This window comes from Phoca vitulina, unplaced genomic scaffold (assembly GCF_004348235.1).
Source record: "Phoca vitulina isolate PV1807 unplaced genomic scaffold, GSC_HSeal_1.0 scaffold71, whole genome shotgun sequence".
NCBI lineage: Eukaryota > Metazoa > Chordata > Mammalia > Carnivora > Phocidae > Phoca > Phoca vitulina.
In genome coordinates this window covers 10,133,130-10,421,487 of record NW_022589774.1, presented here as the reverse complement: position 1 = coordinate 10,421,487, position 288,358 = coordinate 10,133,130, and the positions used below count along the sequence as shown (strand labels likewise).

Sequence of the window (288,358 nt, the reverse complement as noted above, 5' to 3'; positions counted from 1 at the left end):
TCATTTATAAAGGCTCTTCTGTCCACTTTGGGACTGAAGTCTCCTGGTCTTTCCACGTAAAAACCAGCCATGTCAATACGGCAAGTGCCCCACCCCCAGCAGTTTCTGGGACTATTTGGGCTTATAAAGGGGGGTTGACAACGACACTGAGAGGTCTCTTGCCTCACCCTTGCAAATGCTCTGCTCTATTCCTCCTGTGGGTCCCACAAGTAGCCAGTGCCAGGACTGAAATTCACCAAGCTAACAAAACTTCTCCAAGAGGGAAAGTCTTAAAAAGTAATCTTGTTCTTTCAAACATGACATTTTTTTAAAAGAATCTCGCTCTTTAAAAAAGAGATACAAAGTAGCTTCTCAACTCACCAACAATAAAATAAATACAAGTGATAGAGAAAATTTCTTAAAGCTAACATGGAGATTGCCATTTGCCAATTCATTCATTTACTCAATTAATGTGGCAATTTGCCATGAATGGTAGTCAGAGCAAATAATGTGGCAGCGAACAGAGAAGAGTTGTGTCCCTGTCTTTACAGAGCCTCCTGTTCAGTAGTAACATAATGTTAGTAATATAGAAATAATTGCTTTAATGTTGCTAATAAGCCAATCACCTCAAAGCCTTTTAGAAAGTAAGCCTGATATGAACTAATGAAAATGAAACTTACTGATCATGTATCACAGGAGGGAAGAATGTGAATCTATGGAGAGAAAATAATTCAAAAGAACCTATTTTGGTCTTTGGCATACCAGACTATTTCACAGAAAGCAAACTGTGTTTCACTGCCTAGGAGGTCACACAGAGCTGCATATTCATTTTTATTCATTTTTATGAAGAAAAGCAAATGAATAGAAATTGTGGATGCTTAGACAGTTTTCCTTAAATTATTTCCCCTTTCCCCCCCAAAGTCCCACCTCATCTACACCTGCTTTAAAAGCTTCATCTTTGTGGAAGTAAAATATCTTAAGTAAGGACTATGAGTCATCAACAGAATTATAAATTACAAATGCAAACTTAATTTTATCACATTAGAAGAAAGTCTTCCAGTGGTGCCTGGGTGACTCAGTCGGTTGGGCATCCGACTCTTGATTTTGGCTCAGATCGTGATCCCAGGGTCATGAGATCAAGCCCTGCCTTGGGCTCTGTGCTGGGCATGGAGGCTGCTTGAGATTCTCTCTCTCCAACTGAGCCCCCTGTTGGGCTCCATGCTCAGCAAGTAGTCTGCTTCAAGACTCTCTCTTCCTCTCCCTGTGCCCCTCCCCCTCTCTCTTCCTCTGAAGGAGAAGAAGAAGAAAGAAGAAGAAGAAGGAGAAGAAGGAGAAGAAAAGAAGGAAGAAGAAGAAGAAGAAGAAGAAGAAGAAGAGTTTTCCATTGTAGAAGGCTATTTGATCAAGAATCTCTGTCCAGATTTTAGTCCTGAAGGTACCCCAGTCTCCAGTTATCCTGACATTACAGACTGGGTTCAAGTTCCTGCTCTACACACCTTACTACCTGTGTGACTTTGCTTTCCTCATCTCTCAAATAGAGGTAATAGTTATGTGGTGGCGATACAACATGACTAAGGGAAATATGCCTGTAAAATGCTTACAACAATGCTTTGCACATAGTAAGTACTTGATAAATAGCCATTGTTAAAATATCCAAATTTCAGTGAAGAATTTCATTAATATATTCATTAGAGAGATCTGAAATCAAAGATGAGTCAGATTTTAAGAGAACATCTAGCTTCTCTAAAGAAGCTTTAATCTCCTGGCTTGGCCAAACTACATTGTAGGATATGGAAAATTTAGCAAATGAGATCACTGGGCCAACAGTGGGTATCTTTAAGGAATCTTAGCAAATGAGAGGAAGTGGTTAAATGAAAGAAAGTCCTAATTTTCAAAATAACAGAGAATGCAAGTTCTGCAAACTACAGAACTGTTGACAACAACACTCTAGAATAGACCATTAAAATATATGGTCACTTAAAGAATGCTACAAGGCTGCCATTAGCAATGAGTTAGCCTAAACCATTTCCTTGCTCTCACAGCAGACTAATAAATCTAGAAAATATGAGAGATACGGTATAGCAAGAAAAAGGTCTTTGGCAGTAGGCTTATACTATCCTTTGGACAAGAAGAAATACAGATTGAGTGATAATACAAACAGATTCATTGTTAAATGATTGCCAAATGCTACTTTTAAGGGATACATTTTTTTAATCCAGAAGAAAGTATCTAGTGACCAGTCCCAGGGCTTTATGTAAATCCTATTCTGGTAAACCCAATTTACTTAGATTAAGACCCAAAGGAACCTTCAAAGAACATCAGTTCCCTAGGAGAAGGAATTTGTCGGCTGGTCCCCTGCTCCATCCCTGGCTCTTAGAACGGGACCTGGTGTCCCATGGAAGTTCATTAAATACTTGTTGAATGAATAAAAAATGTGTAAATAATGTAAAGTTGAGAGAATGAATAAATACTCTGAATAACTTAATCAGAATCCAAAAGGTCTTCACAGAACAGAATAATGGGTCAAATGAAACCCAGGTAATTTCCCAGAGTGAGGAAAGGCTAGCCTTGAGAGTCAGGTGGACTGTTTTCAATCATGATTCTGCCACTTGTCAAGGAGGGAAAGAGTTTGTGGGCAGAGAATTGAGGCGAAGTTTCCAGAGGAAAAAAAAGTAAGATCCTCCACGTAAGTCCAAAATTGATCAAGTACTTAGAGAAGATGTGGTTTTTAGCTGGGGGAGGGGGGATATAACTGGAGAAATTCCAACTACAAAAATATAGTTCGGAATAATCAAACATGAGTTTCTATCTGGGCCACATTTGAGAGTAAAAGGAGACACTGTTAATTATGAGAGGACAACAGGTGAAAAGTGGGGTTGCCCTCGGCAAACCAGGACACATGATTACACTATGTATGGGACACACCAAAAGCTCTAGACATTTGAGTTGATGAAAAGTTAAGTGGATCAACAATTTGCTGTAACTGGTTTAGAAATATATTCGTTCACTAAGTGCTTACCATATGCCTGGCACTGTTCTAAATCCATTACATGTATTAGCTCATTGGATACTCACAAAAGTATTCTAAAGTCTTATTATCCTACACACCATGAAAAAACTGAGGCACAGAGAGTTTAAATAACTTGCCCAAAGTTAACTACTCAGCTTACTCCAAGGCTTACACTAACTGAACAGATAGACTCCAAAACCAGTCGCCCCTGAGTCTGTGCATTTAACCATTACAACATACAGCCTCGGGCTGCAATGAAATGCACTGAATTGCATTCTGCTAACCAGGCAAAGAATAGTCCTGCTTGCTTCTGTTTCAATCAGAGTTACAGCTAGAAACATGGTTTTGATTCGAGGTCCATACCAACTAGGCACGCTAGGGTGTATTAAGGAAGGCAAGGACATGTGAGACCATAATACCCAGGGATGAGCAAAAGGAACTGTTCAGCTTAGAGAAAAGACTTGGTGTGGCATGAGAACAGCTCAACTACATGGATGGCCATGGGGAGGAAAAGTCAGACTCTATTCAGCAGCTTTCAGACTTTTTTTTAATCATTGAGATTCAGTTCACCTATGTAGTTAATTATATGATTAAATAACTTAATTATGTAATCGAGACAAAGGTTTCATGAAAACCTTACTACTTATGATACACTCTGATATTTTCTATTCTATTCTATTTCCGTTCTACTCTATTTCTTCTTCTCTTTCTTATTCTCTCTCTTTTTTTTAAGATTTTATTTATTTATTTGACAGAGAGAGACACAGGGAGAGAGGGAACACAAGCAGGGGGAGTGGGAGAGGGAGAAGCAGGCTTCCCGCTGAGCAGGGAGCCCAACGCGGGGCTCAATCCCAGGACCCTGGGATAATGACCTGAGCCGAAAGCAGACGCTTAACGACTGAGCCACCCAGGCACCCCTTTCTTAATCTCTTTTAATGCTGGTCATGTCCAACTAAAATTATTCCACAACCCCCGGATTTCAGCCTAAAATTTGAAAAATACTGCTCTATATGCTTCCAAAAAGAGAAACTAAAAAGTGACAGATAGATGTTACAGAAAAGTACATTCCAAGTCAACAAAACAATAACTACGTAACTGTCAGGGCTGTTCAAAGTTGCAATGGGCTACTTCGGAACAGAGGGAGTTCCCTCTCACTGTAGGTAATGTAGGTATCTATCCCATCATAGACTGTGGGTAGAATAGAAAAGATTCAAATATTAGTTAAACGGCTGAAATAGAAGAACATGAAGTTTTCTTTCCAAACCCAAGATCTCATTATTCTAAATCACATTTTTGTAATAAAAATAATACTTTCCCTTCAACAGTATCCATTTTCCAAAATATTTAGGTATGTTCCAACCTACCAAGACATAAGGAAAGAAGGAAGATTGGAAGGAAGAAAAGGAAAGAAGGAGGTAAGGAGGAATGGGAGAAAAGAAAAAAGGGAACAAAGAGAGTGAAAGAAAGAAAACCATGTAGAATTTAAGTGTTTCCTACATAAATTAAAGAAGTTTCCTTCAAAATGAATTCTAAGCCCCTACTTCCCCAATTCCAACAAAAATGTAAATCGGGTTCATCCAGAGTACAAGATTCCTGAGTATCCTGCATGAGAAAAAGAAATTAAAAAGACATCTGAAAATCACTCCAGGCTCTATAATGAGCTCTGATGGTTTTCTTTTAGATCATTCTGGATGATCAGATCAGAACAGAGGAGCTGAGACTGACTCAGGACTTGATGTGTGAAATAGCTTTCCACAGGATTTGGCCAATCCTTTTTGACAAGTATACACATCGCAACAATCTTCAAAGGCAACTTCTGGAAGAGCCTCCTAACTCCTTTTGAAGATACTGCCAAGAAAAGCAAGAGAGAAAGTATGAAGAGAAATCTAAATAAGGACAAAATGATTGAAAGAAGGACACCAATGTGAAGCCCAATGGATACAACTAATAAAAATTAAACATTCTACTAGACTACTGACCAACCATTCAACTCATAATTTCTGTGGACTTGTTATGAGCACATAGTGCTCTCTTGCCACCAGATACCTTGTTTCATCTTCAAAGCCACTGTCCATAATCCAAGGCTAACACCACTGGCACAGAGCTAGGGGTTGTTCTCTGAGTAAGACGGATGTCTTGGTGGTGATCTTGCCAGGGCTCCCTAAAAGAAATAAGAAAGCCCAAATTGGGGTAAATGATCCATCCAATACTGCCAGGAGTTCTCTGGATGCTTTTTGCCAAACTCAATTTCCTTACAAGGTTTCAGAGCAAAAGAGTACATGGACTAGAACAGCCACAATCCAACCACAGCTGGCTGTGTTTGGTATACAAGGAGATGGCTACTCGTGAATTAAACAAATAAGATTAAATCAAAGGGTAACCTCAACTGTAAACTCCTTCTTCTGACAAAATGAGTAATACAGTATTTATCTTCAATTAATACTATGGGTACATATATTATCAACATGTAATAGAGTGTCTTCGGAATTTACACACTCAATAAATTAAGTGTTTTAAAAATGAAGTGGAAAGTTAGAAGCTTTTTGTTAAGACCATCTGGACATCTTAGAATTCTGAATCCTGAGTTGGACCCATTCCCACGTTGCTATAAACTATGCTATAAACTCTCAAATCAGGAATAGAGTCCTTTGTAGAAAGATGAGTCCAGGAAATAAACTGAAACCAGACTTCAGATTGGCAAGTCAGTGAAGACAGAGACTTGGAAACAGAAGAAAAAGAATAGTGGTTGACATAATTCAGGTAGGTTGGAATTCAAACATGCTGGGACCTTGGCAACACAGGCCAGCTGGAGCAAGATGAAGCCAAAACCAGGCCAGGCACAGTCTAGGGAAACACATACAAGCTCCAGAGGTTTGTCACCAGGTGGACACTTGCGAAACCAATGTATCATGTCCAAAGACACAGCAAATTCCCTCTTGATTCAGAAAGACACTGTGAACAGGAGGATGAACTGAAGGACAGGGCATGGCCATGGAGGTATAGACTCATAGTCATAGCAAAACTTCTATTTCCAGTAATATTGTGATCTAAGTACACAAAAAAATCTAGAATTGTTGGATAAAACAAAACAAAGGTTCTAAATGCACAAGGAAGTCTAAAGTCTCAAGGAAGTAAGGTGAATTATAGAACCGAGCAAGGGAAGAACATAAATATAGATATATTACACTGACTGTCCAGAGACTATTTGTTGATGCTGATAAGCAATGAGTTTGGGGTTTTATAGCCTTAGGTTTGCTTAATGTGAAGAAGTGGAACAGAGCCCCTCCCTGCCCCCCATAAGCTCGCAAAGGGCTGCTTTCTCAATAAAAAGAGATGACAAGGAACCTCTCTATCTCAGCATAGACTCTTCAGCATTCCCAAACACAAGGTTCAAATTTATTTACCTAACCAAGGCAGGAGGAAGAAACATTTTCAAACTCATTTTATGAGGCCAGCACTACCCTGATACCAAAGAAAGACAAGGACACTACAAGAAAAAAAAATTACAGGCCAATAACCCTGATGAACATAGATGTGAATATTCATAACAAAATACTAGCAAATTGAATTCAAGAGCACATTAAAAGGGTCATGCACCATGATCAAGTGGGATTTATCCCTGGAATGTATGAATACTTCAACATACATAGATCAATGTGATACACCACATTAACAGAATAAAGAATAAAAATTAGGGGCATCTGGGTGGCTCAGTCAGTTAAGCATCTGCCTTCGGGGTCCTGGGATCGAGCCCCACATGGGGCTCTCTGCTTAGTAGGGAGCCTGCTTCTCCCTCTCCCTCTGCCTGCCACTCTGCCTACTTGTGCTCTCTATCAAATAAATAAATAGAATCTTAATAAATAATAATAATAATTATATGATCATCTCAACAGATGCAGAAAGGCATTTGACAAAATTCAACATCCTTTCATGATAAGTCCTGAACAAATTAGGTATAGAAGAATACATCTCAACAAAATAAAGTCCACATACGACAAATCCACAGCTAACATCATACTCAGTGGTGAAGTTAAAAGCCTTTCCTCTAAGATCAGAAAGAAGACAAGCTTGCCCACTCTCACCACTTCTATTCAACATAGCTCTGCAAATTCTAGCCACAGCAATTAAGCAAGAAAAAGAAATAAAAGACATCTATATTAGAAATGAAGAAGTAAAATTATCTCTGTTTGCAGATGACATAATGTTATATGTAAAAAACCCTAAAGACTCCACCAAAAAAAAAAAAAAAAAAATCTGTTAGAACTAAGAAATGAATTCAGTAAAGCTGCAGGATCAACATACAAAATCAACATACAAAAGCCATTTGCATTTCTATACACTGACAACAAGGTATCTGAATAAAATTAAGAAAGCAACCTCATTTAAAATAGCATCAAAAACAATAAAATACTTAGGAATAAATTTATTTATTTATTTTTAAGTAGGCTCCATGCCCAGCATGGAGCCCAATGTAGGGCTTGAACTCACAACCCTGAGATCAAGATCTGAGCTGAAATCAATACTCAAATACTGAACTGGCTGAGCCACCCAGGTGCCCCTACTTAGGAATAAATTTAACCAAAAAGGTGAAAGACCTGTACACTGTAAACTATAAGACATTGACTAAAGAAATTGAAGAAAACACAAATAAACGGATACTCTGTGTTTTTGCATTGGAAAAAATATTGTTAAAATGTCCATACTACCCAAAGTGATCTACAAATTCAATGCAACCCCTATCAAAATTCCAAAACATGTTGCACAGAAATAGAAAAAACTATTCCTAAAATTTACATGAAACCACAAAGACTCTGAATAACCAAAGCAATCTTGTGAAAGAAGAATAAAGCTGGAGGCATCACACTTCTTGATTTTAATCTAAATTACAAAGCTATAGTAATCCAAAGAGTATGGTATTGGAACAGAGACCAATGGAACGGAATAAAAATTCTTAGAAATTAGCCTATGTATATACAGTCAAGTAATCTTTGCCAAGGGCACCAAAACACACAAAGGGGAAGGACAGTCTCTTCAACAAATGGTGTTGGGAAAACTAGACAGCCACATGAAATGGGATCACTATCTTACTCTACTCATAAAAGTTAACTTGAGATGGATTCAAGACTTAAATGTAAACCTGAAACCATTAAACCCCTAAAAGAAAACATAGGGGAAAAACTCCTTGACATCGGCCTTAGCAATGATCTTCTTGGATAAGACACCAAAAGCACAGGCAACAAAAGCTAAAATAAATAAGTGGAACTACAACAAACTAAAAGCCTTCTGTACAGCAAAAACAACAATCAATAAATTAAAAAGGTACCTACAGGATGGGAGAAATTATTCACAAACTATATACCTGACAAAGAGTTAATATCCAAAATATATAAAGAATGCATAGAATTCTATAGCATAAAAGCATATAATCCAACTTAATAATGGACAAAAGATCTGAAGAGACATTTTTCCAAAGACGAACAAATGACTAATAAGTACATGAAAAGGTGTTCAACATCACTAATCATCAGGGAGATGCAAATCAAAACCACATTAAAATATGACCTCACACCTATTAAGATAGCTATTCTCAAAAAGACAAAAGACAACAAATGTTGATAAGGATGGGGAGAAAAGGGAATCCTTTTGCACTGTTGGTGGAAATGTTAACTGGTGTATCCATTATGGGAATGTATTGGTGGGAATGCAAACTGGTACAGCCATTACAGAAAACAGTATAGCAATTCCTCAAGAAATTAAAAATAGAACTACCACATGATCCAGCAATCCCATTCCTGGATATATATCAAAACAAACAAGCAGACAAACCCCAAAATCAGTATCTTGAAGAGCTATCTGCACTCCCAGGTTCACTGCAGCATTATTTACAATAGCCAAGATAGGGAAACAACTTAATGTCCATCAATAGATAAACGGATAAAAAAAACATGGAGTATATATTCAATGGTATATTATTCAGCCATTAAAAAAAGGAAATCCTGCCATTTGCCAACAATATGAATGGAACTTGAGGGCATCATGCTAAGTGAAATAAGCCAAAGACCAACACTGTATGGTATTACTTATATGTGGAATCTTTTTAAAAAAAGAAAAGAAAGGAAAGAAAAACCTGGTTTCATAGAAATAGAATAAAATGGTAGTTACCAAGGATGGGGGTAGGGGTAACTGGGAAGATGTAGGTCAAAGGGCACAAACTTTTAGTTATAAGATGAGTAAGTTCTGAGGATCTAATGTACGGCATGGTTACCGTAGTTAATAATATAGTATTGTTATATGTTATTTGCATACTTATTTTCTTGAAAGTTGCTGAAAGTAGGCCTTAAGCATTCTTGCCACAAAAACAAACAAATAAACAAAACCCCAGAGTTAACTATGTTAGTTGATGAATGTGTTAGTTACCTTGATCCTGGTAATCATTCCACAATGCATATGTATATAAAATCATCACATTTTACACTTTAAATATATACAATTATATTTGTCAATTATTCCTCAATGAAGTTGGGGGGAAAATCCAAAAGCAAATAACAAAAATAATCAAATTGGCTTTGTTGATACTCTGTATTTAAAATGTTTTTCTACTGTTAAAAAAAAATTTTATACTACCTATATAGTTCAGGAACCCAGAGATGAGAAATTGATATTAAAGTGATCCAGGGCTAGAAACACACTTCTAGTGCCTATAAAAATTAAAGGCAAATTCTTCTGGAGCAGTGGTTCTCAACCATAACTGGGGAGAGTTTTTTTTTTCTTTCTTTCTTTTTTTCTTTTTTAATGACCGTGGAACTTTAAAAACACTAACGTGTAAGTCTCATACTCGTAGTATCTGAGTTAAATGGTCTGGGGTTCAAGCTGCCATTCTAACTTTTAAAGTCTCGCTAGGTGATTCTAACGTGCAGCAAAGATTGAGAACCACTGCTGTGGAGCATATCTTTAGTGCAGACCACACAGGATCCCCACCAAGCATGACTTAAAAAACAAAATATTACAACACCCAAAGGAACAATTCACCATAAGCAAGAGTAGGCAGAAATAACAAAAAGCACAGTTAAATTCCCAAGAACATTAGATAATAGAATTATTTGTTAGAGACTACATAATAAGAACACTTAAAATAATTAAAGATTAAAAAATATGAAAATGGAGAAAAATACAGACACTAAATATATATATTCAGTGACTTAAAAAAAAAACTCAATAAATGGATTAAACAGCAAATTGACAGATGTGTAGAGAAAAGCGGAGAACTAGATGATCGATCTGGAGAAAGTACCTAGAATGCGGGAGTGACTGATGAATAATAGGAATGACAGCATAAAACTAAGGGTCATGTAAGAAGGTTCAACATATACCTTATCAATGTTCCAAAAGAAGAGAAAAGAGAGACTAGAGGAGACAAATATTTCAAGAGATAATGGTTAAGTATTTTCCAGAACTAATGAAAAATAAGAATCACCAAATTTGGATTTCAAACAGGATAAAGAAAACTAAATCCACACCTAAACATGTCATATTAAAACTATAAAACATGAAAGGCAAGGAATTGTGTTAAAAGAAAAGGTAGTATTTACAACGAAACAATTAGACTGACAACAGATTTCTTGACAGGTTTACTTAGAGGATTTTCAGAGCTAACCATATCCTCTCCACACTGAGTCTATGGCCATAATATTTTCTCTCAGCTTCCACATACTCTCGTCCTAACCGAAGGATGAGATTGGACTGAGCTCAGCTCAGCATTATCAGTGACTTCATTTGGAAGAGACTGGTATAGAGGAGTTGAAAGCAGTGAGATGCTAAATATCAAATTTCTTGATAAGCGTGGTGCTCTTGGAGATTTATTGGGGGTTGATTATGCAAATGAAGAAACAGAAGTACTACAGAATCCCATCCCCTGTTTACTCCCATCCTGTCAAATGACAAGCTTAAGAGAAACCAGTCATTCAGAATTGCTATGACAAATACTTGCTTTCACTGACAATAGCAAGTGTTGTCAAGGATGTAGAGTAACCGGAATGCTCATATGTTGCTAGTGGGAATATAAATTAATAAACTACTTTGGAAAACAGTTTGGCAGTTCTTTGAAAGTTGAAATGCATTTACCATACAACCCAGTAATTCCATTCTTAAGTATTTGTCCAAGAGGAATAGAAACACGTCCACACAAAGACTTGGACGTGAATGTTCAGAGCACCTTTTTCATAAGAGCCCCAAACTAGAAACAACACAAATGTCCATCAACAGATGAATAAATTATAGCATATCTGTATAATGGAATATTACTCAAAATTAAAAAGTAACAAGGTACTGATATACACAATCACATGGATGAATCTCAAAAACATTATGCTGAGCAACAAGTGAAGGACACCAGAATTCATATTTTATGATTCCATGTATGTGAAACTTGGGAAAAAAACATATCTAATCGATAGTAACAGCAAAAAGATAATACTTCCCTAGATCCATGAAGGAGGGTGATTGATGGGGAAGGAAGGGACCCAGGGAAAATTTGGGGTTGATGTAAATGTTTTATATTTTTATTGTAACGGTGGTAACATGAGTATATCCATATGTCAAAACTCATATCACTGCACACACAGAATGGGTGCATTTTATTATATAAATTATACCTCGATGAAGTTGGTTTTTAAAAAAAACTTTCTTTCCTCCTGACAGAAACATTTTCAGCTGTTTTCCCACACTTATTATCTCACCATGACAGTTTTCCTATGTCTGCCTGTCTTTCTTGACTACATCATTTTCTCGCCTTTGAAATTTAATTTTTCCCATTTATTTTAAGACTAGGTCATAAATTTGAAATTATTTTCTTTTTGCTCAAAATGTAGGACGTGATGGAGGGATTATGGTATCAAAAAAAGAGTTTTAGAGTGCTCTGAGTTCAAATCCCAGCTCTACCAGTTTCTAGCTATGTTATCTTAGCATTAGACACTTTGAACCTCAGTTTTGTTATCTGTAAAGTGGAAATTGTAATACGCACCTCTTAGGGATGTAAGGCATGTAAACTTTTTGGCACAAAGGAGGCATTCAGTAAATGTTCTTCTCTGTTCAACAAATGATATTTTCATTTAAATTCTTTATCATTTATATTATAAGATAGCCAGAGCAATTAAATAAAATTTAGTGAACTTAGTTAAGTAGAATCACTACCTAATAGTGACTTAAGTGAAATGGAGGAAGTGCATGAAAGCAGTGTCACTCAAAGCTGAGTCTGTGAACCATAAACTGTTACCAATGTCAACAAGGTAAGTACAGAAATCAAGAGTATGTATTTAGAAACTTTTATAGAAATTTGATATGACCCTTTATGATTTATATGAGAAAAGTGATTTAAAGTTTAAATCTTGCATGGGAGAAAGTTCTAGGATAATCGCTCAGATTAAGGATCTTGAGCCAGAATGCAAAACCACACACTATTTCCTTCATTGAGAAAACCTTACTATGAAAAAAAGTCAACCTAACTAATCATTGTGCTTAGTGACACAATAAAAACTTTGAATTACATAAAGCCTAATGCATTACATTTGAAATCATTATGTTTAAGTGATAATATGGAAGTTGATCATAAACAACTGCTTTACATGTTAGGTACTACGGTTACTTAGGGAAAAAGTTCTGTAGCGAATGTTGGAACTGTTGAATAAACTCTCAGAATTACTGCTGGATAAGAAACCAGTTTGGGCCCAACCTTTTAAAGATAAAGTATATTAGACAGTCAGATTTGCCTATTTGTCTGAAATCTTTGATATGTTAATAATCTTAGTATTTCCAAACAAGGAAGAAATTCAACATGTTTTTCAATAGCAGATGAATGAAAAGTCAAAATAAATATTAGAAGTGTGGAAGAACAGAGTTTCCAGAGATGGTTATGTCATGTCTCATAATTTTAACAACTATTATCAATGCAATAGATAATAATTTTGATAGAGAATTCTATGCATAGGAATTTCATGGAACCATAAACTAGTCCTTTCATTGAAAGATAACTTAAATTTAATATAACTACAGGATAAATTGTTGTAACTGGCTACTGATGAATTTTGAAAATAGAGTATCACTTGCTTTATTTTTTAAAATTGTTAAAAATTAATACCTTGAGCTTGTGAAATTGCTTTAAAATCTCTTCCTCTATTCCTATCAGCATACCTCTTACAACCGGCCTTCCCTATTCTAATGCTATCACAACAAACACAGAATCCGTTTGGATATATGTTATATCCTGCAAATAGTGTTATCATCAATTGGACCTAGATTCGATGGAATAACAAGCAAGAAGTAAGTTTGTTGGTCACAATAAAAATTTTGTAAGTTGATATAAATGATAAACTCTACATAAACTGTACATATAGAGGACACTGAATATAGATATATCCTTCAGAAACATTTCGTTAATATAATTGTAGAATATAATAACAGCAACAGTGATTCTCTATACTAGTCATCTATACATAATACTTTCAATAAACAACATGTATAGTTTTGTTAATTCTTTTTTCTTTTTTTCTGTTATGTTTGTTCTGTTTATATTTCCATAACAACAGACATAGAGACAAATGGGACAAAAATAATATAAACCCACACACATACAGTCAAGTGATCTTTGATAAGTGCCAAGGTGCCAAGACTACACAATAGGGAAAGGACAGTCTCTTCAACAAATGGTGGTCAGAAAACTGGATATCCATAGGCAAAAGAATGAAATTGGACCCTTAAACTACACCGTGCGCGTGCGCGCGCGCGCACACACACACACACACACACACACACACACACACACAAACTCAAAATGGATTAAAGATTTAAACATAAGACCTGAAACCATAAAACTCCTAGAAGAAAACACACAGGAAAGCTTTGTAGCACTGGTCTGAGCAATGATTTCTTGAATATGACATCAAAATCACAAGCAACAAAAGCAAAAATAGACGAGTGTTCCATTTACATTTATTGAAATATGATTTAAAACTTCTATATCTTTTGATCTGTTTATATCTTTTAGTTATTTGTAAAATGAGCTTATGATGTCTATGTATTTTTTTGTTCATTTTTCTATAAAATCACTTTCACTGAATTTTACAAAATGATCAGTATGATGGTTTGTAAACCTAAATTGGTCCTTCCCCACAAATGGTTTGAAACCTTTTTTAGAGCATCTGCACAGATTCTGGGAGTAAAGATGGTGCCTTCACTCTGCACTTTGCCTCAGCTTAAGTTGTAGGAGTTACCTCTGATTCTAAACATTTGTTGGTATTTACCTGGGACAATGGGAGAAACCAACATGGAGGAATTCTGCAAATGTGTGGATTTAGCAAATGAATGGTGGTACAACAGAAAGTTTCCCGCTGGTAAGACTATGCTGCCACCCTGTGGCCTTGCCGTTAATGATCCCAAGCTAGGACATCCATCCTTTGCTTTTTTGTCTTTTCCTCTCAACCCTAACACTTTCCTTGTCCCATCTTTCCTACCTAATTCCTTAATGAGCCCCACGAAATCTACTGAATTCTCTGCTCTCCTTTATTTCATGCTTGCTTTTTTTCTTCAGTTTAGGTAGTTTCTTACTGCTACGTGAATGTGGGCGTTATTATTCAGTGTCAACCAAACTGCTATGAAAGCAGTGAATTATATAATTAATTGGGCACATACCTTCAAATAAAAGTAAAAAAAAATAGCAATAAAAGTTATTAAAGTTACCTTACAGGCAGCAACTAGCAACACACAAGCCATCTCAGATATATCCCAAATCGGGATGCCAGAACACAGATTAGAAAAAATATTTTGGGGCGCCTGGGTGGCTCAGTTGGTTAAGCGACTGCCTTTGGCTCAGGTCATGATCCTGGAGTCCCAGGATCGAGTCCCGCATCGGGCTTCCTGCTCAGCAGGGAGTCTGCTTCTCCCTCTGACCCTCCTCCCTCTCATATGCTCTCTCTCTCTCTCATTCTCGCTCTCTCAAATAAATAAATAAAATCTTTAAAAAAAAATAAAAATAAATAAAAAGAAAAAGAAAAAGAAAAAATATTTTGGAGTGTTAAACTGAGTAAAGGTCTTTAAAAAAAAATAATATATATATATATATATATATCAGTGTAAGACAGTTTTGCCTTTGTAAAGCTTTTTCATTATAATGTCATATTACTTTGATAGAGATAATATTCATTGTAACTCATCTGGGTGAAGATGAAGCATGGCAAGGTAACAAAGGAAGACAGAAGAAAGGAGTCTGTTTGGGGAAATAGATGTTTCTTCAAAGTTCCTCCCTTCCTGTACATGTCAATTTAGCAATAAGATTGTGAGCAGGAACCGCATGATCAAGGTTCTTCATTTCCTTGTGGCTAAATTGTTTTAAAAATCATTTTGTGTGGGCGCCTGGATGGCTCAGTCAGTTGAGCATCTGCCTTTGGCTCAGGTCATGATCTCAGGGTCCTGGATCAAGCCTCTCCACGCTCAGCGGGGAGTCTGTTTCTCCCTCTCCCTCTGCCCCTCCCCCTGCTCATGGGCTCACTGCCCCCCCGAAATAAAATAAATAAAATTTTAAAAATCATTATGTGCAACCTAAATGAAGCTTTGCAAAGTCGATCTTCCTTTGGAATTTTCCTACACCTAAGATATGTAAAAAAATGGTGGCTCATGCAAAACAATAAAATTGGACCTTTATCTCACACCATATATAAAAAACCAATACAAATTAAAGACAAAAGTAAAAGCTGAAATTGTAAAACTACTAAAAGAACACATGAGGAAAAGGTTCTTGACATTGGTTGTGGTGATGAATTTTTTAATATGACACAAAAAGTGTAGGCATCAAAAGCAAAAATAAGGGTGCCTGAGCAGCTCAGTCAATTAAGCATCTGACTCTTGGTTTTGGCTCAGGTCATGATCTCAGAGTTGTGGGATTGCGCCCCACGTAGGGTTCTGCACTCAGCGCCAGTCTCCTTAAGACTCTCTGCCTCTCCCTCTCCATCTGCCCCTCCCCCCGCTCTCGCTCTCTCTCTCTCTCTCTCTCTCTCTCTCCCTCTAAATTAATAAATAAAATCTTAAAAAAAAAAAAAAAAGCAAAAATAGGGGTACTTGGGTGGCTCGATCAGCTGCCTTCAGCTCAGGTCATGATCCCAGTGTCCTGGGATGGAGCCCCACATAGGGCTCCCTGCTCCACGGGGAGCCTGCTTCTCCCTCTCCCTCTGCCCCTCCCCCCACCCCGCTTGTGCTCGATTTCTCTCTCTCTCTCTCTCAAATAAATAAAATCTTTTTTAAAAAAAGCAAAAATAGACAAATGGGACTATGTGATACTAAAAAGCTTCTGCACAGCTGAAGAAACTTAATCAACAAAGCGTAAAGGCAACCTACAGATGGTGGAAAGCATTTGCAAACAACATATCTGATGAGGGGCTAATATCCAAAATACATAAGGCATGCGTGTAATAGCAAAAAGAAACCAAATAATCTGATTTTAAAACGGGCAAAGGACCTGAACAGACATTTCTCAAAAGACATACAAACAGCCAACAGGTATATGAAAAGGTGTTCAAACATCTCTAATCATTAGGGAAATGTGAATCCAAACCACAATGAGATTATCATCTCACACTTGTTTGGGTGGCTATAATCAAAAAGACAAAAGATAACGAGGGTTGGTGATGGCACAGCAAAGGGAGCTGTTAGTCGGAATATAAATTGGTAGAGCCATTATGGAAAACAATATGGCAGTTCCTCAAGAAATTAAAAATAAAACTACCACGTGATCTGGCAATCCCACTTCTGGGTATTTATCCAAAAGAACTGGAATCAAAGAGATGATTATCTCAAAGAGATAGTATCTGCACACCCATTTTCACTGCAGTATTATTCACAGTAGTCAAGATATGGAAACAACCTAAATGTCCATAGACAGATGAATGAATAAAGATGTGGTATATACATAAAATGATATATTATTCAGCCTTAAAAAAAAAATCCTGGCATTTGCCACAGCATGGATGAACCTGAAGGACGTTATATTATATGAAATAAACCAGAAACAGAAAGACACATATTGCCTGATGTCATTTATATGTGGAATCTAAAATACACTCATAGAAGCATAGAGTAAAATGTTGATTGCCAGGGGTTAGGGCAAGGGGGAAATGGAGTAATGTCGGTCAACAGGTACACAGTTTCAGTTATGCAAGATGACTAAATTCTGGACAGCACGGTGACTACAGTGAACAATACCATATTGTATACTTGAAATTTGCTAAGAGGGCAGATCTTAAATGTTCTCACACAAACCCCCAAAAAGATAACTATATGTGGTTATAAATATGTTAATTACCTTGATTGCTGTAACCATTTCACAATATATAAATATATCAAAAGATCAAGCTGTACACCCTAAATATACACAATTTTTATTTGTCAATTAAACCTCAGTAGAGTGTTTTTTAAAACTGGTGGCTACCTGGGATTGCCTATCCCTGAAATGACCTTAAAATGCAATTGGTAAATATGCTAGTGGATAGAAGCTCATTTTTAAAGGAATATTTTCTTTAAGATTTATTTATTTATTTGAGAGAGAGCCTGGGGAAAGGGCAGAGGGAGAGAGAGAATCTTGAGCAGGCTCCATACTCAGTGCAGAGCCTGACACAGCTGGATCCCAGGACCCAGAGATCATGACCTGAGCGGAAATCCAGAGTCGGATGCTTAACCAACTGAGCCACCTGGACGCCCCTTAAGGGAACATTTTTAAATGGGATGCCATTTATTAATGTTAAATAAAAGATGAAATCTTGGTCTTATATTTACAAGTTCATTGAGCTAGGAGATGCTAGGAAAATGGAGGCAGGAAGTGAGGACGACAAAGGCATGATCAGTGGCAAACGGTAGGGAAGGGACCAATCATGAGCACTCACGGAAACAAGCATGAAAGAAAATGTAACTGAAAAATAACTAGCTGAGGAGTTGGTGAATACACCTGAGACCCTTAAAAGGCAAAGATCAACATGAAACATCTAAACCAGAAGGAGTCCCCTTGAGGAGAAAGGATGGTTGCTGTTGTACAGAATGGGAGGTTGACTGAGAAACTAGTTAAGAGTCCTAAGGCTGCTGCAGGAAGCCTTCTAGGTGCTTCCCCTGTCCCTGATGGGCTATTTTCAGCAAAGTAAATGTGCTTAAGAACTTTTGGTGGTAACTAATGGGAATACACAGTAGTGACCACCACTTGCTCCTTCAAATGGCCTGAGGAAGAGGAAAGAGGGAATAATCGGGAGTGAGCACAATGAATCAACCATTGACATGTCCAATGTCCTAGGAGATGACGTGGAGTTGAAGGGGCCAAGGGAACAGAGTGGAGAAGGCAGAACGGCTCTTCTGTTAGCTATGGACAAGGGGCCACAACTGATCCAGGGGGAGGGTTTGCCTGAAACTGGAGGGAAACAGATACATACCAATAGCTAGAGTCTCCCAGGAACCCAGATTTGGACAAACTGAAGAGCTCTCCCTTCAGGGGCTGTGGAACTATTAATAGAAAGTGCCTCCCTTGGGGGAGATCAAGTCTCTGCTCCCTTTCATAGGTGCCTCCCTCTCCCAGAAGGGCAAACCTCCTAAGAAAGGTTCCTGTTGCCTCCACAGGCAACAGAACCAATGAATCGTGTCCACACACCAGGCCTGGCACCTGTTCTAAATCAGGACAAAGACGCTGAGGAGCAGGACCTCAGAGTTTGATTCTTACAGCCAGAGGGAGAAAAACCCCAACATGTCCACTTAAATAGTCAGATAGTATGCTTTCATCCAGACTGGAATATGCATTCATGTATATTTTCATCTTTGGAACAGGTGGTTGGAAATGCAAATAAAGTAATAAGTGTCAGAGCCGTATCCTAGCAGTAGCTACTTTGCAAACGTTACCATGGCACCAATTCAACAGTGTTCTTAGAGGCAGCCACACCTCAACAAGGTCTTTCTAACTTGGGACAGCAAAGTTCAAAGGAACTAAGAGACACAAGCTGTGGAAGAGTCCCGAACCAATTAGGGAGGCGAAGCTTTCAGCACGACTGGCCTCTGAAGCCCCTTGAAACAGGGCATGGTACTTAAAGGAGGAAAAAAAGGGAACGGGCCATCTTCTAGAACACCTGGAATGTGATCCAAGCCTGGAGATAAAATGATGGTAATTATAACTGCTAACATTTGTTTTTAGCTGCTAACAGATTGTGCACAGATTGGGAAGGGCAAACTCCACTCTCCAACTACTCCAGTGCAAACTGTGCTTTACCAGTACTCACTAAATCCTAGCCGGGGGTGAAAAGAGAGCAGATTGTCCTCATGTATGCCTCATTTATGTTAAAGGAAGAAAGGCTGTCGTCCCAGGGCTGCAGTCCAGGGGCTACTCACAACCGGAAGCAAGGAGCCGGGTTCTGTAGATCTCTGCTTCTTACTGCTAGTAGATCTGCTCTACTGGGGGCAGCACGCCTTTCCCAAGCACAGCCAAAGCACAGGGGAAAGGACAAGGTTGTAGGGACACAGGATGCTGGGGAGACAAGTCTCAGCCAACCTGGCCTGTGAACCAACTAAGATTCCCCGAGGTAGGCCCTGGGCTGAACAGGGCATGCCCCTTGCCTGGGTAGGGGCAGAATGAAAGGGCAGATAAGCAAAAGTGAATGATACAAGAGAGTCTGTGATCAATGGCAAACTGATGATATAAACCACAAATTCTCTAAGAGTTCAAAGCGGGCGGGAGGTCTTTCCTGCTTCCCCTTCAGATGAAGGTGATCAAAGAATAGTCTCCGAAAGGCCCTCTAAAAAAGTGGAAGCTTCACCAATGGGGGACCACAGCCGACGGACAGTGAAAAGCCATTAGCAAGAGTGAACCTCCAGAGCTCCCTCCGTGACCTATGGAGGCCACTAGTCCTCAAGATCTCCTTAGAGACAGTAAGGATGCATCCTTCCCAGCTAAAATAGGAGATGGAGTGCAAAGAGAGGAGTACTTAGGAAAACAGTCAGGACTTTCCATATTGCCTTTATTTTGAAAGATTCAAAGACTTCTGCTTCCCATAGGGTAATGGGGGGACCATTAATATAGTTAACTCAATCCATCCACCCCCCCCCAAAAAAAACAGAAAGGCAGACAAAGGCCTCATGGTATGGCTTCTGTAACATTTCAGTCAAATCATGGGAGACTCGAAATTGCAATTTGAGTAGTCACTTGGATATCAGGTGTGCCACCCAACAGCCGACCACATCCAGGGCTCAAGACTGAAAGGTAAGTGAGACTCTGGGCTTGGTTTCAGCAAGTTTTGATATTCAGAGAGCTCTATCTAGTCTGATGAGTAGGGCTGAAAGAGTAGGAAATTCAGGGAGAAAACAATGCCCAGGATCAAGCCCGAGATGGTGTGAGGCTCCAAGTAATGGATTCATTGCCAAAGGTGAAGCAGGAAAGTGCAGGACCCAGAGAAAAAGATAGGCAAGGTCTGGGAAGCCTCGGGGCATGAATTCAGTCACATCAGGAAAATGCAGAACTAAGGAGGACACTGAGGCAAACACCTGATCCTATGGACTAAATTGACATGACAGAGGTTAGGAGAAACCTGGAATGGGATGGGTTTGTGGTGTCCAGAATTACTGCAGAGATATCAGCCATTAGGAGAATGGTGTCATGAGTAAAGTCACATTCCCTCTATAGCAGGACAGAGGCTCCTAAAATATATTCTGCCCAGGACAGGTTAGCAAAGGAACTCTGCAGGTTTCAGCTGTACCAAATACAGCAGGGACGGAGGTGATCGGGGTTGAGGAAGAAAGAAGCTGATCAAAGTGCTTCCATATGAAAGGCTGTAATAAATATTCCTGTACGACAAATTAGATTTTGGAAAGTGAGAAATATATTTTGTTTTGTTTTGTAATGGTCAGTTTATCTCTCTTAAATTTTCTACTTTATCTGTGTTGTTGCCTGGACAAAGAGTTAAATGTAAAAGATAAAACCGTACATACTAGAAAAAAATATGGGGAATACTTAACTCCTCTTTGATGGGGAAGTCTTTTCTAAATACAATAGTAAAAAATAAATCTTAAGGGCAAAGATGAGACCATATAAAATGTAAAAATCAGTATAATTAAAAATGCCATCAGCATAATTAAATGGCTTCATAAACCAGGTAAAATACTTGCAAAAATTATGACAGCTAATCTTAATACATAAAGAGCTCTTGCAAATCAGTAAGGAAAACCTCAACAAAGCACGGGGGGGAAGGGGGAGAGATAAGGGATCAAACATATTTCACAGAAGAATAAATACTACAGACCAATAAGCATGTGAAAATGTGTTCAACCTCACTAGGAATTGAAAAGGTCCAAATTATAGCCACAAAGGGATACTGATGCTCACTTCTCAAATGGGCAAAGGAGGTGATAAACATCACTGGGAGAGAATGAGATAGAATTGGGACACCTCCCTAAAAAGCAATCTGACAGGGGCGCCTGGGTGGCTCAGTCGTTAAGTGTCTGCCTTTGGCTCAGGTCATGATCCCAGGGTCCTGGGATTGGGCCCCGCATCGAGCCCCGCATCGAGCCCCGCATCGAGCCCCGCATTGGGCTCCCTGTTCTGTGGGAAGCCTGCTTCTCCCTCTCCCACTCCCCCTGCTTGTGTTCCCTCTCTCGCTGTGTCTCTCTCTGTCAAGTAATAAATAAAATCTTTAAAAAAAAAAAAAAGAAGCAATCTGACAAAGTTTGAGCTAATAATACAATTTTTAGTGATCTACATTAAAAGAAAAATACAAATTTATTTATAGAAATGCTCATCAAACCATTATTTATAATAATAAAAAGAGGCAAGAATGTGAATATTTGATTACATATTTGTTGCATAATAAAATACTAATTAGCCATGAATATTGTTTTTTGAAGATTTTTAATAACATGGGGAAATACTCATGACCTAATACTAAGTGAGAAGCGAAGTATAAAACATGATTTTATTTATGTTGTACATAACAAACACACATAGCAAAAAGACTAGAGGGAAGAGACATGTTAACAGTTATGGGAACGTAAACTGAGATAAACCGGTATGAGTTTTTATTTTTCCCTTTATGTATTAGTATTTTTAAAAATATCCTACAAGAAATACATAATACTTGAATAATAAAAAGTTATTTAAAAATGTTCTTAAAACTATATTAGAATGCCCTAGGTTGCTGCTTGGGAACAATGATAACTGAGTAATTTTTGTTTAAAGGAAAAAAAAATCATTACTTAAAGACCTCAACTTTTGTGGTTTAACATCCCAGAAACTATTTATTTGAAATAAACTAAAGAACCATATGTGCTTTCCAGAATGGTAAAGTTTCCAAAATGTTCTAACAAGACCCACCCACTGGAAATAAAACTCTCAAATAGCAAAGTGTCCACGACCCAAAGAAAACTCAAGTGGCATTCCTACGAGAAGTCTCCACCATTAACCATGATCCTTTTCCCAAAAGGATAATTACCTCCAATTTACTGCCACTGATTTGAAGAAATAACTGATTTTAAATGCAAGCACACTCAAAACCTATGCAGATAATTAGATAATATCATTCAGAAAAGGGACAAAGGAAGAACATTACAAACAAAATTGCGAAATCCCCGCTTGTTTGTTTAGACTTTCAAAAACAAGAATCATTTAGATAATCCTGGGATTTGTACTATCACTACTAAGAGCTCATCTTTATTGAGTCCTTAATATGAGTCAGGCACATAATAAAGCATTTTATATGTATTTCATCGTTCAATCCTCAAGATAATGTACTATTCTTATCCTCCTTTTACAGACAAGGAAGCTGTGACTCCCAGATTTTAAACAACTTGCAGAAAGTCACTGAGCTGGTAAGTGGCGGGGCCCAGATTTGAAACAAGGTAGTCTGTTTCCAGAACTTGCACTGTTAACCCATTTGCTGTATTGCCCCACAATCTGTAAAAGAGGTAAAGGTGCATTATGCCTTTCTTTTTCATCTCCTCCCCACGCCCCAAGAGTCTCAATTGAAGAAAGATGAATCCTGAGCTTTCTAGTCTATGGATATATATCACTGTCTTTTACAATCAAAGATGCTATAGTGATTGTGCTACCTCCTTTAAAGAAGAGTATGGTTCAATAAAGTAATGCATTTTCTTTAGTTTTTCCTCCACTGGTTTTATGTATAATTTCTCTCCCTTGTTTAGGGTTGCAGCTAGAAGACCATAAAACTAGCAATGGAGCCCTTATATGAAGAATACCTAGCAAATCGTGGAACAATAGTAAAACCTTATTACTGGCTAAGCTTCTCTCTAGATTGCTCGAACTGTCCTTACCATATTCGGACAGGTGAAGAAGCAAGAGTTCCCTATACAGAATTTTATCAGATTTTTGGATTCCCTTATGGGCCAGCGTATCCTCAAACAAAGCACCTCACATTTTATGAACTAAAAACTTCTTCTGGAAGCCTGGTGCAAAAGGGCCATGCTAGCAGTTGCACTGGGAATAATACCCACCCAGAATCAATGCTATTCGAGATGAATGGTTATTTTGACTCAGCCCTACACAATAACAAGGCTATCAGGCATATCATTCTGTATTCCAACAACTCCCCTTGTAATGAAGCCAACCACTGCTGCATCAGCAAAATGTACAATTTCTTAATAATGTATCCAGACGTTACTCTCAGCATTTACTTTTCTCAGCTCTATCATACTGAGACCGAATTTCCTGCCTCGGCGTGGAACCGGGAGGCTCTCCGGAGCCTGGCCAGTTTATGGCCACAGGTCACTCTGAGCCCAATAAGTGGCGGAATTTGGCATTTTCTCCTCAACAGCTTTGTGAGTGGTGTCTCGGGATCAACTGTTTTCCAGCCCATCTTAACTGGGAGAGCACTGGCTGATAGGCAGAACGCATATGAGATCAAAGCCGTAACGGGGGTGAAACCTTACTTTACCGATGTTCTTCCCCAGACCAAAGAGAATCAGAACATAAAAGCTCAGGCAGCTTTAGAGAGCTACCCCTTAAACAAGGTCTTTCCTGGACAGTCTTTGCAAGTGACAAGGGGACGACCGCAACCCAATCTGACCCCAGACCTCAGGGTTCCTGTCATTTTTGTGCTGGTGCCTTTCAGAGACCTACCACCAATCCACGTGGGTCAAAACCCACATAAACCCAGGAATATCGTGAGGCACTTAAATATGCCTCAAATGTCATTCCAGGAAACCAAGGACCTCGGAAGGCCTCCCATGGGAATGCCAGTCGAGAGAATGGAAATCACGGAGCAGCTTGCAAGTGGCAAAGAGATGGATGAAAAGAAGAAGAAGAAGAAGAAAGGAAAAAAATAAAATCTATTATTTCTACGTGAGACCAAACAACTACCAGAGGACTAATTCGATAGCAAACAAAAATCTGGAAACTTTCTCTCTTCGGTCTGATCCAAGATGGGAGATGAACGGATACACTAAAAGCAAAACCTGAATTATTTGCTATCTCAACTACTATAAAGCTACACTACTTTTAACATAATCCAAGATGTTTCCATAAGCAACTTGACCTCTCTCCTTTATTTTGAAAATGACATTATCAAAATGGAGCCATTAGTACCTTGCTAATATTTTGGTGTGGAAAAGGAAATGTCATTATTCTAGTCTACCCACATCATCTTTCCACCAAAAAAGCCCATGGACTAAACAGCTTCCTAAATTGATTTCAGTATAAAAATTTACTGTAAAATTGGAAAAGAGCCTGCAGTTACTGACATTAAGTGCTGTTTGCAAAAGCAAACTAGTGATTTTCCATTAATTGTTAATCATGGACAGAAGACTTTAGGCAGGCCATTTTTTTTTCCTAAAGTGGTTCAAAATAGTTCTGTGTGAAAAAAAGAAGTTATTTTGCTAATTGATTATATACAGCTACAAAAATTGATTTTTGAAACCTAGTCACCTGCTCAATGTGACTTTCCCAGCTCAGGTCTCTCCTTCCTGAGCAGACGATAGAGGCAGGATGATACATGAGACCCTGCAAAGGCTCCTTCCATCACACACGATATAAAATCCAAGCTGCTCTTACTAGCTGTCAAGGTTCCTCATTTACCTTCCAGTTGCCTAGTCTCATCAGCAAGATTGTAAGTTCCCACAGGTCAAACACTGTCTCTCTCCCTCTTTGGTTTTCCCTTAGAATCTAGCCAAGTATCCAGGCAAAATGTGGGTAGCAAGGTTGTGAATCTACATCTCAATAACTTTACCAATCACTGTTTCCCAACACTCCATACCCATTCCAACAAAGGGCTCGCTTAACCATCCTGCAATGGACATCATTTTTTGTTGTTGTTAGCATCCATTCCCCCTTCTTCTGATATAGCTCCCCAATGCATAATTTGTTTTACTTCCCTTTTTCCAAACGTTTTCTCTTTTCAGCAATGTATATCTATACAGTCTCTTAAAATCTTGTTTGAAACACACTTCTAGGAAGTGCTCCTTGAATAACCATCCGAGCGTGTACATTAAAGCACTTTGTGTTTAATTCATTTACATTTGCTGCCTCACTTTCCTCTTAGAAGTATGTAAAAATATATTACAAGAAAAATGTATATCCATTTGTAACTTGCTACTAAATTTTTTCTTTAAAAAAAAAAGATTTATTTATTTTTAGAGAGAGAGAGCATGCACTGTGGGGAGGGGCAGAGGGAGAGAGAACCTTGAACAGACTCCCTGCTTAGCAGGGAGCCTAATGTGGGCTCCATCTCACAACCTTGAGATCATGACATGAGCCAAAATCAAGAGTTGGATGCTCAACCAACTGAGCCACCCAGGCACCCCAAATTTTTTCTTAATATATGTAAAAAGTAATGCTAAGCTAAAATAAGATAGTTTTGCCATTAAAAAAAGCTTAAAGCAGATGGGGTAACTGGGTGATGGACATTGGGGAGGGTATGTGTTGTAATGAGCACTGGGTATTATATAAGACTGATGAATCACAGACCTGTAACACTGAAACAAATAATAGATTATATGTTAAGTAATTGAATTTAAATTAAAAAAGGAAAAAAAATTTTTTTAATTAAAAATAAAAAGCTTAAAGCACATAGTACTCCATGTCAAAGGAGGAAGTGGAGGAGGAAGAGGAAAAGAAAGAAAAGAAAAATGTTTAGAAAAGAAATTTCTATTGTGATTAAAATAAACATCACTAAAATTTTTAAAAGAATATTCTATTGTTAACATGAAAAATTTTATAGAATTATTGGAATATAATTACATTGTAGTATACAGTAATTATTATTTTAAAAAGTACTTAAGTTTATTATTAGATCATGAAATCATATGTCTACAATCTGGGATGTAGAGTCAAAAAAATAAAAAAAAATCATATGTCTACAATCTGGGATGTAGAGTCAAAAAAAATAAAAAAGACCCAACGCGACAAATTCAGCATCTCTATCCAGGTGGGCAACTGAGCTAAGAGCACTGGCAAATCTGAGGGGTTTGGAGAAACAGCTCTGAAGCTTCTGCCAGGTTGGCCGGTGATGTCCTACAGCAGTTGGGAAGGATCTACCCACCTTATAGGTTTCTTAAAAAAAAAGAAGAAAAAAGTAGATTCAAACAGTTGCCATGAAATTTATCTACAAAGTGGTCAAAAAGACATAACAATCAGGCTACAAAGAATTCAGTTAAAAGCATAGTCTGAAGGGCCGCCTGGGTGGCTCAGTCAGTTAAGAGTCTAACTCATGATTTCAGCTCAGATCATGATCTCAGGGCCCTGGGATCGAACCCCAAGTTGGGCTCCATACTCAGCAGGGAGTCTGCTTGGGATTCTTTTTCTCTCTCCCTCTGGCCCTCCCCCCACACGTTCTCTCTCCCCCTCTCTCTTTAAAAATAAATAAATAAATCTTTAAAAGAAACATTAAAAAAAAACCATCGTCTGAAATCTAAGATGAATTTGTATTTCAATGGTATATAACAAAGGGAGAAATGTTGCTGAACTACAGGAAAGAAAAGTGCCTTTTGGCAGTTAAATTTTTGTACTAGTTAGACATGTCTGGAGCTAGGAAGAATGTCACTGACAGGTCATGAGTCCCTGGCCAACATAGTCAAGCCTTCAAAAGACTGTTAAGAGAGCATAAAGATATATGGCCCTAGGTATGTAGTCTCTCTTTCCCCTTTGGTAAAACAAGAGATAAGACTAGTTCATAATAAGGTCCTTTCAGCTCTATCCGTTCTAAGATGGCTTGGATCAGAACAATAGATCCATGGAGCAAGCTTTTACAGTGCAGTGACCACACTTCTTACTCACCACACAATGGATTCTTGGTCACATCAGGCTGGCCCAGGGACTTAGGGAAGAGTAAAAGTTGGAATGTTCCACCTCTCTTCAGCAAACTGGCATTAGTGATAGTGAATAATTATCACTGCTGCCACACTTATGGAAATTCCAATAAAGAAAACACAAGCCAATAAATTAAGCAGCTAATGGTGTGGTGATCTAAAAGAGGCAAGGGGTATGTCCCAAGAAACTGATGAGGGTAGAGGAAGGGGAACCCTACCTTTATGAATCTACCATGATGCAGGTTTGGCTCTCAGTTTTGTAGGTTCAACTACCTACTTAGTCAATACAGAGAGAATGAATCTATTAATCAGGGCAGACCTGGATTAATAAAGCTCCCAAGATTGACATGTAAAAACGGAAGGCTGTGTACTGATTTCCAGTGAGACTTACAACGGGATATGCAACCAGATAATTCAAGTGGTCTCACCTATACAGCCTCTCCATGCAGAGAAGCTACCTGAGAAGCCAAATTATAATCAGAAGGTTGCTTTGTGGATTAGGGGAGTTCATTATTTGAATCAAATGTTTAGTGCTATCACAGTCTGCTTACCAGGGACACTGTGCCTAAAATGGTGGGCTCTGCCCAAGGGCACCTGACCCCCGGACAGTGTTTAAGTGGGGGGAGACTATAGGAGACCACAGAAACCTTTATAACCAACTCCTGTCATGACTAGTATCGATTCTCTATAGATGTTAATGTTTTATCAAGCTACCATCTAATCCTGCTGGCCTGGGGGCAAATCCTATCTCTTTAAACAGCTGTTACATATCTTTTTTGATTCAAAGCACATGAAATCCAAAAAGTTTAGCTCAAACAATATCATGTTATGCATCTTATTTCCAAAGGTTTTAAGGAAAACTACATGGTAACTTATATTAATTAAAAATAATATTATGACTGCCTAACATTTAGTGAGAACTATGTCAGGCACTTTTCTAAACAGTTACATGTATTAACTCATTTAATGCTCCCCATAATCCTATGAGGTAGGTATTATTATAATATCTATTTTCAAATAAGGAAATTGCAGCACAGAGAACTCATGTAGTAAAGGTTGAGCTAAGATCAAACCCAGGAGCTCTAGCTCCAGAATCCCAGTTCTTAATCACTATGCTTTAATGGCTCTCAAAATAGCAACAACATGGACTCACTACAAAGCCTGGGAAAATCAATACCCATTTTTACCCACACTGAGGCCTTTCTGTAGTTCTGCTCAGACTATTGCATCAATAGGCATCCTGTAGACTATGGGAGCTAGGGAGGCTGGGTGGGCTGGGCTGGAGAACTTAAGTAGCTCTAGATCCCAGAGTTTTGGCACCCTCCTCATCCCCTACTCCTTGTTTTAGCTAGAGCCTCATACCGAACATACGTCCTGAGATTACCTTAACTTGATGTCTCTGACTCTCAGGGATGTACAAAATCACAGACCTGAGGCAATGGAACATTGCTTTATTACTCTATTTAGTTAATTAAGTGGAATTGGTGCCTCAAAAAATTAAAAAGAGAATTATGTGATCCAGCAATTCTGCTTCTGAGTATATAACCAAAAGAATTGAAAATGGGGTCTCAGATATCTGTATACCCATATTCACAGCAACATTATTCATAATAGCCATAAGTAATCCAAGTGTCCATCAATAGATGAATGGATAAAGAGAATGTAGAATATACATACAATGGAATACTATTTGGCCTTAAAAAAGAACGACATCCTGACACATGCTAGAGTTGTGAATGAATCTTGAGGAAATCAAACTAAGTGAAATAAGCCAGCCACAAAGCAAAAAACAAAAAACAAAACAAAACAAAAAAAACAGGTACTGTATGAATCCACTAATATGTGGTACCTAGAGCTATCAAATTTATAGAGACAGAAAGTAAAATGGTTGTCTTTGGGGGCTGGGAGAGGAGTGGGGAATGGGGAGTTATTGTTTAATGGTACAGGGTCTCAGATCTGCAAGATAAAAAAAGGTCTGGATATGGATAGTAGGGATGGTTGTACAATAATGCAAACGTAATATTACTTAAAGGTACACTTAAAAATGGTTAAGACAGTAAATTGTATGTTATGTGTATTTTGCTACGACTTAAAAAAAAATTAAGTGGAATTATTCATCAACACCTACTGATCTCTTCATATACTAAAAAAAGTGACATCTTTTGTGATAGACTAAATATTAGGTAACAGGCTCTCTGTCTATCTCAAAATACTGAGATAAGGTGGGGAAAGCTCACAAGTACCTGAAAAACAAATGTCTTTTAAAAAATCATTACAATAACAAGATTTTTTAAGTTCACAGTTTAGAGTTCATTTCAAGCTATGAAAAGCCCTGTGTAGGTTTATGTGGACCCTGATACTTAGTTATATCCTTATTTTTAGCACAAAGGTAAGCAGTACAGTTGGGAATAATGAGAAAGACTTACTGAGTAGACAGTGGTGATTAAAAGCACAAGCTTTGGAATGTGACATACCTAATTACCATACCAGTCTGCCATATGCTAGTTGAGTATCATTGGCTGAGTCACATAACCTCTCTCAGCCTTTGTTTCCTCATCCATAAAATGGACACACTAACTCCTAAGCCCTAGAGCTACTCTGAGGATTAAATAATGTAAATAAAGAGATTGTTTACCAAGTCTAACACAAAACAAACATCAAGCAGTTGCTATTGTTTATAAAATATTAATAGAAGAAGGATAGACAGTAGAAAAATAGGAATTGCAGGATCTTTCAAATTCTATCAAAACTATAAATTTTATTTTCTGTAAGAAGTAAAGATCTATTACTAGCATTTGTAACAATAAGGTTGGGGGAGAAAAAAAGTTTGATTTTAATATTTTGCTTAAAGCAACAAGAGAAGCAATAAGTCCATGGTCATGCAAGATATTAAAATAATTGTGAGAAAATATTTTGTGCAACTTTTTGCCAAAAAATTGGCAATCTAGATAGAATGCATGATCTATTATGAAAATATAAATTCTAAAATTGACTCAAAAAGAGAAAAATCAAACAAGTCAATAACCACAGAAGATAGAGATGATCAAAGATCTAACCCTAAAAATAGGAGCAAGTCCAGATAATTTTGCAAGCATATTTTATAACTCTCAAAGAAAAAATAGCATAGAAATTTTCAAACTTTTCCAGAGCATAGGAAAGAAGGTGGAAATCTCAATTCATCTTACAAAGCTAATACTAATCCTAATATCAAAATTGAATAGAGATGGCATAAAGAAATACCATGGGTAAATCTCACTTATACATATTGATTCTGAAATCACATAAAGAAAATATAAACTAATCCAATCTATCAAGTAATTAAAATAGTAACCACAATTTATTCTAGAAATGTGGGAATGGTTCAGTGCAAAAATATATATATAAATAGGGGCGCCTGCGTGGACCAGTCAGTTAAGCGTCTGCCTTCTGGCTCAGGTCACGATCCCAGGGCCCTGGGATTAAGCCCCTCATGGAGCCCCGCATCAGGCTCCCTGCAGGGATCCAACTTCTCTCTCTCCCTCTGCCCCTCCCAAACACCCTCCATGCTTGCTCTCTCTCAAATAAATAAATAAAATCTTTAAAAAATATATATATATAATTCATTTTATATTTGTAAATTAAAAGATGAAAAATAATATGGTTTTTGTTAATAGGTCCCTCAAAAAAAGCATTTGATAATTTTAGCAGTCATTCCTAAATATCCTAAAACAATAGGAAATATAAACTGGTAAAATACCAACACTATTTCCATTAAAATAGAAACAAAAAAGGGATGCCTAATATCACCCAGTTTTTCACACTGTTTTTGATAGTCCAACTAATGCAATAAGAAAAAAAAAATAGGGGCGCCTGGGTGGCTTAGTCGTTAAGTGTCTGCCTTCGGCTCAGGTCATGATCCCAGGGTCCTGGGATCGAGCCCCGCATCAGGCTCTCTGCTCGGCGGGAAGCCTGCTTCTCCCTCTCCCACTCCCCCTGCTTGTGTTCCCTCTTTCGCTGTGTTTCTCTCTGTCAAATAAATAAAATCTTTAAAAATAAATAAATAAATAAATAAATGAAAGTGATATAAATATTAGAAAAGAAAATGTAAGCTATCATTATCTCAAATATTGTGATTATATACTATGACAAGAAATGCAACCTTAAAAAAACTGTTAGCATTAATAAGAGATCCCAGCAATGGGAAAGAATACAGAATAAATAAATTTTTAAATCCATAGCTTCTCTTTATATTATCATAAGCAGGTAAAAAAAATAAATAAGAGTCCCATTCAAAACAATGTTTAACAAACAAGGTTTATTGTTCCATTTAGCACTAAACGTTTTCCCTGAGACAAGAGTGCAGATTAAAAATTTTTAATCTTAGAAGCACTAACATATAAATAAATACAGGTCCCATTGTGAAATAGTTCACCCTAACTACCCTACCTTAGTGTGTAATCATAAAGTTATATAAAGCTAAAATAAATCACAAAGCAAAAATTGAAAGTTTGGAAGGCTGGTGGTTCAACATAGAACCAGTTCATTTGGATATTATGTACAAGCATGAGACCATACTATAGTCTAGGTAACATGCTAAAAAATCATTTTCTATTGTAGTAATTATATTGCTAGAGAACAATGGTATTACATCACCATTACCAGAAGTGAATCTTACTTATTTATTTTATATTTATAACACATCTGATATATTTGATTAACACTGGCCTCGCTTCCATTTCATTGCTGTGGGATTCAATCAATGTCTTCGTTTGTTAAGTATTTAGTGGCAAAGCTGGGTAAAAGAAACACATGGTAGGTGGAGTACTCAGCTTAAAATATCTGAAAAGAAAGACCTATTATAAAATAGTTTTATCAAAATACTTTCTAATTAAAAAGATCCTTCACTCTTTGCATTATCACAGATAATAAAACGGAGCTATATACTATCACACAGCATTAACCTTGAGAAAATTCAGACTTAGTCTTACGTTAGTATTCAACCAAACCAGGTTATCTGCACAGTAAATAAGATGTCTTAAAACCTTATGGATCCGTTATTCCAGGGATAAACACTCATTTGGAAAATTAAATAGGGAGAATAATATTATCTAAAATGAATTAAGTACTATGATTAACATAAAAATTTGTAATTCGCAAAAAAGTGCAATAATGTGTATTATCTAATTAAAGCATAATTAAGGACAGGTTTCCACACACACACACATTTCCCTAAAGCTTTATAGATTTAACTGTTAGTTGATTGGGGTAGGGAGGAAATTAATGTGTCCATTAAGAAATACTCAATCTCTAAATATGATTGCAAAATTGTCAGATTATTAATTCACTGGATAGAAATGTTTTGCATACTTACTATGTACTAGGTACTTATCATTGTGAGACAATAAAAAATACCACATTGGCAAAGGACCTTTTTGACATTATTACATCTCAAATGTATTATGCATTATGCAACTGAGAATTAATTAATTATATTTAACACATTCAACATATAGAACAAAATTCTGAGTAATCAAATCAATTATACCCTTGAGCAACTCGATTTTTTAAATTCCTCTTATTATTCCCTTAAGTTGATTTCTACCCCCAGGATTCTTTCCCAGTTCTAAAATAAGAGAATAGAGACATTTCCTAAATAAGACCTAATACAAAAGAAGAGAAATGTAAGAGAAGGGATACATTAGTCTTAAATCCTTGTTTCTGTTTGTTCTCAATAGCGCTTCTAATGTTCAATTTTCTCTTCAAAGAAAATCTTGATTTAGAAGAACAAAAGAGTACAATCATCTTTAACATCAAAACAAGTATACTGTTTAGCTCTTACCAAAGTTAGCAAAAGATTGAAACTGAGGAAGAAATATTAAAATAAATTTTTATTGTAACTTATATAATGCCACTCACCATGGTAATTAATGGTCTGATACTTTGGTATATGACTTTTTAAAATAAATATTACCAACAGGTAGAAAATTTTCCTTTGCTCTACGAAAACAAAACGTGGGGGAGTGTCCATGTTTTTGCTCATAACTTGAATCTTAATTTAAAGAAATGTCACTTCCACTACCTAAATGATATATTTTCTAGAAGGGTGATTTAATTGAGAAGAGAAAAATGCCACATTGCTTCTTCCTTCCAAGAAGAAAGGATGTATTCCATTCCTGTGAACTTTCTGCCTCTCCATATATATATATGTATACATATGTATACATGTCAATGTAGATATATATACATATATACATATGTATGCATATCTGTCCAACAAATGTTTGATTTTGAGATCTCTCTTCCTATTCTTACTGATTCATTATGTTCACTGTGACTTTCAAACTGTCTGCCTTTCACATTTTATTCATTCATCAGTGAATAATTGAGTACCTGAATGTATTACGTACCGCCTGCATGCTTAGCATTATATCAGATGTGAAGGAAAATACAAAATAAATATAAGACAAGTCTTTGCCCTCCAGAATCTTCTGATCTCTTCCAGGAGCAAGATAAAACAATTAAGTAATTCATAAGACTAGTGCCAAAATCAATGGTACAGGTAACATGCATTTTACATTTATGTAGAATTTTAGAGCTTCAGAACACTTTCCTGTACTTAATCCTCAGAACAATCTTGTGAAGTACACATTATTAGCTCCACTTTAGCAACGAGGAGCCTGAAATTCAGAATTTTAAGTGGCATGCCTCAGTCAAATGATTTACAAGTGGAAGTCAAGACTTGAGCCAGGGTTTTCTGACTCTAAGTCCAGTGCTCTTTTCAATACAGCACAGGAAACCAAGGATTGGGGTATTCACAGGGCAACAACCGGCTTTCTGCTAGAGGTGGAATCGAACTAGACCTGATAGGATGTCAGGAAAACACAAAGCTATCTGAGCAGCGTCCAGCTGAATGTCCAAAATAATTTTATTCTGCAAATATTTTTACTTCAGGGTTATACACACAGCACAACTACCATTTCTTTAGTGTTAGTGCCTTTACCTCCTCAGTAAGAGCTTTGCTCTCAGAAATGAGGATGTCAAATGTAACGAAAAGCTGGCCTAGCAGAATCATAAAAATCTGAAGTCACAAATATAAATCTTAAAGATCTGGTTTCTACTAATCCTCACACGTTTTGTTTCCCCACAGCACCGGAGAGCCTAACTCGCCCCTATCCTTTTCTAGCATTCTTGCTCCAAACAGGCACTTATTTTAAGATGTCAATGACTGACCCTACCCCAAATTCCACAGGTTCGCCCCAGTTTTGCCACCCCAGCCCCTGCCCAGAACCTCCCCCTCCCTCCCAGTGGATATGATACCTAGTTCAGGCTCTGCAGGTGCCGTCGGGATGCTGTCACACACCACTGACAGGTAAGATATGACCTTTCGACTCCGTCCTTGGGGACCTCCCGCTGGCCGCGCAGCGCAGTTCCAACCCCGGAAAAGGGGCTCCCGGCTCCGGAACGCAGCCACCGGCAGCGCACTGTCCGAAGTGATGTCTCTGACAACTAGAACGACGCTGGGCGCCCGGGCGCGCATCACTCCGCCCCATACTCCTGCCAACTGCAGGGGACTTGGTCCGGCAACCGGTCCATCACACCTCAGAGGCAAGTCCGGGCCAGCCGGACCTCACGCAGGACCCCGAGGACAGGTCGCTGGCAGCAGCGGCGGCAGCAAAAGCCACCCGCCCCCAGTGCCCATAGCCGCCAACCTAAGACCCCCCTAGGCTGGACCGCAGAGAAGCGTTGCTATGGAAACCCCCTGAGGATCACGTGATGCCCTCGGACGACCAATTGCCTCTTACCTCTGCCCGCGGCACCGCTTTCGGCCCTCCCTCCGGCCCACCCCCTCCCGCCCCCGCCTACTTCGCCCAGCCCCGCCCCTTTCCTGCGGAGAGCCCGCGCCTGCGCACTGCGTCCAGCGCGCTCCCTCCCTCGCGCGCGCTCCCCGGGGAAAGAGTGGGGGAGGCGTAGGAGGCTAGAGAAGAGCATGAAGCTGAGGAGGAAGGAGCGCCGCCTGCGCGCAGGCCCAGAAGCGCCCGAGCCCCGGCTGCCGGCGACGCCCCAGAGCGGAAGAGGGAAGTGAAGGCGCCAGGCTGCGGGTTCCTGGTGGGCTACGCTTACCGAGGTAGAGGCAGCAACCGAGAGGAGGCTTCTGCCACCGGTCCGGATCGGGGATGTCGAAGAACACAGTGTCGTCGGCCCGGTTCCGGAAGGTGGACGTGGATGAGTACGACGAGAACAAGTTCGTAGACGAGGAAGACGGGGGCGATGGGCAGGCCGGGCCTGACGAAGGCGAGGTGGACTCCTGCCTGCGGCAATATCCTTGCGTCTGCCGGCCTCCCTTCCCCACCCGCCCCTCTCCCGGGACCCCCTCCGACCCCGGGGCAGGGGCGCGGAGCTGCCCCCAGCGGCCCATGACTTAAATCTGTCTCTCTGGGGTCCCCCACTCTTGAGAGTGCAAGGGGCACTCCCATTTCTAACCGAGTCGCCCCGAGAACCCAGGGTCCCGCCTCGGAAACTTGCCCTTCCCGGCGCGCCTTCCCCGCCCAGATTCCTCAGGTTGCGGCCGGAGTTGCTGCCTCCGGGAACTGGCGGGGCGGGCCGCGCCCTCCCGACGCGGAGGGAGGCATCTGGTGCTGCCCTCTGGCTCTCGGGGGGCGCTTAAGTTGTCCTCCCCAGGACGGTGATTTCCGGAGTCACCTCGGCTCCAGAAATTTGTGATTGGGAGGAGCAGGCTGCTTCTGTGTTGGCGGTTTGGTTTTGGCAGGGTTAGGAGAGTTTATTCCTTGCTGGGAGGGATGGGGCGGTTTGCAGAATTGAGGCCCTCTGTCTGTCCTTTTAGCCCCTGGGCCTTTTTTTAAAAAAATCATTATTTAAAAAGAGAAAGGAATTTGGCAAGATAAAGGTTGCAAGATAGAGAATTTGTTAACCGGGGGAAAGGGAGTGTGTACAAAAAACCAACTCCCAAGAAGGAAGCTTGTAGGCTTTTACCTGCTAAGCAGGGGACAATGGAAAGAAGACAGGGATGGCATATGGAGAATCCCTGGAAATATTTAAAATAAACCCCAGTGAATAAAATAGACGATGAATAAAATAGACGATGAGTCATTTGTACAAAGCAGAATCATTTTTGTAATCCTGAAACCGTTTCCATTTCAGTTAAAATGTGGCTGTCAGTTCCTGGTTTTTGTTTTTGCATATTTGAATATTCATAAATTCGAGTGAGCATTTGCATCACATCTTTTTTAGAAAAATGTAAATGTTGGAACAACTCATGCTGTAGTTTTAGAGATTCTCAGTTACTGAATTCACTCAGTTCTAATTATTCTTGAATGTATTCATAAGGTAAGGAAGACTCTTTAAACCCTTTCCTCATCAATGTCCTATTAAAGTATAATGGGGAAATATGAGTGAAAATATTGGTTGTAACTATATCTAGTCTTAAAGGCACCTAAAATACAGCACTAAACATTTATCAGCATACAGATGTTTCTTTGATTTCCACAACTTTCACAGTCAGCTGTTGCTATTTTGCATTATTTAAATACTTAAACGCTTTAGGTCTTAAAAATGAGCCAGTCTGCAGAAGACGTGCTTTCCTAGAAGTTCGTTAACCCTTGAAAATAACAGCTTACCACCAACTATAGGGGTTTTTTGTTTTGGGGGGTTTTTTTGGTCAGACCTTTTTTTTCTTTTTCTTTTTCAAACATAAGCAGTGAACATTATTCTGTCTGAAAACATTCTTTGTGATGGATAAATGATGTGAACTAACTTTAGGTTGATGGGTGATGACTCTTGACTGGTACTGCTGTATCCATATAATGGATCTGCTTTTTAATCACTTTATCTAAAAATAAAAAGATAATTGTCTCTTCTTCTCTTGTTGGAACCAGAAGAGACAAGCTCTGGGTCAGGCCCTACGGATGGAGGAACAAGTGAACTCTGTGTGGTTTTCCTTTTAGGGGAATGACTGTATATTCTGACAGTCTCATTGGCCTTCCGAGTCTCGTACTTGCTAACACACTGGTGCTTTCAAAGACTAAATTTAATAGGTATGACCTAAAACAGTTTTAATAACCTTTATGAAATATAAGAGAAAATACACAAAACAAAAATTAAGCTTCTACCTAAATGTCATTGAATTATTACATCTTTTGTAATGCCTCTTTTCATTAATATTGAGAGATTGCTGATGTATATCATTTAGAGTGCTAGAATAGTCACCAGCATTTTCTGCTGGCATTCAATTCATACACAATATAATTCTAGCAAAAGTTTGGTCTTTGTTTTTCCAGTTAGAATCACATAAAAACACATTTTGGTTGAGGATATGCTGTTTCATTTTGGGACCTAGTAATTCTGAGATACATATAATTTTTTTAAAATATTACTGGATAATGTTTGCATATGTGTCTTACTGGAAAATAAAAGGCTATCAAAGTGTTCATTTAGTAATTAGAGCCAGACAAGAACTGGTCTTTGCCTTATTACGTGCTCCTGTGTTTTCAGTATTTTACATTTGATTGACATCATTGAAACCAACATACTGAGTTTTCCAATATTGAACATAGTGACTATGGTAATTTTTCTTTCTGTGTATAAAATCAAGTCTTAAGAATCAATGATACCTGGTAAACAGTGCTTTCCTGAGAGCTGCCCTATGCCGCTATCCCCTTAACCTCCATCACAGGAAACATGACAGCCGCCCTCCAGGCAGCTCTGAAAAATCCCCCTATCAACACCAAGAGTCAGGCGGTGAAGGTAAGTCACACACACAGTGATCTCTGCTGGTATCTTAGCTTTCTTACCAAAATCCTCTGAAGTGTCATGAAAGCAACAAATATTTTAACCATTTATTGTCTTTGACATGGACGAGCTTACTATGTAGTTTGATAGGTAAAAATTTACATATTAAAAATAGCACTCTAATACTGAGTTATGAATATAAGAGAGATCATTTTGGTGTGTTTAATGGAGGCACTCGGGCTGAATTTAAACAAAGGCCTGAAGAATAAACAAAACTTGTACAAAATAAACAAGATTCTATTTGGTTGCTTTTTAGAAATCTTTCTAAATTATGCAAGTATTAAATGTTTATGGAAAACTCAAAGAAGTGAGGGGACAAAAAGGATAATCATCATCCCATTGCCCAGAGATAATCGGTTATTACTTTTTGGTGTTGCTATATGCTTATAGAGCTTTTGTATTAGTTGTGTTTTGTTTTGGGGGGTTTTTGGTTTATTTGTTTTTTAATAAAAATGGAGTTTTATAACTGGCTTTTTTTTTTTTTACAATGTACATGAACATCTTAAGTTTATTTCTATAAGATCTTTTTTTAATGGCTGCGTATACATATGCTGCAGTTTACATATAACTAATCTCCTTTTGTCGTATATTTAGATTATTGACCTTTTGTTGTTGTGAACAGTACTGAAATGAACAATTTTGGGTAAATTGTTAATTTTTTCCTTTGACTGAATTCCTAGAAGTGAATCGCTGGGTTTTAGAATGCACATTTTTTAAGGCTTTTGGTACAAGCGGTATTGCCAAATTGCCCTTCAGAAAAACATGACTAACATTCCCTGCAGCGGTCTTTTCGGAAGTTCTGGAGAACGTATTTACTAATTATTTAAAATGAAGCCTAGAGCTCTGGACCCATTGTCTGTAGGAGCCCTAAGGATCTCTTTAATTGAATACTAGTAATAATTTAGGTAAATGCATAATAATTATCTAGGCAACAATGAGAGGAAACATTTTCTTTGGTTTTTGAAAGTGGCGAGGGATGTCATTGAAATTTCAATTTTACCACCTTCTGCTTTTATATGGGTGAGTTTTTATCACAGTTTGTGGGTGGGAAGTTATAGCTGTGGTTGTTAAGAATATTTTTCTAAATTGGGTAATTCCATAGTCTTTAAACTGAAAACAATAGGTGGTAGAAACATTCTGTAAACTCCTGATCAGTAGGAATGCCAAAGATACCACTCTTTCTTGAAAAGGCGAAGTGAAATTGTTGAAAGGGTAAATTAAGTATTCTCTTTGCTTGGCTTCATGGGTGAAAAAATAACTTTGCTCTTGGAACAGCCTTTTATCAAAAAAATCGTAAGTGAAGATCACTATATCTTATATCTTGACGGTAGATATAAAACTTAAAATAAGTCTTCTTAAAAGCTTATTCTTACTATTTTTGAAGGATGGTTCAGGGTAGAACTGCACTTCATTTTTTCTTTGTCTTCAGGGTTTTTTTGAGGTCAAGAAGTAAAATTTAAATATTGATTTAAGAAAATTGTCAAGTTCTCACAGCTGTTTGTAAGCAAATCCTTTCAGCTCTCCTTCAAACATGTCAAGAATCTGTCCCCCTCCACTGCTCCCATTGCTAGTAGCCAAAGCCAGCCTGTGTTATTGCAGTCCCTTCCAGACTGGTCTCCCGGCTTCTGCCTCGTTCCCTGCCCCCCACCAGCCCCACATCAGCTTGTTCTCAACATGGCAGCCAAAGGGATCCCATTAAAATACAAGTCAGATTATATCACTGTTCTCAAAACCTTCCAACATCTCATTTCTCTTAATGAAAGCCAGAGTCGTCACAGTGGCCTGTGGGGCTTATGTGGTCTGTCTTCCCACAACCTTTCTGACCTCCTGTCCTACTATTCCACCATATCGCTCTGGCCCCCAGGGAGCTTCATGTCCTTCAGGTCTTAAATATCACTTCAGTGTGGCCTTTCTAGAACAACCACTCCACACCCATATGTCTAAATGTTCTTTCTTTATCCCCAGGATCGAGCCGGCAGCATTGTCTTGAAGGTGCTCATCTCTTTTAAAGCAAATGATATTGAAAAGGCAGTTCAATCCCTGGACAAGAATGGTGTGGATCTTCTAATGAAGTATATTTATAAAGGCTTCGAGAGCCCCTCTGACAATAGCAGTGCTGTGTTATTGCAATGGCATGAAAAGGTAAGTTATGTTCTCTCACCTAAATAATTATTTTGATTTCTTGGCTGTACATCTTTGTTTTTACAAATAAACGCATGAAAATGAACGTTTAGATTTATGCTTACTAACCTTGATCTTAAGAGATTCTGATTTGCAGCACACATTCAGTGATGAAAACACACACTACAGAGAGAATAAAACTCGTCTTGGTCAAGTCGCTTGATGGTTCATACACTGTCAAATAAAGAGAGCTAACTTTTATGGACAGGGTAACCAGACCTCCCTGTTTTCCCAAGACGGCCCCAGTTTATGCCTGTTGTCCCAACGTAATTATGACTAGTTCCCTTTCACTCTCCAGTACCAGTTGGAGAATAATGTATATGGTCATCCTATTCAGGAACACTTTCCATTTGTCAGTCACTGTACCATTAGTTGATGTTTCGTTAGGCCTCATAATGACCCTATGAGGTATATAAACATCTTTATCATCCTCAATTTAGAGATGAAGAGCCTACTTAAAAACCTAAGCAACCTGGTTCCTGTCCAGTCTCAGGATCATAGCAGACATTGGTGGAGCACTTACTGTATTCCAAGCACTCTCCCAAGCACTTTATAAATATTAACTCCTTTAATCCTCATAAAAATACCAGGAGGAGAAGCTTGCAATCATTCCTCTTTTGGTGGATGGGGAAACTGAGGCCCACGTTAAGTCTTCATTGCTTCCTAACATCAGTCACCAGTTTTTGCCAGTCTGTCTGCTAAATAATTCTCCAGCCATGCACACAGATACCCTTCTGATGGCGGCTCTTTGCAGCCTCTCTCCCAGTCTGTTGCTGTAACTTGCTACACAGGCCACCAGCTACCAGTTGTGTCTCCCTCGAATCTGTTCTCCACCCAGTCGCCAGAATGCTCTCTTAAATCCAGATCTACCCTGTCAGTCACCTGCAGAATGAAGCCCAAGTTCCCAAGTCTAGCCCCTCCTCTTCTACGTTGTTCTTCCCCCCGTGCTCCAGCAGTGAGCAGCATAATAGTATGCTTTCCCAGAATACACTGTACTGTTCCACACCTCTTGACCTTTGCACAGATTTTCTGTCTGCCTGAGTGCCTCCTCACCCCAGTGCACACCTCTGTCATTGCATACATTATATTAACATGCTCTCCTTATATATCTGCCCCTTCCCGGTAGACCAGAAGGTGCTATATCCCTGGCATCTAGCACGGTACCCAATACACAAAAGTATTCAGTAAGTAAGCCAGAGCTTTCAGTTCCTGATAATGTACTCAGGACTTGCAGGTTTTGAAGGTAAAGTCAATTTAAAGTTTCTAGTTCTTAGCTATCAAATAATACATTCTTAGCTTGGGGGGAATAAAAAGTATCTGACAAACTGGCTAATCTAAATGGAATTTAGTTGGGTAGTTGATCCCAGTTTGAATTTCTTCCTGACAGTGCTAAGAAGAGAGCAAAATCAAAGTCCTAAATTGACATGTGAGCACCCGTTTTAGGCAAGCTCATGCTGTAAATCCTTAAGAACATCCCATAATGTGAAAACAACATGCTAGACCGTCAGCTAGTGTCCCACTGGCATGTGGGTGCATGAGGCAGGAACTCCGAAGGTGTGGGTCGCTGTGTCCCCAGTACCGAGAACAGTGCCTGGCACATGATCGGTGTTCAAGAAATGTTTATGAAAATTAATGAATCCAAAGCCGATAGCTGCACACATTCCTCCTTTAAGAAAAATGTTTTACTTGGTATGAGAATTGACCCTTTATGATTCCGTCAGCATTTACATTTTTGTTCATTTTTAGGCACTTGCTGCTGGAGGAGTCGGGTCCATTGTTCGAGTCCTGACCGCAAGGAAAACCGTGTAGTCGGCGGGAACTGGACAGCCCGTGGGTGTGGGAGCTGCTGGTACAAAGACCAAAACAACCAAATGCCACCGCTGCCCTTCGGGTAGCATCTCTTTCTCTCAGCTTTGCCTTCTTGCTTCCTTTTTCATATCCGTAAAGAGCAAAATCACATATCAGTTTTCCTTTCATGAAAATTGGGATAATAGAGAGGAAATGTTTATGAACAGGAGTGTTTCATGCTCTCAAAAACAATTTTGGTGTATACATGTCTGTATATAGTATAATTTGCCTTCAAGTTTAATTGTGCAATTTTAACCCCTATCGGCTGGTGGGGTTTTGTTTTGTTTTGCATTTTTTTTTTGAAGTGTTTTGTTTTGTTTTTGACTAATAGTGAGAAATTTGATCAGAATTTGAGGCCAGTTTCCTAACTCCTTCCTAGCCAGGAAATGATCTTTATAAAAAATATATTTGAGAAACTGGCAGCTATTAACATTGCAAAACTGGACCATAATTCCCTTATTTAAGCAAAATGTGTTTCTGGAACAAGTGGTGGGTGAACACCACTCCCAAGTTCCAGCTTTGTTTCTGCTTACCTCCAGATCATGTGAGCTTAAGTACGCTTTTTCCTCTCTGCATCCAGTAATCATGGCCTCTCGATTTCTTTGTGGTCTCCAGGGTCCAGAGCAAGGAGTCTTGCTCTACAAAAATGTATCTATGAAATGCCAGAGCCTGTTTGGCACGGGCATAAAACTTTGTTCTATTAATATGACCCAATTTGGGGAAACTACTCCAAATGAGAAAAGACATGGAAACAATGATGAAGTTCAAACTCTGGGCAGCCTCTGAATGAAACGCTATTTTCTTTAGAAATATAATAGCTGCCTTAGACATTATGAGGTATATAACTAGTGTTTAATATGCCCTATAAATGTCTTCAGTGTTCTTCAGGGTAATTAGGATCTTAAAAGATTTGGTTCAGATCCAGACACATACACATTCTGTATTTTAGCTCAGTGGTTTTCAAAAAAGGAAAATGCCACACAGCAAAAAGTGTTTACTTTGTTGGACAAACCAAATCGGTTCTCAAAAAATGACCGGTGCTTATAAAAAGTTATCATTCAGTAACTCCAAAACAAACCACCTGAATGCATATGACCAAGAGGGAAATCAGCTTGTGTTTAGTATTTACATTGGACACCAGTTTCGTAATCACTGTCTTACATAAAAACTGGTGGAGAAATTCTATAACCTCTTTGCTGTTTTTGATAACTGCTTTTTGTTTTGTTTTGTAAAAATGATAAAAGTTCGGAAAATAAAATGTCAGTGTTGAATAATTTATTTTTCTAACTCTTATTTTAATACTTATGAACGTGTGGTTAATTAAGAGAGAAGATTCCCTGTTTTCCCAGCAGGTTTTGGTACTCTTGACAAGAAGTAATTTGGTACAGAAGGTTTCTAAAACTCCTTTACTCACATATAAAGGAGTGGAGTAAAAGAGAGTCATGGATGAAGGCAGGGCACCGCCAGAGCCTTTGGAATGAGTGATTCCATAGCCCTCCGGATGCCAGCTGAGCACCCGAGTATCACTGCCCAGAGACCGAAACTAGAATGTGCCGAGTAGCCTAGCAGCTGTGGTCCGTTACCCCCGGACCGTACACCCTTTCTCACAGTGCAGCCTCTCTTGTCTCCACACCAGCCCTGATTAGATTCCTGCTTTAAAGCCCTAGAAACCAAACGGGCAATTCAGAGGGCGGTGCGTTAAGAGAAGCAAAACAATAGGTAGTCGAGTAGGTACAGCATAACCCCTTACAAACTTGAAAATGAAAACAAAAGTGATATTGCAATATTTCTTAAGGTCATTTTCATGACTATCATGTTGTTGAAGAAAGTTCTGGAGTTCCATATTTTATAGTCCCCAAAACAGGTGTGTTCGTGATCTGTCAGCCTATCGGCTTCACTAGGAGAGAGTAAAAATATTTAACCCTTAGGGCAACATAGGGACTGACTCAGAGCAGATGCCGGCTGGAGACCCCTGGCTTCCCTGATTCCTCTGGGCTGGGAGCCCCGGTGGTGCCAACCATGCGTGGACCGGCGGGGCGCGTGGGGGTGGGCTGTCAGGATGATGGCAGAAAAAAGATACAGATGCTAAGGGGCACTTTCGGCACAAAAGCAGTTCCTTCCCTTCCATTCCCTTCTACTTGAATCTCTGGGTTTTTTTGTTTCATTGTAGCCATTTTCATTTGTTTTGCTCTTACCATTTTTAAAGGGAGGGAAATGGCACACATCCCCTTTCTTGGTCATTAGGTGACCGCACGCACCATGTAGGCGGCAGTCACATTTGATAGTAAGTGTGCTGATGTCTTAAGGAAACCCAGCGACATATATGTGCAATCAATCTGTAGATGGTGCAAATTAACCAAGATTTATTTTTTAAGCGTTTACTCTGTGCCCAAGGATCATGAAGGACATAATAGAAGAGTAATAGTAAGTTAGTGATAACTTATAAGAAACAGGTATGAATAATTTTATCCTCTAAATATTTTTGAGCATTTCTTAAAATGCCAGTTGTGTTTAGAGAGTTCATTTCGAAGGAGTCTGTTAACACTGAGACATCAGTAATCCTGCCTGGGTCCGTGTGGCGCAGGGTTACGTGAGCTTTATAAAAGAAATGAAACCTAACCCACATAGTTAGAACTCAAATAGCAGGAAACCAAAGGCATAGTACCCCCAGCATACCACGGCTTTTAATTTCCAAAGCAAGATTCTGAGTGAGAGTAGTGGATTAAGACACAAAAGCCACCCTCTATTGAGTACTTAGGATGTGTCCGACCCCTTGTATATTTTATCTTCAGAACTGAAGCTTAGAGAATATATATAAGATCCCATGGTTTGTAGGGGCAAGAACGAGAATTCCAACCCCTGTCTGCCTGACTCCAAGGTTATACCACACTTTTCTCTCAAGTCTGGTGCTTGGGGAGTACAGATATTTCCAGGACAGGTGAGGACTGGGGCTTTCTCTAGAAATCTCAACCCTGGATGCACGGGGGCTACCGCTGAAAGGAAAAACCCACTCAGGAGCCCTTCAGAGAGGTGAGAGTTGACAGGCGCTGAGGTCAGAAGAAGATTCGAGGAGGTATACCCAGCAGCAAACAGAGCATAGCTCTTTCTTCACTGTGACTTTTACTTGCCTTTGATGATTTTTAAAGTTGTGAGGTTAGAGTTCAACACTCATAACATGCCTAACTCCACTAGAAAAGAGAAAAGTGGCTGAGGGCTACTCAAAGCATGTAATTTCTCTGTGTCTTGCTCTTTATGCAGTTTTTTGGTTTTGGGGGTTTTGGAGGGTTTTTTTGGGGGGGGCTGGGCAGAGGGAGATGGAGTGAGAGGATCTTAAGCAGGTTGCATGCTCAGGTCAGTGCAGAGCCCGAGGAAAGGCGGGGCTCAATCTCACGACCCTGAGATCATGACTTGAGCCGAAATCGAGTCGGACGCTTAACCAGCTGAGCCACCCACGCACCCCACTCTTCATGCAGTATTTTCAATATGTTCTCTGTTTTCCATGTTTTCACAGATGATATATTTTAACTAATAAACTTCTATTTTAATTAGTTTTGTCCTAATTCCATTTAGGAAGAACCAGAGCCTCAATCCCTCATTATATTAGCCAAGCTCAATACATTGTTGGTCATAACTAAAAATTATTTGCCTAATTGAATTCCTCAGAATCACTTTGGTCACCTCCACTGTAATTGGCCGGTGCCCCATTTTGGAGGTACCCCAAATTGGCAGCTTATCTCTGAGGAGGATCCCAGAGTTGCCCTCATACTGATTTCAAAGCCAGTTGAGGGTTAGAGTTTTTGCAGGAGAAATCCTGGGAGATGGGACATCTCTGAGGTAACTCTGGGCTTGAGGAAATCTGAATCAAAATCATAAACCTGTGTGGATAAGGAACCAAGGCACCGCTCACCAGGCTCGATGTCAACAACAGCGACTCCACCACGTTCTTTGCGCGTGGCCCCACCACACGGGGGTGGGTTCGTATGGGTCTGGAGAAACCCTTAACTGCTGTTGTCTACCTGTACCCTTTCTTTCTTTCTTTTTTTTTTTAAGATTTTATTTATTTATTTGACAGAGACACAGCGAGAGAGGGAACACAAGCAGGGGGAGTGGGAGAGGGAGAAGTAGGCTTCCCGCCGAGCAGAGAGCCTGATGGGGGCTCAATCCCAGGACCCTGGGATCATGACCTGAGCCGAAGGCAGACGCTTAACGACTGAGCCACCCAGGCGCCCCTACCTGTACCCTTTCCACTCCTTGTTGGCATTTTCCTGCTCTGCTCTCCTTCCCTGAATCATTTTCTCTCTTCATTCCTGCAGCTGCGGCCTTCCTGCCCTCTTTCGTCTCTCTACTCCTCGGGCCTCCTTTCCTCCTGCCCCGGCACTCAGACTCATTGCTGCTGATTAAATATGTGGCGCTGCAGATTGGTTCAAGTACGGCCCTCCCACGATTCTCCACCTGACTCAAAATGTTTAAACAGCTTCTTTCTAAACCACGAAAATGCTGGGTTTTATTTCCATAGGTTGCTTTGGACAGCAATTGGGCAAATAACCCAAAATTTCAGACTTGATTTTTAAATACATTTTCCCCCTTTAGATTTACAAATAATTTCACCTTACAGACACACACACACACAAAAAAAAAGTACAAAAGAGCACCGAGGTGTCTGGGGATGGGAAGATGAGCCCAATAAGTCAAATTGGCTCTGAACATTTCAGAGAGGGGTGCCCAACAACAAGGCTGCTTCTGTCCATAGTCCTGCCATGGGCCTTCCCCCCACCCCATCTCCACCTCAACCCAGTATCACTGATAGAGGAATATGTGAAAACCCCAGTTTCAAAATGTCCTGTGTGCTAGAATGCAGGTGCCTGTTGAGCGGGTCTGGGACACACAGAGGTACCGCATAGCATCTGCCTCAAGGGGGTGCTACTTCCTCACGGTGATGAGCCAACCACAAGCCACGTGGGATGGCGCTTCCCCTCATTTGTTTTCCTTCATTTATGTTACTTGGATGTTTAAGTAATAAACACAAATTTTCTGTGTTTACATCTCTTATTTCTCTAGGAAACAGTTCCCTAAAGGCTGTCTACATGAAAGACAAATTGAAGAGTATGCGACTCCTGAATCCCACTATCCAGCGTTCTAAGACTCCCCTATTTTTCAGCCCAGCATTTAGCTCATGCTCTGGAGGAGACACGCTCTTGAACTTTCTACCAGACTGTGCAACCTTTCTGAAATCACAGTTGTGTCTTACTTACTCTCTGCAATCCCTTGACATAGTCAACGCTCACCATTGCATCATATTTGCATCATATTCATTGAGCATCAGTATGCTCACATGGATTGAGCAGGGTCATCTAAAATATCCTGAGTTATTATTTTTTTTATTGAGATTTTATTTATTTGAGAGAGAGAATGAGAGAAAGAGAGCATGAGCAGGATGAGGGGCAGAGGGAGAAGCAGACTCCCTGTTGAGCGGGGATCCTGAGGTGGGGCCCGATCCAGGGACTCGGGGAACATGACCTGAGCTGAAGGCAGATGCTTAACACACTGAGCCACCCAGGCGCCCATAAGATACCATGAGTTATATGCAGGGGGTCCTGGGGTGCCTGGATAGGAGAACATATTCAGGGGCATATAGTGTGCGGCTTTGCGAGTCACCAGAGACAGTGGCTGAGGGACAGAATTCCAGCTCACATCTGGCCGGCGGTGGCATCCAGGGAGTTTACGTGGAACAGCTTTCATTATTCTGTGGCATCACCTTTAAGGTCGGAGACGTGTCCCAACACTTTTTGGTTCCCTTAAAGGTAAATAAAGGTGGTTTCTGATCTTTTGCAATTACAAACAATGCTACAAAAAATCATTCCTGACTCTATTTAGAATTTTCTACTGTCAACCATAAAAGGACAATACCACTGAGTAACATTGTGTTTCCTTTTGTTTATCCAAAAATTGAATCAAGATTGCAGAAATACCTCTAAGTTAAGATTTTCTTCAATTTGATGACTGAGTATTCATTGACCTATAATTTTATAATTTTATTCATTTTCTTTTTTGTTCATTTTTTTTTAAGATTTTATTTATTTGACACAGACAGAGCGAGAGAGGGAACACAAGCAGGGGGAGTGGGAGAGGGAGAAGCAGGCTTCCTATCAGCAGGGAGCCCGATGCGGGGCTCGATCCCAGGACCCTGGGACCATGACCCCAGCCGAAGGCAGACGCTTAACGACTGAGCCATCCAGGTGTCCCTGTTCATTTATTTTCAAGTAAGTAATTCGTTCATATGGTTCAACATTCAAAAGGCAAGAAAGATGTGCTATGGTCATTTTCCCTCCCATCCCAGATCCCCTTTTAATAATCAACTAAATTATGAAATTCTTGGCCATCCTCTGGATAGAGTGTATGCAGTCCCAAGCAAATACCTGTATAATATTTCTCCCTTTGTTCACATAAATACTAGCATAGCATACATACTGTTCTATGCCTTGCTTTTTCATTACAGTATATTTTGGCAATAATTTCCTATCAGTACATAAAGAACTTCCTTATTTTGTGTGTGTGACTGCATAATTTTCTACTGTATAAATACATGTACCATAATTTACCTAGCCATTTCCCTATTGATTTAGGTGGTTTCTAATCCTTTGCAATTACAAACAATGCTACAATAAATAACACTATACACACCAAAAGCCATTTCACAGTGGTCAAGCCTATTTATAGATAATTCCTAAAAGTGGAATTTTAGGTCCAAACACTCATAATTTTGATAGATCTTGGAGGCTAGATTGCCTTCCTTAGAAGTCCTGTACATTACACTTGCTCTGCGTTGTAGGAGAATGCTTGTTTTCTCACCTCTTTACCTTCCCTATGTGCTTGTCATCAAACATTTTTTTTTAAGATTTATTTATTTGTTTGAGAGAGAGAGTGTGTGTGTGTGTGTGTGTGTGTGTGTGAGCTGGGGTAGGGGCAGCGGGAGAGAATCCTCAGACAGGCTCCCCGCTGAGCACAAAGCTGAGAGAGAGAGAGAGAGAGAGAGATGCGCGAGGGCTCCATCCCAGGACCCTGAGATCATGACCTGAGCCGAAAGAGTCAGACGCTTAACTGACTGAACCCCTCAGGTGCCCCATCAAACATTTTTATATTTGCAAATCTGTAGGATAAAAAAATGGTATCATACATATATTTGCATTTCTTGTCATGTAAGCAGGTTGAGCATCTTTTCATAGATTTAAGAGCCAGTTTTCTTTCCTGTACTTCTATGTTTCTATGTTTCTTGCCTGCTTGATCATTTTTTTCTAATTGATTTGTAGGCGCTCACAAGGATGTAAGCCTTTTGTTTGTAATAGGAATGTTAAATATTTTCTCACACTTTGTCTTTTGACTTTATGATGGTTTTTACTGTGAAGAAAAATGTTATTTTCTTTTTATGTAATTGAGTTTATCTATCTTTTCTTTTATGGATTCAAGTCATACTTTCAGGTTTCCCAGCTCCAAAATTTAAAAATAAAAATGTCCCAAAGTTCCCTTTGTTGTTTCTATGATCTTAAATTTTAGATTTTTTTAGTTTCAAAACATTGATTTTTTTTTTATTCTCAACAATTACTGTTCCAAATGGAAGGATCCTAATGATCAATTTGCCCTTGCAGAAATCCCACATAGCTCCTCAATGACTAGTTTGATTGCCTTTCTCAGGACTTGAGGGTATTTTTCTGAAGAGATAAGCTAAAACCACCCAGAGTATTTCACACGCTGTCATCCAATCAAATATCTACACTCCAGGGGCTCCTTAGAGTGTGTAAGACACAATCCTTATCTTTCAGAAGCTATATTCTAGGGACTGGACACCATAAGCAGCCTGCAATTCTATAGGAAACAAGCTAGAATAGAGAAAGGAATAAAGTCAGGTAGAATATCAAATGCGGAGCAGTTCCTTCTCCAAGAGTGAATGTTAAGGAAAAGCTGCAAGAATATAATCTTTCCGGGACGCCTGGGTGGCTCAGTTGGTTAAGCGGCTGCCTTCGGCTCAGGTCATGATCCCAGGGTCCTGGGATCGAGTCCCACATCGGGTTCCTTGCTCGGCAGGGAGCCTACTTCTCCCTCTGCCTGCCTCTCCCCCTGCTCGTGTTCTGTCTCTCTCTCTGACAAATAAATAAATAAAATCTTAAAAAAAAAAAAAAAAAAAAAGAATATAATCTTTCCACCAGTCTTGCAGGCTATATAAGAGTTTGCCAGATAGACGCAAGCAGAAAGGGAATGCCAGGCAGACGGAACAGCACAATATCAGAAATCACCCAATCAGCATTCCAGAATCTTGTTCATTCTCGGTATTAAGTCAAGTTAATTAACTGATACCATTGTACCACCAGATGATTGAGTACTGGTTCCAAATTTTCTTGGTCCTCAGATAAAAAGCAAAGGATTTCCTTAACTTATATGCAATTCCCAGTGTTGATTCTAGCCAGAGGGAAAACATCTGCCGCGGAGACAAAGCCACTTATAAATGACATGGTACAGCTGTTGGGCCAGGAAGTATATTCGCAAGGCACATGCTGCTTGATGGTGACTCTGGAGTGCTGTGCTGAGTAGGACATGTCGGGAGCCAGCAGGAAGGCAGGCCATGATAATTAGTGAGGTCTGCAGCGGGTTTTAGAGGGGTAGAATGACAGCACACATGCTATCCAATTACATTCAATACCTGAGTTATTTGGCCCTGACCTTTATCTATGGCCTCATCCCCAACTAAAAGTAGGGGATGTCTCATAGCACAAGGGGTCCCCATTCATGCCCACACAGTCCTGTTCTCAGAGGGTGCCACTCACAGGAACTGTGTAAATGGTGCCCCTTGGTGCTGTACAACATAATAGTGACTGAAGTTCTGCTTAACTTTACATGCTCACTGCCTAAAACGCATGCCTACATCTACTGTAGGTCTGTTCCATTCTTCGTTTTATTACCATCCAGATTCCACTCCTTCACCAGTGACACGACAAAATACGTTCATCAGAAGCCCCCTAAGTTTTCCATCTGGGTGTTCAGACACCCAGACAAAAACTGACTTCTCTTTTTCAGTTCCGCTTCCAAAGTCCCAGGCAAGGATTCTGATTGGCCCAGCTTGAGTCAAGAACCAACTTCTAGACCAATCAACTGTGAGGAGTAAGATGGATCACACTTTACTAATATGGAAACTTTTGTTGTAACTCAAGTTTTTAGAAACAGGGGATTCTTATTTCACAAACTAATAAATGTCTATTTCATATATAGGTTCTTCTAGGGCAGGGTCCATGGATTATTGATCTTTGGTCAGTTTATAAAACTTGTATGTAATTGGGTCCTTCATATATTTCATTGAAGAACCAGGCACCTTTTGTTGAATGATGAATGAATGAATGAATGAATGAATGATTATAGATATTATTGTCTCCATTTTTTTATTATTTTTTTAAAGATTTTATTTATTTATTTGTCAGAGAGAGAGCATGAGGGAGAGCATGAGCAGGGGGAGGAGGCGGGACAGAGGGAGAAGCAGGCTGCCTGTCGAGCAAGGAGCCCAATGTGGGACTTGATCCCAGCACTCTGGGATCATGACCTGACCCAAAGGCAGATGCTTAACTGACTGAGCCACCCAGGCATCCCTACTGTCTCCATTTTAATGAGGTTATCTCAGATAATTACATTGCCTGGAGAAATATAAACATTATAGTGATCAATTAGAATTTTGGTGTCTGGTTATAAACAAGACTTTTTCCACTACATGAAGGACTACAAATGGAGTCTTACAAGAGATGTAGGTGATATGGCATAATAAAATAAACTTTTACTTTGGAACAAACAGACCCAGCAAGCTCTATAGTCTTTGTCAAGTTGCTTTACCTTTCTGAGCCTGTATATTCATCTGTAAAGTGAAAATAATGTCATCTATAGCACAAAGTTGTTATGGAACATAAACCCATAAAGAATGTCAAATGTCTGGCGCCTGGGTGGCTCAGTCGGTTGGGCGACTGCCTTCGGCTCAGGTCATGATCCCAGGGTCCTGGGATCGAGTCCCACATCGGGCTCCCTGCTCCGTGGGGAGCCTGCTTCTCCCTCTCCCTGCCACTCCCCCTGCTTGTGCTCTCTATCTCTCTGACAGATAAATAAATAAAATCTTTAAAAAAAAAAAAAAAAAAAGAATGTCAAATGTCTGGCATATCAGATTTTCAAGAAATATTGGTTATATTTCCTTTTTGTACTAATTGTCTTCGTTGGAGTTGTTTCTCAATTTCCCAGCCATCTTATATGTCTGCATGTCATCCTATTTGACTCTACCATTGTTTATTTTGTTAGCAGGTAGACTCTGAGAGACCAAGCATTATGTCTCTATAAATTACTCTTTTTAAAGAATACTAAGAAGGCCGACTGTGCTTTGGAATTGTAACGACGCCGTTTGATGGTGACAAGTGCCTGGATTACCAAAACAACCTTCAACAGGTACCACACAGACACCCTCCATTCCGTCTCTACATGGCCAGATTTTTTCAAATCAAAGATTTGAACATCAAAATCATACTATATCTCTCTATTTCTTAAAAGGCTTCAAATGTTTCCCGTTGCTCTTAGTATAAAACCCAAACTCCTTAGTATGGCCATGAAACTCTACGTGGGTTGGCCTCTGGCTCCTCAGTCTCTGAGCCTCAGCCACAGGGGCCTCCCCTCAGTGCCTCCGCCATGCTCCCTCAGCACAGGGCCTTGGTACACACTGCTTCCCCTGCCCAGATGCTCTTCCCCTCTCCCTCCCAGTCACCTAACTGCTCATTTAGTGTGCTTCCTCAGGAAAATCTTGCCAAATCTTATCTAAATTGTGTCCCCCTCACAGCCAAGAGTAGCTATAGTCCTTTTCCTGTGTAGCACTTGGCACTCTGGTAACTTACATTTATTTATCTGATTATTTGATTATCTGTATCACTACTAAATAAATGGTCTGCTCCAAGAAAACAGGCACTGTGTCTGTTTTTGCTCACCACACTTCTCCCACGTCTAGTACAACTAGCTGATGTATTGCAGATGTACAGAAAATATTGGTTGAAGAAATGCATGTTGTACAATAAAAATGACCAAAAACATATTGCTTATTGCTGTACAACAAATTAATCTATAACATAGTAACTTCAAGCAACAAGAATCGTTTATTACCTCTCACAGTTTTTGTGGGTCAGGAATTTGGTGGTGGCTTCCTGAGTATCTTTTGTGTTGAGTCTTTCATGACGTTGTAGTTGGAGGTCAGTGGGGGCTACAGTCATCTGAAGGCTTGTCCGAGGCTGGAGATCTTCCCAAGAGCCTGGAAGTTTCTGCTGGTTCTTGGGAAGAAGCCTCAGTTCTCCACACGGGCCTCTCCACAGGGTTTCTTAAGCATCCTCAAGACATGGCATCTGGCTTCTACCAGAGAAAACTATTCAGGCTGCAATTTTATGGCTTAACATTGGAAGTCACGGACAGTCATGTGTGCAGTATTTTGCTGGTCACACAGGTCAGCTCTGATTCATGGTAGGACTACACAAAGGCACGAAAACCAGCAGGCATGGATAACTGGAAACCATCTTGGAGACTGGCTACCACAAACACTTCTGTTTAACTCTTGCATTTTCACACCCTTGACATATGGAAAACATTTGTACAAAGAAGACAGGGCATCCTTCCCTGAGGCTTCTCTACCTCTCCTAGAATTATACTGGGTTTCCAAAATCAGAAGTTCTAGTGAAAGTCTCAAAAAACAACCTTCTCATACAGAGTTAATTAACAAGTTACTGTTCCCCAAAGCCTCTGCCCCATTCAAGTGACCAGGAGGTCACATTTGTTTTCCTATCCTATCACTTAACCAGACACCAAAATTGAGAAACAACTCCAACAAAGACAATTAGTACAAAAAGGAAATATAACCAATATTTCTTGAAAATCTGATATGCCAGACATTTGACATTCTTTATGGGTTTATGTTCCATAACAACTTTGTGCTATAGATGACATTATTTTCACTTTACAGATGAATATACAGGCTCAGAAAGGTAAAGCAACTTGACAAAGACTATAGAGCTTGCTGGGTCTGTTTGTTCCAAAGTAAAAGTTTATTTTATTATGCCATATCACCTACATCTCTTGTAAGACTCCATTTGTAGTCCTTCATGTAGTGGAAAAAGTCTTGTTTATAACCAGACACCAAAATTCTAAGTGATCACTATAATATAAGCAGTAGAGGCAGAACTCCTTACAATTTCGAAGCACAGTCGGCCTTCTTAGTATTCTTCATAACAAATTACCACAAAACTTGGAGGCTTAAAACAACACACATTTATCATCTCACAGTTGCTATGGGTCAAGAATTTGGGCATAACTTAGCTGTGCCCTCTGGCCCAGGGTCTCTCTCAGGCCTGTGATGATGGTGTAGGGCAGGAACTACACTCATCTCAAGGTTCGGCTGAGGCTGGATCACTTTTGCACCAGTGGTTAGACTAAGGGCCTCAGTTTCTCCCTGGCTGTTCACCAGAGGCTGCCCTCTCTCAGCCACATGGCCTCTCACTAGTGTAGCTCACAACGAGGCAGCTGACTTCATCAAAGTTAGCAAGGGAGAGGAAGTGAGAGAATGCTAGTAAGATGGAAATCACAACCTTTTGTTACCTGATCTTGGAAGTAACATCCCATCACTTTTGAAGTAACATCCCCACTCTCTCTCTCTCTTTCTTTTTTTTAAGTGTTTTTAGTTTACTTATTTATTTTATTTCTAAATTTTTAATTTTTTTCCTTTCTTTTAGTTTTTTTCTTTTCTTATTTTATTTGCTGTTTTCTCTTCATTCGAAGCAAGGCAGTAGTTCCAGTTTGCATTCAAGGAAGGGGGCTTACAAGGGTGTGAATACTAGGAAGTGGGGATCATTGAGGCCCCATGGCTTCCTACCACCCCCAGTAACCTCCCTTAGTTAGGGAGGGTCTCTCTGCTTAGCACAGATTTCTGCTGAGCATTCCACCCCAGTTTTACTATTTCCCTCCCTTTTGGGACCCACTCTATAGATAGCCTAACCTAGGATTTCTGGAAGCAGTCATGGAAAAAATTTTCTATATTCCCACTAATTTCAAGAATTTGTCTCTTTTTTAAGAAAACAAACAAAAAACTCTATAGCTTTCTGATTTCAAAACTAACAAAAGCTTGGGGTGCCTTGCTGGCTCAGTCAGTAGAGCATGCAACTCTTGATCTTGGGGTTATGAGTTCGAGCTCCACATGTGGTGTGGAGTTTACTTAAAATAAAAAACTTAAAAAAATTTTTTTAAAGTAACACAAGCTCATTGTAAGATTCTGACAATACCAAAATATAAAACTATAAATAAAAATTCCCCAGCCTTCTTCCCACATCTCAGAGATAACTTATCAATGTTAATATTGCGCTATACACTTCTATCCCTTTTTCCAATATATGTGCTAATATCATATTCTTATTAATTTACCAAAAAGGTATCAAATGCTTCTTTAGGTTTTTGTTTTGCTTTGTGTTGTTTTATTTAACAGGGTAGTTTGGCCATCTCATAATATGGGCACATGATCTACAGCATTCTATTCCTATACACACATAGCATAATATATTTAATAATTCCCTTATGGGTAGTCACTTATATTTTTTTTAAAAAAATTCATACCTGGGGCACCTGGGTGGCTCAGTCATTAAGCATCTGCCTTCGGCTCAGGTCATGATCCCGGGGTCCTGGGATCGAGCCCCGCATCAGGCTCCCTGCTCAGCAGGAAGCCTGCTTCCCCCTCTCCCACTCCCCCTGCTTGTTTTCCTGCTCTTGCTGTCTCTCTCTCTCTCTCTGTCAAATAAATAAATAAAATCTTAAAAAAAAAATTCTTACCTGTTATAAATGTTGCTGCAATGTGCGTATACGTGTGTATGGGAAGGAGTGTATTTGCACATTTTCGTATTTCAGCAGAACAGGTTTCTAGAAGCGGAATGCTGAATCAAAGGATATTACAAGTGTATTACAAAATGTTGTTCAGAAAGGTTGTCCCAATTTCAACTTTTCCAAAACTGATGGTATTTGTCAGAGTAAAGTCCCTGGAGGAACAGGTCTATTGCCTTTCGAGGGGATCCAAGACCCTGTTAATTGTGGAAATAGCTAAAAAGCAGTAGAGGCAGAACTCCTCTGTCAAGGGCCAAGGCTGCAACAACAATAACAAAAAAACCCCGGATTAATTCTCAGTGATTCTGGTTCTGACTCTACTTCCTCTCTCTGTGCTAGTAGTTGACCAAGCAATGAGGCTGTGTGGGCCTCACCCACATAGCTGAGCCTGCATCACATGCAGGGCGACCCTGAGATGCCCCCACAAGACCCAGCTCACCTGGAGCAGACATTCATGTGACTGGTTCACTAATCAGCCTCCCATCGGAGGCTTAGTAGAGGACAGCCGGTGGTGGAGGGGACCCTGCTGGGCCTCTGGGTTGGGAAGGTTCCTTGATAGAGCCTTCCTGACCCAGAAACCTGAGCTGGGCTGGGAGGAACAGAGGAATTCAAGGCCAGAAACACCTATAAACAGCTAGCACCCAAAGTCAGACCATTTTGTGCACAAATTCAGGCTCTCTTTGTCCTAGTTACAAGATGGAACTCATGATCTCCCATAAAATGGAAGCTCTCTGGTGGTGATGACATGGGTGCATAACACAGGGAATAATTCACAGAGCCATACACTTCAGATGTGTGCATTTTACTACATGTAAATTATACTTCAAAAGAGAGGAGGGAGGGAGGGATCATAAAAGAGAAAGAAAAAAGGAAGAGAAGGGAAAGGAGGGTCCGGAGGGGACAGGGTCCCACAGGGCGTCCCGTCACCGCCCAAGCACACCTCTTCCCGGGATGATGAGAGAACAAAGGACCTGTGGACCTTCTGGCCTGTGTTCCAGCCTGTACCAAGTGAGCCGCTGGTGTTGGCCCCACGCCCTTTGCTCAACAATGGTGCGTCCATTGTTAATAGTCAATAGTACAGGAGATGGAGTAACAGAGAAAGAGCGTCTGCACAATAACAACATTTGGTGATGTAATATTGAGAAGTATTACTGGATGATTCCTCTCCTCACCCTCCCTTTGACTTGGTGACCTTTCCCCCATTCCTGTGGAGAAACAAGAGGCTGCCATTTATCCCGTAGGAGGCTTATCATGGTGGAGCCAGAGAAGAGAGCACAGATTGTTGGCTTTTAAATTCAGAAGGAGTCTTCCAACGTAACACTGAAGATAGATGGAGGAATGGAGAATGTTGGCCAAGCCAGTCTCCTGCACTGTCCACCCCCCTTCTTCCAACCGCCCTCTTCCCTGCTGCCCCCTCCCCACCCCTGAGAAGATAAACAAGGGAGAGAGCCAGTCTGGATGGGGGACTCATGGGAGAGGCACTGAAGGCCTTGGTCTCTCATAAGTTGTTAGCTTCAAAGGGAAAAAAAAACGGCCCCCAGGAAAGTTTGGGAATTTCAGAGTAAGGGAACAAGAGTGGGTTTAAATCTGAAGTGTCTGTGTATGCTTGGAACTGAATAAGATTGTTCTCTGCCACCAGAAAAAAAAAAAGAGAACTAAAAATAAAGAGTTGGAAAAAAATGCAGACTTTTTTTTTTTTTTGCATATCTGTATTAGTGGGAAAATACACATTTGCCACAAAAGCACAATTCTCTGGAGTGGATGTTTTTGCTTGTGTTCTGCATCACACTTATCACAAAGATGCATTTTCCAAGCCTAGAAATCACATATGTGACCTAACTGGGACAGCCAAGAAAAGAAAAAAAAGAGAGAGAAAGAGAGAAAGTTATGGCTCAGCTCTTGTCATCTGGAGATTTTCATCCAGAGTGTCAGCTCAGACACTGAACGGGAAAAGAGAAGGCACTAGATTTCCCCTTTACCCTTGCCAAGAAAAAAACTGTTTCCCAGGCCTCTGTGCCCAGGCCTGCCCTAATTTGTTTCCCAAATTAGGAAAAGAAAACCACATGATGAGGCCCACTTCACAGCCATTTGTATTTCCCCACCCCTGAATGTGACTCAGCAGATACCCAAGGGTTGGGTGAGGGAGCGAAGGTCCAGTGTATTTAACCACTACCACCTGATGGCCTGCTACAGCACAAGCAGAAAGAGATGCTATGAACAAAGGCTTCCTCAAGCCTGGATCCACGACGTGGACACTGGACCACTTCCCTCCCTCCTCTTCCCACTCCCAGCCCCACTTTGGCCTCCCCCCAGAAGGGGAAAGAAATGCTCCCCTTGTTCACTCTGGGCATGCGTGATTCAGTTCTAACAGCTGAGCCCTGGGATCAATTGGCCAAAGGTAACAGGTGGGTTGGCTTTTTTTTTAAGTTCCCAGAGAGCAAATGAATCTAAGATGCTATGGTTTTAGCTCCCCAAATGGGTGCCTGGTGAACGGAAGCATGGAGTAATCAGCTGAAGTGCAGAAACCCCAATGTGGGTGCTTAAATGGTTGGGAAATAGTTTCTAAAGCAAGAGCAGTTATGACAACCAATCAAATTCTGGCTCCAGATTTAGCAAACCGGACCCAGAAGAGGGGTTTAGGGTCTAGACAGGTGTTACAGTTTCACACATTGCAAGATGCACTGAAAATCTTATTGAAAGCCAGGTGGCTGAAAGACAGCCAAAAAAGAAAAAGGAATCCCTTTGGTTCACCCAAGATGGCGCATCAGGAAAGCCAATCTGCTGGAACACTTTAATTTGGGAAGGAGGCAAAATTCATTTGAATATATATGTTCAAAGTCCTAAGAATTTAAGTATACATCTTTTTCACCTTCTGGAAATGGTGTCTGGCCCACACAACAGAAAGCTGATTTTCCTATGGCTTGGTATTGGCCCTGATTGTCTTACCCCAGCTCTTCATAATGTCTCCAACCGCATGGAAGTGTTTTCAGGGCAAGGATCTTGACCTCGCCTCTGTTTGCAGAGTATGCAGACTGAGGGCTTTGTAATTATGTGAGGACGACTTAATTAAGCTTGACATCAACCCTGGATTTCAGTTCTCTTCTTCCTTTTCTCAGTTAAGACAACAATTATGAAGACGGATAAGAACATGATTATAATGTAGTTTAGAAGACAGTGAGTTCTGAGATACAGCATTGTGACTTTTTGCCTGAACAGAATGAAAGAGAATTGCTGGACCCTGAATAGCTAAATTTAAAATACGCACATTTGACAATAGCAAATGACAATAGCAAAGAGCCAATTTCTTTTAATCATTTGCCTAGAACGGAGCAGAAAGCATCTGATTTTTAAAGCTACTTCATGGTCAGCTAAACACATTTGTTATTCCTCAGAACTCTGTTTTGAGGTTAAAAAAAAAAAAGCCCTCTGCAAAATGACACTTCCTTGTTTGTGGACTGTTGGGTGCTCTGCCTCAGGCCTGGTAAGCGGGGCCCTGCTGGGTTTCTGGGTCTTCCGGCTGCACCCAGGTTGCTATAGAGATCCTAGGAGCAGAATCCAGAGTGAGCAGTTGTCGGAGGAGTCTCGGCTTGAGGCTGGAAAACAGCTCATTGGGAGCCTCAGCAGACAACATGGATTTTTCCAGAATTAAAATGAAAGCCCGAGGGAGCAAAGATTCACCTGCTTCTTCCCCAGGCAGAGAAAATCTGGTTGTTCATGAGCGCGATCTTCATGTGACGTTGGCAAATGACCTCAGCCGTCCTTTATTTGTAGCTTCGCAAATGGACTCGGGAAAGCCAGGGCTCACCAAAGGAGGTTGTAAGAGGAGGGGCTGGGCCGTCCTGCTACTTTTTGATGACAGTCTGAGAACTCTATACTCCCAGTGGGTCACTGGTTTCAGCCCTCTCTTCCCTAACCTTCTCTAAGATAAAGTGGGAACCCGGGTGGACCCCCTGTACTCCTCACTTACGTACACTTACTAGGGGAGGCCTTTTACTGGTTTGCGGTAGTCATTACTTCCCTTCCTTCTGCATCCTTTGAGACATGTCCGCCATCTAAACTTTGTGTCCAGAGGAGGGGAAGTGCATGTGGAAAATGTCTGGAAACCATCTGCCTCCAATCTCAACCCTTGGCAACCCTTGAGAAGACCTGAGTCCCTGCTACCTGATGCCGACCCCTTCTCAGGGACCCAGCCATTTCTTTGGCTTATTTGGTGAACTTGGTGGAAATGAGTTGAGGGGTAGCCTCATGTAGCTGCTCAGTTTTGCTCAGGAAGGAGGCTGCTAGAGTTTATGCAGAAAGGAGAAGAAAAGCATTTCATCAGTGGAAAGGTGTTACTACGGACTGACCAGGGTTTCAGAAAGACTCCTGAGCCTGCAGGGGGCTCAAGACCAGGAGGAAGACAGAGGCAAAGGGATGAGGGCTGCAGTCCGAGGACACTCTCCCTTCCCCCTGTGCCACCACCACCTGCTGGGAGCATCACACCCACTACAGGTGGGGCTCCCCTTCTTCCTTTCCAGAGTGCCTCCCCCCTTTATTCCCTCACCTCCCACTGTCTCCTCAGCCCCTCAGGACCTGACTTCTGCCTCCCTGTGCGCTGCCCAGCTCTGCTGACACCCCAACCTTGGCCTCCAGCCTCCGTCACCCCTTGGCAGCATCCCACACTGCTCACCTCCCTCCTTGAAGAGTTCCATCTCCTGACGTGTGTGTCAGCATCACCCTTGCTCCTCTCCTCTCTGAACACTTTTTTTTTGAAGATTTTATTTATTTATTTATTTGTCAGAGAGACAAAGCTCAAGCAGGAGGAGCAACAGAGGGAGAGGGAAAAGCAGGCTCCCCGCCAAGCAGGGAGCCTGATGCGGGGCTAGATCCCAGGACCCTGGGATCATGACCTGAGCCTAAGGCAGACGCATAGACTGAGCCACCCAGGCGCCCCTCTCTGAACACTTTCTTACCAACCTTCCTCGGCTCCACCTGCCTTAACTAGGAATTCCCTAAAGTTCAGTCTTGGTTTTCTTAAGGCCATTATCAGCCCATCTCAGCCTTAGGCTTTGGAGAGACAATACGATCAGAAGCATCATTTGAGAGTGATTTGTATAAAGCCATGGGAGTGCAGGAGATTGCCACCCCATTTCCTCCACTTCCTGTGGCAGCCTCACAGCCTCTCCGGCTAGAAACACCGGGGACTCCTTTATCTTTGATCCCTCCCTCTCCCTTATCTCCCTGTGCAAGACCACATCGTCTTTGGCATTGCTTCACACCCTTCCTGTCTTCCTGCAGCTGCCTCAATATTATTATTTCTTGCCTGAAACATTGCAGTAACTTCTTAATACGCTTCCTTGCCCTGCTAGGAACCACTACTCCAGCCTTCAAAACACCTTATTTCCCTATCTTCCTTCCAGGATTCTATGCTCCAATGGATAGGGATGGAAGGAGAGGGCAAGAGAGGGTCTGAAAGACCCTTGGCCATAAGGAATAGATGCCTCACTTACAGCTTGTAAGCGGACCATCCAAAGAGGGAGAGAAGGAAGTATGAAGAACTCTATTTCATGGAAAATCGCAATAAATTCTAAAGCAGGAAGTCCAGTGTTTTGTGTAAAAGGGAACTTCCATAGCAATAACCCTGGACAGAGGGTCGTGCATGTTATGGCTTTAATTGCATCTCAGTGTAATAAACCATTCTGCAGAGTTTTTACGTGCTAGGAATTCTGAGGGGTAAATGGCTACAGAGCCGAGAGCAGGTAAACCAGAAGCTGAGAGAAATTTGCTCAGAGCTTGGACAGAAGTGGAATTGAGTATCCAAGGGTCCGGCTGAGGAGGTGGAGCCCAGCATGCTATAAGACTTTGGCTCCAGTCAGCCTGGAGTAGGAGGGTGGGAATGCCAGAACAGAGGATCAGCACCCCACGAAGCAAACAAAGACTCTTCATTCTTCTCGTATAAATTTGGAAATCCGAAAGAACCCACTGCATATTAGCCGCTGCTTGATGCTTTCATATGACATTCCATTTCAGTCTCAGGACAAACCAGCAAGTTAGGCACTGTTCTTATAACCATTTTGCAGAGGAGGAAGCAGAGGCTCTTGAGAACTGGAGGGATTTATGAAAGTTTGCTTAGGTCAGACATGACAGACCCAGGATTTGAATCCAGGATTTCTGACCCCAAAATGTTTTCTTGGTTAAAACATAGGATGAGAGAGGACCTTGAGTGGGTAAGTGCTTCAACAGGACTCAGGGGCATGAGTGGGGACAGAAGTCACTGAGCCACCTCCAAATCCTGGCTCTGACTAGTTAAGGCTCCCTGGGAAACCAGGGAGAACTTGGAACAAGGCTCCCAAAGGCTCTCCCCTAGAGTGATGCTATTTCTGTGATAGATGTAGGACTATGACAGAATGGGTCAGCAGAAGGGCCCCAGACCACAGCGCAGGTGGCCCAGTTAGCCTCATAGGTGGTACCAAAGGAGTGGGCTTTCAGGAGTGATAGGGTCTGTTGGGGTGGCAGCAGGAGGGAGGAGACCATGCATGCCTGACATTATATATAGGACTGGTTACAGAATTTGCAGAGTCCTCTGCAAAATGAAAATGTGGCCTCTTGTTCAGAATTACTAAGAATTTCAAAATGGTGGCAGCAGGGAATGAAACTAAGCATGGGGACCTTCTAAGCCTGGGACTCCTGGCTGCCATTATATATATGTATTTTGGTCTAGAGGAGGAATGTTGAAAGGGAGAGGTGCCAGGCAGAACCAAGATTCTGACTTCTCTATCTTCCCCCAATTCATCCCAAATAGCTGAATTATAGTAAACACCATGCAACAAGTAGGTTCTATGTTCCAAGCACATGACTGTATTATTACTCCTACTTTCCCACATGGGAACTATGAGGTTGCAAGAGGCTATAAGACCCACAGCCAGCTGGAGGAAAGTCAACATTCAAACCCAGGTTTCTGGACTCCAAAGCTCTCCCTTCTTCTGCACATTTTCTCCACCTTCAAACGCTGCATAAAATGGAGATTTTAGGAGCTTCGAGCAGGGAAGATGAAAGTTCCATACTAGATCAGTATTTCTCAAACTCCAGCCCTACGTATATATCACTTTCAAATTTTAGTGATATTTTCAATTCATCTATGCTGTCATTTACTTAGTATTTCTCTTCCATTAATTCACTTAAAAGTGTTTAGCCTCATTATAAAATATATTAACTTGAAATTGTGTTTGATTATTTGGTAGCTATACATTTTTTTGATTACACATGAAAATAAAAAACACTCCCACCTATTCCACCTCTATAAATTTATCTTATGAATATGTTCACAGAAGTGTGAAAGAACATATATGCAAGAACATTGATTGTGACATTGTTATGATGGCATATAATTGGAAACAACCTGTCCCTCAACAGAAAACTGGTTATGTGAAGAAAAACTATATAGCCATAAACAAAGAAGGAAGAAGCTCTCTATGCCCAGAGAAGGAACTAGTGTTAAGAGAAAGAGCAAGGTGCAGAATTGTATACCAAATGGTATGTGCTTAAAAGGGGAGGAGGTCTACATTTGCATATGCCTAAAATCTCTTCTGAGAGAAGAATGCCAACACACTAATGCAAATGGTTCTTATTGGGTAGGAAGAGTTTGGCCATGATGGGAAGAAAATTGTCCACATTTATTAATTTTTAAAAAATATTTTGTTTATTTATTTGAGAGAGAGAGAGGAGCAGAGGGAGAGGGACAAGCAGACCCTGAGCTGAGCACGGAGCCCAACACGAGGCTTGATCACACGTCCCTGAGATAATGACCTGAGCTGAAATCAAGAGAAGTGTTGGACACTTAACTGACTGAGCCACCCAGCCGCTCCCACCACATTTGTTAATTTTGAACTATGTGAATGTATTATTTATCAAAAAAAATCAAATGAATTAAAATAGTACAATAGTTATTATGATAGAAATGTTCATCTACACACTGCCTAAAATCATCTTGTGAGCCATTGATGGTATGTGTTCAACTCTACACCCAAGTGCTCACATGCGTGGGTGTGCACTGTCAAGCAGGTGAAAGTCCTGGATAAGGTAGGCCAACCCTAGAGATAAGAAGGAAGTGGAAGAACCCTATCATTAAGAACGGCTCTTTAGACATATTATCTGCTCATGGAGTCCATGTTGCTGACTGCCCTGAAGCCCAGAAAAAAATCTGAGCCCCCAAGAAAAGGGGCTGTGTCCTTTTATGAAGAATACATGAGCTATGTCTGCTTTGGCAGATGAGCTGTGACCAGATGAGAAAAAGGAGTGATATAAGGACCTTCCAATGTCTTCTTCTCTCAGCCAAGAGTTCTGAGGAAAGAGATGTGAACACCAGCCAGGTCAGGATGGGAGACCTGGATGACAGACAATGGAAGATAGAAGAGGATGTGTGCAAATATGTTCTGAGTTAGAAAGTTGGTGCCAATCTCCCACAATGGTCAACAGAGAGATTACTCAGGTCTCTGTGTGAGTTGTTGAGTCAAGAACCATCTGACACAAGAGTTGGTTGCACTTCTGTTAATGCAGCCTACGATTTCATTTGGCAACCACATGATTCTGTTGATTCATATTGAGTTTAAAGTCAACTCAAATGCTTAGGCTTCTTCCAAGACATTGCTCTTAAGTGTTGTCTTCTACCCATCTTTGGACAGTTGAGTTCTTTCTTTTTTAAAGTTTTATTTATTTATTTGAGAGAGAGAGCACACACTGGGGATGCGGCAGAGTGAGAGCTAAAGAATCTCAAGCAGATTCCCTGCTGAACATGAGACTTGATCCCACCACCATGAGATCATAACCTGAGCTGGAATCAAGAGTTGGTCACCTAACCGACCGAGCCACCCAGGCACTCCTGGACAGTTGAGTTCTTAAACTCAGGAGTAAAACTTTACGTTTATTCCTATCAAATTTCAACTTGGAGTTTTTGTAAATCAGTGTAAGTCAGGCAATATTTTAATCCTGATTCTGTTATTTTACATGTTAACTCTCTTTCTCCAAGGTTTGAGTCATTTGCAAATCTGATCCAAGTTTTTTTTTAAAAGGTTAAAGAAACAAGTTGACATTGATACTTCAAGAAGGTTCTATGGGCATAATATTTAGCCAAATAAATCATGTAAATTGTTTTGTCTTAGGAATACCTTGGCCAAATATGTTTCTGATATTTGTCTATGGCACTTTTCCACTGATTAGGAAAGTCTTCTCAAAAAAGGGAGAGTTTGCTTTCACCTGACTTTCTTTATAAGCTCAAGCTAGTTCCTAAAGGTCCCAGCTCCCTTTTTGTTTTTAAATGCCTCTGTTTAATAATCTGTATTTTAGAATTCTTTCCAAGGATCAGCTGGTAAATCTTTGATGTTGTTTTTAGAATTCACACCTTTTGGAAATCTAGAACCACACTTACCCATCCATCCTGGCTTTCTAGCATCTATCCTGGTCTTTGCCATGTTTCAATTGGTGACAAGGTTTTAGGGATCATATTTGCAAAATCTTTTGGTTCCTGGGATTTAGTGAATCTGAAATTGATAACTGGAATTTCTTTAAAGCAGCTATCAGCTTTCTCGCTGTCCTCTGTCTGGGTCTTCATTCTCTGTGTAACTCAGGAACGAAGTAGAAGCTGAGTTCTTTTTCTCTTTGACATCTGTTAACGTGATGCCATCTGCACCAAGCAGTGACCCTTCCTGCTCTTCCTCAGACACCAAGGAGCTCTTTGTGTTGTCTCTAGTATTTTTTGCAGCCTCAGCTCACTCTGGGTTTCAGCTTCCTGTGCTCTTTGCACAGCATTTAGATTTGTCTTCGGCCAAGAGCCATGTCCTCCATCACTTGTGCATGTCTAGCCTCTGAGAGAGTTCCCCAGTGGAGCCCCAGTGCCTCTCCATTTCTCTTATCACTGGGATCCCTGATTACTATGTGGTTATGTTTGTTTCTGAGGATCTCCCATCTCTCATTACAATTGATTGTTTTAGAGTCTTGGGCCATGAGTGCATATCTATTTTTTGTCTTTTATTTGCCCAGTCTTTTTTTTTGACATACAACAAAACTAACTAGAGCAAACCTAAGCCAACACCAACATTTATTATAAGGGCCTATCAATGTCTCCTAGGGGCTAAGGGCAGGAATTTGAGGAGGGGCTCAGGAAATCCTGGAATCAGTGGCTGGAAAGTCACTGGGTTTCACTGTCTCTGTCTCTTGTCTCTGATTCTCATTGGGCATCTGCTTCATTCTTTTTGTATGCAGACTGGTTTTCTCTGCTTTCCTGGACCTCATGGCAGAACATCATAGACCCACAGCTATTAAGTTCGCATGTCATGTGTCCAGCTCCCCAAAGAGATGAGCCTGCTGTCTCAGTCCTAACACAGGAGATGGAACCTAACTGGTCCGGTTAGTCAGACACCCACTACAATCCAACCAGCCAGAAATCATGTTGTTCAAATGTGGCCACAGGGCCTACTCTCCTGCTATGGATTAGATGGGGCAGTTCCGAGAGAAGCAAGGGGAGGAACACAACCTAGTAAGTGTCTACTCTTTACTCACTCATTCATTCAGCAAATATTTATCATATGTCCAGACACTGTTTTAGTTGTTAAGGACACTACAGGGAAAGCAAGAGCATCTTTAAAAATTCTACTCCACTAAATGCAAGGTACGTTTCTAACTCTTCTGTACATCCCCATTGTTTGTATTATGACATGGTCCATTTCTACTCCTTCTATATCAGTAACTGTCTTGTTTAGAGCAGAATTTTCCCTTGGATACCCACTGACTTGGAATCTGCATACTTGGGGGAAATACACTGAAGAAACACAAAATGAATTATCCCTTCCTAGAGAGAAAGGCCCTGGAGTATTAAGCCTGTCCAAGGAAAATACAAACCGCATCTCTCTGGCTTTGTGGTTAGATCACATTTGCTGGATGGGTACTATGGGGAGAAGACACTGGATTGAAAAAACCAATTGCATTCAGTTGGGCCTGACCTAATCAGACAGGTCCTTTAAAAGAGAACCTAGTGGTCAGAGACTCAATGAAGTAGACACTCTCTCTCCATTGCTGCCTTGAGGAAGCAAGGATCATGTGTTCTACAGCTGCAATCCTGCCAATAACATGAGGGAGTTTGGAAGAAGATCCTTCCCCAGTCAAGCCTTCAGATGAGAATGCTGCCTGGCCCACACCCTGATCTCAGCTTTGTGAGACCCTGAGCAGAGGACCCAGCTAAGTTGTGCCCACACTCTACACCCATGAAAACTGAGAGAGTAAATGTGTGTTATTTCAAGCCACTGAATTTGTGGTAATTTGTTATGCAGCAATAGAAAACTAATATGATGGTAGATTAGACAGGACTATCTTATGATGTGTTCTTGGAGAAGGAAGACTTTTCACACTGAGGCTTTCAACTAGCATTTCTGGACAATGGGATCCATGCTGGGTATTCTGTATGCTCTCTGTGAAATCCAGGCAAAGTTTATACATAATATATGAGGTCTCCCTGCCCACTTCCTGGCTGTCAGCCAGGTACCCCTCTGTCAGAATGTTTAAAACTATAACCGAAAAGCCCCTTCAGGTGACTTAAACAACAAATATATTAATTACCTCACCGAACAAGAAGGAGCTCACCAACATCATTGAAGATCCAGGATTTGTTTTGTTTTGTTTTAGTTCTCCACCTCCTTTTCCTCAAGATTCTGGCTTGTACAATCTTAGCTGGCTTTCCTCATAGTCACAAGAAAGCTGCCACTGTTCTAGGCACATCTTCACAGTACTGTCTAGGGGAGAAACAACAACTGGTTCTTCCCATGTGTCTTTTTTATTATTATTATTATTAGTGAGAGGGGAAAAAAATCTTTCCCAGAAACCCTTCGTAGATTTCCCCTAATGTCTTATTAACCACAACTGTATCTCAGGCTTGTGTCTAAACCACTCCCTGGGCCAGTGTTGGGGGTTTATCTTCCCTGAAGCACATGGCTTCAGGAGAGCAGAGACTTGAACAAAAGTGGGTTCTACCAAAAGGAGGAAGGGGAATGAAGAGCAGCTGAAAAGGCAGGCCATCCACTAACAATATCAGTAACTGTTGTAATTGGAGATGGTAGTAATGATTGTCTCCGGATTGGGCCACAGAAACAATCTCACAGATGATATGCAGTTACAAATTGGGACAAACATCATGACCAGGGACGCCTGTCTGGCTCAGTCGGTAGAACATGCAACTCTTGATCTCAGGGTCATGAGTTCAGACCCCACATTGGGTGTAGAGCTTACTTAAAAAACAAAGAAACAAAAACAAAACCACACCATGACCAGAGAGAACAGATGGCTGTGAGACATCGTAGGGTGATCATAACGAGGTCACTGTCAAGAAAGGCCATTCAGAGGAAGTGAAAGATGAATAAGAACCAGCAGGCAGAGGGTTGGGGGAAGAACATTCCAGGCAGAGGGAATGGGCCTGGCTCATTGGAGAACCCAGGAAGGAAATGGGGCTGGGGGAGAGGACGGGAGGAGGAAAAATGGCACAGAAAGGGCATGCGGCAACCTGTGGAGTCCTGTCTGCAGCATGAGACGGAGTCTGCTTTGTCTTCTAAGAGCAACCCGAAGGCTCTTGAAGGTTTCAAAACAGGCGCGTGATCCAACTTGTGTTTTAAAACCCCAGTCTGGCTGCAGGATGCAGAATGGATAGAGGGGACGAGGCGGGAGAAGAGTGACAGTGGCTTGGCAACTGGAGGGTGGAAGAAAAGAGGACAGAGCTGACAGCATTGCTGGGGTTCTGGGTCTACAAGGATGGGGCAGTCCCAGGACCTCCCCCCGGAAGTGTATGGTCTGTTCGAGGGGCTAAGATGCACCTGCACACACAGAACTCTACTTTGGGGGAGAGTGATGAAGCGCCCCATGGGAGAAGAAGGCGAGATCACAGTTTGGGGGCTTTCATGTGAGCCCGATTTCCCGGTGGCTTCTGAAGGCAGGTGATCCTGGAGCGGGTGCTGTGCAAGGTGGGTTTGAAGGTGCAGACATGAAAAGGGCAGCCCAGGGAGAGGAAGCAGCTTGGGCCAAAGCAAAGAGGCAGGAAATGCAGACGTAGAGGGAGGGGAACAGGGAATAGAGTTTGCAGGGCTTTGTGAAGGGACAATCCAGAAAATAAGGCTAGAAAAGCCATGGGGGTCAGATCAAGGAGAGTTCTGTGTGGCCAGCTAGGATGATAAAATAAAAAAATAAGGAACAACAACAGCAGTTTAAATAAAAATCTAGCTTAGCTCCAAAACCACTTGGTTTTCCTAGGAATAGTCAGCATGCTAATCAAGTTTTGATTATTTATTCACTGGATGGAGTCACAGTATCACTTTCTAGCATCACTGTCACCTGTGGGTCACTTGCCAATGATTTCTAACTTCTTTTTGGGATAGTCCTTCACCATTTATTGAGTATTGGTTCTGGGGATCCTAGAATGAGAGGACGTGGGCCCGGCTCTCAGGGGATCTAAGAGTTGAGCAGATGAAGAAATAAATTGCCACAAATACAACCTAAGTGTTAGGGAAGAGGTGGCCCAAAGGAGGGAAAAAGTCTCCCCAGTGGCTGGAGCGTGGCGCTAGGTTTCAGAGAGGCAGGGACATTTCCCTGGGCCTTAAGGATGCGGAGGGGTTTGCCAGGCAAAGAGGCAAGGCTGGAAGGGCTTCCAAACACGGGGGATGGATGATCTGTGTAGACACACGCGCATCTTCTCGATTCTCACACCTTCAGGCCTATAAGCCCTATGGCATGTATATTTTTAAAATTTATTTTCAGGCTGTTTGGGGATGTTTGGTGATAACCGGTGAGTTCTTTCAGTTGCTACAGAATAAAAATTGATCCTCGTCAACACGCATTTTAACTAATATTAACAAGAAGTCAGGAATTTGAGTAAGTCAAACTGGTGACACCCTCTGCTTCCCATTACTAGTCGGGGAGGTTTCACTGATTCTTCCTTTTCCAGGGCAGCAAGGAAAGGAGCCTTAAATCCGTTTCTGTGGAGACTAGGACATGCATTGGTTATCACGAGATGCTTCCTATCTTCAGTGTCTCAGAGAAGGTCAGGAGAAGTCCTAATTCACCATCATATCTGCCTCCTAATTTTGACGTTTGCAGGACATTGGTCGCCTCTGAGCTTCCTAAGTGTTCATAAAAGTTATCTCAGTTCCAGGTGGACACCCAAGACCATCCTGTATCAGCAATGTGTTAATTGCTCATTTTACCTCCAGATTAAAAAAACAACAACAACAATTCCATCCAGATAGTCTATGAGGTAATGAGAAAGTGAGCAGGGAATTCATGTAAGACTGGAAAGAACTAGCCTCTCCTCCAACACCATCACTTAATGAGGGTGTGGAAATGGAGGCCCAAGAAGGCGCATCCATCTGCCGAGACCTGAGGGGCAGAGACCTGACCAAAAGCTGCCCCAAAGTGGGGGATGGGGGGGGTGGAAGTCAGAGGACAGCTGGGTGACAGAGCAGAAGCGTTTTGGGGAAGTGACCCATCCAGGCAGCATCTGATGTACTTCCTCCTCCCACACTCCGCCTCCCAGCCGCCCGCCCTCTCTGTCTCTTTCCTTTTCTCTCTCACAGTAGGGTTGTGCGTCAGTTGCCAAAAGGTGGGGACATTTCCTGAGCCTTTGCAACACTGAGAAGTTATCTTAAGGGAAGTTGGACCCCACTCTGAGCACCACGCTTGGAAAGTGCAGGCCCAGCTGGGCACAGCCCTGCCGAGGGAGACACCTGCTCGCCCTCCCCCTGGGTCCTGGCAGCCTCCCGGCCCCCAAGCGTGTGCCTGACCATGTCCCTGGCCGAGGCCATCAGCCTCTGGAATGAAGGGGTGCTGGCAGCCGACAAGAAGGACTGGAAGGAAGCCCTGGATGCCTTCACTGCGGTCCAGGACCCCCACTCCAGGATTTGCTTCAACATCGGCTGCATGCACACAATCCTGGAAAACATGCCTGAGGCGGAGAAGGTGAGTGGAGGTGCCTCTCCCTGGAGCCTCCTCCTCTGTGCCTTTGTCATTAGTGGGTCTCCACCCAGGCTGCGCTTTAGAAACCTCTCCCGAGCGTTCAAAGAACAAAAGTTGCCCAGGCCCCACCCCCAGGGATCCTGACTGAATCGGCTTGGGGAGGGGCCTGAGCAGCCCTCAGTTTTTACAAGCTCCCCAGGTGGTTCTGGGGCCACGGGCTGGGAACCATGTGCTCTTTTCTTCTCCATCTATTCAATTCAAATCATTCTGGAATCGTTCTTTAGCACCTTTATGAAGACTCCCCTCGTTATGCTTTCTTCTCTGAACTCCTGCTGGCTGCAGGATCTCCATCTCACTGCTGCACACCTATGAGAAAGCCCCTTTTTGGGGGCGCCTCGGTGGCTTGGTCGTTAAGTGTCTGCCTTCAGCTCAGGTCATGGTCCCAGGGTCCTGGGATCGAGCGCCGCATCGGGCTCCCTGCTCCGCGGGAAGCCTGCTTCTCCCTCTCCCACTCCCCCTGCTGGTGTTCCCTCTCTCGCTGTGTCTCTCTCTGTCAAATAAATAAAATCTTTAAAAAAAAAAAAAAGAAAGCCCCTTTTTGGGCTTTCAGGGAAATTTCATATGTGTGAGCTTTGCCTGCCCTAGCGATCAAGAGGAGGCACTTAAGAAAAATAGGTTTCCTCTCATGGGACAATGCGGATCAATCAGGCAGGGCACTTTTTTTAGGATTCTGCGGCTGGCACAAGGAAATCATACCGTGATTGATTAATGATGTCTGCCAAGGGCACACTGTGGGGTGTCTCGGCATCTCTTTCAAATATTTTCTCTCTCTCATAGTCCCTAGTATGGGGCTGAGCCCTCTCCGTGATCACTTTTTGGCTGGGTGAGGGTAAGCCGGACAGGGTTTGGAGTTTGGGAGCAGAAGATGGAGGATCAGATCGCAGCTCTGCCTGTCTCTGGACCTGGGTCTCTGGCAAGTCATGAAGACTTGTGGGCCTCAGTTTCCCGAGGGGGGCAAACATCGTGAGGGTGAAGTGAGGCACCAACTAGTAGATGCTGTGTCACTTCACGCCACTGTGTAGATGTCAGTTCTTATTTCCCCCCTCGACTGCCAGTCTTCGCAAGGGGGTGTGGACAGATGACTGACTCGCCAGCATCCTGGCCGTGGCCATGACCAGCCAGTGAGCAAAGACAGAAGAGAGAAGCCACTTAGAATACGGTCCAAGCAGGTGGTCCATGTCAGGCCCCAGGGTGGGCAGACGGGAGCAGGCGAGGGCCTCACGTCTGGCGGGAGGAGGGCCGCAGTCCCCACCTCCCCCCAGGGGCTGAGCGAATAGCACCCCAGATTCCAGGGGCTGCTGGAGACAGAGTGCACACTGTCGGGAGGGAGAGATGGGCCAAGCATGGCAGCCAGTCTGGGCACAGCTTTGCTGTCGCCTCCCTCGAGCTGTGAGATTTGTGCTCACGTTCCTCTGCTTCTGGCTCTCAGTCACTGCGCCTTTCTTTGGTTCCCTGCATCAGGCCTTACTGCCAGCATTTTATATGCGTTCTGGTTCTTATTCTAATTGCATGATATTTATTTACTGAATCAATATAATACTGTATATAGCATTTTAATTGTTTTCCTGTTTCGTTACTTTCATTATTTTAATCCGGTCAGTAATCTTGAAAGGCAGATACTAACACCTCCCTCTTACAGAGGCACCTGACCTCTAAGGCTCTTGTCACCTTCAAGACACCGACCCTTCTCGTACCCCTTCTTGCCTCTCCCTCTGGGCTCATCTCGCCTTCCTCACTGCCTGGCTCCTGGACCACGTCTGGACCCTTCTTCTCTCCACAGGCCTTCACTAAAAGCATTAACCGAGACAAGCACTTGGCGGTGGCCTACTTCCAAAGAGGGATGCTCTATTACCACATGGAGAAGTAAGCGGTCCAGCCTTGAGCAAGCCGGGGAAGTTTGCAGAGAAGTCCGGAACGGGGTCTTGCTGCTGCTAGGCTTGGTGTTTGTGAACTATCTTTCCAGCTTCTGTTGGGAAGTGTGACTGACCTTCCTGGGCGGGGGGGGGGGGGGGGGGGGGGGGGGGGGGGGGGGGGGGGGGGGGGGGGGGGGGGGTTTATGCAATAAGTCAGCACGAGGCAGAAGCCCTCCCCAGGGAAGGAAGGAGGGAAGGCAGACCTGCCACCCAGTTAGGAATTAGCAGGGTCATAGCACACAGGGAGCCTGCGGAACCACCACAGGCCTTCCCTTCAGATGGTGTGGCGCCCCCCCAGCATCCCTGAGGGGTCATAGCTTGGGCAGTGCTGATTGTCAACACTTTGGCCATCAAGGGAACACCCGTGAGGGTCTTCTGCGGGGAGGGAGGGAGCTATCACACTATGAGGATTAGCAGGAAACCACATCAAGACCGTCCTTCATTCCTACAGGATGTGTTTTCAAAAGGCTGCTTTAATCCATTCGGTGAAATATAATTTAGCCACCAGAATGAGACTACAACTTATTAACATTCTGTGTATGAGGATATACCAATCCAGATAAATAAGTGGCATATGTATTAATATGGAAAAAAGTTCATAGCAGATGTTAAATTTAAAACACAGATTTCAAAACTGTGTGTATAACACAATCCCATTTCTGTTTCACAGATTGGTCTGGAAGGCCACAGGCCAAAACGTTGCCAGTAGTTCTTTCCGAGTGGTGATGTTATAGGGATTTCAATTGTCCTCTGTCAGCCGATCTGTATTTTCTGGTGTGTTTACAGTCAACATGAAATCATTAGTAAAAAAAAACCAAAGAAATAGAAAATGAAAGTTAATCTCAATTCCCACTCCTCGCCCCTCCCCCAGCATACCCCCAAAAAGAGACATACAAATAACAAAGGAAAAATATTCTAAGCATTGATTTAAAATGTCTTAAGGGATGGCAAACTTCCCTTTGTAGAAAGGGTTCCATTAGTGGGCACAAGTTCCAGGGAAGGAGAATTTGGCTCAGCCTAAAGAAAAACTTTCAAACAGTGAAAATGGTGGTGGGGGCATGGTGTGGGTGGCGTGGTGTGTGTGCGTGTGTGTGAGAGAGAGAGAGAGAGCATGAGCAGCAGGTGAGGCGGGGCGTTGATGGGGCAGAGGGGAGATGGCAGAGAACATCCGCGCACTGGGGAGGGACAGGACTCTCATCCTGTGCAATCCTGAGAGGCTTGGATCCCAGGGTCTAGTCAGAAACAGCCTGGAAAGCTGCTGAGCTCAGCTGTTGCTAGGGAGAACCACAAGAAGCTCAGAGGACTTGCAGGATGTAGATGCAATCACCTGAATGAGGAAGGGCAGGAGTGAAGTCTTCCCAGAGGCTACCCACAGACACAGAGAGAAAGCCGGGGATGGAGGACAGCTATATACAAGCATTTACCTTTTGATGGCGTCCTGCCTCTCTCTCCCTTCTTAACGTTAGTCTCCTTCTCCTTCCCCCTTCCCTCATCCTCACATTCTCCAGATGGATGGAATATGCAGGGAGGCCTGAGCACCAATCCTCCCGCTGATCTTAAACCTCAAAAGACAAGCTCTAAGGCCATCCTTTAGTTAGCTCTAACAGCCTGTGATGAGGGGAGACAATGAAGAGGGAAGGCTCCCAGAAGACATTTCTACACAAAAATGCCCACAAGCCCCAGAACCTGAAAGGCTCAGATTTTGAGCGAAGCAGACAGATCTTAGAAAGATCTAGGAATGAGACCTAGGATTCAATTGGATTGTGGTTGATAATAGTTAAATCTGAGAGAAAAATCTACCGAAGTTCATCTTCAACTCAGCAACTGTCTATTGAGGGAATAATATAAATGAGGCACAATTCTCGACTCTGAACTGCCTCTTTGTCTCTTGCTCATCCATACGCATTTGTGTCCCCATCTCCCAAGGCTCTGCTCTTTCTTTTCCCCTTTAGTCACAACAGCAGTGGTTGGGTTTTTGGGGGTTTTTTTTCAGACTTATTTTATTTATTTGAGAGAGAGAAAGAGTGAGCACGTGTGCAAGAGCACGGGGAGGCGCAGAGGGAGAGAGAGGATCTCAAGCAGACTTCCCACTGAATGCAGAGCTCAACTCGGGGCTCGATCCCAGGACCCTGAGATCATGACCTGAGCCAAAATCAAGAGAGGAGTCAGACGCTTCACAGACTGAGCCATCCAGGCGCCCCAGCAGTGGTGGTTTAATGGCAAAATATATGGGCTGTCCTTCCAGAAGAGCACACACAAGCACATACATCCTTCTACATACAATTTCAGGGGGTTCAGTGTCCACTGAAAATCCATACGTGAGCCCTGAGGGATCTCACCCTCTCCCATAGCATTGACCCCCACCTGTAGCCAGCCAACTGCTAAATCTCTCCCTGGGATCAACCCAGAATGTCTCTTTTCCCAAACCTTGTCAAGTTGACCTCTCATATTCTTAAATCCACCCATTTTTCTCCACCAGCCTTGCCCTGGTCTAGACCCTCCTTTTCACCAGCACTATTGAAATCACTTCCAAACTGCTTTTCCAGCCCCCAGTCTTATCTTATTCCAGAGTGATCTTCTTTAAAAAAATAAATAAATGTGATCCGCTTAAGAACTTCCAGTGGATCCCAGGACTATAGGATAAAGTTCCCTGGGCTGTTCCTATGTGGTCCAGCAGCTGACTACCCGCTCAGTCATCTTCCATGCATTTGCCCTAGGGCGGCGACCACTCTCTTCTGTGCCTTTTAAAATAATACGTCTACTCTGTGACAGGTGTTGGCTTACATATTTGTCTCCTTGACTACTCTGTTTCTTTAGAGAAGAAATCTTTACTTATTCACTCTTATATTTCTGTGTCTAATCTAGTAGTTAATAAATGCTTATTGAATTAATTAAACAAATTAAACAAAAGCAAGCAAAATACACCCTCTACTTTAAGGAACTTACAAATTAAAAGGGGGAAACAGGTCACGAGTGCTAGGAACTATCGTGCAAGGCAGAAAGGGGCAAGTGCCAGGAGAGATTATTTTGAAATAAGTGCCGTGGGGACGTAGGAAGATTACTTCTTAATGGGGGGGCTAGGAATCCCTCCGGATCGCAATGGGGCTTGTTTAGGGTGATGATGTGATGTGTGCTTTTCCTCTCAGTTTTCCCCCCCTTTCACGTGTTGTTGTGCGGCCCTCCCGTCATTGTGAAGTTCCACAGGATAAAGTTTGGGTGCATTTCTGAGAAGGCAGGTGGGGCCTCAGTGCTGACTAAGACGGACTCTCACCTGTCTGACCCAGCCTTGTCCTTTGGAAGGGAAAGGGAGCTCTACATGGTGGCGGTTCCGATTCTGGGCCTTAGGAGTCTTAGGGCCAGGATAGGAACGGCAAACCCTTTAGACGGACCTGGCCCGCGGAGGCAACACAGCAAAGCCTCTCTCTGCTGTCTTTGCAACAGCAAAGGGCCTGAGCCCCAGGCCCATCTTGGAGGGGTCTGACATTTTGACTTCCTTCAGCTTGCTAGAAGTCTCTAGTGTCCTGGACACAGGCTCATGCGCGGCAGGATTCTGGACTGCGGGGGCACTGGTAGGGCAGGAACAATCCGGAACAGCAGTGGTTACTGAGAAACCTCTACAGGGAGTACTGCAAAGATGGGGATTATACACCCTCTGGGGCTCAGAGCCCCTACCTGGAGGAATGGGAGCTCTGGGTCCAGGGCAGCCAGTGGCCCCAGGAGGTGTGTGTGTGGGGGGGGGGAGTGTCACGGGGGCAGGGGGCACGGTATGTGAAGAAAGCACTCCCACCCCCGCCCAGCAGAACCCTGCAGGAAGCTGCCAGCATCCCGGCCTCCTAGGGGACTCTGTGGGCTCCAAATGGCACCGCAGAGAACTTTCGGAGAAGGGCTGGAGGGTGGTGGGGGCTGCCGCTGCACGGCCCACCCGCATGCCGGGCTGAATGCGACTTGGGAATCTCACACTGAGCTTATTCAGAGCCTGTACAATGGGGAGCAGAGCTGTGTGTCAAAGCCGATGCCCCAGGGGGGCAGCTCCAGGTAAACGGGGGGGGGGGGGGGGCAGAAGGCGGTCAGGGCAATGCTTTAAATCAGACATTTAGCAGGGCCTCCCCCCCCACCCCGTTTCTTAACACAAAGTGAGCACTTTGAATAATTCGTCAACTCTTTCTCTCTCCCTCCCAGGGGTCCAGATCTTTAGAACCTGATGGAGGGGAAAATTCTGAGGATTTTGTTGGGCTGGCTCATTACCAGGTAGACACAGTCAGTGTTACTTCGTAGCTAAAATTCACCTGCTCGGCCAGCTGGCCAGGGAGGAGGTCACATGTGAGGGTGAATGCTGACCGTGCTCCGAGCCTGGCCTCTGGGGACCTTCGGCTACCTCCCGGGCAGGCGGTGGAACACAGTGGAAATCGCATCTGCCCGAGGAACGGGACACCTGCGTTTCCGTCTGCCCGTCCTTCTGGGCTCTGTGAATTGGAGCCAGTCACCCAATCTCCCAGCTTAGAGAGGAGAAACGGGGATGCCTACTCTCTCCCCCTTCTCGGCAGTGTCTGTAAGCGCCGGTAAATGACTTGACGTGTTTTTTGCTCCTTAAGGAGTGGCCCGCATGCTCTTAACAGGTTTTACAATCAGCTGTCTTAACAACAAGGATGTGGTTAGAGAAAGCCACTCTCCTGTTTCAGATCCAGCCTGTCTTCTCCCATCCCTGCTAAAGCAACTGACTTCACAGCAACGGTGACAGAATAGCTAGGTTCTGCCCCAGCCGCCCTGGGCACGCGTTCTCAGGACGGTCAGGCCAGCCCACCCTGCTGGTCAGCCCGTTGAGATCGCGCTTCCAGCTGCGACGGCCGTGGGATTTTATCTCCGGATAATACCTAATTCACTGTAGGGTGTTATGCACGTAATAAATGATTGGTGTATGAATTTAGTTGCCAGAATTTTAGAGCTAAAATAATAATAATAATAATAATAATAATAATAATAGTAAATTACTGTGTGTGCCAAGCATGGTCCTGAGCACCTGGATGCTTTGTCTCACTTAGTTCTTACAGCCCCGGGAGGCACGTGCTACCATTTACTCTCTAGTTGTAAAGATGAGGAAACAGACTCAGACAAATTCAGTAACTTTCTCTCTGTCACCAGATCGGACGTGGCAGAGCTAGGACTCAGGTCCAGGGGTTTTGACTCCAGAAATTAGATCTGGGACTACATACTAGCGACTGCCTCCTATTATCGGCTCCTCGAACGCGATACGCTCCTGTTATTGACATGGAACCTGAGGCCAGGAAAGTACTTTGCCAGGGTCTCCCGGTGAAGAGCAGAGCTGGTGGACCTGGTCCCCTTCTCTCGGCCCCCTGTCCTGGGGTGCAGGCGTGCACTGCCAGCCCGTGTCCAAATTCCAGGCTTGCCTCCAAGAGAAGCTGCATGCGGCAGCTCTAGGTCAGCCAGTCGCTTCGGCACCTTCGTTTCTGTGGCCCAGGTGGAACCACGGCCAGACAGCGAAATTTGTTCCTGCTGTGCCAGGGAGCTGAGGAGGTGAGGGCGGCTTGATTTTCGAGTGTCCCACCCCCTGCAGCCCAGCAGCGGCTCCCTCCCGCCAGGGCCTCTGTGGAGGGCAAGGGCGGGCCCAGGAGACCTGGCCCAGGTCCTGCCCGCATCCCGGTGGGCACGACTGACGTGGCCGGCCCCATGTGTGTCACGAAGCCAGCGACAGCAGCCCTGCACACCTTGCCCCAGCCGGCACAATGCCAATCCAACAAAGCACAAGGGCAGTGCCAGGAGCAGTGTTAGAGATGCCATCTGGCTTAATTGGTGGTTTCTTTCTTCTGTTTTGCAAAGTGTGTGCAGAGGGAGGGTGGGGGAGGAGGTGAAGAAGACCATGAACCAAGAGCTGAGCTGGACTCAAAAGAAGCCGAAGGAGGGGCGCCTGGGTGGCTCAGTTGCTTAAGCAACTGCCTTCGGCTCAGGTCATGATCCTGCAGTCCCAGGATCGAGTCCCACATTGGGCTCCCTGCTCAGCGGGGAGTCTGCTTCTCCCTCTGACCCTCCCCCCTCTCATGCTTTCTGTCTCTCATTCTTTCTCTCTCAAATAAATAAATAAAATCTTAAAAAAAAAGAAAGAAAGAAAAAGAAGAAGCCGAAGGAGAAAGCTCCAGGAAGGAGGGTGCCGTCCTCGGCTCTGGAAGGGTTCCCCGGAGCTGGGTCAGGCTAGCCTGGCCTGACGGTGGGGAGCAAGGAATGAGCAGTGCTCCAAATGGCTCCCCAGGGGCTTGGGGGCGGCAGGCGCTGGCTCTGCTGGGAGCTCTCAGGAGAGGACGAGGGCTCTACTGGGAAGTGAAGTCAGAAAGGTAGGAGTTGGATGCTGTCCATAGAAAGTACCCGTGATGGCCTGAGTCTGGGGGGAACCCCAGGGGTGCTGGGATGCACGCCCCCCGCCCAGGGTGCCGCTCACACGGAGTACAATAGAGTACTGGGGCTCAGCCTTGGCAAAGAGCCAGAGCAGGCCAAAAGGGATCAGAAGGCTTCTTGTCTCAGTAAGAAGGGTCGGGGAAGGGAAGCACATTCTATCCCACGTTTGTGCCTCTCTGCCCTGGCCTGTGGTCTCATCACCCTCTGTCCTGCAGATATGATGCAGCTATTAAAGACCTTAAAGAGGCCTTGACTCAGCTTCGAGGGAACCAGCTGATAGACTACAAGATCCTGGGGCTACAGTTCAAGCTGTTTGCCTGTGAGGTAAGGAGGAAGGGCCCAGCCCCAGGCGGGAGCGCGCGGAGGCTGAGGGGACAGCTGACCGTTCGGATGCACAGCGATCTGCTGACACCTCTGGGAGCTTGGAAAAGGCTCCTGTGCCTCAGGACTCAGAGTTCCCCTTAAGAAAAGACTCAGATCAATAACTACAGGCTCATTCCAGAGTCTCCAGTTCCTGGGGGCCTGCATTTTATTAATGTAGGGCTCAAAGGACCACTTGGAAATGAGCCTGCTGGGCCCTCTGAAGGGAGGCTAGACCCGACTGTGCTGGCCTGTGAAAGTATTCATAATGATTTGCATAATTCCAGTTGACAAGCTCTTTGCTCAGCATTATACTAACAAATCCAAAATCATGGGTTCACTATCCATGCCAGACCCGCAGTAACCCAGCTCAGGTCCTGAGTTACAGACCACGCTCTTTGTTATTCATGGCTTCGTGTGCTTGGTTGATACCCAAAGAAAGAGTGAGGATAATTTGGCACCAATCTGTCCTCCCTAGCTCAAAGAACAGCTCAAAGCACACATTTAGGGAAGGTTTCCATAGAAGGATAACTGACTTTCTCTATTACCAAAAGAGAGAAACATGACCGGCGCTGACTTCACAGGCCTGTGGGCTTTTTCCAACCAACACTCCCCATCCTCCCTCCTAAACTCCAAATATACACCACTAGCTCGAAAAATGAAAAGCCCTGCAAATATCATGGATCTTTATTTAGAAGAATTGCTGATAAAAAGGTCCCCTTGCTTTAGTTTCTCAGGCAGGAGACAGCCAAGCGTTCCCAGGGTTGCTCAGGGCTAATAATAGAGTCCACAGCTGCCCAGGCCCCTGGGGACAAGGGCCCCCATCCACCCTGCAGCGGGCTAGCAACTTGCTTCACTTCTCACTGTCTGGGAAATGAGGCTCTGGGAATTTCAGGGGACTGGTTGACATTTGGCCAGCTTCTAGAGAGAGGTTTCTCGACCGTGCCGCTACTGATATGCTGGACCAGATAACTTGTTGTTGTAGGGGACTGTTCTATGCACCCCAGATGCCCGTAGCACCCCCCCAGCCACATGACAACCTATAATATCTCCAGACATTGCCAGTCACCCCCACCCCCGCAGTGAGAACCACTTACACAGACTAAAGTGTTGTGGGGACCAAGTAGCTCTAGAAAAAGGATCATAAAACATTGGCATCCAAGCAGAATCCCATGGGAGAAATTTCCCCTATGGTTGGAGTTGAACTGACCCGGGGACAGGAAATACTGGCTTTCTGGGCCTCTCTGCAGGTGAAGCTGGGGTTTTCACGGTCTAAGGCCCTTACTCCCCATGAGACTCTCAGTCATTTTCCTATAACGCCACCCCTCCTTCCCACCAGGGTACAACCCTGGCCTCTGAGAAATCACACCATCCTTTTTGAAGAGTCTTAGGCTTTTCCAGTCTTGGAGTCACAAAAGCCTGTTGTGGGAAAAGGTCTTAAGAGAAGGGAGCAGAGAACCCAATAAGAAAGTTCAAGGACCTGAGTTCTCCTTCCTTCCTGCGCACGTGGCCAGGGCTGGGCCGGGCCGACCAAGCATGCACGCAAAAGGTTCAGAAACAGCCTGGGAAGGGAATCTAGACCTCTGCTTCTGGGCTTGTTCCCATGCCATCACCCAGCACCAGCCACTAACTCACTCCATGGAAACACAGTCCTGCCACGTGTCTGTACTTGCCTTGATAAACTGTTCTTTTTATCTGGCTGGGGCCCTGAACCAAATTGCAGATGTAGGTGGCAGACTATTGTAATAGAGGAGAAGTGTATCAGTTATCCATTGTCGAATACCAAATTACTCTAAAATGCAGTGGCTTAAAATAATACCATTTATTATCTCACATATTCTGGGGTCAGGAATCCAAAAGTGGCTTAGCTGGGGGGTTCTGGCTCACAGGCTCTCAAGGGCTTGCACTCAAGATGTCGGCCAGGGCTGCCATCATCTGAAAGCTTGACTGGGGCTGGGGAGACTACTTCTAAGATGATTTATGGGTCTGGCAAGGTAGTGTTACTTGTTGGCCGGAGGCCTCCATTCTTTGCCACATGAAGGTCTCCATAATACTGTCTGAGTCTTGTCAGGACATGGCAGCTGCCTTCCCCAGAGAATATAATGATCCAAAAAAAAGTAATATGGACGACCAAGGTGTTTTATAACTTAGCCTCAAATGCCATAGGGGCACCTGGGTGGCTCAGTCAGTTAAGCGGCAGCCTTCAGCTCAGGTCATGGTCCCAGGGTCCTGGGATCGAGCCCCGCATCAGGCTCCCTGCTAGGCAGGAACCCTGCTTCTCCCTCTCCCACTCCCCCTGCTTGTGTTCCCTCTCTTGCTGTGTCTCTCTCTGTCAGATAAATAAAAAAAAAAAAAAAAAATGCCACGGCCCCTCATTTCCATAATATCCTATTGGCTATCCATGTCAGCTCCATTGGATGTGGGAGGGAACAGGGGGGTGAGGGCCAAGAAGTGAGAATCACTGAGGGCCATCTTGGAAGCCGGCTGCCACAACAGCGGAGACTTTAGAATCAGGCAGACAGGGATCAAATCCCAGCCAAACACTTAGCAGTTGTGTGATCCTAGGTGAGTTATATGTCATTTCTGAGCCTCAGACTCCTCATCATCTGTAAAGAAGGGCTGAGTACTTACCTCATACACACTCATTAATAACTCCGTGTATTTTATGATGTCAGGCAGCAGAGGTCCCGGGGTCCACAAGACAAGGTGTCAGCACCCAGAAGCTCACGGTCACGGGTAATGTGAGGTGGTGAGGTCAGGACAAGAGAATTGCAATGGAAACACCACGGAAGCACAGAAGTGAGGCCTCAGCTCACCTGGTGGGGGTGGGGGTTAGAGATCATGCAGATAAAGTGGCCCATAATAGGTGGTCAGTGGGCGACCTCGGTGAGGGCGAGGATGAGGAAGACAACGAGAACGACAGTGACACCCCCTCCAACAGGCAGCACCGATTTCCAGGAGCACACCGTCCTTCATAGTTTTAGCCTTCAGATTATAAACACAAAGCGTCCCCAGATGGCTTTCTTCTGCGAAAGTCTTCCCTGAAACCACGCAGGCGGCCCTTGGGGGATGAAAGCCCTTCTTTGCTCAGCCGCCCAGCAAGCCCCAACACAGTAGGGCAAGTACCAGTCGTGGGGGTAGTAAATACGTGTTGAATACCCACCCTGTGCCAAGCAAACCCCAACTTGGTGCTTGATATGAATTATTTCATTTATTTCTTAGAACAATCTGGAAGCAGGCAACGAACGGTTCCTGCCACCATTTTACAGTGAAGCTGAGGCCACCTATTAGATAGAGCCCAGGGGTCCCCGTGCCCTTCACCCCTGCACTGCACAGCCTCCACTGGGGAGAGAAGGCCAACAACCCCCGTCCCTACTAGGCCTCAGCTGACCAACTGTGTCTCTCCTCTGAGGTTCTGGAGAAGCAGCCCCACGCGCCCGGGGTATCAGGCTGTGAGTCCTCTAACTTACATCTGAGAAAAGCTTGCAGCAGCTCCTGGCTGTTCAGCTCATCCTCCGCACAGGGTGCTAGGGCCCCTGCATTGTCGTGAGAAAGAAGGAAAGTAAAGCCTTTTTGTTAGCTGTCATCCTGATCTTCTTCCGCTCGCCATTGCCTTCCCATCTTTGCTTGAGAATCTTTTTACTTCACTTAGTCAAGTCGTTTTCTTGTGTGTGTGTTTTTTTTTTATCTTGCCGATGCATCCAAAAGATTATTTGATTCTCTGAATACGTTGTAAGGCATAATGATAAAGCAGACGCTCATGAACCTACCACCCAACTCGAGACCTGGGAAATCGTGATTTTTGACGAATGTGCTGTTCTCACTTGTCCCCGGGGAAGCGCTGGCCTGGGTTTGTGCCGAGTCCCTTTCTAGCTTCACTGCACCTCGGCCTGCAGAGTTTCCTCCTGCCCCTGGAACCATACCACAGTCTCGTTACCTGTAACCACGCTCCAGGCAGGGTTCTGCTGCGGCTGCTGGTGCAGCCTGAGGCATCTGGAACCTTCTCTCCCCCACCCTGCACCTGTCCGGTCTTTCAGCCGAGGCTCGGTGGCAGCCAACACAAGAGTTTTTGTCCCCTCCTGACCTATTCGGTTGTTGAAAGAATAACGCACACGATGTTGGATTTCTGCATCACGTGATGTTTTCCTAACACCGTCCGTGTGCTGGGCATAACTTGGTAGCGCAATTGATGGTGTTACATTTGAGATCTTCCCGGGAAAGCTGAGGAAGGGAGGGATGTCAGCGGGCAGCGTTCCAGGAGCAGACAGGTGAGCTCTTCCCTGGTGCCTAGATCTGGAGCAGCCTCAAGTTTTGTGTTGTGGCCTGTGCTTTTCTAGGTGTTATATAATGTTGCTTTCATGTATGCCAAGAAGGAGGAGTGGAAACAGGCAGAAGAACACTTAGCTTTGGCTATGAGCATGAAGTCTGAGCCGAGACATACTAAAATTGACAAAGCCATGGAATGTGTTTGGGTAAGTGCACTGATGACGTGGGGCGGCCAGAGGGTCCCCACTGGAGTTCTCTTTGTTTCAGTGGATTGAGAAACGGTGGACGTGGTGCTTGTACTTTCTCCGAGCTCTGGGTAACACCGATCCTGGGGTATAGTTCCATGTTCGGATCTTGAGTCTGACAGTGCTGAGTCCGGGGGCCTCTGCGGTGGCGCTGGGGGTGGTGCGGGGAGCAGGGGACCGGAGGCTGGATCCCAGCACGGGTGGCGGGGGAGGGGGCAGAGGCTGTGCCTGCTTGCCCACCTCAGAGTCCTCGCCGCCAGCCCCAGGATGGCACCATCACGGGCCTTGCTTGGACCCCGGCCACCTCGTGGTCATGGTGTAACCTGTGCTGAGTGCCCGCCCCGCCTGAGCCACGTGGAGAGGGGGAGGGGCAGCCCCCTAGGGAATAACAGGGACAGATGTCCACACAGCCCCAGGGTAAGGCGATATTGAAACCAAGTGTTCCCACCTTAGACCCTCGGAAATAATCACAAGTGCAGTCTTTGCACATGTAGAAACCTGCTTTTGTGAGGTCATCTCAGTGAACCTTTGCATCCATTCAGAGAGGGAGGCGGGACGCGCATCATGACCGCTTTTTTGCAGATAAGAAAACGCCGTGCCCTCTGTGTTACAGAAACAGAAGCTGTATGAGCCAGTGGTGATCCCTGTGGGCAGGCTGTTTCGGCCAAACGAGAGGCAAGTGGCTCAGCTGGCCAAGAAGGACTACCTGGGCAAGGCGACAGTAAGTAGCTCCTTCAGCTTCCCCGGAGGCTCCTATGGTGTGGGCCCTGTGCGGACCAGGGTGGGGACCAACTCCTGGGACAGGAGCACCCCCCACCTTGCGGTGCTGCCCTGGGATGGCAGCCTGGGACTGTTGGCACCTAGGAGCCCTTGCTGAGGGGTGGGCAAACGCTGCTAGCTTCTTGTCTCTGGCTCCTCTCGCTCCTCCCTTCCTGCCTGACCCTGGGTGAGAGCCACGGGGTTAGTTACGGATGTTGAGCCAGTGGGGAGAAAGCACAGCTACAGGGCACTCAGTAAATGAGGAGAAAACATAGAGAAACGGACGGGCACAGCATTCTCCTGGCCTGCTGCTCTTTCTAGCCCCACTGCCACAGCCCTCTGATTAGACTCCTTTAAATCCAGGTCTTAAGTCCTCTCGGGGATGATCCAGAATGAGCCCGCAGCCCCTTTCCAAAACTGCCCTTGACTTTGACACATCCGTAGGGCTAACGCTGCCCACTGACTGGGTGGCTGGCAGAACAGCAGAGTTCCAGAGCTGTGGGCAGGCTGGGGTTTTCCCCTGGGAAACACCCCAAAGCCCATCAGCGGATGAGTGGATAGACATGTGATGTAGCCATACAGTGACATGACCACAAAAAGCAATAAAGTACGGGGGCGCCTTGGTGGCTCGGACCGTTAAACGTCTGACTCTTGATTTCAGCTCAGGTCCTGATCTCAGGGGTGTGAGATCGAGCCCCGTGTCGGGCTCTGCACTGGGCATGGAGATGGAGCCTGCTTAGGATTCTCTCTCTCTCTCTCTCTCTCTCCCTCGGCCCCTCCCCCCATCTGTCTTCCTCTCTAAAAAAAAAAGGGACAAAGAGAGAGCCTGCCAGGTTAGCAGCAGGGCTGGGCAGGGACTGGTTTCTTGAGTTCCTGGAACTTCTAACCCAGAGGCTCAGCAATCCATCCCTCAGCCACTGTCCACCTCTGGGACGCGCTCCTGTCCGAATGGATCCAGGGTGCGAGGAAGAGGGGGATCCTGGGGAAGGCCAGGAAGCGTGGGGCAGGAGGGCCGGCAGAGCCTCACACGCTCCCTCCTCCCTTTCAGGTGGTGGCATCTGTGGTGGATCAGGACAGTTTCTCGGGGTTTGCCCCTCTGCAGCCACAGGTGAGGCAGTCCTGTCCCCCTCCCCGGAGCCAGGTCTCCAGAGCTCTCTGGAATCATCCAACTGGGGAGAGTATTTGTGCTGAGCTGCCTCATTTTCAGGGCTCCTTCAGCTGACCTCTCGGGGCTGCTGACAGTGTCTGCCTGGCCATTCTGGGTCAAAGGTTCCACGACTGTTGGGAGAAAAACACAGTTTTAGGCTTAACCTCCAGTTCCCAGAAACCAACCCTCCTGCTTCCCCCAAAATGCCAGTCTTCATTCCTCTGCTCCTGTTGACGGTCTCTCCTGAAGCCTGGCCTAGTCTCTCAGGAAACTGGAACACAAGCTACGGAAGGCGTTTGGAAGAGGCCTCCGTGGGGCCTGCCCACGTGCAGGGGATCCCCTTGGGAACACGATGGGTGCCCCCAGTGAGCCATTGCTCTGCCTGGCCTGGGCTCAGAGAGACGCTCCCGGGCAGACTGGGTGACAGTAGGTCTAGAAACGTGAAGCCATTTCCCTCCTTGTGAGGGGAAGAAGGTAAGCCAGGCTGAGGACAATGCGCTGGCCGTGCTGGCGAGGGGCTTGTGAGCGTGGCACCCCCTCCAGGCTGCCCAGAGCAGCGCCCACAGCCTCCCAGGGGCAGTGACGGCCGCTAGCCCAGAATGGGACCGACGGCGGGCTCTGGAGGGTGAGGGGAGTCAAGGAGGATCGAGAGATTCAGGATCCTTTGCTTTGTGTCTTCACAATGAAGCTAAAGAAAACCCTTGGGGAGGACCCCCCCACCCCCCTCAGGGCCTCAGAGCAGCCGGAGACTCCAAAAGGTGGAAGCAGGCCAGATCAGTGGACTCCATGACATTCCGTGTAGAGCAGGGAACACACTGAAAGGAGATTTCTGCCTGGTCAGGGGACGTTGAGTGGGTTTTAAATACCCACAAGTGTCACGTGATACAGCAGACATTAATTATAGAACAGAGCTTTTGGAAATTGTCCTAGGAAAGGGACAGCGCTCAAGGTCAAAAGCACCCTCGTGATGCCATGTGGCTCTGTGACAGCGAAAATTCTCCAGACACCAGGACTGGCTCAAGATGAATTGCTGTGCTAGTGACACCTGGCCCCGGGGAGCTGTGGGAGGGGTTGTTTTCCAGCAGGTAGTCAGGGTGCGAGGTGCCCTCTCCCTCGACGACAGCGTTCCCATGGAGCTTGACAGCCATCCTTTGATTTTCGGGTCTGGGAGAAGCTCAAATTACCATTAACATTCTGTTCTCTCCCCCACTCCTTCCCTTCATTCCTCCCGAATGTTCAATAGGCCGCTGAACCTCCACCCAGACCCAAAACCCCGGAGATCTTCAGGTAAGTTCGATTTAGGGCAGGATGCAGAATATCTGAGCTCCAAGCCTGAACTATGGCAATAATGGGGGTGAAGAAGATGAAGCTGGGGTCAGGGGCTGAGTCCTGGGGAAGGTAGCCTCTTGGGTGGGCTCTCCCTGTTTTCAAGGTTAGAGTGGAGTGATGGAGGGGGGATGGGACTCTTGACTATGGTAGGATTGATCACCGGGGTCCCCAGGTCCCCATGCACAGCCACCCACACGTGGTGGTCACCTCTGAAGGGCAGCGCTGTCCGTGGAACATCGCCCCTCTGACCAGAGGCTGGAGCACAGTTTTGCCCTGACTGTAGCCTCTTCAGAAGAGGGGGAGGCCAGAGCTTTCTGGAGCCGGGTGAGCGAAGTGGGAAGCTAGACGGTGTGTCCCTTCCCGAGGGGGCGTTTTTCACTCCCTCTGGACACATGGTCTCCGGAGAAGTGAGAGGAACAAGTCAAGCAAAGGAAGCCATTCTTATAGAAGATGGGAAGCCAGGAATGACACAACATGCAGTTTTCTTAAGAAGTTCTTCTAAGCAAGGAAGCAAGCCCAGATCCCCCACCCAGTACAGAAGGTTTTTTTTAAAAAATGAAAAAAGTACCATAGCAACTATAAAAATGAGGGGGCTGATGAGCTCATTGCTAACTCTGCTTGCTGGAGGAGTCTGTCTCCCCCACGCAGATAGCCCGTTGTTGGGAAACAGAGAGCAGGGCTGAGGGGAAGGGGGCAGAGCCGGGGTGAGAGGGAGCTGCCCGCCCCCCACCCCCCCCCACCCCCCCACCTCCCCCCCCCCCCCCCCCCCCCCCCCCCCCCCCCCCCCCCCCCACCCCCCGCCAGAGAGGTGCCTCAGGCAGCCCCAAAGCCAGCCCTGAAGCCACACATTCCAAGGAGGCACAGACAGCACGCCAGAGCCTCCAAGGGCAAAGTAGGTCTGGAGGAAACGGTAAAGGGACAATGACATGCCCCACAGCTGGCTGGCCTCAGGACCCCTTTACACATCCCCCCACTCCCCACAGCTGGCCTCCGGCTGCGCGCCCACCCCCAGGTGACTTGGCCCCCGCCGCCCCACTCCCCCTTCCCAGCCCTGAGAAGCTGGCTCTCCCCCCTCCCCCCTGTGTGTTCCCCTTGCCACACGAGCCCGATCCCCCCACCCCCACCCCAGCCCAGACTTGAGAGCTGGCCCCACACAGCCAGGATGCTTCCTCCTGAGAGGGGAAGCGAGGGCTGGAGGGCACGGCCTGGGTGTCTCGTGTGCTTCTGTCTTTCCTTCCTGTCCCGCTGCCTGCGTGGTTATGGAGCATGTTCACACGCAGCTTCCTGCCTGGTGTCGCTCAGGTCCCCGAGGCAGCTAGACGCCGAGCTGGAGGGTGCCGGAGCAGGTGTCCTGGCCCCAGGGCCACCGTCGCTTGTCCTGCGGTGCCACGGGCGGGACGTGGTCCAGGCCAGAGAGAGGACGGACTCTCGCGTCTGTCCCCCGCAGGGCTCTGGAAGGGGAAGCTCACCGTGTGCTGTTTGGGTTTGTGCCTGAGACGCCAGAGGAGCTGCAGGTCATGCCAGGGAACATCGTCTTTGTCTTGAAGAAGGGCAACGATAACTGGGCAACAGTCTTATTCAACGGGCAGGTATTCAGAGGACCAGGGGGTGGGGGTTTTGGCCACGGGATCCTGGCAGCAAATGGCAAAGCTTTCTGAGGAGCAGCATCTGCCGCCTCATTCGCAGACCAGCTGCCCCCCTTCGTCTGTGCGGCCATCCCTCCCCCACATCCCTGGGCCGTTGGGCGGTACGGGTCCGCCAGGGCCTGATGAGCGCAACCCTGTCCTCGCCTTTCCGATCCCGCGATGCTGCGCCGCAGAAGGGGCTCGTTCCCTGCAACTACCTTGAGCCGGTGGAGCTGCGGATCCAAGCTCAGCAGCAGCCCCAGGTAACGTAGTGCCTGACCCCTTCCCACCCTCCTCTGTCCCACCACAGACAGGCCTCTCCGTAGGGGGGGGGAAGGGCTGTGTGGAAAAGGTGCGGGAGGGACACTAGTCCTGAGTCCACCTGGCGTTGGCACCAGCCGCCCAGAGCCAAGCTGAACCTGGGGAGGAAGGAGAGCGCCCAGATGTGCAGAGTGCAGGCGTCTGAGGGACCTGTTGGGCCCACCCACCCCATCTCTCTGATTCCCCCTGGTCAGGGGTGACTTGGGACCCAAAACCTGTAGTATAGGAAGGTTAGGTCTTCCCGGAAATGTCCTCTTCACCTAGAAGAACAGTCAATGTGTTGGCTGGTGACGTGCCATTAACAAAGAGAAGTCTGCTTTAGAGCCCAGAATCAGAGTAGGCCTTGCCCGCCGCGGCCCCGTCCTCACTCCTCGGAGGCCAGCCCTTCTGCCGGTGGTCTTTGTTGGACCCGAGCTGCCGTGCAGAGGACTGGCGGCGTCTGACCTGTCTCTCCGGACCCTGGGCAGCCAGCTGTCCTCGGGGGGCTTGGCCCTCCCTGCTCCGAGTTGCTCTACCCAGATGACTTGAAATGTTTTAAATGCCATACCAATGAGAGGTGGACTTTTTCCTTTGAAGGGGCAAGATGTGGGGTGAGAGGGTGAGCTGAGACAAGACTCAGGGTCCTCCCTCAGCTCCAGCAGACTTCCAGTGTGGCTGAAAGGGGTGGTTAGGCAGCGAGGGCCTTTTAGGTGGGGCTTAGGGTTCTTGTTTCTACTGTGATTTGTTCCCACCAGGCCAACCCTGCCTCCCCTTTAACCAGCACTTCCCTTAGTCTCCCCTGAATGTTGCCACCCCTCCAACTTTTAGGAAGCCAATTTCCCCTGGCTCCTTTCCATGGGGCCCCCCTCCCCCACTCTTACTTAAAAACTTTGTCTGAATGAAGGCTCTCACCATCTCTGTCACCTCCAGGAGGAAGCCTCCCCAGAGTCTGATATCCCAGCTCCTCCCAGTTCCAGCGCTCCTGGAAGGCCCCAGTTGCCACCCGGTTGGTGTCCCTGGAACAACACCCTTGGCCTGGGTGCAGGAAAGCTCCCGGCTGCTTCCTCACGGAGCATTGCTCTCCCAGCTTTCTAGGAGATTCTGGTTTCTTCTCCTCCCAGCATGCCGCTCAGCTTATGAGCCCACAGCCCCAGGGCCCCTCTCTCTTGCACCACCCACCCACCCAAAACATAGGAAATAGATGCTCTTTCTCCCTACCTGCTCCAGAACACCCATGGGGCGTGGGTAAATGTAGCTGGTTTCCGGGGGGGCAGTGAGTGTTCCAACTCAAGTAGTCACCAGACCCCTCCATCATGAGGTACGGAAACCATGTCCCGGGAGGAAAGGTTGAAGTCATTGCACACGTTTACCTCAGAGGGGGACAGAGTGGCTCTTTTCAAATGTCCAAGGAGCTCTATCTGGAAACGAAACTGCTCTACAGAGCCCCGAGGGATAGACCACGAACCGAGGGCAGATGTCAAAGGACATTCTCCTGATGCCTTGGGAAGTAAGGGGTTTTTGGTCACGAATGCAGTTTAAGCTGATTCTGGATAAGTGCTCGGTAGAGATGCATTGAAGAGGTCGTTTGTCCAGATCCTAGATCCATGATTGTTAGGCTTCCCAGATCACCAGAACCCTTTGGGATGCTCCCCACACTTCCATTTTTATTTTGAAAACTGTCAAACCTACAGATTGAAAGTTGAAACTGTAGTACAATAAATGCCAGAATACCTTTCACCTAAATTCACCAACTGTTAACATTTTGTACCAAGGACTTGCCCTGCTCCCCCTCCCTCCCCTCTGAGCCACTTGAAAGGAAGTTACAGATTCGTGACCCTTTGCCCTACACTTGAGCATTATCTCCTATTCTCCTGCATAACCACAACACAGTTGTTACATCTAGGACACTGAACGTTAATATAATATTATAGAGTGTATATTTCATATTCACATTTCTCCAATTACCCCTCAAAACATCCTTGATAGCTTTGTTTTTACCTTTTCTGTCTAGGGGCCCATCAAGGATCACATATTAACCTAGGAAAATTTTATGAATATAGATTCCTAGGCCTTTGATTCTGATTCTTCAGGATTGGAATTGGGCCTCAGAATCTGTATTTCTAGAAAAAACCCTTCCAAGTGATTCTAATGATTAGCTGGGAATGAGATCAGTGACCATTGTGCACTCTCTATAGTGAGTATTTTTATGCAGACTTCTCTTATGTAAATTAGGTGCATATGGTCATATTAATATATTATGCACATTAGGAAACATGCACAAAAATAAAGGACAAGGGAAAAATAAGTGGTTCTAACATTGCTGCTTGTGGCCCCTGGTTCATCTGGCACTCCTTGCTTTCATTGCTCAGAGCCCACTGGTTTAGCTGGACTTTGGGGTCCCTGCTCACCCCATGCACTGCTGGGGTGTGATGGTCCTTTGATACTTGCCTGTATGCTCCCCCTGAGCCAGGCACTGGGTTCGTCTGTGTGTTTGTGCTTTGCTGGGCACATTTCCCCTGAGTGCGATTTCCCCTACAGTTTATTAAGGTTAAGAATCACCCCAGAGATTTAAAGGTAAGAAGTTGGGTGTCCTATTCTAAGAGGTTTCATTCTGTGGAAGCCAGGGGCTGGCCAGGACTGTTTATTCACCGTCTTCTTTTGTTTTACTTCTTACCTTCTCCGTTTAGGTCAAAAAGAAAAAGAAGAGCCCAAGGTAAGCTTTTTTCTTGTACTATTTTTTTCTTTCTTTTTTTTTTTTTTTAAAGATTTTTATTTATTTATTTGACAGAGAGAGACACAGGAGAGAGGGAACACAAGCAGGGGGAGTGGGAGAGGGAGAAGCAGGCTTCCTGAGGAGCAGGGAGCCCAATGCGGGGCTCGATCCCAGGACCCTGGGATCATGACCCGCCCGAGCCGAAGGCAGATGCTTAACGACTGAGCCACACAGGCACCCCCCTTGTACTATTTCAAGTGGTAGAGAAAGGAAAAGCTGAGGCTCTCCACCATGAGCATGTGTCCCTGGGTTATAGAAGGAGTCCAGAGGAAGGGTGGACCAGTTACCACCATACACACAGTCCACAGGCTAGGGCCCCCCACCCCCGTGCACACATTTCCTACAGGCCTAGAGCGTGTGGGCCACCTCTTCTGGCTCAGTAGGAATTCCCATCCAGGCAGGAGTGGGGCTATGGGCCCTCTGAAAGCCCCTTTCCGTTACTGTGAAACCGGTTAGCTCTTGGCCTCTCCCTGCTGCACAGAACACTCCCCGTGATCCAGGATGGGGCTAAGAGGAGGCCGCAGACTCTCATGAGCTCCCTCTGCTTCCTCTCACCTCAGGAAGTAAAGCTCAGCGTTCCCATGCCCTACACACTCAAGGTGCACTACAAGTACACGGTGGTCATGGAGACTCAGCCCGGGCTCCCCTATAGCCAGGTCCGCGACATGGTGTCTAAGAAACTGGACCTCTTGCCAGAACACACGAAGCTCAGGTGAGTCCATGAAGGTAGCGGGGCTACACCTGGGGACCCGGTGCTGGCCTGGAGGGGAGAAGGCAATGGTTTTGTACTGATGTTCTCTGGCTTGGTTCTTACTCGTCTCTCCCCAGCTATCGGCCTCCGGACAGCAAGGAGCTGGTGCCCCTTTCAGAAGATAACATGAAGGCTGCCTGGGGCCAAGTGAAAAACTACAGCCTGACTCTGTGGTGTGAGAACACAGTGGTGAGTGCAGTGAGCCCAAGGGCACTTAAGGTCCTGTGTCTATCGGGCCACTTCCTCAACAACAGTCCAGCATTCACCGAGCCCGGTCTATGAGCCTGGCACTGTGCTTGGTGTTGAGGATCCGGTGAGTCACGAGCTCTGCGTCCCTTTGCCCTGCACCCCGGGGGCAGCCAGGAGAGGGCTCCCCGCAAGGGAAGAGCAGGACCAACAATGCACAGAAGCCTCCGAGTCCCTTCTGTCTGCCGCCACACCTACCGTTCCCAGGGTAGGCCCATCGTTATCAAGCAAGGTTGGAATGAAATCCGAGCTTGAGGCTGAGCTCCTAGCCATTCTTCACGGTCCGTTCCCATGGGGAAGAACATGTGAGAGTGGAAGAGAGTAGTGAGCATTTATTTCACGGGGAGATGATTTGGATTACAACATCCCACTAATAGTCAGCATCTATTGAGAGCTTCCCCCGTTCCAGGTCCCGGGCTAAATGCACGCTGCGTATTCATTCTTACAGACCCCACAACTCTGTGAGGTATTGTTAGCCCATTTCACAGTTTAGGTAATAAGGCAAAGAGATTGCCCAAGATTACAGCTTGACCAAGATTACACAGCAGGTCGGTAGTGGAACCGGGGCCCAGTGAGTATTTTGATTCCAGGGCCTGTATTCTTGAACCCTTTTCTAGACCTCAGGGCCCAGAACAGAGTTAACTGACTGGCCAGTAAGAGTAAAGGGAGTTAGGGGCAAAGTTAAAGGCTAGAAGTAGTAGCTACACATTAACACTCTTGACTTTGTCCCTTTATCTCCAAGGGAAAAGTTGCCATTTCTTTTTGTTGTTGAGGTTAATTCCCTCCCACAACCATGGCTCCTGAAAACCATCCATCTGCATTCTGTCAACATACCAACGTATGTTTTTTCACCGTGTATGTAATTTCTTATAAATGGATCATATAAATGGATCGTACAGTATATATATTCACGTGAATTCACATGATCCATTTATATGAAATTGATGGACTATTAAAAGTTTACATGTACAGTATATATTTATATATATCATATAAAAATATTATATAAGTATATATTATATAAATATATATACTGTATATATAAACTTTTAATAGTCCATCAATTTCATATAAATGGAACATATAAACTTTTGTTTTAATAGTACATTTCAATATGTATTTTTCCATTTTTATATATATTTTTGTGTTGTAATGGTCCCATTTCTTTTGATCGCTAATGGTATCCCTAAATGGTATTCCACAATATGAATACTGCAGTTTGCTGATTGATTCACCTGTTGGTGGCCATCTGGATTGTTTCCAGTGTTTGTCTAGTGACATTAATTCTTCAGCAAACATTTGCTGAGCACTTACTGCTCTCTTGACAGGCACTGGCAATATAAACACTCACAAGACACAGGCTCTTCTTGGGGGAAAGACAAGGGCAGACATGATTATAAAGCGTGTGTTAAGAACTGATGGACACACGAATGGTGTACTGTGTTTTATAAGCACAAGGGAGGGTGTCTCACCCAAAAATGCTGAAGGAAGGTGGGACAAGTCAATAGTCAAAATAGTCTTCCTAGAGAGAATGATGCTGAAATTGTCTTGAAGAGTAGCCTTAAAATGGTAAATAGAAATTAGCAAGGTGGAGGAGGTTAGGTGACTTATATAGATGGAAGAGCAGAGGGAAGACCCTAAGAGTTGGCAGGGGTGACAGACACAAAGAGACAATCTGGAAGGCAACAGGGCCACATCATGGAAGGCCTTGCACACTGCTGCACTCGGATGAGGTTGTGAGCCGGGTAGAAAATACGATGAATGATTGCTTGGGACGGATGATTCAGGGACCTATGAGCAAGGCAGCGGGCTCTGGGAGGCTGGCCGGCCAGCGGGCTTTCTTCGAGTGCTCAGCTCCCCATCCAGTCCTGACACTGGGGAGTCACAAGACACAATCAAGGAGATTGCAGTCTCCACTGACTAAAGCCATTGTCAGCTGGGGTCCCTCTGACACCTTCAGTTCTCCCGTTTCCTGCTTTAGCATGTTTAGACTGTGGGGCATCTGCAGTTACATCAGTAAGGGGTATAAAATTCAACAGGTCCTATGTGAATCTTCTGCAGAGCTACTATTTTTCACCTCTGAATGGATGTTGAGACCATGGAAATGAGCACACTGGCAAAGCTCTTCCACACCATCTAGGCCTGGGGCCGTGGGCCCTGTGGGGACAGTCCCTCCTCTAAACCCTCAACCCCACCGCTGGGCAGGGGCTTCTGCTCAGTTAGGGAAGGGTCTCTTTGGCAGATTCTCAATGAAATCAGATACATGTTTGCTGGGAAAAAAAAATGAGTGGGAGAGGAATGTAAGGAGGGTGGGCCTGGAGGAATGCCCCGTGGTAAGCCCCAGGTTGGTGGTATCTAAGGGTTCAGAAGATTGCGTTCAGGAAGTACAGCCCCTGGACTCACTGGCGCCCCAGGACCCTGGGTGGGGGATGGGGTAGAATAGGTAACCAGTGCAAGGGGTCCTGTGGAAGTCTGAAAGGTCATCCTAAGGTTTTCGATGGTCTATGTTGGGACTAATCCTTTCAGTATTGTCTTAAAAGGATTCTGCCTAGCAGTTCTGCTCTAAATGTGAATTACTTCCCTTAAAAGGTTTATTATTTTTAATTATTGTTAATTTTTGTTCTTTGAAGAGAGCTTCAGTCTAATTAGTGGCTGGACGTGGCTAACTCTCCCCAAATTCCCAACACAGTCTTTTTGGGACTCAGTTCAGCTTCAGAGGTCATTGCCGAGCATTCTTTATCACTACCCCTTACTCTTGGAGACAGCAAGTCAGGATGTTCTCATTCACTTAGTATAAGAGCAGGAAAATGAACAATCATTTATTAAGCGTCTACTCTATGCAGGAACGCTTACCATTAATCAAGTTTAAATCTATGTATGTATATATTTAGTACTCTGAGAGTTTAATAATTGTCAGCTAGGGGCGCTTGGGCGGTGCAGTTAATTAAGCGTCCGACTCTTGGTTTTGGCTGGGGTTGCGATCTCAGGGTCATGGGATGGAGCCCTGCGTCAGGCTCCCTGCGCTGGCTCAGCGTGGAGCTTGCTGAGGATTCTCTGCCTCTCCCTCTCTCTCTGCCCCTCTCCCTGCCCACATGCACACATGCATGCTCTCTCTCAAATAAAATCTAAAAAAAATAATTGTCAGCTATTACTATTCTACATCATATCATTTCATTCTTCTAGCCTCTATTTCATAAGGTGAGGAAACTGAAGTTCAGAGAGGTTACCCCGCTTGCTCAGGGACACACAGCCAGTGAGCAGTGGAGCTGGGATACAAACCTAGGCCTTTAGACTCCTTACAACCATTTCCACCTCACTGTACTGCCTTTCAATAAAAGGGATCTGCCAGGGCTGGAACAAGCGACATTAGGAAGTGAGAACTTTGAACACTCAGAACAGCTCTTACCCTCGCGGGGTTTCTAACGCGGGTTTGTTAAATCCCATGATTCACATCTCTAGAAACTGTACCCTTCTTCTTTTCAACATTTGTGGATGAAAAATGACCACAATGGCAACTAAGATGTGTAGTTACATATATCAGAAAGCAAGGCCTTTTTTCATGGCCTTAGAAAGACGGTATGGCGCTCTGCAGGGTTTTTCAAACTTTAGCAGGTATGAGACTCACCTAGAGGGCTTGTTAAAATGCAGATTGCTGGGCCCCACATGCAGTGAGTTTATGATTTAGTAGGTTTGGGATGGGGCCAGAAATTTACATTTCTAACGAGGTCCCTAGTATTGTGGGTGCTGGGGAGAGGGTGTTGGATTCAGAGTTAGAAACTCAGGTTTGACTTTGGGTTCTGTCGCTTACTTGTGACTCCATCTCTGTTTTTCCATCTGCAAAGAAGTAACAGTAGTACCTATTCTACCTTTTTCAGGATTACTCTAAGGTTTCTGTAAGATTTTAAGACTATCTATGGTCCTGCAGACCTTTTGGGTTCACTTATCCAACCATCCTATATTCCTAAAGTACACATTAGGTTTATGCTAGGGACTGATCACAGACTTGGCCTTTGTGAGTTTATATCCCAGGTGCTACATTGACATTTCACGGATTCCTTTAGTGATGCTCAATGTTCACTGGCCAAAAAGTTGAGGAAACTAACAGGCCTTTTACTATTTCAGGGTGACCAAGGCTTTCCAGATGAACCCAAGGAAAGTGAAAAATCTGAAGCTAATAACCAGACAACAGAACCTCAGCTTAAGGAAGGAGGCCAAGTGGTAGCACTCTTCAATTACGAGGCCACCCAGCCGGAAGACCTGGAGTTTCAGGAAGGGGACATAATCCAGATTATATCAATGGGTAAGTACTACTCCTGGATCATAGAAACTAATTTCCATGTGAGCAGCAGTAAGTTCAAGGGAAGAGAGGAAGAAACATTAATAACCTACAAGCCAAACTTTAGCCAGTGGTTTCAATCTCCTTCCTAGCTTTCAGCTGGAGGGAGCAGAACAGAGGGCTCAGCCTTTCCAATGGCAGGGAACCAACAAATGACAGACTCAGCTGACGTTTTGATCATTAAAAATGGCTGTGTTTTAGAAGGCATGCATTCTCATTCCCAGAGGGAGCCAATTGGAAGGTGGCTGGAATCATTTTGCCTTTGCACCAAGCCATAGGATACTTTCCTATAAACCACAGTTCTCTGAACTGATGTACTTTTTGAAGATGAGGGAAGAAGTGGGTAAATTTTGCCTTAAAAGAAGCTACTCGACATTGCTTTGTGTCTCTGGTGACTTTCCTGATCCTGTTAGGAATCAAACACACTACAAATTGAAACAGTATTTTAAGTAGAGTTCTAATATAGTGCTTCTCAAACTTCAGTATGCCCAAGCACCCGTTTGAGAGTTAAATAAAATTCGCAGGCCCAGCAACCAGAGATTCTGATTCAGGTCTGGGGTGGGGCCTCAAATCTGCATTTCTAACAGCTTCCAGTGTGATGCTGATCTTCTGACAGAGAGAAGCACCAATTCTAACTCACAGTTTGACATAATCTTATTTCTCTTCTTCAAAACAAGAGTCCCATCAAAAGCTTTGTTCAGGGGCACCTGGTTGGCTCAGTCGGTTAAGTGTCTGCCTTCTGCTCAGGCCATGATCCTGGGGTCCTGGGATTGAGCCCCGCATTGGGCTCCCTGCTCAGCAAGGAGTCTGCTTCTCCCTCTCCCCCTGCTCATGCTCTAATAAATAAAATCTTAAAAAAAAAAAAAAAAAAAAAAAGCTTTGTTCAAACAGCAGAAATGTGCATTAGCAATGCAGAGTAGTGAAAACAAATTCCATTACCATCCAACAGATGAAGAAATGAGATTTTAAAGTTAATGGGGGTAGAGAGTATACAACTGTCTGGCAATTAACTCAAAATATGAGTAAGGAAATAAAGAAGCAGGGTACCCTGGCAGTGCCTGTCTTCTGACAGGGGACAGTAGGGGTTAATAACTCCCAGCACCACTTTTTAAGTGTCAATATCAACCAACCAGCTACACTGTCCGGTGTTTGTTTGGGGGTGGGTGGGATGAGATAAAAACTAGAACACACATAGAAAAACCTTCTGGATAGATATGGAGAGAAAAAAGGTGGCATATTCCTTCTGACTCTTGATTTCAACTCAGATCATTATCTCAGGGTCCTGGGATCTAGCCCTGTCTCGGGCTCCATGCTCTGCGGGGAGTCTCCTAGATTTCTCTCCCTCCCCCACCCCCCTACCCCGGCTCATGCTCTCTCTCTAAAATAAATCAATCTTAAAAGGAAAAAAATCGTAAGGAAAATACTTTTACAGCACTGTGCTGTATCAAAGAATCTGTAAGTGGACACTCACAGTTCAAACTTGTGTTGTTCAAAGATCAACTATTTTTTTAATTTTTTTGAGTGAACAGGGGTAGGTGCAGAGGGAGAGGAGAGAATCTTTTTTTTTTTTTTTAAAGATTCTATTTATTCATCAGAGAGAGAGCACAAGCAGGGGGAGTGACAGGCAGAGGGAGAAGCAGGCTCCCCGCTGAGCAGGGAGCCTGATGTGGGACTTGATCCCAGGGTGCTGGGATCATGACCTAAGCCAAAGGCAAACACGTAACCATCTGAGCCACCCAGGTGTCCCGGAGAGAGAGAATCTTAAACAGGCTCCACGTTCAGCACGGAGCCCAATGCAGGACTCGATCTAACAACCCTGAGATTATGACATGAGCCGCAATCAAGAGTCGGATGCTTAACCGACTGAGCCACCCATGTGCCCCAAAGATTAAGGTATTTAATTAATGGCATGTAGTCAGAATAAAGATTACTAACAGTGGTCAGGTAAAACTGTTATTAAAAAAATCCTGTCTCAAGATTTATTGTTCAATTTCTTTCATTTTTTTTTGTTGTTGTTCTGGCAGTTTTTTGAAAAATCTAATTGATTTTCTGTATTTTACTTCTCCGTTATCATATATAAGACAGAAACCAGTAAGATGGTAGAAGTCGTATGTTCACTTTTCCCTCAAATCACTTTCCGATATGGACTTTTCCCTGTTAGCACAATTGGGGGTGAAGGACTGCCAAAGATCTGTGTGGCATATCCAGATGAGATAATTCTCCTATACTGGTTTTAAAAGTCGATATATACATTTCCTTTTATCAGTGAATGAAGACTGGCTGGAAGGAGAGTGCAAAGGGAAGATTGGCATTTTCCCCAAAGCGTTTGTTGAAGAACATGCAACTACAGATTTGGAAAGCTCTCCTAGAAGAGTCTAGGATGTTCCATAACCTACAAAGTTGGAGAAAAGTAACTATAATCATTTGTGAGGTTTAAGCATGCCCCTGCAGTACACTGTAGGGAGACATCACTGTTCGGAAGTGTTAACTAGTCTACTTTTCCCACTGAAAATTTAACCCATTACACGATGACATGAGAACTTATCATGATGATGACCCTGGCGGGTGGGTGGAAGTATCTGGAAGGGCATGAGGGGGTCTTCTAGGGTGCTGATAATGTTTCTTGCTCGGAGTGCTGGCTACCCAAATGTGTTCACTTTGTAAAAGTTCACTGAGCTGTACTCTTACTATTGGTGCACTTCTGTATGTGATACCTCAATAAAAAACTTACAAAAACAAGACACCGAGCGTACAGGCCCAAGGCTGAACTATAAATACCCGTATTCCTGTACCACGACAGTCACAGACTCCTCGAGCCTGAAGTAAATTTACAGGTAATTCAGATGGCAGACACACATAAAAATAACTTTCCTCTATTAAAAGTCTCATTGCTTAAACAGAACCTAGACTTAGTTTTCAATTCCATAGAGAATTAAAATACTAGAATCTCACCCCTTCATGCCTTCTCAGGGACATTTGTTAAGAGTTCAATACTGAGTATGTGATGTAAAGAAGCCGCATTCAGGAAGCCACTTAGTCAGGACTATCCTGTTAGTTAACATTTTATAATATGGACTATGCTAATATACATGAGAGAATGCTATGGTTTTATTTTGGTTATCATTTAACCAAATGGCTTGATTTTTTTAGGGTTAACTTGGGGTTAACAAATACTAGACCTTAGAACCTCGCCTTCATTTCCCTCCCTCTCTCCTTGTTGTACAGTACGTATGGCTTTGTAACCACTCAAGTGTGCAGGTGCTTGTGAAAAGCAGTTAGGAAATGATGTGTAGATGGAATCAACGCAGAAGTTGAGAGGCTTGCTGACCAGAGTGAACACACAAACCGGCATGCCGTGGCACTGACCTCCAACCCACCGCTGCAGGCCCGGCAGGCTACCACTGGAAATTTTGGGCACAACTCAAAGAAACGCAACCTCAAAGCTAAGAACACTAATTACCATTGGGGCTGATCAGACTTCGTGATTTTTATAGACCAGAAAGAGAAACCATCTCTGCACTGTCCCACTGACAGTAAAAATAGGGATAAAAATGGAGGGCTGTTAACTTCTTTGCATAAGCCCATCTTTATTCATTAGATAAAATAATTTTGACAGTTTCTTTCACCCATCCCTTTCCATAATAATGCACACTGGTTTGGAATGCTACTGAAAGCATAAATAACCCTGAAGCATATTCAATTTCTGACCATCTCTGATTTCCCCTAGATGACTTCTAAGTAGTTTAAGTATTTGTTTTTCTAAGTAGGATATTCTTTTAGGTTAGAAAAGAAACAACGTACACACAGATCTGGTTGGAGAGAACATGGTTTAATTAAAGGCAAAGCTGATTTCAGCAGCTGCAGGTCTTGCACAGACAGACCGAAACAGAACAAAACAAAACAAAAAACAAAACAAAACAAAAAAAAACACAAGAGAAAGTTTACTACACAAAACCAGTTTCTGATGAAGATTCTCCTCTCCCTCCTCATTACTCCACACTGAGGATGATAAGGCGAGGAACCCCGCCCCAAGAGTCAGAAAACATTCCAAACACCAAATTCTCATGCAGAAACAGGGCTGTAGATGGGATGTGGGCAGTACAGGGAGTGAGACAGTGAACCTGGCTAGCTCGTCTAGGGTGCAAGAATCAGGGACAGCTCAAACACTGGAATGTTGCAGCTGCCTGAATGCAGAGCTCAAACACACAAAGTGGGTCGAGGTAGTGGGGAAGGAGGCTTGGAAGGGTGGGGATGGGAGAGAGGCGGACACACAGGGAAGGGGCTGGAGAGAAGCACAAAGGGTTTCATATTGCCATTGGGTGGGGGAGCTTCACCCTTTCAGACCTTTCAAAACAACAACAACAACAAAAAACAAAACAAAAACAAAAAACCCCAAACACCATGTCAAACTTAAAGAGCAATAATGTAAGCATACGGGGCTCCAACCACTGTCTCTGAAGAGCAATGAGCATTAATCTCACCCCTTCCATTGCTGGGGTTGCCCAGACTCGAGTGACAACCGGGGCTCCTGGATGTGCTTTGCTCTGCAGCTGTCTTCCAGTTTGTAAGTCCCACACTGACTCCACACATTCACACACACTCCCCCTCCCCCAGGGAGAGCAGCTGGGCACGCGTGCATACACGTACACACACACACACACACACACACACACGAGAGAGACCTCCCAGAAACAGACCTTACCACTAGCACAGCAATTGGACATTTAGACTGTTTCCATAATTTCCCCTTAAAATATTACTTTTCCAGGAACTAACAGAAATGCTGTCCTTCTGTTTCTACACAAGAAAATTTTCAGTCCTCTTTCCTTCTAATAAATACCAAATAAAAGTTTATTTTCCTTTCTTTCGCCTTTTCCAGAATGGACTTCGTTGTGTTTTCTTCTGTGCATGATGCACACGTGTCCGTGTTGCCTTGAATTTCACTCTGAAAGTGGAGGTCGGGAGGCGCAGCTGGGCAGGGGCCTGGCCCGTCGTGCACTATGCAGACGCCGCTGCTTCCTTCCTCCTCAGACTGTCTTTCGGGCCCCAACTGCTGGACCCCATGCTGTTGCTTCTTGGCGAGATGTTGTACACATTAGGAATAGAAACAATTACTGGCAGACAGCATAGGGTGGGAAAGGGATGGAGGTAGGGACAAGAGGAGGTGGGTGGTAAGCAGGATGGGGGTCACAAAAACCAATCAAACAAAAAATAACCACACTGAAAGCTTCTACCTATTAAAACGTGTCAGGCCACGAACGGACCAGCCTGCCTTCTGTGAGACTGCTTGCTATGCTACTGGAAAATGTACAGGAATCAAAAACATTAATTTAAAATCCTACAGCAGTCATCTGCCAGTCCAGCCCAGCACCACCACCCACACTGCATCCTCGATTGGGGCTCGAGCACCTACAGAGTGAAGGGCATTTCCTGCTGGAGTCTCCAGGCCAGAGGAGGGCCTGCCAGAACCTTCTGAGTGAAAGTTGAGGCCTTGGACTCTCCCTCATGGAACACGTCCACTGGCTGAAGAGGTCAGCTTCCCCATCCTGTCACCACCAACCTCTCGCAGGAGCAGTGAACGGGGCTTTCCTTGCTGCACACTGACTAGAAGAAGCACATCTGTGTGTGGAAGAATTCAGTGTGATATTTTACTACTGAGAGTAATAACAATAATAAAAGATGTTCAGGAATAATTTCAACTACATTCTCAGTCAGCAAAGCAATCATTAATGGATTCCTATTTTATTCCCCAAAGAGGAAAAAAGGACTGAGAAGTTCCCGTTGGCTTCTCCCATCTGCCTCCCCTTCTCAGCTTTCACTTCCCTTGTGGCTGGGGACATGCACGATGGAGAAGGTGAGAGGCGGTGATATCAGGTAACTGAGTGAGACAAACAGCAGTTCCTCTCTCCCTCCGGAAGGCCCCAGGGGGACGGAGAGTTCCTGATGGTTTTGTTCTTTTTGTTGCACTGCGGACATTTCGTGCACACTCAGCGCGCCGGTGGAACGCTTACACCCTCTCAACAGCAAGAAACAGAAAAGAGGGCTGCCACCTGCAGGGGACTGTATGGGCCAGTCCTGCAAACCCAACATGCCATGGTTTATGGAGCCTTCATTCCCAGGGTTGCCACTTTGGCCTCAATGTGGAGGGTTCATGGTGCTTTGTCCCCGCTGCTGTTTCTGCTTCTGCTGCATTAACAGCTGCTCCAGAGCGGAAGGTCCAGGGTGCATCATGGAACTGGACCAGATAGACTGAAAAACAGCCCAGAGCTTGTCAGCAGGGGTCAAATGCCTGGATGTCTGAAAGGGATCTGCTTCTCAATCCTCGCCAAATATAAAGGCATATATGTCCCAAGATCCCTGCCCCCTAAAAAACCCAGCTATTAGACGTTGTTGTAAGACTGTCTTCAAGACCAGTTAGTTCCCATTAGGATTATTTTAAACCAGAAAAAGTGAAATATTTACTAAAACTCAGGGCCACGTGGGACCACAGAATATTTACTATAAAGATTTTAGGCAAACAAAACATCTCTAAAATTAGATACCCTTCTTTTATTTGTTCACAAAAGGCTTAAATCAAACATTCCAAAATGAATCAGAATTGTCTTAACCTTACAATGCAACTAAAACCTTTGTTTCTGTCCCCCTTGAAGATAACTGCTTTATCACTAGTGAGTTCACAAATTAAAAAACAAAATTCCTATTCAAGAATCTTATAAGGTAGACCATGTTTCTAGGACTTTGCTAGATATGTGCTATGAATCGATCAACTCTAAGGGCCTAAGGAATAAGCCTGGCTATTTATAGGAACAAAAGCAGAACCACATCTCTCGTGGTTCTTGTTCCTAAAACCCACTCACCTTTAGGCTTTCCATGAGGACAGCAGAGGAATCCTCCATGGAGGGGCCGTGGCCTGTCCAGGTGCCACTTGGAGTGCTGGCTGGATGCCAACTGCTCTCAGAGGATGATGTCGCTGAGAGATAGTCAATGCCAAACCCACCCATGGCTAAGGATGCAAAGAGATATGAAGAATTCAAGATGTTCTGTCATTGCCAAACACCAAACACCAGAGAAGGACAGAGTAAGTGATTTCACTTTCACTAGGCAATGAAATCTGGATCTCACCTGGCTTATCAGTTTTCCACCGATCTGCAGTTCTCCTATCCCTGTTATCTGGAGTTCCAATGGGTCCAAAGTTGGAGAATGGAACAGAATTATGGTTGTGTGTTGGAGGGGAGCTTGGCAGGCTGCTTGGGTTAGAGGAATGAGGAGATTGGCTGGCTGGTGTTGAATGATCTATTAAATCACAACAACACAAGACATTAATAGATGTTTCACAAACAAACCAAGAACTGAAGTTTCCTATAGATCTGCTCACTTAAATTCTATTAAAGATAACCATGCAGCTTTGGGAGAAAGGCGGAATAAGGGCCCCCAAAGGGACTCTGCCAGATGCGCTAGTCTTACTGCACACATCTAAGGCATGGTCCTTGCTTTAAAAAAAAAAAAAAGAAGGAAAACCAGACAACTCTGGGCATGCACTATTTTGGCATTGCTGTTTCAGGTAAATATCTATTGGTCTTCTCTACTAGAAACAGAATTGCCTAATCTTAGGTATTACTATTAAATCAAACTCCATTTATAAAACAGGGATTAAAAAAAAAATCTCTATTTTTAAAAAGTGCAACTTTCCCTGCAAAGAATGAGTATCTACAAACAAAACTAAGGAACAGCTGCAAATCTTAAGACAGAACCCACATTTTTCTCTCTTACAACTCTGCTGGTTGTTGAGGATGTAAAAAAGCTTTTTTAGTGGCACTTACTATGTGAACTGGCTCATCAGGCTTTTTTCCTATTTTCTTTCAGAAACTACTTTAAAAAAAAACCTACCATATTTATAATCACAAAATCATACTAATTCATCATCAATTTGAGTGAATAGGAAAGGCAAGGTCTGTAATTTAAAGACTAGTCAATACCTGAACTGGCAGGAAGTGATGGAGACCAGGGGGTCCCTTCAAAGAGGGAGTACAGTGATGTCTCCTGGGGGGCCAGCGATGGATTAAGTTCTGTTTTGGAGCTGGTTGTCAGGTTTTTCCCATATACCTCATTGAACACACTGTTATTAGGGTATCTTTCCTGAAAGACAATGACAAACAAGTTATAAACTCACTCCAAGGAAAGAGATTTAAGAAAATGTAATGTTCATGTTCTCAGATGCCTAAGCATCTTAAGTGTATCAAGCTTTTCTTAACAAGACAAACTTTTGAAGGCTTTTATTTCAGTTTCTTTTGGTTTTCCTGTTAAATTCATTTTCCCTTAATTTGCTTTCCCTCACTCTTTATTTTCTCTATCTATGTAAACCACCCAGATTTAGAAGTATGAATAATTCACTTGGCTGAACAACAGAGCCCTAAGGATTTCCATATTAATGAGAAGTTAAAGGGTTCAAACTTATAACATACAAGTATCTCATATACCCGAATCAGAGGGACAGAGGATAAAATAAAATGTCTGGAAGACACCAATATATGGAAGAGAAAGGAAGAGAAAAATAGGGGTATGGAAATAAAATGGGAAAGGATATACTAGCCTACTATATAAAAGCACAAAGCAGGATTCTTCACCGTCTACCCACCTGATTGAGAGAGAATCCGGTGAGGGACAAGAAAGAGGAGGAATGGGACATGAGCTCCGAGGGCTTCTCCAACAAGGATTTCTTCACAGTCCCGGAAAAAAAGGTAGTTAAATAAGGCTTCCATTTTCTTAATATTAATCTTTAAGATACTATACAATAAAAGTAGAAGACCACCATTTGAGCATACTTGTACGTACCCATCATGTACAATGTAATGGGTAAGGCTTCGAAGATGTGAATTAAATGTTAATACCATGACACCAGCTAAGTGCAAGTCAGACACAATGTTCCTGGATCAATACTTCTCATCTAGCACAGAAACCCTGGTAGGGACCAGGGACCCTGGAAAATGGCAGTTCTGAGTGTTTACTAGCAGGACCTTCAGGAATACCCTTATCAAGAGCTGCATTTAAAATACTCTCAAAACAAGATGCTGAGCTGATCTGGCAGCTTTTTCCCCCAATTTTTAAAACACTCACATCAATGACTTAAAGCCTTTCAAATCCATTTGACAACGGAACTGGTTTTGTCAACATGATTCCTAAGCAGCTCTATTTGTGGTATATATTAAAATAGTTGCTGAAGTTGAACTTAACATTTATTGGCCCTAAGAAAATTACCAGGAAAAAAATCTGAATCTCTGATGCTCACTGTCATTGAGTAGTTGGTCAACAAAGCATTTACTAAACACCTACTACATGCAAAGCACTTTCACACACATTATATCATTAACAATGTTATATACAGAAAGGATTACAGTTAAGGTTTTTTTTGTAAACATAAAAAAAAACCCTAAACCACTCCCCTCCACGCCCACTTGTCCCACCCAGACGGAGGAGGGGCAAGCACTGCAGGAAGTCAGGGAGGAGGAAAGGAGTGGAGAGAGGGGCCATGCTCCCGGGGCCCTCAAGCCCTCAAGCCACACCGGTGGAGAAGCGGCAAGAAAGGCAAACACAGGGAGCCAACAGTTTCACAGTTAGGTTTTCCACAACCCTGAGGTGCTGTCACTGTGCTCTTGTAGTTTACGTTTCTAGGGAATCTTTTATTTCTCTAACTTGGGTGAAAAAGTAGGACGTCTCTCTGGCCACTCACCCAGGCAAATTCTGATGGGAACTTCAAGTGCCAGGGACGGCAGCTTCTGTCATGAGAGCCATACAGTTTTATTTCTCCTAATACTAACATTAATGCATTCTAATCTTATGGATGTTTTCTTGTCTCATAATTATGAGAAAGAAACAGCAAAAAAGTAAAATTCAGAATTGTTTTATGCTTTGTTAAGATGGAGTAAAGGGAGGGGAAAACTTCACAGCATATGTCTTTTCATGTTCCCCCATCTCAGTAAAATATAATATAAATATTGACGAGAATACAAAACGGCCATCCTCTGAAATGCAGAGTGATTTCTAGAGGCTGTTTTTAAAAGATACCACTAATCAATACTTAAGACTTTATTTCATGTCATCCTAGTTATTTATCTCTGTATTCACTCATCTACGGCACTCCAATGTTTATAAATAGAATTCTCTTCATTTTTACTCATTCTGTTTATGAATCTGGCTCTGAATTTAGATCCGGGCTCTCAGTTAACCAAACAGAAAAGAGCCACATACCGTTCAATAGTGTCACTAAAAAATCTAGAATGTATTTCATTTCATATTTTGAGTACATGAAGAAAAATCCACTGCTCCTAAGCAAGATCAAACGATCTTTGAAATTCCTGGGTTTAGATGGAAGTGCCACCTAAAAAGTAAATTAATTTGCCAGGTTTGCATCCTGTGTGACCAGCCCTGAAGGATGCTTCTGGATAACACATATAACAAAGCTATGACTCTGAGCTTTACAACTATGGAGTCAGAAATGTTTTCCCATGTTCTACTACCATTTGACGGTTAGTCTGGGCAGTAAGGAAATAAATGGTACAATTCTGTAAAGAAGGAAAGCTCCAGAAAAAAGAAATCATCTATTCCAAGGACTCCAAAATCTCAGGGAAGCTGGGGTTAGAGCAACAAGAATTATGTCAAATACATACAAAGAGGTTCCGTCCAGGAAGAGAGGCGAGAGGCCCCAGCAGAGCTGGGTAAAGATCAGGAGGGTTAGAAAAAATCAGCTCTTCCTCTTCCTCCAAGGCAGCCAGACTCTTTAACAGGTCCGGAGGAAGCAGAGGGGAGCCCTTGGGGTCCTAGTGACAGAAAGGATCACAGTGAGATGCAATAAGGGATGACAAAAGCACAAAGGGGTAAGTAGCATGATTAGGGAGATAAAAGCAACTCAAGTCAAGAAGAATTACAGCAGACAGTATTGAGCAAAGAAGAACAGGCTCTGAAACACAAGTAAAGTGACACAAGGACAAGGGTGCAAAAGATCAAGACAACAAAAGCAGCAAGAAACACTGACAAACATGGAGCCGAACATAAGAGGTTAATGCGGCCTGTGAGTAAAACAATGTGGTGGAGCTAACCAAGGGGTTAGCATATCCTGGGCTAACAGAGAAACAGCTCTTTTAAAAAATTACAGACACACCTGTTTCTCATGAATAAAGAGAGAAAGGAAGGGGAACTCCACTATCAAAGATAACTGGCTGACTCTGTTCCTCTCAGAAAGCAATTTGTTTCAATACGCAGTAAACCTATTTTTAAACTTAGATGATTCAGCCCAACTGAGAGGAGCTTTGTTTCAGAATGCTCTAACATGCTGTGATAAGAGATTTCCACACCATCTCTCTGCCAGACCATCACAGTTGCACATCAGTAACGGGATTCCTCAGCTCCCCCAGATCCAATCGGGCTGTGCAATTGTGAGGAGGAGGCCAAGAGCCACACCAGTCAGTCATCAGCACGCTGTGGCACTAATGGATCCGAGTGGCCTTTATAAACATCTACTTGAGAAATTCAAAAGATATGCAGCCCCAGACCTCTCTCCGCTGTGCCTGGTGACAGGAAAGGACACACACCTCAAATGGCATCCTGGGCACAGGATCCTGCTCTGGACGGAAGACTCCTGGCGACCGTTTGCCCCTGCGGTCCATATTTGCTTGCTGTGCCATTACAGCTCTGTTATCGGCCATGCTGTAAGAAGAATCCCAGTAGAATTCCGGGACCTTGACTTCTGAGGGATTATGGTTATATGGCTCCATGGGAAAAGGCTTCATTTTTTTCTCTAGAGGCTGCTGTTGCATTACAGGAGGTTGCAGTGACGGCTCAAACAGTTTTATGGGGTCTTGGGACTGAAGGTAGTAGGGCTGTTTCACAGGCATGATTTTCCCTAATGGGCCTTGAACCTGAGGGGGATTCCACAGCTGTTTGGAGGCATCTGCCTGTTGATACTGAAAAATCAGAGATGCCTGTCATCAGGACTAGGATAAAATGCAATGTTACATTCAATACTCAGGAAATCACAGAATGAACCTGAGAGATTTTACAACCAACGGAACTCAGCAGTCCTTTACCCTTTAGGTTTTTCAATACACAGAGCTTTCTGGGAACACATGATGGGCACTGAACTCACGTTCCCTTTCAAGTCAATTACTTATGAGATTTAATGAACAAATGAGTGTGTGTGTGTGTGTGTTCCCCCTTCCTGCCTCAAGTACCATGGGGTTGACAATATATTTAAGAATGGTGTCCTATCCTTAACACCTCATTAAGATTATGATTCTATTTCCCTTCCGTAGTTAATGTTCAAATAGGAGAGAATTATTTATACAAAGTCCTTTCTACAACGTTGACAAGTAGCAGCAGCAAAGAATGGTACTTAAGATCTATTATCCTTTACAAGAGAAAGGAACACATGTGAAATTGCCTCAACAGCAAAGAGAATATTTTTGCATTCCCATAATCCTTACACAGCAAAAGCATCTGAAAGCCTAACCAGTATTTCTAGTGAATCAAACACTGAATAATTTCAGCCTTCCCTCCTTATTTCAGCTGCACAGTACCCGCGACTGTAACTTACCTGCTGGAATCCAGAGTGGTGAGGAGGGCTTTTCCCCAAAGCCGGCACAGCTTTTGTGGGGGATTGTTGCTGAGCTAGAGCTTGAACCTGCAACTGGCTTGTAGACTGTGCTGTTGGCTGAGCTGGTAAAGATGTAAGGGGTTGCTGGGAAGGTGGCTGTGGTTGTTGAGGTCCCTGGTTCATTGGCCCTGGTCCAGAGGGCCGTTGCTGGCTGTAAGGAATGTGGGACTGTTTCCCAGCTTGCACCTGGTTTCCTGCTGGAGAGTGAGCTGTAGGCTGAAGAAAGGTTCCTGGGACAGAAACACCAGCTGGGAAGGTGTAACCTGAGCCCATAGAAAATGCCACAGGAGGGGGAATAACATATGTGGGGGGCGGGAACCCTTCAAAATAGAAGAACACAGCAGCTTTAGTTCTAAAGGTACTTAGCAAAAGAAAGACAAAAATAAGTCATCTGAGGGGGACATGGGGTAGAGAGGAGGTCCTCTAATAAATTATAAAAAACAGGGATCAACCATCAAGTGAGACTTATCAAGCATCAATCTTTAACTTGATTTCAAGAATTAAATTAGAGTAGTGGCTGCTATTTCTATCCACTGAAGCAACGGGAGTATTCTAAAGATGGTTTCTTAAATGTCAAGTTTAGTGATGGGAATTCTGCCATGATAACAAACATGCATTTGTATATAAACTAGAGAAATGGCTCAAAAATAACTTCATAAGCATTAGAGAAACGAGAACTTCCTCCTACCTTTTAACATTATGGTTTAGTAATATAACTCCAGTAGACTATAAATTATTCAATTAACAAGCAGAAACTCATACACAGGTAAGATTAAGTAGAACAAAGTATAAAATGTATATTTACCTGGCCGGCTGGGAAGAGGAGGGAAGGCTCCAGGGTGATGAATGGGGATGAACTGGGAGTTACTTGCTTGACTTGGGGTTTGAGTTACAGGTGTCTTCCTGGCTTCAGACACTGGAGTCTTTCTTAGTTCTGTCTGGGATTTTACCTATGACCAACAGAAGCAAAACTATAATAATCTGAAACTCAAATGTGTCAGAAAGAAGCACCTACTCTAAGAAACTATTTAAAACCCCATTATGTCCAAAAAAAAAAAAGCATATGAAGGTATTTAAATTTACCTAAATTAAACACGGGAAAATCGAAATAAATTATTTAATCGTCAATAAAAGATATAAGGGCTTAGTTTTACTAGTGTAATTATTTTCCTTTCACAAAATCATAAAAATACTAAATACGGAAAGGACCTGAAAGTTCATCTGTTTTACAAATGAGACACATCTCGCCAACAGGTTAAAAAACTTGCCTATAATCTTAAGCCACCTACTATGGACCCCAGGGCCCTTTATACTTGGATTCATTAAACAACATACATGAATTATGAATTAATAACAATGATTATTAACCCACAGGGGAGATACTTTGGTCCTCAGTTTAATTTCATATGGGCAGCCTTAAGCATACCAGTCAGGTATCCGCCCCCCAGGCTGACACCCCTTTAGAATAAATATGGATACTTTCAGCAGTAAGGAGCAGGCCCCGAGATCCTACACAATGAGCCACAGAGAATATGATGTCATCTGGGTTGCTCAAAATGAGTAAAATGAAGGAAAACAGGTGACATTTACAGAGACCTTAGGATGAGGTACAGAGAGTGGTAATATACTGACTCCTGTCAGGCTTTCTTTAATCATCTAGAAGTAGATTTAAGAGGGAAGAGAGACCAGAAAGGAGATTTTCAGTCTGGCCCTTGTTGGGAGGCAGTTGCAGAGAACGGAGGCAGAGCAGGCAGGAAATACTGGACTCATCCCTAAAACACTGGCCCTTTGGCTTTATAGTTCATTTGGTTTGTTCTTTGCTTTTCCCCAGCACCTCTCTCCTCCCATGCCTTTTCTCAATTTCTACCATGTTTTTCTCTGTTTCTCCCCCTACTATTAATCTTAAAATGCAACTATTATGTTATTTCTCTGTTTCCCCAAAAAACTCTGTAGGTGAAATACCCTGAAGGCACTCTTAATTTGCAAGCAGGCTTCAATAAGGGCCCTCATGCCTACTGCAAACAAATACATTTGCCAAAATGTACTAACAAATCAAATGGCTACTTAGGTCTTTGTTCAAACATTAATGGTATAAATGAAACCAGCACAGAGCAAAGACCTTTTCCGTTTATATGTAATCGTCTGTATCTCTTTGGAAAGGTTTAAGAAAAACAAAGTCACAAATAATTGAGCAGTGTTTACCTTTTCCCAGCAAGAGACTTAAATTCTTACTTTACAAATTCCCATGAGTGAGGATAACACTGAAGTGATATAATGCTACTGGCTGGGGCAGGTATAAATGCCAAGAAAAAGAGCCTCGCCTTTTTCCAAGAATATCATTTATTTCTTATAGTGAACTGAAAAAAAACCCAAAAAATTATAAGCCTTAATATATTCTTGGTTCTATTGGATCTATAAAAGACCCCAAATTTCCCAACATAACATTAACAAATGGCAGTTACACTTTCCAAAGAAAATAGAATTCTTCATGTAGTTAATAGGTCTGCAACTGGTCATTTCAAACCACTTAAATTGGAGAGGATTGATAAAAATGTCAAATCAGGTTGAGATTTTTTTTTTACTCACATTACAGTTTCCAAGAACTGATGGAGTAGCCACCTACCATAGCTCTTACGTGACCTTACTGTGCAGCATTCAAAGAATGCATTCAAGCTTCCAGAAGAGCCAATTCTCAAGGCTTTAGGAACAAAATGAAAATCTTGCCTTTTGTGAGCCTTCCTCTACCTGCGTTATAGTTTAAATACAGCTTACCTGCACTGCCACACTCTGCTTTCCTGTTTCCTGTAACTTTTCTAAGATGCATTTCTTGGTTTCTGTTTTCCTCTTGCTGTTGTCCTTCTTTCCATCATTCTTAGTTACAGTAATTCCTTTGCTACAGTCCCTTCTCACCTCTTTGGGAGGAAAACTTCTTCCTTGGTCTCTGTTCACTTCTCGCGGCTTAATGTTCTCTTTGAAGGTGACCATTGGTTTCTCTCCTGGGTCACAGTTGTTGCTTAGATTACGGCCCGTGGACAGCACTGATTTCAGTCCTGGGTTCCCATCCGAAGCCAGTGACTCTATCATGGATGGTTCTTGCAGAACGAGGTTCTCTTTGGCTTCACTGGGGTCTTCCAGTATTAACTCTGGGATTTCTGTGATAAACAACAATTTCCCTACCTCATTTTCACACTGAATCAGCCTAAAAAAGTAAAAATAAATCCATATATGAAAACCATTAACCTAAAAAACACTAACAATGGAACTGAGTCTGGACCCAACAGTCAGTACATCCCCGGTCCCAAAGACTTGGAGACAGTGGGGTTATCACAGTATAACATATCTATTTTTATATAACTTAAAAAGTTTTACAGAAAAATTGAGATTCTCATAATCGCTTAGCATCCCCACAACACATTCCCATGCCCTTTTAATGTCTTCTACTAATTACAGCTACGTTTACTGAGCATGTCTTAAGTACAAGGCACTAGACTAGGCCCTTGAAGTGGTAATCTGTAATTCCTCATTTATAGGTGTAAAAACTAGAGCTCAGAAGGACTAAGTTCATTCAAACATGCAACCATTTAAGTGCTTACAGTAGCCTGAATATAGAAATTAATATGAGGATTGATAGAAATTAATATGAAACAGTTATTGACTTTGGAAAGGTTATAATCAACTGGGGAGATCCTAAGGACACAAACCTAGGGAAGTGGCAGAACTAGAAACTTAACTGACTCTGAGCTGTCCTGACTGAAACTGACCACCATGCCCATCAATACAAATCACCATAACTGTGAACATACCATTTAGTTAGATCTACACAGATGTTTATAAATTAGAGCAGAAGCTCATGATTAACAAGGGAGACAAAGCTTATTTCTCTACACTAGGCAGTGTAATAGGGAGAACAGAGATTAAATGGAATATACTTAGGATCACCAGGTCATAATTTGATCTTGTGTTACCAACATTTTGACTTAAGAGTTTATAATCAATAGCATTATGCCAGAGCCTGAAACACATGTGGGGTTGTGTAAGTGTATCTGACAAGAAATACCTTGGCTGATTATCGGCGATCCATTTGCCTATAGAGATCAAGCGCTGCTGCCGTATTTGTCGTTGCTGACCTTCTTTGTCTCCTGTAATACCCTGGTGGCCTTTGGAAAAATCCAAGTTCCTAAAATTGATATAAGCAAATTATACAAAATTAAACTTCTAAAGATATTTCCCAGGCAACCAAATTCACCTATTTAACTGCAATGGTTTCAGATTTTTCTATACAGGCTAGCTACTTGATGTAATCAACTGCACTTCAATATAAGCTCCCAAAGATTTGAAGTACAATGAAACAAAGCAAAAAAGAACATGCAAATTCATTACATTAACATACTTTTACTTAAATTTTACTTTCTAAATGAGGAGCTCAAATAAATCACAATACTTTATTAGGAAAGATAATTTTACTATAAAAGTTTTCATTAACACTTTCCTTGTATTCTGTGTAATTTGTTTGAAATGACCATTGCAATGCTAGGGGTCTCTGAGTATGCCTATTCTAACAAACTGCTAATCTATGCACTTTAGGTGGCCCTAAATCAGAAAAATGTATACATATCACAAAGTATATAAAGCAAAAATCTCATTGACATTACAAAGGTAAATCAACCTGAAAAAAATAAGGATTTTTCAGATTTCTCCTCATTAAATGATTTTTTTTAAAAGCATCTAACCATTGCCAGGTAGTAGGCTAGATGCCGAATACACAAAGATAAATGAGAAAGAGAAAGAGTCTCTGTCATAAGGATGAAATAAGAGACTATGAATCAATTTGATGAGTATTACAATAAAAACTATGCAAAGAATAAGCACAGTAATAATAGGAGCGCTTGTTCCTTCTGATAAGCTCTGAAAAGGTTTCATAGAGTGTTACCAGAGCTAGACTTTGACAGGTGTGGTAAGTACATACAGGTTGGTAAGGGAAGGGCAGAAGAGGAAAATGGACTGTTCCAGGCATAGCATAAACAAAGTCTTGGAGGAATAAAAAGTTACTCAAGAATAGGACACAGTGGATGTATAGTATGTTAAGTATTAGGGGACAGGAGGGTGGAGGTGGCAGAAAATATGGTTGAAAAATCAAGCACTTGGACATGAAGCTAAAAAAGATATTGGAACCACTGGGGGTGATTGAATTGAAGTCTTTGCATCAGTAATGGGACATTAACAGGTCTATATTTAAAATATAATCATGGAAGCATGGCAGAAATGACCTAAAGAAGGAGAGGGACTCTTCGTAGGGAGGTTGGTTAGGAAGCTTTTTATACTCCCGGTTAATGGTGACAAAACCCTGAACTAAAGGGAAATAAATCGGAGGAGTTGGATCTAAACACAGAATTACAAAGACTTGGTGAGAAAGATTAATGGAAATAAGGATTTTTCTTTTTTTTTTAAAGTTCATGTAGGTGGCTAATGGCACACAGATAAATATAGAAAGATCATTTTTTGCTGACCAGATAGGAAAATAAGAGCCCTTTTGGGTCATATTAAAGTCTGAAATGTATAAGGGATATCAGATTGTTAAAATAGGAGTCCAAACTCCAAAATAAAAGTCAGAACTGAAAATTTTGGACTTACTATCCAAGAGATGAAAGCTGAAGACAAAAGGATGGATCTGATCACCAGGGAGAATGCAGAAGGTGGGAAGGGAAGGGTAGCAAAGACCTCTGGAGGATAATACTCTGAGGCATGTGGTACAGAGAAAGTGAAAGAGACGGAGTATGATGGCAGAGCTGAGAAAAAGGAGGCTTCATGAAGGAATGGGATCAATAGACTCAATGCTAGAGAAAACTGAACAGGATGAAAACTGTAAAGTCAATGGAGTCTGGTAACCAGGAAGGCACTAATAGTTTAAGTTGCAGGAGTCTGAGAAATGACTGGGAGTGAAGCAGGGTCACACACTAACTATACCCTTTTAAGAAGTCTGATGATGAAGAGAAAGGGCAACATCAGAGAAAGATGGGGTTGTGAATTTTTAAAAAGAAAAGGTATACCCGAATGTTACTAGGCTACTAAAAGAAGTAACTGGTTATTAAAAAAATAAAAAGATACTGGAAATACAACAGAGAGAGGGTAACAGGTAGGGAGGCAAGAAGGGGTAGGATCAAGGACACAGATGAGAGAGTTACACTTGAAAAGGAATAAAGTTATTCCTCTGAAAGGAGGAGAAGAGACAAGAATGACTGTAAAAACAGTTTTATCATCTTTATTGATATGAAAAATGTCAAGCAATATCCTTTGGTTTACATTTAGTTCCCATTTTTGAGACTTCCCCTCTAATTTCAACAAAGTATAAAACTATAAAAAAAAATCCAGTGTATAAATATCACTTGGGAAAAGCAATTTTCTTTTTCTTTCCTTTCCTCCATATTTGTAAAAGCACTTAGTATTGTATTACACAGTAGGTAAACACATGACATATACAAATCCATTTCATATCAAAAACTTCTGCTTTTAGTTGCTGTTAGGAAAATAAGGCAAAGTTGGGATAAATCAAAGTTTCTTCTATACCCAAGCCTGATTTCCATTTTAGTACTGTAATCACTGGTAATGAAATAAACCTCATTCAGCTGCCACCTACCTGAAAGAAGGTCTCAAAGCCAAGAATCCTTGTAACTCAAACTCCTCTGGAAGTGGTGTAGCTACAGAAAGGCAGAAAGCAAAGATTTGTAAACATTTTAATTTAAAAACTGTTATTCAGCAGAATGTTGTTCACTAAATGAAGAAAATGACAATCTTCTATACAGAAAAAAATGCTATCTATAATGCTCAGAGTTCTCTGCTCTTCTCTACAGTAATCCTGGTAACAGAACTCATCTATCAAATTCCTGCAGGTTGCCTCTGGGCCCTTGACATTGTCCTCTGCTACTTACCCACTACTCAATGCTGAGGAGGATGGAGATGATGGGACCTTTTTTTCCCTAGCAGCCTTAAAAATCCATAGCCTCAGATCCAGTAATCCCATTGTTTAGATTATCTCCTTGTTACTCAAAGTGTTGAATAACAACACCAACATCACCCAGCTTGTAAGAAATGCAGAATCTTAGGCACTATTCCAAACCTACTGAATCATAAACTGCATTTTAACAAAATCCCAGGTGATTCATTTGTAAATTAATGCTTGAGAAGCACTGATCTGATGGGAGTAAAATAATCAGAAAGGAGTCAAACTATAGATTTTTCAGTGCAGAATTATTTATACTGGGGAAAATTTTAAAGCAAATAGACAATGATTAAATACATGATGGCATATCCACAGGGCAGAATTATCATGCAGCCAGTAAAAATCATGTTTCAAAACGTTCAAATGGCAAAGGAAAATGCTAGCAATATAATGTTAACTTTAAAAAGCAGGCCCAAAGCTTATCAGATATCAATCACAGGCAGGTGTATGTACACATAAGAAAAATGTCCCAAGAAATACACTATCATGTGAATAGCATAAAGTATCTTTGTATGAGAGAACCATGGGTTACTCCTGTTCTTAATGTTTGAATGTCCAAGATGTTCTATAATAAGCAGGTATTACTTTAACAGAGTAATGCTGTTCACATTAGTTCCTTTAAAAAAAAAATAGTAAGAATGAGGAGGAAGGGAAGAAGACAGAAAGAATTTAAAGGTATTGCACTCTTTGGACTCCTATTCAAATATAGCTAAATAGGAGAATATGCTGCTGGAAGAACTGGAAGAACATTAGCTCTACTTCCATCCTCTTAATCATGATGAGTATAGAGTTCGAAGTCACTTCTGAGATAGACTGAACTTAAAGTCAAACACTTAACAAAAGCCTGTTTTTTCTTTGGCCTTAAGCCTAGTATTAGTGATATAGAACAATGTCAACAACATAAGATTAAGGTAGCCCTTACCATTAGTACTTGAAAGATCCTCTTCATGGGGATGGAAACTATTTAGAAGAGAAATTAGCCAGGGCCAAATGCTGTAAATTAAAGAGACATTTCAGACTTTGTTTAAAATAGAGAAAACCAGAACACCAATAAGCCATGACAATATTATCTAAGGGCCTAGACTTTATGTATTTTTCCCCTTGCTTCAGCATTTTAAAGGCTGTATGATTTCCTAAAACCTATTTCAAAGATGTCTAGATAAAAGATACACAAGAAGGGTCAAATTTGCACAACAGAGACCTACTACTGTAGATCATTTCCCAGGCTCCTAATTTAACAATTAGTGAAAATAACTGTTAGTTTTAAACACATAATTGATACTTACTGAGAACACACTGACTAGAGAAACAACACTATGTTTTGATAGAGCTGTCACATTCATTATGTTATGGAACCCACTGCTAGTTCTTAATCTGTGACAGGGTATGGGTAGGGTACACCATAGACAAATTACATTCTCTATTCAGAATATGCCTTTTTCTTTATGATACAAAAAAATCCACATATTGTTAAAATATCAAGGTAAACTGAAAGCTTTCATTTGTCACTGTAAAATCAAAAGCTCCTAAGAAACATCAGAATTATTCTGAGTAGAGATTACAGAGAAAACGGTGAGAGCCAAAATTATTTCCAATCTTCTATGCTCAAAACAAGCAAATATAACTCAAATCGGGTGTCACTCTAAGGCAGTATCAACAGCATCAAACAGAAATAATGGAAAAAGTAAAACATCACTTCAATTCATCAAAAAACAGAAAATTGGGGCATATTGTAATAGGTAAGAAACAAACTGGTTTTACTTCAATTTCACTTTGAAATGTGAAAAATGCTTTTTCCCCATGATGGCAGCCAGATATCGGCGGGGGAGGGGCAGAGGAGCCGGGACACACAGGGAGCCAGAAATCCTTAAGACTGTGTCTCACATGAGAAATTCAAACAAATAAATGAAAAGCACGCAGAGGTCTTCAGTTCATTTTCCAGAGAGTAGGTGGAAAATACAAAGTCTTCCATTGTTCAAATGCTGTGTTTTAGGAAGCAGTTTCTACATATCTATGAATATCAAACAAACAAAGCACATAAGCTAATATGAAATTGTAAGACACTTACTACTGTCTTTCATCCACCACTGCCTCCTGAAAGACCCTGGGTCTGAGTCTCAGCCAGTCCATGGAGACCTTGACTGCAGGAAGGGGATACGCATTGTAGGACTCCTCCTGAGACTTGTTCTGGAGAGGACACTTGCACAGGATGCCAAGAAAAGACACTTAAAGAAAAAATGTATTTAGGAAGCATAAGATATTTGAAACTATGTACCAGTCCAAATTAAACTATCATTATAAGCCTTCTGCTGTAGTCTACTTAACACAAATACCTCATAGCTTTTTTCTAAAAAGGCATTTTTTCCTATGTTAAAAATGTTACAGGGGTGCCTGGGTGGTTCAGTTGGTTAAGCATCTGCCTTCAGCTCAGGTCATGATCCCAGGGTCCTGGGATTGAGCCCCGCATGGGGCTCCCTGCTCAGCGGGAGCCTTCTTCTCTCCCTCTCCTGCTCCCCCTGCTTGTGTGCTCACTCTCTCTCTGTCAAATAAATAAATAAAATCTTAAATAAAAGATGTTACAGATATAGTTAATGAGGGGAATGTGAGTAGCTAAAAGGATAGAACTTAGGGTTTAGGCCTCCTGATTCAATATTAGGAAATATAGGACACATTTTCATATGTCACTAGTACTCTGTTACAATGATGAAAATGCCTAAGATTATGCTTTCCAAAGAAGACAGCACAGAAAATTAAATGATTTAATACTTACTAAAGAGGGCCAGCAATTGTGTCCAACACAGCTGCTCATCTTGGCTATAACTATGCTGCTCCGTTTCATTGCTAAAGTCACGAAGGTGATGAAGTTGAAACAGGTTAATGACAGTGACGTGAACTAACTGCTGAGAGTTGAAAGCTTTTTGGAATAGCAGCCTCTGTAAAAGACAACAGAAATACTGCATATATTATCAAGAACAGGAGACACTTTCCACACAAGAATTAAACTGGTGGTCTGCATTTAGCCACATGACTAACAGAGCTATGGATGAGTAAATGTCTCCACCCTTAATCCCAGGATTTTAATCGAGTCTGATGTGGTCTGATGTTTCTCATGCTGACTCTTTGCCTTGAAAGGAATTAGCCCAGACACCACAGAGCTCTCTGAGCTGTTTTTCACAATACTTTTCCCTGAGAAACTGCGTATTTTTTAATATGATGAGGAAAAAGTTTTGGGCATCAGTTAATAAATGTATACATCTTAATCCATCAGAAGCGGTTTTATAAGAAATGCATACATAGTAAAATATTAAGTTGGAATCAATGACTAGAAAGTAGATGTACACAGTAAAAAGGAAAATTTCAAACTAAAAGACTAAAAAATGTTTTTGAACTGTTGGTCATACATACGTAAGTTATACATAAAGTATGACTTCCAAAATTTGTCATAAAGTTTACTCTTTCAAAGGCTTGACACATTTAAAAAAACTTATTTATAAATGAGGTAGATAGCAAGAACCTACTTTGGAACACAGGGTAAATAATATACTAAAACAATTAATAATGTGTTATAGGCAACTTCTACAAATTATAACACTGACATTTTCCCCTTTTAGAAAAGCACATGCATGATCTTCATCATCAAATTTTTTTTACTTAATAACTATGTGTTGTTCATAGCAACCTGCTAAACAGGTTATTATAAGAAAGAAATCACCTAACTATGCTCTCAGCTGTGGCCTCAGCTTAATCACCCTTCTACCTTTAGCATCTGCAGTAATTTTAGCTTATTCCCATATAAAATATTTTTCAAACGCAAGTCCTAACCAAACTGATAGCTACTAGAGATGATATCCTGGCTTCACCCTACATTTAACCTATAGCCAACATCCTTCCCTCTCAGGAAATGGATACAAATGGGGATTCACTGTCACTAGCCTTATGGTGGGAAACAGATAACCTTAATTACAGTTCTACCAGCAGTGAGGAGATCCTACCATCTCAGAAATTTAGAGCTGCCTTTGTCCAGCTCCAAAGATTTTTTTTTTCTATTTATATAAAGAATCTGAAATATCCAGAGTTAAGTTTTATGATTCTATTAGCAAGGTCTTTTACATTATCATGGCAGGAAAGTACAATTCAATTCCACTTAAACTACTCTCTCTCTCAGCCTCCTTGCCATCTGCCATGCCAGTATATACATCTAGAATGCTTATTCCTTTTCCAAAGGCATCAAGCATTTTTCTTTCCTTTCTTTTGTAAAACACCCTGAAATCGTATCTCTTCTTCAGATTCCTCCCATGGAAGTTCTCCTTCAATCTCTACATCTAACCTTTTAGATAAACTGACCATTTACACAAATACATAATATTGGCATAAAATGAGATTAGCTTGTATTTTTCAAAAAGCATTTTTTTCTTATGAGTAAAATTTAACAATGTATCTACTAATCCACAGGCATTTTATTTTAGATGGCAATACCCAATAGAAGACAATTACAGCCCTTTAAGGGATTGTCTAGTGTATGCACAGAAGCATTAATGCATGAGTGCAGCCTAAGTACTAGCAAATGATAATGTAAAATTTCACGAAAGCACAGACTTTGTCTTGCTCTCCCTTCTATCTCCAAGAGCCTAGAAAAGTGTATGGTACACAGTAGGTACTCAATAAGTACTTAGTGAAGGCATAACCCACACCTTTGTAAGTAAATGTGTAACTATTTGGTTGTAATTTCATAAAATTTAGATTGCACTGTAGTAGGTAGAGCACCTCACCAGAAACAAAATCAGATCAGAACTGACACACTGTTACTCAAAGATGCTTTCAATAGGGACGCCTGGGTGGCTCAGTTGGTTAAGCGTCTGCCTTCAGCTCAGGTCATGATCCCAGGGTCCTGGGATCGAGTCCCACATCGGGCTCCCTGCTCCGCGGGGAGCCTGCTTCTCCCTCTGCCTCTGCCTCTCTCTCTCTGTTTTTCATGAATAAATAAATAAAAAATCTTAAAAAAAAAAAAAAAGAAAGATGCTTTCAAGAGCAGTTGAGGAATATACTGAGCTAAATACCATGAAAAAACAGCACATAGTCTCATTTCCTAAACCCCAGGCCTTAAATCTTTCAATAAACCTCAACCTAGGAGCTAATGATTGCTAGTTAGACAGACACACTGAAGTTTACATGTAGATGATACTAATCATCTACATATGCTTTAGAAACACTTTTGAGTGTTTGCTCAACTATGCTAAAATTTCATTCCGACAATGTTCTTCTGATGTTTCAGAAATGAGTAAAGTTTAAAATAGATCTGCCTCATACTATGTTTAACTTCGGAGTGTTGGAATGATACTTCAAAGTGTATTTACAACTGCCCACATAACCCCCCCGCAACTTTATATACAGAAATACATATTTGAGGGGCACCTGTGTGGCTCAGTCAGTTAAGTGTCGGACTCTTGGTTTTGGCTTAGATCATGATCTCAGGGTCCTGAGATTGAGCCCCAAACTGGGCTCCGCCCTCAGTTGCTCAGGGTGGAGTCGCTTGTCCCTGCCCCTCCCCCCAGCTCAAGTGCATGCATGCATGCTCTCTCTCAAATAAATACATAAAATCTTTAAATATATATATATATATATTTGAAGAGAATATCAGTGTTTGAGGTTGAATCGAATGCAAAATGACTAGATTCTAGACCAGAATAACTTACATAGAGAAGATTTCATTAAGGTAGTTTCCCCCTCTCTCCCCACTTAGGAAGTATATCTTTCATAGACACAGAGCCAGGAGCAATCTCAAGAGGTCATCTGGTCCAATCCCCTGCTATTTTACAGAACTGTACCTAAACCATCCAAGAAAGATGGCTGTCAACCTGACTTTTAAGTCCTCAAAAGAGAGAATCCCCAGCAACCCCCTATGGATCTCTTTTTTAAGATAGATTTAATTTCAGTTCTGACCTCAGAAGAGACAAAGACAATTTATTTTAAAATAATCCTTCATATATCTGAACACTTAAAATAAAACTATTTAGATTTGTTTGTTCTGTCCAGGCAGAAGAGCTTAGGACATAAAAATTAGCTGTTCCTTTCATGCACCCGACTCTATAAATCATGGGCTAAAAGTTTAAATAGGCCACCAAAAGAAGCAGAAAACAACAGGGGACTCTAGAAGCTTATTTTAAAACAAACTATTTCTCTTATAGTTATTTAGTACAATCTCTTATACATAAAAAGTGTCAATTGCAAAAATGATTACCTGCAAAAACTACTTCGCGTTGACTATATTTGGTTAATTTATGTCTCTTAAGTATCTAAGTTCTACAATCTCTGGAATGTGTTACTTTTATAACACTTATAAAACTGTAAGGCAGTTATAGACAATTCCCCAAGTGTTTAGATACCCAGAAGTAACCAACTAATATAAAATGTTCTTTAGACTGTCTTGTTCGCTGTTGACCCCAGTGACTAAAACAGTGACTGACACAACAGGCAGTCAAATTATTTGTTGAATAAATGAATTAAAAATAAAGTTAATATTTAATCTTGACTCCTGCCATATTTTACATATTATACTACATCTAAACTGTTAATTTAATATACTAATAAAAGATCATTTTCATATGAACAAAGGTTACTTAATTTTATCTCCTTACACAAATTAGTAAAATATAGTCCTGTTGAATCAAATTCTCATTCGTTTCCTTCGAACTACCACAAATCCCAATGGATCAAAGCACAATGAGAATAAAGAACTAGGTTTACAGAATGGAAATATTATAAAGTAGGTACCAGAAGCCTACCTAAGAATATAAAAACCATCAAAAGTAGTACTTTCAAAACTGAGAAAGAAAGGTGCTTGATCTGAGAAGGAAGGAAGTTGTTTTTTCCCACTTGGGTACCTTCTGCCAAATGGCAGCTACTTAGTGAAAACACTGCTGCGATGTTTCTCTAAAGATGGTATCTCTGTTTAAATTGAGGGGATGCTGTATGCAAGAATTCCATATGCTTCAAATTTAATTTTACCCAACAGTTCACAGTTAAATAATGACATAAAAACTAAAAGTCAGCTTCCCCCAAATCTTATGCTTCCTGATTCAGACAAGACAAAAAGTTCTCTATTTTTAAAATCTAACCTTAAACTGTTCTTCCAATTTCTCTCGAAGAGGGCTCAACTTTTCCAAGCTCTTACTCAGGTACACATGACCGTGGAATTTAATAAAGGCCTTGATGAAGTCAGAAACACCCCATTTGGTTTTCACTTCATCCCGGCTGAAATGAAAGAAAAATTTTCATGAATCTTAAGCAGCAAAATGGCTAACACCTCTTAACAGAGGTTTCAGTCTGCAAAAACACATTATTTGAGCACCAGATACACAAGGAGAGGATTCTGCATCTAACTTTTCATCTGCAACACACTCAGATGAGTCATCAGTATTCAGCAGCCTGTACTCCTCTACTAGGAACAAATCAGATGCAGATTGCTTGAAACTCAAGCAACAACTACATGCAACACTATTAAAATATATCTGTGTTTTTAGAAATTAGGCAAACAGAAGAGAAACACAAGTAACTATTAGTTCTCGCATGCCCAAATTTGACAGGTGAAGGCTACCAGATTACACCAACTCCTCTTGGAAAAATCAACCCTACCTTTCCAGTGCTTTAGAAAGTGCTTTTTGTAGATTAGTGGAGGCAGCTGGGAAAGGAAACTTCACAGCGATGCTTCTGCAGTAGTAGAAAATTGTGGTCAGATGGTCTCCTTTGGAAGAAGCTAAGATAGCCAACTGATTATAAGGCTGACCTAGAGGAGAAAGTGAAGATTCTAAAGTAACCCAAGATGTACAATCTTGCCATCAGAATACAGACGATCAGTTTTTAAACCGTTAAATTAATAAAGGGGAGTATTTTATAAAGTAAATCTCATGATTACCTCATTACAAATGGGCATAATTTAAAATAGCACACTCCCACGACAGCACATACTATGTTTAGGTTAAAAAGCACGTAATGAGGGAAGAGAGCACTATTAAGTTTAAATAAGACTTTAGAAAGGGCTAGACAGCAAATCTTTTTGGCTTTTTGGGCCTAAGAGTCTCTATGGCCACTGGCGCAGGAAAGCAGCCATGGCCATAGGAAGCCGTGCGTGCACCGCCACCCCTGCTTCAAAGGGGCTCCTTCAGAATCAAGAATTTCAATGTGACTTAACCCAAGAATCACCGCTAATTCCGATTCTGAGGTCATCAAAAGACAAAAGCCCTGTCTTTTAGGTAATAAAAAAATAAATTTTCTAGTAAGGAAATGGTGGTATTAAGAGATAATTATTCTATAAGTAGTTAAGGAAGCCAGAGTTGTTAAAACAATTTTAGATCACATTAGGAGATATTCTATTTATACTGGTTTACTGACAATAATCTTACTAAAAAAAATTCATTTCTGGTTATATAGAATATACAATTAAAAGAATATGACCACAACTCCAAATCAAAAAAATCAATACCAAATCCCCAAAACTCAATACCAAAACCCCAAAATCTTTTGCTTTCATAAAACTTGGAAGATGAACCTTGAGTTATTTTCCATATTGTTATAAAGTCATCCACAAGTTGACATAAGAGGCCCACTCACCATTAGAGGGGACAAGCTGAGCTGCATGCCTATAGTAGGATTCTGCCTGGCTGGTCTGGTTTCTGTATCGAGCTGAGAGGAGAAAAAAGAAAATTTAGTTTAAAAACAAGCAAACAAACAAATAAAAAACTAGTAGGGTAATATTTCCAAAGCAACTATAGGTTTCAGTTCTAAAGATAACAAACACATTAAAATTAATTTAAGATAATTAAAGACAGAAAATACTTTAAAACAAATTAACTATAGGATTATGTGTGAAGTGTCCATCTGGCCTTCCCTATTTGGGACATTCAGCATGTAACCAATGTTAAAGCTTACCTAGCCCCCATTTTCAGGTCCTCCAGTGTCATGCATCACCAGCTCCCACTATGGACTATGCTGGTGACCTGGAGCCGGCCCACAAGAAGGGGTGAGTTATATGGCACTTAAAAACAAAACAAAACAAAAAACACTATACAATATGATCTGAAAGTTATGTATTTCTTCAATATCTTATAAAGTGATTTTGAAAAATGCCTCATACCTACTGCAATATTAAGTATGTGTGTGCACAGGATACACTGGAAGCAAAACGACCTAAATACACTATTCACCGAATCTCCGTGCAGAACTTGGTGCTTACTTTGATGTGACCCCCTCGGTCAATGATTTATGACATCGAGAAATCTAAAATCTTTGAACTTAAAGCAGTGATGTTCTCCATTCCTTGTTATTTTAGGACAGTTGAAACATAATCCTATAGTTAATTTGTTTTACAACCTTTTTAGGTTAGCCTTAAAGGGATGAACAAGGATAAATTACAGAATACTCCCAGATAAAATATATAAAATAGAAATACAAATTTAACTGTAAAAAGGAAACAATTTAAAAAGAGGTTTTAATACACTGATAGGAAGGAAAGAAGACAATCTAGCTTCAGAAGGAGTAACTTATAAACCCTGCAATTCCAAGAGTACAGACTTTTAATTTAGAAGATATTATGGCACCACTTTGAAAAATTTAGCTTTAATTACACTTTTGCTATTCATTTGCCTACATCTGCATGAGTCTGAATAAAACTTAAATCTTAACATGAAAGCTGACACCTTCAAGATCCTTCGCCAATCCCAAAATATTGAGAAAATTTAAGTTCTTTAATATCCATTTGACAGTTTCCTCTTACAACTATCTAAATTGTGTGTGCATGCTCAGTTTGAAGGAAAAGAGTTTCCTTCTATGACTACTCCAAAGAAAAAGATGCCTGTATTAGCGATTCCTTCACACCACAGGCTCACCAATGTCTCCAAGATGGACGAGGCAGTGCTGGCAGATATAGGAACAGGAGCTGGACTGTGGCTTCACTATGGCGCTGGTATGCGTCTGTTTATTGCTGATAATTCCCAATTGGGAAGACTTCACACGGCATGGTAAATCTACATTAAACACTGTACATAGTTCTTGTAATAACTACAAGGAAAACATGAACAAAATTTAGTGATAAGTCAGAACTGGTAAGTCAGAAGTGATCTAACAGTGAAGTTTGTATACTTTATCATGTGTACCTGATATCATATACAATTGAGACCTGAGCAAAGACTCAAAGAAAATAGGATTGGATAATTGGTTACATTTATTATAAATCGTATCTTTTAAATTCTCAAGTATTAGAGCAATCTAGAATGTGCATCTTAAAGGAACGGAGGGGGGACACCTGGGTGGCTCAGTTGGTTAAGCATCTGACTTTTGGCTCAGGTCATGTTCTCAGGGCGTTGGGATCAAGCCCATGAGTTGGGCTCCACACTCAGCAGGGAGTCTGCTTCTCTCCCTCTGTCCCTCCCTCTTTCTCTCAAATAAATAAATAAGATCTTTAAAATAATAAAAATAAATAAATAAATAAGTAGAAGGAACAGCAGGGCACCTTGGTGGCTCAGTCAGTTAAGTATCTGGCTCTTGATTTTGACCCACGTAGTGATCTCAGTGGTCCTGAGATGGGCCCAATGGTGGGCCCGGCCCTCAGCAGGAAGTCTGCTTGGGATTCTCTCTCTCTCTCTGTCCCACCCCCCTTCTAAAATAATGAATAAATCAATCTTTAAAAAAATAAAAGGAACAGAAACATTATTTAAAAAGACTTTACCTAAATAGGGTATTCATTCACATTCAACAAGCAATTCTAAGAAATCATCTATCTAGTATTCCTCTTAGGAACACATAAAAACCAGGGCTCTTGGGTGGCACAGTCTGTTAAGTGACCGACTCTTGGTTTCAGCTCAGATAGTGATCTCAAGGTCATGAGATCGAGCCCCACCTCAGGCTCCTTGCTCAATGAAGAGTATGCTAGAGATTCTCTCTCCCTCTCCCTGCCCCTCCTGCTTATGCTTACCCACTCTCCCTCCCTCTCTCTCTCAAATAAATAATCTTAAACACACACACACACACAAAACATTAAAGATTGGGTGGTTACAAATATGACTTAAATGCAAGCCAACATATCTGTCAGACTTTAGGAATTCCTTGAGATAGACAGACAGATAGACAGATTGATTTTTTTAAGTAGGGTCCATGCCCAACATGGGGCTTGAACTCACAACCCTGATATCAAGACCTGAGCTAAGATTAAGAGTCTGACACTTAACTGACTGAGCCACCCAGGTGTCCCCTTGAGATTTATTTTCTTAAGCCCTAGGTCAGTTCATATCTTTGCATACATAACAGATCTGATGGTATTACAGATCTGGAAGGGACTTTTGACATTATATAGACCACCCATTTCTTCCTCCTTTCTCCTTTCGTCTATTAAAGGTACCACCTCCTGGTCAGAACTAACTCTTCTGTCTGAGCATACCTATTTCATTCTTGTCTGCCTCCTGCCTATCATCCTCTCACTCTTAAATTTATTTTCAGCTTCTCATGCTTCTTTGCTGTGACCTACAAATATCAAGCATCATCTACAGAAAACAATAATAAAACCCCCAGACCAAACACTCTCCCCCTTGACCTTAGATTCCTTCTCCAGCAACCTTCTAATGTCTCTTCGTCTTCTTACCAAACTCCTTCAAAGGAAAAGCTATCCGCTTTCTCAATTCCTATTCACTCCTTAATCCATTATGATCTGCCTTCCACACAAACTCTTTTCCCATCCCACCACCTACTACCACTCTACTGAAACTGTTGTCCATATGACAACCAGTTATCTAATAAACAAATACAATGGACACTTTTCAGTCATCATGTTATTGGACCTCTTTGTTGCATTTAAAACAGTTGACCTTATGGCTGATCACTGAGCTTTGCTAGTTGTTTTGTTTTGTCTTACCAATCATTCCTTTTCAGTCCCCTTTATTCAAAGGCTTTTCTCACCCCACCTTGCTCCCCAAGGGTTTCATTCTTGGCCCCCACACAGTTCTTTGCATTCTACTCTCATTTATTCAAATATTTACTTACAAATATATTAATTCAAATATTTGGTTACCATGGTAAGCAACAGAGATAAGAAAATCTACCTTCTTAAAGAGCTCACAGCCAAATGAGCAAGACAGGTAAATAAAGTGGGGGTGGGGAAGGGAAGAGGCAGGGAGCGGCAAGGGATATCAAACATGATAGCTAGCATAAGCCAACAAATAATCTACATCTATAGTCAATATTATTTCTTAGGTTATTTGATATATTTGTCTCACTTATCCTTGTGATAAACTAGTAACAATACAGTATATGTAGTTACAAAGCTCCATTTTTTCAGATGAGGATATGAAAGCAACAGAAATATCAAGTGATTTGACTAAAGTTACAGAATTAGAAATACCCTGATTCTATCACCACCCTTTCTAACATGTGCAGAATTCAAAATATAAAATAAGACATCCTCAGGACCCCCCTCAGGATTTGAAATGTCCCACCTTTTTCTAAGTTAAAAACCACTTTCATAACCAAATACAAGTTCTGTATACCCTTTCTTACTAAGCATAGAAATTATCTATTTCAGCTTTACTTATACCTATACATTTGTTATGGGCAAGAAATTTGCTGACATCAAATTAGGTGAACAAGTTAAAGCCCAGAATGGTTACAGTCAGGAAATATAAAAGGCAAGAAGTAACAGGAAAGGAACAAAAAATGGAAGAAACAAAACAAAAACAAAAAAACAAAACCCCCACAGCCAAACCATATGATTGTAGAAGATGACAAGAAGAAACATGACAGACGGTGAAGAATGGAGTTCAGTAGCTACTGAAAGAACAGACTGGAAAATTAGGCAAGACTGAACATCTATCAAGAAGAAAAAAGAATGTTCATGAAAAGTAAATCAAACATGGCTGGAGCATCATGTGTAATGTCTTCTAATAAAATCTTTGCCTGAACCCAGGGGCTGTAGATGAAGATACCAGAAAAGTTCCTGCTGACTCAAAGATTCTGGGTGAGAGATGTCTAGTGGGTTTAGAGGCAGAAACAAGGTGGCACTGAAGAAGAGAAACAGATGTTTCATAAGTTGAGCAGAACTATATTTGGCAATTATTCTGTGAAAACTCTGTATTAAACTATTCCACTGCTCCTTAGCTCTTCACCTTATGCCAAGAATGGACAACTAATGATGAAGGTACAGAATATCACCTTTTAAATTACTACAGAAACTTAATAATACTTTCCTTTTGGCTCTCACTTTTTTAGAGTAACAACTGTTTGCTCGGTTCTTTCATGTTTTCAAAAAACCTGTAGCAGAATGTTACATCTTTCCTTTGGGAATTTCGTTCTGGCTTGAGGTACTATGCTTTAAATGGCTCAAAAAATGACAGCTAAGAAGTAAAAACCATCTTCACAGAAAATACAACTTAGGATGACATGTATCAATCTCTTCTCAATCCACTTCAATTAGATTTCTATCCCCACCACTTTACCAAAGTCACATTGCATCAAATCCAAGATACCATAAATTATAAGATGAACTATTATTTATCACAACATTGAGAGAAAAAAAAAAAACACTGCCAACTGAACAGTGACTTACAATCTTTTGTGAACTTATCCCTGTTTTAGAGATGTTACAATATGAAAAATATTTTAGAAATGAAGAAATACAGTATTTGTTAATGTCACCAGTGACTTCCGTGTTGTCAAATCTAATTGGTCCCTTTTTAATCATCTTACTTGACTTCTCAGTAGCACTCAACAGAGTCGATCACTCTTACTCCTTACTGAAATGCTTCTCTCTTGGCTTCTAAGTCACCAGTGTCTGATTTTAGAACATTGCAATCGTGGCTCCACTTGTGCTAACCTGTTCTCACCTAGCCCTGTGGTTTTTAAAATTTATTTATTTAGTTAGTTGGTTAGTTTCAGAGGTAGAATTTAGTGACTCATCAGTTGCATATAACAACCAGTGCTCATTACATCATGTGTCCTCCTTAATGCCCATCACCCAGTTACCCACCCCCAACCCCTCCAGCAACCCTCAGTTTGTTTCCTAGAGTTCAGTGTCTCTTATAGTTCGCCTCCCTCTCAATTTTCATCTTATTTTATTTTTCCTTCCCTTCCCCTATGTTCATCTGTTTTGTTTCTTAAATTCCACATATAGGTGAAATTATATGGTATCTGTTTTTCTCTGACTTATTTTGCTTAGCATAATACCCTCTAGCTCCATCCACGTCGTTGCAAATGGCAAGATATTCTTTTTGATGGCTGAGTAATATTCCATTGTATATATGTGCCACATCTTCTTTACCCATTCATCTGTCGATGGGCATCTGGCTCTTTCCATATTTTGGCTACTGTAGACATTGCTGCTATAAACACTGGGGTACATGTGCCCCTTCAAATCACTATGTTTGTTAGTCCTGTGGTTTTAAATACCAAACACTAATGTCAGACTAAATCAGGTTCTTTATTGTAATCATAAAATTTACTCCAGCCCTGACCTTTGTTCTGACTCCAAGTTTGTTTATCTAATTTCCTATCTGACACCTGCACTTAGATCTCAAATAGCCTATCTCATTTAACACAAACATAGTTGCTTTCTCTACAGTACTCCCCATCTCAATAAATGGAACAACCAGTCATCTAGCTGCTCAATCTGATAACTCAAGTCACCTGATAATTTTTCCCCCACCCTGATTTCACATATCCAATCTGGTCCATCAGCAAGTCTATTGGCTATTCTTCAAAAATCCATCAATTTCTTTCCATTACAGGGGCATCCTAATTAGCTTCCATTCCTGAACCCCACTAATTCATCCTCCATACAACAGCCAGGATAATCTTTTAAAAATGCAAACTTTATTATGTTACTCCCTAGCCTCCTTTCCAATGGCCTACAACTACACCTAAAGATTAAAATTCAAAATTCAATATCTTGGCCTGTAAGGTTGTACAATGATCTGGACTTGGTCTATTCCCTCAATCTGGTGGCTTAATCTGCACTGCATGTAATCAAGAAAAATGTATAAAACATTACTGTTAGCAACACCATTAACTCTTTCAATGATCAAACCAAGACAACATAAAAATGCAAGTAAAAAGTCCTATTAATGCTAATATCTGAAAAAGTTTATTAACGCTTATTCTACCATTATTGTAATTGCTCAACCACTGCCTAAAGAAAGCAGGTGGAGAAAAATCAATGACTATAAAAATTTGAAAAAATAAATTTCAAAATTAGATCACTCATATATTTTCCTTATAAAATAATTTGAATGATTTTATTATTCCTCTGCCCATAATTTTTTTTTTTTTTATAAATACCATGCTCCCTCAATAAAAATGATGATTCTTGCTTTCCTTCCTTGCAGATTTGGTTCATCAATGTGCAATTAAAACTCTGGAAATGTGTTACATATATATTACATCTTAAAAAAAGGTCAAAAATCATGTTTCAAGGTGACAAACCAAACTATACAATGGCTATTATAAAAATGCATCGCAACATGGGGATGCCTTCCCTCGCCCCCCACCAGCGCCCCTACTTGGAGCCCCTACTGCTCCGCCTACTTCAGCTGTGTTCATTCACAATTCCAGGTTCTACTGCATAGGGAAGGGAAGGAAAACAGATCTGAATCAGAATGAGACTGGAGTTTTAAACCTAGACTAGGTTTCAAAAACGGAAAGGCAACCAGAATGTTACGGAATCTTTCTAAGAAGTTATGATGGAAATCTGGAACTCGACAAAGCAAGCTGAAAGTAGTGATGGAGGGAGGGAGGGACGATTATACAGTCAGGGTTATGAGTAATATTCCATTGTATATATATGTACATCTTTTTTACCCATTCATCTGTCTACGGGCATCTGGCTCTCTGAGATTTCTCAACATATTGAGTCAAACTGTATACATAATTTTATATGATTTTTCACCCAATAATACAATTTTTTCATCATCTTAAAAAATCTTCATAAATATCACTTATAATAGTTTCATAAATTTCCATTTTACAGATATGCCATAATTTATTTAATCATTACTCTATTGTAAGATATCGGTGTTATTTTCAAATTTTATGATTTAAATTATAATTTATATCTATTTGTTCCTTTACATATAAATATAATTGTCCTTATTAAATATTCACTGATCTATGGACAAAGAAAAAAACTATATTACAAAAAAACAACAACAAACCTGGTAACGTTAGGAAGCTCTAAATAAAATGAAAAAACAAAAGAAGAAACTGGAGATATTTGCCAAAAATAATGGAAAAAATCAATATCTTTCATGTATAAAGAGCTCAGAAAAATCACCATGGAAAAAATAGGGTCCAAACAATGAACAGGAAAAGTAAATAGATGATTTATATAAAATACATATATCTAATAGAATATGAATACAGTTCAACACTAGTAACCCAGACATTAAATTTTAAATGAAAAATTATTTTCCATTTATTAAATAGGAGTTATTCACTTAATCATTCACTTTTACTGAAAACACTTAACGCTGGCAAGCATGCATCAAGACAGACACTTGCATACAAAAATATAAATGATAATCTTTTGGGAAAACAATGTGTATCAACAGTTTTAAAATTTCATTCATCCAGTGATTTCATTCATCATCCAGTGAAGAACTGTCATCATGAAATAATCCAATATTAGAGAAAATGCTTTATACACAAAGATGTTTATCAAACTGTTTAACAATACAAGGGAAAATTTCCATTATGTTTATAAAGCAGATGTAAGACTGGATATGTACAACTATGTACAAAATTACTAAAACACCAGAAGGATATATACTAAAGTAGTAATTTATCCTGAATGGGAGAATTAATTAAAAAATATTTTATTTTTGTGTAATTTCCAAATTTCTTGAAATTAGTATGCATTATTTTTATAATCAGAAAGCAAAAAGAGTATCTATTAATGTAGCCATCTCTTCATTTAGACTGGATGCTCCCTTAAAGGAAAAGACTCTTTTCCCTCCATATCCTCAGTATCTGTATTGTACTTTACAAATAGTAGGCTTTCTTTTTTTAACTTTTTTTTTTTAGATTTTTATTTATTCATTTGAGAAAGAGAGAGACAGAAGGAGCACAAGCAAAGGGAGAGGCAGAGGAAGAGGGAGAAGCAGACTCCCTGCTGAGCTGGGAGCTGGACATGGGGCTCGATCCCAGGACCTGGAGATCGTGACCTGAGCTGAAGGCAGATGCTTAACCATCTGAGCCACCCAGGCTCCCCAAAATAGTAGGCTTTTAAAAGCCACTTGTGGAATTAATCTCTAACATCTGCTTTAAGGACTAGTTAGTGGCATACCACAATCCCTCTCTCCAGAAGTATCGACTGCTCCTGTTAGAAGTTGGCATCCATTTGAAAATGAATTTTGAGAATAAGAACCACACTTGAGTTCTTTCAATAATGAACTGTGAAGAATGTTTTAGTTTACGTAAAACAAATAATCTCTATAAGATGATGGCTGGCTATGGGACAACTTCCAACACAAAGTCTTTTCTTTTCCTTTGTTCAAAGAAATGATATAACCAAAATGGAGCCAAAATACAGGTAGCAATGGTCAAGAAGCAACACAGAGAGAATGGCCAAACATTAATCCAAGATCTTCAAAACCTCATCTCGTAAGTTATACACATTTTGTTAATTAAATTATGAATGCTACTACAATGGATAAGATGAAATTTTCTAAAAGATTCTGCTTAAAGAAAATTCACTGTTCAAAAGATTTGTTTGTTTTTTTTTTTAAAAAGATTTTATTCATTTATTTGAGAGAGAGAATGAGTGATGGGGAAGGGGAGAGACAGTGAGAAGCAGACTTCCCACTGAGCAGGAAGACCTATGTGGGGCTCGATCCCAGGACCCCGAGATCATGACCTGAGCTGAAGGCAGACACTTAACTGACTGAGCCACCAAGGCACCCTGAAGATTTATTTATTCTTTTACCTTGCCTGACTTAGAAGCTATAGCAGGATGTAACCAAGGACAAGATAAGTCTCTGAGGATGATAAATAATGGCTTATTATTAAAATGGAGAAAAATCTACTCCATTTCTTAAGTAGCTTAATAGCATTTAAAGCCCCAGATAAATTCTACTGAACACATAATACTATGAAAACTCACTTGATTATCACAAATTTTGACAATTTCTTGCCCGGTACAACACAGCTGTTACTTTCATAATGACTATACCCATATGCATAAATTCACATTTGCTCTATTACCATTTATAACTGACTACTTCTGCTATTTCACTAAGATATGGTGTTTCTACTCATTACCCTTTTTCTACTCACACAGTTATACCTCCAACCTTTAAGCCAAAACATCAACCTTTTTTGGTTGAATCTTTATTGTTTGAAAGGTCTTATGGTAAACAATTTGGGATATTTTTATTTATGTGAGATTATAGGTGATCAACTCCTGGATGGCGCACATAGTGGTAACAAAAAGCGTTTATATGAACAACAAGACATGTACAAAGAACATTCACAACTATTTCTAGAAGAATTGGTATACAATGCAGAACTCACCTGAGTATAGAAGCCACTAGCTGCCTCTAGGAACAGAGAAAGGTTTGCCTGAACTTCACTCCGATTCGGGTTTGCTCGATTCTTTGCCTGGCCTTGTAGTGTTGTGATCTGATTCTTAAAGGCATGATTCCAGCTGAAAACAAAATGTAATTCTATTTGGTATAGCAGTGACTCACTGGGCAGACACTGGTCCCCCTGAGAACAAGAAAGAACTGTTTGTTATAATTATAACTAGACAATAAACCTGCATTAAAGTTATTCACTTATTTAAATAACTTTGTGCTCCTCTTTGAGCAAGACTAGACATGCAGTAGAATCCAACTGACCTTAGTAAACACTTACCAAATGTTCAAATAATCAGACTGTGGCTTCAGTTATTAATCTTTTAGAGCTACTAGAGTTAGAGCCTATTTAGGAATCCCAGTACAAAAACAGAACTACAGTGGCAAGACCAAAGTAAAAGTAAGCTATTAATGAACTGCCATGTATTATGTGAAGAAATAATTCTTTTTGAAAATTTTTTAAAAATGTTAAGCCATATCTCTTATTTCCATAAAATCTATTTCCCACAGTACTCTGTTCTAATTCTATTTAATACTTTTATTTCTCTTGGGGTTAATATTTTCTTGAGAGCTTGAAATATAAGCTCATTTTTTGACATTTCAATTCTGGCTATTTAAATTAGGAAAAAATACAATGCTGAAATATGGCATACCAAAATCCTATTATAAAATGTCTTTCATTAATCAAGTTGTATAGAGAATCATTTTAAATTCAGTTATGGTGAAATACGGTCATTCCTTAACTTGTAAACCACAGGGGGGAAAACAGAACTAGGATGGAGGGAGAATATTATTGCCTTAATTAAAGGAAGCAAACACAGATAAAAGGTCCACAACCTACCTGGAAAGTACTAATTCTTTATCAATGTCAACTTTGAGACTCAAGAGCACTGGGTGTTTTTAATGGTTTATGAGGACACAATCACTCCCTCAGCATTTTTGATGACATTTTATCCGTGACTCTAATATCATGGAAATGGATTTTGAGTGGCTGTGATTAAGCTCTTTTATTACTAGAACTCCTAAAAAAATATAAAGTATCTAAGAAAGGTGTAAAAGATAGGAAAAACTAATTTTCACCATAACTTAGGGTAACAGCCATTACTAAAGAGAATATTCTTAACTGATTTTTAATTTTCCATCAGCCTAATATCCCTGTTCCAATTTATAAGGCAAGGCCTTCCACAAAAGGCATTTATTTACTCACTTGGGAATCTGGTCATCTGTCATTTCACCTCTCATAGAAAGAACAAGTGGAATAGCCTAAATATACAAAATCTTTCTTTAGTCTTATTAGGGGGAAAAAAAAGGAAACACCTACTTATTTTATAAAAGGAAGAACTTCCCTTACAGTGCAAACATATTTTCCTTTGGGAGAAATTCATAGAATCACATTTACCAAAGAAGATTTATCTAAAGCTTACTATTGAACTTCTTTTTTTAGTCATGGCTTAAATGCAGGACTGAACACATACAGAGAATCCAAACACCGTCTCTTAGTACTTGAAATATATATAGATTTGTTTTTCTGATATGCCCTAAAGAGACCTTAAAAACATTCAACTCCAAAGCATTTCTCCTCTTGACACGCAAGACTATCTGAAGTAATACCAATGGTTAAATGTTTTGTTCAAAAAACCCACAGGTGTAAGAATTTTTTTTTTTTTTTCATTGAAAGAGCTTACTATAGGTTAAGAAGAAATAACCAAATTGTTCTTTTCTATCCTAAAGTCTTGGTGATATCTTGATCTTACAGGGACATCCCAAATGATAATACTTACAGATCCTGTTCTACTTTCTTGTCTAAAGCGTATTCCAAATCAGTAACTAGCATTTTCTGGTACAGGTCCTGCAGAGCCTGCCTGGATGTCCAGACCTCGGCTGGACCCAGCTTAGAATCTGAGTAACAAAACAAAGACAAAACAGTAGATAGATAGAAAAAACAGACAGTTAAAATCATTATAGCACACCAGTGACTCCTTCCCTGCCCATTTCCCAAAGCACACACCTGCTTTAAGTAGATGCCATAGATTGCTGCAGTCGTTTTATACTACTACAGTTTCAAATGATTTTCACCTTTTGGCTAATGACTAAATCTGGTTTGAAATGTTTCTGCATTTGTCTTTTAGCTTTGAAATAACACAATGACATGAAATGACATGAATGGGCACCCTTTGCTTTAGTTTGGACTTCTATGTATTCATATCATAGGAAGTCATATGCCTCAGAAGTCATCCCATTTAAAATGATAGACGGCCAAGATGGTCTGTTTACTCTCATAACTGTATCTCTTTGTCCAAAGCAGCTTTTTTCTTTTTATTTTGAATCATTCTCACAACTGTCCTTACAGAATCTTCATGTCTGCTCACAATCCAGCAGTTGTTTGCACATTCTGCTGTTATTCATACTCTCTCTATGTCAACCCAATAAAGCCGAAAACAGTGAGGGTTATTTTAATGATTGGTAAATTGCTTGCCAAGAAATTCTGTGTGCAATCCACACTTGCCATTTAATGTAAATGAGAACTCATAGCAGACACTGATTAAACTGCTCAAGAGGCCAAATGAGAGATTGGGTGCAAAATGAAAAGAAGTCAGGCTATGACTAAATGTAATACCCAATTGGGGCCATACTGTCTGCCAGAGTCCTACAAGACACATTAGCTCCTCCGATTACTAGGTTTATGAGTGCAATAATTGATGGTGAGCTGCCTCAATAGAAGAACCGAATAGCAGACTTTTCAATTAGGCTTCTGGTTACATTTAATATTTTGCTGCAGCACAATGGCATAGTTTTTACTCTTCTTTAAGTCTGCAAATAGAATCTCCTGGATATTTGAATTAATCCTCACAAGAGTTTGCTGGCTACAAAAAAACAGGGTGTACTATCAGCTTCTTGGTCCCTTATTAGGTTTTTAATGACTAAATAAACAGATTTATAGATTTATTCAATCTTGTTTTGATTCATCGATGGCAGGGAAAGGACCATAAAGGATCATTAACTCTGATCTATTAGACAGACTATCATTTAAATTACTTAATAACCTAGTTAATGTTCTTGGGCAGTCAAATGTTCCTTATAAAAGCCAAACTAAGCCTACTTACTGAGGGTATTCAATAGTTAAGAAAAAGTAAAAGGTATAGCTAGCTTAATATTGCTCCACGTATAACTTTTGTCACATAATGTATATTATGCCTAACAGGACAATACAAAAGCTAATACAGTAGCTTAGAGCTGACACTGATCTCCATAGTATGGAAGATGATAACAGTCACGTTAATAATGGGAAGAACTGAGGTACTATATTAAGTAAACCTGTTAAAAAGTGCTTTTAGCTTTTTTTTTCTTTTCCTTTAACAGAGGATAATGATACTACCCATAAATTCTTAAAACATTAGTATCAACATTTACATTAACATTAGACCGCGATGTTGAGAAAAAGACATCTAAAGACCCTATTTCTTCTTGATTATAAATTTTGGCCAGAATACTGGTTGTAATAGTTTAACTCTTCTTAATGGATTTCACTTCAGAAATTAAAGTTCTTAAAAATTAGAATGAGATCCATTTCTCTTTTTACACTTTAGGACAGCATATGCTGCTATAGAGAGCATACTGATCACTACAAAGTCACTGTCATATATTTCCCAATTTTGAAAAGTTGATCATCTGCTTCTTCTAGTGACTTCCAGTTATTCTTTCAAAAACACCTTGGTTATATAAATTCAAAACAAAAAGGGTAAGGGAGAAAAGAAAGGTGGCAAGGCAGCTCACTCAATTTCAAGGACTTTTAGTAGGGTTTTCCTACAAATATTTTTTCTCAAGGTCTATTTACTACTCAAGTTTGGGGAATTATAAACAGGAAGACATGAACCTAAAACCCTAAGGTATTTTTGTTTATATAGTATATGAATTCTCTTTTCTATGTCTTAAATTGATGATAAATAGTCCATAACAATTAAATGATTATATGCATTAAATTAGGTAATATTTAATTCAATGTAGCACAGACTATATAAAATTCCTGATCATCTAAGTAAGAATTCAAAGTTCAAAAACAGTAATTATTAAAAGCAAATAGTAAGTTATCATTCCTTTTGGCAACTAGGACAGTGCAACAAGTAATAGAGGAAAGATGAGACCCTTCCCTTAATTTAATGGTATAAAATAAGTGTGAAAAACAAATGAGCCAGCCAATACCTGTCATGTCAGCCTTCAGGACTTCTGCCTGCCTAAAAAAAGGGAAAAAAGAACATCGATTAGAAACAAACTAGGCCTACTCAACATAAATAACACTGAAAGTTAGAAGTTAAGTGAAATCATATACTACATAAAGATGTATAGCACCTCCATATGTGAGGTCTTGGCAAACTAATGCCATTACTTAAAAGTATACAGGGTCACCATGAATTCTATGAGTAGAGCTCACATTCTTGCTGTTTTCCTCCAAATCTGATATATTTAAGATAACATTAGATGACACTCATTAAACAAAAAATTTTCCCTCAATGCAGCCAGGAAATCCTATGTTTCTCAATTCACTAACCACTGTAACTGTCTCAAACCCCCACTCTCCTCAGATGTTGATTTCTGACCTCTTCATAAGGCTAGCCCCATATCTCAGCAAAAACAATGCCCAGCTGCCAAACCCTACATTCACACAGCCCTCTTCTTTCTCCTGTGACAACACTGGAGGCACTGCAACTCTTATTTAAGACCAGGAATTCCACTTAGGTAGGCTCTTTCTGGACTTTCTTTATTAAGGACTTCTGCTCCTTTAATTATTCCCTCCCTCTTTCAGTAATTTTGAAAACTTCCCTCTCTAGTGGATCCTTCCTTTTCTTCAGTATTTTAAACATGCCCAAGTCTTTCACAGGTTTTAAAAAACCTTCTTTCTGTCCTAGATTATCCTCCTCTCGCTGCTTCTTTTCTCTCTCTCAAATTCTTCAAGAATTGCCTATATTCAAGAGGTCCAAAACTGAACTCGTGACCCATTGCCATTCTGGGTTCTCTTTCTGGTGTTTTTACCTTACCAAATGTATCACTGCTTTCTAGTTGTGAAAGGCAGATACCTGGAAGTCACCCATGACAACGTTCTCCCAAAGCCCTGGTAATCTATCAACTCCAGAGAATTCTACCAACTAAATATATCTTGAATCTATTAATTTCCCTTTACTTCTTATTCAGCTCCTCTTACTCAAGTTCTGAACCATCTCTTCCCTGGACTAATGCAAAGCCACCAAAATTGTTTTCTCCATTTCACTCTTGCCCTATTTCATACTGTTCTCTCTGCTGCTATCTGAGGGACCTTTTAAAAATACAAATCTGAGGGGTGCCAGGGTGGCTCAGTTGGTTAAGTGTTCATGATCTCAGGGTCATAGGATCAAGCCTCGCCTTGTGCTCTGCGCTAGGTGTGGACCCTGCTTCAGATTCTTGCTCTCCCTCTGCCCTTCCCCCATCTCTAATAAAAAAATAAATAAAAATACAAATCTGATCTTACCAACTGCCCAGTTAAAACACTTTAATGATTTCCTACTGCTCTTAGGGTAAAAACTGTAATCTTTACTAAAGCGTCCTACAAGGTTCCCTGCACTCTAAAAATTAGAGTCTACACTCTGCTTCTACCATTACTCTCTTCTTTCCTTGATCTCTGTGCTCCAGTTACTGGACTTCCAGTTTCTGCAATGTGCTTTGCTCCCTTCACACTCAGGCCTTTGTAAAGAAGAATCCCTTCCCTAGGAATATCTACCTCAGCCCCCTTTGGTTAATTATGACTCATCCTTTGTCTCAGTCAGAGACATAACTTTCTCAAGAAATCTCACTTGATAGATGAAGGATATTCCTATTTTATGTCCTCAAAGCACTCATTTTTTTCTTCATAGTACATATCACAGACTTTAAGAATGCTCACCATCACAATCTATTAGCACATGCACCTAGCATACAGTAGGCATCCAATAAGTATCTTTTAAGTGAAGAAAGGAAAAAGGATACATCATGTTCATATATTCTAAAAAGGTATGTATATAAACTTATGAGATTTCCATGTCTTTTTTTTTTTTTTTAGATTTTATTTATTTGAAAGAGAGAGCACAAGTAGGGGGAGGGCCAGAGGAAAAGCAGACTCCCTGCTGAGCAGGAAGCTGGACGTGGGACTTGATCCCAGGACTCTGGGATCATGATCTGAGCCAAGGTCAGAAGCTTAACTAACTGAGTCACCAGGCACCCTGAGATTTCCATGTCTAAAAACAAAATATGACATAAAAGCTAGAGAATATTCAGAGATTCTAAAATTTTTACTGTAAATGTTATGTACTTAGTATCAGTTGTGAATTTTAGTTTCATCAACACATAAGGCAAACCTTTTCATTTTCTTAGCTTTTAAAAAATATATTTTTTACTTTTTTTAAAGATTTTATTTATTTATTTGACAGAAAGAGACAGTGAGAGAGGGAACACAAGCAGGGGGAGTGGTAGAGGGAGAAGCAGGGTTCCCCCTGAGCAGGGAGCCCGATGTGGGGCTTCATCCCAGGACCCTGGGATCATGACCTGAGCTGAGGGCAGATGCTTAATGACTGAGCCACCCAGGCGCCCCTAAAAAATATATTTTTTTAAAATTAAGCTTTCAAACAACAGGGTGTTATGAGAACTACCAGTATAAATAAAAAATATAAATAAACAGCTATACTTTATCCTGTAACATCATTTCAAATTCCATTATTCAATATAACCTAGATTCACTGTGTGCTTTGGGTGTTAAACTTTTGCCATTAAAACAAACAAACCAACAAACAAACAACTTTCACAGAGTTTGTTGGATTATGTCTCTTAAGATCATAAAATTTAATAAAAAATACCATATATCCTGCAGAAGATGTTACATACAAACCTAATACCAACCACAAATCAAAAACCAGTAATACCCAAAGAAGAGAAAGGAATCCAAGTATATCACTAAAAAAAAGCGAGCAAACCATGAAAGACAGCAAGAGAAGGATCAGAGAAAAACTACAAAAACAACCACAAAATAAGTAACAAAATGGCAATATATATCTATCAGTAACTATTCTGAATGTAAATAAATTAAATACTCCCAACAAAAGACACAGGGTAACAGAGTGAATAAAAAAACAAGACCCATCTATTTGCTGCTTATAAAAGAGACTCATTTCAGACCTGAAGACACCTGCAGACTGGAAGTGCAGGGATGGAGAAACATTTATCACACAGATGGATGTCAAAAGAAAACCAGGGTAGCAATACTTGTATCAGACAAAAGAGGCTTTAAAACAAAGACTGTAACAAGAGACAAAGAATGACACTATATAATAATAAAAGGGACAATCCAACAAGATGTAACAATTGTAATAATTTATACACCCAACATGGGAGTACCCCCATACATAAAACAGTTAATAGCAAACATAAAGGAATTAACTGATAGTAATACAATAATAGTAGGGGAGTTTAACACTTACATCAATAGACAAATCGTTCAACCAAAAAATCAACGAAGAAAGAGTGTTCTGAATGACCCACTGGACCAGATGGATTTAACAGATATATTCAGAACATTTCACCCTAAAATAGCAGAATACACATTCTTTTCAAGTGCACATGGAACATTCTCCAAAACAGATCACATATTAGGCCATAAAACAAGTCTCAACAAATTCAAAAAGATCGAAGTCATACCATGCATCTTTTCTGACCACAATGCTATGAAACTAGAAAACAAAAACAAGAAAAAATCTGGAAGAGCACAAATACATGGAGGTTAAATAACATGCTACTAAACAATGAATGGGTCAATCAAGAAATCAAAGAAGAAATAAAAAAAATTACCTGGAAACAAATGAAAATGAAAATACAATGGTTCAAAATCTTTGGGATGCAGCAAAAGCAGTCCTAAGAGGAAGTTTATAGTAATACAGGACTACTTCAAGAACAAGAAAAATCTCAAATAAACAACCTAACCTTAAACTTACAGGATCTAGAAAAAGAACAAAACTCAAAACCAGCAGAAGGAAGGAAGTAATAAAGATTAAAGCAGAAATGAATGTATATAGAAACTAAAAAAAAAATAATAGAACAGACCAACAAAACCAGAAGCTGGTTCTGAGAAAAGATCAACAAAATTGATAAACCTCTAGCTAGACTCATCAAAAAAGGAGAGAGAGGGCTCATATAAACAAAATCACTAATGAAAGAAGAGAAATAACACCACAGAAATACAAACAATTGTAAGATATTATGAAAAATTATATGCCAAAAAATTGGACAACCTAGAAGTAATGGTTAAATTCCTGGAAACATATCACCTACCAAAACTGAAGCAGGAAGAAATAGAAAATTTGAACAGACCGAGATTACCAGCAAAGAAACAGAATCAATAATAAAAAAAACTCCCAACAAACAAAAGTCCAGGACCAGATAGCTTCACAAGGGAATTCTACCAAACATTTGAAGAGTTAATACCTATTCTTCTCAAACTATTCCAAAAAGTACAAGAAGAAGGAAAACTTCCCAAATTTGTTCTGTTTGAAACCTCCAAATTCATTCATTCTATTCATTCCTGTTACCAAAACCAGATAAAGACACACAAAAAAGAGAACTACAGGCCAATATCTTTGATGAATATAGATGCAACAATCCTCAACAAAATACTAGTGAAACCAAATCCAACAATACATTATAAAAAATCATTCATCACAATCAAGTGGGATTTATTCTTGGGATGCAAGAGTGGTTCAATATTCACAAATCAATTAATGTGATACATCACATCAATAAGAAAAAGGATAAATACCATATGATCATTTCAACAGATGCAGAAAAAGCATTTGACAAAGTACAACATCCATTCATGATAAAAACACTCAACAAAGTAGGTTGAGAGGGAACATACCTCAACATAATAAAGGCCATATAGTAAAAACCCACAGTGAACAACATATTCAATGGGAAAACAAATGAGAGCCTTTCCCCTAAGGTCAGGAACAAGACAAGGATATCCACTCTCACCACTTTTATTCAACATAGCACTGGAAGTCCTAGCCACAGCAATCAGACAACAAAAAGAAATAAAAGGCATCCACACTGGTAAGGAAGAAGTAAAACTCTCATTGTTTGCAGATGACATAATACTATATATAGAAAACCCTAAAGACTCCACCAAAAAACTACTAGAACTGATGAATGAATTCATTAAAGTCTCAGGATATAAAGTCAATATGTGGAAATGTGTTATTTCTATACACTAACAATGAAGCAGGAAAAAAAGAGAAATTAAGAAAACAATCCCATTTACAACTGCACCAAAAATAATAAAATACCTACAAATAAACTTAACCAAAGAGGTGAAAAACCTGTATTCTGAGAACTATCAAACATTAATGAAAGAAATTGAAGACAACACAAAGAAATGTAAAGACATTCTATGTTCATGGATTGGAAGAAAAAATATTGTTAAAATGTTTGTACTGCCCAAAGCAATTTACAAATTTAATGCAATCCCTATCAAAATACCAACAGTATTTTTCATAGAACTAGAACAATCCTAAAATTTGTATGGAACCACAAAAGACCCCAAATAGCCAAAGCAATCTTGAAAAAGAAAAACAAAACTGGAGGTATCAAAATTACAGATTTCAAGATATACTACAAAGCTGCAGTAATCAAAACAGCATGGTACTGGCACAAAAACAGACAGATCAATAGAAAAGAACAGAAAACCCAGAAATAAACCCACAATTATATGGTCAATTAATCTTCAACAAAGAAGGAAAGAATACACAACGGGAAAAAAGACAATCTCTCTTCAACAGTGTTGGGAGCTGGACCACTTCCTAACACCATACACAAAAATGAATTCAAAACAGAGACCTAAATGTGAGACCTAAAACAATAAAAATCCTAGAAATGGCACAGGCAGTAATTTCTCTGACATCGGCCACAGCAACATTTTTCTAGATATAGCTCCTGAGGCAAGGGAAATAAAAGCAAAAATAAACTATTGGTACTATATCAAAATAAAAACCTTCTGCACAGCGAAGGAAATGATCAACAAAACTAAAAGACAACCTACTGAATGGAAGAAGATATTTGCAAATGTCATATCTAATAGAGGGTTAGTATCCAAAATATATAGAGAACTTATACAACACCCAAAAAACAAATCATCCAATTAAAAAATGGGCAGAAGACATGAAAAAACATTTCTTCAAAGAAGACATACAGATGGCCATCAGACACATGAAAAGATGCTCAATATCACTCCTCATTAGGGAAATGCAAATCAAAACCACAATGAGATATTACCTTACGTTTCAGAATGGCTAAAATCAAAAACACAAGAAATAACAAGTGTTGGCAACAATGTGGAGAAAAAGGAACCCTCTTGCACTGTTGGTGGTAATGCAAACTGGTGCAGCCACTGTAGAAAACAATATGGAGGTTCCTCAAAAAGTTTAAAAAAAAAAAAAAAAAAGAACTACCCTATGATCCAGTAATTGCACTGGGTATTTATCCAAAAAATACAAAAATGCTAATTCAAAGGGATACATGTACCCCTCTGTATATTACAGCATTATTTATGAAAGCCAAATTATGGAAGCAGTCCAGGTGTCCTCTGATAGATAAATGGAGAAAGAAGATGTGGCATAATATAATATATAAAGGAATATTATTCAGCCATAAAAAAGAATGAAATCTTACCATTTGCAACAACATGGATGGAGCTAGAGTGTATAATGCTAAGCAAAATAAGTGAGTCATAGAAAGACAAATACCATATGATTTCACTCACATGTGGAATTTAAGAAACAAAACAAATGAGCAAAGAAAAAAAAGAGCAAGACAAACCAAGAAAACAGACTGTTAACTATAGAGAACTGATGGTCACCAGAGGGGAGGTGGGTGGGGGGGGGCGGATGAAATAGGTGATAGGGGTTAAGAATACATTTATGATGAGCACTGAGTAATGTATAGAGGTGTTGAATCACTATATTGTATACCTGAAATGAATATAACAATCTATGTTAACTATACTGGAATTAAAATAAAAACTTAAAAAAAAAGAAGAATGCCATATATCAGATCCTATCCATGTCAAAATAACACACCCCTCCAAAAAAAAAAAAAAAAAAAAAATCCTGCTGGAGCATTGTTTATGAACCTTATACTGAGAAAGCCAGTGCTAATTATGCATCTTTACTAGACTCAACTCCCTGAGCTGCAAAGTTACAAATAATATATCTTACTATGCTCCCACATACTAGTTAAAAAATTCATACAAGTATATATAAGATATCTTATACTTAGAATCACATTTCTAAAGGTTGTTTTCTCATTCCAAGCAAGATTTGGTTATAAAAATTAACAAATATCATTTCAGTATGCTAACATCAGCCTAATGAGGATACCAACTTCCTGTCAAAGATTTTATTGAGCATATAACAGGAACCATTTACAAATAATCTGCTTCCCCTACAGGCTGTCAGTAAGAGAAGATAATGTATGTCTAATAATGTCTCATGTAAGTCTAGCCAATTCTGCAGCAGGCTTCCATTGATAAACAAAGATCAAAATTTTACTTTATATTTTTACATACCATAATCTAAGAATTTTTAGAAAAACTAAAACTTCAAGCACTAACAAAAGTGCAAAAATGTCATAAAACCTATCTGACATAAATGTTAAAGCATTTTGAAATTCGAGGAGTTTTGATTCCTCAGTATGACAAGAGTAGAGGTGCTCATTCTCTGCACTGTTCATTCTCTCCTAGATTCTGAAAGAGACACATTAATGATGAAAATAATCTTAGTAAATTGAACTGATGAAAAGATAACTAAGTGGAAAACATAACAACCTGAAGATATCTATCTAGTATTATTCCTCTTCTATAAACAAGGAAATTGAAGCTCTGAAATGTGAAATAATTTGTCCACAGTCACAAAGCAATTAGGTACAATTAAGTACAAACTTAGTTCTTTCCAACTCCAAAGTCCAGTCATTTCTACTTCTTTCAAATTAGAATAAAAAAAAAATTGTGACTTAAAAAGCTAACACAGATTCTGTCAACTAAACACTAACATTTAAGTTACCTAGCCTAAATTAAAAGATTTGCTCAAATAGAAAATAAATTCTACCTGAGATTTTTAATCAAAAAGACCACAAGAAGTAAAATTCATATTCTAGTACAGTGGTCAGCCTATGGGTGAAATTCCTTCCTTCACTCTGAATCTATGTTCATAAATAAATTTTACTGTAACACAGTCAAGCCCCTTCATTTATATACTGTCTATGGCTGCTTTCTGCTAAAAGGGCAGAGCTGAGTAGTTGAGACAACGACCACATGGCCCACCAAGCCTGAAATATTTATTATCTGGCTCCTTTACAGCAAACTTTGCTGTAAAGGAGTACCTGATCAAAAAATGAGAAGGTAAGTATCTATAAGTTCCCAAACCAAATAGCTTTCCCATATGGGAACCATCAATAATAGTTTCCTCAGAGTAAAGATCTATTTTTATTAATGTAGTAATCTTACCACAAAGAGAACTATATTAAAAAATACAGTGTCATGTAACAAACAGTAAAGTTACTAAGTGCAGGCCATGCTATTTTTTTGATGGACTTAATCTATAAACGGTCTAAAACCCTGTTAGGGTTATATACTATTATCTACTAACTCTTCCTTTTTCCTGTGTACCAAAAATACCCATTTAGACAGGTGAGAGGGTTAAAATGAGAATGATCATCCCACAAGAAGACGAATCCCTAACCCCCACTACACAATTTCCTTTTGCTTTTCTTTTTCTTTTTTTCTTTTTTTTTTTGGGGGGGGGGGTGGGCAGAGGGAGAGAGAGAATCTTAAGTAGGCTCCAAGCCCAACACGCACAGCCTGACACAGGGTTCAATCCCATGACCCTGAGATCATGACCTGAGCTGAAGTCAAGAGTAGGACGCTTAACTGACTGAGCCACCCAGGTGCCCCACAATTTTCTTTCTTTTAATAGTGTATAATATACAGGAAACCAAATCAACAGATACGTGATCTTACAGCAACTGCTTTCATAAATATTAGTGCATAATTGGCTGATTATTTCATAAAGAAAAACTACTACACCTCAACTGACCTATTGTTTTGTTAAAGACCAATAATGTTAAAGCTTAATCTTAGAGTTTATAGCCAATAGTTATATATATAGAGAGAGTTTTTTAATGTTTTCTCTTGGTAGAAGATTTTGGCAACATGAGTTCCTTTTTATTTTTACTTTAAGCTGAAGGAATTAATGAAAACAATGAATGAACCAAGAATTCAAAAATGAAAAACCATCATGCCTTCAATAATAAAATAGCACTATTAAATAGTTACAAAATATAAAGCTTTCAGAATATTAAACACATTGTGTCACTTCTTTAAAAAGAGAAATTAAGCACTTCTATCAAGCAATAAAAAAGAAAAAGTCATTAAAAGGCTGAATAAAATCTGAAACATTCAGTGATAAACAATGCATTGAAAGCTAACAACCTGAAACAATATTCTTAGAGACAACATGATCATCAAAATCTATAAATATATCCAATGTATTCTAATGTACTAGGTATTGAATAGCCAATACTATATATAGTACTTACTACTGTCAGACACTGTTCTAAGGGCTTTACAGAAATTATTTAATCCGTATTATGAACTATTATTACCCCCACTTTATAGACGAAGAAACACATGGAAATAGAGGTTAAGTAACACATCCTAGGTCATCAAGTTAGTAAGTAGTAAAGGTAGCATTTGAGCTCTTCAATCAGTTCGGTTCCAGAGCCTAACTCCTAACCATTACATCATAGTTCCTCTTATACAAGACAGCAAGAAAAAAAAAATCTGGAATGTTTGATAGTAATAACCCACAGAACTAGGGCCTTCAATATTTAAATATTTTGCAATAATTTTTTATAATGTCATTAGAGAAAAAAATATTAAAATTAATGTTTATCTTCTTTAACAATTACCTTGATTATAAACAGCACTTACATAACAATGCAAGGTAACATATATAGAGTAATCTTTCTTAAGAACACACATTAAGATTTGTGGTTTAAAATACAAGGTATCTCCAAGGGTGCCCGGGTGGCTCAGTCGGTTAAGCATCTGACTTTTTTTTTTTTTTAAAGATTTTATTTATTCATTTGAGACACAGAGATACAGAGAGAGAGAGCATGAGCAGGGAGAGACGCAGAGGGAGAAGGAGAAGCAGTCTCCCTGCTGAGCCAGGAGCCCGATATGGGGCTTGATCCCAGGACCCTGGAATCGTGACCTGAGCCGAAGGCAGATGCTTAACCATCTGAGCCACCCAGGTGCCCCAAGCATCTGACTCTTGATTTCAACTTAGGTCATGATCTCAGGGTCCTAGGATCAAGCCCCCACAGGGACTCTGCTTGAGATTCTCTCTCCCCTCTCCCTCTGTCCCTCCCCCCATGCTCTCTCTCTTTCTCTCTCTAAAATGAATAAATCTTAAAAGATTAAATAAATAAAATAAAAGGTATCTCCAAAACAGGGGCAGACACAATGGAAGATTCCTTCTACCTAAACTTCCAAGCCCGTTTCTTCCATGAGCAGAACACAAGAAAATAAGCCAACATCTTCTAAACTCACAGTTGCTAAAGAAAGGTGAATCATGAATCAGCCTCTTCTGTTTCAGGAGGTGAGGCTAGAAATTTTTTTTTTTTTGAAATTTAAATAAAAGCCATAGCAGGTTTTATGTCAAGTTAATTTGTTTACTTATTTTCATAGAGTACTAAGGAGTACTTGGGATAATAAAAGTATTCATCAATTACAATCATAAATATAATAACTTAATCATAATTATTTCTGCAAAACAGTAGGCCAGATAGTGTAAGGTGAGTGTGAGCCTACACATGCATGCACAGAAATACACAATCTATAGATCTCTAACACATCACCAAGTCTCATGGTATTAATAATAAATAAATAAATAAATAAATAAATAAATAAATAAATAACTCATATTGCTCTACTGTTGAATTTCACATAGAAAAGAACACTTAGAGAAAATGCTGCTCCTGAAGGAGCTCTTCTCAGTAAGAGATAACAAAAACACTAATTTGCTTTCTCTCTATGGCACTTTACAGTTGGTCCTGAATTTCCAAGTCTCCTAACATTAACCAATGCTCTATATATTACAACATTTATTCTACAGTTTCTATTATTTGAAAATGTGTACCTAGTTTTACTAAGGGACAGCCCTGGTCTGGAAATAGCAAAGGTAAGAAGGAATTCTTCTACCAGGCAGAAACAGTGGCACAATAATAAAAGCTAAGCTAAGTCAGTGAAGGAGGGAGACTGGAACATAAAATATTAGGTAAAAAGCCACAGGAGATGAGCCGAGAACCAAGGCAGACAGCAGATTGTGAGAGCCTGCATGACACATTAAAGAGCTCAGATTCTATCTTTTAAGTAACAGGAAACCAGTGCTGAGTTTTAAGCAGAAGCACAGCATTGTCAGAATTTCATTTTTAAAAGATTACAACAACATGCATGAAAGATGAATTTTAAAAGGGCAAGACTGGAAGGGAGGAAGTGACAATACAGATGGACAGAAAAACCTAGATTCAAGAAATACCTGGAAGTAAAATCAGCAGAAGGAAAGCTAAAGCGAAGAAAACAGTCCAAATCATTCCCAGTTTGTTAGCTTGGATAGCTGGGTATATGAGAAAATACAGGTGTATAAGCAGGAACTTAGCAGTAAGTGTCAAGCAGAGGAGCCATCAAGACTAGGGATATAGTCCTGGAATGACCAGAACATCGATGACAGTTAAAACCATAAGAGAAAATGTCATTGCCCAGATGGCAGAAGGGAGAAGCTAGCTTTCAATGATCATTTTTTTCTGAGTATAGTTGACACACAATGTTAGTTTCAGGTGGACAACACAGTTATTCAACAACTCTATTTGTTATGCTATGCTCACCACGAGTGTACCTACTATCTGTCACTATATAACACTGTTGCAATACCACTGACCAGATTCCCTATGTTGTACCTTTTATTCCTGTGACTTACTCAGTCCATTACTGGAAGCCTGTATCTCTCTCTCCCCTTCACCCATTTTGCTTGTTCCCCCATCCCCTTTTCTTCTGGCAACCATCTATTTATAGGTCTGATTCTGCTTTTTGTTTATTCGTTTTGTTTTTTTGGATTCCACATGTAAGTGAAATCAGTTCCTTGGTTCCTCAAAAACTGAAAATAGAAATACTACATAATCCAATTCCTACTGAGTATGTACCCAAAGAAAATTAAAACACTAATTCAAAAAGATATATGTACCCTATGTTTACTGCATCATTATTTACAATAGCCAAGATATGGAAGCAACCCAAGTGTCCATCCATAGATGAATGGATAAAGAAGATGTGGCATGTATACACAATGGAATATCATGCAGCCATAAAAAGGGATGAGATCTTGCAAAAACATGGATGGACCTAGAGATATCATGCTGAGTGAAGTGAAGTCAGAGAGAGAAAGACCTATATTCATTTTTAAGGGGCAGATAACTACAAGGACTGGAAAGCAGGTTGGATTCGACGAAGTAAGGGTCAACGATAGCCCTGCCAGAAAAGAGACAATGTCAAATTGCAGGGGACTAGGGAACAAATAAGAAAGAGAAGTTTAGGGGCACCTGGGTGGCTCAGATGTTTAAGGGTCCCACTCTTGATCTTGGCTCAGGTCATGATCTCAGGGTCATGAGATTGAGCCCAAGTCAGGCTCCGCACTGAGTGTGGAGCCTGCTTAAGATGCTCTCTCTTCCTCTGCCCCTCGTCCTGCTCTCACGGGCTCTCTCTCCCTCTCTCAAAAAAAAAAAAAGAGGAAGAAGAAGAAAGAAAAGAAAACAAAGGGAAAACCTTAGGCCAATTAAAAATGCTAGGCAGTGAGGAAAAAGGGAAGAGGGCCATGATAAAGAGAAGTTTCCTTTTTATAATGGTAGAGACTTAAACAGGTTTAAAATGAAGAAATGAATATAGAATGGAAGACTTAAGAAAATGAGAACAAAACTGACAGAGCATGGTTCTGGAAGATATGGAAGGAAATGAGAATGTGATTAATAAGACAGGAGGCAAGACTGCCTTTGAAAAAGAGGCAGGATGAAATTGGGGGGAGGTAAGGTTAGATGGAAATGTGCTAGAAGAATCTGGGAGTAGTGTGGGGTGAAGAGATATCAAGAGAATTCAAAGCTACACTCACTGCATTACCTTCAGAGATAAAGTAGGAGATCAGATCATGAACGTAGGAGGTAGATAAACTGAAGAGAATGGTGAATATCAGAGATAATTACAAAATGAATAGGAAAGGGAGCCTTACCAAAGGCAAAGAAAATAACTGAGAAAAAGTTATGCAAGCTGTATAGATTAGACACAATGGAAAAATTAATATGAAAATATAGCTAGCCTCAATGACGGCAGGTCCTACTTACTTTTAAGGAACTCAAGATAAAGTGGAAGATACAAAGACATACAGATGATTTCAATACGTTATAGCTGAGTACAAGGATAAAGATATATGCTTACAGTTCAACTAGAGAAAGAGAAGAGCCCATGGGAATGAGGGAGAAGATAGTGTTCAGGGTTGTATCCCTAACACCTAAAATAATGCCTGGTATATGGTAGCTGTTCACTAAAATTTTGTTGAATTAATGAATGGTAAAATGTACATCATACAAGAGGCAATTTTCTGCAATGAAAAGTGATACAGAATACAAAAGGTCTGAATGTGGGTTTCCTATATATTAGTAGCAGTATGCTGGCGCTTCTTTCCAAAAAACTTCAATTTCCTCATCTGTAAAACAGGGAAACAAACTCCCTTTCAGAGTTGCTATGAGAAATAAACAAGACAACCAGTAAGTTACATAAAAGAACCTAAGTGAAAACTCCAAGAGGGAGGGCTGTAATCTGATTATAAAACCAACACTTTAGTGACCACCAAACTACTTTTGCTAATCTGGTTCCTGACACAGGATCCTTTCTGAAGCAGAACACGGGGTTGAAGAAGACAACATTCCAAGATGGGGGTCAAAAATCCTGTCATCTACTACCATATAATGCTAAAGGACAATAGAAAGAGAAACTGTTTACACGTCATGATGACCAAGTTCTTAGTATGTACAGAAAATGAAACCAGAGGTAGATACGTCAAAGTTTTGCAAGATAGTTTCTTTTTTGCTTTTCTCCAAACAGTAGTTTTGATTACATAACTTAAACACATTTTAAATATTGGACCTGGTAACAGATCAAGCAAATTATAAAATACAGACACGTTATGATAATTAATTATAGACTCTAAACTCCTCTGTTAAGAATTAACTAAGAGCCTAATGAAAATAGAGTTTGATCAGTTAGTATTTGCTAGGTCATGTTTACATGCTTTCATATTTTATTAAATCTTTAATTCACACAACAAATCTATCAGGTAAGTAGTAAGTTTATCCCCATTTTGCTGCAAGGAAATAGGGGCACAGAGTTGCTAAATAATTTGCCCAAAGTCATACAACTAGGAGGTGGCAGAGCTTAAGTTCCACCTATAGTCAGTCTGGTTCCAGAGTTCTTAAGCATTGTACAGTAAAACAAGTCTTCTGAAATGGCCTGGCTATAGGTGTCACTGTCATGGTATCAACTTCTAGGGGCAACTATCACTTCTAATTTAAAAGCCACATCTCTGAGATCAGATGCCCTCACACATTCTGTCATTATAACTGTTATTACAAACTGCTGTGACAACAGTTTCTAACTCACCATGTGGTTAGAGAGGGCTTCCCTAGCATGCAATCATATACCTATTTCTATAGGCATCTGGGAGGCTGGACTGTATCCATGCACACAGAGAGAACTAAGTAAGAGCTGATGCTCCCTGCACGCAAATGAACTGTTATATATGTAACCCAAAACACAGGAATTTTCATATTAAAGGACTATCTATAAAATGGATCACATGTCCCTACGCTTATCATGAATATTCAGAGACCTCATATTATATAAACATAAAAATGTCTTAGATTTATGTCAGTAAATATTTTAAAAATTTCCTTCAACTACAAGATATAAATGCTCATGACAAAGTAAACATATGCCAAAGTTCTCATGAAGCCACATAAGTAAAAAAACATCTTAGCATTCCCATCTCCCATCCTGGCCAATAGCAAATGCTTCACAAAGTCTCTAACTCTTCCATTAGTGCTCATAGAATATGCATACTTTAACATACATCTCTAAAAGGAATACAAACATGTAGAAATCCCTTGTAATTTTTATCCTACCTAATATTACTTGATTTCAGATGCTCCTCTGATTTCAAGTTTCCGGTCCTCATCTGGGACTTAAATGAAACGTTTTCTCCCACAATGACTATCTGCAAGAACATCCAATTTCTCATAAGGTAGAATGGTTTAAGACATTCTAGACAGAGGAGAGGAGGAAAATATGAGTTAACCCACAGTAACAGAGAACTCCTTCGAAAAAAATTAAATTATTTTCTCTTTATTTGAAATGATTTAATGTCAAAGGCAAATGAAAAATACTTTTTTCTTTCTGTATTAAGTTTCTTAGAATACACATTTTAAAATGCTGTTTTGTATATTTCTAACATTCTAGTTTTAGATCAAAATATTATCTAATTACCCTCTCTCTCTGAATGCTGACTGATCTCTGTAAGGCAAACAAATACCAGTTACCCAGCAGGGTTCTTGTAGTTCCAAGGTGAGAGTGCCCTGTAGAACACAGGAGCAGATGGTTGGTCCAAACTAGACTGTTATCAACAGAAAAACATGTAAAGCAGTTAAACCACAATTAGAGGTGGTATGAATGATGTTTAAATTCTAAGATCAGCTAAAAATGTCAGGTTTTTAGATCTTTATTCACTCACTGAATGATTTAGTAAAGTCTTTGTGTGAGATACTGTGTGAAGGACTGGGTATACAATGATGAACAAAACAAATATGGTCCCTGCCATGGATTTAAAATCTAATGTGGACACAGATCCACAAGGAAGGAGGAGGCAATTAAGGGTAGTGGTTAAAAGCATGGGTGTATGTGTCACACTGTCTGCATTTAATGGCATGCTGGGAATAAGTCTAGCCACAGAAAAACAGCAAAATTTCTTAGGGACATCAATTTAACTCAAAGATTTGAACAAAGTTAAGTTAATATTATTGGCTGCTGCTAATTGCTTACAATTACAATTACTATGTGGTAGAGTATGTGCTAAATGTTCTATATGCATGATCTCAAAGCATGGGAGTATAATGTAATAGTTAAGCGTCATGTATTCAGACTGCATTCAAACCAAGTTCTGCCAACAACTAGCTGGGTAACCTTAGGAAAATCACTTCTCTATGCCCCAGTTTTGTTAGAAGTAAGAAGGAGATAAATAAATGTACCTACCTCATTGAGATGTTTTGAGGATTAAATGAGGTAATAGAAATAAAGCACTTAGGACTGTTCCTCAGTAAGCCCTCAAAAAATATTAGCTATTTTGTCATTGTTATCATTATAGTTATTAGTCCTCCCAACAATCCTAAGATGTAAGTGCTATTATTATTCTCTTTCTATAAATTAGGAAACTGAAGCTAAGAACTCACACTAATCAATTCTAGAATAAAAGACAAAGTTATAATATTTAACAATAAAACACCAGTCTTAAGAGAAATTTCAAACATGCAGGAGGTCCATGTGGACTTTGTTCCCTTACTTCGAAAGCATGTATTCAATCTCCAGTGACCTTAGTTGTACGTCAGTGGAAGACTGAGAAAATACCACATGATAAAACCCAAGCTCCTTAGCATTGCATGTGAAATCCCACAGCTCCCCACTTTATACTTCATGACCTAATAAAACTAAATTACTTTTAGTTCTTAGCTATTTTGTTCCTCACTATCTTTATTCATGTTCTTGCACTCAACCTGGAATGCCCTCCTTCTTCCCTCCTTGTCTGGTTAACCCCTTCTCTCATTTAAAACTCAGGAATTTCTACATGAGGGCTTTGGCTTGGCCAAGCACTCCCAGTGCATCTAACGCCATCTCAGCACTCAGCACTATGATGAAGTTATTTCCTCCACTAGAGATTGTCCTGTGCAACTTTGTATATCCGGTGTCTAACTAGTTTATGCCTGCCAGACTAAAGTGTATCAAGTAAATTTCTGTTAATTTGGACTACACAGTCTCTCAAAAGGCCAAGACACTAAAAATTCAGTTTCTCAAAACTGAGAATAGCCTCCAAAGTCTTCCAGGAAAACAATTTCAAAGGTTTTTTTTATCTGATAACCAGGAATAACATACTTCCTTCTAAGTTCAGAAAATCTACCATTTCATACAGTCAGTTTAGAGAAGTCCATGATCATTTACTTGGCTATCCGAAATTCAGATTGTTTTCTACACATTGGGATCTGTATAGTACTTACAATACACTACAGATTTCTATAGAAAGACAAAATCTGAGGGGCGCCTGGGTGGCTCAGTTGGTTAAGCATCTGACTTTTGATTTCGGCTCAGGTCATGATCTCAGTGTCCTGGGATCAAGCCCAGAATCAGGCTCTGTGCTCAGCAGGGAGTTTGCTTGTCCCTCTGCCCCTCCCCTTGCTCATGCATATGTGTGCTCTCTCTCAAATAAATAAATAAAATCTTAAAAAAGAAAAAGAAATATAAAATTTGAAATCTCAACAGAATATGGATAAATACAATAACCCAAGTGAGTTAAACAAGAAATTTAGATTAAGGCTAAGTGAATTTAAATTAAAAAAAGAAAAGAAATTTAGATTAAACCAACAATTGGAAGGCTATTTCCCCCCCATCTCAATTTTTACATTAGATGAGGTATGCCAAAACAATGGTTTTCGACTCTACTGAACCCAGTGCCTTTGGAGAAAAAAAAATGCATTCTACGTAACAACTCTGTACCTTCTGGAAATAAAATACAAGATAATATTATACTATTTATTTAACACAGTAAAAATGAAAACTAAATGCCTTTTAGGTTAAAAAAAGGGAAAAATAAAGGAAAGCAATTTTTTAAAAAAATTTATTTATTTGAGAGAAAGAGCATGAGTGGGAGGGGGAGAGGAAGAGGGAGACAGAACCTCAAGCAGACTCAGCACTGAGCGTAGAGCCCGGCGCAGGACTTCATCTCACAACACTGAGATCACAATCTGAGCTGAAACTGAGAGGAGGACACTCAATGGACTATGACACCCAGGTGCCCAAAAGAAAAGCAATTTTTAATAAAATTAGCATCTGAATATATAAATGATCAGGTAAGACTACCTTTGAAGACATAATAAAGTAAATGCTTGCACGTACTTATAACAGTAAGAGAAGGTTAATAGAATTCCAAAGACCAAAAAATGAAAGCCAAAATATGAGTAGACACTAGAATTAAAATAAATATTAATATAATAACAGACCAGATGCATTGGAAATGGCAATAAGAGAAAAAAAATGATGTAAGGGCAACAAGACAAGACAAAGTACAGAGGAGATTTGAAGAAAACAAGTATGTGACTATATGCTTTGATAGATGACATGGAACAAAAATTAGATTTTAAAAAAAGAGCAAACGGGAGCCTGGGTGGCTCAGTCGCTGACAGTCTGCCTTTGGCTCGGGTCATGATCCCGGGATCCTGGGATCCAGTCCCACATCAGGCTCCCTGCTCAGCAGCGACCCTGCTTCTCCCCCCTCTGCCTGCCACTTCCCCCTGCTTGTGCTCTCTCCCTCTCTCTGACAAATAAATAAAATTTAAAAAAAAAAAAAAAAGAATCTATAAATTATTATAGTACATATAGTACTCTCTACTTCTAGGTGGTCTCTGAAATTAAAAAATAAAAGATATACAAAAGTCAAATCTGATTTTTCTACCAAAATAACGTTATTTAGCCCACACTTCCAGAGGTCAGTTTTACCTAGTCATGTTCCTTCTTTATTATTTTTCTATCTGACTGAAGAAAGGGGTGGTATATTAAAATCAAGTAATTTAACTGGATACAGATCATGGAGGGCATACGGAAGATTGTTATATTAATGGCCCCCAGTGAATCACACACCACCTGGCATCTGCACCCTTATTAATTCCCTTCACATACTGACCCCTAGGCTGGCCATGTGACTTATTTTGGCCAATCGGACTTCACCAAATGTGACAGAAACAGGCTTGATAAGCACTTGTGCATTTGAGCCTGCCCTTTTGCTAACACCATCATCATGTTATGAAGCCAAGGACACCAGACCACTTGGGAAAAGGAGACCCAGTTTTCCCACCTATCACAGTCATCTCAGTTGAGGGTCCAGACATTTGAGTGAGGTTGTCTTGGACCATTCCGGTCAGGTTGACCCACTGGCTGACTGAGTTATCCAACTTGACCTAGATGGTCTGAAACATGGGAAACCTTTGGAGATTTTGAGCAAAGAGGTGACATGATCTAATCTAGATTTTAACAGGTTCAACTTAGCTGCTCTATTGAGAATTAACTGGCTTGGTCCAGTAGGCAGCAGTAAAGATGGCTGTCATCAGACTCTAACCAACAACATTTGTTGCATGAAGGAAAAAAAAAAGATAGAGAGAGAGAGAGGGAAAATAAAAAATGATTCCTGGCCAGCCAGAACAGTGGATTTACCATTTACTAATAAAAGGAAGATGATACAAGTAGGTATATGGAGAAGAGTCCATTTTGGGACAACAGTGCTTGGCACATAGTATTATATAAGCTCTTGCTATTGTTTTTGATAACGATGGTAATTTTGAGACGATTATTATATATCCAAGGGAATGAACTGATAGGTAGTTAGAGTCTGGGGTTTCAAGGAAAGGTTTGGACTACAGATATTCATTTGGGAGTCATCAGCATACACGCATACCTTGTTTTTGTTTTTTTTTTAAGATTTTATTTATTTTTCAACAGAGAGAGCGAGAGAGACAGCGAGAGATGGAACACAAGCAGGGGGAGTGGGAGAGGGAGAAGCAGGCTTCCCGCTGAGCAGAGAGTCCGATGTGGGACTCGATCCCAGGACTCTGGGATCATGACCTGAGCCGAAGGCAGACGCTTAACGACTGAGCCACTCAGGCACCCAAGGCATACCTTGTTTTTATTGTGCTTCACAGATACTGCGTTTTTTACAATAGAAGGTCTGTGGCAACCCTGTGTCCAGCAAGTCTATTGTCACCATTTCTCCAACAGCATTTGCTCACTTCATGTCTCTGTGTCACATTTTGGTTAATTCTCACAATATTTCAAACTTTGTCATAATATTATTATTATACTTGTTATGATGTTCTGTGATCAGTTATCTTGGATGTTATTGCAATTGTTCTGGTGGCACCACAAACCATTCCCATATGAGACAGCAAACTTAATCAACAAATGTGTATGTTCTGACTGTTCCACCAACTGGCCACTCCCCCATCTCTCTCCCTCTCCTTGGGTCTCCCTATTCCCTGAGACGCAGTATTGAAATTAGGCTAGTTAATAACTCTACAATGGCCTCTAAGTGTTCAAGTGAAAAGAGTAGCATGTCTCTTACTTTAAATCAAAGGCTAGAAATGATTAAGCTTAGTCAGGAAGGCAGAATGAAAGCCCAGATAGGCCAAAAAGCAAGGCCTCTTGCACAAAACAGCCAACCTGTACACTCAAAGAAAAAAGTTCTTTGAAGGAAATGAAAAGTGCTGCTCCAGTGAACACACAAATGATAAAGCAAAAGAGCCTTACTGCTGATGTGGAGAAAGTCTGAGCGGTCTAAATATATCAGGCCAGCCACAAACTTCCCCAAGCCAAAACTTAATCCGGAGCAAGGCCTTAACTCTCTTCAATTCTATGCAGGCTGAGAGAGATGAGGAAGCTGAGGAAGAAAATCTGAAAGGTAGCAGAGGCTGGTTCATGAGGTTTAAGAAAAGAAGCCATCTCCATAAAATAGAAGTACAAGGTGAAGCAGCAGATGCTGATATAGAAGCTGCACTAACTTATCCAGAAGATCTAGCTAAGATAATTCATGAAGGCGGCTAAACAACAGACTTTCCATGTAGACAAAACAGCCTTATATTGGAAGAAAATGCCATCTAGGACTTTCATAGCTAGAGAGGAGAAGTTAATGCCTGGCTTCAAATCTTCAAAGTACAGGCTGACTCTCTTATAAAGGGACAATGCAACTTGTAACTTTAAGTTGAAGCCAATGCTCACTTCCCATTCCAAAAACCCTAGGGCCCTTAAGAACTACACTAAATCTACTCTGCCTGTACGCTCTATGAATGGAACACCAAAGCCTGGATACAGCACATCTGTTTACAACATGGTTTTTACTGATATTTTAAACCCACTGTTGAGACCTACTGCTCAGAAAGAAAGATTCCTCTCAAAATATTACTGCTCGTTGATAAAATACCTGGTGACCCAAGAACTCTGATGGAGATGGACAAGATTAATGTTGTTTTCATGCCTGTTGACAACATCTTTTCTGTGGCCCATGGATCAAAGAGTAATTTCGATTAAAAAATACATTTCAGAGGCACCTGGGTGGCTCAGTCAGTTAAGTGTCTGCCTTTACTCAGGTCATGATCCCAGGGTCCTGGGATCAAGCCCCACATCGGGCTCCCTGCTCCTCGGGGAGCCTGCTTCTCCCTCTCCCTCTGCCGCTCCCCCTGCTTGTGCTCTCTCACACTCTCTGTCAAAGAAATAAATAAAATCTTAAAAAAAAAATAAAAAATATATTTCATAATAAGGCTATAGCTGCCATTGATAGCGATTCCTCTGATGGGAATCACTATCTGGACAAAGTCAACTGAAAACCTTCTGGAAAGGACTCCCAGTCCTAGATGCCATTAAGGAAGTTGAGATTCATCTGAAGAGGTCAAAATATCAACATTAACAGCAATTTGGAAGAAGCTGATTCCAACCCTCATGGATGACTTTGAGGAGCTCAAGACTTCAGTGGAGGAAGTAACTGTAGATGTGGTGGAAACAGAACGAGAATTAGAAGTGGAGCCTGAAGATGTGAGTGAATCGCTATAATGCACTGATAAAGCTTGAACAGATGTGGAGTTGGTTCTTACAGATAGATGAGCAAAGAAAGTAGTTTCATGAGATGGACCCTACTGGTGAAAATGCTGCGAACACTGCTGAAATGACAACAAATGATTTAGAATATTACATACACTTAGCTGATAAAGCAACGGCAGAGTTTGAGAGGACGGACTCCCAATTTTGGAAGAAGTTCTACTGTAGATAAAATGCCATCAAACAGCATCGCATGCCACAGAGAAATCATTTGGAAAGGAAGAGTCAGTTGAGGTGGTATACTTCACTGCCTCATTTTTTAAAAATTGCCAACCCCAACCTTCAGCAACCACCACCCTGATCAGTCAGCAGCCATCAACATCAAGGGAGGATACTCTACTAGCAAAACAATTACTACTCACTGAAAGCTCAGATGATGGTTAGTATTTTTCAGCAACAAAGTGTTTTTTAATTAAGGTGTACACACTGGTTTTTTAGACATAATGCTATTGCACACTTAATAAACTATAGCATAGTGTATGTGTAACTTTTATATGCACTGGGAAACCAAAAAATTCATTTGACTTGCTTTATTGCAATATTCACTTTATTGTGGTGGTCTGGAACTGAACCCACAGTATCTCTGAGGTATGCCTGAGAGGCCAAAGCTGAGAAGGGAACAGAACAGTAAATAGACTGAGAACTAACAGCCAGAGAGTTAGGAGGAAAATTTGTTTGTATGTTTGTTTAAGATTTTAAGTAATCTCTATACCCGAAGTGAGACTCAAACTTACAATGCTGAGATCAAGAGTCGCATGCTCTACAGACTGAGTCAGCCAGGTGCCCCAGAAGGAAAATTTGTTGAATGTGGTGTCCTAGAAGCCAAATGAAGAAAGAGCTTCAAGAAGGGGACAGAATCAGTAAGTGCCGCTGATGCATCAAGTAAAATGAGGCCTGAGAACTGACTGTTCGACTTAGTAATGTGGAAGCCACTGAGGATCTTGTTAAGAACAATTTTGGTGGAGAAGTGGAGGCGTAAGCCTATGGTTTGACTTCAACAGAAAATAGGAAAGGAACTGAAACTAAAACCGAGTTTAGGCATCTTTATCAAGGAAAGAGAGGCAGTAGCTGGAGGGAGCTATGAGGGTCAAAAGAGTTTTTAAGATGGGATACATAAAATGTTTTTTATGGGATGGAATGGGATAAACATGGGAAAAACTCAAGGAAGAAAAGCAAAAGGATGAAAACAGTCTCATGAATGCCATAAGGGGCTTGTTTAAATACTGCACCTTTAAAAGGAAAAAAAGTCCTTGAGTGAAAGAATAAAATTTAAAGTGAATATATGGAGAAGAAAAATAAACTATTAATTATTGGGGACCCACAAAATGACAAGTGACTCACATAAACCATTCTCAATTTAATTTTCATAGCAATCTGTGATAACTACTATATAACTACTATTTTTCCTTCCCCCCTTTTTTTTTCTCTTAAGAGTGTGAGCATGGCATGGAGGGGCGGGGAATAGGAGGGGATGGGCAGAGGGAGAGAGAATCTTAAGCAGGCTCCACGCCCAGCACAGAGCCCAAGGCAGGGGTGGATCTCATGACCCTGGGATCATGACCTGAGCCCAAATCAAGAGTCAGATACTTAACTGACTGAGCCACCCAGGCGCCCCTATTTTTCCAATTTATAAATGAGGCTCAGAGATTGTAGGAAACTTGCCCAAGATCACAAAGATAGTAAGTATGTGCTAGGACTGGGATTCAAATCCAGGTATATCAGAATTCCAGATCCTAACCTTCTATTCATTATTCCATGATTCATGACAGACTTCAATTTTCAACAATCACATATTGAAAGCTAAATTATGAATATTTTATTGCTTATGATTTATTCTGAGTTTGCCTTTTTAACAAGGTAAGACCCACCAGATCTTTTCCCTTAAACCTAAAAAACTCTTCTCCAGGAAACGTTCCTGGTTTTACCGCTAGTACAGGTTCTGTCCCAAGAGGTCTCTCTAGCTGTTCTTTCCACTCTCTTCCTCATCACAGTGCAAACCAAAAATCCCAATTTTAGAAAATGCTGATTAATAAGACAACTTCTAGATAACACAGGTTTACTGTATTTTCTTGCATGAATTATACAGGAGAAATAAATGCACACAGACTTCAGTGGCAACAGAATGTTCCTGAGAGTGACTCTAAGTCATCACTGCAAGGAATACTCCCTATGGCTTTAAGGACCCAAGTTACTCAGAACAAGTTCCTGAATATATGATTGAAAAAAAAGGGAAATGGACATCTTCATGGACAAATCTTCTCTACGTCAGATATAACATAGAGCAAGATCAAACAAATTTTATTATACTCTCCCATCCTGTTCCTCTAAAATGTGAAAAGCAAAGATATGGCCTGACCTGTTATTCCAACATTACCCAAAATCCAGTTCTTAAGTTCTTTGCTAACAAGAAAAAAATATATACCCTCCTTGGATGCTAAATGTTTAGTAACCTTTATAACTCTATATCATATTAACAAAATCAAATTACCAGTTGACTGGGCAACAGATCCCAAGAAATTAAGAGTTCATATCAAATCTGGCTCATATCAATTACATAAAAAATATGTGAAATGACAGAATAACCTTTCAAATTTGATGAAAGTTATAAACGCACAGATGTAAGAAGCTCAACAAACCTTGAGCATTTAAACACAAAAGAAAACCATACAAAGGCACTGTAATCAAATGGCTGAAATTCAATGATAAAGAGAAAATTTTCAGAGCAGGCAGAGAAAAAAGATACATTATATAAGGAGGAATAAAGATAAGAAATTCTTATCTTTTTCTTATCTAAAGCCCAAATTCTCAGAAAAAATGTAAGCCAGAAGATAATGAAATAATATCTTCAAAATATTGGGAGGGGGCAAGGGAGGAGCAGAAGCCCTATCAAACCTATAATTATATATCCAGCAAAAATATCCTTTAAAACTGAAGGTGAAATAAGGACATTTTCAGAAACACGGAAGCTGAGGAAACCTGATGCCAGCAGATCAATACCATAAGGAATATTTAAAAAAAAAAGGAAGTTCTTGAGGCTGGAAAAAAAAGATACCACACAGAAACCTAGAACTACACAAAGAGATAAGGAATGCCAGAAATGAGAAATATGTAAGTAAATATAATTTTTTTCTCCTTGGTTTTAAATTTCTTTAAAAGTTAACTTTTAAACAAAAATAACACGTAGTCTAGGGTTTAAAACAAAGGAAAAAAAAAAGGAGGGAGTGCCCAGCTGGCCCACTTGGAAGAGCATGCAACTCTTGATATCTGGGTCATGAGTTGAAGCCCCATGCTGGGTAAATAGAAATTACTAAAAAAAATAAATAAATAAATGACTTTAAAACAAAATAAAAAAGGGGGCACCTGGGTGGCTCAGTAGGTTAAGTGTCTGACTCTTGACTTCGGCTCAGGTCATGATCTCAGGGTTGTGAGACTGAGGCCTGTGTCGGACTCTGCACTGGGCGTGAAGCCTGCTTAAGATTCTCTCTCTCTCCCTCTCTCTCTCTGTCCCTTCCTCCCTCCCTCTAAAAACAAACAAACCAACAAAATAAAAAAAGAAAACAAATACAGAAATGTTTGACAATAATAGTACAAACAAAAGGAGAGGGAGATGGAATTATATTGCTTAAGATTTTATATTATAGTTAAAGTGGTATAATATAAAAATGCATATTGTAAACCCCAGAACAACCAAAAAGGGGGAGGATACCTAATAAACCAACAGAGGAGATAAAATAAAAACAGACAGAGAAAAGAAAAATAGATAAATCTACAATTATTTGAAGATTTCAAAACTCCTCTCTCAATAACTGACAGAAAACTAGTCAGAAAAGTAGGCAGAAAACTAGTAAAATTAGACCAATACTATTAACCAAACATCTAATTAGCATTTCTAAAACATTTTACCCAACAGAAGAATACACATATTTTTCAAGTACACATCCATTCAGCAAGATAGACCATATGTGAACCACAAAATAAATCTCCAGAAATTTAAAAGAATTAAAATCACAGAACTACCAATCAATACAGAAAGAGAGCTGGAAAATTCCTCACCTATTTGGAAATGAAATAATACGTTTCTTAATAATCATGGGGCAAAAGAAGAAATCACAAAGGAAATGGGAAAATATTTTAAATTGAATGAAAATGGAAATTATGTGTAGGATGCTATCAAGGCAGCGCTCAGAGAGCTCTTTAAGCTTTAAATGCTTGTATGAAAATAGAAAAGGTCTAAAGGCGTTAATCTAAGCATCTATCTTAGGCTGTTAAAGAGTATATTAAACCAAAATTAAGTAGAAGAAAATAATGAAAAGCAGAAAACAAAAAACAGAAAACAAAAGCTAACTTTAAAAAGATCAATATAATTCTTCCCAAACTGATCTATAGTTAGAATACAATTCCAATCAAAACCCTAGCAGGCTGTTTTTGGTAGAAACTGACAGGTTGGCTTTAAAATTTATCTGGAAATGGAAGAACCTAGAATAACCAAAACAATGTTCAAAAAGAATAAATTTGGGAGGACTTACACTACCAGATTTCAAAATCTACTTTAGTGTGGTGATAATCAAAACAGTATAGTATTGGTATAGAATAGATATATAGATCAATGGAACAGAACAGAGTACAGAAACGGACTCATCTACTCATGTATGTAAGTACATGCATATGAATGTGTCTGTGTGCATAGTCAAATGATATTTAACAAAAGTGTTAAGGCAATGTAATAGGGAAAAAATGTTTTCAATGGTATTGCTGGAATAACTGGAGATAAAAATTTAAAAACTGGAAAAAATTAACCTTAAATGATACATCCACAGCACACACAAAAATTAATTCAAAATGGATCACAGACCTAAATCTATAAAATTTCTAGGAGAAAATCTTCACTGCCCCAGAGCAAATAAAGAATTCCATAAAGGCAAGATTCAATAAAAGAAAAAGTAAACTGATGATAAATTCGATTCATTAAAATTTAAAACTCCTGCTCCTCAAAATAATTAAGAAAGTGAAAAAGCAAGCCACACTGGGATATATGTGTGTGTATACAAAACAAAGGAATTACACTGAAAAAATATAAAGAGAACTCAATAATAAAGCAATCCAATTTTAAAAATGGGCTAGGGGCGCCTGGGTGGCTCAGTTGGTTAAGCGTCTGCCTTCGGCTCAGGTCATGATCCCTGAGTCCTGGGATCAAGCCCCGTGTCGGGCTCTCTGCTTGGTGGAGAGCCTGCTTTTTCTTCTCCCTGTGCCTGCCTCTCTGCCTACTTGTGCTCTCTCTCTGTCAAGTAAATAAAATATTTTAAAAAATAAAAAATGAAAATGGGCTAATGATTTAAACACTATAAAAGAAGATACACAAATGGCCCATAAGCACATGAAAAGAAGCTCAACATCTTCAGTCATCTGGGAAATGTAAATCTACAATAAAATACCAATTCATACTCACTGGAATGGTGAAAATCAAAGGACTACCAATACCAAGTGTTGTAGGTGAGGCTGTGGAAAAACTAGACTCTTCTACACTGCTGTGAAGTATAAAATGTTGTCACTGCTTTGGAAAACGAGTTTGGTAATTTCTTGTAAAGTTACACATGCCCTTAGTATATGACCTAACAATTCAGTTCCTACAGATTTACCAAAAGAAATGCAAACACGTCCACAAAAGACTCACAGAATGTTCCTAGAAGCTTTATTCACAATAGCAAAAAATAAGAACCCAAAGGTTCATCAAAAGGTGAAGGGATAAACAAACCAGCATAGTCACACAATGGAATACTACTCAGCAGCAAAGAGAACAAACTATTGATGCATGCAACAAAGCGGACTGATCTCAAAAATATTATGTCTAGCAAAAGATTCCAGACACAAAAGAATACTGTATTATTCCATTTTTGAAGTTCTAGAACAATCAAAATAATTTATAGTGATACAAATCAGAATGATGACTGCCTGAGGCACACAGAGGGTTACGACATACTGCAAAGGAGTCTGGGAGAATATTTTGGGGATTTGGAAGTGTTCTGTATCTTGATCAGGGTGGTGGTTAGAGGGTATATTTTCATAAAAGTTCATTAACTGTACAGTTAAAATGAATGTGTTTTATTTTGATTACCTCAACTCATGTGATTTAAAAGTATATGCCCTATGATCATAATCTGATTAAAATGCATTATTATCTATATATTGCATAAAATGCATTCTATATTCATAAAAAATGAATAGTGTGAACAGTACTGGTGGCAATTTAATACTACAAATTTTCTCGAGTTAACAATGACTGCCCAAACTTAGCTTTTTCTCAGTCCTCATACTTCCTGAACTATTCAATACTATACTGAACTATTCAATACTATAGTGTATCAGCGCTTATTCAAACTTCAGCCCACATCAAAATCTCTTTGAAAGCTTTTGAAAATGGTTACTGAACTTCATCCCCACAGTTTCTGATTCAGCAGGTCTGAGATGGGACACAAGAATTTGTATTTCTAACAAGTTCCCAGGTGATGCTGATGCTGTTGTCTAGGGACAACACTTTGAGAACTACTGCATTAAAACCACCCCTTTATTAAAACTTTTCACACACTTAGCTTTTCCTGGCCCTTCCCCACCTTTTTGATAGGTCATTCTTGTTTCTTCTCTCTGCTCCCACTTATATAGGGTTGCAAAGTCATTAAGAACGAAACACCTAATCATCAGGGAAATGCAAATCAAAACCACAATGAGATATCACCTCACACCTGTCAGAATGGCTAAAATCAAAAACACAAGAAACAAGAAGTGTTGATCAAGATGTGGAGAAGGAGGAACTCTCAGGCAACTGTTGGTGGGGATGCAAACTGGTGCAGCTACTGTGGAAAACAGTACGGAGGTTCCTCAAAAAATTAAAAATAGAATTACCACACGATCCAATAATTCCACTACTAGGTATTTACCCAAAGAATATTAAAACACTAAATCAAAAAGATATATGCACCTCTATGTTTACTGCAGCATGATTTAAAATAGCCAAATTACAGAAACAGTCCAAGTGTCCACGATAGATGAATGGAGAAAGATGTGGTGTATGTGTGTATATATATGTGTGTGTACATATACACATATATTATACACACAATGGAATATTACTCAGCCATAAAAAAGAATGGAACCTTGCCATTTACAACAACATGGATGGATCTAGGGAGTATAATGCTGAATGAAATAAGTCAGAGAAAGACAAATACCATATGATTTCACTCTTATGTGGAATTTAAGAAACAAAATAAATGAACAAAGAAAAAAAGAGAGAAATAAAAAACCAGACTCTTATCTATAGAGAACAAATTGATGGTCACCAGTGGGGAGGTAGATGGGAGGATGGGGTGGGGGGAGAAGAATGGAACTTGATCTTATTATCATCTGGTATCTGTCCCCTCAGGATCTCACCTGATACCCATACACCTCTATCATTACTTCCCAGTTTGTGGATTTAAGTGTCACCATTATTGAAGACAACTACCAAATCAATCATTTCCAACCCAGCTCACACTATGTCCCCATTCCAACTGCCTATTTGGCATCTCTGCATGGATATTTATTAAATATTCCCTTCAACCCCCATACCTCTATTACCTATTTCCATGAAAAGTGCTACCATTTCCCCACGGCCAACTTCAATATTACCCTCCCTCTCTCCCTTCATATGTAATCAGTAAGCAAAATCCCACTGATTACATTCATGTATTATCTCTCAAAGATGCTTCTCAGTATCCTGATTCAGACTTTCTTGGCCTTTCACATGGATTTTGGCGGTTTTCTCAAATGGTTTCCATGACTTTACTTGCATGAAGTTCCCAAATATATGATACCAAATAATTCTAAACACATCAATTTCCAGACTGAAAACATTAATTTCCATTTATCCATAAAATTCAAACTAAGTAGCCTGTTTGTCAGTATTCCCCAATTTAGCTTCCAACCTTATCTCCTTAAACCTCCCCTTCATGAACTATGCTCCAGATGCTTCTGACTCTTCTTGTCTTTTTTTTTTTAAATATAAAAAATTATATTTTCTCTGCCTGGAATATCCTTCTCCAGTTCACCACAAAATTCTTCCTATTTTAAGGAGATGTTATGCCCTTCATAAAACCTTCTAAGACATTTTTGTGAAGTCAACCCTTCAATTCATATCTATTATGGCACATACTACGTCCTAACATGTTGTTTCTTCAATTAATCTCTGGAAGTGTAATTCATACTATAACCCCAAAACTGCCTGGAAGAGTACTTTATTTTCTAGTCTTCCCTGAATAAGTATGTTGAATGAATGTAGTTAACTAAGATATTATTTGTATATTTTTAAAGTATATATTAAATAAAAACCTCAAGGCTACAAATATGTACACAAAAAAATTTTTAACAGTAAAAATCCTTTGATGGAAACTCCTTATGGTCTATACTACTACTGGCCAATAGAAGAAATCTAATATGAGTCACATATTTATCACATGTAATCTATTTCTTTTTACTTACAAAAGAAAAAAAGAGAAAATAATGTATTTTAATCTAACATCTAAAACATTAGCATTTCAACATGTAGTCAATATAAATATTATTGAAGATTTCAAATTCTTTTTCATGCTAAGCTGTCCAAATGTGGTGTATGTTTCACAATTACAGCACCTGTCAATTAAGTAGCTAATTTTTCATCAGAAATATTTGATCTGAATTTAGATTTCATAAAATTTACTGTTGAAGGCCATACCTTCATAACAAATTTACAAGTTGTCCTGACAACTCAATCAAACATAAATTCTTACAACTTAATTAAAAAAAAAACCTTAATTATAGAGGTGCCTGGGTGGCTCAATTGGTTAAGTGTATGACTCTTGATTTTGGCTCAGGTCATGATCTCAGGGTCATGAGATTGAGCCGCTGTGTTAGGCTCCTGCTGGGAGTAGAGTCTGCTTAAGAGTCTCTCTCCCCCACCCCCCCGCCCTCGCCCCAACCTCTGACCCTCCCCACCCCATCTCCCTCTCTTAAAAAAATCCTTAATTATAATACAGTTCCTCAGTCACACCAGCCACATTTCAAGTGCTCAATAACCACAGGTGGCTAGTAGTTACTATACAGGGCCATGCAGGTATAAACCACTCATGAGAGGATCAATTATTTTAGCAATATGAAAGAGAAATATCACAAAAGACTTTTAACTCCTAAAATCATTAAGATTTTAGCAGGGGAAAAACCCTCCAGAGCAACCACTTTGCTTAATAATAGAAGCAGCTGTAAAACATTTTATACCAATAATTTCTTAATACTTCAGGCCTGCTATATCTTAGACACTATTCTAGGAGCTGGGATATAGCAGCGAAGAAAGTACACAAGGTTCCTGCTTTCAAGGAATTTACATTTTGTATTAGGGGCTGTGGGAGGAGACAAAAAGCAAATCCATACATAATCTAGTGGGGTTACAGTGTGAAACTGACTGGGTATCAGTCTGGTAAAGACTCCCTGAGAAAAGTTAGATCCATTCATAGAGGTGTGAGGCCCCTTCCCCACATTTTTCCATTTGCCCTCCCTTATGCAGCTCAAGCTGAAAAATGCAACAAGAATCAGACAAGGCCCAGACCAGGGCAGACCATCTAGCCTTTTTAGTATCCTAATATTTGACATAGTACTTAGTACCCTAGGCACTTTATGTTGCATTGAATAGAATTAAATATTACACACACATAAAAAAGAATATAACCCCTTCAAACTTTGCTGTTTGACCCTCTGGTCTCTCTGAGCTTCAATTTCCTATATGAAAAGTTAGAGTTAGTTAAGCTTATTTTGCAGTTTGTGTTATCAGTAAAACATATAATACATGTGAATGGATGCTGTGAACTCTAAAGCTTTATATGAAAAGGAAAAACTTACCAGGAGTATTAAAAAAAAGAGCTTATTTCATTTTGGGCAGCCCCTTCAGGTCCCCTCCCTTCTTGGGAGCTTTGTATTCTCACTTTGCAATTGCTCAATAAACCCTGCTTTGCTGCCCCCCACAAAAAATTCATTTTTCCTGATTGACCCTCATACAATAAACAAGCCACACCACTGGGACAGACCTGGACTGTCTAATTCAGTAGCCACTAGCCACATGAGCATTTCACATGTGGTTAGGAGGACTGACATTTTAAATTTTATTTCATTTAAATGAAATTAAATTTAAACAGCTACATATGCCTAATGGCTACCATTCTGGACAGCACAGGTATGTATCAATACCACTGTTACTGATAACCTACTGGCATGAAAGAGGAAAGCCTCAAAACCTGCCTACTTTCCACATCACCATTCAAAAGAAAGGTACAGCTGACAGCAATTTTTGATAAGCAGGTGAGAGAATGAAATGGAAATGAAAATGAAAAGCTTTCACAAAACAGAGTTGGCTTCCTATGAGGTAAGGTATGAGAGAAATAGCACTGATTTATGTTAGAGTACTGGCACATGCACATAGCTTTCCATTCCTCCTCTGGCTGCCCTCAGAACAGAAACAGATATGTCTCTTATTCATCTGTGCATCTCTGATACAGAGTTTATCAAATGAATAGAATCCCATTACCAATGACTCTCTGCTGTACTTACATGCTCTCTCTGGTTGGCATTCTTCTTTGAAGCCTAGCATCTTAATTTCCCCTCCTATTTTTAAGAAATCCCCCAACTGGTAAGGCAGAAGCAATTTCCATTACAGATTTACCAGCCTCCCTTGCAGCTAGGGTGCATCTAGATGAATCAGACTTATCAATGAGTACACCAACACCACATGTAAATGACAGCTAGTGAGAGAAGAAGTACTGCGGCAAATCCACCCTGGACAGCGAGAGCGACTAAATCCAATTTCCAGTATCAGTGGTCCTGCATGTAAAGTGTGCGTCAGGGATATAAATTACGGAGAGATCAAGGTCCTACAAAGGAGTGTCTTCACAGGCTGAATTTTAAGGTTGTACACTCCAGGCTATATAGCTGTCATGCCAGTCAGAATAATGGCCTCCCCCAAATTCCATATCCTAATCCCCACAACCTGTGAATGTTACCTAACACTGTAAAAGGGACTTACGTTAACTCAGATGTGATTAAGGATTTTGAGAAGAGATTATTCTGGATTACCTGGGTGTGTCCAGTATAACCACAAGGATTCTTACAAGTAAAAGAGGGAAGAAGCAGGAGGGTCAGAAGAGATGTGATGAAGGAAGCAAAGGGTACAATGATAGGATTACTAGTTTTGAAGCTGGAAGGTGGCCATAAACCAAGGAATGTGAGCAGCCTCAAAAGCTAGAAAATGCAAGGAAAGGGATTCTCCCCTATAACCTTCAGAAGGAAGGACACCTAAATTTTAGCTTAGTGGGGCCCATTTCAAACTTCTGACCTCTAGAACAGTAAGATAATAATTTGTGTTGTTTTAAGTCACCAATTTTATGGTAATTTCTAACAGCAGCTGTTGAACCTAAGTCTCTAGCCCCTTCATACTTAAATAAGCCAGTTGTTTCTCTTGCTCACATAACTGATATACTCCCCTAATTCTCCCACCCTTAAGCCTATATAATCTACTAGCATTTTTTTTTTAAGATTTATTTATCTGAGAGAGAACACACACAAGTGGGGGGGAGGGGCAGAGGGAGAAGGAGAGGGAGAGAAAGAGTGAGAAAGAGAGAGAGACAGAAAAGCAGAAAATCTCAAGCAGACTCCACATTGAGCACGGAGCCCAAGACATAGGCTTGATCTCACCACCCTGAAAACATGACCTGAGCTGAATGCAAGAGTTGGACACTTAATCGACTAAGCCACCCAGGCGCCCCCTAATAGCATTTCTTAAAAAGACAATGACACAGTTTTTGCTTCTTTTCATTGCCTAAGTGTGCCTAGTTTTGTTTACATCACAATGGAGAATACTACTAATTATTCAGACTTTACCATCTCTTGAAGTCTGAGATATGTCAACCATTCTGACTGAGAAATTAATATATTTCAAGATGTCTGCAATAGGGGTGCCTGGGTGTCTCAGTCGTTGAGCGTCTGCCTTCGGCTCAGGTCATGATCCCAGGGTCCTGGGATAGAGCCCCGCATCGGGCTACCTGCTCCGCGGGAAGCCTGCTTCTCCCTCTCCCACTCCCCCTGCTTGTGTTCCCTCTCTCGCTGTGTCTCTCACTGTCAAATAAATAAAATCTTTAAAAAAAAAAAAATGTCTGCAATAAATATGATCTCATACATTACTGGTCGATATTTACTGATTGTCAGTATTGCTCTAAAGTTGTACCAAGATAGAGGCACCTGGGTGGCTCAGTCGGTTAAGCATCTGCCTTCCGCTCAGGCCCTGATCCCAGGGTCCTGGAATGGAGGCCCATGTCTGGCTCCCTGCTCAGCAGGGAGTCTACTTCTCCCTCTGCCCCTCCCCCCCGCTCGTGCTCACTTGCGCGCGCTCTCCCTTACTCTCTCTCTCTGAAATAAATAAAATCTAAAAAATAAACAAAATCAAGTTGTACTAAGATAATTGAGAAAGACCTCCCCTCAAATGCTAACATGGGAATAAAATGGTGAACAAACACAAAATAATGTAACCAATGAAAGAGTACTGAGAATAAAGAGGAACATCTGGTCATTTATCTGACAAAATTCTAAGATGATTCAAAGAAAGACTTTCTGGAAGAAGGAACTTTTCAAGGACAATGTGAAGTCACATGAAAAGAAGCGAAGACTGTGAGGTAAGTAGAGGAAGGTTGTCCTTTTTCTAGAGTTAACCATAGTCTTACCTTCTCAGGATCAGCTATGTGTTTAAGCAGGAAAATGGAAAATTAAAAGATGTCAGGCCATGTATGAAAGCTTTAAAAATTTGTTACTTTTAAAGAGTCACACTGAATTTTCCTTCTGAAGCAACTTATTACCTAAGATTTGAATTTCATACATGTAAAATTCTATTCCTTAATGTCGGAAGCTGATACCTGAACACCTCTGTGTAGTAAGTCAACCAAGGCAATAAGGAAAAGGCAATCTTAATCTTCTGTACTTGAATTATAAAACTGGCAAGTCATCCTCCACTTGTCCTATTAGCCCAGGTGGGTCAGAACTGTTTTTCCCCATAGTAGCTAGTTCTCGATATTCCCAAAGGTTTTGGGAAATATACTATACTTAAATAGCAATACTGAAGGCAGAAACTGCAGGAAGAACAGCTAAGAGAGAAGAACAGCAGGCCAACTAGTCAGTAAGAGAGTTCAAAGCAGTCTAAGTTAATTCATTACAAATATAAAAGAAATTTAATCCCCCCCTTCTCTTTCCCTTAATAAGTTTCCTGGCAAAACTACCCTGCCCTCTCCCTTATTATTCTACAAAAAAATAAATGCATTAGGAAGCTTGAGATTGACAAGAAAATTTGTTCAGATCATATATCCTACATATATACTTATGTGTATTAAATGTTTTACAGAAATATATTATCTAATAACAAATATATAAATAAACAAAAATACAATTTAAAAATCCTAAAATCCTAAGCAAATAAGAATATAGAACTATAAAGGAAGAGTCCATATGATGTATGGTGAAAAACATTCTGGAGCCTGACTCCTGCCTGGTTCAGCTACTTTATGCATGACACCGGGCTTAACTATTCTGCTTCTCTGTTCTTCTATAAAATGAAGTCAACAGTATACCCCTCACAGGGGTACTCCCTCGGTACAGGTGAGGATACAAGAAAACAGGTACTTTTAAACACTGTTAGGACGGGAATAAACAGTACGAACTTTCTGGTAGGATCTACTATGTATTATTAGTTCCCTTTTGTTGCTGTAACAAATTACCACAAATTTAATGGCTTAAAACGACACAAAACATTATTTTACAGGTCTGAAAGTCAGAAGCCTAAATGGGCCCCAGTAGGCTAAAATCAAGGTGTCAACACAACGGTGTTGCTTTCTGGAGACTTTAGGGTTTTGGCTTTACCTAGTTCTCAAGGCTGCCTGCATTCCTTGGCCTGTGATCTCCTTATTCCAGCAGAATGCTCTTTCCAGTCAATCCTTCTATCTCCCTCTTCCATACTTAGAGGATCCTTGTGATTATGTTGGGCCCACCAAATAATCCCTGATAATCTCTTCATTTTAAACTCAGCTGATTAGAAACCTTAATTCCCCCTTGCCATGTTAACATAACATATTCACAGGCTCCAGGGATCAGGATGTAGACATATCCTGGGGGTCGGGGGGGGGGGGGTGGGTGCTAGTCTGCCTACTACACCTAACAAATTATTTTTAAATGTGCATACCCTGTCACTCAAATAAGCGTACACAAGGGTATGTGTGTACGAGGATGTTCATTATAGCACTTTTTAAAATAATAATAAAGTACTGGAAATAACACAAATTTTCACTTTTAGGAAATCAGTTTAGAAAGCTATGGTATTCCCATACAACAGAGCAGTATGCTTATGTTTCCAATGATGCTGTAGATATATAATTACAAACATGTCTTTAATAAAACGTTAAGTGAAAAAAAGCCAGATCACAAAAACAAATGATATAGTCCAATCCCAGTTATTAAAGAATATGCATACACACAAATATATGAGAACGTGAATATGTTACCATACATATAAAAAATAACTGGAAGACAACACAACTCTGGATGGTAGGATAACCACACATTCCTGTGTGCCTAGAACAGTCCAGATTTATGCCTGTTGTCCCAGCAATGGTTTGCACTCTCTTTCATGATCACAGGATCATTCTTACAATTTTCTGGGGTTTGTTTTGTTCCATTTCAAACAAGTACTTTCCTGGATGCTAAAAGTGGCAAGAATCAAATCTACATTACCATTTGAAATTTTAAAAAATTAAAGTAGCTTAGGAAATATGCTTTTTAATATGTGAATTTGCAACCACTAATTGTGAGCCATCTAAATTACATACATTATACCATTTGACAGCATCAATGGCAAACACAGACACCAAAAGAGAAACTTCATTTTTAAGAGCACTGCCCAAGTATGTGCAGTGGACAAAGAGGGAGCAGACTAAGGTCAATCCAGCTCTGCCACTAATTAGGTACTTTAAGTATTGTTCTCCTTCCCTACAATATGCCAACTGAGCAAGCTATACAAAGTTATTATATACAATGGCTTAAGAAGACAATTATATAAAAGTATTTTGAAAAGTACAACGCACTAATAAAATTTAAGACAGTACCCTTGAGGAATAAAGTAGCCCACTTCACAGTAAAGATCACTCAACCACTCTATAGCCAGTAAGACACAATTTGCTCCTACCCAATTCAAAAACTACCTTAGCAAGTTTATAAGTTAAATATTGATACACTCAGAAATGCAGAAAATGAATACAATGCATAGATTAGGCTCTTTACTATGCTGTTTCATATACCCATTTTCTCATGTAATTCTAAGAATTCTATCACTGTCATTTTATAGAAAGGAAAATACAGAGTAGAAAAGTAAAACTAGAGAGGTTCAAGGTTACATTGCCATGTGCAGCAGAGCTGGGATCTGAACTCAGGACAATCTAAACACAAATTAGGCCAGTCTTAATTTAAAGGTTTTTGCTCATTCAACACCACCCTGCTTTCTTAGGATACCAAAAAGATCCTTGAATATGAGTTACAAACAACCTAATCAATAAAATTTTTTAAATTAGAAAGCAACTAACATTGCTTTTCCTTTCCTATTATAAACCAGAAGTTATGACCAACATGCCTTAACATTTGAGTTATGCTTCTTAAAATGTTCTGACCTTTTTCCATTAAAAAACAAAACAAAGCAAAAGTACCGATTATTTCAGGCAAACAAATATTATCATCTTAATTATTTAAAATAAGCAGAGTTTAGGGGCGCCTGGGTGGCTCAGTCGTTAAGCGTCTGCCTTCGGCTCAGGTCATGATCCCAGGATCCTGGGATTGAGCCCCGCATCAGGCTCCCTGCTCCGTGGGAAGCCTGCTTCTCCCTCTCCCACTCCCCCTGCTTGTGGGAATCCCTCTCTGGCTGTGTCTCTCTGTCAAATAAATAAATAAAATCTTTAAAAATAAAATAAAATAAAATAAGCAGAGTTTAAGAAATACGTATTTTACAGACTTAGATATTAAAATACAAAAATTTCACCGTAAAATATCTTACAAACTATATGGGTGCACATGCACAAAATTTTGTGGATGCCCTTTTTATATTCAAATTCATCCTGTGATAGTTCTTTTAACACTATGCTTTTTATCTTTTCCAACCAGCAATAAAAAAATTTTCAAAGAAGCATACATTTTAACTCATTTCTTCTTTGAATATCATCTTCTAATTGCATTTTACTCTGATTATCTTTCTACCAATATCTCATCACTGCATAGTATCTCACCTGACAAAAACTAAATAATAATTCATGACCTACTTAAGATAAGAGTATTAGTAAAACACATTCTAATACACTGTGACCCAACTAACAGCATTGAAATGCTAGGCTTTTGGGAAGAGGAAGGAAGGAAAACGTACTCAACTTATGTGTTCAGTGAACCTGTGGAGTTTTAGGAAACAGACTGAGAATATTAACACATTAAATACAGCAGCTCCTTACCATACGATCCAGCAATTGCACTACTGGGTATTCACCCCAAAGATACAAATGTAGGGATCTGAAGGGGTACGTGCACCCCAATGTTTATAGCAGCAATGTCCACAATAGCCAAACTGTGGAAAGAGCCAAGATGTCCATCGACAGATGAATGGATAAAGAAGATGTGGTATATATATACAATGGAATATTATGCAGCCATCAAAAGGAATGAGATCTTGCCATTTGCAACGACGTGGATGGAACTGGAGGGTATTATGCTGAGCGAAATAAGTCAAAAAGAGAAAGACATGTATCATATGACCTCATTGATATGAGGAATTCTTAATCTCAGGAAACAAACTGAGGGTTGCTGGAGTGGGGGGTGGGGTGGGAGGGATGGGTTGACTGGGTGATAGACACTGGGGAGGGTATGTGCTCTGGTAAGCGCTGTGAATTGTGCAAGACTGTTGAATCTCAGATCTGTACCTCTGAAACAAATAATGCAATATATGTTAAGAAAAAAAAAAGAAGAAGATAGCAGGAGGGGAAGAATGAAGGGGGGGAATCAGAGGGGGAGACGAACCATGAGAGACGAAGGACTCTGAAAAACAAACTGAGGGTTCTAGAGGGGAGGGGGGTGGGAGGATGGGTTAGCCTGGTGATGGGTATTAAAGAGGGCACATTCTGCATGGAGCACTGGGTGTTATGCACAAACAATGAATCATGGAACACTACATCTAAAACTAATGATGTAATGTATGGTGATTAATATAACAATAAAAAATTTAAAAAAAAATAAATACAGCAGCTCTTTAAATGTAATAGATTTTAGAACCATGCTTCTCACTTAAGACCGACATTACAGAAAGCAAAATGCCATCAAGAGAAAAATGCCATCAAGAATATGAGAACAAAATATTAATCATCAAAAAGGATCTCAAATGTATTGTTTTCTTTATGAAAGACTTAAAAAAGTTGAATCAAAAGAGACTTCACTAACTTAAGGTTCTGGTTTTCTCCCCTTTCTTCCCTCACCTCCACCTCTATTCCATATCTGGACCCAAGAGGTGAAGATTCTAGAAAATCAGTCCTATCAACCCAGTTATTTTCAGAATTACATGTATTCACTAAAACTGTCATCTAAACATAATAATTTAATAATGCTCCAAATGACTAATTTTTAGCTAAGATGAAGTTACTTTCAAAGCTAAGGAAAGGAAATTTAAATATGTATCTCAAAGGAAGGACTGTAGGCATTATATAAGTATCTTTCTCTTGTGTCTCCCTATTCTAGTAGGAATGTGTACAACAAACATCAGCCATTCAAATATAAATTGCTCCCATAAGATTAACAACCAGATTTGAGATAGGGCTAATAACAATCTCATGTAACTTATACACTATAACCTGACTAACAATCTGATCTGATCACAGTGTTTACATCAACCAAACTCTCAAACATTTCTAATACCAAACTTTTCAGAGTTCTCAAACACACAGCCCCCAGGCGTTTATTTACTCATTTTGTTCCTCTGCCTACTACATTTTCCCTTCTTTCTTCACCTCATTAATCCTACTCATCCTTTAAGACTGAGCTCAGAGATTCAACTCAGGAAGCTTTCTCTGAACTCCCATGGCAATCAAAGTTCCACTTCCCTCAGTATACTCTGGCATCCTTGAAAATACTTAACATGGTATTTACCACATTATATGGACATACCTGCATAACATCCATCTCCCCCAGGAGACCACTATACTAAGGAACAAAAATCAGTTCATTCATTCTTATATTCTCAGGGCCTAGCACTATCATCCATAAGTATTCCATAAATGTTTTTGCAAAAACAAAACAAAAAAGCATAAAAACTTTATTGAACACTCATTATGTACATTGTGTATTTAAAAATGCTGAGACATGGTCTCTATCATAGTCTAGCTGCAGAGATAATTCACTTATATAAAAAAAGAGATCATTACAAATTTAAGAAATTATACATACCAAATGACTACGAGAAAGGAAATATTACAAATTTCAAAGAATGCAGAAATCACCAGAGTAGAGAAGTCTTCACAGAGAAGGTGAGGCTTAAGATAGTGCAGGACGGTACTTCCTACAGGGAAAATGGCCTGGGAAGAGAGATTAAAGCAGGAATGGATAAACCATGTTTAGAAGGCAAAGAGTAAATTACTCTGGCTGGCACTGTGAGTTCTTAAGAAAATATAACAAGATATCATGTAGCAGAGGTAGATAAGGGTCATTTTATGGAAGGCCCAGAATGCCGGACTAAGGAGTTTAAACAAGGTAAATCGACATACAAATGCTTCGCAGGAATATTAATGCAGGAGCAATGTAAAAGATCAACTGGCAGGGGGACAGGTGCAGTGTGAAAGAGAACCAAAATTTGCTAAACATACATAAATCTTTATTGTTTTGTTTAACACTGACAACTTTATGAGATCAATGTTCCATTTTAACAAGAAACAAATCAAGACCCAGAGATGTTGTTAGTTCAAAAACAGAGGCTAGTGGGCAATGTTTAAAAACCCAAAGTCGACACTTTCTTCTTGCTACTTGCAAGAGTTGTAGGCAAGGTATCAGGTAGAAGACTATTTCAACAGCAGGGCCATAAAGCTGACAGTGCCAGACATGAGAAAAAAGAGGAAACAGGAAGGCATCATTTCCAAAAGCAGTTTAGATGTGGAATAGTCTGAGGACACTGGGAGAACTCAAAGATGACTGCAAGACTTTAAACCTGGGTGGGAGGATGGGGAGTGGCAGCACCAAAGAGCAAAATGAGGAAACATGAGGGATAGGGTGAGAAGAGAAGAATAAGAATTAACCAATTTACCTTTAAGAGTGTTGACTTTGCTATGACAGAAAGACTTCTAAAATTAGGAATGTCCAGAAGGTAGCTATGCAAAATTACCAGATTAGTCAATGCCAGAGGCTAATTTTCAGGCACTATCTATAACTAAAGCTTACATAGTGTACTTACTATGTGCCAGAACCATACCAAGTACTTTGCAAGTTAACTCGCTTGATCATTATAACTCATGAGATAAAGATTATTATTATCATCACCACTTTTCAGATCTGGAAACTGTGGCACAAAAAGCTTAAGGAGCTTGTCCAAGGTCACACAGCCAGTAAGTGGTAGAGCTGTGATTTGAATCCAGGCAATTCTGCCCCAGAGACCATACTCTAAACTACTATATTCAACTGTACTTTGTTATGTATTATTTTATGTTTATGCCTATTCCATTAAATAGTTTATAAACTCTCTGAATGGAGACATGATATCTAATACATGTATCTCCCCAGGACTTAACACAATGATTTGTACTAAATAAACATTTGATAGATTTTAAACAACGATGATGTGGTGACAGCGAGGGGATATGGTATCTGAGGAAAAGAACCACCGAAAGAAGAGAAAAAAGAGGAATAGGGCTATGCATTTCTTCTTGCCACTGATGGGGCAAGGCAAACCAGGAAAACAAAATAAAAAGGTAGGATATTCAGAATCATGGAATCTCAGTGCTAAAAACAACAGACTTCAGGAACTCCCCTAAGGCCCCTATGTATAAGCCATAGCATCTATGAAGTATGTGGTAATTAGGTACTTGTTTGTAGGACCTGGTAAAACTACTTGACAATAGATCCTCTTTTTATCCCCAGGGACGTGGGATATATACCCTGCGCCAAACTGAATGTTTATTTGTGGGAGGGATGAATGGATGCATATGAGAGGGAAGCAGAGAGACAGAGAAAAAGGAAAACAAAAGTGTCAGCATAAGTGAGAAAGAAAAACAATCAGTGGATGAATTTGGGCATCAGTTCTTTGGCACCTCTGGAAATACCAATTCCAATAAGGTGCTAAAGAAAAATAGCTGGATTATAAAGGATTAAGGAAAAGCAGATGGTATAGAAAAGTAAAAACAAACTATAGGGCAAACTTGAAATTGTTAGCCATAAGAAATTTCGGTTAAGGAAGGACAGAATCTAAAGGGAAAACAGGAACAGGAAAGGAATGTTAAGAGAAAACTGAGAGTGGTCCACAAAAGACTATTAGGGGGAATATTTAAATAGACTAAAATAATAAACAGGGCGCCTGGGTGGCTCAGTTGTTAAGCGTCTGCCTTCGGCTCAGGTCATGATCCCAGGGTGCTGGGATGGAGCCCTACATCGGGCTCCCTGCTCGGCGGGAAGCCTGCTTCTCCCTCTCCCACTCCCCCTGCTTGTGTTCCCTCTCTCGCTGTCTCTCTGTCAAAAAATAAGTTAAAAAATCTTTTAAAAATAAATAAATAAACAAACAAACAAACTAACTAAAAGAGGAGAGACAAAAGAACTGAAATAAGGTTCTGGAGAAATGGTCTATGATCAAGCACACGGGAGAAGGGATCCTTCAGGACCCTAACCAAACTGCCTTTCCCCTTCAGCCGTCTACAGCAGCCATCATGTATTCAGAACCACCACTTCTACATCTCTACTTCTCGTCCCATAACCTATCTTATCTAAGAAAAACTTAGAAAGGCCTGGCTAGAATACTAATGTCATGTATTAAATGAGAGTAAATGAAATGTTTAAAAATGTATTTGGAGTAAAGGAGCTATGAGATGTTCCTCCTGCCTGAGATGTCAATTTTCCTAATACCACTTTTAAAAGTCCCATCCATCTTTCAAAACCCAGACTAAATCTCACCTCCTCCAAGATACCTTCTTCACCCCACCTCCACCTATGTTGGAATAAAGTTCTTCCTCCCTATATTTACATAGTACCTCTGTTTCTCTATCATAGAACTTTCTAGTTTATCTGCTATTATAGTTACTTAAATGTCTTTCTCCAATATCTTTCAGTTTTCCACAGGCAAAGCCCCTATAATTGTGCTCTGCACATAGTATTAACAGCCAATAAAATGAAACAGATTTTAGGGGCGCCTGGGTGGCTCAGTCGTTAAGCGTCTGCCTTCGGCTCAGGTCATGATCCCGGGGTCCTGGGATCGAGCCCCGCATCGGGCTCCCTGCTCCGCGGGAAGCCTGCTTCTCCCTCTCCCACTCCCCCGCTTGTGTTCCCTCTCTCGCTATCTCTCTCTCTGTCAAATAAATAAATAAAATTAAAAAAAAAAAAAATGAAACAGACTTTAAAAAATACATTTAAAATATGTACAAGTTTTCACCAAGTCAAAACATGGTAACTATTACACCTAAGAGAAAACAGCTAAGAGAAGCCTAAGAAGTAATCTACGGCTTGAAGAAGGAGAAAACAAGAAAAAGAATTTTTGCTGTGCATATATGATATAACCTTCCTATTTATATTTTCTAAATCAGTGGTTCTCAACTGAGAGTGGATATGTACTCACAAGGAACATTTGGCAATGTGTGGAAATATTTCTGGTTGTCAAAAATGGAGGTGAATGATACTGTCATTTAGTGGGTAGAGGCCAAGGATGCTACTAAACATCCTATGATGCACAGGACTGCTCCCCACAACAAAGAATTGTCTGACCCAAAATGTCAGTAAGTGCCATGGTTAAGAAACCCTGTTCTAAATGAAGCAAAGAAAAAAACAAACAAAATTGCTACCTAGTCTACTTGAGACTCCTAAAGTTTTCTTAAACAATTTCTTAAACATCTACTCTTCCTACTAAAAATTGGGTCTAAAGCAGTGAAAACAACTTTCCTAAGGAGCTCCACTTACATGTTAATGAGAAAGGAATATACAAGTTCTCACTTACCTTGTGACATGTTTGCCAAAACTCCATCCCTGTATATTCCTCTAACTGCTGATTAGCCCTTCTTAGTTACAATCTCCTAGACCACTAATAAGTCCATCCACAACAATTCAACAACTAAATTAAAATACAGCTTGACTATAAAATTTAAATGACATGTGATGACCACCTGCCAAAATACCCACATACAGATGACCAATCCACTATCCAAAAGACATGTGCTTAATAATTTATTCTCTGAACAAGATCAATCAGGTAAATGAACCCACCTAAACTTTCAGGTACTCATTCATGCCACTAAAACTAAAAATCTGAAAGGCTAGACAGGATTAGAGATGTAGTTGGAGGCTGCAAACAATATTAATCCACTATAAAACAAACTAGCCCTTTTAAAGTCAGAACCACCCTCTACCCCAAAATTGCCTTGAGAAACTTGTTACACTAGTGAGTCCAGATCTTACTAGAGCACCTTAAAAAAACAAAACAAAAGCTCAGAAGTTGTTTCATCTACCACAAAGGTAGAACACAGCAGCTGTTAGAAAGCAATGAAACATAGTCTAGGACAGGAAGAATACATTTTGAATCCAACTGAAACCACAAGGGAAGCAGAAATTAACTGCCAAAATAATTTAGCCAGTCAATATTCAAGCAGGTAAAATGCTATTAAAACCATTATAACAAAAAAAACAGAGTTATAAGCCTCAGGAGAGAGTAATTTTTTTCCCCAACAATTTTACCATGTATGGCTGATTTTCTGGGACCAAAGCTATTTTATTTTAAATCCTGTGCAGGAGCCGGGGGAGGACTTCTTAACCACGTGAATTAGAATCAGCATGTACTATAGGATTCCTGTGTGTGTGTGTGCTCTATAGGATTTCTTTTTTTTTAATACGATTTCATATTATGCTATAGGATTTCTTGAAGCTTCTAGAGACAGTGAATGCCCAGCCCAGAATTACCAGAATCTTCCAGAACCGATTTAGTATACATATTCCTACCAAACTGCTCCCACTAACTTCCCTGCTCCTCTCCCCAGGCTAGGATAAAAGGCTCTGCTTGCTACTTTATTCAGCCTCATCTCCACCTTTTATCTCCCTGTATCCCAAGATTTACAGTGACACATTTTATCTTAACAACTTACTGGATATTTTAATTAGTATATAAATGATAATCATTTTTCTGCTGTCTCAGAAAACCACCCTGTGGCTGTTACGTTATTTCTACCTCTGGCAACAAAGTTTCTGACAAAGAAGTGTGCCACTGGAATGCAGCCTCTGTGTTAACAGAAGTATCATGCAAAAAAAAAAAAGAAAAATTCTAACAAAACAATTTGTAGATGTTTTTTGTAAGGGGTCTAATACCAGGGATCAACTTCAAGTGGATCTCCCTGAAAAACCTATAGCACAGAATGAAATTAAAGCAAAAAGACAAGAATAGGGAAGGAAGGAGAGGAGAAAAGTTGGAGGGAGTACAGAGTACCGACTGCTGCCTCCCGCAACAGCAGCAGAAGTCATTCAGTGGCACCTGTGCCACCTTTTGTAACAGGATTTGACCTACTTGACTGGTATTCCCTCTGGCTATGATTATTCTATTTTCTCAACTTTCCAAACAACTTTGATTATGTCTTCCCTATATGGTACTTCAATACTTTCTCCACGCTTGCTTTTCCAACTTTGATATGTTAATTCCCCTATTTCTATTCCCTAAAATACTATTGTTTTAAAGCATGATATACATCATCTACTATTTCATCCACGGATTATCCTTACCCTTCTCCCACCCTTATTAAATGAACAAAATCCAATATACCCTTTTCTTCTATTCGAGGTGTCAAAGTCTTTAAGATCTTTCCATTTTGTCATAAATTGAAAGAGAAAACACTGAAATTTTCTTCAATTTGAGTAATAAATTTCCAACGATATTCAGTCTAGGACCCTCATATTTAAGGCCATTTCTTATTTTTATAAAATGTAGGAAAGTATTCTCAATTTATTCATTTGGATAGGAGTCTTGTCAATCTATTTAAAAATACGACACTTCTCAAAAAAATTAAAAAGACACTTCTCCTCCAAAAAAAAAAAAATGTCCACCATCCTGTCTTGCCTAGAACATCACCTTCTTTCCCAAGCAGAAAATAGGTTTTCTTTCCTTTCATCTCTGCTCTATTTCTACAACTCAAGAGTAATTCAGTCCACTTGATTTTGAATTCCCTCTATCTTCATCTTACTGATGCTTTTTACTTCATAACCTCATACGTCACTCTTCTGAAACTGCCATCTTACTCCCTGGTTTGCCACCACCCCACCATTTCAATGCCAGACACCCCAGCTCATTTACTCTAACAAATTAATTCAGCTGATACAATGCTAATTTTCATCTACACAAAAAGATCTGTAGCTATGCAGTTTAAAAATTGCCCAGTCATGGTCTTATACCATTGAGAAAGGTAGGCAACAAAACTCTCCTGAAAGTCAAGGTCACAAAGAATAATTGCTATATCCCAAACCCCACGTGTTCAGCAATACCTAGCATCCTTCCCGAGTTGTCTAAAAATCAAAGGTTCGGTTTCCTACAAAGAAAAGAAAGTGAACATGATGCTTCCCTGAAGACATTCTCTAGCCTCCTGACAGCCGACTTTAAATAGAATGATTATCTGAAGAGGAAAGGGGAAATCTGGGTTGGTGCAAGTCTTTATTACCCGTTACCCTCTAAGTCCCAGACTACTATTAGCCCTAAGACTCGCTTTATTTACTTAGAATAGATGTACAAGACTGAGAAAAGACTGGCTCCCAGGAATCCTTAAGGGACTCAAGGTCCTATGTCTGTTCAATTTTGCTTACTCAACTTCAGCTGGAAAATATAAGTTATTTAAACATGGTTTTCATTGTTAATCTTTTCTCCCTTCTTCAAAGAACTCAAATCATCTCAAGTGGTCTACCAGTGATTCCACAACCTAAGGATAAGTCTTCCCTATTATGCTGATTTTGCAAAATATAAAACACATTAACACAGAAGCCTCTCAAAGCCAACCAATCTTCCCATTAAAATTATCACCACTCTTCCAGTCTGCTTTTCATACCTTTCTTTTCCACCACCTTACTTCTGGTCCTAACTGCCCATTACTACATTACACAGATTCACCTCCCTAATACCCATCAATGAGCATGTGAATGCTCTTCTAAACAAAGCATCTCAGATTCTCCACTGTTCATCCATTTTAACTATAAACTACAGATCATGATTTAAGACCCTCTCAAATATGGGCACCTTACCTAATAGGCTTTCCTTGATCACCCTGTCTATATAAAACAAGATATCCATACCTTGCCTTTTCCTCCTAATGGTCACCACCTGACAAACAAACTTATCTGTTCATATGTTTATTGATTGCATAATTCTACTAGAATATGTCTTTCTATGTTCACTCTTTTGTTCACCATTGTATCCTCAGCACCTACAAGAGTAACTGGTATATACTTAGCTCTCAATACATATTTGTGGAAAGAATGGATGAACCCAGACATGTCACACAGTATGGCTGATACGGAGTTAGAAGACCTACAGAGCCCCCACATACCAGCTATATGGTCCTCAACAATTTTTACTTCTTTGTGCTATACTTTCTTCATCTGTAAAAGGAAGAGGTCGAACTTCATCTATAAAAAAATCTATATAAGTTTTTCCAGCTGCATCATCCTATATTCTTGTTTAACTAGACTAGACATCTTCCCTGGCCCCCATCCTTCCTATCTTCGTATCTCTGCTCAGTCTCCTTCCATTGGATTCCCCATTCTCAATCCACACCTGTCAGAATTTTGCTTATCCTTAAAGGTCCATTTTAAGTGCCATTTTCTCCTTGAAACCTAACAAACTGTAAACTCTGTAAGAAGAGGGTGGAGTTCTTTTCTATTCTCAGCAGTTGGGACAATACCTCCCATATAGGTGATCAACAAAATGACTGATGAATCATGAGTGTATAAATGAGCAAATGAACAAAGGAAGCTTTTCCTGATTTCCCCCAATTGCTCAGGTAATATTCTGCCTTCAGACTCTTAAAACACTTGGCATCTTTTTGATACCTGTCATAGTTTACTCTGCTGTTATTAATTTACTTGCCTAATAAACTAAACTGCAAATTCCTTAAAATTAAGTACTAGCCTAATGAGTCCCATAAGCTCCCTCTACAATATCTACCATAGATCTTTCCCACAGTTTTATTTATTAAGTTCATCTGATATGTTAAACAATAAAAAGATAATAGTGGAGAAAAAGGACTGTGATAGATAACATTCCAACTACCCTATAGTCATTGAGCACACACGTTGTGTGGATCCTGTCACTGTTAAACTCGAGCATTCAACCATAATTCAAAGATCTCATCACTACTCTCTCCACACTCTGCTTAATGAAACTATTACTACTTTCATAAGTAGAATAGCCACTCACTCTCCTATATCACTTACTACCTACCTTCTCTTGTAATATGCATAAAGCCCATCACACATCAATACTTTCACTTCACTAAACAGCTAAAGTGATGCTTCTGCTCATTTCAGACTTCTGCCCCATCCAGTTCCCTCCTCTACAAGGTATGAAACCATTTTTTTAAAAGATCTTCCCATAAGCCTGCCTTAGTTCTGCTCCTGAAAGACAAAAAGGATCCCTTTTAAGGTCTTCCTTCCCCTTTCCAAAGAAGTAGCAACTCTCCAATTAATCTCAGTCTCTAACAACCTTAAATTTCTCTGCCATCAAGATTTCGACCCTCTTTTACCTCTACCTCCAAGCTTTTATTCTGCTTCCATGGAATCTTCCTGGCTGCACAATCGCTGGTCTCTTTCCATTCAATATGCTCTCACCATCACATACTTGGATCCAAAGTATCTATCTTACCCTTCCTAAAATGTTTATCAGTGGCTCCCTTTACACCACCCCAGACACACATCACATACTCGCACACAGAGCTCTGGATCCATGCGTCACTCTACCACCGACATACAAGTTCCTTACACCACTCTTAATGAATGCACACGACTCTCAGAATGGTATCTTCCGACTACACTAATTCTAACTCAGTTTCTTCTGGGGAACCCAACACCGTCCATAGTAACTCCCTCTTCCCTCACTTCCTCATCCATTCCCCCCTCTTTATGCTCCCACCCCCACCCCGCCAACTAACTACAGATGACATTTTTCCTCAGCACTTTCAACCCGAGAATAAAGAACAAACTCGGGTTCCCAGCGGTCTCCCTCTCCTCTAGTCCTCCGTCCTCGCCCCCCTCCCCCAGGTGTGCAGACTTCCACCTCGTCCTCTCCCCATGCATCGCCCCAACCAATCCCACACCACACAACGTTACCCCCACCACCCGGATCAGTCAGACTCCACACCCACCTCCACTCGGGGTCGCCGCCGCCGCCGCCCCCCCCCCCCCCCGCCAGCGAGCCTGCGACCCCCGGGGACGCGCGCACACACACACATTCTCACGCTTCCCTAACCTCCTTCCCGGCACCAGGACTAGCTGGCTACGCTGGAACTCAGCCCGGCCCGCGGGGGCTAGGCACCCGAGAGTGTGCCCGCCCCGCCCCCTCCCGCGGATCCCCTCGCAGCCCCCGCCTCCCCGCCGGGGAAGGAGAGGACACAGCAACTCCCCCGCCACCCCGACACACCACCTCTGTGTCTGCTGCTCCGTACCCCAACCCTCGACCAGCTCCCCCCACGTACAGGGGCGACCTCTGCACTCACCGGAGATACTGCGCGCTCTGCAGGCTCATCCTCCGCCGCCGCGTCTTCCCGCGAAGCCTCTGTGGGTCTCTCAGGCTCCTCGAAGCGGCCCCGCGGCACCGCGGGTGCTGGCGGCCGCCGCCATCTTCCTCTCCTCCGGCTCCTCCTCGCTCGGCGGGGGGGTGGGGGTGAGTGAGGCGAGGGGGAGGGAGCGGGGAAAGCTGCTCTCGCTGCTGCTCTGGCCCGTGGGGCGCAGGGACACTCCGACCCGGGAGGGGGGAGGGGGAGGGAGAAGGGAAGGGGGCGGGGGAAAGAGGAGGGAGAAGCAGAGGAAGGAAGTGGGGGTCCCTCTCGCGAGATTTCAGTGGCGCCCGTCCCTCCGGGTGACTTCTGCCTCTCTGTAGCGCTCCCTCTTGGGATCGGCTAGCTGTGAGGCGCCTGTGCGGTTGCTGAGCGGCCTGCTGGAGGCGTTTGGCGGCTTCCGGCCAATCCACCCCTCTCCCGCGCGAGGGGGCAACCCCAGCCTCACCGGGAACATCGAGCCCAAATCAACCAGGAGTTACACTCAAAGTCTTCCCCCGTCTTTCCACTCCACCCGATTTCTCTCTTCCTTTTTCCTCTCCTCCACTCTTCCCTACCGGAAACGCTGCCCCTTCCTCCTACAGTTCCGCCCGCCAGTCCCTCAACTCTAGTCTTCCCTCGCGCCCCAGAGAGTGATGCTAAGGACCCCCTCCCCCTTTCTGGGGCCCCTCCTCCTGCACGCCTGGAGACTGTTGAAGGGGATGGGGTGGAGCCCAGGGAGGAAGAGAAAGGAAACCAATCGGATTGGATAAGCAGCTGCCATGGCAACTGGAGGCTGTGGTTGTATTGTCATAGTAACCAATGTGTGCGGACTGGGGGACCCTCCCTTGGCGAATGGATTCCCGGGAAAGTGCCCAGGGTTCCCCCTTGGCTTCCCTTCCGTCTAAAAGCCTCCCCCAAGTTGGGAATCCGAGTGATCTCCTGGGCGGTGAAGTTCATTTCCTCTTCCCTTTCCCCTTCCCGCAACAATGGGGGGACCCCGAGGCATTCACCGTGGGCTTTTCCACCCGCCTGCGGGCGGGAACCACCTCCAGTTTCCTCTCAGTGCGAGGCGTGGAGAGGGCCGGGCCTGCGAGGAAGACGCCGGGCCTGAAGGCTGGCGAGCTGCTGTCTGGAGCATGGAGGGCGAGGCGGCCGGGAGAGGTGGCGGCGGGAAGCTGTGAGGCTGGCGAGGGGTTTCCCCAGGACTGCCTCGGGCTCGGAGAGGCGGGATCCCGCCAGGACGGGGTCCCTGAGGGAGGAGAACGGCACACGACGACCCAGATTCCTCTCCTGCCGGGCAGGGACCTCAGACTTTTCCTGGCGGGTCGACCCCTTACCGAAATCCCCCAACTGCCGCCCGCACACGCCCTTGGCGGCGACCGAGCCACCTCCTGCTGCCGGGAGGCCGCCAGAGTGAGTGTGGGAACACATCCTAGGAGACTTGACAAGTGGTTTTCCAGCATTTAGAGCCAGGGACGTGGTGAGACGCCCACGACTGCCATCCGTCTCAGAGGCACCCCCCAGTGGGGGTCCCACTTGATTGTTAAAGGTCGACCTGAGTTCCTCCCTCTGCAGACTTCTCTGATGGGTCCACAGTGTTTTAGAACTTGTCACTCTGTATCTTTTGGGTCTGAGAGGAAAACGTTGGGTAAAATAGTATCGACAAGAACCTAGATACTGGCGCGAACTACCGATGAAAGGCACCTAGGAAAAGGATTTTCATTCTTAGAACAAATCTTTTTGAAAGTATTAGGTGTATTTTGTGTCAGGTTTGGGGCTAAAAACCAGAAATAAAGAATGGGGTCAATAATACTATGGAGTGTGAGAAGTAGCTGGAGAAATGGTCATTCCCATGGTCTAAAGGACTTGTTTGACATTTTACAAATTATATTTTCACTTTGTATTGTGGCGTCCACTACGTAGCAGTACCCAAGTACTTTAGGATGTATAACTTATAACCCACCCCCGGAATGCAGCCCTCACTAGATAGTTAATGCTGTTTCCATGCTAGGTAAAGAGGCACTTTTCAAGATCCTTCCCTGAGACCACACCTATAACAAGACTAGACCAATGTCTGTCTGGAACATCACGTATACGTTTGGAGGAAACGAAAGTACAGGCTACTCTGAAATAAATCCCAAGAATAGATTATCATTAACGAAACAGAACTTGAACTATGCCCTAAGCCTCCTGCTGCCACAGCCTACTGTGATGTGGTGTGAAGCGTGGGGATTGCAGCCGTACAATGCCCCCTGTCATCCCTCGCTGCACCAACGCGCCACCCACTCACGGAAAAGAGAGCCACCTAGTGAAAGATTGTTCTCATCTCTGGTGTAGGTACTTCTTTTCCTTCAACTCTAGAGCCCAAGGATGGAGATTACTACCACATATTACCTAAAATACCCTACCTCTCTTTCCTGAAATGTATTAGATCTTTAAAAAAGATTTTAACCAGAATAAAAAATTTATGTTAGGTAAAATAATTACTCCCTTAGTAATCATCACAATAACACCTTTTATGTCTGTGGCTTATAGCTCCAATAAACAGTATTTGAGCATATGTCATGACAGTCCTGACAAGGGATCTAGGAGAGTATTACTATCTTTTCATTTCGGAAATAAGGAAACTGGGATTAGAAAGATGAATCCTTTTGTTGTTTTTTCTATAAGCATTTACTAAACATTATATTTCAGGCACTGTCCAGGTTACTATGGATACCATGGTGAAGACTACGTCCCTGTCTTGGAGAAACCCACCTTCTGGTAGAGATAGAGAGAGTGGAGAAGTGATAAGAATGCAGTATGGTGGGTGCAGTAATTAAGGTAAGAACAAAGTATTTTAGGTACACAGAAATATAAATAACCTTTATATTTTATAGCAGTTTTCCTAAGAATTTTATAGAATTCTTCAATAGCTTTACAATGTCCCTACAAACTAGATAGAATAGTAACATCAATGTCAATCCTGAAACTAACTTTTGAAAATCAATAAAACTCAGAAAACCCGGAATTTACGTATCGCTTAATGTACATTTTCCAATCTCACCTCTTTATACTGCCCCCCATCAAAAGAGTTGTAGAATATAAGCATCCCTATGCAATAACTTTTATTCACTTTTTTCCCCTGCAGATATAAATTACATCTAAACCAAAAGAAATTAATAAGAAATTCTTACTTTGTCTAATCCTACTGGATTTTTTTTTTTTTATTAACAATATAATGTATTATTTGTTTCAGGGGTACAGGTCGGTGATTCATCAGTCTTACACAATTCACAGCACTCACCATAGTACATACCCTCCCCAATATCCATCACCCAGCCACCCCATTCCTCCTGCCCCCGCCACTCCAGCAACCCTCAGTTTGTTTCCTGAGATTAAGAATTCCTCATATCAGTGAGATCTTATGATACTTGTCTTTCTCTGATTGACTTATTTCGCTTAGCATAATACCCAATGGCAAGATTTCATTTTTTGATGGCTGCATAATATTCCATTATATATATATATATATATATATATATATATATATACACACACACACACACACACACACACACACATACACACACACACACACCCCACATCTTCTTTATCCATTCATCTGTTGATGGACATCTAGGCTCTTTCCATAGTTTGGCTATTGTGGACATTGCTGCTGTAAACATTGGGGTGCGTGTGCCCCTTCAGATCACTACATTTGTATCTTTGGGGTAAATATCCAGTAGTGCAATTGCTGGGTCGTAGGGTAGCTCTATTTTCAACTTTTTGAGGAACCTCCATACTGTTTTCCAAAGTGGCTGCACCAGCCTGCATTCCCACCAACAGTGTAGGAGGGTTCCCCTTTCTCCACATCCTCACCAACATCTGTCGTTCCCTGACTTGTTAATTTTAGCCATTCTGACTGGTGTGAGGTGGTATCTCATTGAGGTTTTGATTTGTATTTCCCTGATGCCAAGTGATGTTGAGCTCTTTTTCATGTGTCTGTTGGCCATTTGGATGTCTTCTCTGCAGAAATGTCTGTTCATGTCTTCTGCCCATTTCTTGATTGGATTGTTTGTTCTTTGGGTGTGGAGTTTGATAAGTTCTTTAGAGGTTTTGGATACTAGCCCTTTATCTGATAGGTCATTTGCAAATATCTTCTCCCATTCTGTCAGTTGTCTTTTGGTTTTGTTGACTGTTTCCTTTGCTCTGCAAAAGCTTTTTATCTTGATGAAGTCCCAATAGTTCATTTTTAACCCTACCTGATTTTAAGGGTTTTTTTGTTTGTGCCTAAGTGATTTTGTGGAAAGATCATAAGCTAGCAGACCTGAGTGTGCATTCCAGCTCTGCCCTCCCAGTCTCTAACCTTCAGTTTCTTCCTTGACCAATATGGAAATATTACCTGTTACAGGATTCCTGTGAACTTTAATGATGATATATGTGACTAAGTATAAATGACATATAAACTGGCACTTGATAAATGTTAATTTTCTTTTTGCCCTCTTACTCTTTTATATCAGGCTAAAAGGAATAGAACTACTACAGCATAAAATTATTGTTTTTAAATGGTAGCTTATCTACTCTTTGTAATACTCATAGGTCTGACCACACATCCAAATCTATTCTTATTCAGTGCTAGAAGATAGATTTCTTTATCCCTGACTCTGATCACAGAAAAGAATACAATATCAGGGGGGCACCTGGGTGGCTCAGTGGGTTAAACATCTGTCTTCGGTTCAGGTCATGGTCCCGGGGTCCTAGGATTGAGCCCCACATTGGAAGCCTGCTTCTCCCTCTCCCTCTGCCACTCCCCCTGCTTGTGCACTCACATGCTCTCTCTCTCTCTGTCAAATAAAATCTTTAACAACAACAACAAAAACAAAAAGAATACAATATCAGGACGTTTTGAGTCAGATTCTGGAGAGTTGAAACTTTTAAAAAACTTTTTATGACTAAAAATAGCCTAATATGGGGTGCCTGGGTGGCTCAGTTGGTTAGGTGTCTGCCTTCGGCTCGGGTCATGATCCCGGAGTCCTGGGATCGAGCCAGGCATTGGGCTCTCTGCTCCCCAGGGAGCCTGCTTCTCCCTCTCCCACTCATCCTGCTTGTTCTCCCTCTCTCTCTCTCATTCTGTCAAATAAATAAATAAAATCTTAAAAAAAAATTAGCCTAATATAACTACATTTTGGCCCAAGTAAACAGAGTGTCCAGTTTTCAACCAGACAGCAACTACTTGCTGACAAGCTACTTTAACATTCCTACCAAATTTACCCAGAGCTTTGGTAACCTGGTAATTAATACATAGGAAGCCTCCTCCCTTTTTTATGATAACAGACATCTTACCTGACCCATGAAACCATAACAAGCACTAATTTATTTTAATATTTAGCCTACATATTCTGAATGATTGCAAATCACGTACACAATTAGGTATTTACTACATGTGTTTCTATTTTGATGAGTAGAATGTATTCAAGTACACAATGTGTGTAAAGCCGGTCCATGCTATCTTCAGTACCACACCTCAGGTCATGGAGCTAGATGATTCAACCAAAAGAATGATTCATTCTCTTCAAATAGTGAGTCATATACAAATTGACATTTAAACTCAGGTCTCCTGTTGCTCAAGATTTCTTAGGCCGAGGGTCAGCAGCCTTTCTCAAGCAGTTTGCCAAGTATATATTCATTCACTCCTGAGCAGGAGTCACTGAGCCTGAAGAACAGTTAGGAAGCCTTGCAGCCCAAGATCCTAGAGAAGAAACTTGTGGTTTTGGAGGCAGTGAGGTAACAGAGAATGGTAGTCAGAGCTCAATCTCCTTCTTCATTCTCCTAATATTTACTAAGGGAAACCTTATTAATCTTCAAGAACTTCTCCCAATTCCCAATTAGAAAATACCTCTGGGTATTTTAAAATTTTATCTGCTAATTTAATGGGCACAGACCATCTGGAGAAGACAAGAAATGCTCATAGGGAAAACTGAAGAGTATTTAAAATAAAAAAAAGAAAATTAAAACATTAGCCTCTTAACAGTCTATATTGTCCAAGGGCCTTATAACACTGTTTGTGTTCTCTTTACTACTCCGAGGACAATACTTCTGATGCCATCTTGGTGTCCCTAGTGTGAAATCAGTATGTTTCATCTCAAAATCTGTTGTATTATCCAGAAGCTGCCATTTTTTTTCTTAAAATACCCAACTAAAAGAAAAAAAAATCTTTTAATATTTTAGAGTCTGCACTTTCCTAATTTCTATAAGGTAGACTATTTTTGAGAACAGAGAATGTGATATGATATTCTTGGTCATCTGCTCTTCTTCAAAACCCTGGGAAACCACATGTGCACACACACACGCACATGCACACCTTCTTCCTCTCCCTGTCTTTATTATTTTACCACCTCTATTTGCAATTCAAGTTAAGATATGATATAGATGTAAAGCAAAGAACTCAGGATGTAAGTCTGTCACTTCAATATATACTAAGGATACATACCCAAGGACTGTTCTGCTTTGCTTAACTATTCTAAGGTCTTTTCCATTCTCAGAAAAATTATATGTATCAGAAATCTAGATAGTTTGTTTTTTTGAATACAAAAATATATTAAGAAGAATAAAAATTCTTAATATCATTGGATTACTAAATATAACAGCACATTCCAGAACAAATTAAATAGTAAGTTAATATATCTTTGTATTCTACATTTTAGTCATGTTAAGCTTTTTAAAAACTTTTATTTCTCGGCTGAAGTTCTCCATTAGTTTTCATTACCCTTAGAATAAATTTTCCAATCCTTAAGATGACCTATGTGATCTGGTCCTTGCCTGTCTTTTCTCCAACATTTCCTACATCACCACTCTTGTCACACTGACCTCCTCTTGGGTCCTTCAGTAGGTAGCCTTCTTTTCTACACAGAGACTTGACACAAGCTGTTCCCTTATTTCTCCTGGACCACTCTTCTCCTTCTCATGTTTTCAAGCCTAAACTTGAACTTCTTTGGAAAAATCATCTCTACCCACGCCCACCCCCAATCAGGCTGGATTAGCTACATCTATTACATATTCCCCCAGTACCCTTCCCTTCTTCATGGCATTTGTCATATTCATAATTCTTTTTGTTCAATGTCTGTTACCTCCAATTGGCTGTAAGCTCTGTAAGGGCAGACACAGGGACTGTTTTGCTCACTTCCCTAATAGGATGCCTGATACAAGGGGTGCTCAATAAATGCTTGTTGAATCAATCTTAGGGAAAAAAGATAGAAATAAAAAATAGAAAAATAGAAATTTGGACCCTGACTTATGTTCCTAACTATGGAACATAAAAGTAATCCCTAAGCAATAAGAAAAGAACTTCACTGGGCCTTCAACCCATCTGGGGAATTGAAATCTGCTATGATATTTAACAAGATGGAAGTTTTAATTAAATGAAATTTACTTAGGCAATGAGTAAAGAGCATACTTACACGATTATGGATAACTCATCAATTATCTCACAGCAAAGTCTCATACTTCAATGTAGGAAAAAAGTCTTCAATATCCAAATCATTTTTATTTAACTTTTATATTTTCTGATTTGAGAATAGGGAAAGTAGTCAACCCTGTTATTGTGTGGCAAAATAAAAAAACACTGCTGGATGGCAAGAGAGAAAAGAAGCTATTAGCCAGTTGGTAAATAAGATAGAAAAATTAGATTTAAAAAATTCAGAAAGAAAATGGAATCAGAGTATAGAATGGAAAACTCAGTGATCTTTGTATCTCTCACCAGAAAAGTGTCTATAAATTTCTGGCATTATTACTGGGTTTTTTTTTCCTCCTGTGATGGGATAGGGCTAAATAAATTGAGTATAAGTTTGTTAAGGAAAGGGCCACACGCAATTTCACAGTAAATGGTGCATTTAAACTGTTTCTGGAGGCAGATTCTCCAAGTTCAGTTAGAGAGTGTATGTATCCTACCTAGCACTACTAGGCACTTTGTAGGCACTCAACAGGTGGTGCTGCTGTTATTATGCATAGGGGGTGGATCAGAGCTTCACTCACTCAACTTCGTACTCTAATTAATGTAGGTTAGACTTGTTTTTTAAAAAAACGAACACAAATGTAGAATCACATTTGTAGAGAGAAACGTACTAGCACACTGCCTCTAAATCATATGACCAGTTCTATCATATGACCAAGTATAAATTGCCAGCAGGGAAAACAGCTTTCATCTACTTACAGAGGATGTCTCAGTTCATTAGCAGTTTTGTGTTGGAATGAGATGAGATCCAAGATCTGTCAAAGCTGAAGAGGATAAGGAGGCTCATAAGGAGCAAAACCAACTGCTTGTGCTTTCCCCTGCCCTCTTTCAAACTGACATCTCTGGAAAGGCTCTCTGGCGCACACTCTCACTCTCTCAACCATTGGCTGTAAGCTTTCTGTTGTACACATCCCCTCCCCCAAGTGATCCAGTCCTTTGTCCAAGAGAACATGCATCGTTTTAGTTCTTTAACAGTGTTCCTGTGGTGGGATCAAGCCTATAGTGCAGCCAAATATTAGAACGCCAATACTTCCAAAATGTAGGCAGCAGTGGCCTAGATGTACAGGAGGTTATTAGCTGTAGAAAGAAGTCGAAATTAATTTTCTATAAGTATTTGTGGGACAGCCAAATTTTAGCATTAAAGCAAATTAGGAATCTTAGGTAGAGTTATGAGTTTAGGGTCTATGAGGAATATTCAACTGATGATCAGTTCTTATCTTTCACTGCCCTTGCAAGACAAACCTGAATTTAAACCAGTACTTTACTTCTGGAAACCTTAATCTGGATATATCCTGATACTAAGGCAAAAGCTTGATAAGTTATGGCTCCTCTAGAATTTTAGTATTTAGTTATTTATTCTTTCATTCATTTAATCTTCAAAAACATATTGAGGGGCCTCCTAGGTGGCTCAGTCGCTTAAGCATCTGCCTTCAGCTCAGGTCATGATCTCAGGGTCCTGGAATTGAGCCCAGTGTCAGGCTCCCTGTTCGGCAGGGTGTCTGCTTCTCCCTCTGCCTGCAGCTCCCCCTGCTTGTGTGCTCTCTCTCTCTCCCTTTCTCTCAAATAAGAAAAAAAAAACCAAACAAACACCATATTGAGAATTTTCTGTGTGTTGGGTCATATGCTTATCACTGGGGTAGAGATGGTGAACAATACAGTCTTGCTGTCAGAGTTTAAAGGACAATTAAGGAAAGGGGCAGTTATATTACAGAATAATAATCTGTAGTAGAGGTCTTTGGAACCATTCTACCATGAGATCAAGTGCAGGCATCCAATCAGATAATCCACTTAAGTGTCCCAGTCAACTACAAAGTCCCTCAGAATGAGATTTTGCAGAGTTTACTGTTTCAAATTCTGTTACTTAGCAGGAAAAGTAATATATACAGTTCACCTGTCCAGAAGAGTGATGGAAAGCTATAGCCAAAAGCATTTTAGACGAAAATATACCTGAAAGATACAAAACTGTGTACATGAGGTATAACCACAAAATAGAATTGCATAGAAAAATGGTCAGAAATACAGTAAAATTCTAATAGCAATTATTTTTGTGAGGCGAACTATTTATGGGTGGCTTTTATTTCTTGTATTTTTCAATATCTCCCACCAACCAAAGAGTAAAGTAGATTAGATTGGGTGGCTGTTGTTGCAGTTGTTAGGAGTTTCATTTTTCATCGTTGTTTTTAAAGAACGACCAAGCTATCCACCACATTACAGGAGTTTAAAAGTAACATTGGAAATTGAAAAAGAGTTAGATGAAAGGATAAATGTAATAGCTCTCACCTCCTGGTGATTGGAAAAGAGATCTTATCATCCGCAATTCCTTAGGCATTTCCTAGGGCTCGCCTTAATGTGCTATCAGGCGCTGATACTTTCATACAAACAAAAACTGATGGGGGCGGTCGTCTTTGAATGTGTCATCACTGACCCCCTTCGGTAACTTTGGGTCTGGTGGGAACCATCTCTGCCTGAGAAAGATGGAATGCCCTAGATGGGATACACAAAAGAATCACTTTAAGTAATAAAAATCCAAAATTAAACCTATCCTTAACCCTTCTGCCTTCTTTTACCTTTAGATTACTCTTCTCTTCCCTCCACTTTAGGTCACACCTCTGACCCCTCCCAGTTATATAACCACCGCATTTCCTCATTTCTCTGGAATGTCACCAGTCAGGAATCTCAGCATTTGTGCTTTTTTTTTCTCCCCCCCTCTATTCAGGGGTGAGAAAGAAAAAGGGAGGCTGGAAAACTGAATTGAGAAAGAAGCAAGAGTAGGGAAAGAGAAAAAGAAAAAAGAAGACCATAACGTCTGGAGGAAGAGGAAGAAATTGATGGATGAGCAAAGAAGTACACGGCCTAGTTAGTGGTAGTAATAGGTCTTAGACACCTTCCTATTAGAATCTACTTTCCATGAGAGATATTAAGAAGAGATTAGATCCGCAGCCTATCTTAAAAACAGGAAAGGGACTTGGTGACCTCTAGAATATACTTACAGACTCAACAATATCTATCTTCTGAGTGGGACATGACTGGTCTTGCTGCCTATAACCTGTGACAGTTGGACATGATTCCATATAATGATCCAAGTCAAGGAGGGTGGTATACACCTTAAGAAATTGTGTACTGTCATTTTAAAGACTGATATTCTCCAAAACAAAAAGTATCATCTGAATTTGGCCTGTCAGTACGAGTTGGAATATCACCCTACTCGAAAACACCATCTAAAACAAAACAATACAGGGGCACCTGGGTGGCATGTGACTCTTGATTTTGGCTCAGGTCGTGATCTCAGGGTCATGAGATCGAGCCCCGCATCAGGCTCTATGCTCAGTATGGAGTCTGCTTGAGATTCTCTCTCTCCCTCTCCCTCTGTCCCTCTCCCCCATGAGCACATGCTCTCTCTCTCTCAAATAAATAAATAAAATCTTTTAGAAAATAATAAATTTTACAATATTAAAATAAATAAAACAAAACAATACAAAACATTAGAGTTCAGACAGTTGTTAAACTACTATATACTCTGCAGAAATTCCTTTTTTACCTCTCAGGTAACTGAGATCACAAGTAACCTTTTTTTTTTTTATTCTTTCAAACTTTATGTTCCATTCAGCAATATGAATCATGTTTTCTTTACTGAAACTATTTTTTTTTACCTCGAATCTAATGATTTTTTTTTTTTAATTTTACTACCTAACCTCATCTTTGATTCATTGTATCACTACGGCTCTAGTGATACCTAATAATGATTGGCTATAAGCATTCCTTAAATGGAAATACAATAACAAGACTTGGCCACTTATTGGATGTGAGGGAGGGAGGGGGAGAAATCAAGGAGACTCCCAGGTTTCTGCTTGGGAAACTGAGTGGAAATAGAAAACATAAGAAATCAGTTGGAGAGATGGATGGATGTCAAGATAAGAATTTGTTTTAGACACGTTGAACTTCATTTGTCTGGGGTTGAAAAAGTCTTGTTTATCTGGAGAACTTACGAGAAATCTGAGCCAGTTGTAGATTAAGAGTCCTCAGCATGCAAATGGTAATTGAAGTTACTTGAGGGCTTTCAAAAAGCTTGCCTATGAAAATGAGAGAGCTAGGAGAGGTTTTGTCTTATAAAGAGGTGAAAGACTTCAGCAAGAAAGGATCCAGGATAGAAAACTAAGAGATAAGAGAGGCCAAGTAGACAGGAGCATGGCTTCTGAAGAAATTGGAGAAGATAGATTTTCAGGACACAAGGGCAGAAAGGGGAAATTTCTTTTCTGGTAGAATAATAATGAGATTGTAATTGTGGTGTTTCCCTCCCACTACTCTCACCCCTATCTCTTTTATCTCATGCCCCTATAGATTTCAAAACTTCAGGTTACAAAATCACATAGACTGAAGAATCCAGGACAAAGACTGATGATTTAAGACTAAGGCTCTCAGCACCAGAATATATAAAAAAAAATTCCTCTAATTGCATACAGAAAATCAGAGAGAAGAACAAAAAACAAGGAGACTTTGTACTCTGCCTCCCATCTGAAACCAGAAGCCCTGAGGAGATTTATAGATATTCTAAATCGTTTTCTGGTGTTTGAGAATAGAATAAAAACCTCAATCCCCATTACTCTATAAAGCCAAAGAAAGTAGCAAGACCACAATGGCACAGGAAAATAGTTAAAATAGTATTGTGAGCTCATGCTTTGAATTTCTACATCTTCTCCAAAAACTTCAATCATAAAAACATTTTATCTTAAATTAAAAGACATCTCTGGGTTCATTAACAAGATAATTATCTCTGGACATCAGGATTAAATGAGCAACACAACTGGGTTAGTGAGGCTAGAGCTGTGGCTCTGATGTGGGTCTGAAAGCAGCTAGAAGTTGGCTAGGACTTTGAATCCTTCAGAGTAATGGAGAGCAATGGCACCCCATACAGAGTATGCCCCTTTAAGTCAGACTCACAGTGAAACTGGGATTTGGGAAAAGCTATGACTTGCACCCTGAGCTAGAGTTTAAAAAACAAAATGAACAAATGAATAAACATACCACCCGCTGCTAGTGGAAGGAAGCAGAGAAATCAAGACTTGTGCCAGTCTGCCTTATTCTTAAATTATAGCTTAGCTAGGTATAGAAATCTATGATGCCAGTTATTTTCCCCTCAATGCTTTGGAGATATTACCACAGTGGCCTCTGGTATTTGTTGTTATTGATGAGAATTCTGGCATCTAATTGTCATTCTTTTATGGGTAATCTATATTTTCTCTTTGGTGGCTTTTGAAATTTTCTCTTTATCCTCAGTGTTAGGCATCTTCACTATAGCGCATCTAGGTATGAATTTTATTTTCATTGTTTTGCACCTAATATGTGCTTTCATTTCAAGAACTTTCGAAAATTCACAGTATAATCTCCCCAAATATTACTTCCACCATTCCTTTTATTCTCTCTTTCTGACATCGCTAATTAGGTGCATCCTTAATGTATTCTGCCTACATGTTGCTGTGTAACAAATCACTCCAAAACATAGTGGCATGAAACGTTAACCATTTTATTATAGTTAGAGGTTCTGTATGATAGGAATTCAGGGATAGCTTAACTTGGCTTCATGATATTCAGTGTGTCAGGTGAAAATATTTGAACAGCTGGTAGTCATGTGAATGACTAGGGTTTTTTGGTTTTGGTTTTTTTTTCATTCCTATGTCGAGGCTACAGAGACAAAGGCTGGACTCTACTGGAACTGTAGGTTGGAGTACCTACACATGACTTCTCTGTGTGGTTTAGGTTTCCTCACATCATAGTAGCCATCTTTAATCTGTGTGAAAAATGAATATATGTTTATGCTTGTAAACATAGAATATATGTTTATGCTTGTAAACATAGAATATCATGGAAGGATATTGAAGAAATCAGTAATAGTGATTGCCCTTGGAGAAGAAAATGGGATCACTGAGGGACAGAAAAAGGACAGAAACATAGTTCTAATAATATACTCTTTTGTGCCCTTTGCATTTTATATCATGTGAATGCATTATCTATTAAAAATTAAAAACAAAAAATCCCCAGCCATGCAGATAGCCATTTATTTATTCATTAAATGTAAATAGACACTCCCCCATGCTTGATGTTACATATGAAACACTGCACCAGCAATTCTAGGACTATTGAAAAGAAATACACCACACAGTCAAGCATGGCTTCTTCATTTTTTTTTTTTTAAGTAGGCTCCACAACCAGCACAGAGTCTAATGCAGGGTCTGAACTCAGGACTCTGAGATGAAGACCTGAGCTGAGATCAAGAGTCAGACACTTAACCAACTGAGCCACCCAGGTGCCCCAAGCATGACTCCTTCCAGTAGAGCATCATCCTACAGATTGAATCCCCTTTATGTAAAGACAAGAAGTGACTCTCAAGTGGTACAATCTATGGATCATTAAAGATCCATCTAACTCAAAACATTTCCTCCTGCTAACTTGCTCCAATTCTGAAAACTCCTACCTTGAACTTTCTTTTTTAGGGTAAAAGCATATTTTCAGCAAGCCCCTGTTATGCTGCACATATGTAACCTGGCTAACCTGGTAACAAGATGGGTTTATTAACAGGTTCTCTTTAGCAGAAAATTAACTGAGGAATAAGGTTGGTTTTGGTGGGAGGAAATTAAAAAACTCTGGTGCTTGCAACCCTGCAAAGGATCACACCCTTGAGATTTGCCACATGAGAGTTCCTGCGTAGTAACAGGCATAATGAAAGAACTGAGCATTTGGGAGAAATTGAGAAAAGCATGCAGCTTTATGGAGTGCCAAATACAAACCTCACCTAGTTTTCGTGAAACAATGTCTGGCTATATAGTAGGGTGAAGCCCTACTCGGAAATTACAGGAAGGTCAAAAGTCATAGTAATTGAGTATAGGTTGACAATAGACATAACCTCAGTATTTTTTTTAAGCTGTAAGAGTAATATAACCTGTTATAAAATGGTTTCATATACATCATCTACCCCAATATTAATCAATGTATGTCTTGAATAATGCTAGCCTCTTTGGATCTTTATAGATGTTGTTAACATAATGTATTTCATGATTAAATAAGTTTTAGCAACAGTAGTTTAAGCAGGATTTTTTTTTTCTCTTGGTGAGACTTCTCAGAGCCTATAACATGAAAGTATATAGTTCTTCCAAAGAAAAAAAATATTATGCAATGTGCTCAAAATTATCTTCCCACAGAACCCTTTTTTAAAATCACAGCATACGTTATAGACTAATGTTATATAGGACACTTGGGAAGAGCTGATCCTTTCTACTTTTCTCCTGGTCTCTGTTTCTATCCTGCTAATCACCTCATTCTTGTCTAACCTTACCCTCTCCTGAATCATTACACATCCTCCATTATGATGTTCATACTTGGAAAATGGTGATGACATCAAAAGTAATGATGACCTTCATGCAAGGTCTTCCTTACCACTTGTTACCATATCCCTGGCATGAGTACCAGCAGGAGGCTCTGCATTTTCTGAAGCAATTGCAATCTGTAGCAAGACTCAGAGAGATCCGTGCCAAATAGGAGCAGACCTGAATGCAGTATCTCCCTGTCAGTGTAATCCTGTCTTTCAGGTGTCATGATGCTGTCTGTAATCTGGTCTTGCCTTCTCTTAGGCCTCAAAAATTGGGTCTAGGGCTTGGCCTTATGCCTCCCTAAAGCAATAATAGTGGCTTTTCTACCTTTCCATGTTTGATTCTACTAAATTCCAAATTCTTTAAAGCTAAAATTAAATTTCATTAGAGTTAGAAACCAGGCCATTAGAATGCTACCCATCTCTGGCCAACATATTCTCCAAGGGTAGTAGGTAGCAGTAGATTGTGGCACCACTGATTATGTTTCTCAAGACAGTCTGATTATATATTAGTAAAACCAAACTAGGGCTTACTCCAGCTGTAATGTTCATCTGAACATCTCATCTCATTCAAAAGAATAATCATAAATCCATCTTTAAAGAGCTTTGAAAGATCATTTATCTTCACTGAAGTCTTGAAGAAGTAGCAAAGGATTTTAACTAAGTTCTAGTTATGTGGTGTGGTGAATCACACCACATAACTAGAACTTAGTTAAAATCCTTATTTATTTCCTCAAAGCCCCATACCACAAAGTGGCTGCTGTCTGAATAGCCCTTCTTTGCTTTTCAATCACTCCCTCATCTCTCACTACCCTATTTCCTCTGTCCCCTACCTCTTCCTTCCATAGCTTCGCCACTGTGAGTGATTTCTTATCTTTTTAAAAATTAATGTAAATCTCTTTAGCTTCTCCAGTTCTTTCTATTCCCTTATCACCCTTTTCCCCCATTGCTTTCCCCCACTTACCCCATCAACTCAACAAGAAAGCTGGGAGAGAACAAATGGAGGGGATATTCTTACATGTTACACTCTTTCTCTGGTATATACATATATAATATATAATATGTAACACATATGTGTATCATGTATATGATATGTTATATAATATGTCCAGCAAGGCCTCAGTGTAACAGTCCTTGCCCATTACAGTCTGTCCTGTAAAATTGTTAGATTAATGCACCAGTCGGGTATTTTTTTCTGAATTCCAATAACTAGTTCTCTTAAAAGTTCATGCCCTTTACTCAGTTCCATAGCATAACAAATGGTGTTCTAGGAAGTTCTCAAAAAATTGTGTAACTTGTGTAATTGTGTAATTGAGCTGTGTGAGATTAAAACAAATGGACAAAATATCCAGGTATTGGTCATTCATATGAATAAAGCTGCCTATCTATCACCCTCTGCTCAGATGGTCTGAGCTCACACGGGAAGACCCTTTTATGTCTTACTTGTGCTAAGCGAGATAAGGAAACCATTGAGTAGGAACTGGGTCATCTGCCTCCCACTGCTTATCACAGTCATCAGAGCAGATTTCTTAGCTTAGAGTTTCGTGTCTTTTAAATGGATTCCGTGTTCTCTTTTCTTCTCTACAAACCAGGACTTTGCTAATCATCTCACCTTCAAGCAAGTTTATACTTCGTGTGTGTGTAAGTTTGTGTGATATTTCTCAGCTTATTTTTTGACTTGCATATCTAATCATTTACTGGACAAATACTTCATATGTAAACTATGCAAAAACACATATCCAGGCTGAGTTTAAGATTTTAGAATCAGAAGAATTTCAGAGAAACTGAACTTGAAAAAGAATAGAAAATGTCAGCATATATTCCCCAGTCCTCCTGCTGCTTGATCTTGGTCAGAGTGAAATCAGGATTCAGTGGTGAAGACCACATCCTGTTACCATGGAAATTATTGTACTGTCACAAATTTAGTACTATGACTTCATGGTAGAGAGGAACAGATGGTCTGGAAAAGAATGGAGGCCTAGGGTTAGCAAAATTTTTGGTGAATAAGCCATCTTAGATCCCTTCTGGAAGTAGGTAAGAACATAAATAATAAGCAACAACTACTTCACTGTAGCTTTACAAAAGCCACGAAGCAAGGAGTTTAGCTAAGGTAAAACTACAAAGGTCTTTTCCAATGAGAGAAAAACAAGCATTTTACTGTAGGATGAAGCACAGGTAGGAATACAATACAGCCTACAATAAGTCCATATTCCAAAGCTACCCTTTTACTCTTCACCAGTCTCTCACCTGACCACTGTTGAAGTAATATCTAGAGCCCTCAGGACCAGCAGTAAAGCCCACATTTGCCACACTTTCACACTGTCCGATTTTTAGGTATTTCTGGCTTTGGTGTTGATTTGATTCCTGCATCCCAGGTCATAGACTTCCAAACAGCCGCAAGAACACAGGCCTGGGTAGCGGGGCGGTAGGGTTACACCCTGCTCAGGGGCTGTATATAGCGAACTCATCTTGCCTGAGTGGTCACAGCCCACATCCAGTTCTTGCCCAGCCAGGTTGGCACTCTGGAAACCAGTCTCCACAGATTGGACAGTAAAACCAAAGTATCCCAGCAACTCAAAAATTGACTAAGTTCTATTTTTTAGAACTGTCTGCCTAGTAACTTTCCATCATGATACTATTCATTTAAAGGGCAATGAAATTTCCCAAGCTTATGAATGCCACTAAAATCACTCATCCTTAAAAACACAACTTATTTAAAGTAGAGGCAATGAGAGATTTCCTAGCATTATCACCCTCTGGTGATGATTATCAAGTAAATTAACTAAGAGAAGCTAACAGCTAACAACTAGTGTGTACTAGCCGAAATGCTTAAAAAAATTTGTTGGTTTTTTTTTTTTAAATAACTTTAGATTTTTGGGGCACCTGCGTGGCTCAGTCGTTAAGCGTCTGCCTTCGGCTCAGGTCATGGTCCCAGGGTCCTGGGATTGAGCCCCACATCGGGCTCCTTGCTCCACGGGAAGCCTGCTTCTCCCTCTCTTACCCCCCTGCTTGTGTTCCCTCTCTCGCTGTGTCTCTCACTGTCAAATAAATAAAATCTTTAATAAATAAATAAATAAACAGATTTACAGGAGAGTTGCAAATACAATACAGAGAGCTCAAGGATATCCATCATCCAGCTACCCCTAATGTTAACCTGTCATATAGCCACAGTACAAGACTGACACTGTGCAACTAACATTGGTATAATACTATTAACTAAACTACAGACTTCACTCTGATTTCACCAGTTTTTCCATTAATGACCTTTTTTGGCTCTGAGATCCAATCCATGTTACATTTAGTCATTGCATCTAAGTCCCCTTCAATCCATGATAGTTTCACTGTCTTTCCTTGTTGTTCATGACCTTGACAATTTTGAAGAAGATTGGTCAGGTATTTTGTAGAACATCCCCAAATTGAGGTTTTTCTGATATTTTCTCATGACTAGACTGAGCTTATGGATTTGAGGAAATGACATCACAGAGGCAAAGTGCCCTTTTCATCACATCATATCAGGGTTACATGAGATCAATATGACTTATGACTGATGATGTTAACTTTGGTCATTTGGTTAAAATGGGGTCTGCCAGACTTCTCTACTGTCAAGTTACTATTTTTCTCTTTCCATGCTGTTTGTAAGAACAAATCAGTAAGTCCAATCCACATTTAAGGAAAAGGGAGTTAAGCTTCACCTTCCAGAAAGATGATTATCAAAGAATTTGTGGGCACATAAATGTTTCAGCCATCACAATAACTGATAAATATTTTTTGGTGAGATACTTTGAGGCTGTGCAAATATTCTGTTTCTAATTTTAGGGGATCTTGACTGCAGCAGTTATCACTGTGGTGTGCTGATGGTTATTTTCAATATCCCTGATTCCTTCTACATTTATTATCTGAAGTTCTTCTCTAAGAAAGATTTGGTTCCTGCCACACACACTCTACCACCACTAATTTCGTTATTTGTTTGTTTTCCTCACATATTTATATCAGTATAGACTCATCGATATTTATTTTATTCTTTGAATTATAATCCAGTGTTGTAATTACTTATTTTGTTGTTTGGATTGTTCCAATTTGGGCCTTGGGAATAGTTTTAGGTTGGCTCCTGTGTCCTTTTGATATGCCCTGTGCAGGAAAAAGTTAACATAGGTCAGAGGCTGCTATGTTTATAAGGGTCTGCCTGCAAGGTTGTCCTTGGGTGGCATCTGGGAACTTGGCTTGTGAAAAGTTCCCCACCCTAATAAGAAAAGTTCTCTACACTGCCAAGGTTGTTTTGCCCCCTAAGGCACTGAACACCTACTTCCTTCTGAGATACTGGGGTTTTGGTAGTTGCCAGGCAAAGAATGCCGACACTACTGGTCCCCAGTAAAAACCCTACACTCTGAGTCTCAAATAGACTTCCCTAGGAGAAACATTTAAACACATGCCACTGCATTTTCACTACCAAAAAAGCGGGCACACCTGGTTTGCCCCTTCCTGGGCCGGGAGGGAAAGTCTGTGGATGGATTTCTCTAGATTCTGCCTAATGTGCCTTTCCCCCTTAATGGTCTGCTGTGTAACTTTACTGTGTCACTGTAATAGGTTTTAGCCATTAGTACAACCAACTCCTGTGAGTTCTTCTGCTAGCATAGCACTGCATTTGTTAGTGGTCTTGGATACCTCCCAATAAGCCCTATCCCCCCCTTTCTCCTTCCCTCCCCCTTTCCCTCCCTCCCTCCCTCTATTTATTTATTAGTACTTCCTTTCTTTATGGCACTACAAGAAGTTTCGGACTTGTATTTTCCTTGTCCTAGTTATACATAGAATCAGCCATTTCTTCAAGGAGCCTTCATTTCTTTTATTGGAGGATGATACTGAGAAAACAAAGTCTAGGCACTCATTGCTAATGTGGCATCCATGCTTCTAGGCCCTTTGGGCAAATAGACAAGGAAATGTATGTATGTTTGCTGAACCATATATACGCACAAATTAATACTTATTTCTATGTCTTTCTTCTTGTGACAACACACACATAGTGAATTCCTACTGGTATCATCAACTTTAACCTAGAACCACAGGGTTCATTCTAGCCTTCTCTGCTTATTTGTAACTTCTTTCTTTGACAGTGAGAAACCTAGCTTCCATTAGCTACAATTTATTTACGTATTTGTTCAACCCTAGTATACATGTAAAGTAGTTTCAGAATTGCTGATTTATACCCCTGTGAGAACAAATTCACCAACTTACACCCCTTATAGTAAAGCAGCTTTTGCTTTAGCCTTACAGTAGCCAGTCAAAACACATTTCCAAAGTTACTTAGGTCAGCACCTTTCCCCCCATCCATTTCTGATAGATAGGTTATTTGTAATAGAGAGAGATTTGTTAGTCTGCATTCTATCCTGGGATTCTCCCACATCCTCATGGATTTTTAAAATTTGCATACAGTATATTTCACTTTTAGTTTTATAATAAATTACACCTTGTTAGAATAAGTGTACCATTCTGTGGGTGTTGACAAATGCAGGCAGCTATGTATCTACCACCACAGTACCATACAGAACATCTCCATCACCTAAAATCTACCTTGTGCCACCTCTTTGCAGTTAACCTCTTCCCAATTCCTGGCAACCACTAATCTGGGTTTTCTGTCTCTATGGTATTGCCTTTTTGCAGAAGGCCATGTAAATAGAATCATACAGTGTGTAGTCTTTGTGGTTTGGCTGCTTTCACTTAGCAAATGCATTTAAGATTCATCTTTGTTGTTGTGTGAATCCATAGTTCATATTTTTAATATTGCTGAGTAGTATTCCACTGTGTGGATATTTTACAATTTGTTAATCTCTTCACCTCCTGAGTACATCTCAGTGGCTTCTAGTTTTTGGTGATTATGAATAAAGCTTCTATAAATATTCATTTATAGGTTTCTGTATATACAAGTTTTCAGTTCACTTTCATAATTACCTAGGACTCAGATTGCTGCACCATATGATAAATGTATGTTTAACTTTGTTGAGAAACTGCCAAACTAGCTGTACCATTTTGTATTTCCACAAGCAATGACAGAGTGGTTGCTGCACCACATATTAACCAGCATTTGGAATTGTCAATTAAAAAAATTTTTTTTAGCCATTGTAATGGAGGTATCCATTATGGTTTTCATTTGCATTTCCCTAATGATTAATGACTTAGAGCATATTTTTATATGCTTTTCTCCATTTGTATGTTTTCTTGGGGAAAGTATCTCTTTTTTTTTTAAATTGGGTTAAAAAACCCAAAAACAACTGCCGACACTACTAGTCCCCAATAAAAACCCTACACAGCTCTTGCTGAGTTATAAGAGTTCTTTATATTCTGGCTACAAATCCTTTATTGGACATATGATTTGTGAATATTTTCTCCACCTCTATAGTTTGTCATTCCTTTAACCTTTTTTTTTTCAAAATCAAACTTTTTAATTTCAGTAATCCAATTTATTAATTTTTTTCCTTTTATGGATTGTGCTTATGGTGTCATGTCTAAAAACTAATTACCAAACCCAAGATGATGCAAATTTCTGTATTTTCTTTTGAAAGCTTGGTAGTTCTACATTTTGCATTCAGGTATATGATCCAGTTTGAGTTTATTTTTGCATAAGGTGTGAAACATGTGTTAAAGTTATTTTTTCCTTTTTTTTCTGCGTATGTATGTTGAAATGTTTTAGCACCATTTGTTGGAAAGATTATACTTTCTCCATTGAATTGACTTTGCACCTTGTCAAAGATCAGTTGACTATACTTTGGTGAATCTATTTCAGGGTTTTTCTGCTTCATTGATCTATGTGTCTCTCCCTTTGCCAATTCCATACTATTTTGATTACTATAACTTTATAGTAAATCTTAAATTGAGTAGTATGACTCCCCTCTCTCCATATATGCTTATATATAAATATACTTATATATTTATACATATATTTATTTTTGTTTATATATAATATTTTTATATATAATATATAAATGTAAACATATACAAATGTATATTTATATATAAAATATATAGGTAAATACATTTATATATATTATGTATTATATATATTATTCCCTGGTCTAGTTCTAACATCTGTCTCATATCTGAGTTTACTTATGATGAGTGCTTTTGTCTATTCAGCTGCCAATCTGATGTCTTAAATGCGTTATCTCAAAGTTTTCAAATGCATCTATGAGTTCAAAGAGGATTTTTAAAATGTTGTGTCTACATTTTATGATCATCTAATATGAAATTATTCTGGATCTTGTCATACAGTGTTAGTCCTCATGTTTGTTTCTAGCTGAGTTTGTACCAATGAATATCTAAAGTAACAGCATATAGTATTTAACGAGTGGAAAAGCTTGTCAGACTCCTGTAAATTTGCTTGTCTTGAAGTCAAAATGACAGTAATTTTCCTGCATATACTGCTATAGTTATGTTGATTAGCTTTACCAGTTGTGTAGACAAAACTAAGCTTTTGCAGTATAATAATAACTGGAAAGATATTTTCATAGAAAAATACTGTGGCTTAAATTATTTAATAACTTGAAATTTGGGGTAAACATGATGAGATGACTTAGAACCAGCTAATGAATAGTGGCTGACCTAGTATGTAAATTTCTTATTTGCGTCAAATTATGTCATGCTAACTTTTCTTTCTCATGCAAAAGAAGTGCCTCTAGTAGTTTAAATAGAGGAGTAGGAGAATTAATCTGCACCATAACAGTTTCGTACTGCAAATGGATATATTGCTTCAATATTGTCTTTTTCAACCCAATTTTAACAGATTATTAGCAGAAGTATGGTAGTATGAACTTAAAAAGAATTTTGTATTAACTAGCATTTTTCCCAGAATTGTATTTTGGGGTGCACTGCTGAATAATGTACAGTTAATGTTGGATTTGGAGTTAAAAACAAATTCACTGTTTATTTATTTATTTATTTATTTTTAAAGATTTTATTTATTTATTTGACAGAGAGAGACACAGCGAGAGAGGGAACACAAGCAGGGGGAGTGGGAGAGGGAGAAGCAGGCTTCCCGCCGAGCAGGGAGCCCGATGTGGGACTCGATCCCAGGACCCTGGGATCATGACCTGAGCCGAAGGCAGACGCTTAATGACTGAGCCACCCAGGCGCCCCAAATTCACTGTTTAAAATGGAATGCAATAGCAATAACAACAGCCCAAATTTTAGCCACTCAGTTAAAAATCAAATTAAGTCAACAAGTGACAGAAAGCAGAAGGAACTCTTATTGCCCTCTCCTCCTTATTTGGAATTAGCAACTTCAACCTTAGTCCTTTGAGCAGAAGCAGCCCTCCCATGTATCTCATAAGGGAGCAATTGGTGATCAATAATGAGACCAGGACACCTGGCAAAGGAAGTGGGACCTAAAATCCATCTAGAGGAAGAAGCATCTTTTCTAATTTACACAGAGATGTCAAATGGGGTAATGGTGCCCTAGCTGATGAATCCTTTCCTTTGCCAAGTTTGTTGTATTAGTCAGGATACATATAGCTGCAAGTCACAGAGCATGTGACAAAGAATGCCTTAAGTAATTAACACATTTATCTGGAGATAGATGGTTCCAGGGTTGGGAAGTAGCTCGATGATGCCATTAAAGATTTTTTTTTTTTTTAATCTTTCCATTCTGACATCCTCGAGTGTTGAATGTTTATCCTTGGATGGTCATCTCATGGTAACAAAATTGCTCTTACAACTCCAAGACCGCATCTTCATACAATTATATTGAACCCCCATCTCTGTTTTTATCAGAAATAAAAATTATTCACAGAAGTAAATCCATCCTCCCACCCCAGCCAACTTCCCTTCATGTATTATTGGCCAGAACCGGGTCACATAGCTACACTGGCTTTAAAGAGAGGTGGGAATGACTGCCTGAACAACGGAAGAGAGTTGGGAACCAACAGTGTCTACCACACCCGTAAAAGAAAAGGCTCTTTTTCACTTTCTGTTTCAAAGGCAAGCTCCAAATCTAGTAAGCAAAAAGCATCTCAACCACCCTTTTATTTGACTGGGATGTTTTCATGAGTCACTTTGTATCTCTATACTGTCACATTCATTCAGACTAAGTAGAAAGAAGATAAATCTTAGTTTGAAATTTAAAAAGTTATAGAATAATTTTAGTAACTTGTATGTCTATCACTTTAAACTGCATCTTCTCAGTAAAAATTGGGCTAGCTGGCGAAGACCAAGAATGAATCCTTCAGACGAAGCTTTAAGGAATAAACATTCTTTGTATACAAATGGATCTACCAAGCTTCTTAAACACTTATTTTCTGCAACCCTGTTTAGCATATGTATTTTTTGTGTATGCAGGATGGAGGAGTGGTCGATCAAGGGAGCAACTAAAGGAAACTTAGGCAAATTAACACAATATTGGCTTTCAATTTAGTTTCCTAAATTATGAGGAATCTTGTTATTTAGGGAAATCCTATTTGTGACTTTCTTTCTCTAAAACAAGAAATCCATCAATAGTCAAATAACCACCCCCTAATTACCTCTTTACATGTAAACATGGATTTACATATACATGGATCCTCCTCCTAGAAAGTTTGTCTAATATATAGTATATGTTTCTGCCTTGGTTTCCCTTAGTTATATTATTTCAACAATATTCACATCTCTCATAACAAAAATTTCCAGGGAAACTCTTGTTTTTATGCTCTCTAAGCAAGACACTTCCCTCTCCCTACACACACACCTCAAACAAATATACCAAACCCCACTTTATACTTAGAAAAAGTCCATCTTAAAAAAGGAAGAAAGAAAGATAAGAAAAAGTCCATCTTACCCAAAATTGCTTATTTTTTTCTTAAAGGAGCTTTTAGGAAAAGGTGTGAGCAACCTTCATTCTTCCCCCTCTGAATTCCATTCCCAAGATTGAGATTTGGGTCATTCTCAAGTGAAAAGTACTTTCTTTTCTTTCAGTGTCCTGGGTTTGCTGAAGAGTACAATGGTAAGAGAAGAGAGAACAACATGTCGCAGCCTCCAAGGCAGTTTCTTACTTACTGCATTGTGCAACTGCCTCCTTTTCAATTGCATACTTCATTTTAATCCACATTATGGCTCTTGCATTTTTCCAGAGAGGCTAAAAAGACCCATCATTATACAAAGTTTGATTACTTCAAAGAACGCTTTTGGTGCCATTTAGATGAGGAAATGAACCCTTTACTATTTGCAAATAACATTTCCTCTACTGTGATGAATTTGCTCAAATCATCTTGGAGACCACCCCAACACATGGATAGCCTTGAGTTGGGGGCCTACAGGAAGATTCTAGAACATTTTTACCAAAACCAGCCTATGCTTTCCTTCTGTCAGGAAGTCTTCCTTAAAAGAGATGTCCCCTGGGATTAAGAGATCCTCGAACTAGGAGAACGATCAAAGACCAGCTGAGCCAGAAAACTTTCAAAGTCTCACAGCTGAAGGGGAAGGGAGACTTCAGCAGAGGTGGGCTGGTGTGGGAGGAAGCAGAGCAAAGGTGCTGGTGATCACAGGCAGTGAGTGCTGTCTTACCTATCCCATATATCACTGGAATTCCAACTCCGGGGACTCTGGCTGGCAGTCGCTTCTGGATAGGTTGGTGTGCTCAGCCTTTAGCTGGAAATGTCACTGAGCTACAAAGTGGGCTGGCATAGCCTTCCTTCTTCGTCTAGGCTAGATATCATGTTTGAGAGCCAAAAGACCCTTACCTACTTCATTGTCCTGCAGTTGATAGAGGAAGGTGTGTACCCCCACCCACAGTCTCCCTTCAAAAAGGCAGCTTGAAGCCTTGAAACATGAGTGGACCCTGGATTCTGACAGCACTGGTTCAAATCCTGACTCTGCCATGTGTAGTGCAAATCATTTGACTCCCCTGACCCGTTTCTCATTCGGAAAATTGTGATCACAATGCCTGCCAACCTCTAACCCCTCCACACACCCAGGTTTAGAGTAAAAAGTCAGAAAACATGACTTTTAAACTCACCTCAAAATTTCCTTTCCTCCCTTCACTTAAAAATTAAAAGTGTGGAGAGTGAGAAGAGCTCCCATCCAGAGGGATGGCAGGAGAAAAATTTGTAGCCTGTGTAGGCTGATGGACGTGTGCACAAGGGCAGTTCAAGAGAACAACATTAATCACAAGCAGCCATAAAGGTGAATCATAAAATGCACCCTCCCCACCTTTACAAAGTGAAATCTCAGACCTCCCAGAGCTTGGGACCTCTAAGTGCATCTTTCCACCTTTAGTTCAAATAGCTACATGGCCATCTGTCAGCATTAAAACTGAGGGTGAATTGGATGTGTTCATTAACTTGGTTGTAGTAATCATTTTACAATGTGTACATATATCAAATCACGTTAAGCTAAAATATACACAATTTTATTTGTTAATTTTACCTCAATAAAGCTTGGTGGAGGAAGGCTGAGAGTGTATTTTTATGGACTTCTAATGTTCTATAATGTCCTTGCACTTTGCTTTCTAGAGTGCATCTACCAGTAATTTAGAAAAATATCTACACGCACATATCCATGTACAGTAGCTCTCAGTCCCATATCTCCTCTCCTTCTTTGAATCCCCTTTAGATCCTCCTCCCTGACAGACAGTTGCAGACAAGGTGAGTTCCTCCCTTCCTGCTTTCATTTTCTCTTCTACCCAAGGCAGCTAGAAGCCCAGCTAACCCGAGAGTGACCATTGCCTGTATTTGCTGAGACAGGAGCTAGTCTAGGGCAAATGCCACCAGACCTGGCAAAAGTGGGGGAAGCTCTATAGTCTCCCTAAGACAGTATTTCCTCTTCCCCATAAATTCCAAGGTCAGGGTCAGATGCATCTGTGTTTTATCATGGTGCCAGTCAACCCAGGGATGGAGGGCTATCTTCCTTTCACCAGACACTAAAGTGTCCTCCAGATAGAAGAAATAAATCATGGAACCAACTCCTTTTGGTTCCCCTGGATGACTGTTTATTCATCCTTCCCTCTCCCAGGCTACTTCTGAGCAGCTCTTTGTGTATCCGACTGCCCTCATGGAAATCGCTCTCTCTGTCTCCCAGCAGAACCCCTTGCTTATCTGCACCTTAAAGTAAGATTGACCCATGTGACAGGAAGTGTGAGAGCCGAGGGGGAAATGAGTGGGAGGTGGACACAAACACCAGGGGTCCTCCATGTCCCATTCACCATAAGTCACATTAGGAGCAACCAAAGGGTGTTCTGTCTGTTTTTTTTTAAAAAAAACAATTTTATTTATTTATAAAGTAAGCTCCATGCCCAGTGTGGGGCTTGAACTCATGACCCTGAGATCAAGAGTCACATGCTCTCCCAACTAAGCCAGCCAGGCGCCCCAAGGCTGTTCTGCCTTATATGTTACCTTACAACCAAAACTTAGTCTCTAACTTCACCCCATTGCCTTTTTCCATGACGAGTAATAAGAAGTCAGTCAGACGTTTAAGTGCAAGAATGACTTCACTACAATATGGGAACATTAAGCCAAGACTACCTATGAAATGCCGAAATTTACCTACCCAGTAGAGAGACTGAATACACTTTGCTTCTCGGTCCCACTGCCAGGCTATTCAGGTTCTACCTCCTAGGAACTAGTGGCTAAGAAAGAAGAAAGAGGCACCTTCTAGTCTTGAGAAAGGCAAGGATCTTTACGAGTAGGCTCTGCAGTCTTTGTGTTCAGATTTAAAATATCAAGTCTGTCCTCCTTGATGGTCTGAAATCCTCAATTCTCCCTTATTCTCAAGCCAAACAAATTTCTGTAGCCAGCAGCCTGGAGGTTCTGATCTGGACACTTACTAGATACAACCTTGAGGAAGTCACTTAAACTTCCTGAACCTTGCTTTCTTTCCTCATAGGAAAATCCAGAACAGGGCCTGTAAACGCTTAGCTTACAGGATCATTCATTGTAAGGATCCGATAGAATAACATATGTGAGAGCACTGTGTGTCCTAGATGGCTCTACACATGTAAGCAATTATTGGATCAAATCCTTAATAATAATAATAATAACATATTAATTACAATTGTGCTGATAGTCCCTTGTAGAACTCTGGGGTCCTCCACTCATTTTCTTTTTCTCTTTCCCCAGTCATTATCTATCATTCTGCTTGATTCATCCTTCCCACGTTCTCCCTTCCCCTATTCATGAAATACACATGCACAAAACCTATAATTCTTTCACCCATTATTCTAACTCCTGTCAATCAGTTTCTTTTTCATTGCATATTTACATTTCCAAAATAACCACATTTACATATAATTTTCTCTTGCCCGCACAAAAAGTGGGTACAGCTAGATACGGCATTTAAGGGGGTGTGTTGATTTCAATTCAGGAAACAGAAACAAGTGTAGGTATTTTAAGCAGAAAGGGATTAAAAACAAGAAATTCAGTGCTTACGAAATTCACAGGAAGAGCTAAACAAGGGGAAGTTAGGGGCCACCACTGGGGTCTAGATTTTTTTTTTTTAAGATATTTTTTATTTATTTATTTGACAGAGAGATAGAGAGCACAAGTAGGCAGAGTGGCAGGCAGAGGGAAAAGGAGAAGCAGACTCCCTGCTGAGCAGGGAGCCCGATGTGGGGCTCGATCTAAGGACCCTGGGATCATGACCTGAGCCGAAGGCAGACGCTTAACCAACTGAGCCACCCAGGCGCCCCTGGGGCCTAGATTTTAAGGGCACAGCACAACAGCTGTAGTCCAGAGGTCAGCTGCCAAACTGCCTCTCAATACCTGTGATTTCAGTGACTAGAATCTGGGGACTACTGGAATGTGGGTTCTGGCTTTGAACTCACATCAAGTGTTGCTTAGCAGCAAGAGCAAGGGCAAGGTGGCCTTCACCTCACCACTGCCTTCCGAATCTCATGCAAGGGCATTGCCCTGGCAGAATTTAATTAGTATCCAGAAATCTAGTTGCAAAGGAGTCTGAGAAATGTCATTTCTGACTTTCTAGGGCCTAAAGTTCAGGAATGTACATACAGGGCTTTGGGAATGGATGCCTACTTCCATCTGACGACAACCTGCTCAAGATAGTGACTTTATACTCCTTACAGAGTAAACAACACCATGATGGCCTAAAAGAGAGTTTGAGGGGAGGGGAGAAGAAAAGGGGCACAGATCTTGTAGTTGCAACCTTTACAAATACCTGTGGGGATTTATTTGGGGCAGGCCTCTAGGTTTTTAAGACACATAACTCAGATTAAGAGTAAAAATTATGCATAGAGAGTGGAGTCGGCCACAAGCAAAAAGGATTCCACATTTGCTATGTGCCACACTGTGATAGATAACTGGGGACAGAACAGTGAACAACACAGAAGCTGTTCCTGTTGAGAGATAGGATATTAGAAATGTCTGGTTGACTGCCCAGGTTCAAAGCCTACCTCCACCACTTATTAGCTGTCTGGCTTGAACAACTTCTCCAAGTCCCAGTTTCCTCATGTGTAAGCTAGATGTAATCAAAGAACCTACTTAATTGAGAGATGGTAAAAATAAAATGAGATAACACATGTAGAGTACTAAGCATATTGCCTGGTACATCATCGTAGGGTGTAAATAAATGTTGGTGAAGGGTTTAAGCAAATCAAAAGGCAATTACAGTACAGGACACTGTAATAATGCAATGATGCAAGAAAAAGAGCACATATGAGGAGAGGCATTAACTCAGGCCTAGGGGGCTCACTGAAAGCTCAGGAAATAAATTCTGGGTTGGCATTTACTGGCTAGGAGAAAGCATTCTATATTTGATGACTAAAAGAAGTTCAGTGTGGCTGGAGCAGAGGAAGTGGAGTGAGGTTAGAAGGCAATTAGCCAGATCATGAGGGGACTTACAAGACTTTTAAGAGTTTGAATTTTGGGGCACCTGGGAGCCTCGGTCAGTTAAGCAGCTGCCTTTGGCTCAGGTCATGATCTCAGGGTCCCGGGGTTGAGCCTGGATGTGGGGCTCCCTGTCATCAGGGAGTCTGCTAGTTCCTCTCCCTCTGCTCCCCCAGCCCCCGCCCCGCTTGTGCTCTCTCTGTCTCTCAAATAAATAAGTAAAATCTTAAAAAAAAAAAAAAAGAGTTTGAATTTCATTTTGAGGGCACTGGGAAGTCATTGAAGGTTTCAAAGCAAAGTGATACGACCTGATTTATATTTTAGAAAAAAATCCCTTTGGCTGGAATATGGAAAATGTTTAGAGGAGGGAACGATTACTGGCGGGAAGTCCAGCCAGAATTTTTTGGATTAACTAAAGAGAGAGAAAAAGGTGGTCTGAACCTGGGAAGTAGCAGAAAGATAAAGAAAAATGGAACAGTTCTGGAGATATTTAAGAAGCAATTGGCTGGAAGGTAAGGTATGCATTTTCCCCCCACTATTCTCCAGTCCTTCCTTGGCTTTCTTTATTAATTTCAATTAGGAAACAAAAACCTTTAACAAACTTATCTTCTTAGGTAACAGATCATATAGTGGCCTCCAGAAGCATATGCCCCATGTTAGTTAACATAGTAAAGATGTTCATATTGCAAATTTCAGGTCATGTGGAAAAAAAGATGGAGCAAGGACTAAATTTGCATCTGGCTTTTGCTTTGGTGTGTTTGGGGTAGTAAAACTGGGACAGTGCCCTCTTACAACTCCAACTGAGTAAATGGGCAGAGGCAGACCTATTTTTGGCCCCTGGTGAGTGGACTAAGATAGTTACATGACTCAAACTGAGCTAACAGAATTCCATCTTAACAGTTTGTACCAAGACACAGAAACTGAGGCCAGTGGATGTTGGGAATTGGAAGTCATGTATAGTCTGTGCCATAGTTTGGCCCATGAAAATCCAAGTCATTCTTACAGAGTAGCAGGAACCAAGAATCTTTCAGAGAACCTGGTGTACAGAGAGAAGGATGATGCTGATGCCTGGTACAGACAACAGATCATGTGGAGGAAGTGGCGGGGGGGGGGAGGGGTGGAGAGAGGGAGAGAAACTGAAGGAATTTAAAGCTCTGGTTGCCAGGCAAGGACATCTTAGAGAGTATCTAGTTCTCATCCTCAAAAGAGTATTTCCAACACTCTCTTCAATTCTTGAAAGCTCCTGCACAAACTTCCTGGATTCATCTAGGACTATGTTTACCTTGGCACGCTTTGCTCCTTTCCCACCAGCTTCTACCTTCCCACCAGTCAGTCAGTCTCAGCTTACCCCTACAAGAAATTGGAGTTCTGAATATTCATAAGACATGTTCCTGGGTTCAATCAGATTATTGAATATGAGGTCTACACTATATGTTTTCTTCTTATAGCAACGTTGGGGACATAATTTTGTCAAGCTTCTCTACCGTGTTCTAGAACAATCCTGCCCAGCCAAGCAGTTTGAATGGAGTTGGCCTCCTTCCTGTTTCCCTTCCCCCTTTGAACCCAGCATGGGCAAATGACCCAGGTTTGGCCAATTAGAATACTTCTCTTTCTAATCACAGTGACTGATCAGGAATGGGCACAAGATCAGTGCCAGATAATCAGGCTTCCTTAAGACTTCACTGGCATTCCTGGGAAGGATGTGCCCTCTTAATGGGATTATGATCTGTAGGGACAATGTCGTTTGAGGCTGCCAGCAGCCACCTTTCTTTGATATGAAGAGCACGGATCTGAAATAGAGCAATCACAAAGGAAAGTAAACAGGGATGGTAAGAGAAAGAAATGGAGTCGTGATGATATTATTCCAACTCTTAGATACAGCTTTCCCTAAAGCTAGGTCTACTTTTTAGCTTTCTGTTATGTATATGATATATTCTGATGTTTTGGTATCTTTAAAACCTTCTTTTTCTGGGGAGAGACTGCCCTTCCCTGAGCTAGCCAATTCTTAGAGATAGCAAAGGGCCCAACAAAAAGCATGCCTTTGATAGGCAAACTAATCCAGAGTCAGACATCCTCTATCTGGACCATAAACTCCAGGAGGTAATATTCTCTGCCTTCATCCTAGGGCCAACTACTAGGCAAGTAGGGACCACACCTATAGCCCAAAGCCCTCCAAAATTATTCAAATTAGACTATCCTACACTGCTTACTCTACCCTGCCTTGCCTTTTCTGTGGACATAAAGGCCTATGGCCTAAGCTCTCTCCTCACTCCTATCTTCCACGTCCTAACCATCCTGATGTTTTTCCCTGTGGCCCTGTATGACATGTCATGCCTCCTGTCTCTAGGACCTGTGAGGATAATAAACTGTTTTCCTGGGCCTCTCCTGTGTCTCCTCTTATGACCCTACCTGGCTGACCATCTCGTAAATGACTACAAAACAACTTCCTACTCACAGAGATCAATAGATGCTCTCTTTGGCGTATGCTGGTTTGAATAGGGTTTCTGTTATGGATTTCTGAAATAGTCCTTGTATAATAATACAAGCAACTTATAAAATCTAAAAATGTACAGCTACCAACCTTGAGCCACCTCAACTCCACCAAAAAAATGAATACAGGTTGTGAAGATTGAAACTTAACAGGTCCAAGTGGTGCAAATTTTTCTTATGCCTCTATTTCTTCTGAAATTAGTTAGTATTGGCAAGTTGTGAGAGTAGCTCAGCCATACCACTGTTATTTTCTGCATCTCATGGGTTTGGGGAATCATGGGACTGAAATTCTAGGTCGATCTGACTTAACTGAATTGTGAGTTATTGACATAATGGGAAAAAATATTTTGTATTTTAAGTTGCCTATTTATTTAACACTCCCTTGAGCCAAATGTGTTTTCCATTTGAGTGATGTAAAAGAGAGAAGCAGAGATATTCTCAGATGTCATTTCAGGGAATACTTACCCGTTTTTTTCTTTTTTCTTTCTTTCTTCTTCTTCCTCTTCTTCTTCTTTTTTTTTTTTTTTTTTTTTTTTTTTTGAGAGAAAGAAAGCACGGGCAGGGGGAGGGCCAGAGGGAGAGGGAAGAGAGAGAATCTCAAGCAGAATCTACACTCAGCACAGAACGTAGAGTGGGGCTCCATCTCAGGACCCCGATATCATGACCTGAGCCAAAATTAAGAGTCGGATGCACTGACCCAGGTGCCCCAATACTTATCCTTCTTTTTCTTTTTTAAGATTTTATTTATCTATTTATTTATTTGACAGAGAGAGAGAGCACAAGCAGGGGGAGCGGCAGGCAGAGGGAGAGGGAGAAGCAGGCTCCCCGAGGAGCAGAGAGCCTGACGCGGGGCTTGACCCCAGGGCCCCGGGATCATGACCTGAGCCGAAGGCAGACACTTAACAGGCTGAGCCACCCAGGTTCCCCAATACTTATCCCTCTTAATGATACTTCTTTCTAAGTCTCCTAGAACGGATTTTTCTATCTCCTATTGCTGCTCTGGGGAAAACTTTGTAAGTTGTGAGATCTTGAGTCTCAAGATGAAAATAATGATTTATATGCTCCTCTCCCTGCCCCTCCATCTGAAAGAAGCCATGATGAATAAATCAGCAAATATCCGAGCTGGCTGAAGAAATTTATTGTTAAAGGCATCCAATGCTTATTGGTTATAAAGACCTGTGGTGCCAGCAGTATTACTATGTTTGTAATTGATAACCAGGCTTTAAATTTTGGAAACATTTTTCACTTGTGAAATAGGATTCGAATGATTAGAGAAATTATAAGTCCGAGTGAGGTTTTGGGGATTTAGAGCTAGAAGAAGGAATCTTGATCTAGGGACATTTTTCACTTCACAGATGTAAAAATACTCGCTTGTGGAGAAGATGGGGAGAGTAATGCCAATCACTTTAGCTCTATCCCTGAAGATGTTTATCTTGAAGAAAAGTGGAGAAAGCAAAGGAGAGAGAATTGTACAAATGTTGAGGCCTGTAGAGAATCCCAAAGAGTCATGGTTCTCTCAGAATAATATTTTTACAAGGAAAACATAAAATAAATACTCACTCTCTGACTTTATGATGAGAACTAAAGGAGCCACACCAAGTGTGTGCCTTTTTGCTCTTCCTAAAAAGGATGACCCCTAATATTACCTTGGAACCAGCTTTATAAACATGGAATGGTTTCCCCCTGATCAGTGATGTAAATGGATGATTAATCTGGACTAAGTGAATGGGGGAGAGAAGGGAACACACATACCCACTGTGCTAGACTTACATGGGCACATTTCAAATCAGACTCATAGATACTTATGCCTACCCATCAGAACAGATATTTACAGCAAAGAAAGTTCTGGGTTGGACGGTCCGTCTTGAGCCATTTGGAAACCAAACTGGCTAGAGCAGATTGCAAGATTTAGGCTGTGGGAGAATGACTCTGGTTCCTTTTTAGCCTAAAGCAATTACCCAGCTGTTGGGAAGTTGAAATATTAGACCAAATTATATTACCTAAGTTAAAATAAGCACTCCTGAGAATAGATCACTACATATACTAAGGTACATGTATTATGCAAGAGTTGACATTCCCATTTCTATATCTCATGAACCAGCCTTGGAATCTTCCCTGAAAATAAATTCGATGTTAGTATCTTTTTGGCTATTTATTTTTGTTGGTTAATATATACACTACTAGCACATTTCCAAAGTTATTACCCTCTAAGATCAGCACTTCCAGAAATCTTCCTGACAAAGCTATCAATAGAAACAACTGAACACTTAAAAAACAATAGGTGTTTTGTAGGTAACAACTATGGAGTTTGACCAAAAGCTGACACTATGCTTTTTAAAAAGTCAGTGACTCACACATGGTGTTATTTGATCCATTTAGCACCCCTTAAAGTACACAGAGCACATTGACAAAATAGAATCAGCAATAAATCACTTGTCCAAAGCCAAACAATTAGAAGGGGGAGAGCCAGGACTTGCTCTCCATGGTTTTGTTTTGTTTTTTTAATTCTTATTTATTTATTTTTAAGTAGGCTCTCTGCCCAATGTGGGGCTTGAACTCATGACCCTGAAGATCAAGGGTCACATGCTCTACTGACTGAGCCATCCAGGCACCCTTCTCCATGTTTTTATATTCCAATTCCAGAGCCCTCTTTGGGGATGCAGAAATTAGATATAAGCATAAGGAAAATAACAAGAGACAATTAGAATCACAACCAATTAATCTAATCGATAGAATTTAAACTATCACTTAAGACATAACCTACAATACTGAAAATATTTATTGCATTGTATAACACATTCATGTTTCACTGTTACCCTCTGGGCATTGGGCTGATGAAAAGATTTTTCATCCTAATTCATCAGTAAATATTTACTGACCACTATTGTGTATGGGAAGCCTGAGTTGGATCTTTTCTCTTTCTTTTTACTAAAATTAACTTGTAGCATTGAGTGAGTGTCCAGTCATTCCAGCAAGTTAACATTGAATTTTCCTCTCTACCTTTCCATTTTTCCTGGATAAAGAAAAGAAAACCTAAAAATGTGGTAAGGCAATTCTCAGTCTGTTCTTCATGTCTCTGCTAAGAAGTTCCATTCTCTCATTTATAAAATAGGTATCACTTATTGACCATCTACTATATGCTACATATTCTACATCCATTATTGGCAATCTTCACATCTCTGTGGCTTAGGGGGTATAGTTACCCTCATTTTTACGGATGTGGTCAGTATAGCATAGCAGTGAAACTTGGATCAAGAGCAGGTCCTTCAACCAAAAGCTACCAGAGTTTGAATCTGGCTCCATACAAACTAGTTTTCGGAACTTGGACCACTTATGTCATGTCTCTGTTCTCCTTTATGCCCATCTCTAAAATGGGATAAATTACATGAACTTATCGGAGTTATATGAACTCACAATTAGAGTTATTATAGAGTTAATGAATTAACATCTGTAAATAGCTTATAGTACCTGGGCTTCTAGTGGTACTCAGTGAACCTTAGCTACCATTATTAATTTGGTGTGCCCCAAGGCTGAATCTGAGGGACTCTTTTCTTCTTCATATATCTGTTACTCCCTAGATGACCTCATTTAATCCTATGGTTTTAAATATAAAACTATACTGATGACTCCAGAATTCATATCTCCTGCCAAACCGGTACTTTTCAAGTGTAAGTCAGCTCATGTCACTTCTCCACTCAGAACCCTCCAGCAACTTCCTATCTCTCTCTGAAAAAGTCAAAGCCCTAGCCAGGGCCTATGAGGCCCTATGTGTCTGTCCTACTTTTCTAATCTGTCTCCTACCAATTTTCCCTTTCTTTCTTTTCTCCAGCAATACACGTGTCCTTTTAAACATTCCCTAACACTCTTGCTCCTCACACTCTTTGCACCTGCTGTTCTGCGTGTATATTCTTCCCCAGTCAAGCAACATATGCCTTCACTTGCTTCAGGTCCCCTGCTCAAATACCATCTTAACTGAGATGCCATCCCTAATCACCTTATATAAAGGAGGATTTCCCTTTCCTTTTCTTCTTACCCTGCTTTATTTTTCATTGTGGTATCTATTGCCATTGTGTTTATTCATTTTTCTATGGTCTGTTTTCCCCTCTAGCATTCGAACTCCATTAAAGTAGGGACTTTGTTTTAGTCACAGTCCCTAAAGCAAGTGCTCGGCACATGGCAGACACTCCATAAATATTTATTGGTTAAGTATAATTATGCTAATTGCCCAGCTAGTGTCAAGAGTTTCAGACCCAAGTCAACTTCCCTTCAATATCTCTTGCTCTTTCTTCCTCACTAACCTGCATCCCATGCCAGGGAAGACATAAACCCCATTAAAGTATACATCAATTCATAGGACTTTTGTATCTGAACTAGAAATCTTGTGCACATTAGGGTGGATTTGCTATTCAGCATAATTTAGCAAATATTTACTGCACAAATATTTATGTGATCTTGGATAAGAAACAACAACCAACCCACTAATATAGGGTAGCAATTTATTCAAGAATCTCAAAGCCTGGGAGAGGTAAATATTTGTACTTGTGGATCTCTAAGTTCAGAATTATTATGTACACCTAAAATGAATACAATGTTACATGTCAATTATACCTCAACTTTTTTTTTTTAATTTTTTTATTGTTATGTTAATCCCCATACATTACATCATTAGTTTTAGATATAGTGTTCCATGATTCATTGTTTGTGCATAACACCCAGTGCTCCATGCAGAACGTGCCCTCCTCAATACCCATCACCAGGCTAACCCATCCTCCCACCCCCCTCCCCTCTAGAACCCTCAGTTTGTTTTTCAGAGTCCATCGTCTCTCATGGTTCTTCTCCCCCTCCGATTTCCCCCCCTTCATTCTTCCCCTCCTGCTACATTCTTCTTCTTCTTTTTTTCTTTCTTAACATATATTGCATTATTTGTTTCAGAGGTACAGATCTGAGATTCAACAGTCTTGCACAATTCACAGCGCTTACCAGAGCACATACCCTCCCCAGTGTCCATCACCCAGTCACCCCATCCCTCCCACCCCACCCCCCACTCCAGCAACCCTCAGTTTGTTTCCTGAGATTAAGAATTCCTCATATCAGTGAGGTCATATGATACATGTCTTTCTCTGTTTGACTTATTTCGCTCAGCATAATACCCTCCAGTTCCATCCACGTCGTTGCAAATGGCAAGATCTCATTCCTTTTGATGGCTGCATAATATTCCATTGTATATATATACCACTTCTTCTTTATCCATTCATCTGTTGATGGACATCTTGGCTCTTTCCACAGTTTGGCTATTGTGGACATTGCTGCTATAAACATCGGGGTGCACGTACCCTTTCGGGTCCCTACTTTTGTATCTTTGGGGTAAATACCCAGGAGTGAAATTGCTGGATCATATGGTAGCTCTATTTTCAACTTTTTGAGGAACCTCCATACTGTTTTCCAGAGTGGCTGCACCAGCTTGCATTCCCACCAACAGTGTAGGAGGGTTCCCCTTTCTCCGCATCCCCGCCAACATCTGTCATTTCCTGACTTGTTAATTTTAGCCATTCTGACTGGTGTGAGGTGGTATCTCATTGAGGTTTTGATTTGGATTTCCATATACCTCAACTTTTTTAAAGGCCATTAAAAAATAAGAATTAATAGGTATCACAATAGAACACTTGGTTATCCCTCAAACTTTCTTTCCCCATTTTCTCAATCTCAGTCCACTCCTTTGTTTAAGCCAAATTTCTAGACATTTTCTTAGATTTCTCTTTACCTCATCCTACACATCCAATCCTTGTGCAAAGACCATAAATTCTATCTACCAAACTTGTCCCAAGAACATCTGCTTCTCATCAACTTCACCTTTATAAACCCTAGTCCAAGGACAACTCCACTTAGCCTAGGCTACCAGCAAAATTTCCTAAATGCTTGGGGCGCCTGGGTGTCTGTTGGCTAAGTGTCTGCCTTTAGCTCAGATCATGGTCCCGGATCCCTGGGATGGAACCCTGCGTCCAGCTCAGCGTGTGGACACTGCTTCTCCCTCCGCCTCTCCCCTCTGCTTGTTCACTCTCTCAAATAAATAAATAAAAATTTAAAAAAAATTCCCTAAATGCTTGCCTTGCCCTCCCACTTTTTGCCTACCAACCGGAGTGATCTTATAAAAATGCAAGTTACTCATCACTCCCCTGCTTAAAGCTTCAGTGGTTTCCTTTTGTTATTCCTCTCTAAATTATTCCACTTAGAAAAAATCCCAACCCTATCCTAGCCTCCAAGCCCCACTCCATTCTGTCCTGAAGGACAGTCCAATCTTGTCTCCTAGCGTTTTCCCCTTATTCGTGCATTCTAGTCATGCTGGTCTTCTTTCACGTCTATGAGCACAATAAACTCTTCCCTGTCCCAAAATATGTGTACCAGCAGTTCCTTGTCATTTAGGTTGCAGTTTGAATTTCATCTCCCTGGAGAGGCCTTCCCTGACTACTGGATTTAAAGTGGCCCCCCTCCCCCATTCACCTTTTGTTCTGCCAGAGAGTGAATGGTATTCACTGGTGGGGCACTGCACAGTCGCCGTCTAATATTTTCCTTCTCTGTTTGTCACCTCCCTCCTCCAGTAGAATGTAAACTTGAAGAAGAGGAGGACTTTGCTTTATCAGCAGGGTTTATAACGGGGCCTCACACATAGTGAGCACTCAAGAAACACTTGTTGAATGGGTAAATCTTTGTCTCAACTTTGACAGCTTATGTAGGATCACAGTAGTTTCCTAGTACAGCTTTAGTAACTCTGCCCCATACGTGTTCTCTGCATTGCTTCAACCCATAAAAAGGTCCATTATTCCAGAGGAGGGATTCAGAAATAGGGATTCCCCCTATTTCTTGGCAACCACTCGGTGAAGATCTGGACTCAGTTCAGCAGTTCAAAATCATCAGATTAGGGGGGAAAGAAAGACAGAAATTAGTATTCCTGACATAAACCATTGTCATTTCTCACTTAAAACTTTTAGGAAGAAAAAAAAAAACCCCAGTTCTTAAGATCAAACACTTTTGGAGTTGAAAATGTTAGAGAAAGTAGATGTGGACAGAAAAATGTTAGCGTGTGGGAGGAAAAGTCAGAAGGAGGTAAAAGAAGGAGCTCACACCGTGCTGTGAGTATCATGGTTCTGGGCTTGGGTACCATGGTTTGCCTTGTACATAGACACTAAGGAAGAGCGTGATGGAGTGAGGTGGGTGGCGGCGAGGAAAGGCAGGAGTGGGAGACCAGGACGAGAGACGTGAAAAAGGCTAAAAAGAAAAGAGAAGGACGAAGCAGAGCCATACAAAAGCAGCCTCGGATCTTGCCGGGGCTGCAAGCGTTAAGGGGAGGCGGGGAGTGACGCGGTTTGCGTCTGGAGCGGCTCCTTGGAGTCCACAGCATCCACCGCCGGAGCCTCGCCTTCCTTTCTCCCTCTGCAGACATATCGAGACACAAAAAAAGAGGCGACCCCTGGACCAGCGCGAGGGACCCACCCGCACGATGACCGAGACCACCAAGACCCACGTAATCTTGCTTGCCTGCGGCAGCTTCAATCCCATCACCAAAGGGCACATTCAGATGTTCGGTGAGTCCCCCCGCCCACCCCCGGAGGCAGCTTCCGCCTCTCTCCTTCCCCGGCACCTGTATTTTCCAGGGTGACTGAACAGTAAGGCGTGTGCCCCTCTGGAGGGATGCGCCGGCTCATCCCCCTGGTGGGAGGTCAGCCCCTCTATTCCGGGCTCCTGGGAAGGGACGTGGACTGCGCTTCCTAGGCGTCACTTGCTCCGGCCAGACCCGGCTTACTGGGGGCCAAGGGGTGGGGGAGGGGCGGGGCCGGAGGTGACTGTGGGTTTGGGCCGGGTGGGAGGTCGAGGTTCCAGAACTGGGGTACGGTGGTGTGGTAGTTTGGCCACTTGGCTGCGGAGGATCGGGGTGGGGTTAGAGGTTGGGTCGCGGAGAAGGGAAAGAGGGGGTTGGAGATAACGTGCTGTTTGTTTAGGATGGGTGGAAAGCTCGAAGGAGTTAAATGATGTATATGCCTTGGAGACACAAACACACTCACACACACAACACACCATTAGCAGGGCTGGGGCTTGAAGAGATTAATTTAGGGTTTGGCTAATGGTTCAGGGCGGCCCAGGGGCGAATGTTTGAGGGTTGTGGACCGTGTATTGCCCTCGCGAGGTGGATGGCTGAGTGAAGCGGGTGAGGGGCTGGCCAGCCTGGGCTTGGCTGCCGGGACCCGCTGCCCAGGAAGGGGAGGGGGCGGGGTGGCCGCTGCGGGCAGCCCTTTTCAAGCTGATGTTGATGGATCCGGGCCCAAGTTGGCTGAGGCTCTGCCGAGGGCTATGGCACCCGGAAGGCTTGCGGCGTGCGAGTGTGTGTATGAGTGTGAATGTGTGTGTGTGTGTGTGTGCGCGCGCGCGCGCGCGCGCGAGTTGGGGCGGGGGGGCGCGCATCATTGCGCGTTTGTTTCTTGGAGGCTTTGGGGCGTGGAGAGAAAGGGAGTGAGCGGTGGCTCCCAGCTGCTGGTTTGGGATTAAGCAGGGGCAAGGGACATTTGATCGATGCCTGTCGGAGATCTCGGGCCACCGGTGGACGCGGCTTCCCTGCTGCTCCGGTAGGACCCAACGGCACGGGGGCGTGCGCGTTTAGACCCTGAGGGAGCGGAGGTCACTTTAGAAGCAGGCATAGAGCAGAGGTTAGAAGTTGGGGGTGCTTTTTTTCTGGCACTGCAGGAAATGAGAAGAGGAGAGAGAGTGGGCTGGAGATGGATGAGAGACGGGTGGGAGGCCCTGCGCGGGCCTGCCAGCAAGGCGCTATCCAGAGGCGGCGGTGCTGAAGCTCAGGGCGCGCCGGAGCTGGCTTTGGACACACGTGTTTACCCGGAGCCGGAGGATTGCGTGAGCCCTCCTAGGGCTGTTTAATGAAAACCACATCATATCGGTAAAGACTGGGCGAGGTGGCTTTGACTAAAAATACTCTTCTCTTAAACCTAGAAGGTGCGTTGAACTGGGCCCGCTTATTAAAAACCTCATGAAAAGAATATAGAACTACTTTGAGCTGAGGGCAGATTCAGGTAGGCACATTTATAGGATACAAGGAGGGAGATTGAGAGGTAGCCATCCCTTCCTCACCATGCCTTCAGCTTTTAAAAGTGTCTTATTAGGAGCTAATGCTAACCTACTTACTAAATAAAGACTTTTGTTTTAAGCATCAGAGTAGACCAGAGTACCTCATCATTTATCTAAGGGAATATCAGTGCCCTAGGAACACTCTACTTTCACTGATGCCTTTACCCAGGTCCGGCTTTTCTTCTCTGTCCATATTTCCTCTAGCCATTTTGTGTCACTGTACTTTATTCCTCTCCATTGCCAGGGCAAGATTGGGCTTTCCTCTGGAACTGCTTGGCTCTAGAAATCTTTAGTGAGCTAGCCGGTACTCCTTTTTTCCTGGGGCTAAAGTAGTCACTTCCACTTGTTTTGGATTGCAAGAGGGGTAGATTTAAATCAAGAATTGAGGATTCTGTTTTGCAGCTGAAAACAGTTTGCTAACAGTGATAAAGGCTTTTGTTAAGTCGATGCTGACCTGCCAATTCTCCATGAGTTTAGAGGATAGAATATGTGGAAATAGGTATGGATTACAGCAAGCAGGTTTAGACATGGAAGAGGTGAAAGTAGACTTTCTGACAGTAGTGACTATTTTCTTGGTATTGGAACTGAGGAATAAGAGAGAATATCTGTCAACAAAGCCTTATGAGCGTCCATTAGTTATGTGTAATCCGAAGAGCAACATGGAAAGAGGATATGGTATGCTCACTGTAGCCTTAAGGAGCTTATAACCTAATGAAGGATTTAGCACATATACATATGAAAAGGAAACAAGAACACAAAATACATATTAAACTATTCTTTGTAGAATCTCTTATGGGCATCTTTGAGCTCATGATAATTTTGTGATTTACTTCTGTGGTTTCTGGTTTCCAGAGCCTTTTCATCTTACTTATTCCTAATAGCAAGCTTACCAGAAAGTCATCATTATCTCCATTTTACAAATAAGAAACTGATGTTCAGAGGTGAAGTGACTTTAAGAGGCTTAGGTGACATGAAGAGTGGGTGGCAGAGTTAAGACTTGAAGCCCACATTCCTGATTCCTCTTTCAGAGGACTTTGCCCTGTACTACGTGCAGGAACAAGTGCTCACTGATCTGACTGCATAATTCCATAAACTCTATTTCCTTCAAACGTAGACTAACAGAGATTTGAATTAAATTGGTCATCAACTGGGGCGCCTGGGTGGCTCAGTCGGTTAAGCGACTGCCTTCGGCTCAGGTCATGATCCTGGAGTCCCGGATCGAGTCCTGCATTGGGCTCCCTGCTCAGCGGGGAGCCTGCTTCTCCCTCTGACCCTCCCCCTCTCATGCTCTCTCTCTATCTCATTCTCTCTCTCAAATAAATAAAATCTTTAAAAAAAAAAAAAGAAAAAATAAATTGGTCATCAACTAAATGAGATTCCTAAATATGCATTTTAAGAGCTTTTTTCTGTCTCTAATGAAAGCAGTTATCCACAAACTATTTTCTCCTTTTAAATGGCTTTTTAAATCTTCTCCACAACAGTACAGAAATAATCAATTCAATAAAGTTATCAAACTTTCTTTAAGGTGCCTGAAATTTGTAATTGAATTTCTTTTTTAAAGACCTGAACAGGACTTTGAAATTAGACATCTTTAACAAAGTTACTGTATTTTGAAATCCAATTGCTTGACAAAGAAAAAAGAGAAAAACTATAAGGAAAAAGAGATGTGTCATTCAAAACTAAAAACTCATTCTTCATCTCTGAAAAGTAGTACTTGTACAGTTCTCAATATTTGTAAAATATTTTAGAATGAGCTTTTCCTTTTACTTTGTAGAAGGGGAAGTTGATATTATTCCTAACTGTGGCTATAGAAACACATAGAAAAATTTAATGTTTGTGATGGAGAATTTGACACTTATATACTTAACTATAGCTAAAATATTTTCAGGGATGAGTAAATTTTTGGCAAAATAAACTCAAACTAACAGTGTTTTATTTCGTGGTCTGCTTTTTTACATAAGAGACTAACATGACACTAGAAGGTTTTTTTTTTAACACATTAAATCTTAGTTATTGAGTATGTAGAGATTATATTTCAGTATAACTTTCTTCGCGTTTATATTGCTGTGTTTGTCAATAAATTCACCCCTCAGAAATAAGATAGTAAGTTTAAATAGAAAAGTAAAAAAGGACTGATCAGATAAGTTTTGCCATAAAAAATAAAGGAATTGAAAGACTTGATCACAGCAGAAATGTATTCTGTTTTTTGATGATTGCAAAATAACTGGATTTTCCAGTTTTTCTACTTCAAAATATTTTTACTTTGAACAAGTGGGTCTTTTGAAAAGAGACATGATCCAATTCTGTCCCGCTTCAAGGGTAATGAAGAGGGCTTTTTATTTATTGTGGAATTGGAAACGTAGCCCCTATTGCTACAACTAGAAATCATAAGAAAAATGAATTTTAGTTTCTATTGATATAGAGAACTGTCAGAAATGAAGAAAGTGTTTAATATGCTTGAAATGCCTGTAAAAAAAAAACATTAAACACAAAGTGATATTTTGTACTTTTGGCACCATTTCTTATTTGATCCTACCCTGCAAGTTAAACTGGATAATATTATCATCTCCTTTTTACAAAGGACAAAGCAGAGGTACAGGTGTAAGTCATTTGGTCAAGGTCATATGCAAAAGTCAAGATAAAACTAGTTTTCTGATATCTAGACTTTCTCTCTCATTCAGGATACCTCTTTATTCCTTTCATTGCAACAACACCTATGAAAGGAGGAGTCACCTGAACTTAGTTGTTAACAAAGGGTGATGAGAACTTTTGTCCTTGGTAACACAGGCCACCAACAAAATATATTCAACAAAGTTATCTATTCCCAACATCTTATACTATAACAAGGAAAAGCTATTTTTTTTCTTAGTACTCATATATTTTCCATATAATTGTGTTGCTAGAACATTTTTTTCCACCACTCCCATACCTCCTCCTTCCTCCCCACTCTTCTGTTACCACAACTAACACCTACTTATACTTCAGATTTTAGCTTCAATGGTACTTCCTCAGGGAGCCTCCACTGACTTCTAAATTAAGTATGGTTACCCTGACATTTGATCCCACATCACCTTATACTTTCCATGCCATAACTGTCATCTCATTATGTGCTTAATGACTATTTTCCATGCTAGACCTTAAGCTCTTTTAGAACAGAAACCATGCCTGGTTTCATTATTGATTTATTTCCTAGTACCTAGCATGGAGTAAGCTTTCCGTAATAGTATAATATAAATCATAGTTGCAAGTAACAAGTCTTTGCTCCATCATAGTTGTTGAGTAAATAAAAAATAAATGAGTCTATAGAATCTTGTTCCAGGTAGAGGAATCAACCATGCACAAGGGCTGGGGTGGTGAGGCAGAGAGACATGATATATTAGAACAAAGGATGGTTCAAGGAGAAGGGGAGTAAGAGATAATACTGGAAAGGTAGATAGAAGTCTGATAGATTACGAAGGCTTGTAAGTCATGTTAAGGAATTTAAATTTTATCCCAATGACAATGAAAAAACATTGCATGGTTTTTAAAGTAAAGGAATGTCATAATTATATCTCTGAAGTTATGAATTAATCAAATTTTGAATATAGAATGATGAAGGGCAAGAATAAAAATGTAGTGACCAGCTAAGCACCTATTTCAGCAATACAGAGCTCAAGTAAGGGAAGATGGTCACCTCACCCAGACTGGTGGTGTTTGGGATGGAGAGTGAGTGTATCTGAAAATATCTGAGCTGTAAAAGAGATGCTTATTTGGTGACTTGATGGGTGGGTGTTGGCAAAGGAGACCAGGGTAACTCTCAGGTTTTTGTCCAAGGTAGATGAATAAAGAACACTGAAGAGAAGCAGGTTTAGGGTTGGTGGTGGGGAAAGTAAGGATTATACTTACTCTAAAATTTTGGAAATATGTGTTCTAACTAAGCACTGATGCAAAAAAAGGAAATACTTAAATTCAAAGTGTCTTTGTAGCTGGGACATTTGGATCTTCTAATAAAAGCTCCCAGTAGGTTCTAGTTGGGTTATTCAAAGTTCCTCACATGAGAATGATATTGAAATTCATTAACATTATGGAAGTAAAAAGATAAAAAAGGGTGTGCTGCCTTTTTTAAAAGTATGAATTTGGAGAAAATCAAGGTCCTAAAAGTGACTCTTTTTTAATATTAAGGTTGTGAAATTGGGAATAGTTGATACAGTTCAAAAGACCATTCTAGAACTTGCCCAACACTGATGATGGCTGTAATATATTTTCAGGTGGATTTGGGCATTCTAACTCGTTGATAAGTTAAAAGTCCACTAATGAAAACTCATGGATCAATCATGGTAGTTTCACGGGCAGGAGCTGTGTCTGCTCATGACATGAGAATAAGGCCTGAAAAAGAAAATTTGGACATTTTTATTCACATGAACAGGTGTTTGATTTACGTTCTCCTGCTGAACTGATTAACCGAGCCTCATGTGGAACAAGCTAGCTATGAGAGACAAATATCCCATCTGGAATTCATCCCAAACCAAGGAATATGATAAAACCAAGAGGGTTGATATTCTAACAATTTTGAAATGAAATATTCATTTTCAGTTTCTCTTCTCTTTTTGTTTTACTTGATTTTATTCTACATGTCTAAGCATTTTATTAGAAGATATGCTTAGACCTATCAGAATTAGAGGTTCATATGCCTTTTAAGAAAAAGTTTGAATATTACTTAGTAGGAACATCCTTTAAAATATGAATGCCTGGGTGGCTCAGTCAGTTAAGCATCTGCCTTCGGCTCAGGTCATGATCCCAGAGTCCTTGGATCGAGTCCCGCATCGGGCTTCCTGCTTAGTGGGAGTCTGCTTCTCCCTCTGACCCTCCTCTTTCTCTCTCTAATAAATAAAAATCTTTAAAAAAATATAAAAAATATTATGAATCTCAAGAGAAAGATTTCTATACACATTTCCAATGTTAGACCAAGGCAAATGAACAGCCTAGATGTGTGGAGGCAAACTAAAAAACAAAACCTGCTAACCCTCAAGTTTGGACCCCTCTGTTTCAGAGATATCTTCAGATATGAGAGGAACATGCAAAACTGGATGGATTATCTGTATTTTCTGTTATTTTCTATTGATAGGCAATAGTTGTGAAAGTAGTATAAGGATGACTGGGAAAGAGAAAGAAAACCCACTTTTTTAAAAAAGACTTTATTTATTTATTTGAGAGAGAGAAAGCACAAGAGGGGTATGGAGGGGAGAAGGCAGAGGGAGGGAGAAAAGCAGACTCCCCACTGAGCAGGGAGCCATGATACAGGGCTTGATCCCAGGATCCCAAGATCATGACCTGAGCCAATGCAGACGTTTAACCGATTGAGCCACCCAGGAGCCCCATACCTGCTTTTAAAAGTGCTTCTTTAAAGGGCACCTGGCAGGCCCAGTGAGTAGAGCATATGACTCTTAATCTCAGGGTTATAAATTCAAGCCCTACATTGGGTGTAGAAATTACTTTCAAATAAAATCTTAAAAATAAAAAGTGTTTCTTTAGAAGAGATTCAAGTGTAAATTTAATAATATCACCACAGATACAGTGTTCTGAATGTAGTGATTGTTTAATCAGTATTTAATGACACTGTAAAATATACACTTTCTAGTAAAGTTCTTGTTCATTTTTTTTTTATTTGAGAGAGAGAGAGGGAAAGGACAAATGGGGGGAGGGGCAGAGGGAAGCAGGAGAAGCAGACTCCCCACTGAGCAAGGAGCCTAATATGGGGCTCCATCCCAGGACCCTGAGATCATGACCTGAGCCTAAGGCAGACACTTAACTTACTGAACCACCCAGGCACCCCTCTTGTTCATTTTTTAAACTTTCAAATCATCCTGAATTGCTCAAGAAGATCCTAAGGACACAAAGAAATGCATTAAATATTTTTTCAACACCACCTTTTTAATTTTTTTTTAATACCACCTTTTTAAAAACAATATTCAGGGGCACCTGGGTGGCTCAGTCGTTAAGCGTCTGCCTTCGGCTCAGGTCATGATCCCAGCGTCCTGGGATAGGGCTGCGCATCAGGCTCCCTGCTCAGTGGGAAGCCTGCTTCTCCCTCTCCCCCTGCCCCTGCTTGTGTTCCGTCTCTCGCTGTGTCTCTCTCTGTCAAATAAATAAATAGAATCTTAAAAAAAAAAGTAAAAAAATAAAAATAAAAACAATATTCAACACACAGAATTTTGGTTAAACAAGGGATTTAAAATAATTCCTAAAGATTTGATGTAACAGACTAAGAACTGGGATATAGGAATTTATTTGATAGAGAATTACATAATTTATGGACATGTTCCATATTTCAACATATGTAAATGTAACATTAGTTTACAAGGAAGGAAGTTTTCCATTGCCAGAGGTTTTCACATTATAAGCATTCCATTGCAAGGAACGAATTTGCTTTTTTTGGATACAGTTTGGCAGATAGCCTCAGAAGTATTTTAGCCAAAAAAAAAGTTACATGGTTTGACCAAGGCCATCCCCCTGACATTGGCATCTTCCCTCCACCTCTTGTACTGGACAATATCTCCATGATCTATGAACTCTGCAGCAAAGGCAAATATGATAACCACCACCAGCATCATCATCTTCCACATTATCATTTTAATAGTGGAGCTGCCTTCTTTGGGCTTCTGTAAACTCTACTACCATTAAATTGTTTTCTGTTAAATTTATTGCACAATTCTCTTTATTCTGAACAAGTGAGCCATTCAGGAAAATTGTTGTAATTCTGGGGACAAAGGGGTAGGAGGAAGAGGTAGAAAAGAGCAAAACTTAGAGGCTAACCCATGGAAGTGGTGGCAGCTTAAGTAGCACTCTTTTTTCCTACTTTCTTCTGCATCATGTTACCTCCACATGGATAGCCATGCTGCTATATGTTGACCTCATTTAATATTTACCAATCAGTAGGAAGAGGATGAGTGAAGTATAGCCCCTAGATAAGACTAAATGCATATGGTTTTGTTCTTGTTCCAGTTGCTTAGGTCATAAACCTTGAACTTCCTTGATCCTTCTCTTTGCACACCCCATCTATGTCAGCAAATGATTTTGGATCTATCTTCAAAATACAAGTAGGACCAACCACTTTTCCACATCTACAACCCTGGTATAAGCCACTGGTATCTTTCACCTGCATTATTTCAATAGCTTCTTAACTGATCTCCCTGCTTCTACCCTTGGCCCCAATACTCAGTCCTCAACAAAAATAGCCAAAGCAATCCTTTCTAAAAGTAAGCCAGATCTAAGTCAGATCATGTTGCTCCTTTGCTCAAAATTCTCCAATGGCTCTCTATCTCATTCAAAGTCAATGTCATTAAAACGGCCTACAAGGTCTCCATGATTTGCAACCTTTCCCCCTCACCCCCCTACAGGAACACACTCTTTCCACCTCATTCTTAGCCAACCTTACTGACCTCCTTGCTTCAACCTTAGAGTCTTCATGCTGAATGTTCTCTCTGCCTAGAATACCCTTCCCCCACATATTCCCATGTCAAATTCACCCTCCTCAAAGTTTTTGCCCAAATGTTACTTTCTCATTGTCTACTTTGCAGATCCTATTCCCCTGATCACATAATTTGAATTGTAGCTCACACCTTCCCAGTCCCCCTTATTCTGCTCTTCTTATACCTTTCCCCTTACTTCTTATTACCTTTTATTTTATTTTATTTTTTTAAGATTTTATTTATTTATTTGACAGAGAGAGAGACAGCAAGAGAGGGAACACAAGCAGGGGGAGTGGAAGAGGGAGAAGCAGGCTTCCCGCTGAGCAGGGAGTCCAATGCGGGGCTCGATCCCAGGACCCTGGGATCATTACCTGAGCCGAAGGCAGACGCTTAAAGACTGAGCCACCCAGGAACCCCACCTCTTATTACCTTTTAACAAAGCATGTTATTTCCTTATTTGTCATGTTTGTTATTTAATGTCCCCAGCTAGAATGTGAGCTCTTCAAGGGCAGGGATCTTCATTTACTCTGCTTACTAATGTATCTCAGGCTCCTAAGAGTGCCTGGCACATAATAGATGCTCAATAAATGTCTGTTGAATGAGTGAATGAATGAAATGTTAGAATTACCTACCATCCTCACCTCAAGTTTATATTCTTTTTGTGGCAGGAAGGGTAGATAGTCATGAGAGGACTCAGGGGCAATTGATTCATCCAACAGCAGCTTAATGAGTTATGCATGTGCCTCAGGCACCATGCTAGGCCTCAGGGATATGAAAGTTAAAGGCACTCTTTCCCATGCACCAGGAAGATCATCTTCCATACAGGAGATAAACAAGCTAAACGTAGCAGTTCAAGTCGTAAGTGCTATAAAAGAGGCGAGAATGAGGTTGAGTGGGAGCACAGAGGAAGAAGACATGGTGGGAAGGCCATCAGAGCAGGTATTAGTGAGAGTGAGCTTGAAAGTAGGAGCTGCCCAGTGCACAGGATGGAGAGTGGCATTCTGGGCTGAGAGCAGGGTATGTGTAAAGGCATTTATTTATTTATGATTTTATTTATTTATTTGTCAGAGAGAGCACAAGCAGGGGCAGCAGAGGCCGAGGGAGAAGCAGGCTCCCCACTGAGCAGGGAGCCCAATGCGGGACTTGATCCCAGGACCCTGGCATCATGACCTGAGCTGAATGCAGATGCTTACCTGACTGAGCCACCCAGGTGTCCCTGTGTAAAGACTTTTAAAAACAGGGCACATTGAGGAATCTCCAAAGAGCTTGCTAGATGACTGAATGTGGCTAGGGACAGGGAAGGGCAGGAGATGAGACAGCCAGAAAACAGGGTTGGGTGGAGAGGGGAGGGGCAGTTCCAAAGAGTTCAGACTTTACCCAGCACTTTTAGTGAGCCCCTGAAGGGTGATGGGCAAGGGAATACATTTCACATGTGGGGCCTTGCATCCCAAATGTCAATGTCCCTGTCACTGTGATTTTTTCTGTTTTGAAGTTATTTCTGTATCACTCTGAAATAAGGAGGGCTTTTCTTTTTTTAAAAGATGATTCTATCTATCTATCTATTTATTTATTTATTATTTTCCAAAATGGAACCATTGCCTATTGCACAAGCCATCTCTACTGAAGGAATAAATAAGTGAATAAAATACTACTACTGTACAACCCACCCAAACAACCACCCTCTCCCCTGATTGGGGAAGTTGTTCTCACCTACCTTCTAAATGTATGTCTTCTGTACATCAATGGGATGGCCTCTCATTGTTCAAATATTCTCAGATTTGGTGAACTCAATTCACCCTAGTTTGATCTTCCATAATTTTGTAGAATTTGGATCATGTGCTTGTTCTCTTATCCACAGGCTTAATTGTCAGAAGAGTAAGGGCCATAGAGATCTTTTTCCTTGACACGTGTTTTTAGCTTATATCCTTTCAGGAGGTCTCGAACAAGTATATTTCTGCTCTTACTATAAAACTATGGGTTTCCATGACTTTGAAATTTAGTATTATATCTTTTTAAATCCTCAAGTAAGTGACATTCCAGTGGGGGGCTTTATTCTTCAACATTTCCCAACCCTTCATCTTGGTACTCACAGTGAGGTGGAATACTCATTCCGTGCAGCACTGAGATTAAACTACATCAATAACTCTTCATATTTCTTTTGAAATATTTATGTACTCATAAATATTTAGCAGTGTGTGGTTCATCACATGAACTACAAGATCTTTAGGCAAATGTTTTCTGTTGTTGTTAACTTAGAGACTGCTACCCATTATAAATTAAGAAAGACAATAAAATAGGATACATATAAATTTAAGCCATAATTGCTTCATTTACCAGGAACCAATCTGCCTAAGCACAGTTTAAAAATTATTTACTTGTTATGCACTGGGAATCAAAATTTATAGATAACATATGATTTGCCCATGCTGTGAATAATGTTGAGAAAGAGTGGGTAAATGTCTCCGTTTTTCCTCTTGCTTCATTATTTCTCTCTATATGGACATTAATAAACTGAATTGCTATTGATTTGGGAATATACTTAGTCTCCTTTAGCCTTTGTTTTCTCCTCTGTAAATAGAGTGATTAGATAACCCAGGGGTCAGCAAGCTATAGCCTGCTGGCCAAGTGTGGCTTACAAGCTAAGAATGGCTTTTATATTTTTAAATGGTTGAAAAAATGCAAAAGAAGAATAATACTTTTATGAAATTCAAATTTTAGTATTTATAAATAAAATTTTATTGGCGTCCAGCCACACTCATCCACGTGTGTCTATGGCTACTTTCACACTACCCCAGCAAACTTGAGCAGTTGCGATAGAAACCTTATGAACTGCAAAGCCGAAATTGTTTACTGTCTGGCTGTTTACAGAATAAGTTTGCCTATCCCTGATATAACCTACCTCTGGGGGTTGGAATGGGGAGTGAATCTAAAGGTTTCCAAAAACATAAAGTGCAGTTGAAGTGCATTACCCAAAGGAACTCTTTAATGAACAATTTTCAGTCTAAACTACATCTCCAAAAAGACTTGTTTAAGCAGTAAATGTAGTTTCAATTTCATAATTGTAATTTTTCTAGCTGACTGAGTAAATGATTGTGTTCACAATGGGGATGATTTTCTGGTGTTTGGTTTACATTGGACATTGATTAGCCCCTCTGGCTACTGTCGGACATTTATTTGCCGTTGAATATTAGATGTATTTTTCCAGAATATCCTTTTCCTGATTCACAGTTACCTCCTTCTTTAAATCTAATATTTTATATACTTTATAGTTGAGGATTTTAAAAGATTAGCACATCAATGGCATCAGGCTTTTGCAGGCTGCTCTCGCAGTCACATCTCGTTCTTCTGCAGCATCTCACCTCCCTGTGAACTCTGGCAGCACTTGCTCTGTACCTCTCTTATGGCACTTAGCACATTGTGCTGTGGGCTGTAGCTATTTCTGTGCATGTTTCATATTCTCTATCAGATTTAGATGTAGGCCCTTGCCAGGGTCATATGGCATTTTGTATTTGCTAAGGTGCCCAGCACAGTGCTCTAGGCACATGGAAGGTACTATAAATATTTACCAAATAACTGAAAGATTGAACCGTTAGGAATACTTAGAATTCTCTGAGGTAAGATAGGTGATCAGAAATCAGACAAGAATTTGGGAACCAGCAAATACGGGAAAACAGAAATTCAAGTATGACAGAGTCAGGAAACAGAACAATAACAAACACTCAGGGACTTCAAAATTGAAATGTTTGTTGTCCCAAGATGAGAAGGCTCATGTATCCTTGTGGAATCCTACCCCAGTGTGTAGCCTTTCCAGATCTCCACAGTGGGAACCTGCAGGTCATTTTGGGGAGCTTTTAAGTATGTAACTTGGCAGGAGTGAAAAATGTAGGGTCAAGGATGAAGGTGAATCCTGAAACCGTCCCCTAGATGCTTTAGTCAGATGCATGGTACATCTAGGAATGTTTTCTCAGTGAGGTCAGTAGGTTGGAGGATGGCAGAGGAGTTAAGTTTTACTCTTATTTATTCACAGTTTGAAACATGTTTTAGGCACAAGGCACCTGCAAAGGAAGATTTGTGTATTGTTTACTTCAAACAAACAAAATGAACCGAAAACCGGTTTGTCAATTGTTAAGTTTTCATCCTCAGAAATCACAGAATCTCCATTTGAAGGAGATTTCAAAAATCATGCAGATACTCAGTACTGAAACCCCCTTTAAAACATCTTCACAACTGTTTGTCCAAACTCTGTTTGAGATCGTCCCGGAATGCACTATTGTCCAAAGCAGCCAAATAGTACTTGGCACAATTTTATTTTTTTCAACCTTGTTCCTCCTATTAGGCTGACGTTGACCTTCCTGAGACTTTCCTATGTTGGTAGTTCTTTTCCTAGTTTTTTTCCCTGGGAATCACGGAAGAGGTTTAATCTGTCGTCTACTTGTGAGACATTGGAATAGCTGAAGACAGCTCTTCTGTCCTCACCAGGCTTCTCTTTAGGCTTAAAAAGCTCTAGTTCCTTCTGCTGGGCATCCGTTACTGTTTCTAGTCTTCATACCACCGTGGCTTATCTTCTTTGATCATAACTTCATTGTCTGTATTCATCTTTAAATGTTATGTCCAGTTCATGATGCAGCATTCTAATGTGGCTTGATGTGTACTATCTTATCTATTATTGGACTTAGCTTTCTGGGCATTCCCTTTATTTATGGCACTCTTATCTCTCTTTTTCTCATTAAATCAGGTAAGGCAAGCTATTGCTACCTGCATGCTAAAATGTCCTGATATTCTGAATAATCAGTCAGTTTGGTGGAATGAGCTGCTAAACTAGTCCAATTTATTTAAAGATCTGTCTGGTTAAAAACAAACAAAAACCTGAATGGCATATTGTCAAGATGTAGTATCTTCTGGAACTTTGCAGGTCAATGCACATGCTTAGCTGTGTGAGATGTCAACCCTACATTGGGAGTAACATGCTGCCTTTAGGATAAGAAACTTTGCAGGTTCCCAGACAGGGCTGAGACCAGAAGTCTCTGAATTCTTGAATTATCAAGTTTCTTGATATTTCATTGCAGGGTATGTAATTTTTTTTAATGGGTTCTGTTGAGAGTTCCAAATAAACTCTCCTCCATGTTTAAAAGTCCTGGTTTGGGGACTGAAGTCTGAACTTTCTTCCTATCTTGTCTAGTTCTCCCCTTCATGGTTATGCCATTGGCACTGCCCTATTCCCAGGGCTCCCAAAAGAGTGGCAGAAATGCTCTTGTTCCCAGCAATGGTGACTTTGTCACAATAGAGGTGCGCAGTGTCACAATTAACTGGGCAGGTGGAATTGAAAAACAAATAGCAAAAAGGTCATTTTTCTTACAGAAATTTCCAAACATGCAAAAGTAAACAGTGATACCCCCAAAGTACCTGTCATCCAACTTCAATAATTATCAATTCTTTGCCAATCTTGATTCGTTGATACCCCAACCCACCTATATTCTTTTGAAGCAAGTCCCAGACATCCTATTGTTTCAAGGTGAGATCCGTTCACCTAGTACATAATTGCTTCTCTGTCTATATGACCTCCCTTAACAGACTGGATCTTTCTCCTCCCTGGTTCATGTTTGTTTGCTTGACAGTTCAAGTTGCAGTTGGGCAAGTAGGGGGACAATGTCTAATTTCCGTCTTTGAACAGACATAATAATGCTTCTACCCCAGTCAACAGCAAGTGACACTTTATCATTGGCTTTGCCTTTACAGCAAGGGATTTATGGCCTCTCCCATCTTTCTCACATGTGGGGCCTGGAAGGCTCTCCTCCAGAGTTGAACTCCCACAGAACACAATGGGCCATTCTTCCATGACATACATGTTCAGCTCTTTATCCCTTGTCATTCAAAGCCATAAATCTCTGTGTTAGAAGATGTTCCTACATGAGTGGGCCCCAACCTTGGGGGCTCTGAACAACCAGGGCTTCTCATAAATCAGAAGAGAGGTCTGGGAACTGTTTCCAGAAAGGATATACATTCACCCTCAATATGGTACAGGCTAAGCATCAAGTTTCCCGGCTTTTGCTTATATTGTTATCAGTTTGGTGAGGTAAGCTCGTACTGATCAGGAGTCCTGCTTGGTCGTTATGGATGTCATTGATGGAAAAAAAAATAAAATAATAAGGCAGGGGGAATTTTTTTCTTCCACTTCTTCATAAGAGGAGGGAAATAATTGACCAAATTCTATTCTGTGACAGTTTTGCTCCCGGGATAACATTTGAATTCTGGGCTTCTGTTTGGCCTGCCTTTAACCTCTGTAGAAAATTAAAATAAAATCCTTCTTATTGGTACCTTAATCCTTCCCTTGCTGTTTTAAATCAACTTTTCAAAGTATATTGTCATGCAGTTTTGTTATCATTTGCATTTAAATGTAGTGAATAAAGAACTCCCTGCTGAATCCCTTGGGAAATGTTGAAGCCCAAAATCCCAGTTTGCCTGGTAAATCAAGCAGCTCTGAATATTCATAAAAGAGGCTTGAATGACTTCTCCATATGGAATTTGCTCTTCCGGCCTGCACTCTTTTTGTTAAGATTGGTTCTTCCTGGTTTCACTTATGGTTGTATGGAGCTCTGACCATGAACAGGGAAGGAATGCTGGGGAGCTGGTAAGGACAGTTTCCGGAGTGGGGCCTCTCATCATGGCCATGAGGGTCCTCTAATGTGTTTTTCTGGCAGTTCTCTCCTTCACTTGCTCCCATCCCCCACCTAGTACAACCCACAGTCATTTACACATATCCATTTCATTTAAATGCAAAATAGGTTTATTTTAGCCTATTGTGATAAAAAAAAGTTTTTTTTTTGTTTAAAACATTGTGCTTGAAAAGGCTGGGAAGGGGGAAAGGAGTAAGAAATGAATGGCTGACGAGGAATTGTTTTATTGTCTGACAGTGGCTTTGGGGTAAAGTCTGAACTTTGGAAATTAAAAGGATGGGGAAGAAAAAAGAAAATCCAACTTGTCAATGAGGTAATCGCTCAGCTTCCTTTCTCCTTCCTTCCCCTTAGGCTTGAACTATCCCCAGAGGGTTCATGACCAAAGGCCTTTGTGGGAAATGAAACCACTTACAGATACTCTCCCTGGCCTGGGGAAGCCGGGAGAAAGAGTGGCATGACATTCCTAACACCAGGGAATTTTTCTGGTTGGTCCATGTTATGACCAACCCTCTTCATCCTCTCCAATAAATAATCACTATAAACTAACATGACCTAACCTTTATTGGTTTATTGAGCACTTACTTTGCCAGGCACTGTTTTAATGCTCTTATCTTATCTTATTTAATCCTTACAACAATCCTATTTTTTTAAGACTTTATTTATTTATTAGAGAGAGAGAGAGTGCACATCTGCAAGCAGGGGTGAGGGTGGGGAAGGGACAGAGGGAGAGGGAGAGAGAGAATCTCAAGCAGACTCCCCACTGAGTGAGGAGCCCCACCCAGGGCTCAGCCTCCGGAATCTGAGATCATGACCTGAGCTGAAATCAAGAGTCCGATCCGTTTAACTAACTGAGCCACCCAAGCGCCCCTTTACAACAATCCTATTATCATTCTCATTCAGCTAATGATCAGAGAGGTTAGGTAACTTGTGTCAAGCCACACAGCAAATACATAGTGGGCAAATGTGTAGACCCAGATGCTCTGACCCTGGTCACTGTTTTAAGTGCTGCAAGTTGCTGCCTTGCTCATTTGTTGGGTGAGAAGGGATGCTGAGCACTGTATTAGGGGCTGTGACAATGCAGAAATGGGCTAGGCCTCATCTGACACTTGCATCTACCAAGCGGGCCAGTGCCAGGGTTCGTGTGCAGAGAGGCTGGCGCTGCTCTGGGGATCCTGCCCACGGCAGCCAAGTGTGGATTCTGCAGCACACCAAGGAGACCTGTGGACAAGTCCAGAGGACAGAAAAAGGAGCAAAAAGAAGGGCTCAGCCCAGAACCAGGAGACACTGGAGGGAAATAGAAGATTGGGAGCATTCAAGAAGGGCCTTGGGTGATGATTATGAGCAGAGTGAAATAGCCATACTCACCTTTCTGCTAATTTAAAGGCACAGGGTCAGAGTGGACAGATAGAAATACAAAATTCTCTCCTTTTACATTGTAGTTGGCAAAAGTGTCCACATAATTATTCAGGAAACTTGCTCCCCTCACACACTGTAAAATGAGTATAATAATACCTACCTTACTGGGCTATTGTGAGCATTAAATGAAATAAAGTGAATATATTGTAGGACCACCTTCTTTGACTGCCTGGCTTTCACTGTGGGCCCCAGTGCCTTATTTCACCCTTTGCAAAATGACAGATCTAGTCCCTAAGGACTGAGTGATGTAGATTTTACTCCATATTTTACAAAGAGATAGAAGGGTTACAGTGTAAATCATCAACAATTTCTAAAATGTCACACAAAATTCTAGGGTGGGTGGGAATTTGGTTCTTTCCCTATGGTAGCAGGTTCATCTCCCTTCTGCCAGCAACTGCCCCGCCCCCCCATCCCCATGTCCTTCCCACAAAATGCCCTTGTTTCCTCCCCACCCATCCGGCTCTTAGCTTCCTTGGTTCAGCTGTCCCTCCATCATCTTTCCTATCTCTCAATCCCTTGGCCAGCCTGCCTACCCCGCTCAGTAAACAAAAGCCATTCATCAGATTCTGCCCAGCTCCACGCATGTCCCAGCCATGTATAAAGATTATAAAGCCTGTCACATATAGAGTTTTTAACAAACTATCTGGCCCCCAGTAAGCGATGGATAAATGTGGGTAATACTAGCAATTGCTTCAATGTCTTTCCCGTGATGTCTTTTTTTTTTCCTTGAAAAAAACGGGGTTTATTGATTTTTAAACTGCAAATAGTTGTTACAAAAAGTTTTTTTTTCTTTTAAATAAATTCACACAAAGAAAGAGAAATAGAAAGCGACGGTAGTGACCAGCAAGAGGAATAATAATTACATTCATCTTAATGTGTGTGCCAGTTCTGTTTGCATTAACATTGGAAAACTCCAAACCCGGAATCCAGAACCTCAAATCTGCAATCGGAATGTCTTGAGATGGGCACGTTTTCCCGTGATGTCTTGCTGGGGCCAACACACAGTCAGGCCAGAGGTCTACTTGCCAATATTAGTGGGGGATTTGGGAAACGACAGAAAGGCAAAGAAGGGTGGGTGATTGACATTAGTGGATGCTGTGAGTGGGCTAGGATTTCAGGAGAGGCCTGCAGGAGTGTGGACGTTGCCAATGAGCATCCAGAAGTCACCAGGGAGGCAGCCTCCTGTCCAGCACGATTTGCCCTTCTCCTTTTTGTAATCACTAGTGGCTTACCTGTCAGTGAGAATAGAGCGAGTGTCCCTGCTGGGCAGAGCACCTCGTTTAGATGAGGGCCCTTGGTAGATCCTGCAGGGTGAGCATCTATGACCCCGGTCTCCCCGCAGAATAGCTAGCTTTTGCTGCTGCTGGAAAGATCTAGGGCCAACAGTCAGGTGACTGCTCATCCTCTGGGAGGGCTGGCAAGAGAACCAGGATTTGGGGCCAGATTTTTGTGCCTGTCCTCACCCCATCACCCACTGGAACTAATAGTGACTTAGGGTAGAGAGAATCTCTGTAGAATGGAACATAATCAGATTTGCAGTTGGAAGAGACTTCAGAGGTCATTCAGTCACTTATTGGATACTTTTCATGACAGAGAGCTCATTTCCAGTCTGTTTCATTGCTGGCAACTTTGTTTATTAGAAAGCTCTTCTGTCATGAGCAAAATCAGTGTTCTTATAACTTGGGGCTGTTTGTCCTAGTGCTGTCTTCTGAAACTGCCAACCACGCTCTGTTTAGCTTTAAGATCACCCCATGACCTAGCATCTAGATTGGGAATCTTGCACATCTTCGTAATTCAAATGTATAATTTTGTAGGATCTCCACCCAACAATTTGAAGCACAGTCCACTCCCCTGCCATAAGAAGGATTTGTGGGTAACATGTTAATGAGTTATTGCTGGGTATCTCTAACGATAGATCATCTGCTCTGCTCCCCATCAACCTCAACGCCTTTCTCCTTCAAAGAGCTATCACCCCCTGACATATTTTAGGGGGTGTTTAGTTGTTTATTGACATCTCTTCTCTAAGAATAGAGACTCCGTGAGAACATAACCTTGTCCTGGTCTGTATTGGCCTGTACTGTATGCCCAGTTTTTTGAACAGTGATGGAACATAGGAAGGATTCAGTATTTGTGGGAATATATCAAGAGCCAAATTAGAATAGTGAAGGTCCCAGATCCTATCAGTACTCATTTGAGCAATGTGGCGAAGGACAAATTGTCTCTTTCAAGACTGACTGCTATAGAAGCAATAGTCTTAATCCTGGACTCAGGGCACTTGGATTCATTCCAGTTTTGTACTCATTGGCTGGGTGACCCTTAAGCTGATATTTTACTGCTCTAGGGCTTCTCCTCCTCATCTGTAAAGTGGGATTGACACTTCCTGCTTTGTTCAATTTCAGAGTTGTCCTGAGGATGAAATACAACTATATGTGAGAAAGAATTCTGTAAACTGGAAAGCTCTACATAAATATGAGTTATTACTGTTATGATTATTATGATTGAAGATGTATAATCTTCATATAGCAAAAGTATATTTAGTGTGAGAATGAATTTATCTCACTCTTGAGATGAATTAATTTCTGGAGCAGCTAGGGATCATACAATTTCTAGAGATGCTCTTTATGATTTTGCTTACCAACATCCTATCCTCACTACCAATACTTATTTAAGTGCTTACTGGTTGTAAACAATTTGTCCAGTTGCTGGAGGTACATCAGAGAATAAAACAGATAAAAATCCCTGCTTTCATGACATTTACAGTCTAGAGGAGGCAGAAAGACAATAAACAAAATAAATAATTATATAGTGTGTTAGGTTGATAAGTGCCACGGAGTGCAACAGAGAAAAAAAAAAAAAGAGCACAACAGAAAAATAAGGAGTACCAGGGATGGGGGTTGCAATTTTAAAGGGTGGTCAGTGGAGATCTCACTAGATGGTGACATTTAAGCAAAGACTTGAAGGAGGTAAGGGATTCAGCAGTATGGATGCTGGGGGCAGAGCATTCCAGGCAGAGGGAACAGCAAGTGCAAAGGTCCTGAGGTGAGTGCTTCTCTCAAATGCCCAAGAGAAAAATAAGGAAACCAGTGTGTCTGGAGTGGGGAGAGATGGAGTGGTAGATGAGGTTAGAAAGATATGGGTGGCCAGATTGTATAGGGTCATAAAAGACATTTTCAGGACTTTGGATTTTACTCCAAGGGAAAAGGGGAGCCATTTGAAGGTCTGGAAGAGAAGTGTAACATCATCTGACTTTCACTGAATTATTCTGACTGCAGTGATGAGACTAAACCATCAGGGATGAAAATAGAAACAGGAAAACCAGTTATATAGTTACTCCTAGTAATCTAGAAAAGAAATGATGGTAGTTTGGACCAAGGAAGTAAAGGTGGGAAGACGTAATAAAATTCTAGATGTATTTTGTAGCAAGTTCCAATAAGATTTATTAATGGTTCTGTTTTGGTGACAAAGAAAAAGGAATCAAGGATGAACCAAGGTGTTTGGCGTGAGCCACTGGAAGAATGGAATTGCTATTTATTAATGTGGTGAGACTGTAGGAAGAGCAGGTTTGGGAGGGACTATCAGGGGTTCAGCCTTGGACATGTTACTTCTGAGAAGATGATTAGTTATTCAAATGAAAATGGTGAGTAAGCATATACCAGCAGGAGCCCAAGATACAAGTAAATAAATAACTCGAAAGTCATCAGCACATGGTTGGTATTTAAAGCCACGAGACTGGCTGAGAATACTGAGGGAGTGAGTGTCCCCAGGGCAGAGGTCAAGGATTGAGTACTGTGGCACTGCAGTGTTTAGGGATTGGGGACATGGTGGGGGTGCGGGTTGTGTGGGGAAGGGGCAGCGACACTGACTTTGAAAGACAATCAATGAAGCTGATGCAAGCATGCTTTGAAGGCGCACACACAAGTTGTTGTCTTTCCACAATGTCAGTTTTATTTAATCATAGAGCAAGGTTGAACCAGGTTCCAGATTCCAAACTCATTGACATTGACATTTCGCTACGCATTTAACTTGGCTTCATTCACGTCACACAATGCAAAGCACAATACAAAGTCACACAACCAACAAGCTACAACAAAGGGTAGAAATTAATGAACCAAATGTGATGTCAGCCCGTGAGTACAGGTGAGATAAGGCCATGGTCCAGGTCAGCTCCTGGCATGGGCAGCTTATTTTGTTCAAGCAGTAGAGAATCTCGGTTATGTTCAGAGATCATTTGGGCAGCGTATTTGGCGGCAGTTGCGTTTTTTATGTGGTCAGATGTGAAAGGGTCAATGTCTAGAGAGTCTACCATTTGCTACAAAAGTTCTCCCCTTTTAAAGGAGTTTAACCAGCCTTGGGCTTTTGCAGGCCTCCTCTGGCTCTGCTGGTATCAGTCCTGGGTGCTGTCAGCCTGTGCTGGTTCTGGTGATATTTGGTCTTAGCTGTAATGCCCTTGGCTGCTTATGTCATTGTTTGACATGAGTCACTGCTTGACATGAGTGACTCCATCTTGCCCTCTACAGAGGCAGAGGGAAATCAGGACACTGTGAGATGCTGGAAGCCAAGTGAAGCTGGTGCTTCAAAGGGGGCCAAGATGAACCACATCAAACATTGATGAGAGGTCAACAAAGATAAGCTCTGAGAACTGACTCTTGGTGTCTCAAAGCAAAGGCCATTGAAGACTTTGACAAGAGCAGATTTGCTGGAGTGGTGGGGGCAGCAGCTGGATGGAGTGACCATAACAAAGAAAGAGGAGAGTAATTGGAGAGAGCAAATTTAGGTACTCTTCTGAGGAGTGTTGCTCTAGAAGGGAGCAGAAAACAGGGTATGGCTGGAGGGAGACATGAGTCAAAAGAACGTCTTTGTTTTTTATCATTTTTGAGATGGAAGAAATAACATCATGTCTGTGTACTGATGAGAATCATCCAATGGATATGGAAAAACCAATACCACAAGAAAGAGAGGAGAGAAATCTTGGAAGAAGGTTCTTGATTAGGTGAGAGGGTTGGGTCAAGGCAAAATGGTAGAGTTGGCCTTGCCTAGGGGCACTGAAAATTGACTTACAGGAGAAGAGAAAGCAGGGAATAGGGAGTCACATGCAGGAAGGTGGATAGATATGCTGGTGGAAGTGTGCAAAGATTCTCTTCTGGGAGTTCCTACTTTCCCAGTGAAATAGGGAGAAAGGTCATCAGGTGAGAGTGAGGATGGGGGAGCAAGCACTGGGGTTTGAGAAGAGAAGAGAAAAATGCAACAGGAGCAGAGACGGAACATGAATGATGTGGGGCAGGTGTTTCTCTAAGGGCTTTGGCACTGCCCTTGTGTGAGAGGAACTCAGTGCTGCTCTCTGCTGCAAAATATTAGCTGCCCCTATCCCTCCTTCAAGATTTCTTGACCAGGTTTTTATCAATTTTTAGGCATAAGTTTTGAAATTAAAACTCACTTGTGATTCACTCAAATGATTCTAGGTTGTGGGAGCTATCAGAACTGTCACAGTCTTTTCGAAAATTGACTTCATAAAAAGAAAAAAGGAAAAATGGTATGCTCCGACCCAAGCTGACCTTTAAAATGTTCCAGATTTATGCAGCATACATGGCTTAACTTTTCCTTTACATCATTAGTTAGGGAGTCATTCCTGGCCTGGGAGAGGAATTCTTTATTTCTTTTGTTTCAGATAAATGTGCTATCCTTTGCATTTCTCCCTGCCAAAGTGACTTTGGTTGATCTGGCCAGGCATCCCTAGCCTGAGTTATTTTATCTTTTTAAAAATTCTAAATGCTCCCTTGAATCACCACCTTTTAGACAGCAGCCAAGAGTCTCTTCAATTTTGGTTTTAAGTATAATTTGTATAACTACCATTAGAATCAAACAGCTAACAAGTATTCGGAAGGCAACTATGATGTATCAGCCGGGAAATCATAATGTGCAATGACAGCTCTTCCATTCTTGGCATTAACGATATGCCAATGAAAGCAGGATAGGATGCCTTCTCAGGCTCAGCCACCTCATAATAAGGAAACTGAGGACTGAGGGAGTGCTGACAAGATCGGGGTGGGAAGATGACCTTGGCATGTGACATTTTCTCACCAGAAACACTAAAGCATATTCATTTTGGTCATTGAGATCTGCACGTCTCCCTCTCATTGCTGGCTGGTACCATGGGTGCGTTTGAGTCGCTGTTTTCATAGTGATGTACATCACCTCTGATTTATAAGCAACACACACAGAGAAGGCAGCAATGTTCCACCACCTTCTCTCACCACCGCCCTGTGTGGTGGTTGCCCTCTGTCCCTGGGACCACAGTAACAATGTTCTAAATAGTGATGAGTTTCTATGCATGGTTCTATAAAACCTCAACTCTCCTTGGTTTGTGGGTCCTTTTGGACAGTTGAGAGTTTACTTCAAGGACAGAAAGAGAAGTAACATTTTCTTTAATACCTACTCTGCACCAGGTACTTTTGTCTATTTGTCCCATTTAATTCTTACAGTGGCCATGTAGAGTTGGTTTTATCCCCATGTTTACAAGCTGTGATGACCAAGGTGGTAAAGAGGTTATGTAATTTGATCGAGGTCGCACAGCTATAAAATCGAAAAACTTGGGTTCAAATTCAGGTCTTGGTGCGTGACAGAAAAAAATAATAAAGAAATTTGAAAAACAGAAAAATGATTTTTAATTTCCATATTTGCTTCTGAGGAGCATGGATTCCAAGGGGCCACAGGTGTGAGGAACTACCCTGCAGACCCTGTATTCAGGGCCAAGGGGAGCACAGAGATCCAGTAGGAAGAACAGCTGGGGACCTGCAGTGCCCGAGGGAGGCAGCGTGAGAGGGTAGAGGGATGGCCAGCTGACAGGCCAGGAGCTTGCTGTGCACAGAGATGCCCAGTGGAAATTCAGGAAGGAGCAAAATGCTGTGCTCTGTGTGAGGTTGCTTCTCTCCTCCATCTCCCAGCCCCCCTCCAGCAAAACCCTCTCTTTTCCTTGTGCTTCGTGACATGCACTTGCTTCGGGGATAATGGAATAGTATTGATACACTAACTCAGCGTTGGCTGGCATGAATAAAGGCTGCCCACAAGGGTCTGGTGAGCATTTTCAAAGTCTATTCTTTTTCAAATATTCACTTCATGAATATTTACTGAGTTCCTTCTCTGTGCCAGGCTTTGTTTTACAGTGCCAAAAATACAGTGATAAACAAGAATGAAGTCTCTGCCCTTATGTAGCTTGTACAGTAGTTGGGGGAGACAGACAATAAAAAAAGAACGAGGAAGTGATATAAGGGAAAAAATACAACAGAGAATTATTTTTAAAGTGTTGGGTAGAAATCTTCCTGAAATATTTTTAACACGTGTCTGCTTTATGAAGCGAGAACTAAGAATCGAGAAGTAATGGTTTATGACATTTGTGTAACAAAGTTTTATTGATTAATTACCATGCCCAAAGTCCAGCTCTAGATCCTATAGTAAGTGGATTGAATGTGGATCCTCAAGGAGCATCTGGTTAATAGGGGAGATGAGATGGGTTTGTTAGTAACTTCAAAGGTGATGAGGTAGCCAAACTGCTATAAACTTTCCAATGCAGTTGGCAGGAGTGCATTTCTTTAGGATCCGGAAATTGGTTGAGAGTGGGAGAAAGCCTTCCATAGACTCCACTCTGGGCCTTCTCGTTGCTATAGCCCTGCCTTTTTAATGCACGACCTTTGCTTCACCCAAATAAACATATGCACCTCTGCGTCACCCAGTTTACAGGCCTGTCTCCCTGCCCACAGCTGGTCTCTTTTTTCTGGTACTCTTGACTAAGGTAGAAAAGCATAGTGATCGAGTGCATGGTTTCTCAGCTCTATCACACTTCGGGCTGTGTCCCCAGGCCGTAGTCTCCTTATCTGTAAACTGTGGATAACATTGCACCTGCTTCATGGGGTTCTCATAAAAATCAAATTAATTTATGTAAAGTAATTAGAAGAGCTCCTGGCACATAGCAAATTTTGAGTTAGATTTAGCAGTTGTTATTCCGGTGTTATCTAAGTGTTCATTATTATTATTTAAACTGACCTCATGTACCCTCAAGACCACCCTGCACCTCCCGAGCATAGAGGCCGCCAGTGCTGAGCCCTTGGCACTTGAGATTTTCAGAAAGGAGGTCTACTTTCCCTTGAAACATATGAAACCACAATGCAGTGGTATTTGAGATGGACCTTGGAGATGGGGAGGATGTAGGTATTTGGGAATAGCAGAGAAGGGGAGGGGAAAGCTATCCTATAGTCAGAAGAGAACTCCAGGAGCAAAAGAACAGAAGCCAGGCATATTGAGAGGCACTGATGCAATGGGGGAGATGATTTGCCTGAAGACTGAATGCATGAGGTCAAGACCAAGAGATAGGTGTGGAAACATTAGCGGACAAACTGTGGAGGCATGTGAACATCAAGGTTGTTGGTGTTAGACTTTACCTTACAGGCAAACAGGGAACTATTGCGGATTTTTAGGAAGCCACATTTATTCTCTGCTATAATGTAGGTGTGTGGGTGTAAGGACTGTTTACCCCAACTTTAAATAACCCAAAGCTACTGTAATTTTTTGAGTTATTCATTTTTTCCCCACTAGTTTTATCTATTAGATTCTCCCCAGGGATTGGTCAAGAAAACCTAAGTGAATTAATTACCTACAGTACATATTCCAAATCAAGGGTATTCCATATTTTCTCAGTAAGAGGTTGTAAAAAATATGGGTGCCTGGATGGCTCAGTCGATTAAGCGCCTGCCTTTGGCTCAGGTCATGATCCCAGAGTCATGGGATCGAGTCCCGCATCAGGCTCCCTGCTCAGCGGGGAGTCTGCTTCACCCTCTACCCTTCCCCTCCAGTCCCCCACTCGTGATCTCTCTCTCTCATTCTCTCTCAAATAAATAAATAAAATAAAATCTTAAAAAAAAAAGTTGTAAAAAATAGATAGGGGTTTTCCATACATAAACCCTTAGGGCTATAGATGACATTTAAAACAACATTTAATTCATGTATTTATTTACTCTTGCATATTTAACATTATATACCATATGAAATAGTATATTCATTTATAAATATTGCCTGTCTTCATGCATATTTCATCAGTTTTATTCAAACTCATCACGGGCATTCAAACTCATCAACCTCCATGTCTTTGTCACTGCTAAGTGAATTTTAGAATCGTCTAGTAGTTTTCCAGAACACAATATCTTCATGTTTGTGTAAGTGGTTTGATATAAAGCCCTTTTTGCATCTGTGTATAATAAAATTTTATCCTAAGCGACAAGTGTCCATTTGCATAACATAAGGGCAGTTTTGATTTTTCATTTTTCCTAGCTGCTCGTAATTTCCATGAAATAGCTAATACTGTATTGCTTTTTTTTTAATTGGTAAAGAATTTTTAATTTCGTGCAAAATTTTGACACAATAAGGTCAACTAAAAAAGGCAGGATACATAACTATATAAATATAGTATGACCTCAGCTATGAAAAAATGCCCAAAACAGTTATATTTCTTTAAGAGATAATTTTTAAAAAGCTTACATACAACATCCAACCCCGGTTATCACAAAGTTATATCCCCAGAACTAATTATTAGATGTGCATTAAATTTCTTTGCCTTGCTTTTTACCAATTTCATCAAATGTTTTCTGCAAGCACCCAAACTTAGCATAGACTGTGGTTGTTTTGAGTGAAATAACTTCCCCTAATACATAACTGTTCGAAATAAAATAATTGAAGGGGAGCCTCAAAATATTAGAGATTTTGTAAAGATTTATACAGAAGATAGCTTTCTCTTTCCTTTTTTTTTTTTTTTAAGATTTTATTTATTTATTTGAGAGAGAGAGCACAAGCCAGGGGAGAGGCAGAGAGGGAGCGGGAGAAGCAGGCTCCCCGCTGACCAGGGAGACCAATGTGGGGCTCGATCCCAGGACCCGGAGATCATGACCTGAGCCAAAGGTAGACGCTTAACCAACTGAGCCACCCAGGTGCTCAAGCTTTCTCTTTCCTAAGGATATTTTCGACACCGTATGTTTGGACATATATGGTCTCTTCTCTCCCATTGATAATGTCTGGTCTTGTGATCCCTTTGCTCACAGATTTTTTTCTAAGTGGGTATAGTTTTTGCTTAAAAGACAGTCCTTTAGGAAACGAAATGCTACAGCAGAGTTAAACAAACAAAATCCCAAAAGTTTCAGTTCCCTAGAACAGTCCTCACAGTGGGCATCAGGTATGTGTCTTCCTTCCCAGAGCTTCCCTGACATAATGGCTCGGTGCCCTCCTTCTGTCTTCTCAGCACCCAGGACTTAATTCCTCCGGCCCCCATCACTGGCTTCAGATATACCCGTTGACTTGTCTGGGTCTCTAGACACTAGGTGTCTGGAGGGCAGAGACTGTCTTGTTCACGACCTCAGTCCCTGGCCTAATGCCTGAAGGCATAAATAAATGTCACACATCCTCCTGTGATAGAGGATCATTCCAGTATCTTAGAGAGTTGGTTCAAATTTCAGATGATGCCATATGCAGACTTTAATGTTTGTTGATTCCAACTATGTGCACACATTCAGATAGTTTCCATCTGTCGTCTAAATGTCTGGGTGGCCAAATCTCATACACGGGGTGATAAATGGAGGACAGGCAGGGCCTGCATCTTCAATGTAGAGGCTTCTCTGAAAAAAAAAATCCAGGCTCAACCTGTTTGTTTACAGCACAGGGCACTGGTTTGGGGCCCGGCCACACCCCTGTCTTCACAGAAGATGCGCCCATCCAGCCCATTTGTAGACCAGTCATCTGCTTTGAGTTTGTTTTATCTCAACTAGACCTTCGCCTGCCTCCTTCCAAGGTTGTCTTCCCTAGGTGTATTTTTAGATGGTTAGATAGTTGGTGGATGCTTTTCCAGGAATTTCTGCCATCCGTGGGTTGTAGGCCATTGCTTCAGCCAACCTCTGCCATCCATTGCTCATGGTTTCCACACACACAAGCACATTCACGCACATAGATACCCAGGGGCTGTGATTCTCACAGGATATTTGTTGCATAGATTTCATGCTGCTGTGGTCTTGGTCACAGTTTATATACTATGTCTTGCCTGGTGCTTTGCTCTGTCGGACCTCATGATTGGCAGGGTACCAAATATATACCATAGACGTTCATCTTTAGTGCCTTCCTTTGCATTTCTGTTATTCTCAGCCAGGAATGTCAGCGTTTTCTACCTCAAGGCAGTGAGAGACACTCACTGTCTGGGTGGGGATGTGATTTGGGGAATTCTTACAGAGTCCAGAGCATCAACATTAGGGCATAATGGCACAGAGCCTGGACTCTAGAATCAGATGCCTGGTTTGAATATTGATTCTGCCATTAACCAGCTATGTGATCTGGAGCAAGACTCTTATTCTTCTCTCTGTGACTCCATTCTCTCATTGTTGACTGGTGACATAATAGTTCCTACTCCTAGGAGTTCTGTGAGGGGCTTAGAACAATACCTCATACAGAGTAATGGTTAAATTTAATTTTATTTTATTTTTGAAGATTTTATTTATTTATTTGAGAGAGAGAGAGAGAGAGCACATGAGAGGGGGGAGGGTCAGAGGGAGAAGCAGACTCCTTGCTGAGCAGGGAGCCTCATGTGGGACTCAATCCCTGGACTCTAGGATCATGACCTGAGCCAAAGGCAGTCGCTTAACCAACTGAGCCACCCAGGCGCCCCAGTAACGGTTAATTTTAAGTGTGAGTTACTATCATCTCATATACTTATTTTTGAGCTAAAATGGTAGCTGTTATTATTATATATGACACTGGCTCTGGTCAGCCGGAAAGGAACTGACGGCCGTGACCAGCCCAAATTGGGTTATCCTTCCCCAGCCCCCTCCCCTGCACAGTAGGGCTTAGTCTCTTGCTGGTAACTTTGTACTTCTCTGCTTGCAGAGGTTGGGAAAGGGAATACAGGGCCTGTCAATCTTCCATGCAGAACAGGAATCATGTGAATGCCTGTCCCCCTGGTTATTTACATAGTCAATTTCTTTCTCACTCATCCTTACAACTAATCCTTTGACCCCATTTCATCTCCCTCTCATTCTTCCTAATGGTTGGCCCAGGTTTCCTTATCTCTCTCCTGGACCATTAAAGAAGCTTCCTCACCATCTTCTCCACCTCTAGTTCCAACATTCTCATCCAGTCCTCACACTGCTTCCACAGTGATCTTTCCAAAACAAGTCTCATTATGTTTCTTCTCTGCCGAAAGCCTTCAGTGGCTCCCTATTCCCTGCACAATCATGTAAGAAGACACCTTTTGGCTTTCAGAACCTGGCTATAGGCTCACTTCCCCAAGCTCCTTTCCTGCTCACCTTCTACTCCAGCCAGAAGGAACCAATTCCTATATCTCTGCTTCCTTCTTTCACTCAAGATATTTCCTTTTCCAAATGACTTCTCCCGCTACTTATAACTGTTGAATTTCCATCTTTAAAATTTAAGATGAGGGGCGCCTGGGTGGCTCAGTCAGTTAAGCGTCTGCCTTCGGCTCAGGTCATGATCTCAGGGTCCTGGGAACGAGTCCCGCATCAGGCTCCCTGCTCAGCGGGGAGTCTGCTTCTCCCTCTCCCTCTGCTGCTCCCCCTGCTTGTGTGAGTGCCCTCTCTCTCTCTCTGACAAATAAATAAATAAAAATCTTAAAAATAAATAAATAAAATTTAAGATGAGATATTAGTTTTTAAAATGAGACTTTTTCCCCAAGATCCCCCACCCCCCAACCCACTACCCCTCCAGTCAGAATTTTTTATCCTCTCCCATACTACCAGTAATTTGTTTATATCTCTATGATAATGCTTAACACAGACTGCCTTGTGATATTCATTTTTACCTTTACTTATTTCAAAACTGTTTTCAGATGGCTAACAAAAATGACATGATAATATTTGTCAAAACTCATTGAATTGTACACTTAAGATGGGTTTATTTTATCGCATGCAAATTATACCTCAATAAAATTGATTTTAAGAGAAAAATACAGTAAAAGCAAAGGAGAATAAAAATTAACACATGGGAAATTAGGATGAGGGGAAAATAAGGACAGAAAAATAAAGTAAATCTAGGGGTAAAATTAGTATAAACATGCATGCCATAAATTTCCATGGGCTAAAAATTTGCCTCTGATTAAATTTCCCAGCAGCCAAAGGAAATAAGGAATTATGACCAGAGAAATAGAGATTTTCCTAGTTCTGAAACTTGAGCAAAATCTTTCTCATGGTTTCTTATGAAGAGAACGCTATGATCTAAAGGAAAGCTTTCTCAAGAATAACCCTATGTTAAGCCCAGTAAGGAGTTATATAGGACTGTTTCTTACAACATCTCTCAGTTTAAGTTGCTGGCAGAACATCAAAGTGCAATTAAGAAAACAGTCCCATAAGGGACTAAAATAATGCAGTTCAAATGCACAGCTTTCTAATGGTTTGGCTAGATTAAGAAATAAAATTTAAAATAACTACAGAAATGGATGGATTGCTTATCCATCAAGAAATCCTTTGAATTAATATGAATATATCATAGTATACCTTTTCTTAATATTGAGAGAGGTTAAAACTATAGTTTGTGGGGCACCCGGGTGGCTCAGCTGTTGGGCGTCTGCCTTCGGCTCAGGTCATGATCCCGGGGTCCTGGGATCGAGCTCCACATCCGGCTCCCTGCTCAGCGGGGAGTCTGCTTCTCCCTCTCACACTCCCCTTGCTTGTGTTCCCTCTCTCGCTGTCAAATAAATAAATAAAATCTTTGTAAAAAAATAAAACAAAACTATAGTTTGTGACTTATGTTATCAATCAAGGACAGATCTTTGTTTTTAAAGCTGTGTTCTTAGCTGCATACACATTTATGATTGTTATGTCTTTGTGTTGAATTGACCCTTATATCATTATGTCATGTCTCTTTTTATCCCTGATAATATTCCTTGGCCTGAAGTCTACTTCGTGTGAAGTTGATAGAGCTACTCCAGCTTTCTTTTAGTTAGTGTTTGCATAATTCTTCTTTATCCTTTTACTTTTAACCTATGTTTTTATATTTTATATTTATATTTTATATTTTAATATATTTTAGGTGGGGTTCTTGAAAATGGTATAGAATTGGGTCTTTAAAAAAAATCCAATCTGACACTACCTCTCTTTTAACTGGTATATTTACATCACTCACATTTTTTTTTTTTTTAAAGATTTTATTTTTAAGTAATCTCTACACCTAGTGTAGGGCTCAAACTCACAACCCTGAGATCAAAAGTTGCATGCTATACTGAATGAGCCAGGCAGACACCCCTGCATCACTCACATTTAAGGTGATTATTGATATAGTTAGATTAAAACCATGTTACCAAATTACCAACCTTTTTTTTTTTTTTAAGATTTTATTTATTTATTTGACAGAGAAAGACACAGCGAGAGAGGGAACACAAGCAGGGGGAGTAGGAGAGGGAGAAGCAGGCTTCCCCGTGGAGCAGGGAGCCGGATGTGGGACTTGATCCCAGGACGCTGGGATCATGACCCGAGCCGAAGGCAGACGCTTAACAACTGAGCCACCCAGGCGCCCCACCAAATTACCATCTTGCTTCTTGATTTCTACTTGTTCCAATTGTTCTTTGCTTATATATTTTTTTCTACCTTCTTTAGGCTTAATTAGAATTTTTTTTGAAATTCTATTTTTATTTCCTCTCTTGACTTATATATACTAGTGATTGTCCTGGGGCTTATAATACATATTTTAAAATAATCTAAGTCTACCTTAAAATAATATTATACCACTTCAAGTGAAATATAAAGACCTGGGGCGCCTGGGTGGCTCAGTCGTTAAGCGTCTGCCTTAGGCTCAGGTCATGATCCCAGGGTCCTGGGGTCGAGCCCCGCATCGGGCTCCCTGCTCCGCAGGAAGCCTGCTTCTCCCTCTCCCACTCCCCCTGCTTGTGTTCCCTCTCTCGCTGTGTCTCTCTCTGTCAAATAAATACATAAAATCTTAAAAAAAAAAAAAAAGAAATATAAAGACCTTATAACAGTATATTCCCAATTCCTCCTTCCCATCCTTTGTGCCATTGTTGTTATATATTTCACTTTTGCCTATGCTACGAACATCATAACACATTGTTACTTTTTTTTTTCGCTTTAAACAGTCAGATATCTTTTAGGACAACTAAAAATAGGAAAAAAATCTGTTTTTCCTTTTTCATTTCTGTGTGTTGATTCAAATTTCTTTTCTTCTTCTTCTTCTTCTTCTTTTTTTTTTTTCTTTTAGATTTTACTTTTAAGTAATCTCTACACCCAATGTGGGGCTTGAGGCCACAACTCCAAGATCAAGAGTTGCATGCTCTACTGACTGAGCCAGTCAGGCGCCCCTATAGATTAAAATTTCTGACCTATATTTCTTCTGCCTGAAGAACTTCTTTTAACATTTCTTGTAGAGTAGGTCTGCTAGTAGCGAATTCCCTAAATTGTTTGTCTGAGGAAATCTTTATTTCTCCCTCAATGTGGAGAGCTATTTCTGCTGGGGATAGAATTAAGAATTGGTTTTTGGATGTGGGGGTTTTGTTTGTTTGGTTAGTTGGTTGGTTTTGTTTGTTGTTTTTGTTGTTGTTTTGCTTTCAGCACTTTCAGAATAGCACTCCCTTCTCTTCTTGCTTAAACGTACAGTAAGAGTGTTTTAACTCTTAGCATTGTTCTGTGTAGGTAATGAGATAATGTGTCTTCTCTGGTTGCCTTCAAGATTTTCTCTTTGAGCTTTCTGGATCTGTTATGATTTGGTGTGTCTCACTGATTTGGAAAATTCTTGGCCATTATTTCTTCAAATATTTCTTTTGTCCATTCTTTCTCTTTTTTGGATTCCAAATACACATATATTTAATACCGTGTATTTAATATTGTCTCACATCTCTCAGATTCTCTAGTCTGCTTTTTTGTTTTTGTTTTTGTTTTTATTCTTTTTCCTTGTTTCAGTTTTGGTAATTTCTCCTGACCTATTTTCAAGTTCACTGATTTACTGATTCTTCCTTCAGCTATGTCAAATCTACTGATGAACCCATTGATAATATTCTTTATCTTTGTTCCTGTGTTTTTTATTTCTGGTATTTTCATTGGATTCTTTCTTATAGTTTTTCAACTCCGATGAAGTTATCTGATTTTCCATGTTGTTTGCTTTTTCCATTAGAGCATTTAACACGTGAATCATAGTTATTTTAAATTCCTAACCTGATAGCTCCAACATCTGTATCAGTTATGAATCTGATTCTAATGATTGCTTTTTCTCTTTTGGCTCTTTTTTTTTTTTTTTTTTTTTTGCCTTTTTGTATGCTTTGTAATTTTTTTTGGAAAGTCAGATGTGTTGTATAATACAGTAAATAATGAGGTGAGTTCATATTTTTTTATGCTTGAAGATGAACACACCTTTCCTTTTGGTTGACCTGTAGGGTAGGGAGTTAATGTTAACCTACTCAGAAGTTAGGTGTGGTTTGAAGTTAGGCTGGCTTTGTTGTTGCTGTGGTTACTCTTAGTGCACCAAAGGCTTCAAATCCCTCTAATAACTTCTGTTTATGGTATGGACTAATTTGTGAATTTTTTGTCAGTGTCTGTTCTCTGCTTGACTTTTAATCTTCCTGCTTGGATTTGGGTCTCCTTTTGTATTACTACAGAGAGAATCTGCCTTTTGTAGCTCTCCTAGCTATATTCCAGTTTTGTTTTTTACTTGATGGTTGTTAGTGTGGAGAAGGTGGGTGTGTGGGGGCCATTCTCTGATGTCCTGATTAAGCCTCAGCTGTAGGCAGGTACTATCCATCTGGGACTCAAGGCAGTAGCTTTCTCAAGTGTTCTTACTCCTCCTCCAGATGTAATGCTGCCACCAGCATGCATTTCTGCCCCTCTACCAGAGGTAGAGTTTTCCCTTTTTTTCCTATTCCCTTACCCCAAGTTCTGTGAGTTTCCACCAATGCTCTGACACAATTGTTTTGCTGCCCTTCCTGCTCAATATTTTCTTCCTTAGAGAAGAAGTAGAAGTTCAGCAGTGGTTGTTGTTCTCCCTCAGCCAGTACCATGAGAGGAGCTTTCTCCCTAATCTTCTCTGGAAGACCTTAGTGGGATTCCTAGAGAAAAGAATTTATAAGGGAAACCTTATTTTTGATAGTCAACTGAGCAGAATTGGAGTCCTCTTATGATAAAGATTCCAAATAGTTCTTAGGCCCGTAGAGATTGCCACTCTACCTCAGCATGGAAAAAGCTGCTGGGGCCCCTGTAGACAGGCCATGATATTTATTAGAAAATATCTTCCAAGATTTATGTTCATTCTAACCACCACATAGTCAAATGCATCTTCAAGATCATAAAGTTCTAAATGGGGAACAGTGGGTTCCATGTTTGGATTTCATGGGACAGTAAAATTAAAACAACAACAAAAAATCATTAAGAGGATCAACATCAGGTTCTCAACTTTTTATTTTTCAGACCAAAAAGCACTCATTTTGCTATCACATCATTTCAGTATGAAAGAACATTTAATATCACTCCCCTCCTCAAACTACAAATGATGTAGTCTTGCAATAGTGACCAATCCTTCACTTGGAATGAATTTAACCCTTTGAAAAACTCAGTAAGGTGAACTTAACTTTTTATCTTTATCATGATAGATCAATGGATGCTTAGTTATGGACCAGCACAAGCCCTCGACTAGTGCTCATGGGCTTGCTGCAGAGCTTAGCTGCCTTTTCATGGAGTTCTGTTTTCTGTATCTTTGTTGTTGACCTCCTGGAAAGCAGGATCATGTCACATTCACATTTGTTTCTCTAACTTGACCCTCAAATGTAGCCTATGTAATAGGTGTTCAGCTAATGATAATGATTAATATTAATATTAATTATTAATACCATAATATATGTGCATATACATATATGGTGCTATATATATGTGTGTGTATATACATATACATGTATGTATATACATTGCTAATAAATGTTAGGTGAGCTGAACTGACATATTGTGATGCCCTCTCTAGCACTCCTTAGATCCTCTTCCAGTACCTCCCTAAGCCCACCTGGAAGGATGCAATATTTATTTTTATTTCTTTTCATCTTAATGGCATTTAGTGAGTGCCCACTTTGAGCAAGGAGGTTTTTTTTTTTTTTAGATGCTGTAGGGGATAAAAGGATAAACAAGACAAGAATTTTGCCCTTAAGTGGTTTATAATTATTATGTACAGAGGTAGTTAAAATACTAAGCAGAGTATGATCAATGACCTAATTATGAGTACAGAGGGCCATGGGAACAGTGAAGAAAATGTTCATGTGCCCATTTACTCATAAATACTCTGAGTGTCTGCTTTGTTTTGGACTTAAGGTGGAGGGAGGAGAATAAGCATGAGTTTTGCTTTGATGGATGGTTGCAAAGAAATAATAGGATGAAGGTGTAAAGAAATAACAGATGTGGACAGAGCATGGTTGGGCAAGGAGCTCAGAGAGGGGAACAGCTACTTCTTCCTGGGGATGAGGGAATGGCAGGCAGTCAGAGAAGTGATTAATGTTGACTTGGGGAGATCTGGAAATGTTTCATAATGTAAGTGGCACTCGAGCTGTCCTTGAGGTTGGACAGAACTTGGACGTCTGGTTATGGAGGAGGGGAGTTGGTCCCACAGGAACAGCCTGGGCAGAGGCACAGGGTAGGACAAGTATAGGTCAGGATCAGGAAATACAAAGTCATGACACAGAGAACAAGGTGTATGGAGTGGAGGGAATGGGGCCTAGAAGGTATGACTGGAGAGGTTGGCCAGAATCAGAGTGTGTCTGGCAGGGAGCAGGTGCTTAATAAATACTTGTCAAATGATTGGTTAAGAGAATGTCAGCATCAGACATGGGTTGTTGTTATTTTGTTTGCTTATTTATTGCAGTAGCTAATGGTGATGAATTTTAAATAGGGAAGTGGTATGACCACGTTATGATGGCAGCTCTGTGGAGGACACATGAGAGAGAAGGCCAGCCATGGGCGGGATCCGAGTTAGGAAACCGTGATGATTGTCCTAAGTTGTCCTCCCTGCCCCCAGTCCTGGAAGGCCAGATTCTCTGCCTCTGTGAAAACCTAGGCTGGAACACTTCCCTCTTTTGAAATGTTTATGGGTCAATGAATGTAGGGCTCAAGTTAAATGCAGGGTATGCTTAAACACACACTGGGAACATCAACACACATCCTATTCCCAGGGAGGAGACTAAGGATCTCCTGGTTGCATTTGTGTCAGGGTTGGCCTGGCTCCTGGGGAGGATCTGGGGAGGTGACATGTAGCATGACTGTCGGCCCTGACATCTGTATGAGCCTCTAAATGTCCTAGGCTTGATGATTCTCCCCTTCCTGCCTCCTAGAGGGAAGATGGAAAGCCCTCTGATGTTCCTTTCTTAGCACTCCTCATCTATTACGTATTGACATCAATAAACAATGAAGTCACAGGATTCAGATTAAGTAAATCTATTTTCCTTGCATGTGGTACAACACAGTTTGAAAATAAAAAAACAAATCAAATGCTCTGAAAGCAAAACTAATGCAAATTAAGGTCTAGAGAAATCCGTCAGCATCTGAGCATTTATTTTGCTTTCCTCTCCCCTTTAAATTAAACTAACACGATTTTCCAAAGCTCAGATGTGAATCACAGCCCCTTCTGGAATGAATGATTATGACTCTGGCCTAGTTTAAACAGATGATCCCCCAGAAGTGTGTGGAGAGAGGCTCTTCTCCATGGGGTAGGAGGTGCTCAGACCTTGGCCTCTTGTGGGCAAACTGCCAGATGTAGAATTGCCCAGGTGAGGTAGCCTGAAGCCAGGGGAGTGCAAACAGACCCATGCAGAGTCTACCTTTCTTTTTGATGAACCCATCACTTGTGCTTTCTTTAATTTTGTGAATGCTTCTCATTAAATTTTTTAGTGGTACTACAGTGTATAGAGAACTGGTTCAGACCCTCAGCCCTAGATGTGTGACCTTGGGAAGGGTTACTTAAATTCTCTGAACTGCAGTTTCCATCCCTATGATTTGGGGACAATAATACCCAGCACCTGGAGTATTGCACAGGGTTATATGATATAATACATGAAATGTATTTAGCAAAGTGGCACATAGTGAGAACTTAACAAAAGATAGCTTTTCCTTATTATTAATAAAGAGTAAAGTTCAACTATCTTGAGGGAGAAGGCAGAAGTCTTAGAGTAATCACGGATCCTTATTTCCTGGCTTTCTGTAGTGTGGAGTTTATTTCTCAATCATCACTGTTGCTGCTTCTGCCTTATCTCTGTCTTTCTGGTTTGCTAAGCATCCCTCTCCTAATTTGTTTCACCAGCCAACGCCCAGCAGCCTGGTTCCTTGAGAAGCATGTCTTTGTTACCTGTTTCCAAATGTCTCGTGAACTGCCCCTTATTTCTCTGGAGAAGCAGGCAGAGCATTCATAGCTCACCTTTTGTTTCTTTAATCTCGCAGTTCCTTGCATAGGAGAGAAGAAATTGCGGAAGCCCAGCTCCCTCTTTCCTTGCCCTCCAGCAGCCAGCAAACTCAGCAGAGCTCAGAACACCACAGAGTTTCAGGCCTTTTCAGCTCCTTGGATTTATGGTCTCAGGAAGTTTGTCTCATGCTCCAGGTCGCTGAAAGCATCAATCAAAATCAATCTCTCTCTCTTTCTCTCCACCTTCTGCTCCCCCCCCCCCCCCGCCCACCCTGTGGAAGGCATGGGGGAAATCCATCCTAAAATATTTTTCCAGGCAGTTTGCTCTTCCTAAGTAAAAACACGTGCTAGGCACTGCAGTCAGGTGCCCCACACTTGCTCACCAGCTGATCCAGAGGATATTTACGAGCACCCCCTGTGTGCCTGCACCCCATGACGCTCTGGGCATCCTTGGAGAGCATACTGGGCTCTGCAGGAGCTGTCCAGCCTGTCTGCTGGCGGAGGCGTGGAAGTTCAGACAGGGATTTGGCCTTTCACAGCATTAGGATTATTGTGAGCTCTCCAGCACCCCGTTGTTCTAGTTTTCCCGCCAGTACTTGAGATGCAAGAGGCGGCACGTATTTTTCTGGGGATGTTATTTCATTCCCCCAGGATTAACAAGTCCCAACCACTCCTTCCCCTCAACCATACCTCATCCCCTTCATTCTCCTCTCCCCAGCACACTTGCTAAATTCAGCGTGTTCGCGGAGGGTTTTCAGTTTTCTCTCTGCAGAGGGTAAAGTGGAAAAGGAAGGGGACGGGAGCTCACAATGACTGGGTTTCTGCTCCGGGTCAGGAACTGCGCCTGCCTGATGATTTACTGCGCCTGGAACCCAGGTCTTTCTGAAGCCCAAAGTCAGAATCTTGCAGCTACAGCCCCTGTGTGGGTGCATGCATGCGCGCACGTGATGGGCGGTGCTAGGAGAGGCTGAAGTGAGCAGTACGGGTCATCCCAGTTTCTTTTTCCCCCACCCTGAGTCCTGGACCTGGAGAGTCTGGCCACTCTTCTGCTTCAGCTCAGAGCGCAGCCGTGTGTCTTGGACAGACGGGGCATTAAGGACACGAGGTCTCTGGCTGTCTCCCCAGAGGGATTTCTATTTCCTTTCACATGGCTTTGTGGGCTCCACGGCCAGAATGCCCAAGTTCTAATCCCAGCTCTTCTGTTTGCTGGCTGTGTTACCTTAGACAAAGTACTTAAACTCTCTGTGCTTCAGTTTCCTCTTCTACAAAGAAGGTAATAATAATACTATCCTCATTCCTAGAGTAGTCAAATTCGTAGAGACAGAAAGTAGGATGGTGGTTGCCAGGGGGCGGTGGAAGGATGGAATGGGGAGTTATTGTTTAATGGGTACAGACTTTCAGTTTGGGAAGATGAAAAAGTTCTGAAAATGGATGGTGGTGATAGTTGTACAACAATGTGAGTATCCTTTTTTTTTTTTTTTAAGATTTTTATTTATTTATTTGAGAGAGATAGTGACAAAGGTAGCGAGAGAGAGTACGAGCAGGGAGGAGAGGGAGAAGCAGGCTCCCCACTGGGCAGGGAGCCCAATGCGGGACTCGAACCCAGGACCCTGGGATCATGACCTGAGCCAAAGGCAGACGCTCAACCAACCACGCCACCCAGGTGCCCCAATGTGAGTATCCTTAATGCCACAGAACTGTACACTTAAAAATGGTTACAGTGGTAAGTTTTATGTTATGTTTATTTTACCACAATAGTAAAAAAAAAAAAAAAAAAGAGGGGTGCCTGGCTGGCTCAGTGGGTAGAGCATGTAACTCTTGATGGTAGTACATGCGACTCTTGATCTCGGGGTCATGAGCTCAAGCCCCACGATGGGTGTATTGCTTATATTAAAAAAATTTTTTTAATGCAAAAAAAAAGAGTATCTTCCTCAAAGGATTTGGGGGAAGCTTGAATGAGATAATGCATTTAGAACAGAGCCATTGTAAATGCTCCATAAACAGGAGCTCTTTTGGGCTCCCACCTTGCCTTTTCCAGGGAAATCCTTGAAGCCAGGAGCACAGCTCTGTAGCACACACCTGTCTCTTGGCTCAGCGTTGCATGAGCAGGGGGTCTCACAGCCAGTGTCTTGAGCAGCTCCCTGTGCGTGATTCAGCAGCTGTCAGGATGGGCTGGTGACTGTGCATTTTAATGGAAGAGCTCTCACTGCCCATGTCAAGCACCAAAGTTATAAATGGAACACTGCTTGCTAAATCACCCCATTTTACACATACTCACTCCATGAGTTGCCAGCTCTGACGTGTGGCTGAATTTGGTGGTTAAGGTAGAACAAAAGAATTATGAACCCACTGAAGACAGCATCCAGTTAAATGGCATCAACACAGTATGTCTGAGAAGAGAATGGTGTTTCAATGTTTTCACTGGCCTTGCCCACAAATCTTTATGGTGGGTCAACAGGGGAGTGGGGGAGGCAAAGTTCTTAGAGTTCAGATCAGGAAACAGCTAGTGAGGTGTTATGGAACTGAGGAGGGAAAGAAGACACACACAGTAGAACACCCCTGTGTCATGCTGGATCTGGGGACAGGAGCTCCTTCAGACTTCCTGCATGCAGTTCTCCCCAGACACCACAGCTCAGTCCAGACCAATAACATTTATTGTCTGGTGTATAGAACTCACTAAGGGGCAGACAACCTGGGCCAGGGCGGGGGGCAGTCAGGAGAAAAGACTCCCTGGTCCTTGTGTCCTTGTTTGGGCTCCCAAAGATCCTTCCTAATTCACTGCAGCCATGAGGCTCACCTGATTCTGAACCCAGAGGACCCTGCCACCTGCGCAGACAGCTTCCCAATGCCCTTCTAGCTCAGGACTCTAAGACTTACTGTGTCTTGTAGCACTTCCCAGCCTCTCTATGGTGAAAGACCAAGTTTGTATTTTGATTCACTTTTTAAAAAATTTCCAATCCACTGTCGGTAGATGAAGTACAGTTAAAATGAATTACTAAACGTATTTAATAAATAAATGAAAAAATAATTTGGAAAAGTGAAGTAAGAAACAAAGAGATACAAAATACAAGACCACTTTTTAAAATTATTATAGTCAACAGACATGAATTTGCCTACTCAAATTGCTATGAACGTTTCTAGATAGTTGCTCTCCATTTTGGTGCTTATTGTGTGATGGATCAGTAACAAAATGGCTGTGCCCCCACACTGGTCAGGGGACCCCATTTTGAATGGCATTGTTCTAAATTGCTGGCCTCCAGAATGGTATGCCAAGGCAATCCATTGGGGTGTAGGAAAAAATATTGCCAACCTATTTATATGCATCTTCTTCTGATTTTTACTTTTGTGTATATTTTTAACATACGTAACACAATTGTAAAATAAGACACATACACTTTATAAGCAAAAAAAAAAAATGGCAAGTTGTGCTTAGAACCTTTTTACTGATTTATGTGATCAAAAACGAAGTCTACTCCCCTCAACTACTCATGTGAAAGTTACTGATATCATCTTTGGGGCATTGCTTGTCCTGCATTGGGCTTCTATTATTTAAAATTTCATATATTTATGCCTGTCCTAAAATTATAAATTCTCTGAGGGCAGGAACTATGCCTTATTTATGTTTATTAAGCTGAGAAAAGCATGAATGTGATTCCAGTCGGTGTACTGGGATACAGGAATATAAACATGACTAGGAATTGGTCTCCTTTCTCTGGGATGTATATGTCTAAGTTGAGGATGGAGACCTTACAAATTAATAATTGTTTCTGGTGTAACATGTGCAATTGAGTTAGCATGCATCAGTAACAAACTCAAGGCATAAAGAGTGGATAACTCCATTGGGGATGGTTCTCAGAAACCATCCAGAAGAACTGATACCTGAGAAGATATTGAGGGATAACCAGGCTTTGCATGGCTGGCAGGAGGAGGATATTTTCGGTAATACAGCATGCGAAAAGGCATAGAGGTGACCTCTATGCCTTCACCCATGAGGATGGCTCTTTAAAAAAATAGAAGATAACAAGTGTTGGCGAGGATGTGGAGAAATTGAAACCCTCTTGCACTGTTGGAATGTAAAATGGTGCAGCCACTATTACAAACAGTATCGCGGTTCCTCAAAAATTAAACATAGAATTACCATATGATCCAGCCGTTCCACTTCTGGGTTTATACTCCAAGGAAATAAAAAGCAGAAACTGAAACAGATATTTATACACCCATAGTCATAGAAGCATTATTCGCAATAACCAAAGGTGGAAACAGCCAAAGCATCCATTGATAGATAAATGGATAAACAAAATGTGGTCTATATATATGGTGGACTATTATTCAGCCTTAAAAAGGAAGGCAGTCCTAACACATGCTGCCACATGGATGAACCTTGAGGACATCATGCTGAGTGAAATAAGCCAGTCACAAAAGGACACATATTGTGTGATTCCACTTATATGAGGTACTTAGAGGAGTTGAAATTATAGATAGAGAGTGGAATGGGGTTACTAGGGGTGGGAGGTAGAGGGAATGGGGAGTTGTTATTTAATGGGTACAGAGTTCCCGTTGGGGGAAATGAAAAAATTCTGGAGACAGGTGGTGGTGATGGTTGCACAACAACGTGAATGTATTTAAAGCCACTGAACTGTACACTTAAAAATGGTTAAAATGGGGCGCCTGGGTGGCTCAGTTGGTTGAGCGACTGCCTTCAGCTCAGGTCATGATCCTGGAGTCCCGGGATCGAGTCCCACATCGGGCTCCCTGCTCAGCAGGGAGTCTGCTTCTCCCTCTGACCCTCCCCCCTCTCATGTGCTCTCTCTCTCTCTCTCTCTCAAATAAAATAAAATCTTAAAAAAAAGTAAATGGTTAAAATGGTGAATCTTACATTTCATATATCTTACCACAATTTTTAAAAAGGCATAAAGTAACAAATGACCCAGTGTATTCAAAGCATGGCATTTTCTGCACTTGACTATGGCTGGACTATAAGCTGTGAGGAGGGGAGGGAGAAGAGGTGGGAGGTGCTAATGTTCCTTCCAGCTTAGAATGAAACAACACGATTCTTCTAACCCTACATTCCTCTCTAGCTGCTCACTCCCTTCTCTCCCTCCCTGGACTGCCAGGTTTCATATCCTTACCTCTCTGCAGCTACTTCACCTCCATACATAACCACACTCACTGAAGACTGGACACGGCCCCTCACCTTCCCTGAAGGCTCTCAATGGCTTCTTTGGTGCTAAGTCCCATGGACTCTTCAGTCTTCTTGACACTCTTGACCACATGCTTCTTGTTGAAACTCTACTCTCCTTACATTTTTTAAGCATCCTTCCTCTAATTTTCCTCCTCTCTACTCCTAGTTCCATCTCAGTTTCTTTTGCTGGCTTCTCTTTCTTCTCTTGTCTCTTCATGAGGATCTTTCCCCAGGGTTCCATCTTGGGTTCCCACCTCATGTTTTGTAGCCTCCTTTTGCTGGCTCTCATTTCTTCCTGCTATTGTTTACATATCAGTGACTCCCAAATTGATGTCTCTATTCCAGATCTCTCATCTTAGCATAAGACCTGGATATTCATCTTTTAACTGTGCCTCTGTCCGCTCACACTCAGTGTATCAATGGCATCGGCATCTTGCCTGTATGCTCATCACACTCTTCCCCTCTCTCACCTCTGGCATCTCTTTTGTTCATATCTGTCCAATTCTACCTCTTTTCCGTGTCTCAAATGCATTTCCTTTCAATATTAATAATGATAATACTTTTTATAAGGCTACTATTTTCCACCACTATGTGCTCTTATTGATCTTGGAGTCTCCAAGCTAGCAGAGTACTGAGCCTGCTGCATAGTACTAAGGTTAATAAGTAATGATGATGAGAATATCTAATTCTAAAAAGTGCTGAATATGTGCCAGGCCCTGTTCGAAGCACTTCACATATAATACTTCACTTAATTCTAACAAGTATCCTAGGAGGTAGATCATTCTTTTTCTATCATTCCATTATTCTTTTTTTTTAATTTTTTATTTTTTTCAGATTTCGTTTATTTATTTGACAGAGAGAGAGAGAGTGCACACAAGCAGGGGAAGCGGCAGGCAGAGGGAGAGGGAGAAGCAGGCTCCCTGTTGAGCAGGGAGCCCGATGCGGGACTTGATCTCAGGACCCTGGGATCATGACCTGAGCCGAAGGCAGACGCTTAACTGACTGAGCCACCCAGGTGCCCCTCATTCCATTATTCTTTTTACAGATGAAAAACAGAGGCACAGAGAGGTTAAGCAACTTGCCCAAGGTGCACAGCTTATAGAGGCTCAATGTTGAATGAATGAATGAATGAATGAATGAAAACACGAATGGGAGAATAAATGTCCGAGGCCAGAAAGAGGAGCTGAGTTGCATAGTAATAAGTTGTGCCATGTGTATAGTTGGTAGATTGAAAGCCATTTCTTGGGTTTCTTTCTAAGGAGGTGCTAAATGTCTGTTTTGGCAGTTGTAGTTTGACCGAGGGTAGTACATCAGAGAAAATAAGAATTTGATATATGTGATCAAGATAAATAAGGGGACAACCATAAAAAATTAAAAAAAAAATAAATAAGGGGACAAAACATTCTTGATGGAGAGGGAAAGGAAATTGGTTGGTCCAAGGTCTGAGTTCAGTTGGAGGCATGAGTCAGGGGTGGTTTATCTACAGTCTGCCTACAGAGTGATACTGGCATCCTGCCTCATCCAGCCCTTGCTACACAAACACCGTGACCAGCGTCCCCCAGGAAGCCCTCTACCTGGGATTTAAATAGCACAGCGTCCTGGGCATCTATGGGGGGGCTGCTGGCCACCTGTCTAGATTTCATAATCTAGAAAAATTGTGCTGCCGGACCTGTTTGCTGTCTTCCCCAGTTCTTAAACCTCCCTGAGCTTCCTTTCTGTTTTCAGAGGGTCTGTGCTGTGGTTCTGCCCTGACCATTGAGAAAGAAAAGCAATGAAAAGGGTCCTTCTCCCTCCTTTGTTGCGCTCTACAACCAAATAAACATCAAAACACCTCCATTTTTCCTGCTATTCCTGTTTTCTTCCTTTCTCCCAGCTAAAAATAAACACATGAATAAACTGCCCACTCTGATAGACTGTCAGAACTATAAGGCATCTTCAAGACCTGCTGGTTCAATGTCTTCGTTTTAGATATGAGCAAACAAAAAAAAAAAAAAAAGAAAGAAAGAAAGAAAAAATAATAAATATGAGCAAACAGAAATCCAGAGAAGGTTGAGGATCCTGTCGTGGGACACGGTTTAGATGAAAACCCTTGTCAGGGGACATGGGAGATAGAAAGCATTCTCCCTTTGCCCAAATTCCTCCCCGCAGCTTCTACTTATGTGACACAATTACACTGTAAATTGATTTTCATACTTTCCTGTGATTTCTCCTTTAATTTCTATTTAGAAAAATAACTTAAAAAATCTATCATATTTCATTTCTTCTCTGCTGGTTGCCTTCTCCAGAGTAAGCCTGGACATAGAAAAATGAAAGCATGTGTATGTTTTTCTCTCTTCCCTTCTAGTGGCTATATGCAAATGGAGGGATTGCCATAGGATACCCAGGGAAAGGTGAAACTTCAGGGTCTAATATTTTTGCAAGCCTACCATGTGTACTTCCATGATGAAAATCACTTTAGGGCAGTCATTGAAATACAATGTTATTGGTAAATATTGTTTATATACCATTTTTTCACCATATGATGAGCTCTTTGAAGGCATAGACTATGTCATCTTCCCTTTTGTGTTCCCACTACATAGCACAATGTCTTGCACATAGTACATGCTCAATAAATGATGGCAGGATTATGGCTGAATGGAGTTATCAGTCTGGCCCCTCATTCAGGGCTTTGACTCCCCCTTTTATAGAGAATACTACTTAGATATTAAATGGCCCTCAAGCTGAGCTGTAGTGCAAAGCCAGCACGTGGGAGCAGGAGGAAGAAGGTTTTTGTATGCACATGGAAGAAGCCAGACAAAGGCTTGGAGCAGGAGACTAAACTTACTAGGTTGCCCATCAGGAACTTAAACAGCCTATCCATTCATTAGAGAAAGAATAAATGATAGGCCTTGTGCATTACCAGACTGTTAATAAGCAGGAGCCAGACTTGCTTTTATGGAAAGCCAGACTCTGAATGTCATGTTACCCAGCCCTCTCAAGCCACCCATTCTTAAAGTCTTGCTATTCAAAACTGTGGAGATTGTAAAGAGTACTGGTGCTAGAATAAGGGGTTACAATCCCTCTTTTATAACTGTCTCTGTCCTCCTTTTTTTAAGGCTGCCAAGATGGTTTATATTTGCTCAGATGATCTCATGCAGAGATCAGCCGGGCCATGTCACCCCTCACCCAAAAGGAGAGGCATTGTTGTGTGCATGTGTGTGGAGGGGACCTCATAATAAACTCACTGACCTCTTCACATTGAAGGCCTTGCCTTTTGGACTTCAATCCACTCCAAGTGCCATGTTGAAATTGGTCCACCAGGGTCAAACCCATCTTCCTAAGGGAAAGCATGTCTACAGCAAGGGTGGGGTGATGAGAGAGTCTAACACATTTTTTAGTGTCTATTGAGTACTCCACTCTGTGCTTGATGCTCTTGCATCTCATTTGTTCCTCATAATAGCCCTGGAATTCCTGGAAGAGAGGTTTGACCTCTTTTTTACGGATAATAAAGCTAAGGTTCAGAGAAATAAAATAGTCTTGCTTGAGGACACATAGCTAAGTGGTGAAGCTAGAATCAAATACAGGTAAACCTGTGATCCTTCCAAGATACCATTCATTCAACAGCTGTTATGAAAATATCTGAGGCCAACAAATAACCCAATTTTAAAAATGGGCAAAGGGTTTGAACAGATATTTTTTCAGAGAAGTTATGCAAATGTCCAATAAGCACAAGAAAAGAAGCTCAACATTATTAGTCATTAGGGAAATGTAAATCAGAACCACAATGAAATACCATTTCACACTCACTAGAATGGTTATAATAAAAAAGACCAATAATAAAAAATACTGGTGAAGAGATGGAGAAATTGAAACTCTCGTACATCACTGGTGAGACTGTAAAATGGTACCACCACTTTGGAAAACAGTTTGTCATTTCTTCAAGAAATTAAACATTGAATTATGATATTATACTAACAATACCATTCTTAGGTATATACCCAAGATAATTGAAAACATATGTCCACGGGTGCCTAGGTGGCTCAGTCGGTTAAGCATCCCACTCTTGATTTTGGCTCAGGTCGTGATCTCAGTGTTGTGGGATCCAGCCTGGCATCAGGCTCCACACTCAGTGGGGAGTCTGCTTGAGAGTCTCTCTCTCCATCTCCCTCTGCCCCTCCCCCTACTAACTCTCTCTCTAAAATAAATAAATAAAATCTTTAAAAAAAGAAAAAGAGAAAACATATGTCCGCCCAACAACTTGTACCTGCATGTTTATAGCAGCATTATTTATAATAGACAAAAGGTGAGAACAACCCAAATATCCATCCAATAATAAATGCATAAATAAATTGTGGTATATCTATATAACAGAATATTAGTCAGCCATAAAAAATGAAGTACACTTTAAAAATAAGGGTGAATTTTATCATACTGACACATGCTACAACATGAATCAACCTTGAAAACAGGATGCTAAGTGAAAGAAGCCAGTCACAAAAGGCCACATACTGTATAATTCCATTCATATGAAATGTCCAAAACAGGCAAATCCACAAAGATAGGAGGTAGTGGTTGCCAGGGGCTGGGAGGAGGGAGGAATGGCCAGTGACTGCTAGGAAATATGAAATTTCTCTTCTGGGTGATAAAAGGGTTCTAGAATTAGATAGTGATGGTGAGTGCACCACTCTGTGAAGACACTAAAAACCACTTAATTGTACACTTTAAAAATAAGGGTGAATTTTATCATATGTAAATTGAATCTCAATAAAGCTGTTATAAAGTATGTATGTGAGGCCAGAGGGTTGGTTTAAGCTAGTGTCAGGTAACCATACTTGGGAAAAATACTAACTCACTGGGCACATGCTACCAAGATTTAGGATTTAACAATAAAATGATCTATAGAATGCTTGTAGGGAGTGTCTATCCATGACAGGTTTGGAAATGAAGCTCTTGATAACCAAAAAGATGAAAGAATGTCCCTTTTGGTTCTGGTGTGAGATACATCACTCATTATAATAATATTAATGTATCTCACAGAGATTAAGGTGCTAGGAGTATACAGTCAATAGGAGACACAGTCCATCTTTTATAATACAATAGTAAAATAAAGGTAAATGTAGTGCTAGGACTACTATTGCTACTTTCATTTGTTCGTTTGTTAAAAAGTACTTACCCAACATCTGGGATGTGTTTCAGGTACTTTGCTATTTATGTTAGAATTTATCACATTTATTATTCACAGACATCTCATAAAGTATTAGTCTCCCATTTTACAGATGAGAAAACTGAGACTCAGAGAGGTTAAGAAAACTACACAAAGGTACATAGCTAGTGAGTAATAGAGACAGAATTTGCACCAAGATTTGTCTGACTCCAGAGCTAAGAGCCAGAGGATTGGATTAGAGAGTAGACAGCAAGCAGTGGCTGGCCCATCTATGGACAACATTGAGATGGGGAGGATGAGCACGGTGGTGGAGTGAGTAATGTCTAGCCCAGACCCTGGAGTCAAATGCCTGGGTTTGAATCTTGCCTCTGCCATCTCACGGGGATGGTATACAGATTTAATAAGTTTTGAATGCAAAAATGCTTACAAAAGTGTTTGGCACATTGTGAATATTCAATGTGCAGAGCATTTATTATTATTATTATTATTATTATTATTGTTGCCACTTCTGCACACATGCATGGTCATGGCTCTGAGGTTAGGACTATCGCTAAAAGGGTAGAAAAGCTTCTAACAGATTTACAGTCAAAACAAGGGTTATCTCTGGGGAGTGGGCTTAAGAGAGGAGGAGTGCAAAGAAAGAGGAAAGATGTTCTGACTCTCCCTTATTTGTATATTTTTGAATTTTTTACAATCATGTATTACTTCTTAAAATAAAAAAAAATAGCTGATAATAATGCTTTCACCAATAAAAGAATACTTGTACAATAAAACAAAACAAACCCAAGGACATCTGTATTTATTTTGATTCTTGGGAAACCCAGAAAGTCAGTCTTCTTTTTTTTTTTTTTTTAAAAAGATTTTATTTATTTATTTGACAGAGAGAGACACAGCGAGAGAGGGAACACAAGCAGGGGGAGCAGGAGAGGGAGAAGTAGGCTTCCTGCCGAGCAGGGAGCCCAATGCGGGGCTCAATCCCAGGACCCTGGGATCATGACCTGAGCCGAAGGCAGACGCTTAACTGGTGGCTGCCCCAGAAAGTCAGTCTTCTATATGCAACTCACAGACCAGAGTCTTTGCAGTGAGGGGCACAGTGCCAAATTTAGAGATTCATTACCTTGCTCCTTCAGCCTGTTTTCCATTATGGGCAAATTTGCTGTAATTTGATCTTGATAGATGACCTGGCAGGTGTTTCTAGACCTCAGCTCTGCAGGGGCCCCTTTCTGATTCCATCTTGCCAGGTACTCCTCGGATGGGTGATATTTACAAGAGTCTACCAGCAGGGCCTTCCTCTAGGAGATGTGATGGGGAGACTTATTTGCGAATGTGGAGTCTGAGAATGTTAGTCATGGGTGGGATCCGGGGCTCAGGAGAGGAAGGAAGAAGAGGCGAGCAGTCACATCTTCCCAGATGTGAAAAGACAAGCTATGTTCATCATTTCACCCCAGGGAGCAAAGATTGGCTGTGCATCTTTCATCTTACCTTTCCTCAAATTTTCCATGTCAGCCCTACCAGGCTGTTTTTCCTTGGTTGAAACGTGGCTTTCTCATTTGTGAAATGGGTTTCATATTTCCTATTTGCCAAGGGTTTTTGGAAATCAAGTTAGCTTTGCCCTGAAATGTATCATATAAGCTTCTGGGAACAAAGCAGAAATGACACAGAAATAAGGAGGGGAAAGTGGGGTGACTCATCACTGGTCTGTCTCTTTACAGGAAGAATAAGTAGAGGATTTAAACTTAACAGCCCATCAGAAAAAAGCCCCAAACCAGCAAAACTTCAGTGTTTTACACTTAACTTTACATAAGGATAAGGATATGCTTGGGACAGACAATAAGGATACAGGAAAAAAGCTGCTAGAATGTTGTAAGCAAAAAACACTGTCATTATCTTGCAGGTCTCTCTGCAGGAAGATTAACTAGAAAAAATTTATATCCAGGCTAAAGTTCCCAGAATAAATGCCTTCCAGTGCTTCCTGCCGTTAAACCACACCTGTATCCTACTTCTACTGGACTCTGTCTCACATATCTCTCCTTTGTCCCTCTCCCACTGCTGAGCCAGATCTTGGCAAGAGGATAGGAAGGAGACGGCCCCAAGGGACGTGTTCCCACCAGCCTTGAGCTGACTCCATCTCCATCCCTTACAAATGACTCAGATGCCCTCTGTCCTGTTCTCCCATACTTGGAAAAAGATTTGCCCACTGCAGCGTCACACAGAGGAAGGACAGAGTTCAGAACTCACATGGCTCAAAATATAAAGTGAGCCAGGAAATTAAGAAACAAAGACAACTGGCATCAACTTCCCAGGGCTGTTCTTCTCTTCTCATCCCAGAGCAACCAGACAGTAAAGATGGGATGAGCTGTCATTCCAACTGACAAATCTGGTGGTTCACATATTGCTATGTTTTCTTCTCCTGGCTATCTGTTGGGTGGGAGATGAGGAAAAGAGGGGATTTCTGTTTCCAGAGAGTCCTTTGTCTCCTTATGGAAAGGTTCCTAATGGCAGTACTGTAAGTGTGTTATAAAGAAGTTCTTATTTCCTAACATAATCTGTTGGTAGTGTGGCACTGAGGAGGCCTGAAGGAACCGGGAGATGCCCTACCCCCCACTCCAAAAAAGAAAGGACATTTTTGGAAATGTAACAGAATTATTAAAATTACATAAAAAAATTAATTATATAATGAAATCAGTTTCGTTATGTTCTGTAATTGGTATTAAAAGCCACACCCTTTAAAAGAAAAATCAAGATAGAACATTTTATAAGTATATTTGAACAACTCAACAAATAATGACACTTTAATTGTACCATCTTCGCCCAGCTGCTCTCTGCTAGCCTGCTTGCACAAGCGCTGTTCATAGGAACACCTGCAAGTTCTGCATGTGAGGCATGCACGTTCCTGCTCTGCTTCAGTCAGGGACTGACCTGTTCCTTTTATATTCAAGTAAATTAAGCTCCTCCCTTCTACTCCCAATCCTTAAGCATTTTGTTTATGCTATCCCATTAAATCTTATTTTGATTATGTGATGCCTCCTTTCAGGAAGAAGGGATCGGACCCTTTCGAAGAGAAGTCAAATGATACAATGGAGGGGCGCCTGGGTGGCTCATTCGGTTAAGCGTCTGACTGCGGCTCAGGTCATGATCTTAGGGTCCTCTGATCGAGCCCCACAGCAGGCTCCCTGCTCAGTGGAAAGTATGCTTCTCTCTCTCCCTCTGCCCCTCCCCCCACTCGTGTGCATGTGCACGCTCTCTTTCTCTCAAATAAATAAATAAATAAAATATTTTTTAAAAATGATAAAATGAAAGGAATCAGAACATTTTATAATGGGAAAAGTCTTCTGAGACCACTTTATCTAATCCTCTTGTTTTACAATTGAGGAAATTGGAGACCAACAGGGTAAGTCATTTGCCCAAGGTTACACAGAGCAACTGGCAGAGACACCAGAGGCCACTCCCCTTCCCCTACATCATCAGGATGCTTCTATCTTCAGATCATTCATGCAGCATAGCCTGAGTGAATTAGGAGAGGTCTGGAAGGAGGCATGCACCAGCTTTAGTGTGTACCTTGGACCTTTCAATGTGCTGCCATCCAGAAAGGAGGAGCAGACGTGAGAGGGCAGAAAAAGAGTACAGTTGCACACTCTTGGCATACTGGAAGATTCTAGAAATGGTTTAGACTCAGCATGTTAGGAAAAAACTGAAATCGTCAGACCAAGGGATGAGGGATGATAAGTGATGAGGCACGTATACCCCACCGTTCTCTCTGGAAGCTGCCACTCCCCGTTCTGCTCGGGCTTGCTTCCAGGTCTCTGGTCTGGTCACTCAGCTCAAGATGTTGCAAATGTGTTTGCAGCATTTTCACCTTTGCACCTTTGCTCGAGCCCTCCCTCTATCCTCCCCACCCTCTGTGGCCCAGCTCAGAAAATCCTGGTCTTCATGAGGGCACCCCTGAAATATTCTATTGAATTTGATGCCTCTTTTCCCTGAGCTACTTGGCTCTAGTACCTGGGTTCTGCCATAGGTTATGTTACTGCACTTTTTCTGATCCTCACTAAAATCCTCCACACACTGCCCACCCCTCCCTACCATAGCTATCCCATGTAATCAATTATAAGCTTTTTGAGGATGAATGTGTGTCTTATTAATTTTTATATTATCCATAGCACATGGCACAGACCCAGACCACTGTGGGTACCGAAATTGAATAGAATATTGGCTGTGAATTGTAACAGTAGACCTGATTCTGTTAGTGAAATGTTGTTTGGATGTTAGAGGCTCATTTTCTGACAAACACAGTTTAATCTAGAAAAATCCATCTTCCACTATCATAAATAGCCCCTGGCAGCACAAAGGAATTTTAACACCTTTCAAAGGTGAACATTTCTCACTTCCTTGCTAGTTAACTCTGCTTGTGTATATACTGTGAACACAGTCACAACCACTTGACTCAAGCCCACGGTTTATCCAGTTGGTCTTGTCTCTGGCCTATTGTTAGTGGGGTCCATGGTCTAATGGGAGTCACATCTGAGACAAGTTTGAACAAAAGATTTGAGATGCAGGACAAATGCACAGGGTGATGATGCTACATTTTTGCACTCCGTAATTTAGTAGGTACATGCTAAACTACACACTTGGCCGAGTGGCATGCTGGGCACTCCCTGGCATTGCTGAGTGGAAAGCCCTTGGTGCCAACAAGCTGCTCAGATGCACCCAGTAGGCTGGCTATTTGCCCCAGAAGTGGCTCTAAGAGTCCGTGGCTCTCTCTAATGGGGAATAGTATAGTATAATGGTTAAGAACCAGCTGTATCTCTCTCTGTCAAATAAATAAATAAAATATTTTAAAAAAAGAATTAAGAGTGTTTTGACAGAACTAGGTTAAGTCCTGGTTCCACCCACTACTAAAGGAGTGATGTAAGATAAGATACTTGATCTCTTTAAGGCTCATTTAAAAAAATATGTGAGGTGGAGTAATAGCCCACTTCACTGTTTTGAGGACTATATGGAATTGTGCATTTCTCCATAGTGTCAGACGCATAGTCAGTGCTCAGTACCTGCCAGCTATTGGGAGTTGACTATTCCCATGTGCTTAGTAATAGATGCCCAGCCTCTCTGGCAGCAGTCCTCCATTAATTCTGGCTTTTAAGCAGGAAGTGCTGTTCTCAGAAGACTAAGCTGAACCCACTCTACCCTCAGTGCAGCCCTGAGATTTCCAGAAGAAGGATTTCAAAGGTAGAGAGAATAATGGTACAACTCTGTCAAAAACCTTTCCTCTTGGGGCACCTGGGTGGCTCAGTCAATTAAGTGTCTGCCTTCGGCTCAGGTCATGATCTTGGGGTCTTGGGATGGAGTCCCTGTCGGACTTCCTGCTCAGTGGGGAGTTTGCTTCTTCCTCTCCCTCTCCCTCTCCCTCTGTGTTCTCCCTCTCTCTCCCTCAAGTAAATAAATAAAATCTTAAAAAAAAACAACAACACAAAACACTGTTTCTCAAGTGTCTAAGGCTGGGAGGGGGCGGCAGATCTACTGTCTCTATATCAGGGGCTCCATGGGTTAGAATGACAGCATAACCTCTATGGCCCAGAAACATACTGTGAGCAGAGCCTGGGCTGGGACCTGGCTAGAGGGTTAGCCATTAAAGTCTGTGGAGCAGAGCAAGCTTCAGGAGCCCACGCCAGGGCTACATTTCTGATCTTGGCCACAGTACCATCTCTCCCAATGAACCCATGTAATGCACATTTATTAATTCATTCACTCAACAAAATCTTATTAAGTGCCTGCTTCTGTGCCAACCACTGACCTCATGGAGTTTTCATTCAAGCTGGAGAGACAGGTGTCAATCAGTTTGCCACAGGAATAGCACTATAGCACTGGTTCTCAAACCTTAGTGTGTGGAACGCCTGGGTGGCTCAGTCTGTTAAGCGTCTGCCTTGAGCTCAGGTCATGATCACGGGGTCCCGGGATCGAGTCCCATGTCAGCCTCCCTGCTCAGTGGTGAGTCTGTTTCTCCCTTTCCCTCTGCCCCTCCCCTGCTTGTGCTCTCTCTCTCTCTCTCTCTCTGTCAAATAAATAAATGAATAAATAAATAAAATCTTAAAAAAAAACCCTTAGTGTGCATCAGAATCCTCTGAAAGATTTGTTAAAACAGTTTCTGATTCAGGAGGTCTGGAGTGGGGCCCAACATTTGCATTCTTAATGAATTTCCAGGTGATGCTGGTCTAGGAGCCACACTTGGAGAACCACTAATGTATAATAACAAACTGTGATAGGTTCTGTGGGGCAAAAATATAGAGGGTCTGGAGAGTATATCAGAGGGTCCTAACTCAGATCAGAAGAGTCTTAGAAGTCCTCTCTGAAGAAATGGCATTTAAACTGAAATCTGAACAGGTGGGAAAGAGTGGGGGGCGGCGGGGAATAACGAAGGAGCCGTGAGTAGGAAGGGAGCATGGTGAGTTGGAGAAGGGAGGCCAGTGTGGCGGGACCATGGTGGGTGGGGGGATAGTCGTTCAGACAAAGTCACAGGGACAAGAGTCAGATAGATCATCAGGATCTTGCAGATGAGCAGAAGGGTTGTGGTTTATGTGTTAAGCACGGTGGGAAGCCTTTGTTGAGCAGAAAAGTGATGTGTTCCGATTTATAGTTTTAAGATTTAACTTATTGCCACTGTATGAAAGATGGATTGGATAAAAGGAAAAAATGGTAGTAGGAGACTGGTGAGGAGACTGTTATAGAAGTCCAGGCCAAAAAAAAAAAAAAATGGTGACTTGGACATCGATGGCACCTGTAGGGATTGAGGGAAGTAGGTAAATCCGGGATATTGTTTGGAGGTAATATGGCTAAAATTTGGTGATGGGTTGGATGTGGGAGAGAGGAAAAGAAAACAGTTAAGGATGACTACGGGTAAGTAGGATGAAATTATAGCAGCGGGATGGATCTGATGATCTTCCCGAGAAAGTGATGAAAATTTTGTGTACACATCCACTGACAGTCTTTATTTGATCTTACCTCTCATCTTTCTTCCCCTTTTCCTCTCATCTCTTCGCCATCAAGCCAGGCTTGATGCCATCTGCCATTTCTTTGGGCTAATTAAGCTATTTGCTGTGGCAGTAGACTATCTGAAGATGAGGGCAAGACTCTAGTTAAAGTTTGATCAAAACCTGTGGGCATTGGTTCCCAATCTGACAAACACAATGGGAAAAAGGATTGTCCACATACACAGATGCTGTATCCATTTCAAGCTCTTCTGTAAAACTCTTAAAACATTCATCAGAGAAAGCTTAATATTGTCATCCTTATTTCACTGGGGCAACACTGAACCATGGAGCAAAATACCTTGCTGTCTGCCAGAGAGGGAAGGAAGCCAATTCCAGAGTGGAGGTTTGGAGCTTCCTGGCTCCCAGCTATCTCAGCAGAGCCTCTTGCTCAAGCAAGTAGAAGTAGGTCATGAGCTGCAATTAGGGACAGGAACAGGATACTTCCAGCTGGAGGTTTGAACACCAGTGAGTCAAAGTGGAGGTTCCCATGGCAATGGTAATACCATCTCTTTTTTTGAGACCAGCAACCTAGCAATATGGGGGTGACTCAACTGCTACTTTGAAAACCTGTTGTATTTCTCCACTTTCATGTCTCAGATTGGAAATATCTGTGATGACTTGGTTCACAGGCATTTGATAGAATTTCAGATGGTTTTCCACATGGTGATGCAGTCTTAGGATAGAAGCCTAGAAGCACCGTCTCATAATATGCCTTCCCCCTTGTCCACTGCACCATCCCCAGGGAATGATAGACTTTAGGGCTCCAATCGTATGAGATTTTTAACTAGCTTAAAAGTCTTTCTTGGGACATTACAACATTTTCCAACTTTTCTGATTTTGAGAAATATCAAGAAGGGAAGGATGAATGGAAAAGATCCTGCTGTTTCCTAAAGATCTCTGAGAACATTTGCTCTGGCTCTTCTGTCTCTTTAGGAGGTTGTGTTCAGAAAAAGATGGCCAGGGCCTCTTCTTCAAGCCCCCTCATCTGGTCAGATTGCATGCCCAGGCCATACAGGCACCCTCAGGCTGTTCTCAGGATGAGTCAGACAAGTCTTGAATCACAGAATATCAGAGCTGGAAAGGGCTTCAGTCAGAAAGGGGTGAGCATGGAACTAGCTGAGACTTTAAGACTTCATTCAGGTGAGGTCTCTCATAGTGCAGGACCGTGGTGTGGTCACTGTGTTCCTGAGACCAGCCATTTGTTTTATAGGTCCGGGTTTCATAGACTGACTCATAATAACCAGGTTTGCCATAAATTGACATATAAATTCAAATGTCTCTATATAAATTTTATAATGGAGGATATCCCATTTCAGAGACCGGATTTCTCAGGTCTCTTATCCAGTGTCAGAGTATTTGGGAGATAGAACTGATAATCAGGAGCTTACTTAGTGATTAAAGCTTTAGAGCAAAGTGAAGTGGATGACCTTGAATGATCTTTCATTTGGGACAGAAACCCCTGCTGAAGTATCCCTGTCCAAAGACACACACTTTTGGGTTATAGCAGAATGTTCACATGCCCCTGAGCTTGCCATTCTCTTCCTAGGACAGCCTTGGGAAAGTAAATACTGATCAGTTTTGCTCTTTTTGGCATAACCCTGTCAATAACATATTACATCTCACTGGGTTTCAACTATCTCAATGCTAAAACCATTTGCAATTATGTCCACTCAAATCACACCCTGGTCACCTTGTCTCCTGATTTATTGATGTTCTTTTTGGATAGCTTGACTGTTAACAGTGTCCCTTTCCAAGGGTACCTGATTTCTATATTTTTACAGGGAGCCCACTAGAGCCTCCTCCAGGACTGTAGAAGGACCAACAGTTCTTCAAATCCAACACTTTAAAACACAAACTCCCCGGGGGTGCCTGGGTGACTCAGTTAAGCAACCGACTCTTGATTTCGGCTCAGGTCATGATCTCAGGGTTGTAAGATAGAGCCCCACATTGGGCTCTTGGCTCAGGGGAGTCTGCTTGAGATTCTCTCTCTCTCTCCTTCTGCTCCTCCCCCCCCCCCACTCTCTCTCTCAAATAATAAATAAATAAATCTTTAAAACACAAATTCCCAATGCCATATCCCTGACTTGGATACTGCCAACATTGCAGAACTTACCACCCTCTGAGGGCTTAGTTTTTTCAACAAAGACCCTAGGCTGAAAAGGGTGAACCAATGAGAAGATATTGCCAATGCTCTGTGTGTCTAGCACCTGGATGAGGTTTATGGATGAGGTTTTTTTCTCAAGGTGCTGCAGAGGATGTAAGAGAAGAGTAAATGACATCAGGAATGGGTAGCTGGCCTGTTTCAAAAGTTCCACAGAGAAGGAGGGTCCAGACCTTCACAGACTTGGCAGTTTGTGTCCTCAGCATCCTTGGAGCTCATTCTATCACTTAGAATGAGTCCTATCTATCCAGGACTCTAGATGTTTGCTATTTTGATGGAGAAAGCTGAACCCTGGGGCTCATGAAGGGAATAGCCTGCTACTAGGGCCCCATGAGGCTTGTCCAAGTATCTGAAAAATCCCACCATAGTTTCGGACCCTTATTTAGTTATAGCATTGTCTCCAGAAGGTTCCTTTTATAATGCAAATCATTTTACATGAAGTCAGTTACAGATAATGACATAAGTGGCTGAGCAAAGAACAAGACCCTCCCCTCCCCCCAAAATGGGCCCCAGGTGCAGGAGCACTGATTTAGAGTATGGGGCACTCTTCTACAGGGGAAAATGGAATGTTAGCAGATTGGTTGGCTGCTAACAGTGATGGGACATGGCTCCCAAGGACCCCTATTCCCACCCCCAACCCTCAAAACAAGATTCCACAGTGAGATTCATTGCTATTTTTTGCTGACCCAATTCTGGAACTGGGGAATTTTCCCTCCAAATTTATCTTGAACTCAGTAAACTAGCTTATTGTTCAAATCCCAGCTGTACCACTTAATAGCTTTGTGATCTTATATATGGTACTTAATTTATCTGAGCCTTAGTTCACTCAGCTGTAAAAAAGAGAAAATAATACCCACCCAGAAGGACTGCTTATGGAAGATTAAATGAAATTACATGTAATGTGTGGCATGTGGTAGACATGCAGTAAATGGAAATAATTATTTCTCCTATTTCTTGTCGCAGCTCCCTTTAATGCATCCATAAAGAATTCCTTCTACTCCATTTCCAAGAGTCTTGTCCAGATGTACAATCGTTCACTCCAGGAGCTGAATTGCAATCAAGCCCAATAACAAAAGTGAATTTGAACAAATTAGCATTGGCCTTGGGAAGTCAGACATGTATATTCCTTACTAAAGATAACTTATGAACTTTGAGCTATAAAATTGTGGTAATAAAAGGAGGATCCCATTATTTCCTTCTGTCTTCCTTCTCCCCTTTATTCCCTCTTCCCTTTATCATCAAGACCTTCAAACTGCAGGATATCTTTGAATGGATTTATCTCAATTTTCCCTCCAAAACTGACCAAGGCTGACAAGGACAGTTCCCTTATCTCAGTTGGTGAGCAGAAAAGGGTACTCCTTTGTCCTCCTGGACACTCTAGGTCATGGCTCTTGCTTGGTGGGTGAAGGAGGGGAAAAGAAGGACAACCCTGACAATCATGTTACTCAATGTATTTATTGATAGCATTTACCATCCTCTATAGTTATGCCCCTTGGAATGGGAGCTCCATGTGGGACTGTGTGTATCTCATATACTTTTATGTGTTCGGTGTTTGCACAGTGCCTGGTGCAGAGCAGGGATTTGATAAATGTACAGCAAACGAAGGCATGCATGTGTATGATTGTGGCCTGGTGGGGCAGGGTCACAAAGCAAATCTGGAAAATTGCTGAGCTTAGGAGCCTCCAACTACATTCTGCCAATTCCAGCAAGGGGACCTCCTATTTTTTT

General features: G+C 41.0%; 6 protein-coding genes across 12 annotated transcripts in view; 4 read left to right on the top strand and 2 right to left on the bottom strand.

Annotated features, from left to right (window-relative positions):
* Window positions 1–35,047, bottom strand: part of RGL1 (ral guanine nucleotide dissociation stimulator like 1) — a 231,790-nt gene extending 196,743 nt beyond the window's left edge. Inside the window, exon 1 of the mRNA XM_032393204.1 lies at window positions 34,598–35,047. The gene's annotated coding sequence lies outside the window, so the exon portion shown is untranslated. The remainder of the gene's footprint in view (window positions 1–34,597) is intronic.
* On the top strand, window positions 21,831–25,582 carry APOBEC4 (apolipoprotein B mRNA editing enzyme catalytic polypeptide like 4). Its single transcript, XM_032393202.1, has one exon. It carries the CDS (start codon window positions 23,216–23,218, stop codon window positions 24,323–24,325), a length of 1,110 nt encoding a protein of 369 aa, XP_032249093.1. The 5' UTR covers window positions 21,831–23,215; the 3' UTR covers window positions 24,326–25,582.
* Window positions 35,048–35,232: 185 nt separating the features above from the next.
* Window positions 35,233–43,389, top strand: ARPC5 (actin related protein 2/3 complex subunit 5). The gene is made up of 4 exons (XM_032393176.1): window positions 35,233–35,597; window positions 37,969–38,041; window positions 40,052–40,228; window positions 42,014–43,389. Exons 1-4 carry the CDS (start codon window positions 35,455–35,457, stop codon window positions 42,074–42,076), a joined length of 456 nt encoding a protein of 151 aa, XP_032249067.1. The 5' UTR covers window positions 35,233–35,454; the 3' UTR covers window positions 42,077–43,389.
* A 27,239-nt stretch (window positions 43,390–70,628) lies between these two features.
* NCF2 (neutrophil cytosolic factor 2) lies at window positions 70,629–100,246 on the top strand. Its single transcript, XM_032393003.1, has 15 exons — window positions 70,629–70,993; window positions 72,831–72,913; window positions 79,584–79,692; window positions 84,066–84,200; window positions 84,853–84,960; window positions 86,047–86,106; window positions 87,389–87,432; window positions 88,922–89,063; window positions 89,294–89,362; window positions 90,330–90,405; window positions 92,087–92,112; window positions 92,733–92,884; window positions 93,001–93,112; window positions 97,292–97,469; window positions 99,772–100,246. Exons 1-15 carry the CDS (start codon window positions 70,820–70,822, stop codon window positions 99,882–99,884), a joined length of 1,581 nt encoding a protein of 526 aa, XP_032248894.1. The 5' UTR covers window positions 70,629–70,819; the 3' UTR covers window positions 99,885–100,246.
* A 102-nt stretch (window positions 100,247–100,348) lies between these two features.
* SMG7 (SMG7 nonsense mediated mRNA decay factor) lies at window positions 100,349–190,128 on the bottom strand. Of its 6 annotated transcripts, none has more exons than XM_032392996.1 (24): window positions 189,877–190,128; window positions 155,077–155,215; window positions 139,951–139,982; window positions 137,532–137,649; window positions 135,689–135,821; window positions 127,030–127,201; window positions 125,756–125,827; window positions 124,781–124,931; window positions 124,264–124,399; window positions 119,919–120,081; window positions 119,217–119,373; window positions 118,071–118,141; window positions 116,786–116,846; window positions 114,209–114,328; window positions 112,924–113,350; window positions 110,957–111,101; window positions 110,092–110,471; window positions 109,091–109,462; window positions 108,170–108,319; window positions 106,141–106,221; window positions 105,482–105,641; window positions 104,628–104,798; window positions 104,363–104,508; window positions 100,349–103,754 (listed from the first exon to the last, which is right to left on the bottom strand). In XM_032392996.1, exons 2-24 carry the CDS (start codon window positions 155,190–155,192, stop codon window positions 103,641–103,643), a joined length of 3,648 nt encoding a protein of 1,215 aa, XP_032248887.1. In that variant the 5' UTR covers window positions 155,193–155,215; window positions 189,877–190,128; the 3' UTR covers window positions 100,349–103,640. The 6 variants fall into 6 exon arrangements, with proteins under 6 accessions (XP_032248887.1, XP_032248889.1, XP_032248890.1 ...); XM_032392998.1 differs by having other exon boundaries at window positions 100,349–103,124; window positions 189,877–190,127; XM_032392999.1 differs by having other exon boundaries at window positions 113,062–113,350; window positions 189,877–190,127.
* Window positions 190,129–229,273: 39,145 nt separating this feature from the next.
* The window catches only part of NMNAT2 (nicotinamide nucleotide adenylyltransferase 2), a 142,064-nt gene continuing 82,979 nt past the window's right edge, over window positions 229,274–288,358 (top strand). Inside the window, exon 1 of one of the 2 annotated variants that reach the window (XM_032393183.1) lies at window positions 229,274–229,632. In XM_032393183.1, coding sequence (XP_032249074.1) covers window positions 229,548–229,632 — 85 coding nt within the window. In that variant the 5' untranslated portion in view covers window positions 229,274–229,547. Of the gene's footprint in view, window positions 229,633–229,723; window positions 229,767–288,358 lie in introns of those variants that run through there. The other variant, XM_032393184.1, reaches the window with a different exon arrangement.

Bases quoted from the DNA above. Each gene is read 5' to 3' on its own strand.
- NCF2 (XM_032393003.1), top strand. From the start codon at position 70,820: ATGTCCCTGGCCGAGGCCATCAGCCTCTGGAATGAAGGGGTGCTGGCA. The intron at 90,406-92,086 runs GTTGGTGTCCCT...TTCTCCGTTTAG, and splicing joins AAGGCCCCAGTTGCCACCCG to GTCAAAAAGAAAAAGAAGAG. The intron at 92,113-92,732 runs GTAAGCTTTTTT...CTCTCACCTCAG, and splicing joins AAGAAAAAGAAGAGCCCAAG to GAAGTAAAGCTCAGCGTTCC.
- APOBEC4 (XM_032393202.1), top strand. From the start codon at position 23,216: ATGGAGCCCTTATATGAAGAATACCTAGCAAATCGTGGAACAATAGTA.
- SMG7 (XM_032392996.1), bottom strand. From the start codon at position 155,192: ATGAGAAATTGGATGTTCTTGCAGATAGTCATTGTGGGAGAAAACGTT. The intron at 139,983-155,076 runs GTAGGATAAAAA...CCCTTTTTTTAG, and splicing joins CTGAAATCAAGTAATATTAG to GCAGGCAGAAGTCCTGAAGG. The intron at 108,320-109,090 runs GTGTGTGTCCTT...TTCTGTCACTAG, and splicing joins TGCCCAGGATGCCATTTGAG to GACCCCAAGGGCTCCCCTCT.
- ARPC5 (XM_032393176.1), top strand. From the start codon at position 35,455: ATGTCGAAGAACACAGTGTCGTCGGCCCGGTTCCGGAAGGTGGACGTG. The intron at 38,042-40,051 runs GTAAGTCACACA...CTTTATCCCCAG, and splicing joins CCAAGAGTCAGGCGGTGAAG to GATCGAGCCGGCAGCATTGT. The intron at 40,229-42,013 runs GTAAGTTATGTT...GTTCATTTTTAG, and splicing joins TATTGCAATGGCATGAAAAG to GCACTTGCTGCTGGAGGAGT.